This window comes from Mya arenaria, chromosome 5 (genome assembly GCF_026914265.1).
Source record: "Mya arenaria isolate MELC-2E11 chromosome 5, ASM2691426v1".
Classification (NCBI taxonomy): Eukaryota; Metazoa; Mollusca; class Bivalvia; order Myida; family Myidae; genus Mya; species Mya arenaria.
Window position 1 is genome coordinate 65,408,629 of NC_069126.1, and position 288,358 is coordinate 65,696,986.

The window sequence follows — 288,358 nt, forward strand, 5'->3', positions numbered from 1 at the left end:
AAACGTAAAGAAAATTCCATATCAAAATAACATGAACATTAAAATTAAATTTATTTTAATTAAAGCACCACATATATCATATGTATCATGTAAGGTGCCATGGATTGCTGGTCACATTGCCTGGATACAGTAATTTATATTTTTTATATATTTTTTTTTTAATATATTTTTTTATTTATTTTTTGTCAAGATTTTGTCAAGTTATTAGTAACTTTTTTTCATGAAAAATGTGGAATATTTTTTAAAATGACATATATTCACTATCTTGTCAAAAAAAAAATTAAAAATAAAAAAATATTTTATTTTATATAAAATTACTGTATCCAGGCAATGTGACGAGCACCTGAGGTCAACACTGGTTAATTAGTTGTTAAACCGGTTAAATATAATATTTACAAAATACTATAGCCATATTCTAACGTAGCTATATAACTATATTCTAACGGTTACGCATTTAAGACGAAACGCTCTTCACTGGCGGAGATAGTTTCGAACGCCCGCCATTTTTGTCGAAATAATGCGCCAAATAAACTGATGTCTTGTTTCGTTTATTTAAGGTAAGTTCAAGCGATGTAAGGAGTATAATTCAGTAACGTTTATAACGATCTTTTACGCTAATATTATTGTTTAAAATAACATAGCAACATTTTGAAGTAATGAGCAAATATGTTTTGTTGTAATACATTTTCGCGACAAACATACGAAATACGTTTGTGTAGAAACACAGTTAAATGCTTGTTTTTGACTAGCGTTCAGCTAATACTTAATTTATATATATATATATATATATATATATATATATATATATTAAAGCAGCTTTTAAATTTGTTTCTTAACGTTGGTAAGCTATTTTTGTCGAGAAAAAGGATCAATTGTAATGGGCCGGCAGCGATGCAAAAGTGGGTGGGGAAGGTCAAAAACTAAAACCTTTAAAAAAGTTTTTATTGTTTTGAGGAACGATCTTTTAGGGGAGTGAAACATATATTTTTGGCTACATGTTAGTAGGGAGTTAACAAATTTTACAATAGAATATTAATATTTTTTATAAAAAAAACTTTCACATTTATTCTAAAAAGTCTGTTGACATTATCACTTTGTTTTCATGTCAAAATGTTCCAGACTACCTATTTAACAATGTTGTGAGTTCGTTATTATATCTTGTCAAATAAAAAAAAAGTTCTTCAGGTTAATAATGAAAAGTAGTGGATGAGAGATCATTTCCGGGTTACAAATATGTTAATATCTTTTTAAATATAGCTGCAATCAAAACAAAGACATTGTTGATTGGACAGTTTCAATAACTTCGACTCAGTCACAAATATACTCTTTTTGTTTAAAGACAATATAGCTTTTTGATTTGAAATCTGATAAAATCTTATATCATAAAATATGCTCAAATCCTAATTACAGCTCCTCATGTTGCAATGGATAAATGGGTATGAATCATGCTTGTTAAATATTGAACCTCAAAACTAAGAAGAAATTGATTTTTTTAACATTTTTAAATTTTGGTCCTTCAATGGACTTTTGCATCGCTGCCAACCCTTGACCTTTTAAATAACCACTATGCAAGCAAATTATGGTTAAGTGTCTGAAATGTTGTTTCGTCTATTTTAGCCAACCCAAAGGAGCTAACAAATAAATCATCAGTCCTCAAAAGAATCAACCAGTGAAGGAGAAAAACATTCAAAGCCGTAAATTGTCAAATCCATCAGTGAGTAGACTATTTTTTAAAGCAAATGGTAAGATTTTCATTCTGGTTTTGAAAACAATATGGTTGGATGTGTGGAGTGGATTTTATATGTAACAGACAAACACTAATGAGAATCTTTAAAAAAAAAATCAGACTCAATAAATTTGAGCTCTTTGGTTCGAAAGAATTAAATAAGCTATCATTAATTTATATACCTGCAACATTGAAATCTTAATTCGCACTGATTTGATAACCAACTGGCCGTTAGTTATTTGAAAATGTTGGCAGTACAAATAAATAAAAGAAATATTTTTCAGGTTGGAAGATGGATGTCAAAGTCTCAGACAACGAAAGGCTTCCAGAGTTAAAGCGACAGTCCGCAAAAGTAACCGTATTTCAAAAGTTTTTAATAAGTTCCACATTGTTTCAGACCGACTGAACCGCAGTTATTTTTTAAAAAATCGCTTTAATAACTTAGATTTAACAAATTGAAAATTGCCGAAAGTTGCTATTTTTAGACGGCAAAAGAGAAAGTAGGTCTACGGTTTTTCCGACTACTCTTGGGGGCGATACTATTTCCCGGTCCCGGTCTCATCCGGTCCCGGTCTCCTCCGGTCTCTGTTTTATAGTAGCTATCGGGCGTGATCAAAAAGGTGTTAATGACCGCGGGGGGTAATAGGATTACAAAAGATTACAGTTGATTAAAACATTAGATATTTGATGATAATTATGTCACTATTTATTTCAAATTTTATATCAATAAAACATAAAATAAATTTAGGCAAAGATAAAAACATGAAATATGCACATGTACTGAAATTAATGTCATGAATAACAAACACATTGAGTGTGTGTTTTTTTCATATTAAATTCAGTTATAAGTATACTATTGATAATAGTAATACAAAAAATAACAATGCTTGACTACATGTAAATCAAATTTGTAAGTTATCTCAGTACTTCAGGAATTCTATTATCCTTCTTTTGTTTAACTATTGATTTTGTTGCAGCAGATGCGCTTCCACGACCAGTTGCCTTATGTATTTCTGCCAACTGATCGTCTAATTTTAATTTTTATGCCGACGCATTTCATGTGGAATCTTAAACGATAGAGTACCAGTAGATAAAGCTGTTATGTATATGCAGCTTGCGTGGAAATCGTGGCTATCGTGAGGAAACGTGTTGGAGCGTGTCAGAGCGTATCAGAACGTGAACGACAATCGGGGATACCGTAGGAGAGCGTGACGCAACGTGGAGCAATAAATGGTAGAAAAGTGTATATCGTAACAGATCGTGGTAGATCGTAGCAGAGCGTGGAGCTATCGTGAGACGTCGCAGCGAAGCGGGATGAAAAAATGTGTCCACGCTGGTCCCGATCTATTGCGATTGTATTCCACGTTCTGTTACGCTCCGTTACGTTTTGTTACGAAGGCCACGCTATGTCACGATTAGAAAATGAATCGGGGCAATCGTGGTGAAATTTAAGTTTGATTTAAAATCTGTCCCGATGCCCAAGATGTCCCCGATTCAACCACGTTCCGTTACGCTCCCCCACGATCACCCCGATTCGACTCCACGCTCTGTTACGTTCGCCACGATGCTCTGGAATCGGGGACATCGTGGTAATCGTGGCCTAATATAAACCTAGCATTAGCGAATAGCACAAAATTATAAACGAAAAATGGAGACATAATGTGTTGATTACTTCAGAATGGCGCAACTTCAAAGAAACACTCTTCATCTAGTAGCTTTAATGTCTAAGCACACGCATAATTACTATAATAGGATGTTATAACATTGCAACTTTTAGCTCCAGAAAATGTGTTTGTGTACTTTTTCTCCATTCATTGATTTACTTGTTTACATGCGATGAACATTGTATAATGTTTTACGCAATAAACATATCGTATCGTATCGATATGAGTCGGATATGCAAACATGGAATTTTTCAATTGTAATCATTTATGCTTAAAAAAAATTATGTCAGGGGGGGGGGTAATCATAAAAGGAAGAACAATAACATAACATAACATAATTTAAAAGGTGCAATTCTAAGTTACTTCATACTCTAGCCGTCCTCAATCTTTTATGCAAAAAACATGAGCATTTGTACTGCATCGCATCTTTCTCTACACCTTTAACACGAATTGCATGAATAGTGTATACCTATAACAAATTGCATAAATTAAGACATAATGTTTATATATTTTATACCATTTTGTTACATATAAAAACAAATAAGATTGTCAAAATCGTGTTATAAACATCAGCAACACAATCCGTTGCCTGGGGCCATAAGTTATGAACCGGGAATTATGAGACCGGATGAGACCGGATTTTACGAGGAGAGACCGGGAAATAGTATCGCCCTGCGCATGCGCAAGAACTTTGGAATCCCACTGTTTTTTTCTATTTATATAACCGTTAACTCTCGGGGCCGATAGTTAAGAAGAGATATTGAAAATGACACGAAAAACTCATTTCTAGGTCGATTTGAACCAAATTTTTTTGGATTCGTCAGTCAGGAATGCTTATCAACACATAGATGAATTTTATTTTTTTTTCATGGCTAATTTGCCCGATTTGCGGACTGTCGCTTTAAGAAAAGACCACTTCAACAAAAACAATCATGCAAAGAATGACTGCAAAAAATCTTTTCGCAGATGCGTTTCATCATCAAGTGTATAAGGAAAAGGGACCTGGGTACAGAGACTAGATGTAAATGTCAAGGACTGAAATGAGCAATTCAATGGTTTCTTACTAATTGTGTTTATATGCGTCATAAGAAATTAAAACTGTTATAAATGGATGTGTAGTAATGATGAAATTATCACCCTGTGTCGAATGACATTAACTATTCATGAATTTAGTTCATGAATGACATTTTGAAAAAATAATGTTCATGAACTGTCAAGTTCATATACTAAGCAGGAGTTCATGAACTTAGTGGGAGTTCATGAACATGATTTGTCCAAATTGTCATTCATGAATAGTTCATGTTATTCTCATCAAACGCTTGACGTCACTGACATGGATAAGTAATTTGCTGGACTTAAGAAGCTCGATACATGGAAAATGATAAATGCGAATCAATTAATACGCTGTCGTTCTAGAATCAAAATAACAACTGTATGACTAACTTTTATCAGTAAATACAAAACTGAGTTTGGCGCGCTGATGCAAAAAATTAAGTCATTAATAACTATGCATTTAAACTCCAGAATTACCTTTAAGAACCATTAATGTACAGGTGCATACTTTTTGTTTCTTAAATACAATAACTTTATCAACTGTGTTAGTTTGAATTTTTTATCCATGTTTTTATGCACATTGGTTAAAAGTACATGTTTGAAAAATATAATGATATAATTAAGGAGAGATAACAGTTTTACTTGCGTCTATGCTGTAAGAGCGCAGTAGGGCATGTGAGCAAATTTCATAAAGCATTTTAGAGCATCTTGGGTCATTTGCTTTCTTACCCTACTGCGTTCATACAGCATTAGCGCAGTAAAATGTGAGCAATACTTGTAACTTTAATACATAATCATAAATGAAAAAAATGTTCATTGTGGTAAAACAGAAGCAGTTAAGAAAAGTAATCTACTTTTCATGAAGAATTGAAATTGGTTACCTAAAACTGGAGCTTATAAGAAAGTGTTTTCAATTTTCTTGTTGACTATTTCTTTCATAATAGTGGTTGACATTTTAAACAAGAAAGTTATAATGTAACAATTGTTCAAGATTTGTTCCTAAAACGTTATCGTTTAACAATTGTTATCAAATCTAATCAGGAATGTACTGGGTAGATTTCAAGATTTTAATCCATGCAAGAACATTTCTAGATCCGTACTTGATCTATTCTTAACGTGTACAAGAACCACTAGAAAATGATAAGAACATTTTAAGAAATGTGCATGAATTGTTCTTGAACTGTTCAAGAACTGTACTTTTACTACTATTTAAGAAATGTGCATGAATTGTTCTTGAACTGTTCAAGAACTGTACTTTTACTACTCTTTAAGTGTGCAGGAACAATTCAAGTTCTTGAAATGTAACAGTTTCAGTTTAAGAACTATATTGTAGGAACAATTGTTCAAGATCTGTTACTAAAATGCAGTTCTGGAACTGGAACTGTTACATTTTAAGAACTAACTGTTCTTAAAATTTGTCCAATTTAACATTTCTTAAAATGTACTTGAATTGTTCCTGCACACTTTAAGAGTAGTTCAAGTACGGTTCTTGCACACTGTTCAAGAATCATTCATGGACATTTCTTAAAATGTTCTAATCTTTTTCGCATAGGCTGAATAAATGCTCACATTTTTATCAATGGTCATGTTCTTATATATGTCCTCGGTTTTAGTTCATTATAGAAGTCATACTGGGATATTACTGTGATGATCTTTCCATGTCATTAAAAAGGGTAGCGTGAACAAACCATCAACATTGTAATCAGGCTTAAATATAATATTTATTTTCTACTTTTCTTTCTATCAGAGTAAATGCTGAAGTCTTTATACATTTGTACTGGTTGCCCAAACCAAGTATCAACTGATCAGGACCCAACCTACCTCGAGTACATTATATAGGTAACTGCCGATCCAGGCCTTTTTATACTCAAGAATTCTGCCAATGAAATGACGGAATTCTGCGAAGAACGGCAAAATTCTGCCGACCAACTTAATTTGGCTTCCAATATATTACTCGATAAAAATGGATGAAAGATACTTGGTTAAGGCACTCAGAATACACAAAATATCTAGTTAACTCATTATCTCCTATGCTATATTTAGATTGCGACGTCATTTTTCTATTTTTAGCTAATCAAAAATAATCTCGAATACAAAGTATCGGATTAAATTAATGGTTTTAAAGACATTATGGGAAAAAGAGCATTTGCTTCTGAGGAACAAATACTCTATTTCTCATAATGTCTTCAAACATCAGTCACAATAGATGCACAATAATGCGTCTCTAGGAGATAATGCGTTAATATACATTACCTGGAAGGTGACTTGACCCTAATTTACAAAATATGCCGAATTCTGCCATAGAAAGTATCAATTCTGCCGGAAAGAATAATAGAACTAGTAACAAATCGATGACGTCATGCACAGTGATGCATTGCGCATCACTAAAAATGGCGGCCTCCATAGTTGAATGTGCCCAGAGCCTTAAAAGTGAGCGATTGACGAAATTTAGACAAAAAAACATCAACATGAATGGTAGAAGTGCAAGACGTATTTTTGGTGCATTATACCCCAAGATGTTTCAGAGTTATCTGCCCTTGAACTTAGGCTGTTTTCTTGCAACATTGTGCACAATTGTTAAATACGGTAGCTAGTTTGTGGAGCAAACTTCTCCTTCAGTTTTTGATGGATTACAATGATACTTGGTATACATCATCAACATGAATGATAGAAGTGCAAGACGTAGTTTTGGTGCATATACCCCAAGATGTTTTAGAGTTATCTGCCCTTGAACTTAGGCATTTTATATAGTGCTTACTTATATGTATCAGATGGCATCTTGTTTTGTGACAAGGAGGCTAATGGGGGTATTTGTCACATTCAGTGACTGTTCTAGTTGTTTCTGGCCAACGCTCTACCACTATGCCTCTGGAGCGGTTTTAACAGAAGGCAATTTCTATTTGTCTCATTTCGGGTTTGATCTTTTTGTTAAAAATGTGTTATTCTGTAATAGATAATTAATAAGCCTCAACTGTCCATTATGCAAAATATTGGAGGGTCTTCGGCGCTACGTGCCGCCGCCGAAGACGCTCCAATATTTTACATAATGGACAGTTTGAGGCCTATATCATACTAAATATATATATATATATATATATATATATATATATATATATATATATATATATATATATATATATATATATATATATATATATATACTATAATTTTGTTGTAGTCAAAGTTTGGCACAAGTTGTTAGCTATTGCAGAGAAATAAGACATTTTTTTTCCTTCTCATATTCATGTAAATGGGATATCAACAGAATACAGTACTCGGCATGCTAAACTAGATGACGCCATAAACATATTTTAATCAATACAATTCCATTTCACTGATTTTGATCTTTGTTAAGTTTGTTGTCAATCCTATTTATGTGACCATGGTCTACCATGGTATGTGACCATGGTCTACCATGGTATGTGACCATGGTCTACCATGGTAGTTCATGGTCTACCATGGTAGTTCATGGTCATATACCATGGTAGTTCATGATATATCATGGTAGTTCATGATATATCATGGTATACCATGTAACGTCAAATGGCCGCCCCACGGTTTATGACCATGGTCTACCATGGTGTGCTACCATGGTCTACCATGGTGTGCTACCATGGTGTGAACTACCATGGTAGTCCATGGTTGTCCATGGTTATTGGCCATCATTTTCGCAGGGGAGTCACCCCCTAGTGTGACTGAAACATGTTTGTGAGGCCAAAGGGGGATCTATCTTCATTGAATGTCAGCATTTATTTTAGCTCCACCCCTTTTACTTGACCTGGCATCGCCTCTTTCACTGAACCTGACATCTGATTGGCTGAATGAATATGCCTTTTAAATGTTTCCTTATGACTGACAGCCCCCACCCCCCACAGAGAAAGACTGGTCATTTAAGACAATCACAATCATATTTTGAAAAGGGGGCTATATGCATGACTATGAATTGGCTTGTAATTGATTTAAGATAATGATCATTATCTGCAGTTATGCACCTAAATTCATAAAAAATTCATGTTTCTTATACTATATGAAAATTTTGAAAGAAATACATGACTGTCAATTTAGAATTGAACTTAATTTCCATGTAAATATCCTTAAAGTGTATAACATGTAGAAGGCAAAATGTAGATTTTCACAGATTGATACAATTGCTAAAAGGCATGTTCATTTTTTCAAGATAATGACATTAATAGAAGGTTTCTACTTTGTGTAAGGTTTTCTGAATTTAAACATTTTTTTTTGTCTTCAAGTCTCTTAACATTACCAAATAAAAAGAACTGTCATCCAGTTTGTATTATGTAGAATAAGATGTAATTTGGAAGTAACTGTAATTTCGTTGTAACAAAGATGGTTTAACCAAAACTTAATGAAAATCCAACATTGATTTCGTGCATTTATATATATATATATAATTCCAGGCTACAACTATTAAGAGCATATATACTATCACACTCATCTGATATATTGGGGATTAAATTTATGTACCAGTACATTATCTTACAGAATGATAGTGATAGTCATTATCAAATTATTATCCTGATTAATAAGTAAGTTGTTGAGTGAAAACTATTTTTAAATCGAGACAATAAGGTGGATGACATGTTAATTTATTGAAAGCTTTGAAGATTTTATACAAAAGTTATAAGTTGTCTCAATTTATGATTTCGAAAACCATTAAATTGGCAGGCCTAGCATCATGAGCCACTCACAGACTTTGATGGAATTGGTAAAAGACAAAAAATAAATATTTTAGTGTTGCAAATGCAAAAGATACTGGGCCTACTTTCTATCGAGTAAAATATTCTTAATATATAAAGCTTTTTTCCATTTGCCAAATAATGGAAAATTATTTGAACTTGATTTTGAAAAATAATTATTTTTTATCCTGACTATATAATTATTTAGTCTTTAAAACAGACTCTCTTCCTTTTAAACTCTAAAATATCTTTAAAAATAAAATAAAATACATTTAAACCCATTAAGATTTAATTAATTATTTAAACAGGCCAGTCTGCACTGCTTTTTCAGTAAGGATTTTAGTCAAAATCATATCTTTGTAAGAACAAGACTGTACACCATAGGTAATTATGACCCCCCCCCCCCCCCCCCCCAATAATTATGCATATTATGCATATTTGTATACATGTATTAGCTAGACAATATACAACGATAAGTGTATTGTATATATTAGTGAGCAAATAAATGCATTAATAAATAAATAAATACAGATTTATACCGGTAAATAGATTTATAAATATAAATATTTTAGGAAAGATAAACATTAGATAAAAAATATTATCAAAGCCTTTTTAGCCATATTGTATTGGCTGGTGGGGTTACTCAAAATTACTGTGCATGGTCCGCTTACAACCAATTAAATATTTTCAATAGCTCTGAGAATGATTCATACAATCTTTGATATGATGTCAGTTTTTTTTACAAGGCATGGCTTGACTTGATCAATATAAATTTTATATTATATGACTTGCACAACTCACATGACTTTTCATATATATTCTTTAAGTTTTGTATGATAATAGATCTTTGATCTAGATTTGTGAGTCAAAACTTAAAGATACATATATATATATATTTACTGCTTCGGAATCACACTTTACACACAAGACATGTTAAAATAGATTATTGTACTCACTGTTTTTTAATTTAAGTTTATTCATCAAACTCTGTCACTCTAGCTGTCTCTGTATTATCAGCATCACAAATCAACTAAAAAAAAATAAATAATAAGAATTATAACAAGAAAGGTTCAAGTAGTTAAAAAATATATGGGCTGTCATTGGACATAATATAACAATTTACCATGATTCCATGAAATATTTTTACAAACTAGCAAACCCGAACTCGTATTTTTTTACATCTTTGTGAGATTTTGCATAAAACATCTATCTAATTCTTTGTTAATTTACCACATTAAAATTAAAATATATTGATTAACTGTACTTATTTTATAAATATCTTATATGTTGTGCACCAGTCAATTGTAACCACAGCGCCCCCAGGTCCGGGGAACAGCGGGGACTTTGACTTTCGGTCCAGCCAACCCTGGGTCTAATCCCCCTTCCCTGCGGGGACGAACTGATGGTAAAACCCCGGCCAAATGCCCCCGCACACTAGAGACTCTATATAAGGCCCAATCTCGGCTAAATTTGGCTCAAAGACAAAACCACTGCGGTCACCCGGCCATGCGTGGCCACATAGAAAGTAAAAACATGGCCCATTTCCCCGACTATTCCCAGTATACCCCCGGACCGGGGGGTGGGGGGGGGGGTGGGCGTGGTTACAATTGACTGGTGCATTGGTTATAATAACTGAGAGGCCTCAAAGATGCTCACATGACTGTGACATTTTGACCTTTTAGCAGATTAGAACAAAGAAAGGATTTTTAAGAAATATACTCAATATGGAACAGTGAAACTTTATTCAGGGGCCATACACTGTATGATGAAATAGCGAAAGAAGAGAAAATTGTGGAAAACTGACATGAATTTGGTATCAATGTGTACAATGCATTGAAACTAACTAACTGAAGTACCACATAGTTTACAATTAATTGTTTTTTCACATTTTTTTTTTCCATTAAAAAGATTACTAGGTGGGTATACATACCTAAAATAATTAATTTTTATGTGTGATTGGCTAGTCGATGTTATCACTTAATGTTACCAAGCTAGGTATATTAAATCAAATAAACAAATGTAAACTTTCATAGCAGTGGATACAACACTGGACTGCAATTTTGGCGACCACAGTTTGAACCCGGTCTCTGTTATTTTTTCTTTACATTTTGATATTTTTTTTAACAATTATGATATCAAAAGGATAAACATTTTATTGAATAATTGTCCTGTATACTGGGACTGGTTAAAGAAAATAGATTAAAAAATAAAAAAAAATAATTGTAAAGTGTGTTTTTAAGGTAGCACTACCCTAATGAAAACCTCCACTTGAAATGCTTCATTTTAATGCTTTATCCTTTATTGTTAAGCACATACCTACACATCTTTTGTGGGTTCATGTGAGCAGTTCAACTTCAAAGCAATCCAGAAGCTGACATACATGCCATATCCCCCGGAGGGGGAAAAATCCCCTGGAATTTCGACCCATCCCCCGGTCTCCCGTAGGGGGATGAAAATCCCCCGGAATTAAAAAAAGTGTGTTTAAAATTACGCAAAATTATCACAGGGTTTAATTATATATGCCTGTTTACAGTTATAATGCCCTTGTTGTTGTTGTTGAGTTTATATAGGTCTGCCCGCGCCCTATAATGGCTGCATTATGGCTTGACCCCGTCACATCCCCAAGTGTGACTTAAACAAAATTTTGAAGCCAAAAGGGGAGTTTCAACCCCATCGGTTGATGGGATATTCGTCAAAGGAGTAATTTTTTACCCAAAATGCCGCGAAACCTGCGATGAATGACATCTAGGGAGGTCCCACAGCTCTGAATATTTGATATGGTTTTATTTCTCCAGTCTTAAATTTGATATTGCATTGTATCTTAAAAAACATTTACGTGTAAGAATGGTATTTATTTAAAGGATGGGCAAGACTCACGGTCAGTTCATTGACAAGAAAGTGTTGTGAGAACAGGACTTTTTGTCCACTATATGTATTAATATTTCTAATATATATATGAACTGACCACTTTGTTGTCGATGCCCGACTATTGCCTCACTATTTACTTATTGGAAATTCTTCAAGACCAGAGAGTGCGTTGACATTACTTGTTTTGCCTACATGTTTTTTAAATGTACATGTACATATATAGAGAGGGTTACTATGGTTGTTTTAAAAATAATTAATAATATAGGTTTTTTTTTTTTATTTTTTTTTATTTATTGTTGTTGTTTTTTTTAAAACGCCCTGCGCCCGATTTTTTCCATTTTAATATGTATGTGCGGGATAAAAAATACATAGTATACTTTCTTTACACAGGTATGTAGCCCTTGGTCCAGTGCCTTCTCTTTTTTATCAATAGGTCGTAACCATATATATTTTCAAAATTTCAATATCTTTAAGTGAATGAATGAATTAGGGCTAGGATTAAAAACTGTTTTTCCTAACAATAATTACCTGGACCAGAAGCGTTATATTACAACACCTAGCATAGCATGTAAAATTATCATGGACTTCTAATAGCACTATGGATGTAACGGTTTAAATCGGTAGAATTGTTAACTCAAAATGTTTCTATACAGTTTATACCGATATTGGTTTTCTTTCTTGACAACTTCGCCCGAAAAATAATTTGGTTTCGTTTTAGTTTATGGTGACTTGCATTTAATAATTTATGGTTAAATCGATATATATCATCATACTCCTTAATACCTCATCCTTTCATGTGAAAACGAAAGAAGAAAAGAAAAGAATTGTTTTGTCACCATAATGTAGATTGAAAATCAGTAATTTATAGCTACTAAAAGTAGTAGAGATCCAATTTATACGCGTTCATCTCATAACTCCGGGGATGAAATGTTTGTTTACCGGGCTTGATAATAATGGATAGTCGATTTGGTATTCATCGTTCCAGATACCCTGCTTAAATCCATGAATTCCATTCGTATGTTTCGGTAATTCCAAAAGGTAAAATATGTAAAACAATAAATATTCTATATACATTTGGCTGTTAGCTTAGTATTTCGTTCATCGTGTGAATCTCTATCGTGTGTGACGCTTAAGGTGCCGGTTATCGTTTCGTTCCCTCTATGCTCATTCTTGTTCAATATAATATAATGTGTTTGTAGTTGTCATGTAAACCTGCCATATTTGTTGTTTGTAATGAACGTATCTCTAAACAAGGCGCCGGAGGGGATCGTGATGCCCCTCACTAAGATAAAGTTTTATTTATAGGGAATATATATAATGCCCTTCCTGTCTTAATTGGATTATCAACTGATGGTGTGTTTTAACAACACCAATTGGGTGACACTTAATAAGTCAGCAGGGCACATTTCATGCATTGTTTTGATTGAAACTGACAGAATTTGCGTAAGAAATGTCAATTAGACTAGTCAGATAAAGGTTGATTTTCATTAGTTAAAACTATAGGTTTTATCCAATCAGAGAGGATGTAACAAATTAAAGTGTTTAAACATGTGTCATTGTCATCAAAAGGATTTATAATTTAAAGGTGACAGTACATTATTTAGTAAAGAAAAGGATTAAAATAACTAATAGACAATGCTGTTCTTTGTTATGACCCACTAATATGTTTACATACATGACATGACCTTCATCGCAAATATCGGAAAATAACAGAACTTCCAGAAGAGAAACTGAAAGTAGACAATTCGGATGAAATGACTTTTATTTATTTTAATATTATGGTGGTGATGTTTTTTATTTTTTGATGAATGCCAAAAGATGATATGTTTATGAACTTAAACAATAAATTATGCATTTGCTTTTATCAGAAGCAAACAAATCTGACTATTTGGGAATTGAAATGAAAAATATTGATAAATCATTCCATTCTCTCTATTAGTCTGAAAGTCATCATTTATGATCATAATGAGCAGATTTTGTATCCAATTTTAGAGGAAGGTAAGCCCATTAAATTGTCTCTGAAACATATTTTTCTGTGAAGTATTCTATTTTGCAAGTGAGTACTTTTATTATGCAATATGGCTGTGTCTCATTAGGCCAAAAACAAAAAATGTCTTGTTTCTGGTCACATGCCTCAAAAAAAACAGGGTCGGTAGGTAGGTGTTTTTTTTTTTTTTTTTTTTTTTTTATTCAAACCTTTGGAATGAAATAGTATAGCGTTTGAAAAATGATGAAATATTGTCTGCCAATACAACATCATCAAATATGGCTTAAAGGAAACTGGACACAAGTTTATAACCATATTTATGTATTTATTAGTTTAACAGAACAACAACAGCACTATTACATGACAAGAAGCAACAAGTCCAAGACTAGAATTTGAAATAATCTCAAGAAACAATTGTCATTCTTTGTCAGAAAACAAATATAAATATGGATGGAAGAAACCGTAATACTGGGCATTTAAACATCACAGAGACAAAATATCATTTTATTAGATTCAGTGATTTATGCAATGCATAAAACTATGTCTGTGATAACCTTTAGCTGTATATTTTTTTATGTTTAATATGAAAATTTTGAGTCAGATATTTATCTAAATATTTTTTTCACAGGTTTTATAAAAAATGATGTCTTTGTTCTGATCATATTCACACACACACACACACACACACACACACACACACACACACACACACACACACACACATATATATATATGAAAATAATAATAAAATGACATGTGTTTATATGAATAAATCTATAAACATTTTCACCTGTTCATTATTCATTCAAGACTTCCCCATGTCCCAACCCCATAGACCAATTTATCAAGGTATATATATATATATATGCATTCATAGCCAAAACAGTGAAAACTTAGATCTGTAACATACTATGTTAAGCAAACAGATTTGAGTATCGGGCACCTAACTAAGTGTAATGTCAATGGTTCTTCATACAGAAAATTAATTTTAATCCTTTAAAACATTAAAAACGAAGGTCCAAAATTGAAACGTTTTAATATGACGTTCGGTATTTGAGAGAGACGAAGTATTTAAATCCATTCACTGAAGCATAATGATTCACGCTTCGTCGGCATTATTTTGCATTAATTCGTCCGATTCAAATAAACCTTGTATATGTGTATAGATAGTCTTTTGAATTACGAAAATGTCGGTGCCAAAACTGTCATTCTCGGTCGAGGCATTATTTGTTTTACAATGGCCCTTTTACGATATCTAAACAACCATACAACTTACCGAACATTTAGCTTCAAGTCGGACATTTTCTCGCTCGCCATGTAAATCGATGAAAAGACTTTTTATTGTTGTTTGCGAATGGGCAACTTTAATGACACTACAACCGTCGAAGTGCGAACATTTGTCTATTTTTATGGCCATCAAATGCGTAACAGACGTCGTCTGCGCAGGGTCAGCCATCTTCGACACGGCCGTATAAAAAACACGTCACGAATATAATATTACTGTCGGATAGCGCGGTTTACTCTTCGGCGCCGGGACCGGGAATCCCCGCTCACTTTACGCTAATTATAAAAAACGGTCTTTACGCTATAAAAAAAAAAAAAACGGTCGGGGGGTAAAAAGTAGGGTCGGTCGGGTGACCAGAAACAAGACATTTTTTTTATTTGGCCTTACAATATAGATGAAGTGCTGGAAAAAGGGGTAGACAAGGTAAATTGGCACGTGTGTCATGCCCGTAATGCTACATGGCGATGATGAAAATTCTCTGGTATGTGACCCAAATCCCCTTAAATTCTGGACATAATCCTCTCGGGAGTCTTTCAAAATTATGGCAATTTGTTTTTTTCGTACTTGCGTCTTAAAATACTTTGAAATTTTGTCGAATTAGACCTGCTAAAAAATCCCCCTGAATACTACCAAAATCCCCCTGAATTTTCAGACTTTTGAACATTAATCCCCCTGAATGGTCTCCAGAAAATATGGCATGTATGGAAGCATCTTTTTATTTTCCATTTCATTAGCTTACAATTTTCAACAGTAGTTTTATTAGAAAATAGTCATTTTCTTATACCAAAGGTAAAACATACTGTTTTTTTTTTTTGCATAATGTTCCTAAAAGTTTAAAGATATTTCATATTGATAAGGAACAGGTCATGAGTATTTTTTGAACTTGTTGATTTCGCTGTAAAATGACATTCACAAGGACTCATTTTTATGCTGTCAAAACATTGTGTTAAAATTTTAATTACTATTTAAGTACAGTTTGATTATATTTGTTGATTTGACAGTAAAATTCTTCTAAATTTATAATCAGGAAATGATACACATAATAATAAGAAATTATCAAGCTGATCATAGTTTGAAATGATGCCCATAAGGGGTATTCTACCTTTAAATATACACGCAGTTTAAAAAACCTTAAAAGCTTAGTAAAGATATTAATTAAACGTTGTTCCTCAATGCTGTTATTACATATGCCTAACAAAAAATAAAACAGCTTTCCTTGTTTTAGGTGCGGGGGATAGCAGAGACTTTGTCTGAAATAGCTCATTTTGAACTAGTTTAATACTCTTTAGTCAACTATATTAAATTATTAAATAAGTAAATCCTTACACAATTTTAGTGGGAAATGCGCCATCTCTATCCCCCCTTGCTACAATAATGCACCAGTCAATTGTAACCATGCCCCCCCCCCCTCAAGGTCCGGGGAATAGCCGGGACTTTTACTTTCGGTCCAGCCAACCCAGCTAAATCTTAGTAAGACCGTAGAATTGTACGTTTACGGATTTTTGTATGTTTTATGATATGGCAAATCCTTCACATACAAATTGTTTAGTATCAAAAGTGGGTAGTTATTCCGATCGGGATTCCGGGTTAAAGCATTAAACATCTCAAAAATATCATAAAACAAGAAATATTACCAGATTATGTTATTTTATATCAGTTCCATACATAAAAATGTCATATCCTATGAATAATATGAGTTTGACGGTTTTTTTTTCATTTCTTGCTGTCAAAACATAGCGAAATATACATGAAGGGCACCTGCAAGGCTTCAGGGCACAATTTTTAAACAATTGGAACATTTCGGCCATGGCTGAGTTGTTACGATTGTATTTACGAGGTCTATCTAGAAGCTTGTCAGTGGTGGCCGAGTTATTACGATTCGGTCGAGTTGTTCCGCTTGGCATAATTGTTGTCTGTGTCACTCAACTTTTGTTTTGTTGGAAAGGTAAATAATGTGTTTTAATGCAAAATAACTTTTCACTTACATGGTAAAGTATGAATATAAACCTTTATGATCAATTTAAACCATAAAATACTTCACTTAATACAATTTCAATATTTTTCAAAACACCCCCGGTTTTTGCACAAACCCCTTTAGACGTTACTGGCTAAAGTCACAAATCCAAACACTTTGTTTTTTACAATTATCTTGGAGAGTTTATGTTGTAGTAAGTTAAACTTTCGTATGAAACATCTTTGGTTCATGTGAAAACAGCTGTCAAAGTACAGATTCACGATCTCGTCAATATTATGTCGAAAATCGTTCAATTTTATGGACAGTAAATCACCCTTCAAATTACGCTATGGAGGGCACAAATACCGAACACTTGAAAAGCGAAAATACATGGTCATACAATTATAATTAAAAAGTATGCTATATTAAATAAATGGCATTTTTTAGAAAAATACTTAACAAAACAAGATGAAACTTCGCAAGTGTGACCAAGGCAAGCCTCTGTATTGATCTAGATCATCGAATAATCGATGACGGTAAACAAACGCGTGTTTTAGCCGGTGTTCAGGATTTGTGCCCTGTTCGGAAATGTACCGTCAACCAGTAAGAATTGGAAGAATGTATTACACGTCTATAATTTTAGACGGGGGGGGGTAGCTACATTAATGAGCGATTAGGGATACTTTTTTTTATTATTTTGATATTTCATGTGTATCCCTGTAACTGCCATAGTCTTAAAATCGTCAAAAGACTCATTGACGGTCATTTAGGTGGACTAGGGGGGGGGGGCATGGTTACAATTGACTGGTGCAACTACTGGGACACCATTTTATATGATTTTGATATTTCTTAAAATACTCGTTGACGGCTATTTAGGCAGAGTAGCCCCACTCCCTGTCGAAGTGTGGATAAGAAGAGGCCTGTTTCAAGTGAACGTTCTTTACGAGATGTCCTACTTATTGACTGTTTATATATTCAAAAATCAAAACAAAAAAATTAAATGGAAAAAAATAAATGACTTACCAATGGGTGTTTGAGATATCAATTTGGCACCACTTTAGTGCCATTCATCGCTCTTCAAAGCTCCATAAAACAAAATCATTCGTCTAACACATTCCGGACATCTTAACGCAGATGGTATTGATTACTGTGACATGTTTGTGTTAAACCGGTTTGAAGGTACATTCACTCGAGTAATAAAGTCAAAGATGCACTCTTAAGTACTGCCAGATAAGGTTTACCACAATTAATAATATTGTTTCAATATTCCTAAAAGAATGAATAAATGTCGAAAACAATGGTTCTTATGAAGGATATGGAGTTTAATTTGAAAGAAATGAGCATTACACAAGGTATTTCTACCTTATGAGACTATAGTAGACCACAATAAATCTTTTAGCATTTACCAATCATTTAATATTTTTTGCGCTTTCTGCTATTGAAAACACGGTTACAATCTTGTTATCAGTAATAAATATTTTCAATAAATGCATTATTTAGTATGTAGTTAAAGGTTTATCAGTCACAATTGATGTTTGTTATATATGTGTATGTATTGATTTTGAATAACAGTGTCACTAAACAAAAATTAAACAAATTTACGCAATTTCACAACCTTTTTTTCCAGTTCTTCTGGAATACCCTGTATCCTCTACCTCGAAACGAAAAGTTAACTTGGACGACATCGGTACGTTGTGGTTGGGGGGGGGGGGTCACCCCCCCCCCTCCCTCTGGCCACTAGTGCAATTGCAAAATTAATTTTGATGCGTGAGGGATATACTTGAGCGACGATGTTAACCATTGCTTCAATATTTATGCATGCATATGCACTTGTTGGCATTTTTGGTGCCTCATTTCTACATCAAAAATGCTCAACCAGGTATGAGTTTATTGTATAAGTTATAGCTCGTAGTTTGTAAAATGTGGTTCTTTAGCAAATTTGTTTTAAATACGAAATAAAAGGTGTTGCTTCCAAGGTATGCATGATCAAAATATCCATAAATTATGTATGAGTCCCTTTTGCTGAGTGGTTATGCTATTTATTTGTCCATGACGTAAAAAGCGTAGGTTCACCCCTGATTAAAACAAGACTTTATTTTCATACTTTCATTGTATTTTGTTCTGCAATTTCAGTATCAAAGAGTTAACTAATTATTTCAGACACATTACCTGGAAAATGATTATTTGGTGCCAATGAGGTACGAGTCCATTTAAGAATGACAAAGTGTTTTTACAATCAGCTAGATAACAAGTTCATTTTTTTCCACATATACAAGATGATTTACAAGTAATCATAATATGTGTATTTTTGCTTCACTGCTATCTTGTAGGATGACTGGCTCATATACTACTACCGGGTATGTAGTAAAGTGACAACATGGCATTAATTACCAATAGCGTTTATTTTGTAATGCAAAATTCACCAGCCTTACATTTTTGTACAGTTCGATATTTTTTCTAAAACATATACTAGTATTACTGTTTGAGGAAGGCATTTCATTGGCACATGATGCATGTTAACATTCTAAAATGCCTTCCAGCATTTTTAATGGTGTTTAGCTTGGACCAGCTCAAAACCAAATAAAAGGGGTTGGAAAGTCTTTGGTTTAGGAGTTAAAAAGTCTTTAATATGGTTATTAAAATAATTCAACTAGGAGTTAAATAGTCCAAACAGGTAGGGGTTGAAAAGTCTTTGAAATAAGGGTTTAAAAGTCTAAGGGTTGAAAACTGAAAAGTGTTCTTTTTTAGAAGGGTTGAAAAGCCTCTTGGGGTTGAAAGGTCCTGCTCCCCTGCAGAACAGTGTGTATGAAATAAACTATTATCTTAGGTAAAACATTTCATATGGATTTCCATCAATTAATTACATCTTCATTAAAAATCAAGAAAATGGTACATTTTTTTGTGTAAAGGTACTGACAACCGAAATAACATTTTCAAGCGTAAAAGTGAGTATAGCTTTGGTCCCAAAATGAATAAGTTCTTAGTCGTTTGTAACCACAACTTAATCGATTAAAAATGGCGTTTGAGGAGATGAAACTAGTGTAAAGATATTTAAAAATTGGAATTTGTGTCACTGGTTGAGTAAGAATACTTCAGGTAATTTTTGATATGATTTATTGCATTCAAATTCATTAAAAGATGCTTAAATCTTATCGCTAAGATATCAGCACAGAAGTATTAGCTTGGAATTTGATGGATACAATGTCAGGACACAGGTAAACAATAAAACAAAACTTCAAATATATTCCTAAATAAATAAATAGGTATTCTTTTAAGAGATTTAGGAAAGTTGAAATATTTTCCCATTAAAATTTATTGCCAGAACCTCCAATTGGATTAAGCCCATTGCCAATGTTACCAATTGGAAGATTCCAATGGGACAATGTTCCAATTGGAGTTCTCCAATTTCCTGACTTTTCCCATATTGAATTGTGGGAATATCCAATTGGAAAAAATGGTCGACGGGATTTTTTTTACAAAAAATGATAAAAAGTACTATAAACACACTTTTTCTAGATAACATATTAACCATTAATGATAATGATTGTTATTAATCACTAATTCCTTTCTTGAAAATGTGGGAGAATTTTCCAACAAAAAATGTTGGGCTGATTTTCCAATTGGAAAAACCATTTTTCCAATGGGAAGGCCATTTTCCAATGGGAATCCCATTGGAAAATATTACTTTAAATGCAGAAAAAACATATTTCTAAATTAAATTTCAGGAAACAAAAAAATATCTCTTATTAGTATTACCTAACACATTTTAAAAATACAAAAATAAAAAAAAATGGGTGAAAAACAAAGAAAATAAGTTTGCAAAAATTCCGGATTTGCAAACTTAATCCGGATTCTGTTTAAATATGCAAGTGTTTCACAGGAAAGACGCAATTACAACGAGGAAGTTATGTTAATTCATATTACATGACATAATACTTATTTACAAATCAATATACAAATGGAAAATTGCATCATATAGTTGATACAATACAAGACTTTATAAAGTATTACAGGAAACATTACAAGTGCACTGAACTAACAATACTAATGCAGATCATATTCAAACAGTGCAGACCATAGCAAAGTCATTATTCTCAAACAATAAATCCCATTCAGACAGCAGGAAGATAAAATCAGATTGATCAAGATGGAATTCAATTGACTTTGTTTCCTACCAAAAGTCGTAATAAATTTCCGTCTAAAGGCATTGGTTGTTTGTATGATCACAAAATGGTTTAAATCAATTATTAGTTTGAACACATGGTTTTAGTTTAGTTATAAAACAAGATGTATGCAAGGTATGATAGCCAATGACACGTATGCAAATAGCTTAGTTCAGTAAATAATGATAAAACACTTATAAAATTCACACACACACACACACACACGCATGCACGCACGCACGCACGCACACACACACACAATATCAAAGCATGACGGAAACAAATAAATATAAACATATGTGTAAAATAAATAAATGGCATTTAATCTGATGTTTTTTTAGATTTGATATGTTTAAATTTCGGCCTGCACTAATACAAGAAGGCATGTTAATGTCCAACGTGTGGTGCTTTAATTTATAGTCCACCTTATGATGACCAAATGATTGATATATTGAACAAAATATGTCACTGTGCCATTTTTAGGTAAATGAGACAACATTCCTGCCAAAAGACAAATAGAGCAAACTGAAGACCTTCGAAACAGTTCATGTTTATATCCGTGCAAATATACAGCAAAATAAGTCGATTGACAGCTATTCAAAATACATTTTTAAAGTTGAATCGACTGTTTAAACAGACACATTTCTTCCTCTTAAAGTTGAAACAGCAAATTTTCCTTATGGCTGCACTAAACAAAAAGATTAAATCAGGTATACAGAACAAAGCATTATACACATTAATACACTAACATTTCAAGGAAAAGACATTTAAATTGGTTGCAAGTTTGAAATGTAATTTTCCTGCTTTACTTTAAAAGCGGAAAAAGCACTTAAGTAACTTCGTGATAAATGTCATTTGCATTCAACATCAATAACATGTGATATTAGTGAAACAAGATTTCCTTACAAGGAAGTAAAAATGACCTTGAACGGCAAAACCAATAATGACATCGTGCATACATTTTAGATTAAATAACACGTATGTCGTGGCCTTGTTTCCATAAACTTTGTGTATCTTAAATTTGTCCTCAATCATTGCATGGTTTTCGACCTCCACATAACTACGAATAGTAATTACTTCCGTTTATCCTAGAGTTATAGATGTCATTCGGAACTCCTCGGCCATTTTTTTCAAAAACAACCTCGGATGTATTTGGACGGTTTACATACTCAAAAAGTGGTACGTTTAAGTCCGCTGCAAGTAGATCGCGTAGTAATTTTATTTAGAAGTTAAACTTTGTGACATTACTCTTGGGATTCTTAATTATGTTTGCAATAATACAATTCAATGGCAATAAATTTAAACTTAGATCAATAAATACATCTCTAAAACACTATATTTAATTAATGATATAATTCAAAATTTTACGAACTACTTCAACTGATGTACCTGCATACATCCGAGGTTGTTTTCGATAAAATGGCCGAGGAGCTCCGAATGTATAGATGTGTGAAGCACTTTGTCAAACGACTAGCGTACATGGAGTGCAACGGTTTCGAAATCAGGTTTAACCAGATTTATAGGATCTTTGGAAATGTCATATTCTCGCTTTTTCGTTTGGGTTCAAATTAAGTCCGGTTTGCCTAAATTTGCAATCAGTATAAAAATATATATCTATTCATTGAACGTGTATAAGCAATATATAATGCACGTTGCCATAGGTTGTATTACATAATACACCGACGTTTATTTATCATTTTCAATCGTGAAATATAATAAATATAGATATGTTTGACAACCAGTGATGAATAGGAATCTATATGTATTTAAGAAATATTTTTGTCAGATCATAACTGAAACTGGACAATGACAATATGTGTATGTGCAGAATATTTCGGCCGTGCCGTACTGTCAGATCAGAGTAATGACCCTTGAATTGCTTTAATTATGAAAACCGTATGTTGTCTGCGTTGTAACTCAATGAGCTTAAGACCGAACATCTTTTATGCTATATTTGTATGCACGGAATACCCCAGTTTTGCAAAAATCCCAGCTATATCACCTTCACATGCGTATAGGCAGATATCTCCGTCAAATAATTATTATTAACATAATTATTTAGCCCCTGTCACTTCAAAGATATGATTCTTGAAATGCACGAGCTGTTCATCCTGTATTTAGAGACGCTTAAATGTAATTAAAGCACAAAGACATTCTTCTAGTGCTGTGACCCAATTAGTCTTTGATAGCTTATCCAAAATCCTGGAAAAATATGTGTATGCTTAATATCTAGGCCAAGTTTGATTACCAGGTATGTCGCAACAGTCACACCGGAGTTAAGGCCCTTGCATTGCTTGAATTAAATATGCTAATGTTTGTCTCTCTGTTATCCTAGAAGCTTACGACCGATCATCACAAAACTTGGACGATTTATTGCGGCCCTATATCTAGTCGCATCAGACCTATGGTCGTTGAATTGCATAAATTATACAAAATAAAATTTATAATTTCGACAGACGTATCTTAAGATGTTTGTACATTTATAGATAAAACATGTAGGTGTGGACATCAATGTCGATTTTGTTTTTCTAGAAATAATACAAAATGCGGAATATAACTCCGTTGGAATACATATAATTAAAATCATACGTTGTTGTTTTTCTAAGCAATGCAAGCAATGGTTATCGAAAGTCCACTTCAAATTCGGCACTGGACTGCGTCAAATTAGTCTTTAATTAATAATATGCACATCAAATGCCATACTGGAACCTGTCTTATACTTATAGACCATGTATGCTATGATGAACATTTTAGTCTTTCCAATGAGAGTTGAACCAGAATTACGTTGACATTTTTATATGATTTAAATTTGATGGAGTATTTGGATTTTTGATCTCAAGAACCAAAAGTGAATTATCATTAAAATCAGGTTAAGGCTATAAGTTGCAAAACATTTATTTATCCATTATTACCAAGACTGTGATATAAAAGTTGGGAAGTGGTGTTGTGTTCTCTATTTTACATTTCAATGATATTTGTAATCAATGTCTCATCACTAAAATTATTTTAAATACTATGTGTACCGTATATGTACAATTTGTGTTACGTTAGTACCTTGTAAGCGTAATAATTAAACACGTTTAATATATATTTTGGCCAACGACCGATTGACAGATTTGTATATCATAAATTAGTATGGGATATACGGGGCAAAGGAAACCGTATCAGGTGAGAGCGAAGCTCGAACATGAATAAAAAAGCCATGACTATGGTTTACTTTTCCGCGTATATCCCATATCGTGTCATCTACTAACCCCGTAACGTATAAATCACGTCGACAGCATTTTAACATGTTTAAATGTTTCCTTTTTACGTTGGAATATTCATCGGAATCGGAAAATAGACGCTATTTTGGTACGATATAAATTTGGTGACCCAATATGGCAGATTTCACGTTTTGGTGACCAAAAAGTTCCCGGCGAATATTGATTTTTAAAATTTATTGCAGATTTGTGATTTCAACATAATCTTTTACAGCAATTTCTTATCTATCATATTTTAGAACATTTGCAATGATTTATTCATGCATTTTTATAAAAAAAAGAATTTTGTATCACCATACCATTTGTGCTAGTGTTACAATATTGCCGGTAAAAACTTGTTTTTTTTTAATATTTTGATCCAAAGAAGTATTTTGTCTTGCACTAAATGGTTCATTTATCTATAAAACAGATTGTACAGACAAAAAATAAAGATTGTTTCGTTTTTCTCAAATAAATTTATTGAAACAAAACCTAATTGGACAACAAGACAGAAAATGCTTTCTGCAAACATAGGTTTTCTTTTTATATCAGATCAGATAAGCTATAAACATAAATGTTTTGTTGTGGTAATATAAATGTCTCTAGTATGGTGCAATTATCATTACCTTTGATATTAAACATATATATTATAAATTGCTAATTGCAGTATGTGCTAGTGTTACCACAAAACAGAATGAGTAACATTAGCAGTATGTCACATTAGCAGTTGGACAGAATGTTTCACAACAAATTAAAATACAGACCTACCACAGACTGTTTGAGCTTGATACAGTATAAAACAAACTATATAAATGATTGATAAACACGGTCAATTGATAATCACAAAAATTCTTAATTCTGTCCAATAAATAACGATATCAAACACAAAAGCGGTATGAATTCAATATAAACTACGTACCTAATGAATGAATACTTACAAACGATAGTTTACAGACGACATTGTTATGTTCGAATAATTGACTCTGGGAAAGTCATAAAATTTCAACGATTTTCTTGCTTTATTAAGCGCTTGTCTTAATGCTAGTGTGACATAATGTTAACGTTACATCGAAGGACAGAATGAGACAAACTTGGATTAAGTTTTTATCAACGGTATTCACCACTATTTTTATCATTTCAATGTCAACTGTGAACCAGTCCAATATAAAAGTAATCGCTACCCGGATGTTAACCCTCAGTCGGTGTAAATTATTCACGAATAGAAAAGGTGCTATCGTCATGCTAAACTGGGACAGAATCGATTTTGAGTAACATTATCACATTTTTAGACCTAAAAAACTTTATGATCGGGAATGACCAATTTCTTGTTACATGCAATACTGTTTTTATCCGACACGTAGTCTTTGTTTTCAGTGATTTAATAAAGGTGTGTTTAGGCTTAAAACAGTTAGCAGTGGATCATGTCTGCTAATGTTACACAACAATTCGAGGACAGATTACCGTAACGTTATCACCATGCGCAATTACCGAAAATTTAAGTATATTACGAACGAAATGCAATCATTTTAGATATATTATTGTTTTAATTAACATTTCTTGCAAACATTATTCAACAGACAAGAATAAAATACTTACCAGATGTTACTGAAAAGCATCCTCAAAAAAGTGGTATATTGGTACCGGGAAGATTTTCTGTCTTTTTTGTCCTAAATATCGGCATATTTTTACATTTTTTTACCTTATTTAACACAATATTTTCATTATTTTAATACAAATCACTTCTATTAGGTGTTCTTATTGGGTTGGGAAAGGCAATTGCTGTATATATGACGTTGACATGCAATAACAATAAATGAAAGCAAATGGGCCAAATAATTGCCTTTTTTGTGAAATCTGCCATATGGAAGCATATGGGTCACCGCGTTACCAGTCCTGGACCAATGGCGCTGCGTCATTTATGTTGGAGGCGTGATATAATTATAGATATTATGAATTCCTTTGATGTATGCTCATGGACCTTTGGCTTTTATGCAATTAAATAAACTATGAAACTATAAAATCAAGAAGCACGTAGATACTCTGCCAATTCACTGTATTGAATACGAGACAAAGGTAGGACTTGGTTACTTTATTGTTTCTGGGCAAAGTCTTAAGAGTTTATGTACTGTGTTGTTTGTGAATTTTGTTCTGTTATTCATTGTTTTGGTATGTGATTGTTTGATTTTGTGTACTTTGTCTTTGGCGTTTACCCTGTGCCATTAAACGAGGTTTATGATTACACTTACAGCTACTGGGCTTTTTCTGTAGTTTTTCATATAAATATTGCAAGCAAGCAAGCATGAAAACATATAAGAAATTTTAGTTTTATATGTTCTCCATAGTGCCTATAAGGTAATACCTTTTTAAAAACTTTGTTACAAATTGAGACCTTTCCCATGTAAGTAACTTATAATGGGTGTCAGGTTTGCGTCTCACAATGGCATTTATAGGGAGGTTATACACTTACTCCTTAAAGGTACCAGACACTGTCGGAAATCAGGTTTTATACTAATTTTGGCTCCAAGTTAACAAGTGCTAATTTTGGCATAAGGGAGATATCCCATGGTTGTTGCAAATGTTTGTTTTAGTTGTAGTTTATGGTTTTAATCCATCATTCATCACTCTTGCGAGCTAAGGCAACTCCGGAACTTGGGATTTGTATCGTTTGAAGCCATTGATTTGAGTACTTGGAACGATTTCACAAGTTTGTCCAGTATTGTGACTCATATACTTATGGTAGTAAGTTGTGTGAACGTTTTGAAACCTGGAAGTTGGATATTCGCCTTCATTACTCTAACAAGTTCCATTTCGGTTGGAATACTTTTCGGGTCCAAGTTTGCCAGGCTATTTTTACACAAAGAGAATGTTGACAGGGCGGAGAACTACTTTTGGATGATGTTGTGTCTCATACAACATCTGTCAAGTGATACTCGCATACCTAACTGTAGCGAGTAGCGGAAAAACCCGCATTATCGTTTACGATACAAGGAATGGCTGCCGCTAATTAAATTAGGCTTTTTATCAAAGTGGTGACCTACATGTGTGGTGAAAGGTATGCGTTTCCATTGTCACACGTAGTATATGAAACTCCACTTACTTAAATATACTATTAATAAAAAGCCGTATTTCGGAATCAGCATATTTGTTATAAATTATTATTACATGTCACTTCTGTAGAACATATAGTTAAAATGTCAGGGCAATATGTTCGACTATCAACCTGCACTATCAGCCTCTGCCGCACTGTTACCCTCTGACATGATGAAATTGATAATACGCTACAAATACGCCTCTATGTTGGATATAAATGTGAAAATTATAATAAATAAAACTGACATTGCAACCTGAAAAGAAACCTATTATCATACCTCACTTCTATAGAACATATGATATTGGCAAAACGGTACGAATACGGGATAACTGATAATATTTTACATAAAGTCTGTATCACCTGAGCGCTTTGTTTACCAGCCGACAATTGTTCTACAGTTTTTGTTAGGTATAATAAAATACATATTGACTACCTGCTCGGCTTTGCCTCGGTCGACAGTATTTACCTCAGGTGGACAATATGCACTGCACCCTCAAGGCAGTCAATATTTATGTACTAGTAACTGCTTTCAAAGCTTTTCAATTTTAATTACAACTATAATCTTATCTTCATTTGAAACAACGAAACGAGCAACCAAGCACTTGATAGTCATACAAACACATCCACAAATATTTGTTTAAAAGCCGGTGTTTTAGACCGGAAGTTACATAACATGTTGTTGTTTTTTACAACTTCTCAATTATAAAGGCTCAGATATTAAGCCAAGATGCAAGAAATTGCAAGAGTTTTCTCTTTTTATTAGATGATCTACTTGAATTGTGCGACTCGACTCCAGTGTTTTCATTTGCACTCTGTATTAGTATTTATAAAAGATAAAAAATGGCGACAATTAACCGAAAACACAGGAGCACAAACCTTCAGGAGTTGAACAGAAAATTTAGAAGATCGATATCTTATCGTTATCCTCTGAAAATAAGAACAAAAAGAAAACTGGTTTGACTGTTCTTAAGGTTTGCAGTTTTTGTCTCATTTTTTTGGCTCATTTTGATTTATCATTAAGTCAGGACAGCTGAAAATATATTCAGAAAAATGTTAATTAGTTTTTTGATCAATTTTGTTATCGTTTATACAGCAAAACAGATAAATATTATGACCGTATAAACACATAATTATAAACCTGAAATATACTTTAGTGACTTAGTTTTAAATGTTGAAGTTTTACTTTCTTTCGATAAGGCTTACTAGTATTATGCTTTTGCTATTATACGTGTCGCAACGAATATGAAGTAAATGATCCTTTTTTTTCTTTTTCAAATTTTATTCAACACATTCACTAAAACAACAATGTTTTAATACATGAAATGCACTAAATCATTATATGATGCCAAAATATTCGGCAAAACTATTCAAACATCTGTTTGTAACTTTATGCTTTTTATAAAGATATGCATACTGTCGACATGTTCTCGTCTACTATCGCTGATGAAATATGCTTTATATATATTATTACATAGAGTGGCAAATATTAGGTTAAAATATAAATATTCAGGATTAGTAATATTATATCCAAGTACAATACATTCAATCTTTCTTATATTCTTGTTTACCCGGTATTTGGAAAAGGCTTTTGAAATGATCTGCCAAACAGAGTTGACTGCTAAACAATCAATGAAAACATGCTCATATGTCTCACCTGTGTTGCAAATATTGCAGTTTGGTGAGTTAATCATACCCCACTTGTGCTTTATAACATTGCACGGAAAAAAAGGTCCAAAAGCGATGGACATGAGGTTTGATAACCTTGTCTTTAATCAAATACGAATATATATCCTTGTTTGTCAGCTGTATAAGTGATTTATTATTGATAGTAATGACACTCTTGATTTTTTGATATTTCGCTAGAGGTTATTCGTAACCATTTTTTGGGGAAAACATGTTTTAAAATATTTATTTCTGATATCCCATTTTGCCTATTGCGTAATTTATGATATATTTTTCCCCACAAACTTCACCGTCTTCATTTAATATATTATTTACATAATATATGTCAGCTTTAATCCATTTCAAAAAAATGAGTGATTTGTTGTGAAATTTAGTAAACTTGTTGCCCCAAAGAACTTGGTTCCTGATGTCATAAAAACATTTTGGAGATTCGGGTTTAACATTTTTTAGCCTTATCCAAAGAGTAATTAGATCTCTATAAAAAAGCAGATAAGTGACTGGTTGCAATGCTTTTAGGACTATCTAAATTCATAGAAAAAACTTAATAATCCTTACCAAACTTTTGCATCATATATTTATATATATTATAACTTTCCAATCAGCTTTTTCTTCTGAAATTAAAGATTTCACCCATTTTATTTTTATTGAGTGAATGTAAGGTTCTAAATCTATCATATTTAAACCACCTTTAATTTTTTGCAGCAATAAGGGTCCTTCGTTTTATTTTTTCATTTTTGTTATCCCACAAAAAGCTAAATATGATTTTGTTAAATAGTTTTATCACATGATTCGGAACGACCAATGCATGAAAGGCAAACGTGAATTTTGGAATAAGTAGCGTTTTCATAATTTGTATATTTCCATAAAACGTTATTTTTTTTTTACCAACTGTGTGCTATCTCTTTGCATTTTTCCACGTTAGAATCCCAATTTAAAGACTCGCACTCCCTCGAGTTGAGACCAAAATAAATCCAAAGTGCTTTAATTGGTTTATTTGACCAGTTGATATTACCAGGTTTAATAGAATACTCCTTGGCTTTTCCTATCCACATACCTTCCGTTTTAGTTTTATTTAACCTTAGTCCGGAAAAATTGCCATATTCTTCAGTTATTTGTAACGCGTTTTCAATAGCATGTACAGAGTTTACAAAATGAGTCGTGTCATCTGCTAACTGAGATATCTTGAGTGACTCTGTGATATTGTCTACTGTGACCTCAATACCTTTTACAATGCAACTAGATCTAATTCTAAGGGCCATAATTTCTGCAGCTAGAATGAAAAGTAATGAAGAAAGTGGACATCCCTGACGTAAACCTCTTTGAGGGAATACCGGATTTGATTTCCATCCACTATTGAAAATATCTAAAAAGCATTTTTTTGTACAATGTTTGGGTCCAAGTGATAAAGTCATCGTCGAATCCAAAATGTTTTAATGTATGAAATAGAAAATACCATTCAATCGTATTATATGCATTTCTAAAATCAGAAATATGATCGCGCTTTCGGATTGCAGCTCATCCGCATAATCTATACTATCTTGTATTGTACCCTATAAAACGATTTTTGATATACTCTTGTTGGTCTGATAATTTTGAATATAACTCGCTGAAGCCTAAGTGATAAAACCTTTGCTGCAATTTTGTAATCTACATTTAAAAGTGTAATTGGTCTCCATTTTTCTATATTCGTAGGGTCCCCCTTTTTTTTATAATAATCACAATATTCCTGATTTTTGTTTGTAGCTAAACTCTTTTTTGACGAATCCCTCATTAAAAACATCACACAGTAAAGGGCCTATTAATTTCCAAAACTTTCTGTAGAATTCAACTGATAAGCCATCGGATCCGGGGCCTTTATTAATTTTCATTGCCAATAAAGCATTTTCGCATTCATCATTAGTGAAAAAACCTTCACATATTTTCGCCTCTTTTGCGCTTAGCTTATTTTCTAAAGGAGTATCGTTAAAACATTTTAATATCGTTTTCATCTAATTTATCCGATTTAAATAATTTGCTTTAAAATTTTACTTCTTCATTCAGAATATCATTTTTTTCTCAAAATAAATGGCCATCCACATTTAATTTTGTCAAATATTTCCGCGTTTGTCTTGATTTTTCAAGGGACAAAAATAACTTGTGTTTTTCTCACCTTCTTCTAAAAATTGAAAGCCAGATCTTATTTGAGCGTCTCTAGCTTTGTTTGCATATAATTCTTCTAAATCCATTTGTATTTTATTCTTTTCCTCATTATTTATACCATTGACTACTATATAGTTTAGTTTTTTTCCAATGCTGTGTTTTTATCTCGGACATCTTTTGATTTATGTTTTGCAATTTCAATGGATTTTTCTTTGATTTCATTTTCATCAGTTCCCATTTTGTTTGTATGTTCATGTTTTCATTTGATGATAAACTAGCATTTACAAAATTTTCATCAGCTAAATATGCATTATTGAATTTCCAGTAACCTGGACCTCTTTCTATTTGTTTATTAATTATTATAGAAATTGCCATGTGATTCTTAATGATCCTTAATATCTAAACCCCCAGTGAATTGCTTTTGCTGGCCGTTCTAAAGAGCAAACCCCTTACATGTATTAATAAAAATATGCTTATGCATGTGTATACCGCATAGACGTTAGAGTTGGTTTGTGTCTCGTTTGCGTCTGTTTGGCCTTATCAATGTGCCTCTCAATGAGATCTTTGTTAAATGTTTGGCTAACAGGCTTCTCTCTAAACAGATCAATGTAATTTTAACCATAACAACAAAACCCTTGAATAAAGTATTTTAGAAAAACAATTGTATGCGTGCTATTAATTCTCTAATATTTAAGGTTCAAACAACGTAGAAAAACGATCCGTTCGTTTAGCATAATTTACCTAGATACAATGTATCAAAGTGTACATAGAAAGGATTGTACCTTTCGACATTTTTTTCAAACGAGTAGTTTCAAATACTAATATTTTATGCGTAACAAAATAAAATCAAATACCGTTGTTCAAATGGTTACATAGTGTTTAACTCGACTGTTGTTTGGAGGTATTGTCCTTCGGCCAATTAAAAAATACCTCTGTTTCAGGTAACCCGACCGACCCTATTATTTCCTCGCCAACCCTAATCTTTTTAAGGCATAAAAGTAAAAAAAATCTAAAAATTAAATGTATCGTCGTTTTTTTTTGTTGTTTCTCTGTATCTTTTCCCGGAAAACAAACTTTCATTCATGATATGTGTTACCCAGACGCTTTGTCAACAAAAAACAAAATGGCGGAGTTCGATGATCTCTGTCCCTGTTCTAATTGGCAAACGTTTGTTAATGGACCAAACATGTGGTTGATCACAGAGGACACATTTTGCTGTAGTGAAAATATTTATGATATAGTTCGCGGTGTTATTTAACCATGTCCAAAACAAAACATACTTTTTTCTTACGATTAGGCTTTGCGTATATCATGCAAGTTTCTTTCGATTAGGCTTTGCGAATTCATGCAGGCTAATTGCCAGGCAATTATAAATGGTTATGAATTTTGCCTAATTTAAGTCCCATCAACTGAACCTTATAGGCGAATGAAAATTGTGAGATAATGACGTCAGCGCTGCACCGACGTCAAACACCAAAGGCGCGGGACTATGATTTGTATTTAAATCGATCAGTCAGTCACATACCGTATGATCCCATTGTATTGCCAGAATTTCGCCTAGGCTGGTTAGAAAATACCAAACGATCGAAAAAAAAACAATTATCGTCGTCTGAGTTTCTTAAAACAATGACCGAAATGTTTGAATTCACTCCGAATATGAATTAAACATTGATTGTTCAAAAAAACAACACGTAAAATAAACACATTTCCGCGTTTTATTATTAACCTACCTCTTATCTTTGATAAGAGAGCTCACAGTTGACAAGAAAATCGGCGATTTTCTTCAAACAAATTAACAAATGTAGTTGATGATTGACAGTTTGGCTAGAACATTATCACAGGTTTACAGTAGTCTAAGGTTTGTAGAAATTGAAGTGCTAGATTTGTTTCAAAAACCGGTCGAGTCTTTTAAACGAGTTTTTTATACCAAAAACTCAAGATTTTATGGACAAAATAGGCGGGAAAATACGGTAGTCGAAGGTAAGGAAATGACTTTAGACATTAAACAAAGCTGTGTTTTTCTGACTTGTTGTGAATTATGAAGAGCTTACGAATAACATAATTGATCCGATGCAAAAGAATATTGCATGAAATCGAAACTGAAAAGAGAAAAAAACGACCGACCGACCCTATTTTATTCGCAATGTTACCGGAAACGGCCGGAAACCGTTGTTTGGATGTATTGTCATTGCCTAGTGTTTAACTCGACTGTAGTTCGGAGGTATTGTCATTGTCTAGTGTTTAAATCGAATGTTGTTCGGAGGTATTGTCATTGCCTAGTGTTAAACTCGACTGTTGTTCGGAGGTATTGTCATTGCCTTGTGTTTAACACGACTGTTGTTCGGTGGTATTGTCACAACCAAGTGCTTAACTCGACTGTTGTCGGAGGTATTGTCATTGTTTGGTGTTTAACTCGACTGTTGCTCGGTGGTTTTGTCATAACCAAGTGCTTAACTCGACTGTTGTTCGGAAGTATTGTCATTACCTAGTGTTTAACTCGACTGTCGTTAGGAGGTATTGTCATTGCCTAGTGTATAACTCGACTGTTGTGGGGAGATAATGTCATTGCCTGGTGTTTAACTCGACTGTTGTTCGGAGGTATTGTCATTGCCTGGTGTTTCACTCGACTGTTGTGCGGAGGTATTGTCATTACCTAGTGTTTTACTCGACTTTTCATCGGAGGTACTGTCATTGCCAAGTGTTTAACTCGACTGATGCTCGGAGGTATTGTCATTGCCTGGTGTTTAACTCGACTGTCGTTGGGAGGCATTGTCATTGTCTGGTGTTTAACTCGACTGTTGGTCGAAGGTATTGTTGTTGTTCGAAGGTTTTGTCATTGCCTGGTGTTTAACACGTCTGTTGTTCGGAGGTATTGTCATTGCTTAGTGATTAACTCGACTGTTATTTGAAGGTATTGTCATTACCTTGTGTTTAACTCGACTGTTGTTGGGAGGTATTGTCATTGCTTGGTCTTTAACTCGACTGTTGTTAAGAGGGATTGTCATTGCCTGGTGTTGAAATCGACTGTTGTTCGAAAGTATTGACATTGCCTGGTGTTTAACTCGACTGATGTTTGGAGGTATTGTCATTGCCAAGTGTTTTACTTGACTGTTTTTCGGAGGTATTGTCATTGCCTAGTGTTTAACTTGACTGTTGGGAGGTATTGTCATTGCCTAGTGTTTAACTCGATTGTTGTTCGGAGGTATTGTCATTGGCTAAGTGTTTATCTCGACTGTTTTTCGGAAGTATTGTCATTGTCTAGTGCTTATCTCGACTGTTGTTCGGAAGTATTGTCATTGTTTAGTGTTTAACTCGACTGTTGTTCGGAGATATTGTCATTGCCTGGTGATGAACTTGACTGTTGTGCGAAGGTATTGTTGTTGTTCGGAGGTATTGTCATTGGCTAAGTGTTTATCTCGACTGTTGTTCGGAAGTATTGTCATTGTCTAGTGTTTAACTCGACTGTTATTCAGAAGTATTGTCATTACCTTGTGTTTAACTCGACTGTTTTTCGGAGGTATTGTCATTGCTTGGTGTTTAACTCGACTGTTGTTAAGAGGGATTGTCATTGTCTGGTGTTTAACTCGACTGTTGTTCGAAAGTATTGACATTGCGTAGTGTTTAACCCGACTGTTGTTTGGAGGTATTGTCATTGCCAAGTGTTTAACTTGACCTTTTTTTTCGGAGGTATTGTCATTGCCTAGTGTTTAACACGACTATTGTTCGGAGGTATCTTATTACCTAGTGTTCAACTTGACTGTTGTTTTGAGGTATTGTCATTGCCTAGTGTTTAACCCGACTGTTTGGAGGTATTTTCATTGCCTTGTGTTTAACTCGACTGTTGTTCGGAGGTTTTGTTGTTGTTCGGAGGTTTTGTCATTGCCTAGTGTTTAACTCGATTGCTGTTCGGAGGTATTGTCATTGCCTTGTGTTTAACTCGACGGTATTGTTGTTGTTCGGAGGTATTGTCATTGCCTGGTGTTTTACTCGACTGTTGTTCGGATGTATTGTCATTGCCTAGTGTTTAACACGACTGTTTTTCTGAGGTATTGTCATTGCCTGGTGTTTATCTCGACTGTTGTTCGGAGTTATTTTCATTGCTTGGTGTTTAACTCGACTATTGTCCGGAGGTATTGTCATTGCCTGGTGTTGAACTCGACTGTTGTTCGGATGTATTGTCATATTCTAGTGTTTAACTTGACTGTTTGTTGAAGGTATTGTCATTGCTTGGTGTTTAACTCGACTGTTTTTCAGAGGACTGTCATTGCCAGGTGTTTATTTCGACTGTTGTTCGGAGTTATTATTACAGGCTGTTGTGTAACTTGACTGTTGTTCGGAGGTATTGTCATTGCCGGTTGTTAAACTCGACTATTGTTCGGAGGTTTTTCATAGCCTAGATTTTAACTCGACTGTTGTTCGGAGGTATTGTCATTGCCTGGTGTTAAACACGACTATTGTTCGGAGGTTTTGTCATAGCCTAGGTTTAAATTCGATTGTTGTTCGGAGGTATTGTCATTGCTTGGTGTTTAACTCGACTGTTGTTCGGAGGTATTGTCATTGCATGATGTTGAACTGGACAGTTGTTCTGTGGTATTTTTATGGCCTGGTGTTCAACTCGACAGTTGTTTGGAGGTATATTCATTACTTAGTGTTTAACCCGACTGTTGTTCGGAGATATTGTCATTACATAGTGTTTAACTCGACTGTTTGTCGAAGGTATTGTTATTGCTTGATGTTTAAATCGACTATTGTTCGGAGGTGTTGTCATTGCCTAGTGTTTATGTCGACTGTTGTTCTGAGGTGTTGTCATTGCCTTGTGTTTAACTCGACTGTTGTTCTGAGGTATTTTCATTGCCTAGTGTTTAACTCGACTGTTGTTCGGACGTATTGTCATTGCCTTGTGTTTAATTCGACTGTTGTTCGGAGGTATTGTCATTGCCTGGTGTTTAACTCGACTATTGTTCGGATGTATTGTCATTAATTAGTGTTTATCTCGACTGTTGTTCAGAGGTATTGTCATTGCCTGGTGTTTATTTCGACTGTTGTTTGGAGGTATTGTCATTGCCTGGTGTTTAACTCGACTATTGTTCGGAGGTATTGCCATTGCCTAGTGTTGAACTCGACTGTTGTTCGGAGGTATTGTCATAACCTAGTGTTCAACTTGACTGATTGTTGAAGGTATTGTCATTGCTTGGTGTTTAACTCGACTGTTGTTCAAAGGTATTGTCATTGCCTGGTGTTTATTTCAACTGTTGTTCGGAGTTATTATCATAAGCTGTTTTGTAACTTGACTCTTGTTCTAAGATATTGTCATAACCTAGTGTTTAACTTCACAGTTTTTCGAAGGTATTTCCATTGCTTGGTTTTAAACTCGAGTGTTGTTCGGAGGTATTGTCATGGTCTAGTGATTAACTCGACTGTTGTTCGGAGGTATTATTATTACTTAGTGTTTAACTGGACTGTTGTTCAGAGGTATTGTCATTTCTGGGTGATAAACTCGACTGTTGTTCGGAGGTATTGTCAAGATCTGGTGCTTAACTCGATTGTTTTTCGGAGGTATTGTCATTGCCTAGTGTTTAACTCGACTGTTGTTCGGACGAATTGTCATTGCCTAGTGTTTAACTCGACTCTTGTTCGGAGGTATTGTCATTGCCTAGTGTTTAACCCGACTGTTGTTTGAAGGAATTGTCATTGCCTAGTGTTTAACTCTATTGTTGTTCGGAGATATTGTTATTTCCTATTGTTTAACCCGACTGTTGTTTGAAGGTATTGTCATTGCCTAGTGTTTAACCCGACTGTTGTTTGAAGGAATTGTCATTGCCTTGTGTTTAACTCGACTGTTGTTCGGAGGTATTGTCATTGCCTAGTGTTTAACCCGACTGTTGTTTGAAGGTATTGTCATTACTTAGTGTTTAACTCGACAGTTGTTCAGACGTATTGTCATTGCCTAGTGTTTATCTCGACTGTTGTTTGGAGGTATTGTCATTGCCTATTGTTTAACTCGACTGTTGTTCGGAGTTATTGTCATTACTTAGTGTTAACTCGACTGTTTTTTGGAGGTGTTGTTATTGCCTAGTGTTTAACTCGACTGTTGTTCGGAGATATTGTCATTGCCTAGTGTTTAACTCGACTGTTGTTTGAAGGTTTTATCATTGCCTAGTGTTTAACTCGACTGTTGTTCGGAGGTATTGTCATTGCCTAGTGTTAAACTCGATTGTTGTTCGGAGGAATTGTCTTTACCTAGTGTTTAACTCGACTGTTGTTCAGAGGTATTGTCATTGTCTAGTGTTTAACTCGACAGTTTTTCGGAGGTATTGCCATTGCGTAGTCTTTAACTCGACTGTTTTTCGGAGGTATTGGTTTTTAACTCGACTGTTGCTGAGAGGTATTGTCATTGCCTAGTGTTTAACTCGACAGTTTTTCGGAGGTATTGCCATTGCCTAGTATTTAACTCGACTGTTGTTTGAAGGAATTGTCATTGCCTAGTGTTTAACTCTATTGTTGTTCGGAGATATTGTTATTTCCTAGTGTTTAACCTGACTGTTGTTTGAAGTTATTGTCATTACCTAGTGTTTAACTCGACTGTTGTTCTGAGGTATTGTCATTACTTAGTGTTTAACTCGACATTTGTTCAGAGGTTTTGTCATTGCCTAGTGTTTATCTCGACTGTTGTTCGGAGTTATTGTTATTACCTAGTGTTTAACTCGACTGTTATTCGGAGGTATTGTCATTTCCTAGTGTTTAACTCGACTGTTGTTCTGAGGTATTGTCATTGCCTAGTGTTTAACTCGACTGTTGTTCGGAGGTATTGTCATTGCCTGGTGTTGAACTCGACTGTTGTTTGAATGTATTATCATAACCCAGTGTTTAACTCGACTGTTGTTCGGAGGTATTGTCATTGCCTAGTGTTTAACACGATTGTTGTTCTGAGGTATTGTCATTACCTAGTGTTTAACTCGACTGTTGTTCAGAGGTATTGTCATTGTCTAGTGTTTAACTCGACTGTTGCTCTGAGGTTTTGTCATTGCCTGGTTTTTAACTCGACTGTTGTTCGGAAGTTTTGTCATTGCCTAGTGTTTAACTCGACTGTTGTTCGGAGGTCTTGTCATTGCCTAGTGTTTAACTCGACTGTTGTTCAGAGGTATTGTCATTGCCAAGTGTTTTACTCGACTGTTTTTCGGAGGTATTGCCATTGCCTAGTCTTAACTCGACTGTTGTTTGAAGGAATTGTCATTGCCTAGGGTTTAACTCTATTGTTGTTCGGAGATATTGTTATTTCCTATTGTTTAACCCGACTGTTGGTTGAAGGTATTGTCATTACCTAGTGTTTAACTCGACCGTGTTCTGAGGTATTGTCATTACTTAGTGTTTAACTCGACATTTGTTCAGAGGTATTGTCATTGCCTAGTGTTTATCTAGACTGTTGTTCGGAGGTATTGTCATTGCCTAGTGTTTAACTCGACTGTTGTTCGGAGTTATTGTCATTACTTAGTTTTTAACTCGACTGTTATTCGGAGGTATTGTCATTGCCTAGTATTTAACTCGACTGTTGTTCGGAGGTTTTGTCATTGCATGGTGTTGAACTCGACTGTTGTTTGAATGTATTATCATTACCGAGTGTTTAACTCGACTGTTGTTCGGAGTTATTGTCATTGCCTAGTGTTAAACTCGATTGTTGTTCGGAGGTATTGTCATTACCTAGTGTTTAACTCAACTGTTGTTCAGAGGTATTGTCATTGTCTAGTGTTTAGCTCGACTGTTGCTCTGAGGTTTTGTCATTGCCTGGTTTTTAACTCGACTGTTGTTCGGAGGTTTTGTCATTGCCTAGTGTTTAACTCGACTGTTTCTGAGAGGTATTGTCATTGCCTAGTGTTTAACTCGACTGTTGTTCGGAGGTTTTGTCATTGCCTAGTGTTTAACTCGACTGTTGTTCGGAGGTATTGTCATTGCCTTGTGTTTAACTCGACTGTTGTTCTGAGGTATTTTCATTGCCTAGTGTTTAACTCGACTGTTGTTCGGACGTATTGTCATTGCCTTGTGTTTAATTGGACTGTTGTTCGGAGGTATTGTCATTGCCTGGTGTTTAACTCGACTGTTGTTCGGATGTATTGTCATTAATTAGTGTTTATCTCGACTGTTGTTCAGAGGTATTGTCATTGCCTGGTGTTTATTTCGACTGTTGTTTGGAGGTATTGTCATTGCCTGGTGTTTAACTCGACTATTGTTCGGAGGTATTGCCATTGCCTAGTGTTGAACTCGACTGTTGTTCGGAGGTATTGTCATAACCTAGTGTTCAACTTGACTGATTGTTGAAGGTATTGTCATTGCTTGGTGTTTAACTCGACTGTTGTTCAAAGGTATTGTCATTGCCTGGTGTTTATTTCAACTGTTGTTCGGAGTTATTATCATAAGCTGTTTTGTAACTTGACTCTTGTTCTAAGATATTGTCATAACCTAGTGTTTAACTTCACAGTTTTTCGAAGGTATTTCCATTGCTTGGTTTTAAACTCGAGTGTTGTTCGGAGGTATTGTCATGGTCTAGTGATTAACTCGACTGTTGTTCGGAGGTATTATTATTACTTAGTGTTTAACTGGACTGTTGTTCAGAGGTATTGTCATTTCTGGGTGATAAACTCGACTGTTGTTCGGAGGTATTGTCAAGATCTGGTGCTTAACTCGATTGTTTTTCGGAGGTATTGTCATTGCCTAGTGTTTAACTCGACTGTTGTTCGGAGGAATTGTCATTGCCTTGTGTTTAACTCGACTGTTGTTCGGAGGTATTGTCATTGCCTAGTGTTTAACCCGACTGTTGTTTGAAGGAATTGTCATTGCCTAGTGTTTAACTCTATTGTTGTTCGGAGATATTGTTATTTCCTATTGTTTAACCCGACTGTTGTTTGAAGGTATTGTCATTACTTAGTGTTTAACTCGACAGTTGTTCTGAGGTATTGTCATTGCCTAGTGTTTATCTCGACTGTTGTTTGGAGGTATTGTCATTGCCTATTGTTTAACTCGACTGTTGTTCGGAGTTATTGTCATTACTTAGTGTTAACTCGACTGTTTTTTGGAGGTGTTGTTATTGCCTAGTGTTTAACTCGACTGTTGTTCGGAGATATTGTCATTGCCTAGTGTTTAACTCGACTGCTGTTTGAAGGTTTTATCATTACCAAGTGTTTAACTCGACTGTTGTTCGGAGGTATTGTCATTGCCTAGTGTTAAACTCGATTGTTGTTCGGAGGAATTGTCTTTACCTAGTGTTTAACTCGACTGTTGTTCAGAGGTATTGTCATTGTCTAGTGTTTAACTCGACAGTTTTTCGGAGGTATTGCCATTGCGTAGTCTTTAACTCGACTGTTTTTCGGAGGTATTGGTTTTTAACTCGACTGTTGCTGAGAGGTATTGTCATTGCCTAGTGTTTAACTCGACAGTTTTTCGGAGGTATTGCCATTGCCTAGTATTTAACTCGACTGTTGTTTGAAGGAATTGTCATTGCCTAGTGTTTAACTCTATTGTTGTTCGGAGATATTGTTATTTCCTAGTGTTTAACCCGACTGTTGTTTGAAGTTATTGTCATTACCTAGTGTTTAACTCGACTGTTGTTCTGAGGTATTGTCATTACTTAGTGTTTAACTCGACATTTGTTCAGAGGTTTTGTCATTGCCTAGTGTTTATCTCGACTGTTGTTCGGAGTTATTGTTATTACTTAGTATTTAACTCGACTGTTATTCGGAGGTATTGTCATTTCCTAGTGATTAACTCGACTGTTGTTCTGAGGTATTGTCATTGCCTAGTGTTTAACTCGACTGTTGTTCGGAGGTATTGTCATTGCCTGGTGTTGAACTCGACTGTTGTTTGAATGTATTATCATAACCCAGTGTTTAACTCGACTGTTGTTCGGAGGTATTGTCATTGCCTAGTGTTAAACACGATTGTTGTTCGGAGGTATTGTCATTACCTAGTGTTTAACTGGACTGTTGTTCAGAGGTATTGTCATTGTCTAGTGTTTAACTCGACTGTTGCTCTGAGGTTTTGTCATTGCCTGGTTTTTAACTCGACTGTTGTTCGGAAGTTTTGTCATTGCCTAGTGTTTAACTCGACTGTTGTTCGGAGGTCTTGTCATTGCCTAGTGTTTAACTCGACTGTTGTTCAGAGGTATTGTCATTGCCAAGTGTTTTACTCGACTGTTTTTCGGATGTATTGCCATTGCCTAGTCTTAACTCGACTGTTGTTTGAAGGAATTGTCATTGCCTAGGGTTTAACTCTATTGTTGTTCGGAGATATTATTATTTCCTATTGTTTAACCCGACTGTTGGTTGAAGGTATTGTCATTACCTAGTGTTTAACTCGACCGTGTTCTGAGGTATTGTCATTACTTAGTGTTTAACTCGACATTTGTTCAGAGGTATTGTCATTGCCTAGTGTTTATCTAGACTGTTGTTCGGAGGTATTGTCATTGCCTAGTGTTTAACTCGACTGTTGTTCGGAGTTATTGTCATTACTTAGTTTTTAACTCGACTGTTATTCGGAGGTATTGTCATTGCCTAGTGATTAACTCGACTGTTGTTCGGAGGTTTTGTCATTGCATGGTGTTGAACTCGACTGTTGTTTGAATGTATTATCATTACCGAGTGTTTAACTCGACTGTTGTTCGGAGTTATTGTCATTGCCTAGTGTTAAACTCGATTGTTGTTCGGAGGTATTGTCATTACCTAGTGTTTAACTCGACTGTTGTTCAGAGGTATTGTCATTGTCTAGTGTTTAGCTCGACTGTTGCTCTGAGGTTTTGTCATTGCCTGGTTTTTAACTCGACTGTTGTTCGGAGATTTTGTCATTGCCTAGTGTTTAACTCGACTGTTGCTGAGAGGTATTGTCATTGCCTAGTGTTTAACTCGACTGTTGTTCGGAGGTTTTGTCATTGCCTAGTGTTTAACTCGTCTGTTGTTTGGAGGTTTTGTCATTGCCTAGTGTTTAACTCGACTGTTTTTCGGAGGTATTGCCATTGCCTAGTCTTTAACTCGACTGTTGTTTGAAGGAATTGTCATTGCCTAGTTTTTAACTCTATTGTTGTTCGGAGGTATTGTTATTTCCTAGTGTTTAACCCGACTGTTGTTTGAAGGTATTGTCATTACCTAGTGTTTACCTCGACTGTTCTTCTGAGGTATTGTCATTACTTAGTGTTTAACTCGACATTTGTTCAGAGGTTTTGCCATTGCCTAGTGTTTATCTCGACTGTTGTTCGGAGGTATTGTCATTACTTAGTATTTAACTCGAGTGTTATTCGGAGGTATTGTCATTTCCTAGTGTTTAACTCGACTGTTGTTCTGAGGTATTGTCATTGCCTAGTGTTTAACTCGACTGTTGTTCGGAGGTATTGTCATTGCCTGGTGTTTAACTCGACTGTTGTTTGAATGTATTATCATAACCCAGTGTTTAACTCGACTGTTGTTCGGAGGTATTGTCATTGCCTAGTGTTAAACTCGATTGTTGTTCGGAGGTATTGTCATTGCCTGGTTTTTAACTCGACTGTTGTGCGGAGGTTTTGTCATTGCCTAGTGTTTAACTCGACTGTTGTTCGGAGGTCTTGTCATTGCCTAGTGTTTGACTCGACTGTTGTTCGGAGGTATTGTCATTGCCAAGTGTTTAACTCGACTGTTTTTCGGAGGTATTGCCATTGCCTAGTCTTAACTCGACTGTTGTTTGAAGGAATTGTCATTGCCTAGTGTTTAACTCTATTGTTGTTCGGAGATATTGTTATTTCCTATTGTTTAACCCGACTGTTGTTTGAAGGTATTGTCATTACCTAGTGTTTAACTCGACTGTTGTTCTGAGGTATTGTCATTACTTAGTGTTTAACTCGACATTTGTTCAGAGGTATTGTCATTGCCTAGTGTTTATCTCGACTGTTGTTCGGAGGTATTGTCATTGCCTAGTGTTTAACTCGACTGTTGTTCGGAGTTATTGTCATTACTTAGTATTTAACTCGACTGTTATTCGGAGGTATTGTCATTGCTTAGTGTTTAACTCGACTCTTGTTCGGAGGTTTTGTCATTGCATGGTGTTGAATTCGACTGTTGTTTGAATGTATTATCATTACCGAGTGTTTAACTCGACTGTTGTTCGGAGTTATTGTCATTGCCTAGTGTTAAACTCGATTGTTGTTCGGAGGTATTGCCATTACCTAGTGTTTAACTCGACTGTTGTTCAGAGGTATTGTCATTGTCTAGTGTTTAGCTCGACTGTTGCTTTGAGGTTTTGTCATTGCCTGGTTTTTAACTCGACTGTTGTTCGTAGGTTTTGTCATTGCCTAGTGTTTAACTCGACTGTTGTTCGGATGTATTGTCATTGCCTAGTGTTTAACTCGACTGTTGTTTGAAGGTATTATCATTACCGATCGTTTAACTCGACTGTTGTTCGGAGGTATTGTCTTTGCCTTGTGTTAAACTCGATTGTTGTTCTGTGGTATTGTCATTACCTAGTGTTTAACTCGACTGTTGTTCAGAGGTATTGTCATTGCCTAGTGTTTAACTCTACTGTTGTTCGGAGGTTTTGTCATTGCCTGGTTTTGAACTCGTCTGTTGTTTGGAGGTTTTGTCATTGCCTAGTGTTTAACTCGAATGTTTTTTGGAGGTATTGCCATTGCCTAGTTTTTAACTGGACTGTTGTTTGAAGGTATTGTCATTACCTAGTGTTTAACTCGACTGTTGTTCTAAGGTATTGTCATTGCCTAGTGTTTAACTCTATTGTTGTTCGGAGGTATTGTCATTGCCTAGTGTTTAATTCTACTGTTGTTCGGAGGTTTTCTCATTGCCTGGTTTTGAACCCGTCTGTTGTTTGGAGGTATTGTCATTGCCTAGTGTTTAACCCGACTGTTGTTTGAAGGTATTGTCATTGCCTAGTGTTTAACCCGACTGTTGTTTGAAGGTATTGTCATTGCCTAGTGTTTAATTCTACTGTTGTTCGGAGGTTTTCTCATTGCCTGGTTTTGAACCAGTCTGTTGTTTGGAGGTATTGTCATTGCCTAGTGTTTAACTCGACTGTTTTTCGGAGGTATTGCCATTGCCTAGTTTTTAACTGGACTGTTGTTTGAAGGTATTGTCATTGCCTAGTGTTTAACTCGACTGTTGTTCTAAGGTATTGTCATTGCCTAGTGTTTAACTCGACTGTTGTTCTAAGGTATTGTCATTGCCTAGTTATTAACTCTATTGTTGTTCGGAGGTATTGTCATTGCCTAGTGTTTAACCCTACTGTTGTTTGAAGGTATTGTCATTACCTAGTGTTTAACTCGACTGTTGTTCTGAGGTATTGTCATTACTTAGTGTTTAACTCGACAGTTGTTCAGAGGTATTGTCATTGCCTAGTGTTTATCTCGACTGTTGTTCGGAGGTATTGTCATTGCCTAGTGTTTAACTCGACTGTTGTTCAGAGGTATTGTCATTGCCAGGTGTTTAACTCGACTGTTGTTTGGAGGTATTGTCAGTGTCGTTTGTTAAGTTGGTATGTTGCTCTTTTTCATTATTGTGTAGTATTTGTTCTTATTTGAAAATATATCATAATGAACCAACACTACATTGTAGACTAGGTAACCTAGAGAAGTTTTACACACAAACATAACTTTTTTTTCCGAATAAATGCAATTGCAGTTGATTCACAGTTTTATAAAATACTATGTCGTAAAATTGTGTCAAGTTCTAACTATTCCAAAACATATTGCAAAGGATAATTGTTTTTGATGCGAAGGCATATGTATACTTTTTTTTTTTTAAATTACTGCAATGATAAAACAAAACAATGCTGACCAGACTAAGAGAGTTCCGACATTTGTTATGATTTCCTATACAAATCTGTAATTTTGATCGAATTTCCTTACTATGCATGTAGGCGTAAATGAGTAAATTGATAATATGTTAGCACCATTTTAATAAATTCAAAAGATTAAATAAGACAAAAACCGTAATATACCTGGGCCGTGTTGTGCACTATTTTAATGGAATATAATCAAACAAGAACACATGTCATGTGCGTCACTCTGAATTCAAACATTTCTCAGTCTTGTGGTTTAAGAAGACAGTAATAAACATGGGTGAAAAAGATGTTCGTGAATTCAAGGTCAAAATCAGCCATCTTTAAATAACGTTTTATTTCTGTCACTCCAATTTTAACAATGATAAGAATAACACATTTATTCGATAATAAATAACACACAACTTACATATTCAAATTCCCGAAGTATGTCATTTAATATGAAATCCCTTTTATCGATTGTCTAACCAAAGACTGACTGGCGAGTCATCTGTCTTATATCGCAGGTCCCCGTCTACCAAGTACTACTATCCACCAATGCTTTACTAAACATACAAGGGAACATGTATTAATTAATGTTTGTATTTGCATTCTATAATTATTACTATGCAATTACTATTATCAGAATAATGTTATCTAAACTTTATAACTGTGTGTATGGTATACTTGTGCAAACTATAATTAGGTAATAAGCATGCAAGTTACATTTACAATTTGAAATCAAAATGTAATTGACTTCTTTGACCGATTGCCAAATCGCAATTCTTTCTTTAAAGTGCTCCTACTAATAGCGTTATTGTAATGGAGCCAGTACTTAAGTTTCTTAAATCATATTGAGAAGAAGATTTCCAGACGCAAAACCTTCGTCAGAGCGTTACTTAACTGCATTCGGTTGTTGTGTTAGTGCCAAATCGTCTGTTTCAGAATTATGCCATACATTTAGTAAGCAATGTAGTATTTTAATACAATTATTAAAGTCAAACGTATCTAGTTCGTATATCTTGGTCTTACACTCACGAAATTTAGCTGTCGTCCATTTATAATATTACTCGTATTATTTTATTTATTATTTCAGGTCATCATTCGGCATGAAATAGGATATTTTCAAAATAGCGCACTAGTTGATAAAAAATATTCAGTGCTCCGCTCCATAGCAGAATCAGTCAGTGCAGTAAAATGCAAAACGTTACCGCGTGAGAAAATGTGACAATCAAATTGACATTAATAGTAACTTAGTCATTTGGTTTTTGCTGGAACTTGTGACATGTTATTTTCTGGTATACTTTTACCGCTTTTGTCACACTTACAGTTAATATGTTGACACACGACTAGTATTTTTCAAATGTTTCGGAATAAGCAGATGAAACAGAGTAATCTGAAAATTATATTATTTTCATCATGTTCTTTATAATTATAAAGGCGGATTAGTACAATATGAGCAAAACAAATATACACACAATACAGCATCGCAAGCTTAAGAATTAAAATAAACTGAAACCCTGGCAAACACAGATTGCAAATATACCTTGTTATAGTGAATACAAAACAAATACAATAACATTGTAACTTTATTACTGATCAAATGCAATTTTACATACACCCAACCAAGTATAGAAGGTTATACTTTTAATGTTTGTATGATGAAATCTAAACTAAAGATAAGAATAGATGAACAAATAGTGTGACATAGCTTGTCCTAGCATGAAAACTAGGTCTTCATATAGTTATTTTATGAAAAGATCATTGCACAACCTGATCTGGCTTCGTGAAAGTTATCAAAAGGTCTACTTTAATACGATTGTTTATATTGATGTTGACATGGCTTAACACTTCTGTCCTTTCCTTCTCAAATGTTAATTCATGTTAATGCACTGCGTTTCGTTTATATCAATCTAAAGTTTTCATATACATCAACGTCCTTAAATGGGGATTGCATCCTGCTGTTCTCGGATCCATATTGAAAGTCTGAAACAGAACTCAAATAACTTATTTATGATGTTTCATATAAAATAAAATACAATTAAGACATACATTGGATGGGCAAGTGTTAGTCTGGAACGGTAATAACTTCCGAAAGATCACACGTATGGTATGAATAAACTATAACGGTTTGTTTTGCCTGTCCGTCAATGTTCTTTGCTAGCTTTGCAAATTTATCAGATATTTAATTCACTATATGCCTGTTTATAAGTAATTGAGTATTCGCCTTTTTGTGTTGGTAAAACAGAGCCTTAAATAAATATCTGCAAAGAAGATCATTTGGAAGCATATAATACATGACATCAGCATTTCGGTTTTATTGATTCATACTTCTTTGAAAAATATAAAACGTGCAACACTCTTATGCTCCTGATGACAACGGCTTTGGTTGTATTTTACATATTCGATGATCTCGAAGGACCAGACAGTAGATCACTTAACTTCGGAAAAGGTAGGTGCGTTTAATTTCAGCCGCCACTCAACACTTAACTCAATGAATGTATATTTGATAGTTTGATAATTTTGGAACGCCACATATGGACGTTTATACAAACATAAAATGAAGCTCGGTTCATATGATAAATACCTTTACAGTGACATTTTCATGAAATTTACTTGTTTTAACAGGCCATTTTTTATCAGCTTGATTTATTATTTTACTATTCGTAATGTTATAATTGTATGAACCGCGAAAAGCAGAAACATTCTAAAATTTGGGACTTGTCGCCCTTTCTAAAGGCATTAAAAAGTTCTGGCAGTTTATAAAATGCAAGAAGAAACACTCCTCTTTAAATGATCCCCTTAAATGGAAGTATATTAAAGTCTTGAAATTACAAAGAAATAAAGTTTAATAATCATTTGTTCAAAATGGTCATTTCTTAACAACCTTAAGGTGAGGAGAATGTGATATGTCCAAAAAGGTTTTACATACTCATCGCTATTAACATCATTATTACAAGAAGCAGCTTTAGCTTTTGAGTTATCAAAATATGTCCTGGGTTCACTTGCTAACAGTATTTAACATATTACGTTTTGCCGTATAAAAACTGGGTTTCCTATGCACATCACAAAAACTAGATGCACCATTAATAGATGCAGTGGGATTTTCATTTGATTGGATATCTTAAAGTCTTCTTTTAAATTGAAATGTTAGAATTCATCTCAGAGTTACTTGCATGTTGAATCACCCCCAGTGATTTTCGTGGATTTGGAAAGATGTAAATTAATATTGTATAGTACAAAGTATTTGTAATACAGACAGCTTATCTACATACAACAGAATCACCATGCAATACTAATTAGGTAATGTCATCAAAAATGTTTTTACCAACTAGCAAGTGATGTAATTCATTGTAATCTCCAAATATCCCAAACACGCATATCATAAGTTGAATGAATAAGGGACGAGGTTGTTAGCTTTACAATATTTACGAATGCGATTTGCCTGTCATTTAAACACATGTACCTGTCTGACATCGTAAACATGCACACCCGATCTTAAATAGCTATTGAGGAAGTAAACATAGAAATAAAGCCTAAAGTGATTATCGTCAAATAAACGAATTCTCTCTCTAAACACTGTTCTCTCTCTCTACGGTTGAATGTGTAAAGATGTGTGTTTATAACATACTTAAACGGAATATGAAGTCATTGACGTTTTGGTGCCTCTTAACCATTCTCAATACATATGGTAAGTCGTATTTGAATACACAGGTTAACACGTGACATAGATGTTTGATTGTACAGGTTAAGAAAAATATTGATAAATCATAAAAATGTGTTAACATGATAAAGGCATTGGTAGATATGTTAGTATGCTAAACAAAATGGTCATTTTAGGCCTAATATGACATAAATATTCAATATACTTAATGTGGCTATTATATAAAACGTTAAACATGTATTCAATATGTTTTAAGCGATTAACATGTTATAAGGAAATTAATGCTTGGGAGATCACGTGTCATAATCGCTATACGCTAGTGTATACAAATAACATGAAATCACTTACGTATTGTGAAAGAAAAAAGGAAAGAAATTGTAAAATCTCTGAATTATTATAAAGAAGTTTTAACGTCAATTTGAATATTGTTAAAATATACTAATTAAAACCATTATTCGTTTGTAGTGTTCCATTCTTAAGTATTATGTTTGCATATTTTTGTCGTTTACATGCATACAGCTCTATCACGAATCATTTTAACGTCCGATGGTGCTTCCTTATCACGCTAAAACCACACCAGTCGAAAACGAAGAGCTTTGAAAAAGCATTACCTACAACATAGGTTTTTTCCAAAGTCAGTTAAATACCAAATGCCTTTACGATTTTTATAGCTATAGGTTTATTATATATATGTATATTTCGATTAAATAGTTGTGTTCGTTTCAGTAACGCCGAACGGAAGTGTTGCAAGCCTTCCTTCTCCAATCTAAATTGAGTATGGTAACAATGGTAATAAGCATAATATCTCGGTCGATTTCGAAAAACACCAAAATTGCTCTAATTATGTCATGCTCAATAAAATGGCAAACCGTGACCGAATTGTCTTTGTTCATAGTCTACGATGATCGTTTCTTATCCCAGATCTAATAGTTATTGTAAAGATGTTTTATATAAATATATTATATACAGCGTCATCCTCTTCACTTACGTGTTGCGGCCGTTTTTTTTTAAATTATTATTCCGAATATTTATTAAAATTGATACGTATGATTAAAGGCTTAAGTTGTTCAACAAGTTGCATATCCTGTCAGAAAGCAGAATTTATTTTGGAGTTTTAAAATTGTATCAGTTCCATTTTCATTACATTATATTTTTAAGCTGCATCAGTCATACTCATTATTAATAACTGTATAGTTGTTTTTCATTTCTAATTGAGAACGTTTAAAGCAGGCAACATATTCAATTCTTCGAACCTTAGTTTCAGTTTATTTCAGGTTCAGTATATTAGCAATATCAGCAAAGACATGATTATGGCCAAAATTAACATCAAATTTCACAAGGATGGTCACACATAAAAAGAGAGATCTGCTAGTGAGAAATTGTAAATCAATTAAGACATTAAGGCTGTATCTAGATATTGACTAAGATTAAAAACTCAAGAAAAAATGACCCCTATTAGTATAAATTGTTTATATTACGAGTGAATTTTTTAATTTCACAGAATGTACAGATGTCGTTCTTTCAAAGGATCGTGAATTTGCCACCGAAAATGAGACGTTGACAATGATCTGCTCCACCGGGTCAGGCTATGAATTTGTTAGTTTCTTAAACGAAACAACTACCATTGGAAGTATCGTTTATACTGACGGTATTTGTCACACGAACATTAAAACAGCCAACTGTTCCTGTGTGAACGTCACCACCTACACGTGTACAACAAACACTCTGACTAGATTGAATAATAATGAACCATGGCGATGTAGAGCAACGCGGAATGGCATTGGAATATATAGCAATGAAGTTTCTATCGTTGTAAAAGGTAATCGTGTACGTATCTAGGCAAACATTAATTAATACATTTTGGTAAGGTTAAGGAAACTAAGCATAATTTGTGACTGAATAAAAAACAATATCTGATGGCAAGAATCAATTTATGACTTTCGTGAAAAAAGTAGTTTTAAACCGCTTAAAAAGAATAATAAAAAGCTAACAAGCACATTTGCCAAACAAAGTAAAAGTATCCGATCGTGCAAACAAACACAGGTTCCGTATACTGTAACTTTGTCCCAATAGTAAAAAAGTGTGGTTTAAAAGTTTAATTTCATAACGTTTTATAGTGCATATTAATTATCAAAACGTATAGAGATAACCGATTTGATACACCATCTATTACGGCGACCAACGATATTCTCCGTGAAAGTATAGATTTTAATGAACTTAACATACGCTTGTTTTTATAATAAAAAAAATATTCCGAAAAATGGAGATTGCCATAAAAATTATTGTCCGTCAACATGCATTACCAGCAAACTTGAAAAAAGTCCATCATTTGCGAGGTTTTAGATAAAGTAAATTTAATAGGCGTTTTTAAGCTGTGGTAGATTTTGAAAAGTGTCTTAATTATTCAATCAAATGCATATAGCATATCAATCATAAAACAGTCTTGACAACAGATGGTTCTGAACTCGCAAAACCAGCATATAGAATTGTCAATACGAGCTAATATGCGGCCGATAATACTTTATTTAACATGCTTAGAAGAATAAACCCAACAATCATGTCCATGTTTCAGCTTAATTTAACCTTTTAAAAATAGCTCATTATGGTTTCCCAGTTTAAAAATAGCGCGATTTTTTTAGCGTATCACGTCACTTTATTAGTGAGAAGGTTTAAGCAAATATATATATTCTCTTTTTTTGTTCTCGAAGTTAGTAAAATTATGCTTTATATTATAAAAGGAACTATGATCATACAGCTTAAAATATTTTATTTACTAAAGCAGCCTATGTGGGACTTGATCGTTTAAAACAATAAGTGCTTCATATCTTTGTAAAGGATTCTTGCATTAGTATTTCATTCCTCTGTCTTCAATTAAAGTTGGGATCTCTTATAATAGATGACGTTGGGGCTAACTTCTTAGTTTATTAATATAGATCTTTTTCTTACGTTATTGCATACTTTGATAAGGTTTATCATTTACGTTTTTCGCTGGAGGTTGTGGACACAAACTAGCATACCCCCCCCCTCCCCTCACCTCCCGTTAATTTTCCGATTTACAGATAGTTCTATGGCGTTATCTAATAAGGGCACCCCTAGTTTTATATATAATATATATTGTCTGTTTAGCTTTGTTGGGTTGTTCCGTGGTTTTGGTTTGTAAATGTGTTTTTTTTCCTATTTCTGTTATCGGCGTTGCCTCTGTATGATTGAACGGAGTTCATGTTTAAACTAACGACTTCTTGGTATTTGTAGTTTGTCATATCAATATTATTTAAAGTTGTTACAAGCAATAAGGTGTACACCATCTAAGGATGCCAATAGGGGTCAAAATGCAAGTTTAAAAGAGGTCAGATTCGGTTTTTGGTTTATACAATATATTTGCAATACAACATATACTAAGTATAAAGTATTTCAGTTTGAGCATACTTTTGAGTATAATCAAAGTAAACAAAGCCTAAATATACACAATGTAATAAGTGTTGACAGATTAAATGCCTTGAATGTAAACATTTAAGTTCAGTATTATTAGGTCTGACGGATGATTATACAGATTGAGCATTGTTGCTTATAGTTACGTATTTTTGTACATCAGTGTAGTCATTTTGACCAACACAAACTACACTTTCAGCTTGTTAAGGATAATAAAATTAGTCTTAGTAAAGTACAGCACTCTTGTTTCATATATTACCTTCAATCTTATTTGAACGTTAACAGAAACATATCTAAAAGCATCTTTTATTTAATACGAACACTATTTTTAATTTTGATATGTTATTTTGATAGTACCAATCAAAACGGTCTCAATAAGCCCAGACATTCTGGATTCAATCACAATTAGCGAAGGGAATGCACTTCGGCTAACATGCGAGGCAGCAAACGGTTTACCTTTTGCAAATATCAGCTGGTACCTGGGCAATAAAACAAATGGTTTCCACGACGATTATTATATTTTAAAGTCTTCGAAAAGAGAGGTTTTTGTGAATACTGATAGAACTCTGACCACTAAGAGCACTCTGACACACACTGTAAGTAGGACAGAAGACGGCATGGATGTTTATTGCAATGCAAGTAATGGAGAAAACCACCAAGTATCAAGCCAAACGATTCATCTTAATATTGAATGTAAGTTTGTATAAACAAATGTAATATCATATTGATACTAGATTCTACTTTTGATGTCTTCGTTATTGAAATGGTACAAGTGCCACCAGTTGAACTGACTCTTATAATATCCAAGGTCGGAAATGCCATTTTATATTGAGATATTTTAAACATGACATTATGCTCAAATATAACAATAAACTATTGAATCCGAATACAGTCAAAGGTATTATTCATGCATCAATTGACATCCGTGATCAATGTACGTTCTTTCAGCCTGCTTGTTTACTTTTAGATATACGTATAACAAACGATGATTTGCTTGCATATCCATAGAATATTATTATGAAATTGACATTGCATATGTGTTTATATTGTCATGTAAAATGCACATAAGTTTTAGCCTTTGATGCGAGGTACAACATATAGGATGTTTAAGAAACATTGTATACCAAATTTCAAGATATTATAAAGATACGGCGTGGCTCTCATTCTACAAGAAAGTTAATGTTCGTTATGTACTCATCACAGCTAGTATGAATTTTTTAACACCAGATCATCCAGGCATACCTACCTTCAAATTCAAATCGAGTAGCATCGCTATAACGGCAAGGAGCATTTCGGTAATAAGGAACGAAGAAATCAGTATTGCGTGCATCACTGATGGAAACCCACCACCATCTTACACGTGGTCAACAGGCCATGATGGGCAAATCATCACCTCAGCATTTGACAGAGATACTAACCTTACGTGTGAAGTTTCTAGCTCATTATATACAACTGGCGCCAATAGTACACAATCTACGACCGTTTCAAATCGTCTTCAAATAAAAGTTTTGTGTACGTATGCACTTGTATTTTTTTTCAAGGCATTTGTTTAAAATATTAAGATATTATAAATTGAAATAATTGTGGAAGTAGTAAAGGCTCATTGCAGAATAACATTATATATTTTGCGGGTTTTAAGTTTTAATGGGTATTGACAGCTGCTCTAGTCTCTCTAATTTCTGTGTTGGTTTTCATCATAGTAGTTTTTTGTAAAACATCAAATGTTTTTATTCAGATCCTCCAGATATTCCTGTCTTATGGGCTAATTCAACTTGCATGAAAAACATTACGTTCGAACAAAACGTTCTACAAGTATTAGAACTTGATCGGGTGAATGTGAAATGTGTTGCGGCTGGAATTCCGGACCCTAAATGTCAATGGACCAATCGTTCACAATCGTGTACACTCGATATTTACAAGGTCTCTAAAGATGATGCAGGAACCTATGTTTGCCATGCTTCCAACACAATGAACACGTCATACGGAAGTTCGGTGGTGGGACGAAATGCTTCATCGTTTTATCTTGATATATTGTGTAAGTATTTTCGTTCAAAATTTCCACACTGTAGTGATGAAAGAACTTAATTTCTAGTGACGACATTGGCATCCGCACATTCACAAAATACATATTGTTCTTATTTCAGATACTGTAGTAAGCAAGAGCGTTATGAAATGTGTTTGCACATCATATGTTGAAAGTATTTGTTTACGTATATATAACTCCAAAAACGTTTGCAAGTACACCATGATCATAAGAATGTAGTCATTTTAAAATATTACCCTTCTATCAGATATATTTGCATAACTATTGCTATTGAGGATACTTTCATTTTATATTTTCTCATAATCATTATCTTTTTTTAATCCAGTTACATCATAAATTCAAAAAATGACTTAGTATAAGCTATCATAGCTTCCTTCACAATCGTTGTTAAATATATAATGGTTAAAGTTAAAGTAAAACATGTCTTGAAAATATGTACCAAGTGTTTAAAAAGCTGAAAAACTTCCTTTTGTACGTTGTGCTAGGTGCATATTCTATGCGTCCGTTGGAAAGAAGAAATAATATGAATACTAATAGTTCTTGAAATCACAATACTGTTTAAACAATGGTTTTTCCCTCTGGCAAGATTGCATTTGTGTTTTCCGTAAATGAATATTTTTAATCAAACCGAGATTTCAGTTTCATGCTAGCGTAAAGGCTGTGAACAGCTGTATAATGTGGACCCTTACCTATATATAATTCGTATCTTTAATTAATGTGAAAGATAGATGTATTCCAACCCTAATGCTGGATATCACAAACGGGGTTGCGATACATTTGTCTTTATCGACAACATAAGCTAAATGCCTTTTCTCCTCCTCCGTTTCAAGTGGATTAAAAGATAGTACTAAAATATATACAGTTTAACTACTTTGGCACGTTGAACTGACATGCTTAGTTATTAATATCTAAAGAATTGTCATGGGGGACATTAGTTAACAGGAACAATGACAGCTTTGTAAACATATCACGGCTGGTAATTTCCTACCGTGTCGAACAGTTTACAAGCTCATAGTACATTTAAAACTAAACTCCGAAGTTGTTTTGGCAAAGGTAGGTTCAATAGTCAGCTTTGCTCCGTATGCGTTAATCACATAACAAAACAACAAAACGCATTTTGGAAAGAGAAACATAACATTCACAAGAAAGCGAGAACACTTACATGAAATACATAACATATTTTAATAAATCATCGTCCTTGACAATTTAACACGACTAATAACAATCTTGCAATCTTAAATCTATTGGCAATAAAAAAAACCCATAGCACATGAAAACAAGTATTAAAAAGTACAATGACATACAAAACATTGCCGACAGGGCATACATGCTGCATATTTTATGCGACAATTCGGGTGCACGGCATTGTGCGCCTCACACCCGCAACACGACATTGCGTGTGTCTGCCACATAACGTTACTCTGACAAAAAGGAACGTGCAGCGCCATGTTGTTTTCACGTTTTATTCCGGTAACAAATAACAGAGTATTATGAATATTTTCACTTAAATATAGAAGTCTAATTATTAGCTCGTTCAATTAAATTGAGTCACTTAGAATGTTCACACAGTTTAAGATGCACACAAAGTATTAAGCACAAAGTTTTACACATAGAGACATAGAGTATAATGTTATTCACAAAGTTACACAAAGTTGTTGCCTTATTGATTACTAAATCATCACTATTTAAATGAAAACATGTATGTGTTTATATACTCCTAAATTGAGATACAGAGTTAGCTAAAACATGACAGGTGATGAATGTGATTATCAAAAAATGAAAATATTTGTCTTTAAGCAAAATAATGACATAATAATGTCAATTACTGAAAGATCATTTAATGATTATTTAGACCCTGTCTCAAATTTAGAGATGTAAGAAGTGATAATTATTAAAAAAAAATAATAAAAAAAAAATATATATATATATATATATATATATATATATATATATATATATATATATATATATATATATATATATATATATATTTTTTCTAATAAAAAAGTTTTTTAGATATATATATATATACACATTTATATCGTTAAGAAGTGTATTTTATTTTAATAGGTACGTGTATGTAAATACTGAATTTAGTTTGTTTAGAATTCGCGGCAACCATGAAATAAATCAAAAAAGAATTTCACGACAAAGAATAATGCATCATATGAAGTATGCACAAGACAGGAATACATAAAAACTTATTGCGATTACTTGAATAACATTCGCAGACAAATTGAATATAGTACAAACCAAAACTGACATCTCCCCTAGGCTGGGTTCGATTCCCGGCCTGGGCACCTGAGTTTTGTTTGTCGTCACCACGCCAGACAAGTGGTTTTACTCCGGGTCCTACGGTTTCCCCACAACACGAGACAAAATCTGAGTTAAACCCTGCCAACGAGGGTTAAAAAATATAATGTTGTTATGAACTGTGTCGCAATCGCTTTTAAATAAATACGTTTAAACTAAACCTTAACTGATCAAAAGTAAAATTAACTTTACGAAAGCTCACAAAAGACATACGCTCCCTTCAAAACAGAAATGGTATTTTTTTATGTGCTATGGCCAAATTGGTGAGAAAGATAAAAGGCTACGCCATAGAAAGAAAATCAACAAGAGCGCATTATAATGAGTTTACTTTGAGTAAAGTAAAGAATAGAACATGTGAAATATGGAACCAATTCTTTTGTAACAGAGTTTACATTGATATTTTAAGACATGAAGTGTATAAATAGTATGATTGAAAAGGTCATTAAACATAAAATAGTAATTTCACTATTGCAAACATATATAACGTGTGTATAACATCAAAACAATTTTTTAAAATAAAAGAGTAATCTTTCAACATTGAATGTGTTTTGTTCTTGTTTAGAGTTTTTATTAAAGTAAGATTAGAATGAACCATTGACCAACGTGGAACGCAGGTAAAACGTTCGCACTTTTTGGAACATTATCTCGCAAAATAATAACAAAATACCAGTTTTAAGTGCTTATAAAACGATACATTCTTGTTCACCTACAAAACGAATTAGACATGTTACAGAATATTTATTTCTTAAAATGTGTGATGTTCTTTTAATATATTTTTAAATGAAAACGGTCTCCAAACAATATGATTACCCGAGGGTAACGACACCCTTTTTGAGCCTTTAGCGAAAGATGGTGGGTAGAGATACGTTTATTCACCATGATTTTGAATGACTGGATATAAAGGTCCAGGATGGAGGAGTTGTTTGCTCTGGACCTTCGGGATCATTCGATATATCCTGATGATTCTTGGAAAACAGTGACGTTTAAACCGTTAGAAGGCGTCATTGTTATGGTTGCACTATCAATAAACCTTCCCGAGAGTATCTAAATGATTTGAGTTGCTAGGAGCATAATGATTAAAGCGTGTTGAATAAATTTTGTTTATCTTCCAGATCCACCGAAAATAGCAAACATTCACACAAAAGTTGAGGTCATTGAAGGTGTTAATTTAAGTTTAATTTGTAACACGGAACCGGGAAACCCAAGTGAAACGTCATATTCTTGGACAAGTACACATCAGCCTGAAAGAAATACATTTGATCAATATCTTAACATACATAACATAACTCGAACCGACGAAGGTGTATTTACTTGTTTTGTGAAAAATAGAATGTACCCAACTGGATGTCATGAAGTACAAGGAAGCGATATGGAATACGTTTATGTGGATGTCCAGTGTATGTATGTTGGTTTAACACCTTATCTAATCGCATAACTTAACGGATGAAACATACATAAAGGTTTTCACATGCGTGAATCAAACCGATGTCGAGAAAAATGAACTTAAATTTAATGTATATCCAAAGTTGGTATAGCGACTCAAGATTTATGTACAATTTACATTAACCATTTTGTATCCGCCACGTAATCATTTTTCTTAGAATATTTACTAATTAACATACAACGATTACTTATACCTCTAACATGTTATCATTAAATGTTTGCCATCCATAACTTATATTACCATCTTCTAACATTCCAGATAAGGCTTCAATCAAAACGTTTGCTGTTCTAAATGATACTGTTTATCATGGGGATCAATTTATGCTTTCTTGTGAAGTAGATAGTGATCCACCTTCTGACATCAGCATTTCATCACCAACTGGATCCATTCTTAATTTTACCCATAGAAATATTGAATTAAATTACTACAAGAACAGTTCGTGCTTAGACGACACTGGCCAGTTTACGTGTGTGTCTAACAACAGGCACAATTATGATAAACCCGACAGGAGAAACGTTACAGTTAACGTCAAATGTATGTGTTTGATACCGATTCTGGTAAATATGCACACAACGATAAGCGTAGATTGCTTAGTTAAGGCAATCCATTTGATAGGGCTTGATTACAGTGATGACCGGTAGACATGGTCAAGTATTTGCTCCATATTTCTTAACTCTCGTGATTTTATTTTCTAATTGTATTGATTGTTCACTAATTTAATGCAGCAAGTATTTTCTCGTTGATTCACACAGTGGGTTTTTATGCATATAAATACTTTCCTTGATGACCACAATATTCATTTTTCATTATATGCAGGTCCACCCATGTATAGGCATAATGAACAGCCAACTACAGTCGTGACTACCACTCTCGGGGGGAAGGCTGTGCTATACTTTGCAGTATTTTCGAACCCTTACCCAAGATCTATCATATGGAGAAACCTTACAAAACATACTATTCTCGCAACTGATGATGACGTATCGGCCAGAGTGACCATCAATACCACGGATGACAACTTAACATCTGTCGTCACAATAACTAATGTTGGAAATTGGGACTCAGGCGATTACTCTGTAATTGCGGAAAACGAGTTTGGGATTTTACGAGAAACGTTCCGAATATCAATAGATGGTAAGTTGATATTTCCAAATATATAAGAAATATATCATGTGTATTATAAAGCATATAATAGAAATCCAGTTGTCATAACCATTTCCGTTTATGACTCTGAGGTGTATTTAGTTAAATCTCGACTCTTGCATGAATGACGCAATCCGATTTGCGAGAGCAGTCATAAGCACGATGTATAATATTCATCCCCTCCCCTGTAATTTTCTAGTATGTTTCTAACCACCCCAGTTACGTTCATACCCCGCAGAAGGCATAACAATTGGCGGTCGGAAAATACCATGACTTTTGTTACCTCATCAAACGAGAAAAACAAAATGTCAACCAACACAATGCCCGCTTTTCACTTTCTTTTGATTTCTTGGCAACACACATATAGGGGAGCAAACTTATGTTAGCTAATTCATTATCTGTTTATCACAAACAATCAGTTAAGTGTGACCGCCGGATGTTTAAGATGAGTTATGCTGGGGTGGGGATAGGGGGTATGGGATATATCCACTCAGCTACTAGGAGTGTACCGCATTAAACTCAAGTCAACATTTTACCAAAACCGAAATTGAATAAGTCAAATGAAGTTAAAATAGTTATTATAAAGTATTAACACATCCTGTGAGGTATCACGTCAAATGCACGTATGTCCATCTGTGAGTCAATACAACAGTTTGACTGGCTAAGTAGCCTCACACTTTACCAAGTTTTACAAATAGCTATAAGGACAAAGACAAACGAAAACAATCATTAGACAAATCGTTACCAAAATCAAACATTAAACAACTGACAAAGTATCGTCATTGGTAAATGTTGAGTAAATGGACCTGCCATGATACGGAAGTACAACCCCACTGGATATTTAAACCGGATTACGATCGTTCAGCTACACTCTTTTCCGAACATGTGTTCATAAGTTCGAACAAGTCATATATGCCTTAATTGAGGAAATGAAACACAGAACAAAAACATCATACCAACTACTAGATAAACTACAAATAGTCAACGACCGAATACAACGATTGAATCGTGTCAGAGTAGCAGTGTTGAATTATTCAAGGTACAGTGACAGTTTTTGGCACCACAACTTATTCATTAACACAACACCGTTCACTGTATCCAGCTAAGTTCACCAAGTATAGCAAATCATGTTCTAAAATGTGATAAAATAGGAAATCTTTTGCCTTAAAAGCCACCGTAAGCTAGGGACATGCATAAATCATCGTTACGGTAACACTCTGATGATACTCCATAAATACGTTGTCAACATAAAGCCTTAGCATGATTTAGATCTGTGATCAGATCCTTTTCCCTTTATTTATCTCACCATGTATCAATACCCCAAACTCTGACTTGTTATATAGTGGCATCCTTTTGATTTAAATTTATACTAGCATGTCCTAAATTTATGCAATTGAAATCTTACGTATAAAGCTATTGAATGTTCACAGTAGTATGGTCTTTGAAAACGCTCTTTATTCTGACTAATATATTTTTGGTTACTCAAATTGATTTCTAGATCACCCTGGACTTGATGGTAATACGTTAACCTCATCAATTTTTGACAATGCAACTGGACCAGTGGTAGGAGTCACAATCGGCGCTGTGTGTTTTGTGGTGATTGTAGCGGTGCTAATTGCGATTTTTGTTTATAGAAAACGGCAAAGTGGAAACGGTGAGTATAATTATACGACATGTCTTTGGTGGTTGTTCTTTTTTCACGAGTCTTCTTCCAAGTTTGTTAAACATTTGAGATTAGCCCTTACACACGCCCATGGACTTCGATTTGAATTGATTTAAAATCTCTCTTCTATATAGTAAAGACATGCAAAGTCTTGGATGGGGTTTAGATATAACGTTTCGCATCTGCTACGATCTTGCCCCTAGCATAACAAGTGTTCGTAGTGTTTATTAAGAACCATTTATAATATAAAATTAAGTCCAACTATTTCGTTAATTGCTCATAGTCTGTCCGCAACATCTGCATTTGAACAACATTCCAAATTGTTTCAAGGATACTACGTGACCTGACCAGAAATATCTTTGGATTGACGCCTAATTATTTTTCAATGGTTGCGGTTAATTGAACCATATAAAACCATATTACTAAAAAACTATAAAAACTATATAAAACTATATTACCATATTACCATTTAATAAACGTTTTGTCTAAAACAGGATTCATAGGGTAAATAACCATAAACAATATGAGATGTGTTTTACGAAATGTTTTGAAATAGGGCCATTAGAAAGCGCATGGCCCTATTTCAAAACATTTCGTAAAACACATCTCATGTTGATTACCCCGTCTTTGTTTAGAATATATCATTTTTTCATTTCAGAAAATGACAGACTGAGGGAGGAAAATGGTTTAAAAGATGATTCTCGGTAAATTCGAATGTTTTAAACGTTTTTAAACTCTATAGTTAATTACAAAGGTCTTTTAAATGCAATTTTACATTGATTACTCTAAATGTAACCGATGTTATTATTTTTTATTTAAGATACGACGATATTGCCATGGTTGACATAAAAAGTCCTAACGAATATAATCAACTTGGTATGTATGAATTTCTCTTCCACTGGTATGACGATTCAAAAAACGAAGTGTTGAATTAGTTATTCAGTAGTCATGAACTATATTTTGGGTTCTTTCATAATGAGTAAGCGTCATTCTTTTCTATGTCGACCGCTTTTTAAAACAATAATGTTCAGTATGAAGTTATTTACAAGTTTTTCAATTGAATTGATTTCCTGAGAGCTACGTCCTTTGGCTAATATGACTTAGCATGTTTATTTTAGTAAAATTAATAGTATTTTAAATCAAGCGAAACAGGGCTATTCGATATTTTTGGCAAATAATTATTCAAACGTAAACTTGCTCGTAGTTTGACAAATATCTATGACTGAAATTACATTAACTACCAAGTGCAAATGACGAAAGTAGATACAATGATTATAAAGTACCTGCCTAACAGTTTAAAACTTGCGATTACGGTTTCGGAGTTACAGTTGTGAATAAATGCCAGATAGATAGATTGTGGAATGACGTAACAATTCATACAGTTATTGCTAACCTGTTATCGATTGGTTGATTTCACAATACAATCAAGCCTCTGACCAGTGGCATATTGTTGGCTACATTGCATATGCATACACGTAAAGAAACACATTCAATATGTCTATATTTTTAGAACGCAACTAATCTCAAACGAATCAACATAAATATTTTTTTTCAGACTTCCGGAGTAGAATGGAAAACAATGGTATGCACACACCAACTAAGGATAGCGCTGTGTACGAAAATATGAAACTGACATCAACAAAAAGCAATGCATTAACATGAACTCACGTTTTACGAAAGGGATGTACAGATATGCCATTTTTTAACGGGGGCTTTTTAAATGCTTGGAATTGTGCTTGTATCATGCGGTGTGAAATTAATTTCAATTTGAAAACTAATTCATTGTTAATGAAAATGCAATTCCTTTCTGTCAAATTCCTTCCTACGGTATCTTAAATGCTTTTTAGAAAGTTTGCCTGTCCAATTCAAATTTATTGTACTAAAGGCAGAATGGGTTAGTGGGTACTTAGAGGGTACTTTACTAAGATACGTTACAAATGGAATTCAAAGTAATATTAATCATACCTTTTTAGTAAAATAATCGACCAAATGATTCCGTAAAACTTAGTATGTATTAGTTATGAAGATGAAATACACATTGGAAGCAGCATATGTAACACGCTCTGGATAAACGAAATAAACACCCTGCTGTTGAAGTGTACTTTCGAGGGTATTATCTAGTGATATCATTTTTACAATAATACACGACTGTAAATGGTGTATATTGACACACTGAAATATAGTAAATCAACAAAGACATATGCAGTACGAATTAAAGTTAAATGCTATCATAAAATACATAAATATCAACATATTTTAATAACTGATGACATCTTATTATGATATCGAAGAAATGTAACATTATCCTGGCATATCAAAGTAGTCTTGACTATTCAGGTTTGAAATTGACTCAATTGACTGGATTGAGTGAAATACAAAATCGCTCCTTAGTAGTTACATAAACGGTTTCTATGTATGGTTTACACGGCTAGCATCATTTCTCGCATACCGCTCAAACGATGATTCCAAACACACACACACAGCAAGTACTGAACCATGCTGTAATTTTACAAAATGTGCACATGCTTATGGAATAAGTTACTATTACAGACGACATATACATTTCAGAATGAAAATACTAGTGATGGGCATTCGGCTTGGATTTTCATAATCGATCAATCGGAGACCCTGATCGATCGATTATCCGATTAATCGGCTGTAATCGGACAGTATCACAAAAACATCATTTTCTGATGTATATATCAATAAGGACCTTAGTTTTTATGTGTATTTCATTTCTTATGCTTCAGTCAGAAAACAGGTATGATTTCTGGCATATTGAATAATTCTAAAACATATTAAAAAAAGATTCCAAGGTTTATTAAGTAAGGGAACATTTCATGGTGAGGTTTGCTTAAGATGACAAATAAATTAATATTATACAAATATTATATATTTATAATTATTACATTATTAGGGTAATCAAATATTTTTAGATCGCTGTCCCCCCTGGCCGTCCGCCATCATAAAGCGATTTGAACGCAAAGAAAAACTAAATGAAAGTACTGTTAAAACTCAAAGTATCGTTACTTCCCTTAGCTCTAAGTTACTGCGCTATATTAAGTTGAAAATTTGATGGATTCAAGCAAACCTTTTTTTTTATTATTCGATTATGGAACGATGAGGAGGTCGCCGATCGCCAAATAACGAATGTCTGCCGATATAATCGATTATCGGCGATCATCGGCCCATCACTAGATAATACCATGAAAGACAAGCGCAAAAAAAACAAGATGTAGTTCTATCGACAATGCCGTATTAACTAAGTGACAATATTTTTCGTAAACTGGTGGTCTGCTTTTAGTATATACTTTATAATATCTATATAATAAGAGAAGCTATATTTTCCAACTCTTTGGAATAAGATAACTACTTCCTTCGACACATAAGACAGCACACACTAAAAAAACTAAACCAAACCATAATACTGTAAAGTATTACTGGTATAAAACTAACAAATCAATCGCTTACGATTACATATTACAAACATATACACTGACAAATAGTTGGAATTTACTTATAATGTAAGGATTTCAAATTTTAAATCGATATTCAAACCATCTAATGAACCACCGGAAAACTCAAATATTGCTTATCAAAATCATGTTGCATGCGGGCATGGATATTTATAAGCCTGTTCATTTGATGATTACTGTAGTTAATCTGTAAAAGTATACTTTGGTTTTGACTCAATATTTCGTTTTATAGACAAATGCAAAGAAAAGAAAAATATGGTGCTAAAATGATAAAAGACCATTTTATTAAAGAAATTATAATAACTAAACAACAAGAAAAAGGATTTAAAAAGTTACATATGTGCACATTGGTTAAAAGAAATACACACAATCGGATTTTGAAAGTGACGCTTTTAGGTCTGTTTGAGACCATTTCCGTGCTGCAGGAAATACAGAGGATCTGCACAAAGTTTGTGTAAAATGTCGGTTAGGTAACTAAACATATTACAGTAGTAGTTCATAAATTGCATGGGTATGATAGCCACTTTATCGTGCAGTAAAATAATGCAGAAAAATAAAAACAACAATAAGAAAATTGAAATATAATTAGCTTACTTAAAACAGTTGGAACATGCTGGTGATTTAATAAAACTAATAAAATTAAAAAAGAAAAAGGGAAACAAAATACTTAACGTAATTACAAACAACATGGAAAGGTACATGGCATTCATGGTAAGTAATTTGAAATTATTTTACAGTTGACAAATTTGTGCCTATCAACCGTCACAAATTTAGGTAATAATTTACCTTTAGAGGCATTTTGTTTCACAAGGCAATGCTTTCCAGATAACTTTGAATTAATGAATAGAAAAGGAGTTTGCCTTATGATTACATGAATGATTTTAAACGATTTAATGAGTCTTCTTTACTACCAAATGATCGGTTTTTATCTTCAAATCACAGATTATGATATATATATGATGATGATAAAAACATACAGAACCGGATGGTCTTTATTAGCGGAAGTATTTCAGGAAAATTTAAAATCCTGAATTGAGTACTACAACGAAGATCCTAGTCATTATTTTAGTTCTAATGGACTTACTTCGGAGCTGTGTCTTACAATGACAAAGTGAACTATGTTACTCTTAGTGCAATTACTGGTCATATCATTGCTATAACACATATCAAGGTAAGCATTTACAAAAGTTAGAGCTGAGCAAGGAAAACTAGAATCCTTAATTATTCTACCATCTGAGGTTGAGGATGCAATTAACTGTCTCTCGACAGGTAAAGCATCGTGCCTAGATGGCATTAATAACCGTATCCTACGTGAAGCCTATGTCCAACTTAGCCATTTATTGCTTTTTATATGTTAGAAGAAACAAATTTTATAACTTTAAAAGGATAACATAAATACACATGGAATACTTTACGTCAACGCCTCTTGTTTAGGGTCGACTGCAATACGTAACCTTTCCATTTCTCCTTCGAAAATTGACATGGCAACTGACAATAGAAAGTCGAGGCCACATGAGTCTATTGACATGTCGAATGTTCCTTATCAACACTACTGCTGGCGTCAGTCCTTCCAACTTAGCATGCAATTACTTTAATATCAAATCATCTAAAAACTCCTTGTTTCTTGTTGAAATTCAGAGTTCTTTAACAGCTGTATTTGAGTCCGCGGTTGAATTCCTTGTTCTAAAGGTCGTGAGTAATGTTAATAAAAATCGTCTAAAGGAATTTGATAACATCAAGTCGGCAAACAACTTGCAGAAGTCACGTATCATAAAGGAGTACGTTTTGTAAATCACTGCAAGGTCTCAGAGAGTTGGAAAAGGGTATTACCAGGCTCCTCGTAGACGTCCGATCGGTCTGCTAAGCCGAGTAGACCACGTTACATCATCGTCAAATTTACGTTTTACCGATCGCGTCAGAAACACTTTCAATTCATATTCGAGCAAGTACAAAGAGGAACGAAATATACAACATAGTGTTCATAAATGAGGTGAGGATATTTCGGGAGTGTGAATCGATGGGTTATTTAAAGCTTGGTTTCACACCCGCAAAGGTCTTATCCAAAGTGCATTGACGACGGACGACATAGAGTCACACAGAACGAATTTGTCAGATTTGAGATCTTGACAGTGTTGCAACCGTTTTCCCAACAACAGCCGTCTGTTCTGATAGCGGGCTCAAAGTGACTAAACATCGCCGATGTTAGGCTTAATTTTATTTGAAGTTTTATGCATACATTGCATAATGTTACCCATGTATATTTATGTCAATAAATACTACTAATGGTATTTATTGTTGAACTGTTATGCTGTCATAGGTCAAGAACTTGCACAGGTGCGTAAATCGAGGTGTAAGGATTTATTTCATTTAAACCACTTGGTCAGTAAAGTGCCTACATAAATGTACTTATACTCAACCACTACACGTTAACATGACTGGCTATCATTATTTGAAACAGTATCTTTAATGAACAAAGTACTTATGGTCCTTGAAGTCTTCTTGATAGTTTAGCATTAATATATTAATATATATTGCATGTCTATAATCCTTAGTTAATAGTATTTGAATACTCGAACATCTGTTTTACTATAATTAATAATGTTCAATTAATATATGTGAATTTATTTTGGTTAGAAATAAAAAAAAATCTCATTTATTTTGAACATAATATAATAATATAAGATAATATAATAACCGAATGATAATCTCAAACACATTATAAATCAAAAACATATCTATATTGTTTAATACATTTAGAATATCAAAAACTAATCACGCACGCGCAAAAACAAAACACACTCACATGCACACACACACGCACGCACACACGCACACACATACGCTCACCCACACTTCCCCTTCACTTATTGATGATTTTACTATATGTGGTTGTGTTAAAAAAGGAAAAAAAAGAATCTATACTATTTATATGCATTTTGGTTCTGAATACAATCGGTATCTTAATTATCTTAAAATTATTATAATTTTAATACATTCCATTTGAGAGTGTGGTAATCATATCTATCGTTTTGTATTGCGATATCTCCTTCAATTTTTTGTCTGAGAGTTAAGTATTGTAAATAGGCATTGAATGATGGGATAGTGTTTCGGTATTTCATTGAGAATATATAAAATTTCATTAATAAAATAAGGAAATTACATATTGGTGTGTGTTTAAATTTAATATGGAGACCGAAAAATGTTATTTCTTTCATTATAACGATTTTTATCGATCGCTGTTTGATAAAGTCATTTAAGGCACTCCATAGTTGTTTAACTTTCTGACAGTCCCAAAATAAGTGATCTATTGTCTCGATTTGTACGCTACAAAAATCACATAAGTTAGAATTTTTTATTCTACATTTATGCAAATATGTATTTGTGGGTATTATTCTTAGTAAGAATTTATATAGAAAACTTCGTAATGATGTATCATTCGAGCTTATATAGATTGTATTATATATTTTTTTCCATCCAATATTTTCTATATTCGGGAATGTTAGTTGCCATTTAGTATCTGATGATGGCTTGATTTTGTTTTTTAGTTGTGTCGAATATAGAAACTTATTTGTTTGATTCGATTCCTTTATTTTATCTGTAATTATTTGGGGTCTGTTTTGATTGATCTTCTCGGATTTAATCTTCGTTTTCAAATGAATTGGGATACAATTAACCAGTGTCAACTATTTTAAGAAATCGTTTTTATTTATGTCGTATAAGCTTTTTATTTCTTCAAAACTGTAAAACTCATTTACCCTGTAGTCGTATATGTGTTCGAAGAATTGTATGCCTTTTTGATACCATTCTTTAAAATACAGTGTGTTGCCGTTTTGTTTTATCTCTTTGTTATTCAAAATTATTGTTTTACTTACATTTATTTTCAACTTCTCTTCATAAAATGTGTTTTTTATTTTTAACCAGGATTTTAGTACATAATTAAGGAAAGTTTCTTCTGGTGTTATATAATTTATAATTGTTTGATCAAAATCTGATTCTAGTAGTAGTTCATGACCGTAGTTTTTTAGTTTTCTATGAAAGAATACTTTCCAGTCTCCATTATTTGACGGGTCTATATATCTTTTTATCCATAATGCTTTAATTGAATTCAAAAATGATTCTATATCTGTACGCTTAAGTCCACCGTGTTCATAGTCTTGGTAAAGGATAATTCTTTTTTATTTTATTCGGTTTTCCATCCCACATAAAATCAAAAATGTATTTTTTTTATATCATTTATCATTTGTTTAGTTGGATTAGCTAGTACAGTAAATGGATAAATGAGCTTAGGTAGAGCAAACGTTTTAATTACCGTAAGTTTTCCCATCAGTGTCAGTTTTCTGTGTTGCCATTGTTTTAATACGTTTCTAAACTGTTGAATTTTTGTATCAATATTTCTTGTAATATTTGCATTTCTATCATTTGTAAATGTCATTCCTAAAGTGGTAGCATAATCGGATGTCCATACAATTTTTTTGGTATTACAAAATTGTATATGTGAGTTTTTAAATGATCCCACCCTCATAATAATTGATATATTGGTGTTCAGGTTTAGGCCTGAGCATTTTGAGAACATTTCTAGGGTTTGTACGAGTGTTTCAAAGGATTTTTTGTCACCATTATTGAAAAATGTTGAATCATCGGCAAAAAAGGTTTGCTTTATAATTTTGTCATTAATTTTAATTCCTTTTATGTCGTCGTTTAGTGCAATATAGTTAGATAGTATTTGTAAGCAAATTATAAACAATGTACCGACAATAGGCAGCCGTGTCGAACGCCTTTTTCGAGATAAATTTAATTATTATCGCGATTTTAATTTAAATAGTTGTTGTTTATGTTGCTAAGCAATCGGAATACTCGGTCTCTTTCTTTAAAGTTAATAGGGACTGGTTCACGATTATTACCGTAGTTTAAGGTTTAATTTTGAACAAGATCAAACCGGTCTATGTACCGGGAATCTCTATTTTCGCACAAAACTCGTGCAGAGTGGATCGCAAAAAGAAACACTTAGACAATTAACTTGAATTATTTAATTATAAATATTCGAAATCATATAAATGCGCCTGTGTGAGCAATGCCGGGTCGAGGACGCCTATGAGGGAGAAAAAGAGTGTAGAAGAAGTAGCATTTGGCGGGAAGAGGCGCAGCCACGTGAACAACGGCAAAGGTAGCCGCCGCAGATCCCCCTGGCACCGGAGATACCTCTGGCAACACAGATACCCACGTAAAACGTGGATGGAAGAAAACAATGAGAGTAATATTATTGATTTTCAAGATATTATTGCTCGGTCCCAAATGTTGCCCCCTCTACCATCTGAATTGTTTTCCCTCATAAAATAGGCATAGCTCTATAGATACATGGTTTGGCTTAGTGAGGTCTGGTCATCGTGGAAACACTCACCTGGGTGTAAACTTTGGTGATTGTGACAAGGACATGAATAGGTTGGCGAATGATGATTTGAGCCTCGTCGCGCCAATTTGGGCCTTCAGACATATATTTGGTATTACAATGTGATAAGGTATTTGAATGAAAATATATTCCAGGAAGAACTTCTAAAAAATGCATGATGATATCTATTAACTTGCGTAAGATACGTGTTTACAAGTGAGACCATGTATTGCGCATTTTGAATACTAAATTTGAAGTCATTCACATGGCGTCGTTACGAAAACCCATTATTCTAATGACGTGCAAAATTAACGTATCAAAATAACATCTAGCTTATAATTTAATTATTTTCTTATCATAAAATATTTAAGGAATATAAATTAGGATAAAAATAATGAATCAGGTTTGTATCTTTAATACATTTGGCCGTTTTAATCATAGACTATTAATGCATTCAAAATAGGTCGGGACGAAATCCATGGTTGCTACCGAAACATGAGTTAACCAATAGTCATAAATCGTTAAGAAAATGATGCACCAACATTTATAAGAAAGAAATCTGGAAGAAATTGATATACATATACACATATTTATTTTTGGCATTTTTTATTGATAGTTATTTCATTTGTAATAATTATGTCCGAAGGCCTAAAATCGCGCGACGCGGCCCATTTGTCAAGACATGTACCAACACAATTAAAACGGCAAATTTTGAGGGGGATTTATGAACTTGGCCCTTCTTTTAAAAGGGGAAATGTGATTGAATAACATGTGCAAAAGTTTGATATTGTCAACTTCATTAGATGGCTCCATTGAGTTTAAACCAAAAGAGTGTACGAAAAAAAAAACAATCTTTTGAAAAATGGACTGATGCATTTGTGGTTTACATGTCCATTTATCTGGCAATGCAAAACAAATGAATGTTCCAATACATGTATAACATTAGGGAGGGTGCGTCGCGCCAAGGTGGCTTTACATGGCGCTCCTATGACGAGTAATTCAGGCTACGACAGGCCATAGCTCCGTCATTATGGTCCAAAATAAGTAATGATCTGTGCTGGCGTTGTATGTTAGTACGTGACACGATTCAGGGAAATGGAATGGCCCGGTAAATCAAATAGGTCAAACACGATTGTCTACACGGCATGCTTGCATTGACTCCAATAAACGGAAAAACTCGTGGGCGAGCTACAAAATTAACCCGCGGGTAACCCAGCCTTGGTTTGAAAACATCGATGGCCTGGCTGTGCATCCGTAAGGCAAAAGTCAAGTCTTGAGGGTGGCTCGTTTGCCTCTTTACGAAAGGAAGTTGGTTACTTGTGAGTGGCCTGCCCAAATGCAACACTCCTCTGGTTAATATTTTGTTATGGTGTGTGTGGCCACATGGCTCTCCCTTGGGCAGTAAAGGAAAGCGAGCTAACCGCTTTGGCAAGGTGGAGGCTCGTGGCACGGGGTCTCATGTTTTCCTCAACATAGATATTACGCATGACGATGGGTTGTTTTTTTCGCCCGGATGGAGTACATCTCAACTCCCTGTGGATTGTATTTTAGAATGATTTTCTTAGGGGTTCTATTATACACTTCATATAAAAATATTTTTTTAGCGAAATAATTTAACAATTTTGAGGCGGGGAAAAATCGCGAGCCGAGAGTTATCTGGGCTGAATTCCATTACAGATAATAATTTTGTAAATACACTAAATACAACGGGTCAGCCTAGCCTTTCTCGGCTGTCACTATGACCTATTATGGAGTTTGGTCATTTTCAATGACATATATTGCCAATCCTTTAACTAACGATTTGTTTAGCTGTTGTATCCATAGTTGCTATTGATTAGCAAGGTTATTATTCTCTATCATGTAGGATATGTAGAAGTAAAACTCAGGAACTGTCCGTGTTGTTATTTGGTTTTTATTCAACGAAGAAGTAAAATAATTTGTATATATTCCAGCTTCTTGTTACAAATTTTTGAAATAGTATATTTGCAAAACGATTTAATATGGTACATTTCATTAATTGAGCATCAATTAAACAGTTTGTATTCGTAGTCTATATCGTTTCTTACTCAAACATCTAATGCATTATAACTTGATTAAATATGTGCTCTTAACCTTCTGCATATAGTGCATGCTATGATACAATATAGTGAAACAGTATTGTACCAGAACAAATCACTATGATTAGTTTAAACTTGTGATTGATTTAGCGTACATAAAGATGTATATCAGTGATTCTTGTCTGCTGATACAACGTATTTAAGTGTTCAAGTTTTCTATTTTGAAAAAGCAGTATTTCTCAAGTTTTCCAATACAATTTCAGTAAATCAGCAGTCAGTTTTACTTAAGTTAAAGCAGTATTAAACATATGTTACCTTTGTTCAGTAAAGAGATTACAAATAAAGAGATAGTGATATTTAGTCTCCTGTCTTCACACCTATTAATGGTGTACGAACAATATTTTTAACATAGAGATGGTGATTCAAGGAACTACAATCGTTGCGTAGGCGAGTGTGCAGAGCCTGAAGCCGACGTTTCCCGTAATAAAATAGTGTTTTGGGCTTATAAGAATAGAGATAAGATTTAAAACCAGCAATATTGTTTAAAGCCTTTGCCTAAATTGGAAGAGAATTCCATGCAGATGTTATAGAAGGAAGAAATGAATTCATAAACAAAGTTGTGCGGGTTCGGAAACGAGATATATTAGGTGAATTTCTAAGATTTGTTTATGAAGCTTGTCCTACTATCTGGGGAACTAAAACCGACAAATAATCTGGCGTATAACCATTTTTCATTTTAAAGAAGAGAAGAAGTTTGTATTTCTCGCGTCTAGTAATTAACGTTTACCATCCAGATTCAATTTGTAGAAGTGCAGAGAAATAAGTCTAGTACAACCGGTAACTATACGTGCACATTCGTTTTGTATTTTATCCAGTTCGTCTTGTTCGTATTGTGTACAATTATCCCAGAAAGCATCTGCATACTCCTAGATTTGCATCATAAAGGAGAGAAAAATTACCTCCAAAGATCGCCTATCAAGGAGATAACGAAGACGTTTCATTATATTAACTCTGGACTAGGCTTTATCTTTGATGTAGTTAATATGAGCATGCCAACTGCAATCATCAGAGAGAAAAATGCCAAGATGTTTGTGAAATTCAACAGAAGGAATAGCTGTGTCAAATATATTCACTCCTGTGTGAATGGGTTTATTTCTTTTACGAGATATGACCATTGATTCTGATTTTGATGGATTGAACTTAACAAGCCATCTGTCGGCACAGAGAGATATTTTATTAAATTGAAAATATCAGTCTGTAGTTTTAAGGTTGTAGACTGAGGGGAGTCGATAATGACAAAGAGACTCGTATCATCCGCAAAAAGGTTTATATTCGAACCAACCTCCTTAACACTATCATTTATGTATACAAGGAACAAAAAGGGACCTAGAAATGATCCCTGTTGAACTCCCGCTTTGATCTCAGATAATGAGGAAGTAGCTCCTGTAATTACAACGCGCTGGGACCTATTTCCTAAGATTTGGAAAACCACGACAAAAGACGACCAGAAAGTCCTGCTTGTTCAAGTTTGTACAGTAGACACCACGACGCCAAACTTTATCAAACGCTTTACTTACATCGAAAAAGACAACTCTTATTTCAAGTCAATCGTCGAGAGCATGACAAAATGTATTATTGAGATAAGTTAACTGGTTAACAGAGAATCACCGGGCATAAAACCTGATTGGGAACTGGTAAAGAAGTGTGAATCACGAAGAAAAGTGAATACATGTTTAAATACAATTCTTTCAAACACCTTTTCATTGTATTAATAAGAGAGATTGGGCGATAGTTTGAAGGGTTTGATGAATCTTTTTTTTTCAAGATGACACAGACGATTTAAAAAAAATGTGCGTGAGAAAATACGTCTATCCATCTGAGGCCAATAATAAAACGTAAGTTGTTAACCAGTGTTAGTTTTCGCTAGCAATTCCCATTTGCACTTTTTGCATCAGTGGTATTTGAAAATGGCCATGAAATAAGAAGTTTAATGATGTTATGGCAAACTTGTAGTGTTATATTGCGCTAAGCGATACTGACTTTTCGGTGTAGTTCAATGGTATTTTAATATTAATTGTTGAATAGCTGTAATTTACTTTACAAATCATTAAACAATTATGACACTAGGATCAAAACATTCAAATGAAAAATGTTATCGAATCAATATATACATCGGATTTCAACCGTACTGAAATGACGTACTGACAGAGTATTATATACACAAATGTATATCTGAATTTCACAACATCAAACAAGATGTACTAGGTAAAATTATAAAGGGGGTTTGAAGTGCACCGCATGTCTTCTTTAGGTGCCAAACAATTGTGCCATAATTTTGAAAATCCTGTATGCTTGCTTACAAAACAGCGTGGGTCTTTCAAATGTAACGATCCCTTAACGTGTCAAATACAAACGGCAAGCTGTTTTGAATTGCCTCTGAACATAAAGAATACCACCTACATTTCTCAAACTACACTGTACTGTCCTTATTTGCAGGATTACACAGTGAACTAGGTATGACCTTGACCTTTGAGATAGGAAACCACGAGAAATCATCTTGATATTTAAAACACAGGTTGTTATGTTAAAACATGTTCAAAATGAGGTACATCCGGCCCGGACAGAAACACATATACTCTTCAGTTCTTATATGCAGCATTTTATAGCGAACAGAAAATAGCTGTGGCCTTGACGTTTGAGGTATGGGCACGGGTCGTGCACGCGTTCACGGCGTTGATATGTCAACAAGAACATGTTGCAATTAACTATTAAGTATGTCCGTTGAGGGAAAAGCTACAGTCCGATGAATTTGCACCGGACGCACGGAGATAAAGGAGATCCAAAACAATTTTACATTCAACAAAATAATCTAATTCATGTATCCGCAGTAACCCACGCGTAAATCTAAGAACACATACCATCTCCAATGGTTATGTCCTTCGTCAACTCATCAGTCGCATTACATTTATCACTGCGATGTTATGCAATATATAAATAAATCAATACCCATGTGTCCAGTATTGTATATTTATTCCAAAACGAACAAGAATTCCCTCAACCTTCCACGGCAATTGCATATAAATTTGTTAAACTACATTTTAAAGGAAAATTAAATTAAACCTGGAACAGTACCATTCTATATAATAATCATTTGACGTTTTATAAATAGGGTAATATGTATAACATACAAATTATAACTATCTGTATAACAATATACATGACGCTATTGAGACGTTCACTTAACGATGTTTCATACCGTTTATAGTATTATATAGTTGATGCTATGTAATACTGCTCTATATGCAATATTTATGCGAAAAGCTACAGAAACAAGCTCAGTAGCAAAAAGTTTAAAAATAAACACGGTTTAATGGCACTGGGTTAACGCCAAAGACATAGAACATAAAATCACAAACAAGAAGCATGGATGAACAGCACAAAACTCCACAAGCAGCACAGTGCATAATACTTTATATAAAAAAACTGGGTATGTTTATCAAGGATTGTTAGGTACTGCCTAGGAACGGCATAAAAAACGGCGGCTCTGCTATTACTTTTAAAACGTAATTTTCGTACATGTATGGACAGTTACTATTAATGCATTAACACTTATGATAATTGCATACCGTTCCAGAGTACTGCACCTGATAACCAATAATTGACATGCATTCTTGATAGATGAGTTACAGCGGAAAGAAATTGTATAAATTGTTGAAAATAAACGACGCTCTCAGCATTTTCCCATTGCAAATAACACGGCTTAAATTTATGTTTTCAACACAAAAGCATGACAACAAAACATGGAAATTCGTGTTAAGATCAAGAAAGATAAGATTTGTTTTATAGCATTCGAACTCAAGAGTGACTGAGTATTCAGTTGTTCTGTACATGTATTGCCCTGTCCACTGGTCATGGATAATTTGTTTGTGTGTGCAAAATCTGGTTTACTTCTCAATTAAGTAACTAATAGATATTATTATAATTAACTTTTTGGCATATATATACAAGAGTTCATAATTTCATTCATATATTAAGATGAAGTCAGTCATTTATGAGACTAAAATACAGATGGATTACCAACCAAAGAAGTAACGTTATGTTAAGATGTCTCGTAGTTGAGAATGAAATTGAAAAACACAACAAACTGATATGAAATAAAAACCTAACTTCTATATGTCTGGCATTTTAACCAAAAGCGTTCACGAGGAAGGTTATTACGTAGAAACCCAGTTTAACAACGTATAAACGTTCACTCTTAGAAACTAAATTTAAATATTATTCGCTGCCAACAAATGTTTTAAAATGTCTATGTATATCCAAAAACAAAACTATTATAAATATTACCATACCATTCTTGTTTAATCGTATACAATCGTTTATACTCTGAGTTTTGGAATAATGTTATTGATAATTTCCATTAATCCATTAAAATATTATAAGTAGCTATCATGTGATTCCGGTACGGAGAGAACAATCCGACCCGAGGGCACGTGCGTAAGCCGGTAACGAGGCTTGCCGAGTTACCGGCCACGCAACGTGGCCGTGGGTCGGATTTTTCGATCCGGACCGGAAAAACACGATTGATTTTTTTTTTTTGCATATCTAAAATTATCAATTTGTGGAAAAAATGAAGTTCAAAACGAACATTTGTACAATTACACCAAAAGTTGTTTACTGCCGTCATTGAGCGCAGTAACTAAAAATAGCGTTTTTTTACGAAAATATATTTTCAATTTTAATTAAAAGGCTTGCAAACATATATATGTGATTGCGCTTTATTGAAATGGCATAATTTATTTTTCATAAACCATACAATCAATGAAATAAGAAGTGGCGCGTTGTTGCGCGTGACTCATCTTACATTGGGTATGTAAGATGGGTTTTTCCACACTGATCACATGACCGGAAACACACGTCCGGTATGCAAGAAAAAGGATATCTACCTAGTTCTCCATAAACTGTGGCAATGCATGAGCTAATTTTAAACTGTTACGACGAGGTTCCAACTATGCAACGCGAAGAAAAGTTGAATGACGGGTTTGTGTCACGGAAATCTTAAGATAGTGTCTCAGATTTTTTCCAAGAAAACAACAAACATTGACATTATCAAAATGGTAAGAAACATCGATTTTTTTTTAAACAAGAAAACAACATTTATTAATCTTCATATTTTAATGTCATTTATGTATTTACTTCACAGTATAATGTTGTAAGTAAACTATTGGCGGAATTCAAACATTTAAATAAACGCTAAGAACAATAACTTTTTTGTATATCATAAACTGGCTCAATCACGAAAAATGTTTAAAAAAGTTGACTATTTTTTTCATTATAGATGTTGGTAAGTGTTTGTACATATTATTGCAAACATGTCATGCTTAGGTAAGAAATATTATTGTGTGTGATGTTTTCATGTACATAATTTAAGAAATTATAATTTAACAGGTGTCCCGTTTGAATTTTTGGGTTTCACAACTGCAATGATGATAGTATCTTAAATGTCACAATTTTTATGACGATACAATATTGTTCATGACTCAGGAAGCAAAATGAAAGTGTTGTCGTATTTTCTTTAAATCAGCCTTAGAAACTGTTCGGCATGTAGCTGTCTACAATCCGAAATGCACTTATTAGATATTAAGAGTTTTAATTTAATTGTCGAGATGTGATTATAAATTCCAATTTTACCTCGATTACGAGTAAAGGTCGTTTTAACAATTCACATAATAATGTTTTCATAAACTTCTGGGGGGTTCCAATCAAATGTTCATGAGCCTTTTTAAACTTTCAAGTATAAATTATCGAGGTACCTTAATCGTTTCAAATTTATCAACGACATCGATATTATAGCCAGTATAGGTCATATGTTCATTTGGTCATCAGTTTTTATTAAAAAAAATAATTACATTGTGTACATAGTTTGAGAATAAACATTAGTTATTTGCATAGGTAACATTACATAAAAAAATCATGTGATATATGAACAGACCAAAAAATATAAATATACATACTAATGAAGAAAGCTTAAAAGCATATACTACGTCCCGCCTCTGTTTTTCCGTAAAGTTGTTCATAATGGTGTAAAAGCTGATACGTTTAATCGAATATTAACAAAATGATATATGAAAAATAAAGATGGGAGATATGAGGCAAAATATATGGTTTAGGAAGCGATAATATGGATATAATAAATTGGATGAAAAGGGGAAAACTATTAGAAAGGGGTTATGGACATGTCAGTTCAATATTGGATTGATTGTTCAAATTTATGTTGGAGATCATATTATGTAGGAATGATATAGCATTCTGTTTGTCTGCAGAATGGCTTCTTTTAATCAAAACATTATTATTAGGTGAGAGACAATGGCCTGATATTGGATAACTGGTCAAGAAATGACTTCTTTGAGCATGATATAGTGGTCAGGCGGAGAAGAAATGATATGTATCCTAGATTTCTCCAAAATGGCAGTAGGCGTTATAGAAAATGTTTTTTGAGAACAGATCTCGTTCAGATTGTTACAGTCCATACGAAGTCTTGCGTGAGCAACACTAGATTTGCGATTGCCCTCTTAATATTTTTCGGGCAGCGTTGTTCTAATCTTGTTAATGTTATGCTTGAAAGAAGGCAACTAATGTGAAAGAAGAACATCTTCTGCTAAAGCATTCCAAGAAGATATGGTAGATCGCAAGAAAGAGGACGATAGTAAATCTGACTTAAATGCAATATTCCGAAGTTAAAAATAATTTCTATGATTGTACGCGATTATATCTCAAACTCGGGACGGAATAAATTTAGAAAGATACGTAGGTTCTAAGAGAATGAAACATCTTATTGAATAACGTAAGCTTATGTTTCCGCCTCAATTCCTTTAGGGATTCAAGTCCTGTTTCAGTGTTGACAAGTCATGTTGCTCCGGAAGTAATTCGTGCCGTCTCTTGATAAACTTTCTATAGGTCGTCTTCGTCATCTTGAGTAAGATTATGTCAGACAACAAAGTGTTATTCCAACTCAGAATATAAAGTATCAATTCAAAATACAGTCAATCCCAGCTGCCTTATAACGCTGACTCGCAGTGTGTACTCCAATAACAAAAATAGGTTGGTCTAACTCAGGACTTATCTTCATTAAAATCATGATTTGAACAAAATTATTCGGCCTCCGAATTGTTATAATGAAACAAAGTGTTTCCAATGAAATACTACATTTGTTAACTTTATTTCTTCATTTTAAAGATTTCGAAATTTCATTTGGTTTTCTTTCATTATTGTAAAAACATTAAAAAGAAGTATTATTATTTTCGCGAACATTTCACATCGTTACGAATAAATCATCAAAAAATGCAAAGATTTTTGGTATTAACGCAATACATTATGACAATCAGTATAATACCAACCAGCATTTGTTGTTCCACTGTCATTATCAAACAATGGTTTATTACTGTAAACCGTTCATTGTTGTATGATGTTTTACGTAAAAACAATATCTCAGGGTGTTTGTATAGAACTTTTAAGTCAATATATGCCTCTGTTAAAGGTGTTGTTAAGACCAAAACAGGACTCTCCAAAGTTTTTGATTGTCCAATAGGATTACGTCAAGGTTGTAGTTTAAGTCCAATATTGTTTGCCTTGTTTATAAATGAACTGCATAGCTTGTTTTTAAGCAACAATGTATCAAGTTTACAACTTTTTCCTGATATAACTGAAATATTTCTAATTATGTTTGCAGATGATATTGCATGTGTATCTGACACCGTTGTTGGCCTACAAAGGCAGTTAAATATTTTATAAGATTTTTGCAATGAATGCAAGCTTGTTGTTAATATAGACAAAACAAACGTTATGGTATTTAAGAATGGTGGACAATTATCAAGACATGAAAATTGGTATTATGCAAATAGTAAACTTGATGTTGTAAAGGGTTTTGATTATGTTTGTGGTCATTTTTGAAGTACATTATCTCTGTATAAAATGGCTGAACATATGTCAATTAAGGCAAAACGAGTATTTTTGCATGTTTTAAGTTCGTTTCAGAATTATAGTTATGTACAATATAAAACATTTTTAAAAGTATTTGATGCAAAAATCATGCCAATTATGTTATATGGCTCAGAGTTGTGGGGACTTAAAAAATATGTTTTGCATTGATAATGTACATATGTTGGGATGCAAGAGTTTCTTGAATGTTCAACAAAATGCTTGTAATGACGTGGTTTTAGGTGACTTGGGACGTTTTCCTATGTTTATATATTCATCTAAACGTTGTATTAAATACTCGACTCGCCTTCTTAATATGCCGAAAACTGGATACCCTAAATTATGTTATTATATGCTTTTATATTATGAAAGCACCGGCTTCTGTAATTGGGTGACTACTGTGAGAGAAAAATTATATAGTAACGGCTTTGGCTACATTTGGAAAAGCCAACATGTCGATAATGTTACGTTATTTTAATTCCAGTATACTAATAGGTTAAAAGATCAATATTTTCAAATATGGAGAGCCAGATGTATGGCGAATAGAAAGTTATCAGTATATTCTCAATATAAAACAAATTTAACACTTAAAACATATGTTTATGTTTTAGATGTAGCTAAATTTCGCAAATGTTTTGCATCATTCAGATGTTCTGTACATAATCTTTCTGTAGAAACCGGTAGACATTTTGGGATACAGAGAGAAGAACGCACTTGCCCATACTGCAAATGTTATATTGAAAATAAATTCCATTTTTTGTTGATATGTCCTTTATATAATGTTTTAAGGAATGTTTATATTGCAAAATACTATCGAGAAAACCCTACTATTGATAAATTTTATGATTTAATGTCTAGTACAAATGCTTTGAATATACGTAATTGAGCAATGTTTATTTATTATGCATTTAAAGAAAGAAAATATTTTATGGACATTTGAGTTTGAAATCATAACATGTCATTTTTACAGGGATGGCAACGAGTAGTAAAATTAATACTCGAGTACTCGGACGATCGTTCGATCGAGTACTCGGGTACTCGATTACTCGGAAAAATTGAATATGTGTTCGCGAAGACAAGATTGTAGTTTAATCATATTTTATTGCTCTTTTGTAAAGAATTATTTTGCATACAATTTACATGTACATTTACAATCAAATAAAACAAAAAGAACAAATGGGTTGGGCTACAAGTTATTACAACATTAGTTTCAGCCCTTCCCAGGTGTAAGTATAGCGTCAATGTCGTTTAAATCTATGATTAAACGTAACTAGAAAAAAGAGATAACGTTCATTACTTTAGAAAAAAGAAGAAAAGAATTGGTTGCCACCAAAAGAAAATACAATGTAATAAAATCCCAGACCGTTTATATCGTGATTGAGGATGATATCAAAAGAAACGTTTCGTTAATTTTATGTACTTTAGAACTTCAATAAAAAGCACACTATTTTCATCGACTGTGTTATCTTCTATCCCAAATAATAATTTAGATGTACTTAAAGGATGAAATATTCGAGTATTTCGAAAAAATAACACGCGTTCTTCGCCGTATCTACTACATTTAAAGAAATAATGTTCTGCATCTTCTGTGCCTTGTCCACAGTCTCAAATAGGAGTATCACGAAGAAAGTTTATGTGGAGATGTGCATTAAGGTCGCTACAAGCATTTCGGATTCTTGTATGGTGTATATTTGAAATTCTGTCCCCGACAAGATAATATTTCGAAACAACTGAGCCTTTGTATGTATCTTTTAAACGTGCCTTAAATTTGTTAAGCGTGTTACTGTTACGAAAGTGAACATCAAGCCGGTTCCACAAATCTATGGAAGATGGGATTGGTGATTTCGAGTAAATACTTAAACGTCTAGGTATGGTAACATAATTGTGTCTGTTTCGAAGCGGATAATTGGTTGTTTGTTCAATTGTCTGTGGTATTTGTTCGCGAAGATACTGTGGCAAGCTACCGAACTTTTGACGATACATGAAAATTATTTTGCATTTCCCTGCGCTCACTTAGTGGAATCCAACCAATTTCAATTAAAAGTCTATGATTAGAAACTGATCGGGTTAACCCAGTTACAACTCTAGCCGCTTCGTATTGAATTTTTTCTAAACATTCCTTCTCATAGACGGCACAATTATCCCAAACTAAAGATGAATATTCCAGCAAAGGTCGCATAAACGAGATGTATATTTGATTAAACGTTTTTCTACCAAGTTTATATTTTAACAACCTCATTGACCCAAGCACTTTAGAGACTGATTTAATAATTGGGCTTATATGTTCGTGCCATGTTCCATTGGCTGTAAACCAAAGACCTAAGTGTTTATGGTTTTGAACAAAGTTCAACAAGTTGACATCGAACACGATATTTGGTAGAATCTGATTGCACAGTGTAAAAAAACATAACTTCTGTCTTTAGGGTATTGAACTGTACAAGCCATTGTTTTGCCCAATTTGAAATCTTTTTAAGATCGCTATTTAATGTAGATTCAATATGGATGGTATCTAACGAAGAAACGGCTAGAGAGCTATCGTCTGCAAAGAGTCGCGTTGTACTTACAAGGGAGTCGGCAATATCGTTAACATAAATAAGGAAAAAGCAGCGGACCAAGTACAGACCCTTGAGGTACACCAGCATTGACATTGCGAACTTCAGAAAACGTTTGTCCAACAATAACTCTTTGTGACCTACTTGACAAATAATGATTAATCCAATCTGTCACATTGTGTTCAATGCCATACTCTGTCAAAAGCTTTGGAAATGTCACAGAAGACCATGCATGTAGATTTCTTTTCATCAAATGCCTTACATATTTGATTGTATATGTCAATCAACTGAAAAACCGTTGAGTGACCAGGCAAAAACCAAGATTGTAATTTATAAATGAGATTATTGGCATGTAAATGATTGTAAACATATTTGAAGACAATACGTTCCATTGTCTTGCCTACACAGCTTATTAACAAAATTGGTCGGTAATTGGACGGAAGAGATCTATCACCCTTTTTAAAAAGAGGAGTAACATTGGCCAACTTCCAAGAAGCAGGATACACGCAGTCACGAAGCGATTTGTTAAACAGATATGACACGGTGGAAACCGTTTCCTTTAACATTTTATGACTTATCAGATCTGGTCCACACGCTTTATTTATCACCAGATTATTTAATATGTCTTTTACGTCATTTTCAGTTACAGTAATGTCTTCAAGCGAAGTATTGCATTTGCGTATTAGTTGGGGTAGAACGACCCCAGTTTCATCAATATTAGATACGGAGGTAAAGAAATCATTTAGTAAATTCGCTTTATCGCAATCTGTGGAAATAAGTGTATTTGTTGATGTATTTAAAAGTGGTGGAATACCGTTTGTATTATTGTTTTCCTTCTTTGTCAACATTTTAACTACTTTCCAATATTGTCGCGGATTTGTTTGGCTTGCATCACTTAAATTATCTTCAATATTATTAAAACATATTTCTTTAGCGTGTTTCTTCATATTATTAGTAGAATTCCGTATTTGTTTATATTTGTTCCAGTCAGCGACCTTGCAGGAATTTATTGCAATACGTTTCTGTCTGTCGCGTTTACGAAAGATTCCACGAATTTCTGAAGTAAACCAAGGTTTATCATTAGGTCGAATTGAACCTTTCGAAGGAATACACACCCTTGCCAATTCTATAAATTTAGAAGTAAAAGTTTCGCATGCATAATCAACAGACGAATTTGTAATAAAGGACCAATCAGTTGTCAAAACAAGGTGATTAAATAGTTGATAATCTCCACTTTTATAATTCCAAACAGTTCGAGTGTAAGTGTTTTCATGAGTAAAACTACTTTTAACGAAAAGGTACGCTCCAAAATGATCGCTTATCTCGATAGGGGTGTTTAAAATACCGACGTCTAATGGGTATATTGTTTCAGAAATGGCAATTGGGTCTAAGAGCGTAGAGGATGTAGCCGTCACCCTAGTTGGTGTAGAGATTATATTTCGCATATTACTAATTGCTAAAATATCGCTAAATTTGTGATTCCTTGAATTAAGTTGATCTTCATTTATATCACCAAGGAGAATAATTTTATCGTATTTATCGCTCATGTGGTCTACTGCTACGCTTAATTTGTCCCAAAATTCAACAGATAAGTGTGGAGGTCTATATACAACGCATATAAAGAATACTTCTGATTTATCGCGTACAGTTAAGCATAGCGACTCTGGTAGTAAATTTTCATCGCGAATTAATTTTGGACATATCTGTGCATTTGAATATACGACAACACCGCCTGAATGAGCTGAATCGTCGTTTCGAAATATACTTTCATAGCCTTCAATAGACACGTCATCATCGCCTATCGCGTTTGTAAGATGTGATTCGGTAAAACACAAAATATCGTAGTCAGAGTAATTGTCTTGGATATATTGTATTTTGTTACGTATACTTCTAATATTTGATGCACGATTGAGAAGCATCCATTCGTAATGTTTGATGGACCAGGGTTACTTTCAATATCGCCACACAATAAAATCAGTAACTGTAGCACTATTGAAAATTGTAAATTGTGTAGAAGGTCAAAATGAATACAATTGGTAAGCATGCCAAGTACCGCTTTATGAGTTGATATTAGGAAGAAAACCCCCGCTAGATTACATATCATAGCGTTAAGAACATGGAATGAAAGTATAGCACGTACGAAAAAATCTAAAATAATGTTCAAAAGTGTTGAACATTTACGTAATTGCTTTTTTATAACAAGCCCTCTGTAGTGAAATCCTATGGCCATCCGCCAAGCCATTATATCGTTACTAAATGCATTTAAAACGAATTATAAGCGGTGACCATAGCGCAAAACCAAAAAACGGTCTGGGATAGATTATCAATGGAAAAAAAGAAATACATGGTGGCCAAAAATAAAGAAAACATCTGAAAAAGGTATAAACACTTGAAATAAACAACGGTTTTGGTCATCAAATATGAATACAAAAATCAATTGTTCATATAAAGGAAAATATAATTTCCTACGTTTGAGTAACACGAATTAGAAGGAAATTAATTTCCCTTGTTTATAATGTAATAACCGCCAGGTGGCGATTGATAAGCACGAGGAATTCGTGCGAATATGAATGTAAAGGCATTCTGCTTTGGGGAACCGATCCGTTCACATCGATTCAATTGATTGTTAAATTTTACAAGAAAATGTATATTTTAAAAGGTTTTCAGTTACTATGCAATTTCATCATATGAATGATAAAATTAATATGTTTTTCATTTTTCTTCAAAGAACATAATCATGTAATGTACATTTGTATGAATTGATAAAGTACGTATATATGAATCATAAAATTATATGTTTTCTATACATCTTTGGAGCTTATAGGTGATGAGGCCCGACATCTAGTGGTACGAGACAAATCCTGTAAATCTGGATGACAAACGGGCAGAGGTTTCTGAGTTTTCCCCAGAAGGAGGGTTTTATCTCAGTTTTTCCTCGGCCAGTCGACCACGTCTGTAAGCTCCATTTTTGTCAAGCATGTTGTTAATAAGACAATTCAATTTCCGGTTTCATGGCGAAGTAGGGATATATTTTTGTGTGGACAAAAGTTGATTAAACATGTAAATTAAAGTGAGAAAAGTGTTAAATGGTTCAAATTTGTATTTACGAATGGAATTACTAAAAAAAGGTGAATTGTAGAAACAATGTTATACTCTTTATACTAAACTTTATTATTGATTTGTTTCAATAACTCGCATTCACCTGTGCTGTTTACCTGCGTTTACCTGTGTCATGGTTCACTAGTTTCATTATACGGTCATTGTGGACAGTAAGCCACCCACGCTCAAATTGAGAACTAGTATACTCACAGGAAAAAATAGTACAGCAATGAGTACTGACAGTAAAACAAACCCATTGCAAACTCCTTCGAAACCTGGCAAGCGAGACCTTACATCACCTTTTGACCCTAACGATTCAAAGCGGGTCCGTGAGCGCTCCGTCGACCTAGATTCGCCGCGCGAACATACAGATATGTCGGACTCCGGTGCCACCAGTAACTTCAGAAGTGAGGACTTTTCTCAAATTAGTGCTCTTATCCAAAAGTCGTTTCAGGAGCAATTGCCCGTTATGGTTAAACCATTGTAGATGGTGTACTACAAGGCATCAATGCTAAAGTGAGTGCAATAGAAAATGAAAATGCATCGCTTAAATCTAGGGTCTGTGAACTAGAAACCAAGCTTCGAAATGCTGATTCAAGGCAGGACCGCCTAGAGCAATACAGCCGACGAAACTGTCTGCGATTATCTGGGGTCACTGAGGCGGACGGTGAAAGTACCGACAAACTAGTAATGGAACTCGCTAGTGCTATTGGCTCTGGCCTGTCCTTAGACGAAGTTGACCGCTGTCACTGGCTTGGAAAGCCTCCTCCTAAGGAAGTATCATTTAGCGATATTGTCTCTGGCATCACGGTCGCTGAAAATAGTGGGGCTAAATCTGTGCGCACTAAACCGCGCGATATCATCATTAAATTCGTCAGCTACAGGGCCCGCAACAAGATGTACTCATGCAAATCGAAACTCAAAAACACTGGTTATAAGGGTGTCTTTCTGAATGAGGACCTCACCAAATCTAGAAGTCAACTTTACTACCAGTCTAGAGTGCTAGCGCAAAGAAAGCTGATCAACAGCACTTGGACCTCAGACGGCACCATAATCATCAAAAGCCACGCCAACCGCTACTATCGAATTGAGTCTGAAAAGGACTTCACATCTCTCAAACAAGAAGAGGGAATCAGTGGCTAACTTTTGTTCGGCAGTGTAGTGTGCACTGGTAATCCAGTCATGTTTATACTGGTCTATCGAATCGGTCACCTTTACCTTTTCTTATGACATTGTTACGCCGTATTGATTATTCTAGCTACGTTGTATAAACCCTATTTTCGTTTTAATTTATTCGCAATTTTCACAAATATTTCCAAAGTTGTTTAGTATGTATGACGTACAATGTGGTTGAATATTATCATATATTGATAACTACGATACTTCAATTTGTCGTTTAATTCTAAATTTACATTAGATTAAGGTAAAGCCTGCATTATTATGAAACTATCTAATAATGTCATAAGGTTTCAGATCGGCAATGTGGCCAATTGACATGCCTTTCAAGCGCGGTGCACTCTTTCGTATTGGCGAATATGCATTATATTCAGTTTCATTACTCTGACCTTAGAAATAGGATAATGACACAAATACTTTATGTTACCTAATTATTATCATGTAGTTAATATGGCATTGTATTTTGTAAAGCCAATTTATACATGTAGTTTTACTCTATTAACATATGTTTGAGCTTTGTAAAATCACTAACATAATGTTTGTATCTTTGTATATTGTTCTACGTTTGTTTAGATTTACCATACACCACCAAGATTTTAACGTTCCTGATGTTTTTACATATTAGACTTATACTCACATTCAGTCTTAATTAAAGCGAGTATTATCAACTAGTAATGATCGTAGGTCTATGCTCCTATATTAAGCTCCTTTTATGGTAATGTATACAATTTCTATTATATGATATACCAGAGCTTTCGATAATTAAAAACACCCCTTAAATTAAATATCTCACCTACCCTTTTGTAGAATGTGTCCACCAATATCAACCTTTTCGCATCATGCTATACTTCATACCTTGATAGCTTTCTATTTTAGAGCGTTAATTCTCCATTTCATTGTCATGTGTTCCCTTGTCTCACTTCGATTATTATGCTCTTTTTCCCCCACTTCTATTTCATTCTCGCATTTTAGTTTCATAGGGTGGACTAAGTCAATCCATTTCTTTTTTGTCAATTTATCGATTCGCAAAGTTTCTAAGTTAAGCAGGTCAACTGAATACTGTTTCGTATTTTTAACTCACGATTTCACGAGATTAAGTGTTGACCAAATAGAGGTTGTCATGCCTCATTTCTGTATTTCTGCTCGATTCCCTTTGTTATTAATGCTGTTCTTCGCATTACCAATACTCAATAACAACTGTAGTATACTTTCATTGAAATCAAACTTGCATAGTTCCTATAATGCCCATCTCCTCATCTCTTTTGGAACTTCGACGTATATTGTAGGCGAAACATATTATAGAAACGCAAGATTTTCATATCAGTGTACCTGTAGCATACTTCTGTTTGTTGCACTTAGTTGGTTAGGATATCTTTTACTATTATCCGGTGACATTCACCCGAATCCTGGCCCAAGCTCAATAAACACCACTTCTTTTGACAGTTCGGTCGGGGACAACTCTTGTAACCTATCGAAGTTTTTAAGTAGTCCTAGCTATTTTTCTGTCTTGCATTACAATGTTCAAAGCCTAGTACCGAAATTGGACTTACTGTCCAGTGAACTTTGCTCTTTCGATATACTTACATTTTCTGAAACTTGGCTTTCTGACGTCATCTCTGATGATAACATCGTCATAAATGGTTTTTCTAGACCAGTTCGTAGAGATCGGCATGGAGGTTCGTACAGTGGTGTTGTCGCTTATATTAAAGATGGTATTAGATTTGTCCGAAGAAATGATCTTGAGTTATTTGATGGTGAATGTCTCTGGTTAGAAGTCAAGATCAGTAGAACAAAAAGTTTACTTGTTGGCGTTTTCTATCGCCCTCCCAATTCTAATTACAACTATTATAAACTCATTGAGGATTCAATTGGCCTTGCGAGAGAAAGCATTTACCGAACATTCATCGTCGATTATCGACCTTTTATTTGTATCCAATCAAAACTCTCTAGTTCATAGTGGTGTCAGTGATCCATTAATCGACCATAACATTCGTTTTCATTGTCCTATATTTGGAATATTCAGATATCGTAAACCAGTAAAGCATCTGGTCCTGACGGAGTAAGCAATCGCATTCTTCTCGAAGCATCTGCTCAACTCAGTCAGCCTTTGTGTGATCTGTTTAATGATTCATTAAATACTTTTATTATGCCGTCAAGTTGGAAGTGTTTAAATGTTTGTGCAATTTTCAAAAAGGGTGATCCTTCAGACCCATCAAATTATCGTCCAATATCACTCCTAAATACTATGGAAAAGGTCTTTGAACGGATTATATTTAAACATGTCTTTAACTTTCTCCTTGATACTCACTTCTTTACATGTTTTCAATCCGGTTTCATGCCCGGTGACTCTACCGTTAATCAACTAACATATATCTATAATAAGTTCTGCCATGCCCTTGACGAAGGTCTTGAAATAAGAGTTGTTTTCTTTGATATAAGTAAAGCCTTTGACAAGGTTTGGCACCGTGGCCTTTTGTACAAACTCGAACATGCAGGCATATGTGGTTCACTTCTTTCTTGGTTTTCAAATTACTTGGAATACCGTCGACCAAGAGTGGTTATTCCAGGAGCCTCTTCATCATTTTCTGAGATTAAGGCTGGTGTACCCCAAGGCTCTATTTTAGGCCCCCTTTTGTTTCTTATATACATTAATGATATTGTAAATGAGGTCAATTCTAACATCAATTTATTTGCTGATGATACTAGTCTATTTGTCATAGTCGAAACACCCCAAGTTGCAGCTGAGCAACTACAGTCCGATATCAACAAGTTGTCTCATTGGGCTGACAAGTGACTTGTGAAATTTAATCTAAATCCGAATCTATGGTGCTAACCAAAAAAAGATTAAAGCCCCTTCATCCTCCTTTGCAAATGTTTGATACAGTGATACCCTCTGTTGAATCCCATAAGCATCTCGGAATACATATATCTGAAGATTGTAGTTGGCATGTTCATATTGATTATATTAAAGATAAAGCTTAGGCTCGGATCAACGTGATGAGACGGCTAAGATTTCAATTAGACAGGCGATCTTTAGAAGTTATTTATTTATCTTTTGTCAGACCAATCCTTGAATATGCAGACGTTATTTGGAGTAATTGCACCCAACATGAAAAGAATGAATTAGATAAAATCCAGACCGAGTGTGCCAGAATTGTAACGGGTTGTACACGTTTGGTTTCCTTACGTCTTCTCGAAGTTGAAACTGGCTGGGAAAGTTTACAAACTAGGCGCGAAAAGCACAAACTTCTCCTTTTCTTTAAAATGAAAAATGGGTTCACTCCTGATTATCTTTCAAACTTGGTCCCCCCAACAGTAGGGCAAGTATCAACAAGATCTCTCAGAAATTCATCTAAAATCTCCATTCCTAGAACTCGCACATCATTGTATATGAACTCTTTCCTTCCTTCGGCTATCTCTTCCTGGAATAGTCTTCCAGCTGAGGCATCTTCTTTAGATACCGTGTCTGGTTTCAAAGAGTATCTCAAGTCAGTTACTTCTAAATCTAGCAAGTTATTCTATTATGGGAAGCGTAAGCTTCAAGTCCTACATACTCGTTTACGAACGGAATGCAGCTCATTAAACCATCACCTTTATTCGAAAAACATCGTATCTTCTCCACTCTGAATTTGCGGACGCCAAGAAACAACATATCATTTTCTTCTTGTATGCCCACTTTACTCCGATCATAGACTTTCTCTGATCGACTCAGTGGAAGCACTGACTGAAGTAACTCTTCGTTCACTATTGTATGGTGCTGACACTCTGACTGAAGAACAGAATTTCAAACTGTTTGATGCAGTCCACCAATATATTCACTTAACAAAAAGATTTGATTAATCGACTCCAGTTTAAATCCATCCTATGACTATTACTCTGCCTTCCTTCTTTCCTTCTCCTATCTCAACATAGCTTATCATTATCTTCTTTTGCATTTTCTTTTTCATTATCTGATATTAAATTCCTTTAAATTTGAAATTTTACCACCGTTCTATCTAAAATCATCTTACTACTCTGAGAGCTATTATATTAATCCTTTATTTAGTAAAACCTGTATTTAATACTATTGCAAATAACCATTCAAGGAAAGGAACTTTATTAGTTAATTCTACCGTTCCAATCCTTTATTTTATATGTTTGTAACAAATGCTGTATTGTTGTTTTTCTGCATAATAAATATGTTTAAACTAATAAGACATACTTTGCTCATGCTGCAAGTTCATGCTGTATGTGTTAATCGGTTTCCCAAGTGGTTTACTCACTGTGACTTCCAAAATAATACCATTGAAAAGTATTGATTTTGTTGTTTTCTATAGGAGGTTATAGAATGGTATTCAGGGAAAACACTGTATTGCGCAATCATTAACTTTGCACACAAAGAAGACTAGGTTTACATAAGCCAATAGTGATTAAGTGTCGTTGCACCTGACTGCCTTCACATTATAAATAGTACTGGACTAAACTGCCATTTTATATAATTAAGAATATACTATAAAAATAAATATTTGGAAAAACTATTTAATTTAAAAGATAAATATCTAAATTTAAGTTTTAAATTAGTAAACCCTTTCAGTCAATTCTCCTCAAGTGCAAGTCACCAATTAATTTAAATGAAATACCCTAGTATTATAAACATGAATATGTGTTTATATATCATTTTACTTATGGTAAATAGTTAACGTGAAAGCACCAGTTTCAACCAGTAATATAGCTAGCTGTTCATACATTTGCTGTAGAAAAACATGCAACTCGAGAAAGTACTGATGTACAATTATTTTGACATTTGTTGAGAAGTGTAAAACATAAACATAAAATTGGAGCTGTAAACATCCTAAACGTATATACATATATGTTTAAGCAGATGGACTTATCGTGAATAAATCTGTATAGTGATTGATGTACAAACAAATTTTGTGAATTTTGTGGATAAACTTTATCAAGAACAGATGAAAGCAAATAATTAAAGGCTGAAGGAAAATCATACATATACATGTACATTACATATTATGTCATGTCATGAGTTATGAATTTTGTAGGCCAAATACTCCAGTGAAAATTATGTGTTTAGAGATCAAAAGTTGATCATTCATATTGATTCTATTCGGATTATATGGATAAAAGAGGAACATTGGTATAAATATGGAGGTCAGTGTCTGCTATATATGTATATATATAAACAAAGTTTGTATTATAAGATAATTCATTCGAAATGAAGATCTAGAGGTTATTCTCATGCACTGGTAGAGGTTTCCCATCCTTGAGACACTGAATATCAGCCATGTCCCTGATGACCTCGGTCTTTTGCTGATCTGGCCGCTGGCACTTGCCCTTGCAGCCGGCTATCCAGGTTTTGCCCAACACTTTCTGCCGTACAAGTTGCCTTGCTTCATAGGCAAGCTTTTCCCTTAGAGGTGTAAGATTTTCATTCACAAAAATACCATGGCCGATACCTTTTCTTGCCGAGTATAGTTTATCTCTTGCTTTTGAGGACGAGAACTTTATAATAACTTTCCTGTTTACCATATCTCTTGGTCGCCCCTTTCTGTGAATCCTGTCTATATCATTGCTGATCAAGGCTACACCAGCCTTGTTTGCCCGCTCAATTACTTTATGCTCCAATTTCTCACCAGGGGCGTCACCTGGTATATTGGACACATCCAGACACATTCTCCTGCCATATTGGTTCAGATCGTCTTTCTCCCTCTTATGTACAAGAAGGCTGTTTTCAAGCTGTGTTTTGTCTAGTTTAAGGGTCTCTATCTCTCCCCTGAGACTATCAATCTCCTTGTGAAATTGTGCATGTATTTCAAATTTTATATATTTTATTATTGTATTTTTCATTAGCTCTACAATCATAGGAGCTAACATCGGGGCTAATTGTTGCTTAGTTCAACGAGGTCGCTGTCAGAGAAAGACATATCGGAGTGCGTTGGTGTTTTCGGGGTGGGTGGGGTGTGTTGGGTTTTTAGGAAAAGTTCTTCCTCAGCCTCGAAATAATCAGACGCTTCACTATCACTTATTAATGGTTCAGGAATACCGAAACAGTACTTTTTAACTATTTGTTTTTGAGCTGGAGAAGATTAATTTCGTTTACGACCCTTCTTTTTTGGCGGCATTTGAAAAGCAGAACACAAAGCCAATCAGTTTTCAGTTCATATTTTACCCGTTTAGGCGTCAAACATGTTTAAAGATTCATTCGAATGGTAAACTAGTTTCCTTTGAAGCATTCAGTAATACATTTGATCAAACCAAACCGCTGTTTTGAAGGAAAAACTACATTTCTGTATTCATGGCAAAAATGACCGACATTGCTGTTTACAACCGGAACCGAAACAAGATTGTGTATACATGTATCGTTAATGGCGTATATTGTGTGTTAGTATTATTGGTCATTTTCACCTTTAAAGTAAACTTTCATTACGTATTTTAACAACTAATGATATAAAAGAGAAAACAAATTTTGTTTCAGGCTTTTAATTTGTTTTATTCGTTTCATTTTTTACAAGTATGCACTGCAGAAATGAACAACAATCAGAATAACAATGAACGAAAATTAATAGCATACATTTAAAAGTGAAAGAAATTCAATACGAAGTTCAGTTTTTTAGTTGTTTACTCTACATTTTTTTAATGATAGTTTTTCGTACTGTGTAATTGTTGTTTACCTCATTAATATTCATAATTCTTGATTTAAAATATCAACCAATCAATTGTGATAATCATTGCAAAAAATAGTTAAAATACGCCCATTAAGAAATCAATTCTCGTAACGGTCGATACTCTTTCGCTCATAAGCGTCCATTGTTTGGTGAAATGTCTCTAATTGGTACAATAGAATTGTTTAGGTGAAAGAACCGCTATCAAAACTTCGCTAATTGACATCAGTGCTAATTTGAAATAGGGGTCCTTTGTTGACAGTTTGCAACTATCACAACAACTGTCAACTAATTAAATGAGGTCACAGCGGGGATTAGAGGGACCGTAAGTTGTCCTATTGGCAACTAACCAGATCTGATATTTTTTTCTGTAAATCGTGTATTTGGTGATTTTTATTGATTTTTAAAAATCCGAGTACTCGAGTAGTGATTTGGTACTCGAGTACTCGGACGTTCGATCGAGTACTGGAGTACTCGGGTACTCGTTGCCATCCCTACTATCTATCATGAGTGTTTGATATATGTATGCTATTGTGTTTGTGTATGGGCCTGAGGCCTTTTGAACAATAAACTTAAACTGTAACTACAATGTTTAGAAAATAACGGGCTCGCAGCACTATGGATTGTAGCTGTAAATCTATCTTAAACATCATCAGATTTATTGACAATATATTTGAAAACAATAATATTTTTAACTAAATCATGGAAAACAGGTTATCAAAACAGACTAAATTGTCCACATTGAAAATTTGCATGGGCCAATAAGTAATCAGTATGGGAATTCCGTGATGAGAATAAAAAGTCTGACTATTTATTATGCGTATACATGTAGATTTACAAAGATCAAGCACTTTATTTCAATGCCTATTAAGTACATTGTTAAACAAGGCCCTAACAGAGGCATTATCAGGAGTATTGTCTAAATCGACGAAAACGGTTTTAATATCATCATGTGTTTTTAAATCACACTTAATGCCGATCCGGCTGTTATGATCACTAGATATAAAAAAATAACAAAATTCAGAAAAATAACAGTTGTTATCATTAATTTTAGATTTTAAATATAATGTCTACATTAAATGTATTTAAGACTGGAGAACTTTTGCCCGATACATAATATGCCCATGTTTTCACATCCTCTTGGGAATTAAGGAAATTATGGTTAACTTTTAACCAAAATAATATAATCATACAATTTGAATGCCGTTTTCTTGATGGTTTTTAAAGAAATTAACAATACCACAGCTATTTCTACGGGCGTTTCTGTTCTGTTGTAACAACTGTCTGAAATATCACTGTTTAAATTATTGTCACTAGATGAATTGGTCAAAAAGTAATAAAAAAATCAGGTAAACTGATCAAATCCGTAAAATCAGTACTTTCGTCACTCGCTCATCGAGCGCTACTTACAACTTTTTAATGTACACCTCAAAAGATGCCATCATTTCGCCTAATCATTCGACTTTAAGACATTCTTTATGTCCCGGTTTGAAGGTACATTGTCGTTCTGGGAGAAAGATTTTTCGGAAGCACAAACTACGGTCTTATTTAATTTGAAACTGAAATTCTGCCTTTAAAACACCGGCTAAAGCAGTATTTTATCTTCAAGAACCTTAGGGACATATATAATTCAATTATAGGAATAATCAATAAATATACACTGTACACGTATAATGAGCAGCTTTTTGACAGCGTTTGAAAAGTACTATGGCAGAATCGTAACAAAATAGATCTTCTGTATCTTTGTTTCTAATTTTGTGATAAATGAATCAAATTTGAGTTTTTAAACACCTGTCAACTTGTATAAGTGTAACAGTTGAATGGAAAAGATATCTGTCAATGCAAACCCTCGTTTTATTGCAGTGTAAACAGAATTGAGAATAAAGCGTCGAAGCTTATGCTATTTTTCGCTTCTGTAAGTCATTCAGGCTGTTTATGCTGGAGCGATTGTTGCAGTGATTCCAATAAATATAGTAATCTTTTAGTTGTCCGGTGTAGTTTGTAGTCAATGCATTAGAAGGAAAAACACAAATAGAGGGAGAAGAAAAAGATGTAATGAATAAAGGGGAGGGGGATAGGGGGTACAGGGACTGGTCAGGTCGGGATGGGATGAGGTTTATTGACATTTGTACTCACAAACGTTTGAGATTGACGTATGTTGTTCTGGACATGTTCAAATATAATTTTGTTTGTTCGTCTGATATGAGGCTTCCTTCGAGCCAAGGGTAAACGTTGAGGATACAAATGACCAACGGTGGATAACTGACAAATGAGATGATTAATTTGGGCATTATATGATGGACAGGTGAAGCAATAGTGGAATGTTTCCTCAATTTCACCGCATCGACAATTAGGACTGTTTTGATAATAGATATTCATTGACAGTGCATACGCAGCCTCGCATGATTGACACAAGAATTGCGGTCACCTTCGACGTAAAAATCAGGAAGTTGATTTATGATGTTTACTTTGTATTTGAAAGAAGGCAAAGATGGTGATGAACGAATTTCTGTCGAGAGGGCGTTCCATGCATATATAGTAGATGGCAGAAATCAAATCGCCAACAACTGTGATTGTTATGAAATGTTCCGAAGGTTTGCTGCATTTCGAAGATTGTACAAAGTAGTATCGCCAACTCTTGATGGAAGCAGTAAAGTTAGATAAGCGGGTGCTTTAGCGTAAACATCTTGTAAAATAGGATACGTTTATGTAAACGTCGTATTTCTTTAAGTGGTTCGATTCCCGATTCAACATAAAGATTGGTCCAGTAAAGAATTTTGTAAATGTTACTTCCCTCCAAACAAAGCTGTTTAGTAAGTCTGGCCCAGTTGCCTTATTGGTTTTCAGAACCATTACTGAATCGATAACATATTGAAGTAAAATAACAAAGTCCTTTGATGTTTGGGAATATCAGAGTCAATGGAAGTAGGGAGGGGTCTGTTTGGTACATATACAAGAGTCTGTGATTGGAAGAAGTTATTTAGTAGGTTCGCTTTATCCGTATCGGATTCGTATATAGTACATTCGTGGCTAAGTGAGGGGATTTCATTGGATGAAGTTGTCGGAAGAGCAAAGTTCTTTCTCGTTTTTCACAAATGGTGGAAATGGTTCTTTTCTTTAATCTTGTAGCCAGCCTTTCAAAATGTGACTTCTTTGCAGTTAGAACAAGATTGGTTACTTGATTGCGCACTTGATTGTATTTGCACCATTGGTGTTTAGAGTTTATACATTTTGCCTTTCGTTAAGATTTGTCGAATATATTTTCGGAATTCGTTGTGAAACAAAGGGGGTGGGGGTCCCTATTACGAATCATAACAGTCTTAGTAGGCATACTGCTCTCAGAGCGAGTCATGAAATGGTTCGTGAAATTATCTGTATATATGTTGATATCTGTGTGCACACAAGACTGCCAGTCAAAAGTCTAGAACAAGCCCCTTGATTGACAGATGGCAAAAACAGGCATCATAAAGATAAAACAATATAACAATGATATACAAAAATGTAACAATGATTACACTTTAATCAATAATTGATGAACTTTCAAACAATACTACTGCATGGTTGTCTACTGGGACTTAAAACCTCAAGGTGTTTCGCTTAAGATCTTTCGAACTCTTTTGGTATGGTCATTTTATTTTCGATTTGCTCAATATATTTTAAATGGTCTGGCCAGTCACACTAGTGGCCAACATTTAACATCGAATATTATTTCTCTTATATAGTTAATTGTGTTGATTATGAATTACCGACGATATTTATGCAGATTAACGAAAACCTTTGATTTAAGGAATAACAAAATGAAACTATAACATAATAAGAAAGGTGAAGGTTTATTCATCATCCCATTCAAACAACATCACAATAACCGCATAGAATACAATTCGTTAAGGTTTAGTCATTTAACAAAACATAAGTAATGTATCGGCCGCTTGTTGTTGGAGCTTCAATTGAATTATCAAGAATGATTCTGCATCTTTCTCTTAAGCAATATTAAAACATTTATACACATTACGATAACTTACAACAAAAAAAGATTTTCAAAATATAAATCAAGAGCAGAAATAATTTTGATATGCACAAATGTATGTACAACTTTTTAAATAACATTAGCTCAATGTCCTTTAAAAGCATGCGTACGGGGAGTTGACACATACGAGCAGTGATATGTGGTTCTAAACAAAGTAGTTGAAATACCTCGTCACCATTTATATTATACTTAACGTAAAATGTATGTGACATTTATCATATTTCAAAGAGTCGACTATATGAGATGGAGTCACGGAGCGTGTCACTTTATTTTTCAATGATGTTGGTTTGAAGTGTCATAAATCATCATTCACACTACCATAAAGGATAATGATACTAGTACTATTAACAAAAAGTAAGCTTTAAATAAATAGTGCAATGTGATTTATATGTAAAATACCATATCATTATTATTATAAACATATTCACTTTTTTGTATATACCGCCTAAAGATTATTTATGTTTGACAGTTTTGATTCACACTGTTATTCTTTTTTTGTAATACAAATAATGGATAGTGACAATTTAAAAAAAATAATATTTACAGCGTTATTCGCCTTTGCAAGGCGATACATTCACATTGTCAAATTTAACAACAATAGAGACCATATCGCCTCTCCCCATTTTGTATATTTTTAAGAAAAAAGCTTTCCCGTAACACTTTCAGACTTCGTTCGATAAAATATGTTCATTAAAGATGATTGACGTTGATGCCACGATGAGGTCTATTTTTAGTTTGTAATTTAATAGGTGTATTAAATATAGTGTCAAACGGTTTTTTCAGATGTTTTATGATATCATAGTCTAGTTCAACGCAAAGGACTGTTGACTTGGCAGTTACAGTGGCTGTTCTCTTGGCATGATCCAGAAACGCAGTCATATCTGTAAATATATGTTATATCTTCGCACGCAATTTGCATCATATTTATGTATGTGAACAAAACATAATAACACATGTCTCGACAACGCCACATAATATAAATCAATATTTTTTTTTAATAAAACAAGCACAGTTGCCATCAAGTTTCTTTTCATCCCCAATAAAGGCGTTTGGTTATCCTATTATAATAATGTAAATATTTGAGGAACGCTCACTAATAAGGTCATTTGAAGGGATTCTGTCTCGCACTCAAAATTAAATTGACTTAATTTGTGGGAAATAAGGCATGATGCATAATACGTTTAGTGATTCACATATTTCAATAGTTTTTAATTGACTGTAACGTTTCTCGTAGAATTGTTAAGTAGTTCTAGGCAAAACCAAATTTGAGCTAAAATCATCTCAAACAGTTATCGACCTTGAAACATACCCAAACATTTTTTTTAAATACTTAATCAAACTCATACGTAAAGCAAATGGGAGAACGAGGAAAAACTGTTAAGTCAAACAATATTATTTTTTATCAATAAAATTATTTTGAAAACTTTTCCCTTATGTATTGCCTATCCCTATTCCATCCCGATAAACCAACGGTACTTTACAATCCTGTCTTTGTTGTGTAAAATGTGAAACACGACGTACCGTTATTAAGCAGTACATGACGTTGATGCCACTTCCTTTCTATGATTCATTATTGATGGCGTAACCTCGGAACTTCTTAATATAAACGTTTTAACAGAACACAACGTGTTTTTGTAAAATTTATATTTAAATAAAACTTACGGGTCAGATTTAACTTAGAAATTGATATTGTATCAAATGAAAAGAAACACCATTACCAATTGCGTCAAGTCTTCCGAATTCTACATCGTTACGTGCGATGGCATCGGTTTCTTGACCCTACAACAATGTATTAGTTCTTACAAAAAGGAAACAATGTACATATATCAAACTTAAATCGAAAACGTTATCATTTTAATAAAAGGAACAATTGTACGTTGAGTACGATTTTTGTATTGTATGTAGCTTTAAACTTCAAAGGCTAATTGTGAACTTAACCATGATACAGAAACTTGGGAGTTGTGCTCGACTATTTTAATTTCTTTTTGATGCCTATTGCTTTGGTTAACGAACTGTCCATACATTAAGTTGTATACACCATAGGCTTACAAAAACATTTCAACTTATGACTTGCCGTCAAATATGAGCTAAAGCTTGGATCTTGTCTCCGTGTTTTAATCTTGCAATTTGTTTTACATGTGCATATACGTCACTGTTAAATTTAATAAGGTTTAAAATCGGTTAAATGATATACAAAGTATATATTTGTTCTGCTTAATGAAAATGAAAATTATCGAGTCTTATCTTGCGAAGGCATATTATTCTGTGCAATAAATTTGAATTGCAATTTGTTGCATGTATAACCGAACTTGACTATGGCAAACTGAAATGTATTTTCGACAATTATAACTGTCATTTTTACGATATACTCGCCGATTATTCCGTACGTTCGTATTTGCGTACGTCTGTCACACGACCCATATCTTTGCTATTTCTCAGCAGCTACCGGCTTGTATTCAAACATGAATACAGGAAGTTTCACTTACAAAATGAGATGCGCATATAATCAGCACATTCCTATGGAATGCCGTTAGGGCCATCGCCTGTCAATTTGTTGATCTTAAACGCGAAACTCGATAGTACGTTGATGAGAACGCGAAATCACGAAACTACGATAGGGAAAACGCGACAGTTCGATAAGGAGAACGCGATAATACGACAGTATGATGATGATAATGCGATAAACTATCGTGTTTTCACTATGGTACTTTCTCGTTTTCACCATCGTGATATCGTTATTTCGCGTTTTCATCATCGCACTATCGTACTGTCGCGTTTTCATCATCGTACAGTCGTGTTTTCATCATCGTACTGTCGTGTTTTCACCATGGTACTATCGCGTTTTCATCATCGTACTGTCGCGTTTTCATCATCGTACCACCGCGTTTTTTATCATCGTCCTGTCGTGTTTTCACCATCGTACAATCGCGTTTTCATCATCGTACTATCGTGTTTTCATCATCGTACAAACGCGTTTTCATCATCGTACTGTCGTGTTTTTAACATCGCATTATCGCCTTCCGATGCGCATGCGCATAGAAAAATAAGTCGGTTTCAGGGGTACTTGTATTAAGTCATTGAATCGTGTCTTGCACTGAAGCTTTTATCACGCATTTTGAATTGATCTTAAATGCTGTTCATTAAAAGTATAAACAACGATTGACAAAATTAAGATTAAGGTCACATAATCATCATCATCATGAGGCGGGGGATACAGCAGTCTGTTACCTAGTCTTGTCCAATTTACACTTTGTTCCTTATTGTGTTCCTCTCTGTTCTTTTCCTTCGCAAAAGATATGAAAGATTACAAAATCCCCTCGACATTAAATTTAACTGATGTTTCTGTCCATCACTTGATCTTATAAATATATGAAAACTGTCCGTTAAAAAATTAGAAAAGTATCATTTTGCTATTTGCGATTTTCCTGGGAAAGGGTAACACATCGGGGAGCATACATCGTTTCCGGCTAAAGCCTTGTTAGTGCAACATGAGTTCCAATGATTCTGCTTACGTAAAAATAATAACTTATTTCCTACTAAGACACTTAAAATCGATGCTTTTGCTTCGTATTTGCAGAATCGTAATGCAAAGAGACAGGCCGACATTAGCACAGATGCGCCTGCCTATTCTTATTTCCGGTAACGTTTGAATAATTACATACCTGATCATTGTCTCGAGTAGTAATGTCTCGTATGTTTCCTCCCGGCATGTCATACCCTATAAATTCGATATATATAATCAAATTATTTTCGTAATATGTAACCGTCTATTAACATATAACATATAATGTGCATTCCCTCTACTTTCAAGAGGCGTTCCTTAAAATTATTTACAAATTCAAATAGCATTACAAATAGTAAACATATCCGCGATTTTAAGTGCATGAGTTGAAAATTGTCGCAGAACTTATCAAAACTATACTTTTTATATGAATATAAAAAACGCATCTTATCTTATAACAGCATCAATATGGGTCAAATAAATTTACCCAATGTTTTATCTTCATCTAAGCGAGCTTCTCTCATACCAACATATGCAAAGCGCGGAGGAGGAGCTTTTCTATTAATAACAGCTGAACCCTGAAGCAAAATATCATTGACACATCAGGTACGCAAAAGGTGACATCGAAATAATATTGCTATATTACGCCAACACGCGAGTTTGGAGACAATTATTATAACAGATTAAACTTTCATAGGATTGATGACTTCCCAACATGCCATTCTGATATAGCGGATATTTAGAGATTAAGAGATTAAGACAAACATTAAAATTTGCATTATAATATATTATTAAAGATCTTAAAAAGGGATTAAACACTGCTTGGCCAAAATGATCAATGCAAAACAGTTTTCATTCAACAATCACAAAAAATGAAATCATGAAATCATCATTACAAATAACCTCATATGTGAAACATTATTTAAAAGGTCTATTATCTTTAGAACGAGCAGGCATTGCTGCCCAAAATCTTGAAGAAAATCATCTCTTTAAATGTGAAAATGGTTGGCTTCAAAAAGCCTTATATATCCAAAAGTGTGAAGATCGTTTAAAAGCGTACTCTACTGTATGACGAGTCTGCCGTGCAAAAACAGGTACTACTTTTAAAGGTATACAAATGTGTACCTCTATTATTAAATATAGAGAATGTGCACTCTGGTCGATTGTTACAATCTCATCTCCTTTGTAAAACACCACTGGCTTTAGAGCACCTGCGACCTTGTGTTTAATGTAGCCGTCGCATTTGTCTGTAAATATATGATTTTCTTGTTTACAATAAAAGAACATACGCAAAGAAAGTTGTGGTGTTATTGGGAAAATATATCTAAAAATGAGATACAAATAGTAAAAAGAAGAATACTAGACGATGGTATAGAAGAACTGCTGGTTACTTCCTGTCGATTGAAGAAAACCCAGGTGATTCATAATAGTTTTATAAGTTTAAACAATCGCGCTAAAGAAAATGGACATGAGCGAAAGTACTCTAAACTGTTAATACATTAATAACGATTTGATCGATGTTGTAAAATCCGGCTTACGTAATAAAGTACAAACCTATAACATTTGTATGTAGTTTATTATTTTAGTTCAGTTCCATCTATAAGCTCCAATTGGTATGATTCGTATTTCGAATTGTTATCCTTTATAAAAAACAATGATGCAGAACTTGGGTTTAATTTAAGCAAATAATTATAAAGATCTATTGTAATTCATGTTTATGTATAAAATGAAAGATACGTTTTTACAATGCATTTTAATTCTTTTATAATTATTTAACATGCAAAGCTGTGTTACTGCTTTTCTGAAGAGTGCTTATAACAACCATCACATGATAGTGGTCTACAGTTTGGAAAATTTCTGTTCTTACTTGATTAAAAATGTCACACTCACATTAGTTGCAACCAATAATAAATCTTCGTAAGTTATTAACGATATCTGACAGATGCATGTCAACACAGTTATATACTATACAGCATGTTACCTTCCGAAGTGTATTATGCAAACATAAATAACTTTAGCAGCCGATTGTGTACAATGATATTAATCAATGGTTGAGATCAGTTCGGCCAAAGCGTTCATTGATTGGCAATATTTATGCATAATTGCTATTATTTTATACCTATTTTTTCGTCCAATCATAAACTCTCCTTTCAAACACGTGACCACACGTTATATTTTCATAACGGGACACACGTGCGAAAAGATATCCATATATTTTCCGTATTGTTCGATTGAAACGTTCAATGTTAGACCAACCATAAAAACAGGAACGCGTTAAAAGGTTCCCAATGCAATTCAGGACCGACAGACGCTCTAAAGTTCGAGTAACCTAAATATTCTGTAATAACGATGATCAATTGTCGTTTGTCTACAAACAAAACGTCAATATGTTGTCAGAATCCCATAATCATTACAATATTTGGAATAATGAAGGTATAGAATATATAACTTATTTAACATTGTTCTATACAGTTTTCCAGCTGTTTACCCTTTCAAATACATCTTCTTAGTGTACAGAACCATGTAAAATACCTTTGATTAATCAACCAAATTGTACCTGTATTATTGTGCAAAACAAGCAAGTGGATAATTAACCATCCACTTTCAGACAACAACAAAAGCAAAAAACCAAACCAAACCTTTCTACAGAAACGAGTTTACTGACCCCTTAGAACATTACACAATAGTTCACTGTATACATTCCACTTCCATTCATCGCGTTGCTGCAACAAATAAAGCAAGAACATTTTGTTTGTAGTACATAAATGATGGATGCCCTATTTCCTGTAGCCAAGCAAACAGTCGGTCGTAAAGTGTACGCTGAAGTGGTATCATGGGTATCTGTTTCAAGTGGAATATAACTATGTTCATTATTTGAACGATAAAAGGTTTCAAATTTCCTGCTTTAGCTGTTTATAGGGGCATACTTCGAGCATCATTAAAATACTTTTAAAGTTGTTTATCTTCTCGTGTCTTGGATATAAATTGAGAATGTTAGATACAATTACCATCAAAATATCTTCATAGTGATGTTTCGCTATCTTCAAGAACTTTGCATTCCTTTGGAACTGAAAACATAACGTCTAAATACTTATGTGAAAAACTACAGAAACAAGCTCAGTAGCCAAAAGTTTAAACATAAACTCCGTTTAATGGCACTGGGTAAACGCCAAAGACATATAAAAAAAAAATATATCACAAACAAGAAACATGGAACAACAGCACAAAATTCCACAAACAGCAAAGTGCATATATAATATATGAAAACTAGGTATGTTTATCAAGGAAACACTTGTAGTAGCTGTTGACGATATTAGTATAACAAAGATATGTATTCTTACGAACGAATTAGGAGTATATTCTAAACATTCTATGTATGTGTAACGCCTGACAGTTTAAAGAAGAAGGCATGCTGAAAACCAATCGCCATTGGAAATAAAAAAAAGTTGTAAGGTTATTTCGTACAAGAATGGCATAAACGATTAGGCAAATCAAGAAGGGAAACCATTTCCATAAATGTGTCACGTTTGTAACTTCCACAAATATTGAATATTACAGATTTTCAAATGTATGCTTTTAAACTGCTGCTTTCTTCAAAGAGATTAAAAGGCTGACAAATTTAAATCTTTAACCTGTATTGTCAACCAGATGTTAAGCTTTCCCGAAAATATAAGTGACATTTAATACAACTTTTTAGATAAAAAAGAATATTGATAAGACCCAAATTAAGAATTGATTTTGTGTTATTGAATTCTATGAATGTGTTGTTGTCGCTAGGTATGCTAGCCCTGAACGAGTTTTGTCATGATCGAGTACGCAAACACCGTTTTATTAACATTTATGATTAAGCATCATTATAATGTTTAAATTTCAGGGATAAAGCCAATATGTTATGTTATGTAATTTACATTTCATTTTTTTTAAATACAAGTCGTTTGCAGTTCAGTGCTGTCATTTCCTGGCGTTAAATATACATTGTAGCTTTGTTATTGAGTAATAGTTGTATTAGTCATATTGATGCATGTTTATCTCGATATGTTGCATCTATAATGTGTTGATATCTGTTTTTAGGTGGTAAAAATAAGTTTTAAGTGACCTTATTGTGTTGACTGTACCTAAACTAGTATTCCACGTGTACATATTACTACGTTCTCTGTGTCAGTTTAAATAAGTCAAAATAACAAGTTAACTGTAGTGAGGAAATCGTGTACCTTCATATAACAGTATAATATGTCAATGAGAAATTGAATAAAATCATTTCAATAACAAATGTGCCGTCTGACTTTCTAAATCATATTGAGAAGCACAATTCAAGGGTCCAAACGACAAGAAACTAGATACACAAACATACAAACCTCATAAAAACAAATCAATTAGAGACCTCCCTAATTCAATTGGAGATATTTCCAAGTCATTATATTTTTTGTTTCAAATTCAGCCGAATAAGTGGTCTCGACAATGGAACTATAGCGCTCGTAAGTGAATATTTCAATTTCAATTCAATTAAGGATAAGTACGGATTTGTAAGAATTGGACCTATCTATAAATCATTTGTTGCACTCTTTTATTGAAAAAGAGCTCTTCGTAAAAGATTAATAGAACTTTATATTTCAATTAGTGAGAGCAATAAATGGATTGTTACTAGTATAAAGTATATAATGATAGCAACCCATAATAAGAAACCTCTTTAAATCAATAGAAGAGGTCTTCAATTGATTGGAAGATGTCTTCAATTGCCTTAAAAAAATCTTCAAATCATTTCTAAAGGTCTTTAGCTTTTTGAAGAAGTCTCTTATTTGTTTGAAGAGCTCAACAAATATATGAGTTAATGCTGAAAATAGTCGGATATTCAATGGCTATATTGAGAGCAATGGAAATAATTATACACTAATCTTGCAATACTTTAAAAAAACCAAAAACATTTGATATTGATCGACATTGCGTATACTTCGTACCGTTTTTTATTATTTTTATTTCCCGTTAGAGATCCAGGGGACTAATGTTTGTCTCTGGCTATGGTACTAGAAACTAAAAAATCGTGTATTTTTATGGTTAATAATCCTACCATATTAACATACCCTTTTTAATGCAATATTTGATACAGGTCATTTTGCAGCTTCTTGGTCTGAAGGTTTTGTTGTGACATTACATAAGAAAGGTAGTTTAAGTTTACAGACCTACAATAAAAAACGTTTGATACACTTAACTCGCCGACCTTTTAGTTATGGTACTGAAGACTGAGAATTTGTCAAAGGCAATGGCTAAGAGTAAATACATATGCAATATTGCAAATGATTCTTGGGTATTAAAATGAACAATGAATAATTTATAAGCTTGAACGTATAAATTACCAAAAAGTATATAAGATCAAAATATTGCAAAATATTAGGCTAAGTCATTAAGTAAATATCTGGTTTGCCTATCTAAGCGGAGATGAATTAACTGATTTTTTTTTATCCAAAACACAGGAGAAGATTAAACGTCTATATTTCTGTGTTTTGTTTGTATAACAATGCGGCATGTTTTAGACTTCAACCTTATCTAATCTCTTTCATAAAATGGATAGTAGAAGATAGAGAGAGCCCAAACCTGTACCTGTTGATGAGATGATATGAAGCGCATGTTAAGCCATATAAGACATATCATTTCTTTTAAAATGTGGTTTATTCTCTGATAAAGAGGTAAATTTACACACCTTTTATGAACATAGACCAAATAGGCAAAAATGTATCTAATTATATACATCTGATAAAAAGGACCTGTTAAAAAATTAATATATATGTTTACAATGCATTTAAGTTAAATCAGTTGACAGGTTTGCATCTCAATTTTAACGTCTCTAATACTGTTTTTTGGCTAACGCTTCTGTCTCATATATAAAAGCAATTTTCTTAATGTTTCGATCCGTTTCGTTTTAACATCTCGAAGAATATTACACAACATTCATATTTTGTAATGTTATAACATTGTCATTGTGTCATTGTTAAGGCGTGCTTTGTCTGATAGTTGTCTTTTTTTGACTTTATAGTACATCTTAAGCACTAAGAACTGCTGCTCCGGCATAATGCCTGCGTTAAAAGGTCATGCTGGTATCCAGTCGTTGAAGACTCTAAATTAATTTATAAACAAATATGTTACTTTTATTTGTTATTCATTTTTATCAAGTTGATACGTTTTTTGATCATTCTCATATTTTTAACTAAGTAATAATCGATAAATGATTGGATGAGTGTGGGGTTATGGCTGTGCTTACCACTTTAAGCTCCTAGTGTCCTCTGGGTTTAGTGAAGTCTTGTTTCAAACGGCAAAGCAATTACGATGAGGGTGTGGTTTGTTGTTGGTGTTTGATTTTGTGTATGTGTGTGTGGTGAAAGATTGTTTTTGGCATGTGTGTATGTTGTGCTAAATTGTTTATATTTCTAGTTACATGTCGTGTGGACTTTGCCTTGTGCCTAAAACAGGGCTTTTTCTATTAATTTCGACTACTGGGCTTGTCCCAGCAGTTTTTATTGTATTATTGATTCAGGTAGGAATTATTACAGTAAATCAAACGTTTGTGTGATTTCCTTAAGGCTCCCTATAAAAAAATTCCTGTGTAGGTTGTAGGTTGTAGGGAGATGTTTGTTAATATAACTTTCATCATAGAACAACTGATCCACACAATACATACATAGTCTCAGCACAAACGCACGTTATTATGAGTATTGTACGTACACTTATATTGTCAGGCTTTAAACAATACAAAAACATATATTTAATCTATAGATAACATCAGGTACATTTTGATTGTTTACATAACATAACAAAAAACACGAGTGTGCACCTTGATAATTGTACGGTACCACTTGTGATGACGTAGGTTTTTTAAATCCTCGAATTTGGCTAAAATCTATTCGTGAAGTGTTGTTTGTTGAGAAAAATGTGGAAAACTAAAACTAAAATGGAATTTGTGTTCTGTAAAATTTAAAACTCTATGTTTATTTATAAGTTGTTTGACATTTCAGCTAAAATTGAAAAAAGAAACATCTGATACATTTCTTGACGATTTTGAAGGCAAAGGTTAAGAAACAATGAATCTAGGGGCGCTTCTAATACTAACCAAAGGATTCATATTTGTTCGAAAATTCGAAAAGAAAAAAGTTCAGAAAAGAAGTAGTTGCAAACAGTAATAGGCAATTGTTCGTAAGTTAGTTCAAATGGACACACTCACTCGTGTTTAGATACCTCATTACACATGTTTAATGCGACAAGATATATTTTCGCATTTATTAACAAATCATTAGACGAAGACCATTTTATTTTATGGTAACTGCGGATGATGTTGTTGACTTGTGAAATTGACTCACCTTCACAGTGTTTGCTCTAGTCACTGCATAAATCTTTGGGACTTTGTTATGTTTCCTCTCGTCATGTTCTTGAACTGTCATTTTCATCTGTAGAGAAATGGTATATTGTGTATTAATGCATTGCAAACTAATATTCATTTGTATGACAATAATGATTTTGGTTTATATTCAAAGTAAAATGTAAACCTATTCAACATCAACTTTGATGCTAAACTTGGTACTAGTATAGAATAAAAGAGAGCATGCATTCCTGTATGATTTATAACTCAAACCCCAAGTCACGCGCGAAAGACGAGTTCATTTAAAATCAACTTTAACGTCAAAAAGTTCCTCGAAAAGTTAGGCTTATGACAATGATTTATTTTCGTTTTCATTTTCATTTCAAAGTATTGCGATTTATATATTAAACTGCGCTTAATTGAAATGAAATAATGAAATTTCCAAACACAATTCAATAATTTAAGTGGCGCGTATTTGTGTGTGATTCATATGACTTATTGGTGGCCAGATCAGATTAAACGAAGTTAAATGCACTTCTTTTAAAATACATAAGAATTTTTGATAAGGTCATATTATTGTTTTTATATTATATTTTTATTTACTTGCCAACCTTATCAAACGCCGTATCATGTTTGAAACCGTAAACAAGGGAAAGCTCTCCAAATCCACAATTTTGGCCGATAGTCATTTCATCAATCTGCAACCAAAAAGTGTTTATGGCATATTGTCGATGTACACGTAGACACTCAACACTAAAGCATATGTGTAAGATAACTATGGTTGAAACATAAACAGAGGACTATTTAAACATAAGCCATTACAAACGTTTTACAAATTAACCTTACGTAGTACTTTAGTATATATTTCTTTGCATGTTAAATGCATTTCCTTCTACGAATGGCAAACGTATTAGTAGTAAGTAGTTCTCTTTTAAATGACTGTATTATGGACTTTTCTTAATAACTTACTGTTACATTACCACAGACCATTATGTAAAAAAACGTTGGTAATATACCTGAAATATAGAATAATGGTATTATTATTATTTTGAATGGGGTTTATTGTTTAGTGACAACAAATCCATCCAAATCGAAATGCTTTAAAAACACTATGTACATGAAATTAAAATAAATTTCTTATAACATTTTGGTATTACAATTTTACATGGGTTAACTATTACACATACTTTGGTCGTCGTTGTTTGTGTTTTCACTTTTCTCGAAGGTTGCAGCTTCGGCTAAACGACTGAAAGTTTAAATAGTGGGCCGTGTTATAAAGGTAGGTCGCCAATTTAAGATACATCTCGGTCATACAGTCGCCGTCTGACATTTAAGCACGAGATATCACGCTTGAAAAATAAAAAGCTGCATTTTGCCTACAGCATAGTTAATGATACTTTAAATCTTGAAATTACAAAAACATGTTCAAATTAGTATCTGTTATTGTATTTTTAGTAAAAGGGTAAATATAATTATGGGTAAATTCAAGTATTTGGCCATAATGATAAAGTTATCCCAAAATGAAAATTAAAATGAATGGATGTGCGTAACCATATATTACGACCACCACAGTCATGCATTACAACCTTCTGTGGAACAATTATCAAATAAAATATATCATCTAACTAAGTTATGGTGTGGATTTCATATGAGTTTAGGAATATCGTAGCCCAATTTTGTTTCTTAAGTCAATTCTTTACTTGTAAAGTGTAACATATGTCACATGCTAGTGTCAATGAGATAGACATTACTTGCTTAACCAATAGTCTAATACTTTTAAACCGCCATGATTGCCAGAAGGAAGGGAAAATTGATCTCCAACCATATGAGAAAATCAATACACTACAGAGATAAAATCAATAAATCAACTTCTTTACCTTTTTATTTCCTTGCTAATATTTGAAAAAAGAGCATTTGCTTCGACTGCATCCATTTTTTTGTGTGCTTCGTTTTTACTTCTGTTTACATCAGAAGGAGTCCTTTCAAAATAATACAAAAACGGATTGTTTAATTAAAATTAACGTACTTACACAAAAGTTTATTGACGTCAAATATAAAACATATCATATAAATCTATAAACAAACGTACCGAACATGTTTATAATTAGACGTCACGGAGCAGTTGAGAAAGTGTGCGTCAAACCATTTACTGTCATATTACTTTTACTAAATTATAAGCATTGGATAAACATTATAGAACTTTGCAAGGCGTCAAGACAAAGTGGAATTAAAATTTAGAAACGGGTGTAAATTGTTCAAAACAAATCGGCATTTACCAACGCTGCAATAGTATTTTAAACTTCAATTGAATTAGGTTAAAAGGTGCATGCAATCTGTTGAATATTATATGCTGAAATAAAGAAATAAATCGGCATGCACTGTAAAATTCTTAAAGCGTGAACACTTTTTATCTATGAAAATTTAGGTATGAATTTAATGTTGTTTTATAACACACGATGAAAGCAGCATGCGTATATATATACAATTTTACTCAGTATGCTTCCCTTTTTATTTTATTTTTCATTTTACAATTACCGATCGAATCACTTTATGCTAAACATGTTGTAAGAACGTAGATATGTCTTGAGCTTAAGTAATGAAACACATTTATACAAGGTCAAGGTCAATAATGATGTTTAGAGTGGTGCTTGGCTTTATCAGTAGAGCAGCATAAACCACTTCAAATACACAATATGTGTGACATATATGTGCAGATGCAACATATACAACGAGTAATTTTTCTCATATATTCTAATCACAAAAAATGGTAATGTCAGTCGTTGAACTTTACAACTTACCTTTGTTTTATTCGTCTCTGAACACCTTTAGTTCTGTTTAACTGAAACTAAAATCAATATTAAGGTTATTGATTCATTGTTAACTCATATTACCTCGCAATATCTGAGATGATAGCCATATGTCAAGTCGAGAACAACCAAGCATTGATCAGCAAGTTAAGTGTCTGTATTTTCATATACACTGAAACAAGCTTAGGGCAGAAAAATGGCAACACAATAATTACACAATGTTTGAAAACAAAATATAACAGCTGAAGTTTTTGACTAGGGTTCGAACCAGTTAACGGGCGATTAGCCTCACACCTTTTAATCAAAGAGTGAACGTGATATATGAGTGCACAACATCACATTTGTTCCAACATTTATTAAATACATTCAAAATAAATTTAACCTTTAAGTATAAAAGCCAATTAGTCACATACTTGATGCAGAATTGTGTTGTTCCGAACACTTTAGGCCATAAAACAATAATTTCGAATTTATGCAGATTTAAAATAGTAGCTTTGAAACAATTTACATGAACGAAATGATATATATTTGTTTATATATTCTAATTGTAAAATAATTTGCTTTAATTATTTCATAATATACATCCTACCATCTTACGCCCGACAACAGCAGCACCAGTAATAATAAGAGCAGCACCAACAGCAGATGCCACTCCAATTCCAGCTTTCGCTCCATCACTTAAACCACCTGACTTTCCTCCGGAATCAACTGATAAAGTATATCAAATCAAGTACTTATTATTAGTTTGATTTTGCTGCTGCAAATTTATAAATATTAAAAAATACACGTTGTGTTCATATTGCCTGTAATGTTTAAACTATTAAACGAAACATATACCCTAAAGTGCAATGTTATGCATAAATGAGGAATATGCAAACCTCCAATTATACTGTTGAAATAGTTTTTAATATAAACATTTTAAACATTTACTGATTTCATACGAATCCAACTATGTATTAAACGTTTTTATTGTGTGTAGACCTGATAAATTACGCAATCAATGCTACGTCGAAAGTCAACATTTTGCTTCGAAGGATAACTTAAAAAAAAGATAATTTTGAAGAAATGTTTTTCTTCACTATTTAAATGAAACAAAGGGCCGTCTTTGTCGCTTAAAGGGTCCCGCCTTCGTTTGATTACCGGAATTTAATTAGATGGATACTTTCCTTAAATACTCAACGGACCTGTTCCAAAAATAATGTGTTATCAGTTCCCCATCAGGTGGCGTTTTGTGAAAAGATTTGTCGAAGGGTTTAAAGAAACTAAACTCTGATAAAAGACCCAAGGCGGAGCGCTGTAAGCGGCATAGACTGCGCTTTGATTTATTTGAAATGGCGAAGAAATAGTAAAGTTATCTTTGTAAATGTCTTCATTCACGAAAAATGTTGTTTTTCGAAGTAGCCATAATGGCTTTTTCATCACGTGGAATACATACAAAGTTTGTTACAGAGTCGATTTACTTAGACGTTTGCATACATGGTTTAAACGTTTGATGTTAAGTAGTATCTAACGACAGTAAATATGATTGAACTCAATCTAAGTAAAATGTTATTCAAAGATGTCTCTTTTTGCTATCAATTGGCAATGTTGAATTTAGCGAGAATATGGAATTCTTCTTAGGCAACTCCAATACTTCAATGTAGTACTACACAACATTAGTACTCAATGAAACAGGGACTTTTAGCGTACCGTGGGTATCCGATGTTGAGATATTTTGTATACATAATAAGTTTATATCATAATTATTGGACCCGGTAAAGTACTTGTAAAAGTGGGATAAAACTATACGAAAAGTTGGATTATTCGAAGATACTATCAGTTGTATCAAGCTCTGAAAGGCAAGTGAATGTTTGTGCCTATTTATTTTGGTTTATGACTTGGAATTTCAGGTATATTGGGTAGGCTGTAAAATCAGTATGCGATACATTTAAGTAAAATTATATAAAGTGTTAATACAAACAGGCCTGAGGCTTATTCACTATTTCCAGTTACTACCCAGTGCTACTCACCGAAACCACACATGATTGGGGTAAATTGGGTGACGTTAAATGATATATATGTATTTGAAAGGCTCGCCTACCCATGCCTCCTAAAAAGGTAAGATATAGGACATACAGAACAGGATTAAACGGATGTCAGATCATGACGAGAGCGCAAGATGGAAAAAAGACAAAGAAGATTAGAAAGACTATGTGGAACTTTGCATCCAACCAACCGGCGGCAGAAGAGCCGGGACCGGAGTGATGAAGATGTTCCAAGGCCATCCCACCTGGAAATCCGGTACGATAAGTGACATTTCACAGGCAAGTACTCATACATTTATATTCTTAATACCAAATTGTTTTGTAAGTGTTTTTTTTTTGTATTACCTTTGACAGGATATGTTTTTGAAGTCCGCCATATTAATGGTTTGTTCTTGAACAACGAATGGACAATGTGTACTTCGACATAGGCATGTATGAACTGTCCTGTACGGTTGTCAAATTTCAAACTGTACGAAAAGGATCCTGCTTTGTCAGAATTGCAAGTAACGTTTGTGCATGGTGTAGTAATGTTTACGGGTTCGATGAAGGATGTATCTGTAGCAAGAGGAAGTCGTAGTGAAGAATCTTTCTGAAAACATGGAGTCATTTATAGTTTTGTTTAAACCAACACTTTCATCAAATTGATGTTTGCACTTGACATGAAACACCTGCGAAGAATGGTTTAGATTCACAGTTGTAAGACGTTTTCCTATACCAAATATTTATTACAACTGCACAGAGACCATTTAACTGCAGAAACCGTTCTCTTTATTGCCTTCCTTCGGTAAAAACAAAACCATGCTAAAAATATGTTTAATCTTTATATGCAATTGATAGCTTTACAGTTACTTTATGTCTATATCTTGTCTTGTTGAATTTTAAGTTTATAATATAACAATGAAATTATAGCTATCTAATGAACACATACTTCTTGTTAAACATTTTTATCAATACTGACATAACTTACTTCATAATAGTAATAAGAAATGTTCATGTACTCTGGCTTTGCAGGGAACAGGCACATTGTTGAAATCATCAACGACTCGTCTTGTTCATCAACATCGTAGGTGTTATTGTTAAAACCTGAAAAACGAAATATTGGAAAATTTTGTGTGATCATTATTTAAGTGTCATTATGTCTAAGAGATGTAAACTTATTTGTTTGTATGTATATCCAAATGACTTCTCTTATTTTTTTTACATTTTTACCCCCCCCCCCCCCAAAAAAAAAATGTATTTATCGCAATGACAAAATGCAACAAATCCAAACGTTACTTTTACTATAATCTAAATTAAGCGCGCACAACGACATTACGTGACGTTCTGAATTACAAATGGTTTGCATTTGTTAACTTAAACGTGTTGGGTTTAAAACGTTTTCCAAGTTTTTCATCCGAAACCACTTATTTTATCATTATTTTACTCTACGATACCGAAATTGCAGAAAACATTCAGTTATAGTATAAAAAGTATTTTGGTTTTAGTGGGATGCGAACCCACGCCGGTAAAGTAAAAATAAAATATGTCATGGTAATCATCAGCTTACCTACTACAGCACCGGGACGTTCTCACCGGAATGAAATATTTTGACATGTAAACCTTATATTCTTAACATCACGTGATAATGTCTATTAACCATTTACGAAACAACAAAGCTGTTAAAGGTTAATTAACAATAGTGGTCTAAAAACGATGTTTGAGCAAATAACAGCATTTGCTGATGCATTCAAGCTTTTGTTATCTTTGTTTTAAATTTGTAATGATTTGCCACACTTCATTTCGTCATAAACCATAAAAAAGGCATTTTATAAAACATGAGCGAGTACCAATCTATCATTGTTATATAATCACTTTTATTGTTTGCTCTAATTATCTAATCCTTTAAACTTTATTTATAAATAAAGCTAAACATATAAAATACGTTTTTAAATACCCTGCGTCTCAAGTCCTTTTTCTTAACCAGTATTTCATACTCCACAATTTCTTACTTCACGATCTGTTTTACAATTACAAGTTAAGTAAGCACTCTGTTTTGAGACGAATATGAGTTTTGGTAGCAAATATCTTTTTCAGCGATTTGAATTTAAAACACAAGTCATTCAGGTACTTACTGTAATTTCATAATGGACAAATATTTTAATGAAATATATAATAGTTTTAAAGCGAACAATTAGGTCAACCATCAAATATTGAAATAAAGCTACGAAACAAAATGTTAATCTTAAGCAAAAACATAAGATTCACATATTTAACAATAGTATGCGTTATAATGCAGGGAGTTTTAAGGTAAATGATATATTTTTTATCGGAACTATACGGTGGAAATGGAGGACAATACTGTGCGAGTGATCGTCGTGGTATAATGACGTTGACACGATTTATTGTTCACACTCAGTTATGATTATCAAATATATATTTAAAATATCAAAGACAGTTTCATTTCTTAAAAAACATATTTGATACGAAAAAGAAATTGACGGGATACTCGCCAAATTATAACAATCAAGAATATTAACTTATGAAAAGCCTTAACATTTTTCAAAACACGAATGTTGTAATTATATTCCTCTCAATTTCCTCTCGCGAGTCACAAACGATGGCCAATATTACATAATTTTCCCCGCAGAGATGACTATTGGAGGGGTCATAAACAAATATCGCGCATTCCAATAAACCAGTCCAATTGAAGGCTATTTATTAAACGGAAATGTACATTTAAAAAAACGTATAATGAACTTTCAGTTTTCCTGGATCTAAATTATTATCGATCGGCAGTTACTTCGAGGTTTTTCAAATATACCTTAAAAGGAACAAAAATGTAAATCTCAAATGAACATTAAAAAGAATCGGATCAAATGAAATATTTTCCTTTATGTATCACATGAACAGGTGAAATTTATACTAATTATAAATAAGCTACGTCGGTTTGAATATTTCTCTTCTATATGAATGCTGTATGAGCCAAATGGATATACGCAATTTTTCGTCCTTGATATTATGTTGGGATTGCAGATGTACGAAATATGCGGTAAACGTGTCATTTATAATCATACAAGTATGAAAATCTTGGACTCTTGTCTCATATCGGTCGTAAAGATTCCTAATTTTAATTGTATTTGTTATGCTCTTTTTTATTGGCTATAGGCAATCGCAACGGTTTGCCGACTTCAAGAGAATCTATAAATAGAAAACAGCGAAACATCTTTGATTGGCAGAAAATTTCGCTATTTGCACTCATAATCGGGGCGATTAAACCAGAGTGTGGTACGTATAGCATCATCACTCTGGTGAACGAGAATGTAGTTGCTCGGAAGTCACGCATCAATTGAATGTTTTGACTGAATCTTAATGGGAATCGGCTAACAAGTAAACATCCCGTTATGGTTGTGCATTTAACAGCCTATAAAAAACACCGTTGAAAGTTAATTTCAGCAGGCAATAAATCCAATAACATCAACCTAATAACTGGAAAAGAACTTTTCTCAATATCAATAATACAATGATTTAAGGATTTATAAGTTTTAGCAAAAGTTATGAGAATCGATACATAATGTTATCATTATAATTATTTGTTGTAAAAACTATAAATCAAGTTATATTTTGACCTACCTTTGTACGACACATTAACTGTATCGCTGTTGCTATTTGATGTGTCTGTACATTTGACGACTCCACATAGTGTTTCATCGAAATTATTTACAGTGTGGAGAATGTAATGAGTAATGTTATTCGATACCCTTTTCGTAACGTTAAAATCCGTATCATCTCTAGTGCAACCGAACACTGGATCACAATCAACAACTCGAATCGAATTGAATCGAAATTCTATTGACGAGGTCACACCGGTTAATTCGCATTCGACTAAGAGTGGTTCGTCCGCGGAAAAGTACTGTATGTCATCTCCTAGTAGTTGAACTGTTGTCGAACAAGCTGAAATACAGAAATATACTATACTCGTATCATAATGATGAAGTGCTTTTGGAAAACATTTAAACAGGTTAAAACAATAGATCTTGCTTATGAGAAAACAGTGAAGTTATCTTCACACAAACATTAATTTTTACATGTATTAACTATATAAAGTACAACAATTTTGTATTTATATATACAACATATAAGTATAAATATTTCTGCAGGCAGTTGGCTGACTAAAATTGCGATTTGCCACTGTATGCAACAATATTCAGCACGTTTACTCGGGTGTAACTTTACGGCTGTTCTGTGGCATACAATAACTTAGGTGACACATGCTTTTATGAATCGGACTTTTTAGGATACATATTTTAGGCCTGTAAACCAGCAGCGAAAACTAAGTCGCAGCTCACACGTTCGAAGCCACAGGGGTTAGTCGCCCAGTCCAGTCCTTTAAATTAAGCTCTCTTTTTTATTTACATCATTTTTAATTATATGCTTGATATATCCAACAAAGCCCTTTAGAAAGTATTAAACTGGTATATATTTACGGCACTGCACGTTTTTTTAAAAGCAACATAAACGCGCATTCAGTCAGCTCTAAGTGTTCGACCGAAGGATAAAACTGCATAGTCGTCAACGGGAATGTTATCATTCGGAAGAATATGGAAGAGAAAAACAGAGAAGCCAAGACGAAATATGCGGAAGAGAAACGCTGATTGTTCTGCAATGCATGCAGCGTTGTGTGTCTGTTATGTATCCGTGTGCTTTAATTAAAGTACCTTAGCATCACTTTCAACTCCAATCCGGGGGTTGTGTTTCACGGTCATCGTGTGAGAATCGGCTTCATTATTTTAGACACTGTGATATGTTAAACTTCCGTGTGTGTGTGTGTGTGTGTGTGTGTGTGTGTGTGTGTGTGTGTGTTTGTGTGTGTTTGTGCGTGCGTGTGTGCGTGCGTGCGTGCGTGTGGTACATTGGTTGTTTTTGTGTCTTTTTAACTGTTATAATTATTGTGCTTTCTACAGTGCAAGCTATTTAAATTGCCAACACAAATAATATCTAAAGTGTGACAATGATTTTTAACTAGATTAAATGTAGTAAAACATGATAAGATTTAAAAACTCATCGTGAGAAACATTTACAACAAAAAAAGCGACAATATTCCTAAAAAATAAAACATTGTCCGGAATTAGGTATCTGCCCAATAATTGATAAAACAGCTGAACATGTGCATATGTATTTGTAAATATGTATAATGTAATTTTATGACAATCATAACATTTACATCTGTATAATAGTTTAGCACTTAACTTGACAAATACAAACTATACCATATATTACAAAACATTTATATAAGTTGAAAACATAAATGTGGATGGGAACGCGATTTTGATCATTGTGGCGCTAACGTGAATAACGAGAAAAAGCGAGAATAAAATCGCGCACTCTTTTCCCCTTGATTTTTCATGGTATTTTCGAGCTTAAAACTTAGTTATTTGTTGTCAACATAAAAAAACACGTCAATTTCGGCAATAAACCCTCTGCAACACTATTCGTTGATCAGAATATGCTTGATCGTGAAATGGTTGTTTATAACCGATATTTGTTCACATTCTGACAAACAGCGCAGTAACCGAAACACCGTTTCCCGGTTTATCACGAGGAACATCCGGTGTTAAACTTCAACGTTTCTTGGTTTAAATTGTGGAATTACAAGTGGTAAGTACAAATAAAATGTTATATAATCATTAATGATTATTTTTAATCAGTATAACACAATCTACAAGCTTGATAAATAATTTGACAGTACTTTCACATGGCAATCAAAGTAATTGTCAAAACCCGGAAGTGAATTCTGCAAATTGTTTTGTTGTTAGCAACCGATAATGACCGCCAAGGTTAAATCTTAAACGTTGTCACAGGCCTCGACGGTACCTTATGAAAAAGAATATATTCAAAATGATGATCCAGATTTTGCAAATGAACAACTTTAACTTGACAATCTTTATTATAAATGAATTTGTGCAGTCTTCTCAAAGTCAAAATATAAAAGATTCAGATGAAAGGTCAATTTTATGTTTGATAAATAATGATGATTTTGATTGTGAAATGAACAAGAGTCTGATAGTGGACATGATGTTTCTGAGACTAATTTCAACGATGATTTATTACTTTGTAAAATGATTATGATGGTACTCTGAGACCTGAAGATGTCAAGGAGATTCAATATGTAAACAAACTGCAGTGTGCATACTACTATCATTTGAATGTTACTGAATAACGGTTCGGATCACCTGTTTTCATAAAGTAAAATACTATTTGATTTTTTATTTGCTATCATTATTGTCTTTGAAGGTGCTGAACCATGTAGCCAAGATGTGCACTACCAATACTCATGGGATTTTGCCCAGCAAGTCCACTATCCACATCATGCCAACAAGTTGGGCCGATATATTTCGCCACCCCACAGAAGTGTCATGTGTTTTGCATGTGTGCCTAAGGTTCAGCTATGTTTTTATGGTAAGATGTCACTCTGAATTAAACATGGAGTAACAGAATAAGACAGATCTTATACAATAATGATATGTACCTGTAAAAATTGTCTTTCCAAGTCAGAATTATTTTTTTAGGTTAGATTTTTTATGTTGTCAGCTTTGTATTCCTGTTCAAAAACTTTTACCTTGGCCATACTTAGAAATCCTTTTAAAAGATTCAACGTAAACAAGTTAAACACTCTTGATCTTAGCTTGGGTTTTAAAAATGAATTTTAATTAGAAATAAAGATCTGTAAAAGTAATACAGCTATCTGTTAGTGTCATTTTGGGTTGTCTACATTATATTCTTGCTGACTATTTCAGTACAATTTTATTATTATTTGTGAAATCAATTAAAGGGGCTATACACCATATGATGAAATAGCAGGATAAAAAGAAGAAAATTGTCGAAAACTGACATAAACTTAGTATCAATGAGTACAATGCATTGAAACTAACTACATGTTACTGAAGTACCACATAGTTTACAATTATATATTTGCAGTTTTTTCATATTTTACCATTAAAAAAGATTACTAGGTATGTATACCTAGTAGAATTCATTTGTATGCGTGATTGGCTTGTCGATGTTATCACCTGATATTACCAAGTTAGGTATATAGCTTAGATATTCCAAAGGTTTAGAGTAAGCCTTCGTAGCACAGAAGATACAACATTGGACTGCAATTTTGGCGAATCCGGATCGAACATTTACATTTTGGTATTTTTTTTACAATTATGATATCAAAGAGTAAAACATTTTATTAAATAATTGTCCTGAGATTTGTTACAGAAAAAAACTGTTTTTGGTGCCAATCTGGTGTATAGTCCCTTTAACAAAAGTTAACATTTATTTGTACAGGAAAGTAGACATTTTATCTAGTGGACGAGGCCGAATTGCCGGGGAAAGGAAGTGACAGTGTCGTGAGCCTGGCCCACCACTACTTTCAGCACTATGGTGTCGGTGAAAAACATGCTGAGGTATTTAGTGCTTCACCCATTTAAATTATTTATAGAATTTTTAATGGATTAAAGGTTCTAACAGCTTATGCAAACTTTATCCTTATTGCTGAGAAGAGATTATGAGAATCAATAGTGAATATAAAAGATGATGAAACTTAACATATATTACACCATGAAACACATTCTTGCTCAGATTTTCCATTTCACATTCGATGATTGATAACGATTGGATATTTGGATTCAACCATGGCTTATGAATGTGTCCATCAATATAACATTGCTTTCTTCATGTACTGCTTATAGCTTAAAAAAGAAAAAAAAATGTATTAAATTTTCCAGGTTTATTTCGATAATGCTGTCGGCCAAAACAAGAACAGTGCTGTGCTTTGGTATGCCATGTGACGTGTAATGACAGGTAAGTTTTCTAATCTGTTAATAATTGTTTGTCTGATTTTTTAGGACAAATGCATTGTCTTTTGAAATCAATCACATCATTGATATCTGCGATTGGTGCTTTAATTTTAAAGGATGCAGAACTGGATGAAGTTAAAGTGTAGTTGGCAGTAATTTGATATGAGGAATATGTTAACTAAATAAACATATGTTAACACTCCATTATTGTAAGATTTATATGTCTTGAAAACTTTATAATACCCTAGTTAAAATCATTTGCTTAGTTATATTTTTTGTGAATATAGATAAGTTTTATTTACACTAAACAGATCTTCCAACAATTTTCAGGACTGCATGAGAGTGTAACACTAAACACTATGTTGGCTGGGCACACCAAATTTGCTCCTGACTGTCACTTCGGCAACTGGAAGGTCAAGTGGCGATGTTGTAATGCCGAGAATCTTGCCCACACTGTTTTCACCTCTTCAAAGTCCGGCCACAACATCTCACACTTGGTTTATGACCCTCAACAGCCAATCACAGTTCACAGTTGGAAATCATTCCTAGATACATATTTCAAAACTATAAAGAATATTACCAAAAACCACCATTTCTATGTATCAAAACATAAACCAGGAGTTTAGTATGCAAAGAGTTTGTAGATTCCTCAGAAATTGAAGTTATTATTTTGAGGATGAGTCCAGAATGTGGTGTTTTGCCTGAAATAAAGCACGCACCGTGCCTAGAAGCTGCACGTAAATGGTACCTTCAATATTATTTTGGTCCATTCTTTAGATCTGAGTCATCAAGATCTGCAGTATGCCCTAAACCAACTCTGTGTAAAGTCGAAGTTTACTCAATTGTTGGTGAAATGTTGATTGTAGATCAAATGTTTGTGGCAAATATGAAAGAAATGAGTAAAAACTGGCATTATCAAATGTAACCATAGCAACAGACTGTTGTTTTATGTAGTTCTTTTATGTCATTTTGTACATATAATGAGCAATGTGTACTCATTGTTTCTATGAATTAGTTTATGTGTTAGCTATAACAGACAGTTAAGTTAGTATTTCGGCATGGACACTGCATTTAAAATAAGAACATTTTTAGTGGACATTGTTTTCAAACTGGCTTACCAATGTCTTTTGATTTCTTTGTACAAAAATGACTAGAAACTTTAGTTTTTATACCTTAGATACTTGGTATCATTTACATGCCAATAACTTAAAACGCATTGTATATTGAGAACACATTATTTGTGGCAGACTTTGAAAATGATTGGAAATAGCATTTTCATTAGTAACCATAGCAACCGATTTTTGCTTTGACCTTTGTGGCCAATTTCTATGTCATTATAGACATTAGCAATGTGTACTTGCTATTTTAATGTTGAAGTTTATGTAACACTAGTAAAGATAAGTGATATATTTAAACAGGTATCTTGACATATATATAATATTTAAAATAAGAACAGTTTTGTTCACATTGTTTTTTATCCCTGTGTTTCATAATGTTTCATATGTTTTATAACTTTTGTGAAATTTAACGTGAAACTTTAGAGTTAATTTCTGTAAATACTTAGTATCATAAAGATGTCAATAACTTATAAATAAAAATAAATTATGCGGACTTTCAAAAATGAATGGTAATAGCATTTTCATAAGTAAACATAGCAACTGAATTTTGCTTTGACCTTTGTTGTAAGTTTCCTTATCATTATGGACATTAGCAATGTGTACTTGTTATTTTCCTTTTGTAGTGTATGTGATACTAGTAAAGATAGTTTTATATTTTAATATTTTGACTTGTATACTTCATTCAAAATAAGAATAGATTTAGCGAATATTTCGTTCAAATTGTGTTAAAGCCCTCTGTTACAAAATGTTCCATAACCATTGTTTTGATTTTTAATATTTGACTTACAACTTCAGATTTTATTTCTGCAATTGCTTGGTATCATAAAAATGTCAATAACTTAAAACACAACTTTATGAAAAACATTATTTTTTGAGAAACATTTAGAAAATGAGTGAAAATGGCATTATCAATAGTTACCATAGCAACCAAATGCAGTTATGAAGTTTTCGTAAATTTTTGTTATCAAACTATGAGTGCTTATTGTTTCTATGCTAAAACTCATATGTTACATGTAAATAGTCCTTGACATGATACTTATCTGACATGGATATTTCATTCTAAATAAACACATTAGACCATACATTTTGTTCATTTCGATTTCTACAGCCGTGTTACGAAAAGTACTATATTTTTTTAGTTTTTGTGAATTTTGACTTGAAACTTTGGATTTTTGTTCTAGAAATACTTGGCATCATTAAGGTTACAATATCTCAAAATGTCATTTTTGTGCCAGAAGGATCATATTCCCATTCCCATCCACAAATATAGAGGGATATTTTGCAGGTTTTCTACCCTAAATTACCTTTGAAGTACATCCAAATGACACCCAGTATATATCTCGTTCGTTTACCTGAAAAAAATATAACAGATAATAATACCAATGTCGATACCAAACTGGTATTTCTAAACAGAAGGCACTAGAAAAATCTGTAGCGAGAATGATATCGTAATCGTAATTAGAATGACCTAAAAAGTGACCTATTTTTTACTTATTTAATACTGACACACTTACTTAAGCTTCGGTAAATGTGTCAGCGTCGTAGTTCCAGGATGATAATGTTTAATCTCATGTTCGTATATCATCAATGACTCATTCATTTTAGTTTATCCCTACCTGCATCGCATTATCCCATAACATATAGTCTAAAGGGTATGACTAACAAAGTAGTTCAATCGCCAGTTTCGCACATTTATCATTAATTGCAACAATGCCATTCAAACAATGAAATCACTTATGTTATATTATTTTTGGTGGATAAGTCTAGCATTTCTATCCTTAGACTCAAGACAATACAAAACAATACAACTGTTAACTGTAATATATTTTTATCGCAAATTTCAATCGTTGGGATAAAAGGTCTAGTGGGGCTGTTGTGTCTATGTTCATTTGTAAAGGGGTAACAGTTGTTAGAAATCATCATGATACGATACTATGGCTTAAATTAGACAGGTTGTTGTTTGGTCTAGAATATGATATTTACTTAGCAGGGGTGTTTGTTCGCTAATGGTTCATTCAGTTTCTTTTGTTAGGTGACCACTATTTTGATGTTGCTCAGAATTTTACTGTTTGTCTTTCAATGAGTGGTCTGACCATAAACCTATTGCGTTTTGTATACCCACTTCAAATGCGTAATCATGTTGTAGCGCTATTTTGGATACCGCTTATTTTCCCGACCAATGGATGACATGTATTATTGTGCCTATTTTTAAGGAATATGGCCCCAGTGAGGTCAATTATTATCGAGGCATAACCGTTGTATGCTGTTTTTCTAAGTATGGCTGAATTTTAAAAAAACGAGTCACTGATTAAGTTGAAAGTAATGATGTCATAAGTGATTTAAAATTTCGCTTTCGGAAGGGAATGTCTACAGTGGATGCTATTTTTGTTCTTAATGCTGTAATACAATTATTAAACGAAAATAAGCGAGCAGCATGTGCATGTATTTATTTTAAAAAAGCCTTTGATAGTATTTATAGAAATGGGTTATGGCTCAACTTGTAGACTTTAGGTTTTCACGGAAAAAACTTTTTACATTAATAAAAATATGTACGAAAAGGTCAAAGTTCATGTAAGATGCTGCAATTCTTACTCGGACTTCTTTGAATGTTCTGTTGATTTCAAACAGGGCAAAGATATGTCGCCTTTACTTTTTTCTAGGTTTTTGGAAGATTTAGAAATGTATTTGATAGATAGGTCGCTGTGGACATGGTTATACGAGCATTTGGGATACATGTTGAGGATCTGATCTTTTATACAGATCCAAAAAATGGAAAATATATGTAAACCTTGATAAGGGTAAAGTTTTGTTTTAGAAAAAGAGGTCCTGCCAAAAATAATGAGGAATGGTTAAATGATGATAATACCCTAGAAGTTGTAGATGATTTTAATTACTTAGGTACTGTACACAGCTGGTAAAGGATTAAAGGGGCTAAACAAATTGTTAGTAAATGTAAAACCTGTTGTTTTTTAAGCCATGTACGGTGTGTCAGTTGTTTGATGCCTTTGGTTAGCAATATTAGATCACGAATGTGAGATATGGGAATTTAGTCAGAATAAGGAAGTAGAACAAATACATTTAAAATTCTGTAAAACATTGTTACACGTCAAAACATTAATATATACACCAACTGTGAATGGCGAGCTAACCATTGTATATGAATAGATATGTTAGGATTATTAAAATTTGGTGTTAAATACTAGAATCTAAATATATAAATGCGCAAAAACTATACGAAAATATGTTATTTGATAATTCTCGAGGACAGGGTAATGGGGTATCTAATGTTAAGAATGTATAAGACAATGTATTTTTCTCAGAAATCTAGAATAACTCAATTAATATAAACTTGAAGTATTTCCATGTCCTTTTAAAACAAAGGCTGCTAGATCAGTTCATGCAAGTATGGTTAAACTCGTACAGATAGCATAACTAAGTCTATCCTCACACTCCTTACACATTACTTTATTACCTTGTTTTCATTATCACTCACTATATGTACTTAATATTTATATATAGATACCTTCTGTCAACACATAACACATAATACACGAAAATGAATTGTTAAAATGTTAACATTAACCTCATTTTGACTTGACATCAACAAACTATTTTCGTTGGATTGTTAACACGTGTTAGAGGAATCAAGTTTACTCTTAAATCATTAAAGATTTGGTCATACCAGTGTAAAACACATGTAATAATGTGTTCCACCTTAATTTAAATTACAAACTTTGCAATATTTGTCATTTTAAGGTTCCATATTTTAAAGTCGTAATGATCTCAATTGTACGTATTAATATCTACGTTTCATTTAATCAAAACAGCAAGCTAAGCTTCGTAAGCATACATCGATCTTTTTTTGACTTGTACCGATCCAATTTCGGGTCTTCTTAAAAGGTTCGCTCTAGGATCAAACTGAAATTCTGCCATTGGGGTCAGTAGGAATGATAAAGAAAACTCTACTCCTAGGTATGCAATATAATGAACAGCGGATAATGGATGGCCGTCATTTCCTATTTTACATCAACTGTGTTTAAACGTTTTTTAACCATTATATTTTTTTTATTATATCTCATCTTTAGTAAGCTCTAATCGGTTTTGTATATACGCATTAAACATAATCGATAAAATAGTGGTAACATGATTGGCATAACAGTTTGGTCGGGCTGGATGAAACATAACCTATCGTCTATAGTCTATCCGATCCTCGACTTGTGTTTAGATTTTTGACACTGTTATTAAGATGCACTCTTACTCCAAGATAAGATTTACCACAGTTAATAAAATTGTTTTAATATTCCAAAAAGGATGAATAAATGTCGTAAACAATGGTTCTTATGACGGATACATGGTTTATTTTGAAAGAAAGGATCATTTGACACGATATTTCTACCTTATGAGACTATAGTAGACCACAGTAAATCCTTTAGCATTTACCAGTAATTTATTATTATTGCGCTTTCTGGTATTAAATACCCGATAACAATCTTGTTATCAGTAATTAATATTTTTCATAAATACATAATTTAGTAAGAAGTTAAAGGTTTATCAGTAAAATTGATGTTTGTTATACATGTGTATGTATTGATTTTGAATTCGAGTGTCACTTTAAAAACGTCTTCCTCCATTGTTAAGTGTATGAAGCATATTTTAGTTGGCCAATAACCTGGTAGCAATATTAATGTTATATAACAGCTACCTCTATATAAGTACTTAAAAAGTTCCAAACATTCATATTCAGATAGAGAGTATGACGCATCATATCAGCCACATTAATATATTAGTTTCTATTAATCGAATTTCTAACACTGATATAACTTCGAATCATATTAGACAATGTTATAATACCTTGAAACTTTCATCTCTTCGGAAAAAATCAATATTTAAAAAAAAAAAAATATTCAGGGCCGTTATAATTTAAGACTTCGTTATAACTAAAAGTATACATGTTTTAAAACACGCTGTACTTCACATTTTATCGTACAACGTGAGAAATATCAATTTTCGCAATTTATGAACTGGAAACTCAGTAAAAGTTACATTTTGGACACTGTCAAAAATGGTCGACGCCCTCCTGTACGCCGACAGGAGGCTGCCGCATTAGTTTACCAAACATTTTATCAAATTGATTGTGTTTGATTGACACATTAACATGGCTTTTAATAAATAAATAATCATTTTTTGAATAGATAAACATAGAAAAATGAAAAAACAACAACAATGTTTTGTTTTTTGTTATTCTCAGTTATTTTTCTAACTCCTGTTTTAAACTTTTCTTAATTCATCTATGATCCGAATAGTCATTGTTAATGCACGGTTGTATTTTCAAATTGAACTGGGCATGAATACATGACCAAACTTAAATGGTTGCCATTTACTGAGATTAACATTTGATTAAAAACTGTTTTGTTAGGATTTAGAGATTGTTTTTGATACATGGATACAAAACAATCCCCTCACTGTCAGAGGTCAGTGTGATTCGTCGTTTTCCAGATAACAAGTGAAGACCCAGCTTGAACGTTGACAAACATTGAGGCGATGTATGGTACTTTTTGTTTATCAGTTAACTGTTGTGTGAATTTCTGGGAAATTCGTATTATAACGTCATACAGTTTTAAAATATATTTGATAGATGATGTAACATGGAGTATATCTTCAAACAGTTGTTTTCGTCTGTAATTTTGTACGTAAATATTCGCTTATTTAGCTTAAAGAAAAGGGTTAAAAACGGGATTACCGTTGTCAAAAAAAACCGGTAAATTGTGTCTTATTCCATAAGTATCTTTATGCAAACATTTGAAACCTTTTTAAAATTCAAATTGTTATTTTTGGGAAACATTTCCTGATTCAAAGGTGAGAAACTTAGGTTTGATCAAGGGGAAGTAACTTCAATTGAATTTTAAAGTAATTCTTAAAGTTGAATTTTTCACTCGTTAGTGTGCATTGAAAATATTTTCACCGTTGTCATTTCGTTAATAGTACCTCCTAGTTCATCTAAAAGCATGAAAAATAAATATAACATGAGCTTGAACAGACATTATTCCAGTCTATTGGCTGGTGCTTTCAACGATTAAACAATAAACAGTACAGATAAAAAATAGTATATACCACTTTTGCCGCTACTACCCAAATAAATATGACAAACTACATTGGAACCGTTATCAATAACACCGTCGCCTTGCCTTGTCATTCGTACAAGATGGTTAGGTATATCCTCTGGCACGACCTTCGGACGAGAGTGCCTAACGGGTGGAAAGGGATATGTTTAAAGAACCTTTGTTTTGACCCAATAAAGTATACAAAACGAAAAATGCCATTTTAACACCCAACTTAAAAACAATATTATAATGTTATCAATTTGGTGATTTTATATTGGCCTAGTTAATTGTCCGAGGTTAGTTGTATTTGCCTGAGCCCCGAAGGCAAATACAGCTGACCGAGGACAAATAACTGGGCCAATATGAAATTACCTAATTAATAAGTATTTTACTAATTAACTATTACCATTTTGTTATAAAAACATACCTATAACGTACTTTAAGTTCACCTTGAAACCGTGTTTATCCCTTATTCAGTCATGCTATCTGCTTTTCTAGACTTGACTTTGCTAATTTTGCATGCCTCCTTAAAGTGACATTGCACATACTAATAATTAAAACAGTATAAATTGTAAGGAAGCATGTCTTTTCGACTTAGTTTCGTAAATCGTCTGCCAAAACGTCAAATGTTTTACCTTCGTCGTCCATTTTGTCGATGTACAACTTCATAATTGTCGTAAAATCCAACGGGTTAAATACAACTGTAATTTCAAACCGTACAAAGTGGTTCAACCATTCAATAGGTTCAAGTATTCCAAATAGGTTTATACGAAAAAATATCTCATATATGGCGAGTTTCGACAGCCAAAGAAAATGGCTCAAATCCTGTATTAGGCGAGTTTTGTAGCCAACCAAAACGGAGGAAACTTATATTAGCCGAGTTTTGTTGATATTGGCCGAGTTTGGTCGGTATTGAGCGAGTTGTGGCATATATTGTCTTCAATTGTCTGGTATTGGTACCGCAATTGTCTCTGTATCATATCAAATACGTTATAGTTGTTTAATAATGGAAAATATACATCATTGGTTTCTTAAACTCCCCTCGCCAATAAGCGAAACGGATGAAGCTTCATATATACTTTGAACGTGCAAAGGATTTGATGAAGTTTTAGTTAATTTGATAATAGGTTTCCGTAGATAAAGTACATAGTTGTTGAATCAGCCGGCACGTAGGAGCTGGGCCGCAATATTCTTGCTCGTAACGGCAATGGGGCCGCGAATATATGAAACCGATTTTCAAATAAAACAACTCTAATATAGATTAATATCAGTCTGACACGATATTGAATAGACAGATCGCCGTCTAGTTAATCAGCGTGTGAATGGCGTGAAAACAGGCGGATTATTAAAGACGGGTAAGTGGAAGAAGAGGCAATAAGACAATACTTCTTTGTCTCGTTTTTGATGTTTCTACTCTAGCTGAATATTCGATAAAGTGTGCATATTCATGAATTAAACGTGTTTGGTTTATTGTGACTATTTATAACTGTTTGTATTTGCTACATAAATAGAATATACTAGTATAACACATGTGCTGGTTCAGTAGTAACATTACCCGTACCACACATATGAGAACACGATATTGAAGTACAAACTCAAAATTGCACAAACTACAATCTGACGTGGTAAAACAAAACATAATTCCTTGATAGTGAAGTTCCATGCAAATATTAAATAATTCAATTAAAGCATAAATGTATCACTTAAAACTCTCGTTACTGTCTCCATAACCCTGTTAATGGTCATAAAGACTCTTAAGAGAAAATATGCTTATACTGTATCGTTCATATAAAGTTATTGCTCTCTCCTATCAATAAAGGACTTCAAGCTAAAGGTAAGTCTTATTTGTCATAAAATAATTCAACAAAACAATAAAGTTCACACTATAAACCATCGGAACAATTATAGGTATGAAAGGTTTATTTATACAGGTATGTACAGAATTAGTGAAATGCAATACATTTCTTGCCAAAAATGACAAACAAAGCAGTTTGGTTAATTTAAGGTTATAAACTACGAATACATTTTGATGTAAATTTCATTGCAAAACGGCAACACATTAGTTTGGAAATAAGCTATTACTTTCGTTTCACGTATATGACAACTATTCATTTCCTTAAAGTTCAGTTCAAAACCAATTGATTTCAACAATTAAAGCAATATCGCGTACCTTTTAAGAAAGTTCCCTCACTTTGGAGTATAGCACAGTTAATTTTCCAAGGAATTCATGTTGCATCAGGCCGGAGACAGCAGAAAATATTGTATCTCTGAGATATTTAATGGGGAGGAGGGCTCTGTGATTGCAGGTATTGGACTACAGTGAAAATATTATAACTATTAACTGTGAACTTCACGTAGACTTTAACAAGAGGTTGCATTATCAATTGTGAATACACAGAGGGCATCCTGGACCATATCCTGGTATTTAGCATTTAGTTATAACGTATTTGTCTATTAAAAACCATGATATATGTTCAGCCCCTTTAACAATGAAAACTTTCTGGTATACCAATTAATAAACTTTTGGTACAACATGGTAATAAAGGTGTCATATTTGTGAATGTGGCTACATTTTACATTATTTACGAATTAACATTCATTTAATTGAAAATTAAATTTAATAGAATTTTCAAAGTTTAGTAAAACTAGCTGTTATTTTTTAATTAAAAGACTTTATCGGAAACACACGTGTCTTTAAGACCAAATATGTTTGATAAATGTTAATTTTATGATTTAAAGCAATATATTTCAGCAGTAACGAAGATTTTTAAGTTAGCCTGACATTATTTCAGGACAAATGTAACATTACAAAAAATCCTAACGAGAGAACATCGAAGAGAATCTGCTTTAAGTAAACATTATGTTTTCTTTGTGTTAATGATAAAAAACACGTATTTAGAAGACATGCATATAGCCTAAAAACAAGTGTTGAGAGAAAGGTCAGGTGTTTTTACCAAGCATAATTATCTTTTATATTTGATTAAATAAGGTTGTTGTTTTTATTTCAGATGAATCATTGACAAAATATTAACCGTTAGACTATATTATCGTTATTACGTTGAGACCATTTTAACCCTTTGAATAAATAAACGTTCGTTACTAAAATTAGTTCGAACTTTTCCCCAAAGAAATTTATACTGATAATTAAATACATCACAACTATAAATTAACTAAACTTGCTTGTATCATTTGTATTATTATGTTGCTTTTTATTTCCAGAATAAATATGTGAACAATATGATGACAAAATATATTGTTTTACAGATATTCATGTATAAATCGTCTTATTTCCCTTATATATATCAATGATATTTTACATAAAATTCAATCGCCCATTAGTCTTTTTGCGGACTACACTAACTTAAATAGTGTTGTAGATTACCCTTCCGTTGCTACCCAGCAATTCAATGCTAAAATGGAAAGTATTCGCACGTAGGCTTAAAGTTGGCTTGTATTATTTAATCCAACAAAACACAGACATTTCTTTTCTCTCAACAACCTTTTTTCAAGAATAACGTTTAAATAGCAGAAGTTACAGCACATTCGGTGACACACAACCTAGAAGGTTCATTCAAATGCGTCCAGGATCGGAAAACACTTTGAGTGCTTTACACAACATTCATTAGACCTTTGTTAAAATATGCAAATGTTGTCTGAGATAATTTTACTCATACTAAAGGAGACGACCTACGGGAAGTATAACACGAGGTAGCACGAATTATCTCCGCCGCAACACGACTTGTCTCTATATCAAACTTGTATACCTAAACGGGACATGAATCTCTAAAAGAAAAGAAGGCCTAACCTTATTCTACAAAATGTTTCATTCTCTTACACCTACGTTCTTTCCTACAACACCATCCATTTTTATTTCTTTTTAATTATAATATGTATTAAAGTGAACATTATTGTATTTAATTAACAAGGTTATTATATCAATAGTGTTAGACATAAAATGTATATAATACCGTATATAATACCATTTATACACTACTAGAAAAGATTATGATACCATTATTTCAATGATGACACGATGAATAAATCATATAACCATGTCTGAATTTCTGAAACAAGCTTCATTGAATGGATTGAAGAAAACGTACTTTATTAACTTAAAAGCATTTCTACTTACTGCAACGACACATCATACATTTTTATTTCTTAAAATTACACAGAAAGTTGTTAAAATTCACTATACAAAAACCCTTTAAAAAACAACAACTGGTGTTTGACTGCTCTTCCCCAATATATTTTGTTTGGACAATGCATACCTCGCACAGGATTTGTAATTAAATAGATGATTTAATGATGTGCTAACTAATAAAGTGTCACAAATTCGTGTAACGTAGGTTTTCTGGTGATAATTTTGGCTGTTATCTTTCAGATTATTTACCTTGTAAAGTGTTTGAGTGTTGCATTATATTTTGATGATATGGCGTAAAAAGCATTCGGAGCTCCTCGGCCATATTTATCAAATTTCATAATTCAAGATTTATTGCGATATCGAAAACAAACTCGGATGTATATGGAAGGTTTACAATGTCGGAAACCGGTACAGTTTAACTACGCTGCAAGTAGAACGCGTAGAAATTCAATTTTCTAGCCAGGATTCAAACTCTAAACTTTCTGAAAATACCTTCTATACAGAATTATGTTAGTTCGAATCCCTGCTTTGTTACATATATTTTCTGTAAATGTTACACCCTGCAAACTGAGCTATTCAATTTATATCTATACTATTTATTTGTGTTTCATTTTAATTGTCAGTTCAGAAGCAAAACTATTTGTATAATACAACATTGGTTTAAAATGTCGATATTAAAGTCATTAAACTAGCAACGAGTTTATTTAAAGTTTGTATTCCCCAATACACATGAAATCATCTTTCTGTCTGACATCAATATTTGACAGAATAAAGCTCCATAGGTAAACAACAGCAATATATGAAAGAGATTTTGCAAGAAAGTCTCATTTGCACGAAAAAAACCTTCGTGAAATACCATGTATTTTAAAAAAAAAACCTACCTACCCTACCTTGTAGGTTTTGGGATGTTACACTAAACAAACAATTATTTTTAGGCCTATTTAGAAAAATGTCTGTATATTTTTTCAATCTTTGCTAGGTTCATTATTCGTTGTTCTTTGTTGTTGTGATTTTAAACGATTAATATGGAACCACTGTTCATTGCGTACGAGATTATATGTACCCATGTTTTAATCAAGGAGCAATACCCTTATACAAGTAATAAGTAAAACATTTGTTTGATAAATATTGAAACGTTGCATTTAAGTTTGTTTTAAAGGTATTACTTCATGAGCGTAAGGAACAATAGTAATAGCATACTGAGTTTAAATAGGTATCTTTACTTTAAAGAGTGAAGTAAGTAATGCATCGCATATAAACACCATTAAACAATGGTAATCAATAAATTTCTACATGTTTCAAGTTTTAAGTTTGATGGACAATATCGACAATACATATTTTTCTAGAAGCAAATCATATGGTTTGAGATGTACACAAATTGTAAAGGTGACAAAGACAAATATAACAAATAACCGGTTAGGCACATTCGTTTTACATTGTTAACATATGCGATTTTAACATGCAACATAGGTTGACCTTCCAAACTCTATTTCGAATTTTATTATTTTAATTTACATAAAGGTACTCTTGAAACGGAAATAATCTCTTAGATTGTTTATACTATTCTTGCTTAGGTTGTGAATGAATGGTTTCCATCAAATCTGTTCATATTGATCATAAAGTCGTTGTAAAAATGATGAAAAACATTATTGATCAATGTGATCAAAATATTAAACATAGTTTGACCTAACAGTGTCTAGCCAATTCGTTGCATGTTTGTTGTTGTTATCCGTATTTGATGAAACAATTCCAGTAGAACAGTACGAAGAAGTGCGACAACACCGTAGAGCGATGCTTCCTAATATTTTATTAATCTTTATACGTAAAATGATATGTACTTATTGACTAATTAGCCCTTAAATATGATCTGATCATTACTGGTAGAAATTAATATTACTGGTCAAAAGTAGATTGTGTCCAACTGAATAGCAGTTTACTTTTTTAAATATGCTTTACATTTTTAGGAAATTAAGCCATCAGCCGTAACTGACATTAATCAGATGAATCGGTAGATATAAACAGAGGCTTCAAAGGAAGGCAAAATACAGGTATAATATTGACCACTGTCTCGCATTTAGCATAAAGTTTTGTTAATACATACGAATAACCTTTAAACATAATCTTACGCACTAGGCACCAGGTGTTTGCAATGACGTTTCGTGTAATTATAGAATTTCATAAACTCACTATTCACCATTTAAGTTTATGATTTAAAAGGAAACTTAATTAAATTAAACAATTCCTGATTTAAGAAACTTTTTTTCAGCGTTTAATCCATGTTACCAACAGGAACTCTTAACGCAAACGTGATAATTGTTTAAATATATAATTGAAACTAATGCGGGTCCCGTTAAAAGTATAAACTAAATAATTATGAAGCTAAACCCGAGTACATTTACAAGCTAACTTCAAAATATTCAACAGTCAGACTTACCTTGAAACATGTTCAGCCTGTGTTTGTCTGATGTGATATTTTTATAACCTGAAAGCGTTATAAAAATATATTTAAAAAGCTTTTGTAAATATTCTAAGTAATACAATATATAATGTACAGCATTACAAGGCCTGACGACCAAACATTTAACTATGAAATACAGTAAATTATGACTTAATGTTTGTCATAAGTCATTTAAATGTGTCAATCAGTTGCCAAAGATGATGCACTAAGACTTTAAAAAATACATGTGTCATCTGGTTATCTCCCTTTGAAGCAATACGCAAGTACAACTAGTTAATAGATTGGCAAGTTTATTAAACAAATCATTATTTTTTTACTCATTTAACATTGATTATGTTACCGGATATCAGTTGATGGCAAACCACACTTCAGCATGTGTTGGTCTACTTCAATAAATTAAACACAATGTATGCTTTGTTGAGACTGTTTCGTATAAATCAGTTTTAAGACATTTGTAATTTCATCTTTATTTGAACTATAAACTCATGCATTAAACAAATTAATGTTTATCCTTATTGACTGATGATATTGCTGCAAAGGCTATATTTATCAAACAAGCCAGCATTTGTATTTATAAATCAAAGAGTTGCATTATAGATTATTCAGCAACATTCCGTCATTACAATAACTACATTTACCTGAAATTTCTAGTTGTGTTATCAAGCAATAAGCTATATTAACTCACTCCAAACTTGTGTCTTTGGATTGTTTCAGCATAACAACACCCAGAAAATATATTCTATCATTTTAAAAAGCTTTAAAACAAAACACCCCAAGGCATATTACTTACTAATACAAATATAACAGATCCGACACAAACTGCGATATAGTCCTAAGCTGCACTGATATCAACACGGAAGTAAACGCAACCATGGTGAAATATTGATTTCACATGAGACTTTAAGGTGACACGTTAACATCGTCAGCGTAAGCTTCATGAAATCCAAGCAATATTTCTTACAAACTAAGAAAACGTACAACACTGCGAGCGACGAATATATTGTGATGACACAAAACAGGGTACAAAATAACATACACAGCTTGAAATTTGATAACGTAAGCAAGGACTATTCTCGAAAAACAAACTATATAGCAACAAAAATGAGATTACGAACCTGGCCCACTCGCACACACACACATACACACACACACACACACACACACACACACACACATATATATATATATATATATATATATATATATATATATATATATATATATATATATATATATAAAACAATAATAACAATAATAAACACTTTCTTGGGATTCATATGTAATAAGTGACGCGTGAAATTAAACAATCATTTTAAAACATTGAATATTTATTTCAAAAACTACAGAAACAAAACCGGTAGCCAATTATTTAAACATAACTAAAGTTGAATTGGTAATTCGATGTCACCGCGAATAGACTCGCTAGAACTTATTTCGAACTAATCCCTATTCTAATTACATCCCAATTCACTCAACCGTATGTTCCGGTTTGTTATAAAATTTCCGTAAGGAAAAAAGTACTCATCTTCGTTGTAACTTTAGAATTAATTAATTACATTTCATAAAACGATAATTTCGGATGAAAAACACAGTTATAGAAGTTAATGAACACTTAATTATTTAAACACAATAAGCTACTGGAACGTATTAAAAGCAAAAAGCAGTTATATGGAATCAGCAAAAATGATAGCAACATTTGAATTCAGAACTCAGACAAAAAATGGTATGCTTTTGGCAACAAAAACAACACCAACAACAACAACTACAATATTGTAGAAATTCTTAATTTTACTATGTGCACAATCCGATTGTTCGTGTATCTGTCTGAAAAAATAATACAGGAAAACAGTAAGTTGAAATAAAGCGTTTCTTGTCTTTTCGTAATATGCAGAGTTAACGACATCTTAGTACTTCACTTTCTGTTTTATAGCTGGTTGTACACATGAACAGCTTTAAAAGTTTAAAACACTATCTTGAATGTCAAGATAAAAATCCTATAAGTAACTTTTCCCCCCATTCCCAACCCCACCCCTTTACCCGCCCAAACCCGATTGTGTATTTGTCATTATTCTTACTTATCGTGTTTCTGTTATGATCGAACAGCTCAGTTTGTATTTCTGTTATAAAGCATGATCCGTGCAAGCTTTTGTCACCACTTATAGCCCCAACTGGGCATACACCAATAAGCAATACACAGGACAATTGGCACCCTGCTGTGACACCAGAGAAAATGATGCTTATATATAAATTAATATGCAATGCATTCTTTTAACTAGGCCTTTCAATTGTATACACATTAAACCCAAATGACGAATGTTCGAAAAACCAATATAAGTTAACGGACAAAATAGTTGGCTCGGTGTGTTTGTTTAGGTACCATTCCGAATTTTTAATAAACGGAAAGTAAAAGTGTGATACTAAGAGTTTTAACCATGTTTAAGACTTTAGAGCAAAACAGTACATCTCACTGTTTCCCGTCAACCAGTATAGTCAAAATTAAAAGGAACGTACTACCTTATTCCATCTTAATTCATAGTTTGTCACGCATGCGTATGAAACTAGGGTATTGCATTACTTGTGTAGAAATATGGGAAAACATATTGGAGTTTTGTTTATAAGTGTTCTTATATTCATTTCACGTTGTGGTAAGAGTTATTTTTATTTGTAGAATAATATCAAATGAATGATATGCCTGTAAACTCACAAATGATTTAGTTGTTTGTTATACGTTTACCACAGTTAAATTATGAAACGGTTTTTCTGCTAAGTTACCCAGCTTGAGTTGATATTAATGTATATATTATACATCAAAATAGTTTAAATTATGTTCGGGTTTAACAATACTGTAAAAAAATTACCTTCAACAGGATAGGAGCTATTTTGTATATGCTTTCTCTAATTGAAGAGTGACAACGACGAATAGAAAAATAAAAGTTAAACGATATGTTAACCTATCAATTTTATTTCGCATGTGTAGAATATTATTAAAATAATGTCCGACTTAGTCCGCCGTCGTCGCTCGCGGTATCACACTGTTACGTCCGCTCTCTACTATTCTTTATTATTTTGTTTTGTTATCCAGTTTTTATAAAACTTGGTCACACTGTTTTCGACCGAAGCCCTCTATTCACTCGAGAGTAACGGCCATTGAGATGTAACAAATTGAGTAATTTGAAAGTTGACGAATAAGTGTTGGTTCGCACAATTAAATTTCTAGTTATGAAACATAAATTGTTAAAAGTTGTCCAAACTTAAATGTGTGAGCTTTCTAACATGAGCATTTCTTATCCAATCACTACTCGACATAGTTATACTGGCAATGCGTATTATCTCTACAAAGTGATATCAATACTAATTTGTATTGCTCAAAAATTGTGAAAATATGGCCATATTCAATTTGTCTGCTCCATAGCATTTTCATCTAGTCGTAATTGAACATATTTAAAATGTGTTTGGACACAGTATCTTGAACAAATTCGATCAGCTAGACAGCCAGATTGCCCCATCCATTCTCTAGTTATTTCCCTTAAATTGTCTGAACTTTTGACCATTTTGTCCGCTCTCTATTTGGAGCATTGTTTATTCAGTATGTATGGACATAATATTTCTACAGCCAGATTGCATAATCTATTCTTGAGTTTTGGACCTTGAATTATCAAAAATTGAAAATGTTGACTATGGCCTCTCATTTTTAAATGGCTCAAATCCAATCTTAATGGGCAGGGGCGGATCTATGACTTTCTTAAAGGGGGGGGGGGGCACAACTAATTGTAAACATATTAAACTTGTTTTAATGCATCATTTTAATCATATAATGACATGGAATTAACATTTGTCTTCTCTGTCAATAATGTTTGGCAGAACAAATTGAATTAAATATATAGCATTTACTGATCTAAGATAAACCTTTCAAAAACAACAAAGATATATAGCCGGTTTGGGGAATCGAACCAGGGTCGACGGATTAACTGGTTATGTCATCAACCACTCGTCCACCTTAGACACTCATATATGCAGTAGAATAAATGCTATATAAACCTACAGTATATTGATTGCACTCAACGATACTGTAGGTACCTCGGATGCCATTGTTATTAAAGTTAACTGAAGTAAAAGCAACTTGACAACAAATTCCAAAAAGGGTTTCAAATAAATTATTATGTATTAATTTACAAAAGCTCTGGCATAATTCCGAGAACTAGACGATAGTAAAGGCCGAAATGGAAAGATTCAAGGCGGCAACGTTTTGAATTTAAACTTTTGGTAAATGCATGTCATGCACACACATATCTTGTTGACACACAATGACAATATTCAAAGCAATGACAAACATATAATGTGCACATGTTAACAGTTTAAAACAACTTATATTTCTGGTATATGGTATATTCCGAAAATAGTAAACTTACGCGTATAACTGCAGCAATATTTGTTTACTTTTGATCAGTTTGTGTATAATGCGTTGCCGATTTTTTTTTTATCGAATGTTCGGGCCCCAATGTCATTTTCAAGAGACTTTTTTGTTTCGTATACTATATTATACTCGATAATCAGGTTTAATTGTTTATTTGCTCAAATCCTTAAAAATGTATAAAAAAGTAATTGTGACAAAATAACTTATTTGTACAGTTAAATCAATAAAGATGTGCCCGAAAAAACGTTTATTGCCGGCCCGCTGGGGGGGCATGGGCCCTATGTGCCCCCCCCCCCCGGTAGATCCGCCACTGATGTGAAAGGGTGACAATGGTAATGAACCAATAATCGTGATTGCTTTTGATAAACAACACGTTTGAATTATTTATTTTATGCCGCATAAAATCGAAAAACAATCGACTTGATTCATTTTCTAACTTAATCATTTCTTATCCAACCTTTACCAAATATGCATAATGGTCAAAATGTGTTTATGCATATATAATAAAAGAAACATCTTCACATTTATCAATCACGTGCTACAGCCCTTTTCTAGATCATTTTTACCCAATATTACCAAAATTGTTACCACTTTTGAACGGCATAAATTCTTGCACAAGTTGTATATTCTACAAAATAGCAACAATCATATTATATGAGTCTCGATTAAGTTGATGCACTAAATTACGTCACAAAGGTGCATTTGCACTTAAAATATGACTGATAATAGATTGAATGTGTTTCCGTTTTTAAAGCAATGATTGTTTTGTATAAATGCTCATTAGCAAAATTGAGCCTGAACAATGACTTTATTTGCCTTTTTGATAAACAATCACAAATGATCTATTTTTATATTATTTTACATACAACACATAACCAGTAATTCGTTGACGCTTTTTCTAATATCAACACAATGTTGCAGACTAAGAATAGCAATTATTAATTGCTTAATCCCTATATTTAAACATATATTCGTAAATATACGTAGGACGCACGCTTTCGAATACAAGCAACAGTTTACATTACCGATATTTTGTTAGTAAGAAAGTGTATATCGATTTAGACATTACGTTTGTATAAAAGTTTTGACTTATTTTCAACGCTCTCGAGAATTAGGATTGCATGTATTGTTTAATTTCACAGAATGTACAGATGTCGTCCTTTCAAAGGATCGTGAATTTGCCACCGAAAATGAGACGTTGACATTCATCTGCTCCACCGGGTCAGGCTATGAATTTGTTAGTTTCTTAAACGAAACAACTCCCATTGGAAGTATCTCTTATACTGGCGATATTTGTCACACGAGTATTAAAACAGCCAACTGTTCCTGTGTGAACGTAACTACCTACACGTGTACAACAAATACTCTAACCAGATTGAATAATAATGAACCATGGCGATGTAGAGCAACGCGGAATGGCATTGGAAACCAAAGCAATATAGTTTCTATCGTTGTAAAAGGTAAACTTATTGGGGGGGGGTATTTTCTAGTCAAACATGTATAGTTATATTTTGGTGAATTTGGTGAAGGGTCATAAATCAAGTATGAGAAGCATCTTTCTTTACTACTAAGTAGGTCCCATCAAATTTAGCTGTTAAGTATTGAAATACCGCGTGAAAGTTTATGTTTACGCAAGTTTTGACATCCGTTCATTTTCTTGTTACTAAAACATTGAATAAATAACACCCGTTCTGCGCGCAAATATATTCTTATTATTATCTTTAGTACAGTACAAATCTGTTTTAATGTATTGCTTTTACTTGCTTTTACTGTATAGTGACACCCTTTTGAGGTTTGACATGTTGTTTGATAGTACCAATCAGGTTGGCTATAATCCCAGACGTAGTCAATCCAATGATTATTAACGAATGGAAGGAACTAAGAGTAATATGCGAGGCACCTAATGGTATACCTGCGGCAAATATCAGCTGGTTCCTGGTTAATCAAACAGATGATTACGGCGATGATTATATTTTACATCATTCGATAAGAAATGTTATTGCTAATACTGATAAAACATACACATCCGAGAACACCCTGACATTTAATGTGAGCAGGGAAAATCAGGGCATAGAGATGTACTGCAATGCAAGTAACGATGAAAACCACGTAGTATCGAGCGAAATGATCCGTCTTGAAGTTCGATGTAAGTTTGTATTCACATCTAATTGCTTTTCTTATAAAGTTAGTATTGGTTGCAGATGTTTGAGTAACAGGTTGAGTGATACTATATATCATATGTACACATCGCCACCTTAATGCATGAATTCAAGTTTTGCTCTTATATCTGTATAAAGTTAATAAGATATTGCACTAGTTTGAAGATATGGTTGCAATGAAATGTGTAAAATTACCGTAAAACGCTTCTGTGAGTCAAAACATGCATACATGTACATATCGAGTTACGCAAAAGGCCTTTAAGTCCATCTGCAACTTTTGTCTTTGCGCCTAACAAAATATACTAGTACAAGTAGTGTTTAACAAAAGTATTGTTTTACTGATTGTGCGTTTCTTATATTAAATTTAGACCTTCCAAAGCAAGCGGTTAACATAAATAATCAGCAAGATTATGGAACTTTCTCTATGATTCGGAATTCTGGCACAGAACAGTCTTTGCAGTGTTCTGTTTATGGTGGCAATCCCTTCGCTAACCTTTCATGGTCGTGTTACAATGGTACCCAGACTGACATGAATACTCCCTCAAGTGCTGTCAGCAATGTTTCCTGGTTTGCTGGTGACTTTAATGACGCGATTTGTACCTGCAATGCCTCTCATTTAATTGGATGGACTAAGACGCAAGCAGTGGCCATTAACGTCCTCTGTAAGTCATAACATCAAATATTTTATCACTTTATGTTAGTTTAAGAAACTATCATGTGTTTCCGGTGCGGATCGAAAAACAATTGACCCGAGGGCACGTGCGAAAGCTGGTAACGAGGTTTGCCGGTGAACACGATATCCCGAGCTTAGGATTTTTCCATTCGTGCCAGAAATACATGATTCAAGCCAGTTTCTATCATAATCACAGGTTAATATGTATAACTACATGACCAGTTATTAGTTTGGTAGCTGATCAACAGTTACGAATTTCTTGTGGGGAAACTATTTTATTTTGTTTATTGCATATTCTTTGATTTTGCTACATTTGGTAACAAATCTATTTGAGACAATTTGACAAGAAGTGTATCACTTTTCAATTCATAAACAAACTGTATCGGGAAAAAACAACAAATATTTGTATCATCACCGTCTTAGATTTAAAGTTTCAATTCAAAAATCGGCTGTTTCTATTTCATTTAAATAAAAACAGAAACAAGTCCAATAGTCGAAAATTTAAACATAAAAAGTGTATTTTTAATTTTAATTTTGACTAGTAACACGGGAAGTCACCTCGAAAAATAATAATCATTATTTACTGTCAATGTCCGGTACACCTTTGGCCGTACCTTTTCATTGTTATGAACAAACGTTTTTGTGAATTCTTTAAAGATTTTTTGTCTATGTCATGTTATAAGAAATATTCGAGATACAGGTATAATTAGACTTTAACCTAAGGCCGATAGACCAGCTATTCAATTCGTGTATGTAATTGCATGATATTGATTTAACGCCTTTAAGTAGAATATTTCAAAAATGTTGGATTTTTGTTTCAGTTACACCGACTCTTATAAAATGTACGGTCGGTAATAGAACACTGTTTTCGGGTATTTTAAACGTGACATTATGTTCAAATGTTACATTAACTTGTGAAAGCCTCGGGAATCCTCCACCTACCAATTATACCTGGATATGGCCATACCATAATATAACTACGGGGCATCTTCTCTCGTTCAATAATATTCAACGGTGGTTTGAAGGAAATTACACACTTTTGGTTGAAAACGTTATGGATCCTAGCATTGGACCAACAGTGACTGGATACGCTAATGCAACATTTGACGTGCATGTTCTTTGTAAGTTATTAAAGTGTTCGTGTATACTTTGTGTGAGTATATATGTTGCATATTAGAATCAGTATAGAGTATAAACTAATACAAAGTTTCATAATTCTGTTTGTAATAAATTGTTAGAGTTTTATATAAAATTTATAAACACTTAAGCATAAGCTTTCATTCAAACGCTGTAAATTGAAATGTTTTTACACTGCCTTTTCACTTGAATATGCTTTATAGTCATCTTAGTATACGAGACCGAAACAATAAGGAATCTGCTACTAAATGGTTTTTGTTAAATGTTGGCAAGTTGTGAACATGTATCTTTGTACATCCTTAAATCGAATGAATAAACTTTCATGTACCATTGAATTCGGTTTCAATGCACGTTTTCCATAAACAGATCACCCAGACACACCTACCTTTAGGTTTGAACCGCACGTTAATAATTTAACGATAAACAGCCTTAGTGTAATAAGGAATGAACAGATAAGAATTGCCTGTATCTCTGACGGAAATCCACCACCATCTTACAATTGGTCAACAGGACAAAACGTGCAAATCATCAATTATACAGCACCAAACAGTGATACTAACCTTACGTGTGAAGTTTCCAATACATTGTACCCAACTGGTGCAAGTAGTAAACACGCTGCTGTTAAATCAATTCTCGAAATAAAAGTTTTGTGTACGTATGAAGTTTTTAATTTTATGAACGCATTTGTGTATTGTTTATGCTATAAAACACTGATGGAAGCTTGTAAAGGTTACTTTAATAATAAGATTAATTTTGCGAGTTTGGTTTCGCTACTGCTGCACTAGTATCTGTAACGTATCTTATTTGTTTCTATCATTAGTGTATGTTAACAGTTAATCCTTTTTATTCAGTTCCGCCAGAAACTCCTGTTATTGTGATTAACTCAAGGTGCCTAAATAAGCAAACGTTAAAACAAAACGTTATTCAAATATTAGAACATGATAAAATGAGTGTGGAATGCTTCGCTGATGGAAAACCGGAGCCAACATACCAATGGACCAATTGTTCACAGTCGTATAAATTTGATATTTTAAATGTCTCTAAAGAAGATAAAGGAACATATGTTTGCAATGCTTCCAACATAATGAACCAAACATACGGAGATACTGTAGTGGGACGAAATGATTCATCATTTGATCTCGATATATTATGTGAGTTACTTGTTCTAAATGCAAATGAATAGTGATGAATTTAATGTATTTCCGGTACCTGCATAGATAAGTTCGTCTGAAAACCCATGTATGTTACATGGTTGTACTGATCTTTAAACATTTTTTGAGTAACATTGAACGATATAAACTGTTGACATATTGCAAAGGTGATACTTTTTTTTTCTTTTTCGGTGCGACATTCTTCAATTAATCGTTTGAATTTACGCACAATAAGTTTATCAAAAAAACATTTTATTACTCAACATAGCATTAAATATGTGCGAAATGTATTGTTAGCAAACAGGGCCATAATTCTAAACCAGTTAATAAATTTATTGATAGTCATTTTTCAATTTTAACTTCAATGTTCTAAACAGTGAAATTTATGGCACACATATTTTTCTGTAAAAAGACGGGATATATAATAAATTATGTGTATTTCGTTTTACAATAATTGTTGCAGCTATTTCTTAACGTGCAAAAATATATTCTAATTTTTGTGTGTACCCCAAGATTACAAGTTTGTGCTTCTAAAAAATCTCTTCTCTTGAATGTAAAATATGGTTTGATTTACCAACGGTGTACTGTCTAACAAGATTGGTGGTAACTGTTGAAGACAGCTGTTATTCTTAATCGTTTAGATCCACCCAAAATAACAACACTTAACACATCCGTTGAGGTCCTTGAAGGTGTTAACTACAGTTTAAATTGTGAGGCAGAGCCGGGAAATCCAAAGAATACATCATATTATTGGACAAGTACAACACAACCTGACATATCTGGCCAAAACCTCATCATAAAGAATATTTCTCGAGCCGATGAAGGCATTTTTACCTGTTCTGCACACAATATAATGAAACCGACTGGATGTACGGCAATGGACGGAAGCGATGTGAAAAATGTTACCATCGATGTGCAATGTATGTATTACGGTTCAGCTTTAACTTGTAAAAGATCATCCCATTATTGCTATCTTAGATGCAAAAGAAAAACTGCATTGCAAAGATACATCCAAATGTATCCAAATACTGAAATGATTACACTGGTGTCTCTAAAGTATGCTTTGTATTAGGCATGAATGTATGACACACTTAGACAAAAAGCGGTTTAGATCTGGTATTAGGATAACTGTTAGTCATTCATAAACGATCATTATTGGTTTGTTAGAAGATGTAGGACACATAATACTGCTTCATGACCCTGGCTTTGGTTTTGAATGGGTCGAATACGAAATATGGAATAATACAAATGGCTCGTACGGCTATTTTAACGCATGTATACTAACTACTATGTTTGTACATTGCCATTGTTGTCCATAAAGGGAAATGTAAGACAGGACGTTCTTAATAAATGTTTTGCATTTCCATGTTTATGAAACCTAGAATAACCAAATGCCAATTTTATTTTCATATTTTTGCCAATTCTTCAATACATAGTTCTTAAACATTTGTTTAACAGATAGTAGTTTTTTACGTGCTACTGGTCATATGCTGTTATCAACTAGTGAAAAATACTACAATATTGTCTTTATTAATTGAAACTTGAATAAGACTTATAACATTACGGTCTGCAAAACGTAATGTTACATAATTATGTTTAAAGGTTAATTTACTTCTCTCCTCAAATGCATATTTTGGTTAATAGTGTCCATAAAATATGTTTATCTACTTAACCATTAGTGTTTTTTATTTCAAAACTTTTGTTAGTCTTTATGAGCAAAGAGTTTTCATTTACACTTCTTAATTTTAAGTTCCTATATGTATAGATAAGGCGTCCATCATTACGTTTACGGCTATGAATACTACGAATACTACAGTTCAACACGGTGATGTAGTAACCTTTGCGTGTGAAGTAGATAGTGACCCACCTGCTGATATCAGCATATTATCAAACAATGGATCGACACTTAAGAACATCAAAGGCAATAATATGTTCAATTACACCAAGAACAGTTCATGCTTAGAGGACATTGGTCAGTTTTCTTGTATTTCTGAAAACAAACATAACCGTAATCAACCAGACATAAGGACCATTACATTGGATGTCGAATGTAAGTGCACACTATCATTCATCGAATGATGTTTTATATTCATTTAATGTCTTGCTCAATAGTTTGTATAATGTATATAATTGAATTATTTGAATGATATTATGCATATTGATAAAATGTGTTACCATACAAACGAGTTATTGAAAAACACTAATATGAACAGTATATAAAAGCGGTTTGTGTTTTATAGAACACTATCGACATTGTTATGGCTTATTGTGAATAGAGATAACATGCTTGGAAAAACATCAAAAAACCTAAAATACATGCGAGTCGAAACGTCAATAGAGCTACAACGTCATGTTCGCGACATGCTTCAACTATTGTGTATGGCCATAACCACACAGTGTCCGAACATTTAACAATAATTACAAAATAAGAAATATGAACCTCAACTGAGCCAGCATAAACTTGAAAGCATTGCAGAATAAAGTAACAAATTGTATAGTAACAGTCTCTTATATATGAGGCAGCAGTTTTAATGTCAGAGGTTTTTTGTTACTTGCTCATGTTTTTGTCCTTGCAGAAACATTAGCCTGTATTTCCAGGAATAATTCCTTTAAAAACAAAAAAAAACATAATATATTTATATAATTAACTTTAAATAAGGAAAATATGTTCAAATACTCAAACATTAGCGTCGTGGCATTAAATTACCGATATTATAATTAAATATATAGAAGTAGCAATTAGACGATTAAGTATGGTTTGAAATTTATTATTTCATCGTCTGTTTTAATTCTTATATAATTGTTTGGCGGCAAATGTTATACTTATTTTCCTGGTAATTATTACAGGTTCGCCTTTTTATCGACCGAATTACTTCCAAAATACAACAATCTCAACTAGACCGGGGAACTTCGTAGTACTTAATTTCAGTGTGTTTTCGAACCCTCCACCAACCCAGTTTACATGGACAAACATTTCAAACAGTATGCAACTTCCGATTCACACAACAACATCTGACAGAGTTATTATCAACACTACTGCAGATGACATGTCCTCTTCGCTCATAATAACAAGGGTGGAGCCCTGGGACTTCGGTAATTACTCTGTAGAGGTTGAAAACGAAATTGGCAGCATGATCGAAACGTTTCTCATCGTTGTAGAGGGTAAGTGATTAAATTTATATAGATATATGCAGTGCTCTTTCCAACATGTTTTTGCTACAATGCCATCAATCTCTTCTGTAAGCTACGACAACCAAGATCTTAAAATGCCATTCATTCAGAGATACTAATTTTTGTAAGGCTAACTCTAACTTATGTATACATGAAGAAAAATCACAAAACAAAGGTCTCAACTGTCTTCTCGTTATCTTTTTTTGTACGTTTAAGTACCATCAACTTCACCTGGCCCACCTATTATTAACGTTTCACCGGATGAGCAGACTAATACAAACACCATTGGCGCTGTCATAGGCGGTTCTGTTGGTGCAATAACTGCTGTAGTGATAACTGCAGTCGTTGTCATAGTTTTCGTTTATAGGAAGATGAAAGGTAAATGAAGTATTTTTTTCTGAGCATTATGTTTCGACTTTTGATTATGGCATACTGCCAAAAAATGATATGTCGACTGTGTTCTTATAAGTACTTGCTTGCTTCTTCTATTGATCAATCATATAATTTTTAATGTTTTCTTCATTGCTCAAAACAGTGAAAATTATGTTTATAAACAACCGGGTGTGTACTATATTAATTGTATTTCGTTTTCCTTACGTGCAAAAGTATGTTATGCATGTACTTTAAGATTAAAGATATAAGAAATATAAAGAAATAAGATAATAATATTTAACCATGACTTGGCCTATAAACATGTGCAAATAACAGCACTAACAATCGACCAGACGTATTCTTAAAAAAGTAAGGTATACGCCTGTTTAGGGGTGGTGGATAGAATTGCACTTTCAAACATAACTATTCGGATGCCGCTTGAGGCTCCGAAGATTTTTGTCTCCCGAATGTAATAAAATGATTTGATTCACCAACAGTGTTCTGTCTTGAACGAGATTTATAAAAAAACGATAACTGTTTTTCTTTAATCTTTCAGATCAACAAAAAGTAACAAAATTTAGCACATCTGTTGAAATATATAATTGATAGATATATTTGTATAGATATGTAGTTGCTGTATTGATGATATTCATCATACTTAATGTTCATCATAAGAGTGTTAAATACATGTAGTTTTAAATGTTTAAACATTTTTTTTTTATTTTAGGCACAGCAAATTATAACAACAATAATTTACAACTGTAAGTTACGTGAGTTTTAACACAGATTCAAATATTGTATTACTTGCACGTTTTACATAATATATAACATTTTTTAGTCATCTGCATGATAAAAAACTTCATAAAAATCCTACAACACCCATATTGTTAAATGCAGTTTACAAGATACGCGTCATGAAAGTGGAAAAATGGAGACAAGTTTTGACAAGGTTTTACCGACCAATGATGACGCTCCAATGAATGAAGAAGAAAAGAACATATATGGAAACATACAGACGAATGATGCTTTTGGGAACACGTTTACAATTAAAACACTACGGGATACGATACGACAACTAAAACTAGATCCCCTACCCTTGTTTAAAGAATTTTACGTAAGTTTACACACTACTCAGTGTTGTATTGGTAAATAAAAGTCAATTAAGCCTCACGAAACGGTTTTCCGTCTAAAGTAATTTCTATTGGTATACTATGCAAGCATTAAGAAAGTTATCAAGAAATAAATTTCACTATTTTATTTCAGTCACTGCAAATGGGTTTGAAATACGACACAAAACACGCACTGAAGAAAAATAATGTTGCAAAAAATAGATACAGAAGTGTCTACCCATGTGAGTAGCATTTCGCGATTTTAAGTGTTTTCGACGTTGCATTTACCTTTACATTCGCTTCAGCCTATTTAGTAAGGAATGTCGTTAGGGCCATCGCCTATGAATGTGTTGATCTGAAACGCGATACTCGATAGTACGATGATGAAATCACGAAACTACGATAGTGAAAACGCGACAGTACGATGATGAAAACGCGACAGTACGATAACGAAAACGCGATAAAACGACAGTAGGATGATGATAATGCGATAAACTGTCGTGTTTTCATTATCGTAATTTTGCGTTTTCACCATCGTAATATAGTGATTTCGCGTTTTCATCATCGTACTATCGACAAAGACAATTCATAATTTAATCTTTATTGTGGCAATCGTTGCTTAAACTTTAAATGAACAGTATTTCAGATCAATTCAAAATGCGTGATAAAAGCTTCAGTTGAAGACATAATTCAATGTCTAAATGCAAGCACCCCTGAAACCGACATTTTTTTCTATGCGCATGCGCACCCGAAGGCGATAGTACGATGATGAAAACACGACAGTACGATGATGAAAACGCGATAATACGATGATCAAAACGCGTCAGTACGATGATGAAAACGCGATAGTACGATGGTGAAAACGCAATAGTACGATGATATAAACACGACAGTATATTGATGAAAACGCGATAGTACGATGGTGAAAACGGGATATTACAATGGTGAAAATACGACAGTACGATAATGAAAACGTGATAGTACGATAGTGAAAACACGTCAGTACGATGCTGAAAACGCGATAGTACGATGATGAAAACACAACAGTACGATGATAAAAACGCGATAGTACGATGATGAAAACGCGATAGTACGATGGTAAAGACACGAGAGTACGATCATGAAAACGCGCTAGTACGATGGTGAAAACGCGATAGTATGTTGGTGAAAACACGACAATACGATGATAAAAACGCAATTGTACGATGTTGAAAACACCACGTATACGATGATGAAAACGCGATAGTACGATAGTGAAATAGCGATAGTACGATGATGAAAACACGACAGTACGATGATGAAAACGCGATAGTACGATGATAAAAACGCGATAGTACGATGGTAAAAACGCGAAAGTACAATGGTGAAAACAGGATAGAATATCGCACAATCATCATCGTACTGTTGTATTATCGCGTGTTCGTTATCGTACTGTCCCTTTTTCATTATTTTACTGTCGCGTTTTTGCCATCGTAGTTTCGTGAGTTCGCGTTTTTATCATCGTACTGTTGAGTATCGCGTTTCTGATCAACACATTCATAGGCGATGGCCCTCACGGCATTCCGTAATTTGGTGCTTAATTTAAATGCGTGTTTTGTTACCATTGTTTCATGCGTTTGTTCCCGACAGTTCATATTTCAATAATTTCAGACGATGCCAGTAGGGTGGTCCTTCCCTTCTTGAGAGGGGATCTAGAGTCTGATTTCATTAATGCCAGTTACATCGATGTAAGTGTATTATATTTGTTGCAGTGAAGATATATAAGTATTTCATTGTAGAGTATTTGGTATAATTGTTATTTTTTCAAAACAAACAAATTGACAGTCGCTTAATTCCATGACAATAGCAAACCACTAGAACTAACATTATTCATAAAAATATTGTTTTATTTAGCTTCAAATATTGAGGCAATGTGCTGTACTCCGTAGATATGGATATAAGATTCTTCTAAGATGCGTAGTTCAACGCCAACTCATCTGCTTCTCATGTGACTCGCGCATTAGAAGTTAATTCGTCAAAAATCATGATCACACTAAAAAGATTATAATATTATACATTTTATACCTAATAGTTTTTGATATTATCATTGAAATCCTATGGTAAGATGCTAATACATTTATTGATATTACATGCTATGTATTGTGAATGCAATATTTGTTATATTCTGATTCCATTTTCCACAGGGATACTGTAAACCAAGAAAGTATATAGCTGCCCAAGGTAAACAGCCACATTGGTCTATAAACGTTTTTTATTATCATCACAGGTCTGTATGATATCATAATTTTAAAGGTACATGTATATCAAATTTAAATAAGAAATTGTTTGCTAACGCTAACAAAATTAAACATTGCTAAGATACGGCTCGATAAATGCTACACCTTTCAGGACCTCTCGAAAATACAATCAGTGATACTTGGAGAATGATTTATTCGGAAGACGTAAAAGTTATTGTCATGGTTACAAATCTTATCGAAACAGGAAAGGTATGTTTAAATGAATATTGAAGGACCTGACCGAGTTCAAACAAAAACGTATTGAATGAGAATATATATGATTTCTTATTTTGATCGATAACTTGAATAATTGAATTATTTGGGTTTTTAGAGAAGTTGGACATTTAATTTAAAACATATGACTTTCATAATAAGCTCTCTGAAATATACAAGAACACATATAAGTAACATAATTTGAATACAAATACACATTTTAAATGTGCATGGATCATATATGTGTGTGTCATTTTAATTCTTAATGCTTACTTTCACCCTTCACATGTACAAATGGGTCAATATTATGATCATTATGGTAATTCTAAATACAAAACATATATTCTTGGAATATGAATACATTATGCATTCAGTTGCGAATGTTTAATTGCAGAGAAAATGTTTTCAATATTGGCCAGATGACCGTGCAACATACGGAGAGTGTAATGTCAAGCTTGATCAAGTTGAAGAGTATGCTGACTTTGTTGTCAGGCAAATAACATACAGCATGGTAAGGAGACGTTTCTGATTATAGAATATCGATATGAATTCATCGATAATGCAGAGGAAGCGTCTGAATGCATAAAGAGCACCACAATACAGCATATGTGGTCGAAGTTCATTGTCGTGATCAGAATAATAAGTTTGCATTTGGCATTTTAGTATTTGATACTATAGTACAGTTTTTCTTTGATATCTTTAACCCAATCTCATTTAGGAAGGTACACGATTTGAACGACAACTGATTCAGTTTCATTACACATCATGGCCCGACAAAAATGTACCTGCGACGGCTTTGTCTTTAGTGCAATTTTGGAGAAAAGTTAGACAGAGCGAATTTGTGGAAAATACACCTTGGATGGTGCATTGCAGGTTGTTTTGACTTATATTTTATTCATTATCACATGCATATCTTGTAAGCTGTAAAAAGAAACATTCCTTTACACTGCAAATCTTATTCTGTTTTATTGTATTATTTGTAAAAGGATTTTATTTAAACGTTAATAAAGGTCATTTTTATGTAAACAAGCAATAATCATTTTTCTTAATTTAGGCAAGGAAACAAATCCAATTAATCAAACGAACGTTCCATCAGGTAAAGTATTTTGCATCGCTTTCAATCATAAAAAAATGAAACATCATTTCAGCGCTGGTGTAGGAAGGACCGGGACCTTCATTGCCTTAGACTACCTTTTTGATCAAGGGAAGGTTGATGGGAAACTGAATGTTCCAGAAACTGTGAATCTTCTAAGGGAGCAGCGAATTAGCATGGTTCAAACAAAGGTTTGAAACAATGGCCTACTTTGGCTCTGTATTAAATGTTCGCCATAATGGTTTTGACATGCGCACCTATATGTTAGACCAATAGTGCGAAATATTGATAGGTCTAGTATTCCTGATTCAAAACTATGTATATTATAGGAGCAGTATCTGTATCTGCATGAAGCTATCACAGAATTACTATCCCCGGTTGGGCAGATTTTTACTCCTGAAAATAGTTTGAGGTTACGGTCAACTGCAACAGAAGAAAGCAAATTGAAGAAAGAATTCAAAGTATGTTTGTTTTTTGAATGGTATACTTTAAAAAAATAATCTCGAAATATTCGAATGATATTAACGATAATTTGACTCTATGTTACATATCATTCGCTTCATTAGAAGCAATTTGTGTCACCTGTCCAATACTTTCTAATTTAGGTAATAACAAATTCGATCGTAAGCGTTAAAACAGACTTTGAAGAAAACGACTCCGATTTAAAAAGGATGCCCGACGGCCTATTACCGGAAAACATTTGCAAGTCAATAGACCAAACCGTCATACCAGGTTTGTAAAGTTATGTTACATGTTGAAAATTAAATTCAATGTTACATTATTTTTATATGAATGTTGTAAACTAGGATTCGTAAAAACAAGCTTTATAAAAATGGTATCTGCATACAACTCGATTGTTCTTCATAGTTTTAGATTAAGCTTATATGATAAGTTTTGCTATTCTTGATACTTTTTAATTAAATGGGCTATTAAGTATTCATAAACCAGTTAACTCCCAAGTGAAAAACTGTTTTGTTGACAGTTGAAAATCCCTAAATTTACATATTTGTTTTTAATGTTAAAATTGTAATCTTTATTGCTTTGTTGTGGCGTTGTGTGTCAGTCATCGAACGTCTTTTGAGCTTTGAACAACCCGCCCCTGTAGGTATATCGCTCGTAAACCGGTTAAAATAAAACAATGGGAAGAACAAGTACCTCCCAGAATCAACTCTAATTTTAACCAAACTTATGTCCAAAAGCAAAATAATCAAGGCCAACCAATGCACATACAGGAGAAAGAACGCTACAAGAAAATAAATAAAAAAAATATTCAGTGAGTTTCTCCTCAGTATTTCACTGAACATTCCAAGGTACTTACCCCGACAGTTATATATAACGATTTTTTTATATTAGTGTAAAGTGTTTTTGCTTGTGGCGTTGTGTATCTCTCGTTCAATGGTTGTTTTCTTTATAAACGTATGTTTAATGTAAGGCTGTTGGGCTTGTCCCTGTACCTTCCATCGTCTTATATTTGTAAACATGTTTATGGCATTCTTTCTTTGGCTACTGAACTTGTTCCTTAAGGTTTTGAATCATTTTTAAGTCAAAGCCAACGACAGCTTCATTTCTCGATGTATTTCACACAACAGATAAACTGAGGCTTAAAATAATACGAAGGGACAAAACAGTTGATAAATATGTCAGTTTATTTGAAACGAAATAGGTTTTTTAAATTCCGCTCTATTAAATGACACTTGTTGTTGATCAGTGGTACAAAAGAGAAAATGACCTCTTGTAGAAAATATATACAAATGTTTCTAAATACATACGTATGAATACATATATATTGAAAACTCCAGATTCAGATTACAAAGTCTTTTATTCAGATTTTTGCCTGGCAACACCATCAAATGTAGAATATCGTAAACATGTCTCCTCAATTTGACTACTTTTTACTTTCCTAATAGACAGTCAATCCATTTTGACTACCAAAAAACCGATCTCCCGTTTATGAGTTTTGTAGTTCAACTAGCCAATTTACTTTTGAGTTAGATTCAGCATTTATAGTTCACATAGCATAAAAAGAAAGTTTTTGGTGTTATCTGGACACAGGCTATTTTCGATTCCAAACCCTGGTTGGTAAATATAAACAAAGATACATTGTGAAAGAGAGATATTTCGAACACAAATTGTCATTGTGAATCGTAATAGCTGTATTGTTTGGTGTTACTTTAAATATGATCGAAAGAAATATAAAAGATACAATAAAACTCCCTGAAGCATATTGACATAAATCACCGACCATATTCAAATGAAACCAGAATGTCTACCCAAGTGTCAACTCCAAATGGTTATAGAAATTTAAAAAAATAATATTAAATTGACGCGTTTCAAGATCAGTGAAAACAAGTGATTTTTCCTTAATTGTATAAAAAGCTTGCTATTCGTTTATGATAGGTTAGAAACTGTAAATCACATTGTTTCTACATACTGGTATACATTTTGAAAACTTTGTGACTACATTGTTTCAGATGACCTCTTTCGGCCATTGATTTCCACAGGAAATGATTTCATAAACGCTGTTTATATTCCGGTTTGTAGTTCATTTTTCGTTTTTTTCAAAGGGGTTTCCTATACAAAGACTAATACCTTGAATTTAAACAGATGCAGTGTTTCTATCGTTGGAAGTTTGCTGCTACCTATTTATTAAACCTGAATAAGCCGAGAGTTGTTTTATTACAGCATGTTTTTATTTGAATCTGCAATAAGTCATGAAAACGAAAATCTCGATCTACCGATCGACGGGGACAATGTCTGAATCGGGCCTTTGCAAACTCAACTATTTTATTTTACTTTTTCATAAAATGTTTAAAACATAATTGAAACTATCAACATAAGGGCTGTTTTGTTGGAAGATAATCTATGTGAGTAAATGCAAACAAATTAAGAGTAATTGTTACTTTATATATATATATATACATACTTCAGACATACAGAGATGCCGAAAAGTATATTGTGACGCAATATCCGTTACAAAATACTGTTCTTGACTTTATTCGGCTTTTGTGGGACCACAGCATTGAGGATGTTGTTTTACTCGACGTAGGAGATGAAAAGGCAAGTAAACAATATATGTAGATATATGGAAATACATAATGTATTTAATATATGATTATATTATATGTGAAACAGTTCCATAAGAGAAAAATCCTTAATGCATTCTAGTATCCATACATAATATGTTCATTTTTAAACCACAATTTGCCTTTCAGCTGCATTGCTATTGGCCAAACAACAAAAGTCCCCTTTGTATTGGACCTTTTGTCATCAGTCTTTTATCCGTGGATGAGGGGAATAACTGCACAAATCGAAGAATAGATATATCGTTAGCCGAAAGGGTATTTATATAATTAATTAAATATTAACAACTTATTATTTCAGAATGTTTTGTTAACTTATATACATTTTGACACATTGTATTGTACAGCGTCAAAACAAACAGACGGTGGTGCATCAGTTCACCGCGTGGCCTGGATATTTGAATCTCTGTGAACCGAAGCCATTGACCGACTTCCTTCAGACGATCAGCAGGTTTGCAGGACCTGTCGTTGTACAATGCCAGTAGGTGTTTTCTATCAAGATCTTGGTCAAGATCTAGGTTTCATTATTGCATGGCTCTTCCGCAAAAACATTTAATATTATTTTAAACAGAAAAGTGTTTGTGTTACGTGTATGCCAAAATGTATATTATGTCGTTTTTCTTCTTGTACTGATGTCGGAATGTTGTCAATGAAATACGTTCTTAATACCTTTTTACTTTTAGTGATGGGTACTCACGAAGTGGGTTATTTGCGGCACTTTTGAGTATTGTTGACCGAATAAAAACCGACAAGGAAGTTGCAATAGCAGACACGGTCAGGGTGGTGAAACACCGGCGTCAGGCAGCTATTACTGATGTGGTAAGCTGGTGTTTGTGTCAAATGCGATAATGATAATGATGATGAGGATGATGATGATGATGATGATGATAATGATGGTGTTGTTGGTGGTGGTAGTGGTATAAGTGTTGTTGATGATGATGATGATGATGATGATGATGATGATGATGATGATGATGATGATGATGATGGTGGTGGTTTAAAACATTTGTAAATAATCATGTAATCTTAATGCTGATGGTTTTGGTGGTGGTTTTGGTGATGATGATGATGATGATGATGATGATGATGATGATGATGATGATTTAAAACATTTAAAAATAATATATTCATTTTAATGTCATTTATAGGAGCAGTACCAGTTTTGCCATGAAGTAGTATTTGAATATCTTAAGGGCAGAGAGAATCAAACAGAAGAAAAAGAAAATCAGGAGTATGTTAACATGACATTTCCCAAGTTCCTATAAATCAGACTATAACTGATTTAATAGGCATTGCAATAAAGGCAAGCTATTCGTTTGACAAAGTGCTTCATAAATCTATAGAGCTTAAAGATAACCTGAATATTGAAGTTGTGCAATTTAACGTTTGTCTGGGTCGATAGTCATGCAATCATTGAGTGAGACCATACGTGATATCGGCACGCTTACGGACACAAGGACACGAAATACGTGCTGTTTATCAGATATTTATGCACGATGTCATAATTTATTTCGCCGTTCAAGGTCACTTTGACGTCATCGTTAGGAAATTGTGTTTGCAAGTAACACATGCTATAAATATTGCGTGATTTAATACTTATTTATCGTTTTATAAATGACATTTATTAAGATGTGCTTTGGTCCGCATTTAAAGTAAAGATTCTTTTGAACAAATATCTAACGTATCTTGGAAGAGCAAAAATGAACAATCAACCAGGAAGATTAGACCTAAATTTGAATGTTCACCTTGACATTTAAGTGTGCATGTGCCTCTTGTCTTGTTTTGCATACCTGGCTCGATGTATTTGTTTAGTGTAGACATAAGGAAGATTTGTTGTATGCACTTAAAGTGGAAGACATACATCGGTTTGAGCAGTTTTTTTCAACTTTAAAAGTTTTTTTGTGTTTTGGTTCGCTACCAGCCGACATGCATTGCTGTTTTTTTGCGTAGTTATAAAGATAACTTATTGCGAAGGTCTTGAGATTGCTTCAGTTTGGCTATGTCAGGAATTTTGTCTTATTTGCTTCCTATATATGGCGCATTGAAATATATTCCATTTAATATATCAAGTATCCGGTCATCTTAAGTCAAAATAAGGATAATAGCGCACGTCAGACATACACGTAAACGTCTTATTGTACTGGCGAAGGCCGAAACAATCCTGCCCCAGTGAGATATCTTTGATTGAAATTAACATAAGTTAAAATGATATTTATTATACACAGACATGTACATATATTTGTCTCCGACTTGCTAGCATGATTTGTATTTATGCAGTTATAAGTGTTCTATAATTATTTGTGTTGCCGGCAATGTGAATTAGGCTGTTTGGATAATGCCATTCACTATCATACCTTGCATATATCTTTTTGTAACCATACTGACTGAATGTGATTGACTATTTGTATGTATGACTCGTTACTTGTGAATCATACAGTTTTTTACCGAAATGAAAGTACCCAGCTGAAAGTATTTTAATTTTAAGCTTTAAGTTAATAATAGTAACAATAATAATAACAGATAACGAGAAACTGTCTGATGGTTTTCACAATTTTTTTACACCATACAAGGACATTATATTTATCTTTGTTCACTGTACAATGCAAGCTACACCTTGTACCTTTTGTTCAAACTTATGTTTGGTAATCATTTAAAGTATGACTTTGCGTTGGGACTGTAATTTATTACGCCTTTTTGTAAAAAACAAAGGCATTGAATTCCAACTGAATCAATCTGATTTTATCTTCCTGTTTTGTGAATGGTATTTATTGTTTGAACATAATGATTTTGCCATGCTCTGAGGTATTTGAATAGGATCTTAGTTTCATATCTTTGGTTAGCTCGGTGCAATTCTAATTTTTCTTGCAATACTGTATTAACTGTTTTATATAACAACTATTTGATACAGTTTTTCATTTATAAATTGAGTTGTAATAAGGTATTGAGCGATGTAATCTGAATAAACACAACTTCCTCGTTGAAATGTTTTCGTTCCTGTGCATAACAATATTATATGATAATTAAGGGACTGTTTGTGTGCACGTTTCAGTTGCATTCATTTTAGGACTTTAAGGCTGCTTATACTTTTAAAATGTTGTTGTCTTTTTCTCAAGTGCACAGTTTCAAACTTAAGTACGATGACATGCTGACATTGCAACAATTCTTTTCCATGTGTTAACCTTAACCAGCCATATACTACATACAATGAACAATGAGCGTAGGTTTAAAATAAAGTAAGGCAGTTTATAAACATGAAAAACATAAATAATTGTTGCACCAGTTAAGAATTTAGTTTACATAACTTAAACACCCGGGTGGAGTTTTCTCACCCTTTAAAGTCGATTTTATTGTTCTTCCTTATAACAAGGTATTAGTTTACAAGTTTTTTTATATTATTTTCCTGCTTAGTTTCTGGGTGTTTTCCCAATTTGGTATGCTTTGTCAACATTTGAATAAAATCTGCTTGTCATATCTTTTGTAAGCTTTGTGGAATTTAAGTGTTTCGAGCAATACTGTATTAACTGTTTTATTATATCTGCTATTTGCTACAGATTTCCTCCTATATATCGATTTGCAATTTAGTAGTGCGTGTTGTAATTTGAATAAACAAATCTTCCTTGTTGAAATTGCGTCGTTCGTTTGGGAAACCTATATATTTCATGATAATGAAGGGGCGATACCAATGATCTTATCACTGTAAGTGTGCACTGTTAATATGACTTCCCTTTGGTGTGGAAAAATGACATTGCTAAAATGCCAATTGATATTATCTGACAAGTTTAAGTTATATATAGAACTAAATGCTGATGTTGCAACAATTTGGTTTCATATGTTAAACTGTACTTTAATCACCCGTATACATATTTGCATAACACCCACATCGATCGTATTGTTGGTAATAAAGTAAGGCAGATTAGCTTGGAAAACGATATTTATAACAACAATCAAACAGGTTCATTGTTGTAACCTTTGAAAGCCTATTGTTAAACTGACATGAAGAGACGTTCGCATTTTCCTCTCTTGACATGACTCATTCTGATTGTTTCAAACTTAAATAAACAGTCCGTGATGAGATTTTTATATAAACCTTGAACTTTTTATTTGTATCCATTGGTTTTCAATTACCTTTTCTAAATACAATATAGGTTTATGCAAAGAGAAACAAACTGAGCAAAGGTCTGAGTTTAATAACAACAATCGGTCGTTCATTCTTCTTCAATGCATGTTTTTCATTCATGTTTATCTCATCTACGCGCAATCAGTTACACCGCATTATGTTTTGTTATACAAAGGGAGAATACTACTGAATCTTGGTTTCTGTCTATATTTAGTAACAAAACAATATGCCCTAAGGAGTTGCATTTCCTTGTAAGTATACAGTACAGAACCAAATCAATTTATACTGCACCTAGAAAACACAAGTAAGTAGATAATAACAAGTAAGTTGTTATGCGCCTGGCATTGCACTGACGTTGGTTCCTCGAAGTTAATTGTGTTTAAATGAAATTGCAATTGAAATACCCCTTTATACTAAACGCTTTGGACGAATTAATTAATAATCGAAGCAAGCAAAAGTTGTACACATTGAACGCCGATACACTTCAATGCAGTTTATTATTATGAGGTATGTTCAAATGCGAAATTTTATTCCACAGTAACTTAATCGTGGAAAACTAAAAACAACAGTAGGAAAATCAATAATGATTGCCCCTCCGGGATACAGAAGGAGGAACATATGGAATCCCCAACCTGGAACAAAGAAGGAAAACTGCCTGGTGTCAGAGATATTCCAGGCAGCGATATCATTTCTGAAACAAATACGACAAAGACTATCGTCCGGCATATTGGAAGTTAATTCTTAGTTTGAGAATGTTTTTAACAAACATATTATACATAATCTTATACACATATCATAAAACATGAGTTGGACTTTTAGTATAGAAACAAAATTTTAAGCTTCATCCGTGCGTAATTGTAATGACAATGTCCTATGTATTCCAGATTTAAGATTCCCGTAATGCCACATTGTTGTCATTTGTAGCTGTCTTTTCTATAGTTTGTAGGAAACTGGAATTGGTTTTTTAAATCATTTTTACAAAAAGCATACAGTTTGATGCCCTGAGAAGCAAACTATTTGTTACACCGCGTTATGTATTATTTTACAAAGGGAGAATAAAACGAAAATATCGTATTTATCCATAATTAGAAACCAACTAATATGCCTTTATGAGTTGTTGCAAATATTCCGTTCATAATAAATCACTTAATACCACGAAGAATAAAGCTTAAAAAGGTGTAGGCTATGTCGTGCATCTTGCATTGTTTCTTAAAGTAATAATTGTTTACCTAGATTGGCAAACAAAAACTACCTGTATAGTAAACGTTGTAAACGAAAATTGCAAACTTTAATACAATTCGTATACTATTAAATGTAAAAGCGTTATGTTACGTTGTCTGCTGCGGCTAATGACAATATGTTACACATGGTTCTGTGCTAGAACTGTGATAAAACATTAAATAAAATATATTATTTTTTCGATAAAAATAAGTGTTAATATTATATAACGTTTTCGATACAAACCCGTATCAAAAGTTTTCTTTTTATTCAACAGAGTTCGGCATCTGTGCAAATTCAACATGTGACTTTGCATAAACTGTCTACTTCCATTCAAATTAAATGCAAGCTTACCCTGACAAATTTCAAGCAATTTCGACGGCTCAAAGTCTGTTAAAGAAATAAAATAATTTCATTTATTAACTAACATTATTGTTTGTAAAGAGCAAGTTTAACTTTAAGGTGTTGAGATACATAATTTATTAATTGTTGATGCCCAGATTTCTAAAATGTGCAAAAAAGGCAGTTAAGCAACTGAATATCCTTCAAAGACTAGCAAGTTTTTGACAATCAATACCAAGCTTATTGTCTTCAAATCCTTAATCAGATCCGATTGCAGCCACTTTTCTGTAGTTGTTTCAGCAAGACTAACGTATAACAAAGATTCAGTACGTAGCTTTAAAAATTGTTTTATTTGATTACATCTCACCTAATGAAAATCTTCTTTTAAAATTCAAAATGCCAGCATTACATCTGAGCAGGGTAAGTCACATCTCTATTAGTTTAAACTTATTTAATTTCACAACGATTGTGAAACAAGCTATTGCAACTTATATAAATCACTATCGTTGGCACGATGTTGCGCGAGAGTGTGGTCTTGTGTTGTGGGGGAAACCCAAGTACCCGGCTTGTTGACCACAAACCAAACTCACATGCGCCCAGACCGGGAATCAAACCCGGGTCGCCTATGTGAGAAGCGAGTGCGCTAATCACTGCGCTAACTGGATAACAAAATCTCTATTGAAACGTACAAATGTCCGGTTTATCACCAGAATATGTACAAAACCATGTAGCTTTTCAAACATGTTATCCTTATCTTAGATATGAAAACTGTGTAGATGTGCTATTAGTAAAACCAATTAAATATTGGATGAAATATTTCAGCTTAAAGGCCAGTCAGGTATGGAACAGTCTCCCAAAGGAAATAAGTTGCTCTCAAATCTACTTAGAATTTGAAAAGCTGGTCCGCACCTGGAAAGGTCCCTCATGTAAATGCTCAATAGGCAAAACATAGTTAATAACTTACAAACAAGAAGAAATTTTGAATGATGAAGTATTTCACTGAGATTTGCATTCAGTGGAATGGCCTACACCCACTGGACAAGATGTGGCATTAAAATACCAGAAATATTTCAGCGGGCATTTTGAATATGAATATTAATGATCAATTATATAACAAAGGCTAATATCTTTAAATGATTATTTCCAATTTATATGTCATTAAAATCTTTCAAACACATATAACTATTTGTGTGTTTTATCGGCAAGTATGTGTTAAGGTGTTACGATTTTGCATTTTCAATTTATATTTTTACACAGTGGTAGGTGCTGATATTGTCAGGACGGTGGCCGGTCAGAGATTTAGATTGTTACCTGTAGGGCCAATAATAGGAGCAACCATGCCTTTTTACGCTACTGTTTCTGATAATGTCAGCAAAATCTAGAAGTATTTAAATTACAAGATAAATTAAGTACTTTTAACAGCTGTAATTTTGCTGCTTTAAATGTATACGATTAACAAAATTTATGCTCTTGAAGGAACTAACCATTTTACATAAATCAATCAGAGGAACCGTGCTGGTTGATTTTATCACTATATACAGTCCTTTTATACATTCTACTTTTGTAATATAATGCATAAATATATTAAGACACACAATAATGGTTCCAGTGTTATACCTATATAAAAGCATATGCTTTTATTTTCAGGACAATAGCTCTTTGTTATGTTTTGATATGTTATGTATGTTGGTAACTGATGAAAAAAAGCTCATTGAGCTTGTGTTTCTTGTAAGCATAAAAAGTTCAAAAAGTTTTAAATAAAGATTCTTGTATATTGTATCTTTTCGTATCTTTGATGATGAGGAAAGCATGTTGATTAAAAGGCTGCCGTTATGACAATTATGCAAATTGTGAAAGTATTTGGCAGCGAATTTTTCTGCTATAGGTGGCAGATAAGTTGAACAGATATATAATAAGTTGTTGTTCAAGTTGTGACAATGCAATGTCAGCTGACAGAATAAAACGAGTAAATATGTTACGTTCAAAAGAATACTGATCTATTAGGAAATTAGGCTGTCTGGATCAATACGAATTTTCTAAAAAATGGTAAACTGTCTTGTCATTTTCACAACATCAATGCAGGAAATGATTTGTTGTGGAAGAGTTTGGTATAATTATTGCGACAAGCTCAAGACAATCGTAAGCGAGATTGCCGTTCGTTTATCGTTTTTATACGTACGCTATCAACGTTTTACGAACTTCGCATTACACTTTCAATATATTCCTTCATTATGCCTGCGTTATTCGCGAGTTTCTCTTACATCTTCAGACCTGTGACATAACCACAAATATTCTGCCTTTACAGTTTGTTCCTGTCGTGAAAGCATCTAACATTACATTTGACCACTTACACAACATTGTTCATGTTCTACGAAATTTAACCACGACAGACAAATGTATATTTTGAACAATACAATTATCATGGATTTCATAGCGAACGTGAAAATATGGAGTTCAGCGAAGTGGGAGCTACATATGTCTACGATATATATCTTAACTTTTATATACGACCATCAATAATAAAAACATTACATACACTTTAACGCATGCATTATTATGACAAGGAAAATAAACGTACAGTTGTGTTGTCCGTCTCAGCAAGTGATCGATTACCGGTTTGACACGTGTTCTTTTCACTGACTATTCCTCAGCGCAAACTGATTACAGTATATTTTGTAATTAGGTTTTTTGCTCATTATCCTACTGAATACACCATATGAGCACACTTTATATCCAACAAACCTTACAAGAGAATATTCATTAATGGTTGAAAACTTATCCTCACGAAATAAATTAAAAAGATCTAGCACTTATTAAAAATATATAGAAAACATTAAATTTACTCTGCTCCAAGATTAGAAAAGATCGCCAATATACACAAATAAGAATGTTCCGGGACAATCTACAAAACTCCTCATGATATCACTGCAAAATATATTACTGTTCGAAGAGGAAAACGATAGCTTGATATCTGGCTATATTAAGACGCACAACAATAGGACTTCAGGATTGATTTTTCGTAGTAACAAATCAATAGCTTTTAAAATGTGAGACGCTCTATATCTTTGTGCATCTGGCATGGCTTTGTAGTATTATATGCCAAATGATTACAGAATAGCTTAAACTACAGTGAGTTGATTTTACTCATACACGCAACGTTTTTTTTAAAGATAAAATAATTCAAATGACACTGTATAATATAGAGTGCCTATATATAACCTCATCGCATGTCCGAGATATTGGCGGAAATGGACGAGAACGCCCGAACAAATGCGGAAGTATTTACATAAATAAACCGAAAAAAACGGTTTGAGGGGTTATTTTGGCGAAAACTGCATTATATATTAATTCACCGATGTATCAGAGGTTGGAAAGATGGACGATTTAGAAGAAAGTATAATTCCATTCTTGAAATACGCTTGAAATTAAGTATTTTCTCCATTTGTTTCAATCGTCTGCAGGTTAACACCGATGTCGCTTACTTGAAGTAATATTGCATAAAGCTGTTGATTCATAAAAAAGTTTCTTTATGTATTAATACTGGTTATTGGTGGTGATGATGTTTTTATCAGTTTATAATTCAATGAAGAAATGTTGATATAATTTATTCCTGTGGCTGAACTATTTAGTTTGCTATTTTAATCTACCATAAATGCACTTTCAATGAAAACAGTCGCAGCAATTACACGGTATTTGTTTTGCCTTGTTTCTGTCTGCGCTGAATATTTCATTCTTCGTAATATGTGCATGCCAGTGTATTCAAATCAGGTGTACAAAGAATGCGTTACTTCTGATATGGAAGATATGAGGGAGGTCCTAATAAGCCAGTCTAGCCAAACTCCACTGCTTTCCAGTATACACATTACGCATTCGACTTTGCCTAGAAAGTATGCCTTTCACACCTCAGTCACCAGATGTGACCTTTGTGCTTTGTAGCTCCTAGGGAATACATTACACTTAAATGGGAAATGCTTTCATTAGCAGCAGTACTTTGAAGCATCACGACCATTGCGTCCAAATAAGTGTGTGTGCTTTCATACGTTTTTGTGGCAAATTCTTTCTCATATAAGTCGATTTCCTAAAACAGATTCTGAGTATTTAAACATATATCGATGTATATGCAGAATAATTCATTTAATCTGCCCAGTGATTTCTTTAGTTTTATTTGGCTACTCACGTGCAGATGTACTTGAGGACGACAAACATGGACACAACGTATCCTTCTGAGTAAAAGTGGCATGCGTCTAGGTAAAATATTTCAGAATTACACTGCCATCGGTAGTTGATATTTTTGTTACAAACCAGAATATTTTTGCCTGTCCTGTAACTATTCTGAGATATGAATTTACATATCTAAAACCTCTGTTTATGGAAAAGCCTCAGTTACAGATTTTACATTAAAGAGAAAGCCATTTTTTTTAATTCATTAAAACCGGTAACGTCAACGTTATTTCCTGACCGCTCCCCTTCGGAAATACCTTAGTAGTTAATATAATTTATGCAATTAACATCTGTTGTCATATATCGTGAATGCATATTTGTCAATTTACACTTTTGCTTATGATATGTTTGTCATTAAAAACAGATCATATTTAAGTTTTGTCTGCACGTCTGTATTTCTTAAATGTTACATTTGTTGGAAAACGCGTTCAATTGACCAATATCGTACGAGCCTCAATTGTCCAGGCCATGCAGGACATTATAATGCACTTTTCTAAAACACTAATGTTACACGGGACTCTCTTAAAAATGTCGATTGTAAAATTTCTGTTAAGGACCATGATATTTTCAACACCTTTCCAGGAGTAAATTATATTTTAAATCCTAACCTACATTTTTCCGTGATTAGAAGTTGAGCATTTTTTTTTCTTCTTTCGGAAATCCGTTTGCATCCAGTATGAAACAAAATATTTCAGAAATCCAATCAACAAAGACGTTGTTTTTGTACAAAGCGTACAAAAAAAAAATTGTATCTTCAATTTATATCATGACCACAGAAAGGCAAATCTTTTTTTTTCAAAAAGACAAATTACGTCGTCTTGATATTGTCATTGATTTAACTAATTCCTTCTCTAACAATACTGTTTTTTTATTAAATTACTTTAATTCAAAAGCGATCTTATTTATAACACAATAGTCCTTTAAATGCTATTATTAATGATTTACCGCTTTTGCACTTCCCTCCTTAGACATGGCCAATTTTCAAATCAATACTGACATCACGACGACAACGTTCATAATAATTTCGTTTGTGATTTTGAAGTATATATGTACAATTTTATACGAGATGTTATAATTTGTAAAACATTTAACAAACATGCCTCTATTATTTCCGATGTTACTTTTTGGTCACAGAGGTACGTGGGACCATCTATTCTCAAACAGGTGTAAAGAATGTGATCTGTTAAAATCAGATGACCATACATATCGACACACGTAGGTATTCACCTTTGAACGGACAATGAATATGAGTTCAGAGAAGTGGGAGCTAATCGTATATCCTAAAACTTAACCGATTTTTCTGAAGTTGTGATGTCCGTCGATGCAAGTAATCTATAACCGGTTAAACCCGAATGATTTCAACTGTATTAACGCTGACCGTTTCACGACGGTAAAAACTCTCTATTCTTTATAAAGATCACATTAAGGGTTTTTCAACACGTCTGCTTTCACCTAAGCTAGAAAACCGTTTGCCGACTCTCTTCTTCAATAAGGCTCAAGACCACAGTTATCTGCCCCCCCCCCCCAAGATCCGGATGTGAATATAGAAAAAAGAGTGCTTGTGTTCAAGTATCAATATTTTATTAAAATTGAATGAAAAAGAAGCAAAAAATGTTCTTTTTGCAGAGAACTTGACTGAATTTGACACTCTATTGCAGAAATTGATAGTTTTCAGTGTAAATATTGGAAAAATCATAGCTTGTGGAAGTCTGATAATTAGTTGTTTGTAGCCGATTAACTCCTTGGCGGAAGGGTTATGTATTTCAACCCAATTTTGACAGTCGGGTCAATGGTCAACATGGTGTTTTCTTGTGATTATATTTTGTGTCTTGAATTGTTCTAGAGATGCCATGTTCTTGTTTTTCAATTGGGATGTGTATAAAGTCAAAAGCCAGGTTAGTGTCTATATGAAACACATAGTAAAAATAACTGTGGTCTCACGCCAATAAGCCTTGACTACTTTAGAGTCTCTTTTTTATATATTTTGAATAGCAAGTAAAACATGTTTTGAAAGGTTGTGATCTTGTGCATCGTTTCCAATCCACCCCTGCAAAAGCCATCATAAATATTTTTTTAAGTCGGAACTTATATGTATATAACATTTAAATGTATATGCATTTCATCAACTGCTACTATTATCAATAGGAAAAAAGAACAAACCATAAATTTATATCGTAATCAGAAATTGCTTCGTATTTCTATTTCATAGTTGTATGCTACTTTTTACAAATTAAATGATAATTTATTATATTTGTGTCCTTTACAACAAGGTGAGGTCATAAAATCTGAAACAAATGTTTTATAACAAACCTTTTATTCTACACCAATTAAAGTTTATCTCATATGTACTCATATTGCATCTCGTGCAATTCTTTACTGGAAAAAGTGCATGGCATCTCGTTCTTTTGCTTTTTTAAATTTCACAAAATGAATTGTCTCTCCTTGTAAATAGCCAGTTGCTTTTGAAATGTTAAAATCGCTGATGACTGGAGAAACTGTCATACTTTTGTCGAAAGCTAGATTTTTTTCAAAGCTTTTACTGGTAGGGTGAATATATACGGTTCAGATTCTGCTCCAATACGCATTATTTTAAAGGTAACGTTAATACAGAATCCAAACGAAAGCATACTAAATAATACAACATGCCGATGCTGACCTTAAATTAATATGTTGTTGTTTTTTCAATAGCCGATCTACTGCAGTAAAATTATCATGGTTTTTATTTTTTATAGTTTTGCTTCTAAGCCTACTGCTATAATTAAATATCACTTTAAGGATTAGTAATTACGTCTTCATTTAAGTTTTGTGCTGGGTTTGTTGATTACGGCTAAATAATTCATTTTCCGCCTATCTTCTCCCACTACCCTCACTTTTTAGGGACTCCTTAATATATTTGCAAATAACAAGTGTTTGGGCCATGTTTTGATACACGTTCAGTTCTTATTTTTTATCACATCATAGTTTAGCTATATCCTTACCAAAGTGGTGTGCGGTACAAAATAAGTGTTTTTGAAAAAAAGGCTTTATAACAACGACGGTCTATTATCCTACACCAATCAAATAAACGTTAACTCAAATGTATGACCTCAGCTTAGTGCAAATCTTTACACTGCTAAATTTGCGATTGACATTACTCTGGCGGAAACTAATGTTCGTCTCGGAGCTATAACTGCATACGTCAACAGGCACGGTTCTTATTTCAAGATATATCCACAGAATTACGTATTTAAAGTATCTAAATGAATGCACATGTATGATACTATTTGCCTATGCCTATATCAAGGCTTCAGTGCAAACATTAAGTCATCATTTATAGAATCGTGGAAATCTGAGATATGCATCTAACAAAACGGACAGAAAATAGTACTGCACCTATCAATAATGTTGTTTTTGTCTGGGGGGCGGTCGGTGCGTACACTAAACCCAACACGGAATGGTAAGACAAATTCCCAAGTCGGGGAAAACATTAGCTGTGATTTATTGTAACAAATAAGATTATGTTTTATGGGATAGGCGTTCTTTTTACTACTAGTCCATCAGTTACAATAGTCCAGGTCGTGCTGGGCATTATGATTGTCTGTTCTTAAAGAGTCATGATACCCTACATGGGAATCCTTCTTGCAGATGTCGATAGTATTAAGAATACTTTTAGTTAAAGGTATCTCACTACTCAAAACCAAATCAATTTGAGGGAAACGTTTTAAAAACTAAATATGGAACACTTTCCAACGGTTTGTATTTTTTCAATTTTTAAGCTACATGCTTTATTTTTAAGCTGTACATCAATTTGCAGCACAAAAATAAGTTCAGTGTTTTATTTCGAAATTCCGCAGGTATACAAAGACGAAGTGTTTTACAAATAAATAATATAAAAGTATTGCGGAAGTTTGAGGATACCTTTTAATCGTAAACTGCATGCGGAAACAAATAGCATCTAGTTCCATTTTTAACACAACTTCTTTTTATTATTTGTACTTTACTTCATAGGCGAGATCAGCGTGCTCCTTTTGATAAGTCTTCCTTTGAATGTTGTCATAAACGTTTGCACTCTCATCTTTAGACATGACTTATTTCAAGTCAAAACTGACGTTTCGATATCAAAGTTTATATGTCTGTTATTTGCTTTTAAACCATCTTTACAAAGTAGCATACAGTTTGGTGCCATCTGAAATAAACTGAGTATGGGTCCATGCTAAATATCAACAACGATATTTTATTATTCTTCAAAGCAAGACGTCAACTAAGTGGAATGTGTCACGCCGTGTTATGTATTATTATACAAAGGGACAATAATACTGAATCTTCGTACCTGTTTATATTTTGAAACCAAATAGTATGCACTAATAAGTTATGTTTTCTTGAAAAAAGTCAGAACAGAACGAAACCAATTCATTCTGCAGCTAGAATAAAGTTTAGAAAGTAATGTTGTGGATCTGGCATGACTTTGTCGTTGTGTTCTCGAAGCACAATTATGTTTACCCTAATTGGCAATTCATATATATATTCGTATATAAAACGTCGTAAGCAAATACTGCAACACCTAATATAAATGGTTTAACATTGAATGCCGATGCGTCATGGAACGATATCAGCTGCAGATAGTGACACGAAATAAATGAGTTCTTTTATTATTCAATATTTTCTAAACAAGCCCATAAAAATAGTAAACATCGATACCACTTCCTTTCCTTTAAAGCGAGCTCAGCATCTGTGCAAGTTTTACACGTGTGACTTCATTTGCTGACGAAGAAATCATGTTGAATAAAAGGTTGCCGTAAAGACAATAATGTAAATTTGCTAAAGTGTTTGCAAGCGATTTATTTTGTTATAATTGGCGAGTAAGTTTAACCTGATATGTTGTTGTTGTTTTTTTTATATATTGCAACATTAACTGAAAAAACGAGTAAATATGTAACGTTGAAAATAACACAGACCTGCTTGGAAATGAAGCTGCCTGGAGAAATATGCATGGTCTGAAAACTGCTTTACAGTCTCGTCATTTACACGACATCCGTACAGAAATTGATATATTGTGAATACGAACAGTTTGGTATAATTCATTCGTGAAAATGTCTTTCGATCATCGTTCAATATTTGTACAACATCAACTGATTAACAAACTTCACATTACATTTTCAATGGGTTACTTTTTCGTTAATCATGAGTGACTCCATATCTACAGAGCAGTGAATTAACCATAATAGTTTCTGCCTTCTGTATCTGTTTCTGTCGTGAAAGAATTTAACATTTCATTTGGCCACTTCCACATCATTGTTCATATGAGCACTATTTATATCCAACAATCTTTTCAGAAAAAATTTCCAAATGACTAAAGAGTTACCGTCACTGTGGAAATTTTCTAGCTCTGAAAAAATATTTATATAAATTTTAAATATACTCCAAGACCAGAGAAATATGCCAATATATACCAAATAAAAATGTTCCTGGACAAATTTACAAATCTGTGCAATGCCTTTCTCTATAAAATATATTATTGTACGAAGGGGAAAACGATAGTTTGTTATGTGGATATATTGGGACGCAAAGCAATATAACTTAAGGACTGTAATCTGTTATTTCCTTGTTAGTAGTCAACAGCTTTGAAAATGTGAAACTACTTGTATCTTTTGCATCTGAAAGGGCTTTGTCGAAAGCAAGTATTATTTTCCTAGTGTTAACTGGATACGTGAAAAAACGCAGTTCTAATTCTTCTCATACACGCAATTTATTTTTTACGAATGGCATGCAAACAAAATCAAAATGACACTGCAAGAGTCGCTAAATAATTTAGGTCTTAGGCAGATGGCAGGCTGCAAACCGACTTTCTAGCGAAGTTGAAAGCAGACGTGTTGAAAACCCTTAATGTTGTATTGTAAAAAATATGGTATTCCCCGCTGTGAATCTTTTGCATAGACGGACAACACAACTTCAAAAAAACACTATTATACGGATTATTTTAGCTTATACGAATAGCTTTCCAATACCCTGAAGTCCTTCCAAGCCGTCCGTTCAAATTTGATTACCAAACGTGTGTCGATATGTAGGGCCATATTTGACACAAATCACATTATTCACATCTGTGTGCGAAATTAGGATCATATTCGTCATTGTTTTGAACCTGACCATTGTAACTGTGTTGTGTAAAAATTGAGATCTTGTGCATCACACTTGTATGGAATAGGTGGTCCGACATAACACTATATAATATCTTGCACACGAGGGCATCAACGAACATCATTTTAACATTTTTATTAGGTGTTATACAAATTATAAGAACTTCTTATTAAATATTACATGTATTCGTACAAAATAAAAAATAAAAATAACTATGAACGTGGACATCTTTATTTCTGTATTGACTTGGAAATTGGCCATGTCTAGACAGGAAAGGGGAAATAACTCTAGTTATTAATGATAGCATTCAAAGGAAATGTGTGTCACAGCGAAGACGTCGGGATCGCTTTTAAATTAAAGTTATTTAACAAAATACAGTATGTCCGTCTGACGCGATACATGGCAATAAATTCAGTTTGAATTAATTATGTTAACTAATATGATGTTACCGACGGGGAACGGTCAGTGACTGACGTAAATGTTAGCGGTTTTAAGAATTATACGTCTGTTTATCGCTATAATCCAAAATCTGTAACAGATGCGTTGGATAAGAAAAGGTTGTCAATCTGTAATTTTCTAGCTCAGTATAGTTACTGGACAGGCTAAATCATGCTGGTTTCAAAAATAACTTTAGAACTAAAAACAACTACAGATCGCAGTTAACGATTTAAATCATTCACATGTTCTAATGGCCTGTAAAATCAAATACTCAATGGGATTGAAAATTAATGGACGTAAAGAACAATGTATGCATATATTAATATAAACTTAAGTGAGGGGCGGGACAAGGGGTGCGGTATTACGGGGGCTTTATTCTTTAACCTTCGATACATACGACATTGTCTTACACTTTATGCTGCATGAGAAGGGCTTAAACTGCTATAACTGCAAGCCCAAGCCATTTCGTAATTTCATGTCATTCGTGTATATATTCATATGTTGTATGTGTTTGTTTTTCGGACAATTACAGCTGAACAAACTTAGGGATATTGTTCGATAGGCTGAATGTTTGCAGTCCCGGACGATAGTTTAAGCCCTTTCTTTCCAAAACGTATTTTAAATGCCTGAGCATCCCCGACTCAAGGGATTTTAACTTTTCATTCTACATTTTGGACTAAGTGTGTGCCACCCCCGCAAACATAACAATTGATTTGTGTACATTATTGACTATTCTTTTTGCTTTATGCACATTTAGGCGTTTCACAAGTAGATACATAATAAAGACTAAATTTCACCAATGGAAGCATATAAATATATATAAGCATGGGTTCTCTCTTTAATTCCGTGTCATTTTGATTTTGTTTGCACGCCATTCATTAAAAATGTTGCGTGTATGAGTATAATTAGATCTGCGAGTTTTCACTAGGAAAATAATTCTAGCTTTCGACAAAGCCCTGTCAGATGCACAAAGATAAAGACCTTCTCACATTTCAAAAGCTGTTGACTACCTACAAGGAAATAACAGATTACAGTCCTTAAGTCATATTGCTTTGCGTCTCATTATAGCCAGATAACAAGCTATCTTTTTCCCCTTCGTACAATAGTGTATTTTCAGTAAAAGGCATTGCACGAATTTGAGGATTTTTGTTCAGGAACATTCTAATTTGGCATATATTGGAAATCTTTTATGATCTTGAAGAAGAGTAAGATTTAAATTTATAGATATGTTTAACCAGTGCTAGAACATTTCTAATTGCTTTTGTGACGTTTACTCTTTTAACATTTAGTGATATTTTTTTCTGAAAGGATTGTTGAATATAAAAAGTGCTTATGAGAACAATGATGTGGAAGTGGTCAAATGAAATGTTAAATTATTTCACTATAGTAACAGATACAGAAGGCAGACAATAGTGTGGTTACGTCACAGGTATTTAGATATGGGTAACTCATGAATAACAAAGAAATAACGCAGGAGAACATTAAAAATGTAATGTGAGGTTTGCGAATCAGTTGAATTGTACAAATAAAGAACGATGATCGCATGAGAACCCCACGAATGAATTATACCAAACATTTTTGTGCGGATGTCGTATATATGTAAAAACAGTTAAAGCAGTATAATGACCATTTATTTATCTCCAGGCAGCTTCATACCCAAGCAGGTCAGTGTCCCTTTCAACGTAGTCTATTTTCTCGTTTTTTCTCAGTTAACGTTGCATGATAAAGAAATCAACAGCAACATATCATATGAATTTTTCAACTTATACGCCAATTCAACAGGGAAAATCGCTTATGAAAACTTTCGCAATTTACATAATTGTCATAACGGCAGCCTTTTTCACTGACCGTTCCAATCCCGTCTTTTAAAGTGACTCTCTTTTTCAAAATCATTACAAATACATGTATAATAAACATATATTTTAGTGATATACCTTTAACTACACACTAAAATGAATTTATGGAAAATATGAATTACTGATAACAAGACTGTAACCATGTATTTAATAGCTGAAAACGAAAAAAAAATTAAATGATTGACGAGTACTGAATGATTTACTGTGAACTACTTCCGTCTCATAAGGTAGAAATACCGTGTTTTCTACACATTTCTTTCGAATCAAACTCGCTATCCTTCATGAGACCCATTGTTTTCGACATGTTTTCATCCTTTTTATTTAACATGGTTTCCTCGTCAGCAAATGAAGTCACATGTGTAGCACTTTCACATATGTTAAGCTCTGTTTAAGTAAATGAAGTGGTATCGATGATGTTTGTATAGAAAACATTACATGATATAAGAAATCATTTATATCTAAAAAAAAAGAGGAAACTATTTTATTTAATGTTTTATCATAGTCCTAGCACATAACCACATGCGACTCATTGTCATAAGCCTCAGCAGAAATCGTTACACATAACGCATCCGCATTTAATGTCAAACCATTGCTATTAAAGACTGCAATATGTGTTTACAACGTTTAAACTACGAGTATATTTCAAAACTTTAGTATGATCTTGTTTATTGGCAAACATGTCAAAAGCACAATAGTAAATCAGCAACCATGAATTCACAATACATTACAGCAAAGGCAATATGCATAAAAAAGACTGTTACTGACTAGGTACGGCCATTGGATACTGTGGTAACACTTCTGTAAGGGCATATTGTTTAGCTACTTATAATAGGCAGAAACCAAGATTCCTTATTTGTGCCTTTGAATTATAATATTATGAAAAGGAATGGTAATTTAACTGATCGGCATTATTCGAAATTTATCATAAATCTATGTTGATTGGATTTCTGAAACATTTGGCAAACATGTTGTGTATGGATACAAAGGCAACGAAAATCCTTTGGAAAACATCACGCCATGACATTCGCCCGGGTCAGTCAAGATACTGCTTGTCGGGAGTCCCCCCTTAATTTGAGCAATTGTTATTGTTATTTAAACATATATAATACATGCATGGAACAAATAATATGAGCTTCGAGCAACAATACCTTTAGCCATTTCCATGTTTTACTGAAACTTCAATAAAGGAATAGAATGCGTGATTGGTATCATTATCGGGGTATGAACGCAGCCGGGATGGTTAAAGTGTATGGTGTCCGAATGAATATACAAGTACTTAAACCAGCAAAACTGCGTTTATATGAACAATCATGACATTAATCACGTAATTCATTACTTATATTTACATCAATAGTTCACTATTTTTCGAGAATTGGAAAAAAAGGTAATTTTATTTTAAAAATCCCTACAGTTATTCTTTCTTTACCATTCTGTGATTAAAACGGCCCGATCATAACCGGAGACAATTTATCATATGACGTCATAATAACGCGGGAAAAATCATTCTCGATAATTAAATCACCTTTTAACTTAAAATTTAAACGCAAATGACAAAAATACGTTTAACAAAATAGAAAATCATCACTTTTCAACATGATGCTTCAAGTTGTCCGTGTCCTGTTGACACACTACAAACATTATCAAGATAAGAAAGATATATTAATACGCGATGATTCGCGATCAGAACTTATCCGAAAATGTTGCGTTCATCGGAAAATTTCCTTATTGCCGAAAGGCCGTTTATTTAAGTAATACATGTTGAGGTGTAAATATTATCGTATGGACTCAATACTTTGGTGGGAGTAAATATTGAAAGGTGCAAAATTGTTTACCTCTCTTAATTTACCTATCTATGTACATGTAGTACTTAAAGCCCTTACTGCATGTGCCATGCTAGAGAATTACACACTATCATTTGTAGTCAAAAGGGTTTTTTCGGCAACCGTATGTTTAATCGTCGGCAACCACTGAACTTAATTCCGTGAAACTTCCAACATTCACATAAGCATAGCCTAGTAGTGTAACGGGGTATCCGACGATACGAATGCTAAGGCCTGCCCAGTGTCTCTTCTCTGCTAGCAAAAAACATATCTGCAACCTCTGTTTGTAGTAGCTTCTATACAGATTACAATTTAAAAAAAATCCGGGGTATCTCTTACCACCGGTTTAACTTTAACTTTGATATAGCTTTCCTTTGAATGATATCATTAATAATAAGGGGCTTTTGCATTTTCCAATCTAGAAAACACTAATTTCAAGTCAATACTGACACCTCGATATTAACGTTTATGGTTGTTTGGTTATTATTGGCATTTCAATCACTTTTACAACACAGAATAAAGTTTGATGCCATAAGAAGCATATCGTGAACAAGAATAATACGGAATCAATGTTATTGTCTAAATTTAGTAACAAAACAATATGCACTAACGGGTTGTGATTCTGTGTAAATATTCAATGCAGAACAAAATCACTTCACCATGCACCTTACATAAAGCTTAGAATGTTGTAGGCAGTATTTTGTACATGGCAAGACTTTGTCGTTGATTTCTCGAAGTGAATTATGTTGACCGGAATTTGCAATCGTAATCTATGAATAAAATAGACGTTTTTGACGAAAATATACAATATAAAAGTTATTATAAGTTAAGAAAAACATTAAAAGCCGATGCTTCATTTTATGTTTTGTGCAAGGCATTATATTGCTGATGTGTAGGACCACCTGTGAAGAATAAGATCTATTCCTCACATATATGAACAATGGGGTCTCATGTTCAACACATTATAGTCATATATGTCAAGTTTCGTGGGGAAAATGTGGCTTGTTGTTAAATCCACTTTTTAGAATTACACATTTGTGATATTTTAAAAAGTAAAGAACAGGATCAGATTATTCAAAACGCTTGAAGTATGTGTTCTTCAAAACATAATGCCCTACAACAAATGTTTGGTTTTCGCTTTTGAACAGACAGTGAACAAAGAAGGTCTGGGGAAGCGGGAGCTAAAAGTGTTTCGGAAAGCACATATCCTAATTTGTATAACTGTGTTCCTATTAAAATCTGTATAACTGGGTTATTTGTCTAAGCGTTGTGGATCCAGAGTGACTTCAACTGATGTCTTTCATTTACCGGCCAATGGCGGTTAAAACTATAATATCGCTTCCTCTCCATGGCAATAAACTTCAAGTCAATACTGATATCAACGTGTATGTTTTTGTCAGTATTGCCTTCCAATCATCTTTACAAAACAAAGTCAGTCTTATACCATTAGAATCATACTAAAGAGATATCTTTGCTTAATATCAACAACGGTCTTGCATTGTTCTTCAAAGCAGGTTTAATCAAAGCCCACATCTATTACGTCAACTTTAGCACTAAACAATAGACGATAATATGCATTTGCATACAAAGGGAGCATAATACGATATTTTAAAATGTGTCTATTTTTAGTAACCAGACAATATGCCCGAATGAGTTGTGTTTCTTTGCAAGTTTTCCGTTCAAAAACAAAACTACTCCATAATGCACCAAGAAAAAAGTTTAGACGGTTTACGCAATGTTGTGCATCGGACATGGTCTTGTATTCGTTGTTTAAAGCAACAAATGTTGTATGAATTAGAAATCGAAACCTTGTCGTTAACTTAACGTTTTGAACGAATATATGAAATATCTTATGCTATCTCATAGTGTCATTGATTATTGCAAGGTATCATATAGGAGTTTTGTTGGACCAGCTGTGCAGATTATTATTTTTTTATTTCACACAACACAATAATATGTGTCACATAACCTCTAAAATAAATGTGATTGTATTGTTAAAACTCTTTTTATAAGCTTATAAGCTTCCTTCTCAATTATGTCGTGAATTTTTTGTTATGTGCATATATCACTTGCTTACTTTGCCTGTACTAATATGTTAGAAAACCTTTTATTATTGATTATGCTCTAATCTTGTGTATTCCTCAAAATGTATTTTATGAAATAAATATTGTTTAAACCAAAATCCTTTTTATCCAAACCATTTGGTATATGAGTACATTTTGATTGCCTATTCAGGTAAACAATACTAGCTTCGAAAACCCAATGACACAGTCATACCAGATACATAGCATCTTCTCCTTTTCACACAACTCCCAAAAAATCCTAACATTCCGAATCTTTAGCTATATGTTTTAGTACTTAGTAATTAAGCATTTTTCAGAAGGAAAATTATTTCGGCAATGTTTCTTTCGAACATCCGTATACATCAACACACAACTAGTCCGTTAAATATATCTCGGAAATCCCATCAATAAAGACTTGTCAGTATTTTGAGTATAATTCAAAGTGGACAAAGAATACTTAAGGAACAAAAGGTGTCTTCAGTTTAAATCCTGGCTACACAAAAGCAACAGAAAAAGAATAGCACACTGTCTGGATAAGATCGATCATTTAAATTACTGCTTTGCTACAGCATACTGTAACACAACGTTCTCGTTTGGGCACGTTCATGCTTTGAATGCTTTCAACTTACTGAAAATAGGCGTTTGCATCCTCTTAGGACATGACTTATATCAAGTTAATACTTACATCTCGATATTTAGGTGTTTAGTTATTTCGTTCTTATTGGATTTTTAATCACCTCTAGTAAATCGAATACAGTTTGATGATATAAGACACATACTGAACATAGGTATATGTTTAAAATAACAACGTATTTTCATTTTTCTTCAAAGCCGGTTAAAGTTTAGCCCATAATTATTACACGGCATAATGTATTATTATACAAAGGGAGAAACATACTAAATTATTATGCAAAATTATTTCATGATGCATTTACAATAGAGCTTAGAAAGGGGAAGGCATTGCATGTATCTCAAAATGTTTTGATTATCTTAACAACAGTTGGCTATTGAAATAGATTTATATGCTGACCAAAATGGCTGAATTTATGCAATATGTTATACAAAGTGTATAATATAGAAGATTATAGTGTAGTATGGTATTGTAATATAGTGTAGCAATGAAAGTGTAGTGTAGTTAAGTGTTGTAAAGTGTATTTCAATGCAGTGAAATGCAGTACAGAGAAGTACAGTACAGTAACGTATAGTTGTAAAACATTTAACGCTAACGTTCATTTGATATTTTCAGTGATGCACTTTAGTGCAAAGATAATAAAGAGTCATATAAGACTGCAAAGTGTAAGATCCTGTTCGACACACGTAGGAATAATTGTACTTCGATTATAACGCAACACAGTCATCTATGTCAAATGTGATTTTATTGTTATCAACGTATCTAGACTTACACATATGTCACATTGAAAATGGGATGATTAGAATCCTGACCTTAACACAAATGTGAAGAAATTTATCTATGAAAAAATCAACACTGTTATGGCTATCGCCATTAAACTGTCAGTAAACAAACAGTTCAGTAGATGGTGCATTAAATTTGAAAAGGAAAACACAAAGTTTAACACTTCGTTTTGCTATTTTTCTTACTTCTAAACATTGTCACATTAAAAGTTTGTCAACACGCCAACTTCCAAGTACTCTTTTGCTGGAATAGGTTTGAGATTGACCACTAGAAAAAAATGTTCGTCTCCTTTCAACAAATAGCCTTGCATTCTTAGGAATTATTTCTCTAATTAAGTGTTTGGGAAATGTCTTGAAATATGTATTGCCAAAATTGTGATATATTACACCGATAATAGCCCCACATCCAATACACAGACCATCAGCTTAAAAATCATCCAGAACCTAACATGTACATCACATTTAAATATTATCAACTGTTATAATCATCATGAAGGAACAGCAAAGGCTATTATTTTATATCGAACCTATATATGTATAATATGATTCAGTAGTATTCATTTCTTTTACAAACTTTATGTTGAGTTGTTGTATCTCTATCTAAGTGGAAAATGCTTTATTACAGTGACGGTCCTTTATGCTATACCAATTCATTAAATCTAAACCCATATGTATTACCATAATTTTGAACAGTATAAAGGCACAGTAATACGATATCTTGGGCTTTGGCTATTTTTATTATCGACACAATACGAGTTAATGAGTTGTCTCTTCTTTTATTTAATCAACCGTTTGAAAAGTATGAAAAGCTCCGTAGTCACGTGCAATTGACTTGGATGTTTTGGAAGCTAGTATTATATTCGAAGTTATTACTAGTCACCTGAAAAGAAGCAGTTCTAATTCTACTCTTAAAACATGGGTTTGAGTATAACGTATATACAGTATAAAGACTATTGCATTCAGTATAAAATAAAACATGCTTATGTCTACATAAATGCATTCATTCCTAAAATTAGTCATTGACACTAATATTGTAGGTAACCTTATACATATGTTTGTGCATTTAAATTAAAGGAAAGTGAATAATAATGAACCCTTTGTTTTGTACCACAGAATGTGCATGAGTTGGGAGTCAAGAATATCCGGCCAAAGTTATCACTAGATCTTATTGATCGTTAAACATAAAGATTATGCAAAAAGAAATAAACAAATTGCACACACTATAAAGATGAGTTGTGCTTCCAGTTATATCAACAATAGTTTAACCCATTTCCAGGCTACAAGGACACCGCAATGTCAGTATAAATTCAAGATTAAAGACTTTTCTTTATGGTGCGATCATTTAGATTATTACTTGTTTTTGTTTGTTTTAACTGTTTACTTTAAAACCGGTTTCAACGTACTCGTCGTGACATTGTGTAACCCTCAATAATCATAAATGATAGGAGGCATTCGCATCTCCTTCAGGACATGACTAATTTCAAGTAAATACTGACATCTCGAAATCCAGGTTTATATTTATTTCTTTGTTATTGTTTTTAAATCACTACAAATCATAATAAAGTTTCATGCAATAAGAACCATACTGAGCATAGATATATGCTTACCATATACAACTGTTTGTTTTTCTTCAATGCAAGTTTAAGATCAACCCATGTTTTTACGTTAACTCAGCGCAGTAGCTTACACGGCATGATGTATTGTTATACAAAGAGAGACTACTACAGAATGTTGGTAAATGTCTATATTTAGTAACAAAGCAGTATGCCCTAATGAGTTATGTTTCGTTGTAAGAATTCATATCAGAACAAAATAACTCCATGATGGGCATTGCACGTAACTCACATTGCTTTGGTTATGTTCAAAACTGTCGCCTATTGAATCCTATTTATATACTGACCAATTTGGATACATTTATGCAATATTTATACAAGTTGTAAAGTATAGTAGAATATAGTGTAGTATATTAGTAGATTGTAGTGTAAACTGGTGTAGTGTAGTGTAATGTTACATAGTGTCGTGCAGTGCAGTGCAGTGCAGTGCAGTGCAGTGCGGTAGAGTTCAGTTCAATACAGTAGAGTTCAGTACAATAAAGTACAGTACCGTACAGAAGAGTACAGTACAGTACAGTACAGTACAGTACAGTACAGTACAGTAAGTACAGTACAGTACAGTACAGTACAACACAGTACAGTTCAGTTCAATACAGAACAGTTCAGTACAATAAAGTACAGTACAGTACAGTACAGTACAGTACAGTGATTTTAGGTACAGTTAAGTACAGTTAAGTATAGTACAGTAAAGTACAGTTGGGTACAGTGTAGTGCATTTAAGTACAGTACAGAACAGTACAGTTGTATCACTACCTAGACGCTGATGCTTCATTTGATATTTTTAATGATGCACTTTAGTTCATGAAATCATTTAGAGTCATTTAGAACATTTATGATCATATTCTAAACACCTTTTTAGAAACACAGTCACATTTGTCACATTTTCAGATGAAAATATTATTTCATTTTTATCAATAATTTAGACATACAAATATGTCACATTTGAAAATCTAATGTGTGAACCGTGTGGTCTATAGAACAACCAAGACACTTTTGGTTATCGCCTTTAAACTTTCAGTGAACAAAGGAGTTCATGAAGATTTGTTGTCTGTCTATGCAAGTTATTGAGGAATAGTGGCTTCAACAGTATTTCACTGACCGTCGCGGTAAAATCATTTTTTTCATAATCAGTTTTGCTTCTTATCGTTCTGCTAAAAATTATAACATAACAGTGTTTTTCAAAACGCCTTCATTCTAGTACTCATTTGCTGGAATAAGTTTTAGGTAGATCCTAGAAATTCTGTTTGTCGACTGCCTTTACCAACTAACCTCACGTTTTTGGGACTCTTTTATATTTCTGAAAATAGCAAATATTTCGAATATGTTTTGATAAATGATTGGGCAAGTATATGGTTGTGATATAGTACACCGGTTCAACCTCACCCACCTCCAGTACATAGAGATCTGATAAGTCTTCTACAAGTTATAATATCTGAACCCTTAATAAATATAGATGAAATATATTTATACAATTTTAATATATGTGCATCTTATCAATTCTTCTTATCCTGAAGAAGTAGCAGAACATTTTGTTACCAGTTTTTCAAATAATTAAATCTTATTATTATAACGACGTTTGTCGTAGTTCGGGTTGGCAGTTTGATATAATAGATTGTCTCTAATTATAAATAATGAACCGCCTTTGAAACGCTAACCCTGTAGCTTTGCTCTGTCGAACGCTTTTCTTTTTCTCGAGTCTTTAAGTAATTATGTGATTTTTTTTTTACCGGAAGCAATATTTCAAATGAACACTTGCTGTTATAAAAAGTTTTTGCCATCTATCAACTGATTTTAAAATAACTTGGCAAAAGGGGAAACCGTTTCTTCAGTTACTGCAGAAAACTCACATACAAAACATAAATATTTTTTCGTTTGTATACTTTCAGTGTACATCTTGCCTACAGAAAAGCGAATATTTGTTTTCAAAAGGAAAACAATATGTTAATCATTTAAATTATTCCTTTTCAAACGTAACACTATTATTTTAATATGTTTAACTTTAACTTTGACATAGCTTTCCTTTGAATGATATCAATAATCATAAGGGGCTTTTGCATTTTCCAATCTAGACAACACTAATTTTAAGTCAATACTGACACCTCGATATTAACGTTTATGGTTGTTTGGTAATTATTGGCATTTCAATCACTTTTACATCACAGAATAAAGTTTGATGCCATAAGAAGCATATCGTGAACAAGAATAATTCGAAATCTATGTTATTGTCTATATTTAGTAATAAAACAATATGCCTTAACGAGTTGTGATTCTGTGTAAATATTCAATGCAGAACAAAATCACTTCACCATGCACCTTACATAAAGCTTAGAATGTTGTAGGCAGTATTTTGTACATGGCATGACTTTGTCGTTGATTTCTCGAAGTGAATTATGTTGACCGGAATTTGCAATCGTAATCTATGAATAAAATAGACGTTTTTGACGAAAATATACAACATAAAAGTTATTATAAGTTAAGAAAAACATTAAAAGCCGATGCTTCATTTTATGTTTTGTGCAAGGTATTATATTGCTGATGTGTAGGACCACCTGTGAAGAATAAGATCTTTTCCTCACATATATGAACAATGGGGTCTCATGTTCAACACATTATAGTCAAATATATCAAGTTTCGTGGGGAAAATGTGGCTTGTTGTTAAATCCACTTTTTAGAATTACACATTTGTGATATTTTAAAAAGTGAAGAACAGGATCAGATTATTCACAACGCTTGAAGTATGTGTTCTTTAAAACATAATGCCCTACAACAAATGTTTGGTTTCGCTTTTGAACAGACAGTGAACAAAGAAGGTCTGGGAGAGCGGGAGCTAAATGTGTTTCGGAAAGCACATATCCTAATTTGTATAACTGTGTTCCTATGACAATCTGTATAACTGGGTTATTTGTCTAAGCGTTGTTGATCCAGAGTGACTTCAACTGATGTTTTTCATTTACCGGCCAATGGCGGTTAAAACTATAATATCGCTTTCCTCTCCAAACATGGCATTAAACTTCAAGTCAATATTGACATCTCGATATCAACGTGTATGTTTTGTCAGTATTGGCTTCCTTTACAAAACAGAATCAGTTTAATACCATTAGAATCATACTAAAGAGATATTTATGCTTAATATCAACAACGGTCTTGCATTGTTCTCCAAAGCAGGTTTAATCAAGGTCCATATCTATTACGTCAACTTTAGCACTAAACAATAGACGATAATATGTATTTGTGTACAAAGGGAGCATAATACGATATCTTAAAATGTGTCTATTTTTAGTAACCAAACAATATGCCCAAATGAGTTGTGTTTCTTTGCAAGTTTTCAGTTCAAAAACAAACCTACTCCATAATGCACCAAGAAAAAAGTATAGACGGTTTACGCAATGTTGTGCATCTGACATGGTCTTGTTTTTGGTTGTTTGAAGCAAAAAATGTTACATGAATTAGAAATCGAAACCTTGTCATAAACTTAACGTTTTGGACGAATACATGCAAAATCTAATATTATCAGTTGTAAACAATTAACTTCGCTTTTTCATATCCTATTGTCATTGATTATTGCAAGGTATCATATAGAGTTTTGTTGGACAAGCTGTGCAGAAAAGAATTTTGTTTTTCACACAACACCATCACATATGTCGCATTACCTCTGCAAGAAATATGATTGTATTGTTAAAACCCTTTTTATCCAAACCATTTGGTATATGAGTAGATTTTGATTGCCTATTCAGATAAACAATACTAGCTTCTAAAAACCAATGACAAAGTCATACCAGATACACAACATCTTCTCCTTCTCCCACATTGTTTGCCAAAAGTTCCTCACTGATCAAATCGCTTTATGTTTTAGTACTAAGCAATGTGGCAATTTTTCAAAAGGAAAATAATTTCGGCAATGTTTCTTTCGAAAATCCGTTTACATCAACAACAAATAATACATCAAATATATCTCGGTAATCCCATTAACAAACACCTGTCAATATTTTGAGTATAAAATCATAGTGGATAAAGCATACTAAAGAAAGAAAAAGTACATTGTCTTGATAGTGTCGATCATTAAATGTATTGCTTTGCTAACAGAACATTTCCTTTTAAATATAGGTAACATTGTACGGTAGAACAACGTTCTCATTAGGGCACGTTATTCCTTTGAATCTTATCAACTTACTGAAAACAGGCGTTTGCAACTTCCTCTCATGACATGATTAATTTCAAGTCAATACTGACATCTCGATATTTAGGTGTACAGTTGTTTCGTTGTTATTGGATCATCTCTACTTAACCGAATACAGTCTAATGGCATGAGACACAACTTGAACATTATAAAATGGTGTAGCATTGACAAGTGCAGTGTAGTTAAGTGTAGTGTATTCAAGTACAGTACAGTACAGTACAGTACCGTACAGTACAGTACAGTACAGTACAGTACAGTACAGTACAGTACAGTACAGTACAGTACAGTACAGTACAGTACAGTGCAGTGCAGTGCAGTGCAGTACCGAACAGTACATTGCAGTACCATACAGTACAGTACAGTACCGAACAGTACAGTACAGTACAATACAATGCAGGACAGTACAGAGCAGTACAGTAACTTATAGTTGTAAAAAATTTACGCTAACTTTCATTTTATATTTTAGTGGTGCACTTTAGTGCAAGGCATTATAAAGAGACATATAAAACTGCAAAGAGTAGGATTCTGTTCGACACACTTATTGAGAATTGCACTTCGATTTCACACAACACAATCACCTATGTCAAATGTAATTTCATAGTAATCAACTTTTTTAGACATACACATATGTCACATTGAAAATGGGATGATAAGAATCCTGTTCTTTACACAAATGTGAATAATTTTACCTGTGAAAATAATCAACACACTTTTGATTATCGCCTTTAAACCGTCAGTGAACAAAAAAGTTCAGGGATGGTGCATTAAATTTGCAAAGGAAAACACATATGCTTCCTGACATCTCGATGGTTTGTATTTATTTCTTTGTTATTGGAATTTAAATCACCTCTACAAATCATAATATAGTTCCATGCTATAAGAAACATACTGAGCATAGATATATGCTTACCATACACAACTGTTTGTATTTTCTTCGATGCAAGTTTAAGATCAACCCATGTTTTTACGTCAACTCAGCGCAGTAGGTTATACGGCATGATGTTTTGTTATACAAAGAGAGACTACTACAGAATTTTGGTATTTGTCTATATTTAGTAACAAAGCAGTATGCCCTCATGAGTATTGTTTCGTTGTAAGAATTTATATCAGAACAAAATTACTCCATGATGGGCATTGCACGTATCTCACATTGCTTTGGTTATGTTAAACACTGTCGCCTATTAAATCCTATTTATATACTGACCAATTTGGATACATTTATGCAATATCTATAAAAGTTGTATAGTATAGTAGAATATAGTGAGTATATTAGTAGATTGTAGTGTAAACTGGTGTAGTGTAGTGTAATGTTACATAGTGTCGTGCAGTGCAGTGCAGTGCAGTGCAGTGCAGTGCAGCGCAGTACAGTACAGTACAGTACAGTACAGTACAGTACATGGCAGTAGAGCAGAATATAGTAAAGTAGAGTACAGTACAGTACAGTACAAAACAGTACAGTACAGTACAGTACAGTACATCGAAGTAAAGTACAGCACAGTACAGTTCAGTTCAATCCAGTACAGTTCAGTACAATAAAGTACAGTTCAGTAAAATACAGTGCATTTAAGTACAGTTAAGTACATTTAAGTATAGTACATTTTAGTACAGTTGGGTACAGTGTAGTGCATTTAAGTACAGTACAGAACAGTACAGTTGTATCACACTCTACCTAGACGCTGATGCCTCATTTTATATTTTCAATGATGCACTTTAGTTCATGAAATCATTAAGAGTCATTTCAAACATTTATGATCATATTCTTAACACCTTTTCAAGATACACAGTCACATTTGCCACATTTTCAGATGAACATATCATTTCATTTTTATCAATATTTTAGACATACAAATATGTCACATATCTAAATCTAATGTGTGAACAATGTGGTCTGTAAAAAAAACAAGACACTTTTGGTTATCGCCTTTAAAATGTCAGTGAACCAAGGAGTTCATGAAGATTTGTTGTCTGTCTAGGCAAGTTATCGAGAAACAGTTTTAACCGAGTGGCATCTACAGTCTTTCACTGACCGTGGCGATCAAATCATTTTTTCATAATCTGTTGTTTTGCTTCTTATCGTACTGCTAATATTTATAACATTATAGGGTTGTTTTTTTTTTCAAAACGCCTCCATTCAAGTACTTATTTGCTGGAAAAAGTTTAGGCCAACCACTTGAAATTTTGTTTATCGACTGCCTTTACCAACTAGCCTAACATTCTTGGGATTCTTTAATATTTTTTAAAGTAGCAAATATTTCGAATATGTTTTGATTAATATTTGGGCAAGTACATGGTTGTTTTACTGTTAACCGGTTATACCCCCCCCCCCCCCACACTCACACACATCTGATAAAGCCTCTACCAATTATAATATCTGAACTTAAATATCTGTAAATAAAAACAATTTTTATACAATTTCAATATATGTGCATTTTATCAACGCTTCTTATCACCAAAAGTAACCGAACATTTGTTTCCAGTTTTTCACAAAATTAAATGTTGTTATTATAATGACGTATGCTGTAGTTCGGGTTGGCAGTATGACTTAATAGGTTGTCTCTTATTATTGATAATGAATCGCCTTTGAAACGCTATATCTGTAGCTTGGCTCTTTCGAACGCTTTTCTTTTTCTCGAGTCTATATGAATATATGTGATGACAAACGGTTCTGATTTTACCGGAAGCAATATTTCAAATGAACACTTGCTGTTATAATTGGTTTTTGCCATCTACCAACGGATTTTAAAATAACTTGGCAAAAACGGGAACCGTTTCTTAAGTTAATCACTGAAGAAAAGTCACAGACAAAACATAAACATTCTGTTTTCGTTTGTATACTTTCAGGTCCAGCTGTGTCATACATTTTCCTGGTGGATCTCTTCCTTTCTCGTTTCGGTTTCCCTGCTGACAGTAAACTTTCAGTGACGATCGCAAATTACTATGGCAATTTTTTAGAGCTGTAACAGCTAGTTTGTAACTCTATTTTGTCCATACAAGTGTTACAGCACCGCTTGAAGAAAAGCTTTCAAGCGATTCAAGAATTGCTCTGGATGGACGGAATACCTTGATAACATAATATGTATTTTAATATGTGCAATTCATAGATTGTATTGTACTAAGAATATTATTTGATTAAACCTTATAACAAATGTATGATCAATAAGTTTAATTTTAATTCGGTTTTCATTCGAGGAATAAGGATAATTCTTAATGGCCAAGTTTTGAGTCAAATTGTTTTATTGAAGTCGATTTGTGTCCGTTTTCACAAAAAGGTGCGTATACTTATCCTTTGTTGTTCTTTGGCATAACCGTAACTAAGAATGAAACAAAACTTTCAAATTAAACACTGTATCAAAGTGAATCAAACTTCTTTATCTTACTAATCATTCATGTTTCGTGAAGAGATTATGCACAGCATGGAGACATATGTAGTTTTCTTACAAACAACACCGTCCGTGTTTTCTATCTGAAGTTACCCGTGAACCGATTTTTATAACACATTATATAATAGAATAAAGAAATTAGTAACCATATTCAAAGTTTAACGATACTAATGTTGATGCAAAGCATCAGAGACGTCGCGAATGTTTTTTAAACATGACTTTAAGGAAGCATATGCATTCAATCATACCAAGTTTGAGGTACGTGGAAATAAGAATCTTTCAATTATTGTGCGAAATCGGATTTTCAGCTTTAAGGTACCACGACCTTAACCTTTGACCAACTGACTTAACAATAAATAGGGTGCTGGGCATGTTTGAGGAATCTCTACCAAGTTCGAGATCTCTATGCCTAAGCGTTAACAATGTATAGATCGGAAACCGATTTTCAGCTGAAGGGGATATTTTAAGGTTATCATGACAATGACTCTGAATATGACCACCATATATCATTATTCGGGAGTTGGGGAGTGGGTAAAGACCCGCCACTGGATCGTTATGTCTATTTATGATAAAACTAAGATTTACAAATGTATGAATACATATCTATGCATCTCTTTTTGGGCAAAAATTAATTCAAATCAATTAGATGTACCTTCAGTTTTTCACAAATATACAAGTTACAAGATACAATAACTTTTAAGTCAGTTATATGATAACAATAAAACATAGGTACAACTAGAGATTGCTTGTTTGAAAAAGCGCTTGTTTCCCCTATTGTGTGGTCGTTTCCGAGAAAAAAATAATAATGGACATGAAATATGTAATTTTGGACTGGAGACGAACAAAAAGAGTGAAGTTTAGCTTATTCACCCGTATTAAATAGAAAATATCTACTGCGACTATGACCTTTGACCTACTGATCTCAAAATCAATAGGGGTCATTTACTAGTCGTGACCAACAAGCAAACCAAGTATGAAGTTCCTGGGTGCAAGCGTTCTTATTTTATTGAGCGATAACCGTTTCTTCTCCTCAAGGTAAAGGTGACCTTGACCTACTGATCTCAAAATCAATAGAGTTCATTTACTAGTTATGACCAACTAGCAAAACATGTATGAAATTCCTGGGTGCAAGCGTTCTTTATTTATTGAGCGGAAACCATTTCTTCACCTCAAGGTTACGGTGAACTTAACCTTTGATCTACTGATCTTAAAATCAATAGGGTTCATTTACTAGACAGGACCATCTAGCATATCAAGTATGAAGTTCCTGGGTGCAAGTGTTCTTTAGTTATTGAGCGGAAACCATTTTTAAGCTTACGGTCACCGCCAACATATAGTTTTTTTACCTGAAGGTAACCTTGACCTTTGACCTTTTGATCTTAAAATCAATAGGGGTCATCTACTAACTACTTAGTCATGACTAACTAGAATACCATGTATGAAGTTTCTGGACCCAAAGTATCTTTAGTTGTTGAGCGGAAACCGTTTTTTCACCTAAAGGTCACGGCGATTTTGACCTTTGACCTAGTGATCTCAAAATCAAAAAGGTGTCATCTACTTGTCAAAACCAACTAGCACACTAAGTATGAAGTCCCTGGGAGCAACTGTTCTTTAGTTATTGAGCGGAAACAAAGTGTAACGTACAGACTGAATGTCTGACGGACTGACGGACTTACGGACAGGGCAAAAACAATATGTCTCCCCATTTATGGGAGAGACATTAATATTGGAACAAGTATTTACAAAAACTGTTCATTATTATATCTATGCATACATTAACATAAAAGTAAAATGGATTTGAGCACTGAACACAGTGATAACATCAACTAGTTTTCCAGGATGTAAGTTGCAATCCACACGCGCACGGTTCCGCAAGTTGACATACCACTGTAAAATGGTTAGTTCTTTCAAGAGTTTAACTTTAATTATCGTATACATTTAATAAAGATTTTAATAGCAAATTGTAAATTACATTAGATACATGGAAACTACAGAATAATACACTGATGTGTAGTTGGTAAACATGTTTAACGTAATCTAGCTTAGTAGGACCAATCTTTGAAATGGGGTTACTAAAAGGAGGTATTGTATTTATCATGTAATGTAAATACTACTAGATTTTGCTGATATAATCAGAAACAGTTGCATACAAAAGCATGGTTTCTTCAATTATTAGGTCAATCCCTCCCCACAGGTAACCCCAAAACCTCTGCCCGGCCACTGTTCTGACAATTTCAGCACCTACCACTGTGTAAGAGTGTTGAACTATGTTGGTATACGTTATACTACCCTCAAACAGAATATAGTATGAATCCAAGCCGCACCAACCCCTTTCACATACTATATTTAATATACTTATAAAAATAAAATAGTTTTCCGCTTATTCTGTTTTCCGGTAATTCAACAGACCCCTTTTACCACAAGTTTTTCTTGTTGGTAAACTCCAGCCGGAAGTATATGAACGAAATTCCTGCGATTGGATTGGCTGACGGGTTATCGTGTGAGGCTTTTTCAATTGTTGGGTAAAGTACAGTTCCTACATGATATAATTGAAAGTGTTACATGTAATGAATTGTCATTGACTTTCCTGGTTTGTCCATTTATTATAAATCGGATTATTTTATATAGAAAAACATCCTCCAAAACGTTTTTCATGAGCTCTGATGAATCGAGTCCTAAGGTACGTAAACCGAGGTTTAAAAAAAATGTTGCCTTCGAGTTTTAGGACGAGTTATTAAAACCCATTACATGTGCACAAGTGTGTGTTATAACCGTACAAAATTAAAGGTGTTTTTGTATCTTGAGGTTTCCTTTTTCTTTTATCAGTTTATATGATTGTTTTATTAAACATATTTTATAGCTTTATTTTACAATAATAATGTTACTGGACCATTTTGATCACGTGACCCTCCATGGTACATCATTGAAACCTATCCCAAACTGACGTCGCATTTCCACGCGACGTCAATCACAAGAAACAATAGTTTCTTAATTTACAATCCATGTTTGATGAATAAACATATTGATCAAAATGTGAACATTATTGACGTTTTAATAACGCAAATCTTTGAATGAAGTCCGTAGGTATTTTTTTTTTCTATATACTTTGAACTTGCAAAGGAAATGTTTAAAATATAGTTCGCAAATTAAAATTCCGATTATTCGACAGAGAATTGTTTAATCTTTATATGGGTATAAGTTCAATGAAGATACATTTAATACAATGTTAATAATTTTGTTGTTTTATTAACCTGTACCGGCACTGTGATCTTTGAAAAATATCAACACACTTTTTTGTTACCGCCTTTGAACAATCAGTAAACTTCCTTGACTTTGTAAGCAAGTTATCAAGAAATAGTTGAACCCGAGTGAATTCAATAGTATTTCACTGACCGTGGCGGTAAAATCATTTTTGTTGTTTTTAAATTGTCTATAACATTACTGCTAAATCACATTAAAGGTTTGTCAACACGCCAACATTCAAGTACAGTCGAAACTCGTTGGCTCGATATCTCATGGCTCGATATCCTCATTGGCTCGAACCAGACTAAAAGGACCGATTTTTTTAATCTTTGTTCATATGAAATTCGATCGGATGGCTCGATATCTTGAGGGTCGATATTTCTCCACGCTCGATGTCATTTTCGCGGTCCCAAGTAAGAATTTCACACTTTGTTTTGATTGCTTGGGTCGATGTCATTTTCCTGGGTTCAAGTAAGGAGCTCACAACTTGATTTATTTGCTTGGCTTCATTTGCACAAGGCGCTAATTGATAAAAATCGCTTGATTTAATATACTTATTGTCAAATTTTAATGGTTTAACGGTTTGAATAAACATGTCATTACTTTTAGTTCTGTCTCTAATTATTATCCATGTATAAATTTCAATGCATTTTGATATCAATTATAAGCTATATTTGTGTTACTCACTGTTTAAAATTGTTTGTTTGTTGTTTTCGCATAAATGTATTATTATAATAAATACAAAAATCAAATGATACTTTCTAAGTATTGAATAAGACATGTTACGAACTGTACGATGTGTACCTATGTCCAATAAATACTGTTTTCTTGCGGAGATAGCGAAGCCAATATCAAACGAGGTAAACAAGACTTTGTGTAACGTATCAAAAAAAATAACGTTCTGTAAGCAATCCCGCTTGGCTCGATATTATCGGGGCTCGAAGTATTTTGGCCGGTCCCTAGAATATCGAGCCATCAAGTTTCGACTGTACTCATTTCCTGAAATAGATTTGAGGAGGTTGACCAAAAGAAAATATGTCTGTCTACATTTACTAGCTAGCCTAGCATTCTTATGAATTCCTTCTTATACTTGCCAATATCAAGTGTTTGTGAATTTTTTAAAAAAAAAAAGATGTTTTGGCAAGATTGTGATATAGAACACCGATTATAGCCTCATATCCAATACACAGATCATCACCTATAAAATATCATCCATGACCTAAAATGTACATCATATTTAAATATTTATCAACAGTTATAACCATCAAGAAGGAAAAGCAAAGGCCATTATTTAATACCGTACCGTATAATATATATGTTATAATTGAGTATTGTGCATTTTACCAACTTAGTGATAAATTATTATATATGTATCCTTTACTAAAAAGGTAAGGTAATAAAACGGAAAAATGCTTTATAACAAAAACGGTGTTTTATTCTACACCCATTACTAAATTTCAGCCCTTATTGAGCAATGAATGTATTATAGTACAACGAGAAAGTAATACGATATCTTTGACTTTGGCTATTTTTCTTATCGACACAATGCGACTTAATGAGTTGTCTCATCGTTTTAAAGAATGAAAAGCTCCGTAGCCAGGTGCAATTAACCTGGCTTTGTCGGTAGAGGGTATTGTTTTCGAGGCTTTAACTATTCACTTGAAAAGATGCATTTCTAATACTACTCATAAAACCATGTTTTTGTTGATTACCTGTGTACAGTATACAAACTATTGAATTCTGTATATAATAAAACATCCCTATGTCTACATGAATGCCTTCATTGCTAAATATTAGTCATTGGCATTATTACTGTAGGAAATCTTAAATGTGCATATAGATGAAAGGAGATTGAATAATAACAAAACCATGGTTTTGTCACATCGGAATTGGATGAGGTGGAAGTCATACTAAATCCCATTCATGGAGCTTTCCTGGAAGAGCCTTTAGAAGAATATCCAGCCGAGGTAATGACTAGGACTTATTGATCTTTGAACATAAGGGTTAGGAATAAACAAATAAACAAAAACAAGTAATACACAATACAGAAATAAGATATAACAGCACTGGTTTAAGCCATTCCCAGGCTACACGATACCGCAATGCGTATGGAAGATATAAGAAGAACGTCCCGTTACTGCCACTCTTTCCAACCCCACCCCTAGGTTTGGCAAAACATTATTAGGTTTATATAACTTTTTTTTCAATATCATTTTTACACATTAGTGCGCATGTGTTACAAGGGATTTTACCACATGTGACGTACTTCAGTTAAACACTATCAGTGTTAAATCCTAGGTAAAGGAAATCGAAATGACGAAATACTTTATCTTGATAGTGTCGATAATTTAGATTATAAATTTTGTTTACTTCAAAACCAAGTACAACTTCCTCGTTGTGACACTTTGTGAATTACCATAAATGATAAGAGGAGTTCGCCTCTCAAGACATGACTTATTTCAAGTTAATACTAACATCTCGATATCCAGGTTTATAGTCTCTTGTTATTGCGTTTTTAATCACCTCTTCAAATGATAATACATTTTCATACAAAAAGAATCATACTGAGCATAGGTATATGCTTAACATGAACAACTGTTTATAATTTTTCTTTATAGCAGGTTTAAGTTTAACCCATGATTTTACGTCAGCTAAGCGCAATATCCACGGCTGTTATACAATGGGAGACTAATACGAAATTTTTGTATTTGTCTATATTTAGTAACAAAAAATATGCCCAGATGAGTTATGTTTCGTTGTAAGAATTCATATCAAAACAAAATTACGCCATGATGGGCATTGGATATATCTCAAATTGCTTTGGTAATGTTAAGCACTGTCGACTATTAAAATATATTCATAAACTGACCGATTTGGAGGCAAAAACACAATAGCTAATTCAGGTTGTATAATAAAGTAGAGTATATTGTAGTAAAGTAGTGTAGTGTAGTGTAGTGTAGTGTAGTGTAGTGTAGTGTAGTGTAGTGTAGTGTAGTGTAGTGTAGTGTAGTGTAGTGAATTCTAGTGTAATATTGTGTAGTGTAGTGTAGTGTAGTGTTGTGTAGTGTAGTATAGTGTAGTATAGTATAGTATAGTATAGTATAGTATAGTGTAGTGTAGTGTAGTGTAGTGTAGTGTAGTGTAGTGTAGTGTAGTGTAGTGTAGTATAGTATAGTATAGTATAGTATAGTGTAGTGTAGTGTAGTGTAGTGTAGTGTAGTGTAGTGTAGTGAAGTGAAGTGAAGTGTAATGTAGTGTAATGTAGTGTAATGTAGTGTAGTTTAGTGTGGTATAATGTAGTGTAGTGTAGTGTAGTGTAGTGTAGTGTAGTATAGTGTAGTATAGTATAGTATAGTATAGTGTAGTGTAGTGTAGTGTAGTGTAGTGCAGTATAGTATAGTGTAGTGTAGTGTAGTGTAGTATAGTATAGTGTAGTGTAGTGTAGTGTAGTGTAGTGTAGTGTGGTGAAGTGTAGTGTAGTGTTGAGTAAAATAGTGTAGTGTAGTGTAGTGTAGTGTAGTGTAGTGTAGTGTAGTGTAGTGTAGTGTAGTGTTGAGTAAAATAGTGTAGTGAAGTCTAGTGTAGTGAAGTGTAGTGTTGTGTAGTGAAAATATGATTTTATTTATAAGTCATGTCTAGAGCGTGAAAAGCGAACGCCTCTTATCATTTATGATAATTCAAAGGCACAACGTGTCAAAACGAGGCCATTGCGCTCGGGTTTGAGGTAATAGTAAAAAAGTAACAATCTAAACGCACCCTCCCATGATCTCCTTTATTCACTGACAGTTTAAAGGCGATAACAAAAAGAGTGTTGGTTGTTTTCACAGACTAAATTTCCACACATGACATTTACAAATGTGATGTATGTGTCAATACTGACATCTCGATATCCTGGTTTATATTTATTTACTTGTTATTGGGTTTTTAATTACCTCGACAAAATATAATACTGTTTCATGCAATAAGGAACATACTGAGCATAGAAATATGCTTACTATAAACAACTGTTCATTATTTTCTTCAAAGCAGGTTTAAATCTAACCGTGTTTTACGTCAACTAAGTGCAAGATACACGGCATTTTATATTGTTATACAATGGGAGACTAATACGAAATCTTGGTGTATGTCTATTTTTAGTAACAGAACAATATGCCCTGATGAGTTATGTTTCTTTGTAAGAATTCATATTTGAACAAAATTTCTCCACGATTTTTGGTATTGGCATTGCATGTATCTTAAATTGCTTTGGTTATGTGAAGCACTGTCGACTTTTGATATATATTTATATTCTGACCGATTTGGAGGAATTTAAGAAATATCTAATACAAGTTGTACAGTATAGTAGAGTTTAGTGAAGTTTAGAAGTGTATTATAGTGTACCATGGTGTAGTGTAGTGTGGCATAGTGTCGTGTAGTGCAGTGCAGCATAGTAGAATACAGTACAGTACAGTACAGTACAGTACAGTACAGTTGTATTACATTCTACATAGACGTTGATGCTTGATTTGATATTTTCAGTGATGCACTTTAGTTCATGAAATCATTTAAAGTCATGTAGGACTGTAAACAGTAGGATCATATTCGAAACACGTATGAAGAATTGTGTCTTGATGTTCAAGAATAACAGTCACATTGGTCTTTTTTCAGTTATTTTTTTTATTTTTTATCAACATTTTATCTTTAAACAGGGTGCATTAAAGTATAATAAAAATCTGCACATATCCCTGAACAATTTGTTTATATATACTTTTATGAAGATTTTTTGTCTGTCTAAGCAAGTTATCGAGGAACAGTTTGTGGCCTAGAGAATTCAACAGTATCTGACTGACCGTGGTGGTAAAAAAAAAATTATAATCTGTTGTTTTGCTTTTTATCGCCCTGCTAAAATTTATAACATTATAGGTTTATAAACACACCTTCATTCAAATACGCAATTGCTGGAATAAGTTTGAGGTTGACTATTAAAAAAGTGTTTGTCGCCTGCCATTACCAACTAGCCTCACAATTTAGGGACTCTTTTATATTTTTGCAAATAGCAAATATTTCGACTACACTACGAATATATTTTTGTATATTTTTGGGCAAGTATGCAGTTGTGATCTAGTCAAGCGGTCTTCTACTTATTATCATTTTTGAACTAAAATATATATAAAAAAATGTTTATACAATTTCAATGTCAATATACTGTCAATCAATGTATCGCAGGTTCAATTTCCTGCCACCACTAATCAAATACTAATCGTCTCCCGGGAGAAACGCTAATAGGGGTCCCGTGTGACAGTGCTTTACACTGGTTCACGTAAAATGACCAGGGTAGCTCTAACCAGGGTAACATTCTGTTTGTGCACTATGCTCAAAAACATAAAATCAGTAACAATCTAATCGGAGCACTCGCCGAATGGGAAAGGTCCGAGTGCGAGTATAAATTAGCTCTCACACACGCACACGCACACGCACACACACACACACACACACACACAATTTCAATTTTTGAGTATCTTATCAACTGTTCTTAAATCTAGTTATTAGAAAGAATTATGTCATAGTTCGGGTCGGCAATATAATTTAATCAATTGTCTCTTATTGTAAAAACCACCTTTGAAACGTAAGCATTGTAGCTTCGCTCCGTCGAGAGTTTTTCTTTTTCTCGAATCTATAATTTAATATGTGCAGACAAACGGTTCTGATTTTACTGGAAGAAATATTTCAAAAGAACACTTGCTGTTTTAAAATGTTTAACCATCTTCTATAAACGGACTTTAAAATAACTTGTCAAAGAGGGGAACAGATTCTTCAGTTACCAACTGCAGAAAACTCACAGCCATAACTTAAATGTTTTTTTTTACTTTTATACTTTCTGATCCAGCTCTGTTTTACATTTTCCTGGCGGAAATCTTCCCTGTTTGTGTCGTTCTTACTGGCGATAGCGCAGGACCAGATAGTTATTAACTTAATTTTGCTTAAACAAGTGTAACCGCATCACTGCAAGAAAAACTTTCAAACGATTCAAGAAATGCTCTTGATATACAGAAATCCTTGATAGCTTAACATGATTTTTTTTATAAATACAATTCATTGATTGTATTGTACTAAATTACTATTCGATTCAACCTGATGAAAATGATAAATGATGAGTTTAGTTTAATTTCGGTTTACATTCGAGCCGGGAGTTGGATAATTATTGATGTTCCCTGCTTTGAGTAATGATGTTTGATTGAAGTCGATTCGTGTCCGCTTTTACAAAACGTGCGAATACTAATCCTTTGTTGTTCTTTTTGGTATAAATTGAATTTTTTTGCGCTAAAAAAATTGAGCTAATGATGTGTAATGAAAACAAAACTTTCAATTTTAACATTTGAAATAAACGAAAGCAGAATTCTTTATCTTTCAAATCAATCCTTTGCTTTGAAGAGATCATGCATAGCATGGGGACATATATAGTGTTTTACAAACAACACCGTGTTTTACATCAAAAGTTGGCTTTATCCATGAACTGATTTTGTATAACTCGTTGTATATAAAGTAGAGAAATTTGTTACCATGTTAAAATTTAATTTCACGAAACAATAGTGTTTTAACTTTCAATCGTTTTTAGTTAAGTAAACATATTGAGCAAAATGTTAATATTACTGACGTTTTTTTATATAATTTAAACTTGCAAAGGAAATAACTAAACTATAACTTTCAAATTCAAGTTTGGATTATTCGACAGAGAAATCTTTAATCTTTATATCGGTATAAGTTTAATGAAAATAATTGAAAGAAAATGTTAATAATTTTGCTCTTTGTATTAACCTGTACAGGCACTGTAATCGGTCCATTGTTGTCGATTTATACGGAATGCCGTTAGGGCCATCGCCTATGAATGTGTTGATCTGAAACGCGATACTCGATAGTGTAACCGGCTTAAAAAATCATTATTTTTATGCATTTCCAATTTTGGTAGTTGTAAACCAATGGTTTGGCAAGAGTTACCAATTATCTCCCTTAGACCATTAGCTTTATGATTTGTGTCTATATCAAGTCAGGCGTAAAATCATTTCCCGCATTTTCATCCTATAATTGGTCATGTGAGATTGTGCAGTCTTACATACGTTTTTGAGGAAGAGGACATCATTCTTTGTCTCTTGATGAAACCAAAGAATTATTTTTAACTTGTCAGGTACTTGTGGATTTTGAGGTTAGTTTTAATTCTGTTCATATTTGTTATATGTTGCAAATGTGCAATGCCTTGTTTGTTGACGTCTTTTTGAATTATATTTCACGCACATGGCTGTACCTGTATATTTCATTATGGCGGCATATTTCTGAAGTATTGCATGTTTTTGTAGAGTCACGACCTCTATCTATAATACCATTTTTAACTTTGCAGTACAGTAACAGAAGCAGCACAGAGACGAGTGATAGCGGTGTGAGCCTTATTGCACGAGTTTGATCCGCAATCGGTAGGTTCTGTTGTGAACGTGTACCTGTAAATGTTATGTACTTTGTATGTGTTTTATATGTCTAAAGTTTCAAACGTGACTGTATTGTTTATTCGTTATCAATGTTTCATTTATTCCAGTAACGGCCACTAGATACCTTGTATTATGTTATATAGACTAAACGATTGTATCATACATTTCAGGGCTTAGATGTCATAGAGGCCGGAAATAAACATATAGATAAACCCTAAGAGAGTACCCTCTTTCATTGTAACTACACCTTCTTACAATAGTACGATGGTGAAAACGCGAAATAGGAAACTACAATGGTGTACCCGCGACACTGCGATGATGAAAACGCGACAGTACGATAACGAAAACGCGATAAAACGACAGTAAGATTATGATAATGCGATAAACTATCGTGTTTTCACCAGCGTACATTCGCGTTTACACCATCGTAATATCGTGATTTCGCGTTTTCATCATCGTACTATCTCGTTTTCATCATCGCACTGTTGTGTTTTCATCATCGTACTATTGCATTTTCATCATCGTACTGTCGTGTTTTCATCATCGTACTATCGCGTTTTCATCATCGTACTGTCGTTTTTTCATCAACGTACTATCGCGTTTTCAACATCGTACTGAATATTTTTTTTATATATATGTCTTTTTTGAAAAGTGACAAAATTTAAATAACCCGAAAATGCAATAAAAACTAATAACAACTCGAAAGTTGTATATAACGTTATTATAACAAACGCAAGTCTAGTGTTTATCTAAACTATGTGCTGGGTGTATTGCTTGATTTTATTGTAATCATTGCATATATATTTAAGTTTGTGTAATGTGCATATTAAATGGATGTAATTTTGCCTTTTGTTTTTCTCCTGGAATGCTCCCAAATTGCACTATTTTGCTTCTGATTTAGAAAGAAATCTTTGGGGTGGGTATCCCCGAACTGAACCCAAACCATCGGACCTAAAAGTAATTTTAAGTCTTGCTACGCCCCTGACATCATACGGTAGCACAACGTTTTGGTTTTGGCACGTTCTTCCTTTGAATGCTGTCAACTCACTGAAATAGTCGTTCGCATCCCCTCTCAAGACATGACTTATTTCAAGTCAAAACTGACATCTCGATATTTATGTATATAGTTATTTCGTTGATATTGGATTTGCAATCACCTCTACTAAATCGAAAACAGCTTGATGATATGAGACACATACTGAACAAAGGTATATGTTTAAAATAACAACGTATTTTCATTTTTCTTCAAAGCAGGTTAAAGTTAAACCCATAGCTATTACGTTAACTAAGCTCAATAAATTACACGGTATGATGTATTGCTATACAAAGGGAGAATAATACTAAATGCTGGTTTTCGTCTATATTTAGTAACAAAACAATATGGCCTTACGAGTTATGTTTCCCTGTTCGCAATCATATAGGAACAAAATTAATTCATGATGCATTTACAATAGAGCTTAGAAAGGGGTCGGCATTGCATGTATCTGAAATTATTTTGGTTAGGTTAACAACAGTAGTCTATTAAAATATATTCATATACTGACCAAAAATGTTTAATTCATCCAATGTGTTATACAAATCGTATAGTATAAAAGAGTAAAGTGTAGTATGTTATTGTTATACAGAGTAACATAGAAAATGTAGTGTAGGTAAGTGCAGTGTAGTTTATTTCAATGCAGTTCAGTACAGTACAGTACAGTGCAGTGTAGTGCACTACGGAGCGGTATGGTACGGTAAGGTACGATACGGTACGGTATGGAACGGAACAGTACAGTACAGTAACGTATAGTTGTAAATCATTAAACGTGAACGTTCATTTGATATTTTCACTGATGCACTTAAGTGGAAGGCATTATAAGGGGTCATTTAAGACGGCAAAGAGTAGGATCCTAGGAGAAGGACTAAGGATCTATATTTCTGAAGTGTTTGGGAAATGTCTTGAAATAAGTATTGCCAAAGTTGTGATATAGTACACCGATTGTGGCCCCGCATCCAATACACAGATCATCCAGGACATTAAATGTACATCACATCTAAATAGTTATCGTCTGTCATAATCATCAAGAAGGAACAACAAAGGCCATCATTTAATATCGTACCCATATATGTATATTATGATTTAGTAGTATGCATTTCTTTTACAAACTTTATTATGAATTATTGTATCTCTATCCCTAACAACAAGTAAGGTAATAAAGTCGAAACATGCCTTATTACAAAGACGGTCTTTTATGCTACACCAATTATGTTAAATTTCAACCTATATGTCATACCATAATTTTGAACAGTACAAAGGGAAAGTAATACGATATCTTGGGCTTTGTCTATTTTTATTATTGACACAATACGACTTAGTGAGTTGTCTCTCCTTTTAAATATTTAAACGTTTAAAAAATAGGAAAAGCTCCAAAGTCAAGTAAAACCGACCTTGCTTTGTCGGAAGCTAGTCACTAGTCACGTGAAAAGACGTGAAAAGACGCAGTTCTAATTCTACTCTTACAACATGGGTTTGAGGATTACATGTATACAGTTTACAAACCATTGTATTCTGTATAATTAACCATACCTACATAAATGCCTTAATTGCTAAAATTTAGTCATTGGCACTACTACTGTGCATTTTACCTAAAGGACAGTGAATAATAATGAACCGATTGTTTTGTCACATCGGAATGGGTATGAGGTGGGAATCATACTAAATCCCATTCGCAAGCAAGTAATGGGATATCCGGTCCTCGAAGGTCCTTTTGAAGAATATCCGGCCAAGTTTAACACTAGGTTTTATTGATCTTTGAACATAAGGTTCATAATTTGTTTTATATATATTATATATTTTAAACGTCAATGCGCATGAAACACAAGGGATTCTTACCACACGTAATATATTTCAGTTATACACTATCAGTGTTTAATCCTATGTACAGGAAATCCAAAGGCCAAAATACTTTGTCCGGATGGTGATAATTATTAAGATTATTACACTTTTTTACTTTTCATTTCCAACTAATCTCAACGTCCTCGCTGTGACACTTTGCACCGTCGAATATGCATATATGATAATAAGAGGTGTTCGCATATCCCTCTCTAGACATGATTAATTTTAAGGCAATACTGACATCTCGTTATCCAAGTTAAAGGTTATTTCTTTGGTATTGGGTTTTCATTCACCTCTACAAAATATGATACAGTTACATGCAAAGAGAAACATACTGAGCATAGGTGTATTCTTAACATAACCATAAAAGCATGTTAAAGTTAAAACCATGTTTTTACGCCACCTTTGCGCAAGTATCACAGCATGATGTATTGTTATACAAAAGAACACTTATGCGAAATCTTAGTATTTGTCTTTATTTAGTAATATAACAATATGCTCTTACAAGTTATGTTTCCTCGTAGGAATTCATAGCAAAACAGAATGACTCCATAATGGGCATTGCACATATCTAAAATTGCTTTGTTTATGTTAACCACTGTTGGCTTTTGAAATAAATTTATATTCTTACCGATTTGAAGAAATGTATGCAATATATAATACAAGTAATATAGTATAGTAGAGTATAGCGCAGTAAAGTAGTGTTTTACAGTGTATTGTTGTGAAGTGTTGTACAGCATAGTGTCATGTAGGTAAGTGCAGCACAATACAGTACAGTTCAGTACATTTTAGTACAGTTCAGTACATTTCAGTACAGAACCTTACACTACACTACATTACAGTAAAGTACAGTTTCGTGCAGTACAGTTTCGTGCAGTACAGTATAGCAGAGTACAATACAGTACAGTACAGTGAAGTAAAGTATAGAACAGTGCAGTAAAGTACAGTACAGGACGGTTAAGTACAGTTCAGTACATAACAGTTCAGTACAGTACAGAACAGTAAGTTCAGTTCAGTACAGTACTGTTCAGTGCATAACAGTACAGTACAGTGCAGTTCAGAACAGTACAGTTCAGTTCAGTACAATACAGTTCTGCACTGTATTGCATTGTACTGTACTGTACTGTACTGTACTGTACGGTACGGTACGGTACTGTACGGTACCGTACGATACCGTACGGTACGGTACAGTAACATAAGACGCTTTATAGTCAGGTAGGACAGTGAACAGTAGGATCCTATTTGAAACACTTATGAAGAATTGTATTTTGACTTTCAAGAAACACACTCACATTTACCACATTTTCAGATGAAAATTTTATTTCATTTTTATAAATAGTTTAGACATACAAATATGACACATTTGAAAATATAATGTGTGAACAATTTGAAAACAACCAAGAGACTTTGGGTTATCGCCTTTATACTTTCGGTGAACAAAGGAGTTGATGGGAATGTGCGTTAATTTTCAATTAATTTTTTTTTTTGCTTCTTATCGTACTGCTTAATATTAAAACATTATAGGTTTGTGAACACGCCTTCATTACTCAGAACTCAATTGCAGCAATAAATTTGAGGTCGACCATTAAAAAAACTGTTTGTCACCCGCCTTTACCAACTAGTCTCACAGTTTTGGGACTATTTTATGTTTTTGCAAATAGCAAATATTTCGAATACGTTTTTGTTTATCTCTGAGCATCTATGCGTTTGTTAGCTAGTCAACCGGTTTTGCCCCAACCCCTATACAAAGGAGAAAAAAACGCACCAAAAGCACAATTTTGGATTAGAAAATGTTAAAATAATTTTGGAGGAGTACTCCTTAACCCCTGCCAATACTTAAAACCAAATGAATTTCGGTTCTTTGGAATGGGCACAAGTCCATTGATTACGCCCCCTTTAACGTCTAATCTTGCTTGGATCCGCCCCTTGTTATACCCCCACCTCCAGTTCATCGAAATCTGATAAAGCCATATTCTACAAATTATCATGTATGAACTTAAATGTTTATTGATAAAAATAATGTTTATACAATATTTCAATATATGTGCATCTTATCAACTGTTCTTATCATCAAGAAGAAACAAAACATATTACAAGTAGTTCACATAATCAAATCTGGTTATTATAATGACGTATGCCAAGTTCTGATTGGCAATATGACATCATTAGTAGTCTCTAACTGATTATATTAACTGGACAATGAAAATATAGATGAATTCCGTGAAGTCATTGAATCTGAAATTCAGAATATTGATGCTATTGTTGAAAATGTATTGTCTTTAAATGTTGATGTAGATACAGGTGTTGAAAACATTTCTAAACATATTGATGATAAAACATATAGCAATTTTGGCAGGATTAGACAGACACGCTACAACAGTTTTAAATAAAAACGCAAGTTCTCTAGTGCGTGGTATTTCATAGATAATCATTGTGAATCTGCTAGGTGTGATTTCAGAGTTTCAAATAAGAGATATAAACATCTAAACAATCATGAAAACAGAGAGCTGATGGTAGCAAATCGGCGCAGATTAAATTTGGTTAGAGTGCATGGTAGCCTAACAGACTATTTTGATAGCTATATGGTTGTAAAGCAGGGTGAAGTTTTTATCACCATTATTATTTATCTTCTTTATTAATAGTATGTATACTTTTATGCAAGATGATACTTTAAATGTCTTTACTTTTGATGACTTGCAACGATTCTTATTAGATTTTGCTGATGACGCTGTACTGTTCTCATATTCTACAGAAGGTCTAAAAACATTTGTGAATAAATTATAGAACTATTGTAAAAAGTAGAGAATATAAGTAAACAATAATAAAATATATGTAATGGTTTGTAAAAAAGGTAATAGGGTAGAAAATATTGATATAATGTATGATAATATGTTATTAACGAATGTTAACAAATTCGTCTACCTATGTATAACAATATCTTCAAATGGTAATGTTTTCCAAACTCAAAAAGGTTTATTTAAACAAGCTTTAAAAGCTTTATATTCTCTAAATTCACTTTTTGATATTGTATCATTAAACATATCAGAAAAACTTAAATTGTTTGATGCAATGGTGTTACCTGTTTTGAATTATGGATCCGATGTATGGGAATTTTATAAAGCACCAGATGTAGAAAGAGTACATATTAAATTTTTAAAGCAAATTTTATCACTAAAACAGCATACTACAAATGCGACGGTTTACGGTGAACTTGGTAGATTTCCAATAATTATATCAAGAAAATTCCGTATACTTAAATATTGGTACAGAATCAGACAAAGCCCTGACACTTTAGGTAATACAATATTTTGTATGAAAGATTAAAATGGAAACTATGTAAATGAATGTTCATTACAAGTAAAACGCCTATTATGTGAGTTGGGATATTCATACATGTGGGCATAATCCAAATGTTACGAAAGTTGAATTGGAGTTGTTAATCCAACGTGTTCATGATCAATATGTCCGATGTTGGTTTGAAGATGTTTATAATAGTAGAAAGCTAGAATCGTATGTACTTATGAAGAAAAGTTTTGTATGTGAACCCTTTCTTCACTGTATTAATAATATAAAACATACAATAGCATTATCAAGATTCAGATGTTCTTCACATCAACTAATGATTTTAAAAGGTAGATAGCTGAAAGACTGTGCACAAAGTGCAATATGCATACTATTGAAACAGAATATCATTTTCTACTTTTGTGTCCATACTATAGAGATATGAGATATACATGTTTACCCAAATATTATTGTTCTTTGCGTACTTTACATAAATTTAAATCATTAATGAATAGTAATCAAGTAGGTACGTTAAATAAACTTGCAAATTTTATATATCTAGCAATTGACTTAGGTAATAATTAGGTTTTAAATATGTACATGCTATTGTTATATTCAAATGAACTAGAAGAGTAAAGTTAAGTATTACCATATAAATAGATAATCCATCAATAAATAAATCCAAACTAGAATTTGAAACTCACATGTTTAATAGACACTAAAAAGTCTCATTCTATTAAACTAACACAGTGGGAGGTTTGTCAAACCGGAAATCCTCGTGCACGTTCTTATCAATGCGATATTTATCTATCATGTACGCCTCACTTGTATGTAACTGGCCCATAAGTTATATATAACAATATTCAAATATTATCATCATGCATGTTATCTATACACTGAAATTATAACTGTGTACATGGATAACTTAAATTCATCTAGTTCATATTGTAAATATTTAACGACATACTTTTCTCATTATTAATAATTACATTTGTGTTTCCAAATAAATGACTTGTTCACCATCATTTATTTTGTATTCGGTTTTTATATTGTATTCTATTAAATAGCAATGACATTTTTATGTTTATGCTAATAAAACATTGACTTGACTAATTGTAAATGAAAAACCGCCTTTGAAACATAAGCTCTGTCGCTTGGCTCTGTCGAAAGCTTTTCTTTTTCTCGAATCTATAACGGAATATGTGAAGCCGCACGCTTCTGATTGTACCGGAAGCAATATTTTAAATAAACACTTACTGTTATAAAAGGTGTAATCGTGTTTTAAAAACGGATTTTAAAATCACTTGGCAAAAAGGGGAAATGTTTCTTCTCGAACTAACTACTGAAAACTCACAGACAAAACATAAATAATGTTTTTTTCGCTTGTATACCATCGGGTTCAGCTGTGTCATACATTTTCCTGGCGGATTTCGTCCTTTGTCGTTTCGTTTTCCCTGGTGACAGTGAACTTACAGTGACGATCGAATGACGATTATTATGACTATCTTTTAGAGCTGTAACAGCTAGTTTTTAACTCTATTTTATCCATACAAGGGTTACAGCACCGCTACAAGAAAAGCTTCCAAACGATTCAAGAATTGCTATGGATGGACGGAATACCTTGATAACATAACATATATTTTTATATATGCAGTTAATAGATTGTATTGTACTAAGATTACTATTCAATTTAACTTTATAACAAATATGATTAATGAGTTTTGCTTTAGTTCGGTTTTCATTCGAGGAATAAGGGTATAATTAATGGCCTAGTTTTGAGTAATAATGTTTTATTGAAGTCGATTCGTGTCCCTTTACACAAAAAGGTTCGTATACTAATTATTTGTTTTTTGGCATAATCGTAACCAAGAATTAATGAAACAAAACTTTCAAATTAAACATTTAATTAAATTATCCGTGAACCGGGTTTGATAACTCTTTATATAAAGAGTAAAGAAATTAGTTACCATATTGAAAGTTTAATCACAAGAAACAATAGTGCCTTAAGTTTCGATCCATTTTTGATAAGTTAACATATTGAGCAAAATGTGAACATAATTGACGTTTTATTAACGCTTTTATTCTTGTAGTCCGTAGATATCAATGTTCGTTTTCCATATACTTTGAACTTGCAATGGAAATTTTTAAAATATAATTCTTAAATTAAATTTACGATTATTCGACAGAGAATTCTATAATCTGTATATAGGTATATGTTAATGAAAAAACATTTACAAAAATGTAAATAATTTTGTTTTTTTATTAAACTGCACCGGCACTGTGATGTTTGAAAAATATCAACAAACTTTTGGTAACCGCCTTTAAACAATCAGTAAACTTCCTTCTCTGTCTAAGCAAGTTATCAAGAAACATTTGAACCCGAGAGAACTCAACAGTATTTCACTGACCTTGGCGGTAAAATTATTGGTCTTATAATAATAATCGCTTTTCTATTCAACTAACTGCTAAAAATATCAACTTAAAGGCTTGTAAACACGTCGAAATTCAAGTACTCATTTGCAGGAATAGGTTTGAGAAGGCTAACCATTAGAAAATATGTTTGTCTCCATTCAACAACTAGCCTTGCATTTTTATGAATTCCTTTTTTTGTTTGCCAATATCAAGTATTTGGGAAATGTTTTAAATTATGTTGTGACAAGGTTGTGATATTATACACCGAGTATAGCCTCACATCCAATACACAGACCATCAGCTATAAAACATCATCTAGGACGTAAAATGTACATCACATTTAAATATTTATCAACTGTTAATCATCACGAAAGAACAGTAAAGGCAATAATCTTGTATTTACACCTGAACTCCCATTCCTTAAATGAACTGCCTTTCGTCAACTGCGAATATCATCCGATGAACGCAAAATCTTCGGATATGTTCGGATTGCAATTCATCGCATAACAATATACATGGAAATATTTGAACTTGTTTTTTGGTTGTATTGTGTCAGCATGTCCCGTAAAATATAAATCAACATTTCGAAATTGTTAATTTATGATATGTAAAATATATTGTTGCCATAAGTGTTTCAATGTTACGTTTAAAAGTGAGTTCAAGTGGTTGATCTTTTCCCGCGTTATTGTGACGTCATTTGATTAAATGTTTCCAGTCGATCTATTTACAGAATGGGTAAGAAAGGATTACCGAAAGGTTTGATTAAATGAAATAAATCACCTTTTAAACAGTGCTTGAATTTAAAAATGTACTATTGGTGTCAATATAAATAATGAATTGCGGGATACGAACGCAATTGGGCTGGTCAAAGTACGCATGGAGTCCTTCGTACTCCACACACTTTGACCAGCCCAATTGCGTTCATACCCCCATAATGATACCAATCCCGCAATTTATTCCTTAAATATCGTAACACTATATGTATATTATTATTTTATATTGTGCATTTTTTACAAATTAACGATAAATTATTGCATCTTTATCCTTTACTAAAAAGGTAAGGTAATAAATTGGAGAAATGCTTTATTCTACGGTGTTTTATTCTACACCATTTATTAAATTTCAGCCCTTATTGAGCAATGAATGTATTATAGTACAAAGGGAAAGTAATACGATATGTTATACTCTGGCTCTTTTTATAATCGACACAAAACGAATTAATGAGTTGCCTCATCGTTTAAAAGTACTAAAAGCTTCGTAGTCAGGTGCAATTGGCCTGGCTTTGTCGGAAGCTAGTATTGTTTTCAAAGCTATAACTAATTTCGTGAAAAGATGCATTTCTAAAACTACTCGTAAAATTATGGTTTTGTGAATTACCTGTGTACAGTAGATAGACTATTGCATTCTGTATATAATAAAACATGCCTATGTCTACATATTTGCCTTCATTGCTAAAATTTAGTCACTGGCATTATTACTGTAGGAAAACTTAAAATTAATGTGCATTTAGATTAAAAGCGATTGAATAATAACGAACCCATTGTTTTGTCACATCGCAAAAAGTCATACCAAATCCCACCCCTGGAACAGTCCTTGAAGAGCCTTTGCAAGAATATCCGGCGAAGGTTGTAACTACGTCTTATTGATCTTTGAACATAAGGGTTAGGAATAAACAAATATTCAAATACATGTAATACACAATAAAGAAATAAGTGGGCTTCAAGTTATAAATCCACTGGTCAAGGCCATTCCCAGGCTACACAATACCGCAATGCGTATGAATGTAAGATTAAAGACTAACGTCCCGTTACTGCCACTTACTCCAGCCGCATCTCTCGGTTTGGTAAACTTTTAATAGGTTCATAAGATCGTTATTACGCATTGATGCGCATGTGATACAAGGGATTCTTACCACATTTGACATATTTCAGTTAAACAATTTCAGTGTTAAATCCTAAGTACAGGAAATCGAAAGGACGGCATATTTTATCTTGATAGTGTCGATCATTTAGATTATATTTTTTGTTAACTTCAAAACCAATTTCAACTTCCTCGCTGTGACACTTTGTGCCGTTGAATTGTCATAAGCGATCAGAGGCGTTCGCATATCCCTCTCTAGACAATACTTATTTCAAATCAATACTGACATCTCGGTATCCGGGTTTATAATCTCTTGTTTTTGCGTTTTCAATCGCCTCTTCAGATTATAAGACATTTTCATGCAAAACAAATCATACTAAGCATAAGTATATGCTTAACATGAACAACTATTTATATTTATTCTTTAAAGCAGGTTTAAGTTTAAACCATGATTTTACGTCAACTAAGCGCAAAATACACGGCATGATGTATTGTTATACAATGGGAGACTAATACGAAATCTTTGTATTTGTCTATATTTAGTAACAAAACAATATGCCCTGATGAGTTATGTTTCGTTGTAAGAATTTATATCAGAACAAAATTACGCCATGATGAGCATTGCATAAATCTCAAATTGCTTTGGTAATGTTAAGCAATATGGACTATTGAAATATATTCATGTACTGATCGATTTGGAGGCATAAATACAATAACTACGAGTTGTAAAGTATAATAAAGTTTATCGTAGTATAGTATAGTGTAGTGCAGTGGACTGCAGTGCAGTAAAGTGAAGAGCATTACAGTACAGTACAATGCATTACACTATAGTGCAATGCAGTGCAGTGCAGTGCAATGCATTTGTATAACATTAGACGCTGATGCTTCATTTGGTATTTTCAATGATGCACTTTAGTTCATGAAATCATTTACAATCATGTAGGACTGTAAACAGTTGTATCAAATTCGAAACACGTATGAAGAATTGTATCTTGATTTTGAAGAATCACAGTCACATTTGGCTATTTTCAGTTGAAAATATGATTTTATTTTTACCAATATTTTAGACATACACATACGTCACATTTGAAAATGTAATGTGTGGAAAAACAACATTCTTTTTGTTATCGCCTTTAAACTGTCAGTGCATAAAGGAGATCATGGGAGGGTGCGTTTAGATTATTACATTTTTTACTTTTTACTTCAAACCCGATCCCAACTTCCTTATTGTGACACGGTATGCTTTTGAATTATCATATATGATAAGAGACGTTTGCATTTCGCTTTCTATTCATGACTTATTTGATACTGACATCTCGATACCCTGGTTTATTTTTATTTCCTTGTTATTTGGTTTTTAACACCTCTACAATATACAATACAGTTTCATGCAATAAGAAAAATACTGAGCATACGTGCTTACCATAAACAACTGTTTATTTTTTTCTTCAAATAAGGTTTAAATATAACCCATGATTTTACGTCAACTAAGCGCAAGTTACCCGGTATGGTGTAGTGTTATACAATGGGAGACTAATACGAAATATTTGTATTTGTCTATATTTAGTAACAGAACAATATTCCCTGATGAGTTATGTTTCTTTGTAAGAATTCATAGCAGAACAAAACTACTCCATCATGTTTTGTATGGGCAGTGCACGTATCTCAATTTGCTTTGAATATGTTAAGCACTGTCGACTATTTAAGAAACATTACACACCACTGAGGGCCATATGACATTAAAATGACTGGCCAGTCAGCCCCCGAAGATGCTTATGGACTGAGGCGTTAGCTCGAAGTGGTGTGTTTTATTTCTTATATTATACCGACTTTAAACTGTCAGTGAACAAAGGAGTTCATAGGAGGGTGTGTTAAAGTGTAATAAAAATCTGCACATATTCCTGAAAATTTGTTTATATATGCTTTTATGAAAATTTATTGCCTGTCTAAGCAAGTTATCGAGGAACAGTTTCTGACCTTGAGAATTCAACAGTTTCTCACTGACCGTGGAGGTAAAATTATCTTTTCATAATCTGTTGTTTTGCTCTTTATCGCTCTGCTAAAATTTATAACATTATAGGTTTGTAAACACGCCTACATTTAAAGAAGTTTTGGGACTCTTTTATATTTTTGCAAACAGCAAATATTTCGAAAATGATTTTATTTATACTTTGGCAAGTGTGTGGTTGTGATCTAGTCAACCGGTTCTGCCCTCACCTTCAGTACATAGACTTCTGATGAGGCCATTCTTTACTTATTATCATATCTGAACTAATATATATATAAATAAAAAAATGTTTATACACTTTAATATGACAGATCCGTCGTCTAGTGGTAACACACTTAACTACCAATCCAACTATATTAACTGCTATATGTTGGAACATAGATGCATTCATTAAAATTAATTGATGAATGCTCATTTCCCGCCGCCTCATATAAGAAATACCTATCGTCTTCCGACAGGAACGTTAAGTTGGGGTCCCTTGTGACAGTGTTATACACTGGTGCACGAAAAAGAACCAGGGTAGCTCTAACCGGGGTTTCATTGTGTCTGTGCACTATGTTCCAAATACCCAAAATGACTAATAATCTTATCTGAGCACTCGCCGAATGGGCAAGGCTCAAGTGTGAGTATAAATAAGCACACACACATACGCACGGACGCACAATCACATACACACACCAAACAATTTCAAAATATGTGCATCTTATCAACTGTTCTTATCATCAAGAAGAAACAAAACATTTTTACCTGTTTTTCACATAATTTAACCTGGTTATTAGAATGACGTATGTCGTAGTTTTGGTTGGCAATATGACTTAATAGGTTGTCTCTTAATATGTACAATTCATTTCAAATCATTCATTTTTCGTGAAGAGATCATTCACAAAATGAAGACATATGTAGTTTATTAGAATTTCTTCTCCAAAAAAACACGCGAGGGACTGAAATACGCGAGTTAATAAAACAAACTCCTATACACATTTCGTAAACAAAATGCACCATCATCTTATCTTAGTGAAGCATTCTATCGAAAATATAGGCCAATGTTTGGCTGCAGCGTTATTAAAAGGACTGGCTTATGTTTTTGACCAAGAGTTAGTTTGATCCGTAAATGCAACTGAATGCTCTTATTTTTAAATTATTTCTCTATGATATCGAAATTGCAGAACAAAAAAACAGTTATTATGAAAAGGTATATTTTCATTTTAGTGCGGTTCGAAACAACACCAGTGATGGATATTTTGACATATTAACAATGCATTGGTAGCATCACGTGATAATGCCAATCACCCAATTATGCAACAACAAACCAGTGCTCCAGCTAGGCATGCCAAAGCTATTATTAACGCTAATGAAAATCGTGGTATTTTAAGACGTTATTTTAGTAACTATCAACATTAGCTGAAGGGTTCTAGCTTTGGTATCGATGTTTTAATATTTCTAATTATTTGCCAAAATGTGTTTTGGTATGAAAAAGCGCATTATATTTAAACATGAGCGAGTCCCTTTGATGGATTTTACGAATTACTTTTCAGTTGCAGTTGAACTGTCTTTTTAGCTATGTTGATGAATTTAAAGTTGAAGATGAACTTTTTTTTGCATCGTTGATTTATGTGCATAACATACCATCTCATGAGGTTCAGGTACTGACATTGAAATAAATTTCTGTTATGATAAAGAAGATCATGATGATTATGAAAATAATAGACTAATGAAGATGGGGGAAATGTTTATATAGAATTAGAGCACAATACTCTAAAAGCTAGGACCAATATTAACGACTGTAGCCGCAAGCTGCTTTTTGAGTATGCATGGCATTCAGACTAACAGGAAATTTCTTTGGCATGCAATATTGTGTACATGTTGATCTGCCGGGGCATCACCCCAACTATAAACAGTTTGTAAATAAAGAATTGTAATTCTGTAAATACATATTTTTAGAACATTATGATCAAATGTGAATTTCAGGTCAAGAACCTGCTGTACATAGAACAACAATCCATTACAGCTTTGACTATGCGGAGCAGGTCTTCTACCCATACTAGGCACAGCAAGAGTGCTCTGCTTTGAAGTTTTCTGTACATCATATCGTAAATTTTATTTATAAATTGAGTGGTTAATACAGTTTTGTCATTTGACTAAATTATTATAGGGGAAATGGAAAACCTTTATATTATGTTAATTCACTGAAAAAACAGAGAAGCGTTCACATTTGCTCTGCGGCACTCTTGTTTAAATATTTTATATCACCTTTACTAAAAGTTCTTACTTGAACATTAAATGAAAGTGTAAATAAATAGTAATATATATATATATATATATATATATATATATATATATATATATATATATATATATATATATATATATATATATACATCTTTTCTATTTCAAAGTGTGTTGTGATAAGGGTTTAGCTGTTATGTGGCCAATACCTCATTTTCAACATCATCCATATAGAGAAGACACTGCATACCTGCACATTGACAACTGTGTTGGGTGGAATAGAAATAATGCAGTCATTGGGTATGATTGACAAAAGCAGTGTTGAAGTACATCACTTATGCACTGCATATTGACACATGAGAACATTAGAATAAGAAAACAATGTAACATTTATTATTTTTTCAATACAAGTAATCAGAAATCTCAAAATATTCATTAGTCTTATAAAAAAAAGTGGGGCTTAAATCTGTTCTCTTACTTCTCTAAATGTCATGGACTGAAGGCAATCAGTTCAATAAATTGTATGTAATTCTATGTTTAAGGGTCTGATGTATTCTGAAGGGAGAGTCACAGCATTTACTTAAATGGAAGCAGGTGACATAAAGTTCAGTCATGTATGAGAATTGGTCTGTGGAAGGTAAGTTGTAAGAATGTTGTTGTTTTTGTTCTGTTTTTAATTTTGGTGCTTTAAATGTTGATTTAAAGCCAAATAAAAGGATTTTGTGTATACAAATATTGACGTTTGGTACTTTATTTAAACACTGAAGTTGGTTATAATACCTTATTATGTAAAAGAAAGCTTGTGTTAAAACAATAGGTATTATATCATAATATAATCACCATGTTTATTTATTTAGACCAAATGGAGGCAGCACACATCCTTTGTGGATTGATGACCTTGGCAAACTGGTTATATTCTTTGACTGGTTGGAGTACACCAAGTGACCCCTTAAGTCCATTCCAAACTTGAGGAAATATCATCACTTCAGGTATAACAAAAGTATTATAGACTGTATCACTGCCTGTGTATGTATATCTATGAACATAAGTCAAAACAATTTAAGATATTTTGTCCATTTTATTCAGATGTGAGTTTTGATGTTCAAGTTAATTTGCATAATGTACACTAAGTAATGTACATATATGAACATTATTTTGCAGAACTTCAGCTGACCACCCAGTGAGTGAATTCATGAGAGAGCATGCCAAGGACAGTGAGATTGAAGTTAAAATTGACAAGCCCACAACAATGGCTTTTCCATGGAGAGTACCCTGAACCCATCCAACTAAAAGGACTTAATGCAAAAAGGCTCTGATCCTTTAAATAATTGAAAAATCTAATATACTGATATGTGATCTTTATAAACTAAATATAAGATTTGAGAATGAGCCCGGTACTGAGCTGATGAAAACGTGTATCAATTTTTTATTGACAATTATTTATTCAATAGAAACATGTTCATGTGAAATGAAGCTAACAGTAATTTTGAGTGAAAAACTGTGGTTTTAGCAAATGATTGATAGAAGGGTGCTACACCCTGTCTTTTGTTGGTAGAGCCCCTCTGCCATAATGGAGACCACTATATGATTATTATTGATACAAACTTAAAACAATCTGGCAGTTGAAGCCTATAAATGCTTGAATTGAAGACATTTATAGTATTGTTTGTCAATATTAGTTACTTCACAGCCTGATTAAATGTACCTTAGCAACCTTTCAGTTTTTCTTCAATATCTTTATTTTTAAAACCTTCCTGAATCCTATAAACATTTTCAGCTTTAACTTACCTATGAATAAGCATCGAAAATATAATTTGTCATGTACTATGTGACCAATTGCATACCTCTTTAAACTACATAATGACGTGTACATGCTAAGCAGTTAGTATGTTAAATAAATTGTTTTCATTTTTGTAAAATGTAAATGTGCCCATTTATTAACTGATCTAATTTTACAATAGTGTAAATTGTGTAGGATTGTTATGTTTATTAAATTAAGAGTATATATACTACCATTTCATGTTTTATGAGCAATAAATGACTATACAAAAATCACATTTGAGCTAAATTGGTAAAGTTGGTGTGATTATAATCATGTTTGTGGCCTGTTGCCATGGTAGCCAGGATAAAAAACAAACCCTTAAATACCATTCAAATAAGATAACTTATAGTAAATTACAGGGGTAACATACTTTAACTCCTAGATATACATTGGTTTGTATTAGGTGCAAGTTCCAACCTAATGTAAATTTATTGTAAAAAAATGCCAATAAACGACGGTATTTGGCGAACAGTTTTTATTTATTCGGATTTTTTTTTAATGTCAAATACATACACCATGTATAGTAAGGTTTGAGGATATCAATTAACAAACCAATTATAATGCCTCATGGGGTATTTATTGTATATTTAAATGCTAATTAAACCCCAAAACGCCTTTTTCAATAATGGTTGCCATGGTAACCAATTAATTTAATTTATTTTCTCAATAATAATTGAGAATGGTTTTGAAAATGTATTGTTGTCGTTATAATGTGGGAATTGTGTATATTGTAGTGATGAATATGTATTGCATCTGGGAATACAAATGTTTCAATAAATTCTTGAACTTTACCGAATTTCCAGCTGTTTCTTAACCAAGTGCCCTTTTAGTTTTTGTCTTCGTTAAAAATAGCATTTTTTGAATTTTCTTTTCAGTATTTTTATCCTAAAGTATAGTACAGTCAGAAATTATTCATATCTCATTTTCGCCCAAAAAGTGGTTTCGGGCCAAAAATCCCGTGACTGGTCACATATATTAATTATGTCCTTTCTAAGGTAAAGTAACATTCATTTATCTCATGATCAAATAATTAACGCATGTTTTTATGCAAGACAATTAGAGAGTTAAATCAAAAATTTATTTATTGTTACAAATAAATGGTGGTGTGTTAATGGTAGTTGTAAATAAGTTGCTGCCACTTTCAATCGACTGGTACATCAGCATTAGTAGCCATCACTCCCATTCCAGTGGTGCCTTAGTAGCGTTCAAGTCCTTTACACTGCTGCGGAAGAGGCCTTTTTTGTCCCTTACATAAGTGCGATAGTGGCCTGTAATTCCCTTAAATTGACACGTAAGTTGCCTTAAGTAGTCATCGCTTGCCTGAGGGTAAGTGGCCTTCACATCCCATACAGTTCCTCATGAGTAGCATTTACTTCCCTTATATTGGCATATTTCTTCCCTTACATAACCTAGTTAGTAGCATTTGCCTCCCTTACAGTATATCGTAAGTAGCATTCGCTTTCATTTGGCGGGTAAGTGATCATCATTTCCCTAACGTGGCGCATTAGTGGCCTGCATTTCATATATACTGGTTAATAAGTGGTATTTATGAGTGCTCATAAGTGGGACTTTATTGGAATTTGCTTCCCTTCAATTGGAGCATTTTCCATGCAATGGTGCATAAGTTGCGTGTACTACTCCTACAATGGTTCGTTAGTGACCAGCGCTTCCTTGACATCGGCATGTTAATGGGCTGCGCATTCCCTTATATTGGCGCGTTCGTTACATGAGCTTTCTTATATGTGTGCGTTAGTGCCCTTTGTGTCCCATATATTACCGCTTTACCGGCCTTCGCTTCCCATTCATTGGTGCGTTAGTTGTCTTCGTTTATCTTACAATGACACGTCAGTGTAGCCTTTGCTTTCCATACTGAGCTGTTTCAACGGCATTCGCTTCGCCTACAGTGCCGCTTTAGTGACCCAAATTTCCCATACTCTTAAAGTTGCAATAAGTGGTCTACGCCTAATAACATATGTGCTTTAATCGCCTTCGATCCCCCAGTGATCGATTATTACTTAGTTGCGGCATTTCACTTTCATCAGTTGGGAATTACTGACCTTCGCTGCCTTTTTCCAGGCACATAAGTAACCGCCATTTCCTTTCATGTGCGCTTTGTAACTGCACTTACAGTGTCGCATCTGTAGCCGTAATCAACTTACAGCTGGGTACCAAAGAACTATGTATTTTAGTAGTTAGTCAACTTACAATTATCTCTCTTTGTATTTATATTTTACATTTCATGGTTTATTTATCTTAAGCTGAATAAAGGAAATTATGTTCATTTCGTGTTTTCTTTTCTTTTCTTGTTTTGCTTCCTGGTAAGTAAGTTTTGGACCTGACGCTAAACATAGATTTACCAGATTTATTCTGGTATGGCCTACCGTTGGTTTGTTACAGCGCAGTTTCCATTAAACTGACCCTAGTGTTGACTACGCCTCCAGTGTCACAGTTAATCGTTAACGTTTAATAAACTTTTCCCCCTGACATTGGCGGGTAGGTGTGCCTCATTCACATATCTCTAGTTTATAAATCATTTTCATTCCCGTCACAGAGGTGCATGATTAGCTTTCAAATCCTGACAGCGATACGTACATTGACATAACCTACCGTAAGTGACGCGTTCAGTGACCTGCACTCCCCTTACAGTGAAACGTTAGGTAAACTTCCCTTCCATTAATGGGATGTATTACGTAGCTTTCGATTTCTTGCAGAGATGAGAAAGTAGACATTCCCCTCCCATAAGGTGACTTTCCCTCCATAACAGTAATAAGTTAAGTGACCCTACCGCCCTAACAGTGCTGTGTTACGTGACCTCCCCTCCATTAAAAAAATGTGCTAATTGACCATCCTACCCTAACAGTAATGCGTTAAGTGACATTCCCTCCCTACATTAATGCGTAAAATGACCATCCCTCCCGACCGTAATGCGTTAAGTGACCATCCCTCCCTACCGTAATGCGTTAAGTGACCATCCCTCCCTACCGTAATGCGTTAAGTGACCATCCCTCCCTACCGTAATGCGTTAAGTGACCATCCCTCCCTACAGTAATGCGTTAAGTGACCATCCCTCCCGACCGTAATGTGACCATCCCTTCCTACAGTAATGAGTTAAGTGACCATCCCTCTCTACCGTTATGCGTTAAGTGACCATCCCTCCCTACCGTAATGCGTTAAGTGACCATCCCTCCCTACATTTATGCGTTAAGTGACCATCCCTCCCTACAGTAATGTGACCATCCCTTCCTACAGTAATGAGTTAAGTGACCATCCATCTCTACCGTAATGCGTTAAGTGACCATCCCTCCCTAACAGTAATACAGTAATGCGTTTAGTGACCATCCCTTCCTACAGTAATGCGTTAAGTGACCATCCCTTCCTACAATAATGCGTTAAGTAACCATCCCTCCCTACCGTAATGCGTTAAGTGACATTCCCTTCCTTACAGTAATACAGTAATGCGTTAAGTGACCATCCCTTCCTTACAGTAATACAGTAATGCGTTAAGTGACCATCCCTTCTTACAATAATGCGTTAAGTAACCATCCCTCCCTACCGTAATGCGTTAAGTGACCATCCCTCCCTACCGTAATGCGTTAAGTGACCATCCCTTCCTTACAGTAATACAGTAATGCGTTAAGTGATCATCCCTTCCTACAATAATGCGTTAAGTAACCATCCCTCCCTACCGTAATGCGTTAAGTGACATTCCCTTCCTTACAGTAATACAGTAATGCGTTAAGTTACATTCCCTTCCTTACAGTAATACAATAATGCGTTAAGTAACCATCCCTCCCTACCGTAATGCGTTAAGTGACATTCCCTTCCTTACAGTAATACAGTAATGCGTTTAGTGACCATCCCTTCCTACAGTAATGAGTTAAGTGACCATCCCTCCCTACAGTAATGCGTTAAGTGACCATCCCTTCCTACAGTAATGCATTAAGTGACCATCCCTCCCTACCGTAATGCGTTAAGTTACATTCCCTTCCTCACAGTAATGAGCAAAGTGACCATCCCTCCCTACATTAATGCGTTAGGTGACCTTCCCTCCGTACCGTAATGCGCTAAGTGACCTTTTCCCTCCATTGCCGTAGTGCCTTAAATGACCATCCCTCCCTATAGTAATGCGTTAAGTGACCTTTTCCCTCCATTACCGTAATGCGTTAAGTGACCATCCCTCCCTACCGAAATGCGTTAAGTGACATTCCCTTCCCTACACTAATGCTTTAAGTGATCATCCCTCCCTACCGTAATGCGTTTAGTGACCATCCCTCCCTACCGTTATGCGCTAAGTGACCATCCCTCCCTACAGTAATGCATTAAGTGACCATCCCTCCCTACCGAAATGCGTTAAGTGACATTCCCTTCCCTACACTAATGCGTTAAGTGACCATCCCTCCCTACCGTTATGCGCTAAGTGACCATCCCTCCCTACAGTAATGCATTAAGTGAGCACCCCTCCCTTACCGTAATGCGCTAAGTGACCATCCCTCCCTACCGAAATGCGTTAAGTGACATTCCCTTCCCTACACTAATGCTTTAAGTGATCATCCCTCCCTACCGTAATGCGTTTAGTGACCATCCCTCCCTACCGTTATGCGCTAAGTGACCATCCCTCCCTACAGTAATGCATTAAGTGACCATCCCTCCCTACCGAAATGCGTTAAGTGACATTCCCTTCCCTACACTAATGCGTTAAGTGACCATCCCTCCCTACCGTTATGCGCTAAGTGACCATCCCTCCCTACAGTAATGCATTAAGTGAGCACCCCTCCCTTACCGTAATGCGCTAAGTGACCATCCCTCCCTACCGTAATGCGTTAAGTGACCATCCCTCCCTACAGTAATGCGTTAAGTGACCATCCCTCCCGACCGTAATGCGTTAAGTGACCATCCCTCCCTGCCGTAATGCGTTAAGTGACCATCCCTCCCTGCCGTAATGCGTTAAGTGACCATCCCTCCCTACCGTAATGCGTTAAGTGACCATCCCTCCCTACAGTAATGCGTTAAGTGACCATCCCTCCCTACCGTAATGCGTTAAGTTACATTCCCTTCCTTACAGTAATGCGTTAAGTGACCATCCCTCCCTACAGTAATGCATTAAGTGACCATCCCTCCCTACCGTAATGCGTTAAGTTACATTCCCTTCCTTACAGTAATGCGTTAAGTGACCATCCCTCCCTACATTAATGCGTTAGGTGACCATCCCTCCCTACCGTAATGCGTTAAGTTACATTCCCTTCCTTACAGTAATGCGTTAAGTGACCATCCTTCCCTACAGTTATGCGTTAAGTGACAACCCCTCCCTACCGTAATGCGTTAAGTTACAGTCCCTTCCTTACAGTAATGCGTTAAGTGACCACCCCTCCTTACCGTAATACGTTAAGTGACATTCCCTCCCTACAGTAATGCGTTAAGTGACCATCCCTACCTACCGTAATGCGTAAGGTGACCTTCCCTTCCTACCGTAATGCGTTAAGTGACCTTTTCCCTCCATTACCGTAGTGCCTTAAGTGGCCATCACTCCCTATTGTAATGCGGTAACTAACCACCCTCTCTACCGTAATGCGTTAAGTGACATTCCCTCCCTTTCAGTAATGCCTTAAGTGACATTCCCTCTCTACCGTAATGCGTTAAGTGACCATTCATCCCTTACAGTAATGCGTTAAGTGACATTCCCACCCTTACATTATTGTGTTAAGTGACCTTCCCTTCCCTTCCCTTACATTGATACTTAAAGTGACCATTCTTACCCTTACTTTAATGTTATAAGTAACAGCTTTTAGCGCTTGCTCACAGCAGGTGCAGCTTTTAGCGCTTTATCACGACAGGCGCACCTCTTAGCGCTTGATCACGACAAAGCGCAGCTTATAGCACTTGATCATTACAGACGCAGCTGTAAGCGATGGATCACAGTAGATGCAAATGTTTATTATTGGTGAAAGCAGATGTACTTAAGAACAACGCTATTTTTGTTAACCTTTATTTTTTTCCTTTTATATAGTAGATTTATGAAAATGTTCACATGCCTTATTCAACATATCCAATTGTTTACTTCCACATGCACTCCACTGTATAAGCATATTTACAGCCAGGGGGTCTTTAAAGTGAACCACCAAGATTCAGTTATAGACTGTACAGTTGGTTCCGCCTTTAGCATGTTGGAAACCATTGAGACCCCATTTCGGGCAAGTATATGCAAATAAGACAGAACTAATAAGTAAAACATCTCTGCATATATCTTATTTAAAAATTAATACGATAAATGACATTTACATAAAACGCAAAGTAAAATTTAAATACAAAAATCAAACATATCTTTAGGACTTCATGGTATTAATGCTATTAAAGGAAAATATCACGAAAGAACATTCATACACAATAGTTTCATACAATTCAATCACACAAGACAGTTCTATACAATTAAGAAATCAATTATACAGACTGACAATTCCACAATTGTACCTGCGCCATAGGCATACGTATTACCTAATTATGATTTTGTAAATTGTGGAACGAGCAGAATTAAAGAGTCTTACGGATACATTCTAAGCGTATGAATATACACTACTCGATCTATCACAGTTCGTCATTATCATAATATCAATTATTTGATCGACTACAAGGATAAAATCAGTTGCAAACTCATAACATAAACCTATTTTAAGTACGGGATTAAGGACTGTGAGACAAAAATTAAAACAACCATTTGTTCCGATGATATCGAAGTTTAAGATAACCTGCTATTTAAAAAATGGTCACTATTTTGTTTCAAAATATCAAAGTTTAGTAACCAAGGCAGTTATGAAATAAAATAAGAACGTCGAAGCAATAGTGAAAAATAACAGAAAGACGACCTGTATATTTTGATAACTACCGGGACGCGATCACGTGACAAAACTAAAACGTTTTGGGGTTTTTCCTGTAGAATTGGTTTGCTCACTGGTCGCACGATGTACAGTAATAACCCTATGAGGGCTTTGACACACTTTTGGAAATAAAAATTAAGTTTTATTGCGTTCCTGTAGAATTGATTTGCTCACCAGTCGCATGATGTACAATGGAACTTGTATTTGGGCTTTCACGCACTTGTGCAATGAGCCATAAGAAGGCTGCAACCAGAGTACAGATAACAAAAATGAGAACGTAAGTTCGACATGAACTAGTGGTAAAAAACGCATTTAGATTCAGTCGCCACGATTGAAGCAGAGTTATCCTTGGCAAAGGCACGCCTGTGTGCTCCACTGGTTTTGGACACTGGATTTGTCGAAGTAGCTTCAAGACGGAGTTTTGGACCTTTGGAGACGGCATACGGACTGTGTCGCAATAGCTTGCCCATGGAATGCAGTTGTCGCCGACATTGTTCTTTATCCCTAGAGCAGTAGCTAGCTTGTCTTTCTTGTCTTGGAAATCTTGAACCGTGATGGTGGCATCTTGGTAACTTCCGTATTGATCCCTTCCTGCCTCTTTAACCAGGTCATGTTTGGTAATTACCGTAAACAGGCTTGCCTTGACTAAAAAAACAAAAAAAAAACACGAAGTCAATATACATGTTTCGATGTAATGTATCCCGGAACGACTTTTGTTCGACTGCATAAGGGTTATTTTCATTTGTATAATAACTAATACAGAGATAACAAAAAATGTTTGTGTGTATCATTCATCTTTGAAAGCCCCCCCCCCCCCCCAAAAAAAAAAAAAATAAATAAAAAAATAAGATTCGTATCAATCGTCTGTTGTTTTCATTTTGCATCCAAAATAGCGGCTGTCACATGTAGTAATTTGGCCTCCTTTACAACCTGTTTTCGACCATGACCTTTTTCTATACTTCACAACTTCATTTTCAGGTTGTATAACTTGTTTTAAATATTTCAAGTAACATTAAGATAACAATATTTACAAAATTGCCAAGGAGTCACTATATAGTAACTGATCACTGTCCACAAGAGTAGCAAAGGAATGCATCACCCCTTCTTATGGCTTTCACGTTATAAAAAAGGATAAATGCACCCATCCTGAACCCTGGTAATACAAGCCTCACTCTGTATGACCTGCCTAGGCTGCAATATGTATTAAGTAATGATAACTGAGCGTCCAATTATATTTCAGTTAAGTAACCTGTAGATAAATTTCATCAACATAAGTATAAGCAAAACATTTTGACGCGTTTTTGCACTATACTAAGAATGTGGTAGTGCATAGGGTTTTGATCCTAGTATATATTTAAAATATGACAGACGAAATAAGCAAGTGGTATATACGTGAAATCATTCTAAATCAATGGTTCAATTTGGCATTAGTAAAACATGACTAATTGTTGTTGTTTTAAGTAAAACTTAAATTTATATCAACATTTGAATTTGTATTTTTTCACATGAAGTTTTCTGATAGTTCTGCTGTGTTGGTAAACAATCACAGCGGGTTTTACTGGAAGGCACGCGCAATAGAAGTATTTTACATAGTTTTTCTGGGTCGGTCGAAACTGCTTGTGGTCTAATATAGGCTGTTCGGGATTAAATATTCATGCCAAGTTAAAACATATCAATGCTTGTCAATAGCTAACAAAGAAAGGCATTATAAACACTTAAAATCACCTTGGTGCATTCTTGCTTTCAAGTGCAGATTTGTAAGCGGTTTAGGCATGATAATTTACGCTTATTATGAGCATTATTGATATTCAAATGTTCTTTGTGGACGGAATTTCGCAATGCACAAATAAACTGAATAATTAATTGAAGCTGCACACTCACATTTCGTTTGCAAACGATCGTCGTGTTCTGACAGAACGTCATGCAACATATCGAGTAGTTGTTCTGGGATTGAGTCCGCTGCCGATTGTACAAATATGATCTTTGTGACCGCCCATTCAGGATTGCATGGAGGAAGCACCACATTTAAGCAACCAACTCCTTTTTTGTTTTGCAATTCCTCCAAAGCAGCTATGCTTGTCCCTGGTGGGATGCGACCTGAAGTTGTAAATGTTTTAATGTTAAGATATTAATTAAATGAGTCCGCAATAATTATAGAGTCTATTGATTATTGCAAACATTTACAATATAAATCCATCCTTCAACTTTGTTATGAGTATTGCTATTAGATCAATAATAATGTACAACTGTATTGCAAAACAGTACAGCACCTGTGAGCGTATGCCTCAATATCTCTTTGGCTTGTTCGTCGTTAACGTTGCCCTTCCCAGCGCAGTCAATGATGTTTGGAAGATTGCCGATGATTGCACCAATTTTTGATTGAAGGTCAAAATCGATTATATTTTCCTGGAGTATCCCACAATTGACATACCTATGAAATAGAGTATATTAAGGTAAATGAAGGACGTCTTTGAAAATATTCATGGAAAAAATAGACTGGAGGAAGCCCCCGGTGGTATTGACCATTCCAAGGCGGTACCCCAATTTATAACATACAAGATATTCCATGTTCATGTCATTGTTATTCCGTTTGTTATTTCATTTTTATTTTATTTCATTGTTATTACATTGTTTTGTTATTGTTATTTAATTGTCATTCCGTTGTTATTTTATTGTTATTCCATTGTTATTTCATTTTTATTCCGGTGCACAACAGCTCATGCTAGCCAACATATCGTTGACGTTGCATGTGTGTATGTCATATAATAGATAAAAAAATTGTAGCTACATGCGAATAAAGTTGAGAGACGCAACTCCCATAAAGTCCCGAAATTTATATCAAGAGGTGGGGGGGGGGGTAAAGGGTATACTAAGAAGCAGATTATACGTTTTAAATAAAGGAAACAATCTCTCTATAGGTATGTTTAAACATATTTCAACATGTTTATTATGCGTTAAGTGTTCAATGGATGTAAGGGTTTATACAAATTGTAAACATGTTAAATGAACCAAAATTTTACAAGCTATACATTAGACGTAGCCATATAGCGCAAATCGGCGAGCGAGGACATTCGATTGATATAAGAATATATGTTTTAACACTGTTTTATCATATCTAGTGAGAACACGATATTTATGTTTCATTAACATCTTAACCATTTAAATCATAGTATTTCAAAACCTACACAAAAGGAAGAATAAATCTTACGCACCACTTGAAGTCAAGTGTTTTAGACTGGGTGCTACCAGAGCCAGCCTGTAAAGCTGAATCAGGTATACCAGTCAATTCATTGAAGATCGTGTTAACAATAGAGGTCTTTCCCGAACCCGATAATCCAAAGAGCAAGAGTGTTTCCGGTTGCTTTCGGGTTGCAAGGCTGCTGTACCGAACCACAGTCTCAAACAACTGCACATTTTCGTCATGTAAGTTGTAATCGTCGGAATCTGTCGGTCCTCTATCTAAATTAGAGTATGATTGATAAACAAAATTAGTGTTAATTGGAAGATTATAGAGATGTTATACGCAAATATTCGTGTAGTCGTGTATGCTGTATCCGCCGGATTAAGTCCATATCACATCTTTATAGCATTAATTAACAAACTCAGCTTGGATAGGAAGATAATAGGGAAGTAGCAAACCATAACTGGTATGTCAACGTGTGGACCCTTTGAGCGTTCTATGCCATTTATGTATGTGAGGTTTGAATGATTTAAGCGTCACACGTGTGCAAACGTGGTTCAGTTCATCATATTTACACTCAAAGTACAACCTCCAGTCTAGAACCTCCAGTGAGCATACAGCCTACATTTACAGCCAATGAACTTGTAGATATGCAAACATGAAGCACTAGGAAGGAATTCTAACTTTTGCGACTGTTTAAAGTTCTGCCTTCTGCCACTCATCCCATACACAGTCCCTGCGTCAGATTTTGCGTTGACGATGTGTCAGCCAATAAGATAGTACTTTAAGACAGTTAGATGGCCTAAAGTAATATTGTAATGATAAAAAGGGCTCGTTCGCTACGCTCACTCCGACTATTCGTAATCATTAAAATAAAATGTTATGCCATCTAACTGTTACTTGTAAACGATGTTACAAATAAAGGAAGTACAAAATCACGATGAATGCGTTTTAGTGAATGTCAGTCTGCACGTAAATTCATTGATTCTCATGTGATTTTAAGTCAAGCATGACTTTTACTGGTAGTTTAATACATGAACAGGGAAAAGAAGACCCTCGCGACAACTCTAATATTAACATGGTAAAACTTCTACTTTAAACGGATCATACTTCAACATGTTTAGACAAGTTAAGATTGCTGTTTAAAGGTAAAACGAGTAGATAGCTGCGCAAAATGAATCGTTTTACCTTTAAATTACTTGTTTAACTCACTTTACATCAATTATCGATACCAAATAGCATATGATTTGTGCACAGACGAAAATATTAGCCTTTCAACTTTTAGCTACGAGGCCGTTAAGATTAATATGTGTTTCATATATGTTAACATTGCAGCGTCTAATAATATAATAAATAACTAACAATTTAAGAGTAAACAACTCATTCAAACTTCTTCCAACATAGGCGTCTTCTTGTTATTATAAACATATTATTATTATTATTATTATTATTATTATTATTATTATTATTATTATTATCTAGATTAAAGATAAAGCTGTTGTCTTATAATATGTTTATTTGTTTAATCATTTATTTGTTCGCTAAAGATATTTTGACTTACGAACATATTTAGCATACACATTTGATCATGGGCCTGGTTTTCTTAATCGAATATGTATGTACAAGTTATACCTTTCATAGATAAACAAAAGCAATTCATACTTGATATCTTTAGAAAACATGTTTATAGAGATATGGTTGTTACATTGTGATATGAATAAAACTATTTATAATTATGCTCAGCGATACATGTATATATATATATATATATATATAAGACAATGGGCGGATTGTTCAGAACTTTGTTTAAGTTAACAACGTTGTGAACGTGATCGATGTTAACTTTCAAATCAATATTCCTATGTCAGTTTCACATATACGCTTATGATCTACAGTATTCCTAGCAAGAGTAGAGAAAACTGTTTCAGCTGTGTTTATTTAAATACATGAGTACATCTTCAACAGGTGTATTAAAAGGTAACAACTATGTCGTTAATCGTGTTGTTAACTTTAACAAAGTTCTAACCCATTGTATTACATTAATTTGATCACATGTCATATGGGCCTGTTTCAAATATGTATTGTGTAGTATATTTCTTTTGAATAAACTTTCTTTCTTTCTGTCGTTCTTCCTTATCTTCAACGACATGAGATATATAGTCAGCGTTTTTTGTGTTGATGCTAATTTCTTGACAAATGTCATTAATACACTTATTATAACATTTGTACCTGTTCCACAGGTAAATACCAAGGTTGTGGTCAACAGAGGATGTCCACAAAATAAGCTGTTGTAATTGTTGTAATTTTAATGGGTTATATTTAAATGCTACTTGGAGACATCCGTTTTTGCGCGCACATTTCTTTGTGCACCAGTCAATTGTTACCACGCCCTCTCCCCCACCCCCTAGGTCCGGGGCTATGCCGGGGATAGCCGGGGAAATGGGCCGTGTTTTAACCTTCCAGGTGGCCCCGCAGTGCCGGGTGAATGCGGTGGTTATGTCTTCGCACCAAAAATAGCGGGGGATGGGCCTTACCTAGGGTCCCTCGAGTGCGGGGGCATTTGGCGGGGAATTTACCAGCAGTTTGTCCCCGAAGGTAAGGATTTTACCCGGGTTTGGCTGGACCGAAATTCAAAGTCCCCACTATTCCCCGGAACTAGGGGGGTGGGGGATCGTGGTTACAATTGACTGGTGCATAAAGCGACAGTTAAAGCAAATATGAATTGTATTTTACAAAACATAGACAAAAAATCTTTTAAATCGCTATATATCAAATAGTCTTATATAAATGTAATATAACTCATAATAAATGTTGTGTTTGTTTTGTTCGTTGTTGTTTTTTAGGGGGAGGGGGCACCATCCGCCACCTCCTTCTCTTAAAATTTCCCAAGTAAACAATCCATGTAAATATGGTCAAAAAAGTGCGCATGAATTTAACCAAAATGCACCATTTCCTCCTAATATTTTTATTTAAATTATCATAGAGGATAAATACTTTAACCCCTTTGCCAAATTTTAAAGAGCCATTAAGTACGCCTCTTTAAACTTCAATAACCGTCTAAAACCGCCTCTGTTAATAACCCACGATTATTAAAATTGCAATTATTACTTCTTAATTGTGCGCGATAGCATCAAAGGATGTACTTTCGATTTAATGCACATTGTTTTGATATTCTGATACACATACATGTGCATTTTGCAACAGAGGTGGAAATTAAATGTTCACTCTTCTTCTGTGTAAAAGTTTGTGTTCTTGTGTACTGTACCACTGTATTTCATTGTATGTTATCTTTTGTATGGCTATGATGTTGCCACAACATTAATGCTAATAAAACTTATGTTATGTTTATGTTATGTTATGTATACATAAGCAATGCGATTTAAATGTTTATACGTATGTATAACAAACGTGGGGTTTACTCGATAAAGCCATATCCACACTAAGTGAATTTTAAAGACATTAAACAGATACAGCATAACAAGTTTTCCAATAAATACCTATTCATTAACCTACCTATTTCATCATTTTCTCAATGCGAAGGCAAAACATGAAAACTGAAATTTATATTTATATTTTGCTTTAGGTATATTATTTCTTAAGAGTAGAAAAATCAAAACTTCTATCAATGTAGGCGTCTTCTTGTCTTCAACGACATGTGATATATAGTAAATGTTTTGTGTTCGTGCCAATTCCCAGCCAAATGCAATTAATGCAATAGGTGTACCCATTTGTACCTATACCACAAGTCAATTACAAGGTTGCGATTATTGGATTATATTCACAAAATGTGCCGTATGATATTTGGGTTTTAATGGGTTATATTCAAATGTAACTTAAGGAATTCTTTTTTTCGCGTGCTGATTTTCTCAAGCGATAGTTTTAGCAAATATGCATTGTTCATTCCATAGCATAGACAGAAAAACTTATAAAACGCTATGTATCAAATAGTTTTATATTAATGTTTAACAAGAAGCTCATAACAAAGGAGAAAAACGGAAAACCGATTAAAATGTAGCGGGTCCAGGGGGGTTGGGGGGGGGGGGTGCACCCTCCGCAACCCCATTCTCTGAAAACTGCCAAAGCAAACATATCATTTCAATATGGCAAATAAATTATGCATGAATAACACTAAATTAAAACATTTTGCAATAGGGTTTCAAAATGAAAAACCTGAACTCTCTTGCCACATTTAGAGCCATCAAGTGTGCCTCATGGAATGTCATTTTCTGGAACTCAGATCATTACCGTGGATTATTAAATGTCATGGAATCAATGAAAGTATTGTTTCTACTGTTGAGTCCGAGCCGAGCGGTTACAATAATTACCCCTTATTTATGCGTGATGGCTTCAAATTATGTACTTTCGTTTAAATGCAAACATATGTGTTATGTTCTTCATTTATTCAATACTCTCGTAAATATTTGTATAAGAAAGGCTATATGTATTTTTATATAATTAACGTGGGGTTTACTCGAGAAAACATAACCCAACTTATAAAGAAATCGTAGTTTTACAGACAACAATCAGATACAGCATTTAAAGTTTTCAAATAATCAAAAATGTATTGACCTACCCATTTCATTTTCCATTTTGACCAAAATTCACAGTACAGAAAATAATCGTGCGCCGATCAATATATGTTTGTATTCGTCCGCCTGAAAACATACAACAAACGGTCAAAGGGAGATAAACACCAACAGTCTATTGCTGAATTATAGTTTTGTTAAAAATAAACATTCATAAGTAAACAAACATGAACATTTAGAGCTTAAACCAGTTTGATCACTTGGCGTAAGACCTAAGTTAGTTTCACTAAACATTTCATAAAGGCATTTATCTTTAGAACTTAAAAATAGTCCCACTTAAAACATAATTTATTGGCTGCTGTAGAACAATCACAAGAAAACATAGGGTTCACCAATTCAGTGTCAAATTATGTTAAGTTCTTTGTAAAAAGGGCAACCTTTTTGCAGCTAAAGGTGATTCTAAAGTTACCACGACATTGAGCATATATCATTTTCCGGGAGTGGTCCCAGACCATATTGATATGTAATGTTCACTTTGACAATTTAGTGGGGGAATGTAAGAATTAAATCATTGATTATTTTATGGACTTTTACTAAACTAAGATTTACACACATGTATTTATACTTCACATCAGATTTACCTTCAATTTTATCGGAAATATACAAGGTGTATGCTACAAAATACAATACTTTTTTCTTTAAAGGTGGGTATATGATGACAAGAAAACATAAGCTCAACGAGCTATTTTCCGACATGAATAACAAACATACATAACATATCAAAACATAACAATGAGCTTGTGACCTGAAAGTGAGAACATGTTGCTTAAAATATGTACACTCGGACAAGTAAATTCAAAAGATGTTCCTTATTACATTCATGAATACGTTTACAAAAGGTAAGATGGGTTACAGCACTGAAAACAGTGAAAACATAAACTAGTTTTACCGGCTGTTAGGACAATCCACACGCCCACGGTTCCGCTAGTTGACTCACCACTGTAAAATGGTTAGTTCTTTAAGAGTATAACTTTTTTAAATATCGTAAACATTTAAATAGCAAAAAGTTGCAATATACACATCGTGTATTGATGTGTAGTTGGTAAGCATGTTATAATTAATCTGGCTTGATAGAAACAACTTTGGAAGGTGTAACTAAAAGGGGATATTGGATCTATCATTAAATGTAAATACTGGATTTTGCTGATCTTATCAGGAACAGTTACGTACAAAAGCATGGTTTCTCCCATGATTAGGTCAAAGGTAACCCCCAAACCTCTGCGCTCGGCCACTGTTCTGACAATTACAGCATCTACCACTGTGTAAGAATGTTAATACAGCCCTCCAACACAATACAGTACAAGTACAAAATTGCTGTAGGAGACAGCAAGAAAGGCCCGCTTTAAATCGACCCATAGCAATGTACAGTTATTGTTTTGTGAGGAAGAGTGAATTACACCTGTGGGAAGTATTTGTTAACAAAACTCGCAAGTTCAAATACGAAGGTTTGCAAAAGTTACAATGCTAGTATGCATTATGAGTGTTTTGCACCTGTGGAAAGTATTTGTTAGCAAAAATCGAAAGTTCAAATACAAAGGTTTGCAAAAGTTGCAATGTCAATAGTCGTAAGAAGTGACTGGCACCTGTGGGAAGTATTTCTTAGCAAATATCGAAAGTTCAAATACAATGGTTTGCAAAAGTTGCAATGTCAATAGCCGTAAGAAGTGATTTGCACCTGTGGGAAGTATTTGTAAACAAAGAGCGAAAGTTCAAATACTTTCTCAAACCGGAAGTATCTTAATTGAAAATCTTGCGATTTGATTGGCAGACGGGTTATCGTGTGAGCCTATGTTATTGTTGGGTTACGTACAGTTTCTACATGATATTATTGATATTGTTATATATTATGAGTTGTCATTGACTATTCTGTTTAGTTATTAAATATCAGATTTTCTTAAATAAGAAAAAAATCCTCCGAAACGTTTTTCCTGAGCTTTGATGAAGAGGGTCATAAGGTTCGTAAATTAATGTATAAAAAACCCGTAGCCTACGAGTTTTTTTTTGACAGGTTATTATTTCACATTTGATGTGCCCAAAAAAAAAATTTTGTAATAACGATACACAATAAATGTGTTTTGGGTGGAACATTTTTCTTTTATAAGTATATACAATTGTTTGTTTATAAAGGTTGTTTTTTTATTAAACATATTCTATAGTGTTATTTTACAAAAATAATATTGGCTGATTTATTTTGATAACGTGACCCTCCATGGTCCAACGCGACGTCAATAATGCAATGTAAACTACTGGGATCAGTCAAACATTCAAATATAAACCATGTTTCGACTCCCAAACAATACTGAACGAGGGACACACACGTATAAACACCATAAACGGATTACACACGCATCATATTGAATAGCTTGATAAGAACGGACAATGAAACACGATTTCGTGACTCAAAACTACTAGCATGCCCTCAACTATCAACTGGCCGGAGCAACCCTTCAGTGTACGGAACAATTATTTTAAGACACACATCTAACACGGCTTCTAAATTTTGACCGAAAGACTGCTTACATATCAATTTCATCTTAATGTATGGTTTGAATAGTAAATATTGATTTAAGCTGAATACAATTGTCGTAATCATACCCAAGTTATATATAAACTGTCTACAGCTGGGAAAATTGAGATCTTCGTAAGATTGCATTGATCTATTCATGAAACTTCAACGCAGTGACAGTCACCCCTAAAACACGATTAAAAAGCTTTTCTCTTTGAAACATGTATTTTATCAAACTATTTGCACAAACGCCTAAGCAAGCAGTCGGGCTTGTCTATCGCGGTTTTCATTCTAACATACGATACTTTTAAAGTATGATTGCTTGCAATAAGATTGCTAAGTCAAGCGTGATGTTAATTGCTCATACCTAGTTAAATACCGGCCGGAGCATGTATTTCTTGACGCTTCATCACGACAGGCGCACCTCTTAACGCTCCATCACGACAGGTGCACCTCTTAACGCTTCATCACGACATGTGTACCTCTTAATGATTCATCACGAGAGGTGCACCTCTTAACGCTTCATCACGACAGGCGCAGCTCTTAACGCTTTATCACGATATGTGCACCTCTTTACGCTTCATCACGACAAGTGCACCTCTTAACGCTTCAACAGGACATGTGTACCTCTTAATGATTCATCACGAGAGGTGCACCTCTTAACGCTTCATCACGACAGGCGCAGCTCTTAACGCTTTATCACGATATGTGCACCTGTTAACGCTTCATCACGACAGGTGCACCTCTTAACGCTTCATCACGACAGGTGCACCTCTTAACGCTTCATCACGACAGGCGCAGCTCTTAACGCTTTATCACGATATGTGCACCTCTTTACGCTTCATCACGACAGGTGCACCTCTTAACGCTTCATCACGACATGTGCACCTCTTAATGATTCATCACGAGAGGTGCACCTCTTGAAGCTTCATCACGACAGGCGCAGCTCTTAACGCTTTATCACGACATGTGCACCTCTTTACGCTTCATCACGACAGGTGCACCTCTTAACGCTTCATCACGACAGGCGCACCTCTTAACGCTTCATCACGACAGGTGCACCTCTTAACGCTTCATCACGACAGGTGCACCTCTTAACGCTTCATCACGACAGGCGCACCTCTTAACGCTTCATCACGACAGGCGCAGCTCTTAACGCTTCATCACGACAGGTGCATCTCTTGAAGCTTCATCACGACATGAGCACTTCTAAATGCTTCTTCAGGACTGGTGCACCTATTAACGCTTCTTCACGACAGCCACACCTCTTAACGCTTCTTCACGACTGGTGCACCTCTTAACGCTTATACACGACAGGCGCACCTCTTAACGCTTCATCACGACATATGCACTTCTTTACGCTTCATCATGACATGCGCAGATCTTAACGCTTCATGATGAAAGGCGCATCTCCCAATGCTTCATCATGACATGCGCAGATCTTAATGCTTCATCACCACAGGAGCAGACCTTTACGCTTCATCACGACAGTAGCATCTCCTAACGCTTCATCGCGACAGGCGCACCTCTTAACGCTTCATCACGAAAGGTGCAGCTCCAATCGCTTCATCATGACAGGCGCAGCTCTTAAAGCCTTTTTACGACAGGCGCACCTCCTAACGCTTCATCGAACATCCGCAGCTCCTAACGCTTCATCACGACAGGTGCAGCTCTGTACATTTCATCACGACAGGCGCACCTCTTTACGCTCCATCACGACAGGTGCACCTAGTTACGCCTCATCACGACAGGTGCACCTCTTTACGCTTCATCACGAGATGCGCACCTCTTTACGCTTCATTAAGACATGCGCACCTCTTAACACTTCATCACGACATGCGCACCTCTTAACGCTTCATCACGACATGCGCACCTCTTAACGCTTCATCACGACAGGCGCACCTCTTTACACTTCATCACGACAGGCGCACCTCTAAACGCTTCATCACGACAGGCGCACCTCTTAACGCTTCATCACGACAGGCGCACCTCTTTACGCTTCATCACGACAGGCGCAGCTCTTAACGTTTCATCAAGACATGTTCTTCTCTTTACGCTTCATCACGACAGGCGCACCTCTTACCGCTTCATCACGACATGCGCACATCTTAACTCTTAACCACGACATGCGCACATCATAACTCTTCACCACGACATGCGCAGCTCTTTACTCTTCATCACGACAGGTGCAGCTCTTAATTCTTCATCACGACGGGTGCAGCTATGTACGCTTCACCACGACATGCGCACCTCTTAACGCTTCATCACGGCAGATCTTAATGCTTTATCACGACAGTCGCAGCCCTTAACGCCCCATCACAACATGTGCAACTCCTAACGCTTCATCACGACAGGCGCACCTCTTCACGCTTCATCACGACAGGCGCACCTCTTTTCGCTTCATCACGACAGGCGCAGCTCTTAACACTTCATCACGACATGCGCACCTCTTTACGCTTCATTACGACATGCATACCTCTAAACGCTTCATCACGACAGGCGCAGCTCTTAGCGCTTAATCACGACATACGCACCTCTCACGAAAGATAAATTCAAATCACTCTAACAGAAGTCAAAATAGTATCATTCTAGAATTCTAAATTTTCAACGACATTTTTCTGTGCATACACTTACAATCGAAAGGCTAAAATCAATTATTTCCGTCTCAAGTACGATCGCATAAACCAATCACTAAAAAGGGCTCCCTTCACGACTGGTGCACCACTTAACGCTTCATCACTACATTGGCACCTCTTAACGCTTCATCACGACAGGTCCACCCCTTTACGCTTCATCACGACAGGCGCACCTGTTAATGCTTCATCACGACAGGCATACTTCTTTTCGCTTCATCACGACATGCGCACCTCTAAATGCATTATCACGACAGGAACACCTCTAATCGCTTCATCACGACAGGCGAACCTCTTAACGCTTCATCCCGACATGTGCACCTCTTAACTCTTCATCACGACATGCACACCTCTTAATACTTCATCACGACAGGCGCAGCACTTAACGCTTCATCACGACATGCGCACCTCTTAACGCTTCTTCACGACATGCGTACTCTTAACTCTTCACCACGACATGCGCACCTCTTAACGCTTCATCACGACAGGCGCAGCTCTTAACGCTTCATCAGGAGAGGTGCACCTCTTAACGCTTCACCACGACATGCGCACATCTTAACGCTTCACCACGACATGCGCAGCTCTTTACGCTTCATCACGAAATGCGCAGTTCTAAACGCTTTACCACGACATGCGCAGCTCTTAACGCTTCACCACGACATGCGCACCTCTTAACGCTTTATCACGACAGGCGTAGCTCCTAACGCTTCACCACGACATGCGCAGTTCTTAACGCTTTACCACGACATGCGCATCCCTTAATCCTTCACCACGACATGCGCATCTCTTAACGCTTCATGACGACATGCGCATCTCTTAACACTCCATCACGACTGGCGCAGCTCCTAACGCTTCATCATGACAGGGGCACCTCTTAACGCATCATCCCGTCAGGCGCACATCTAACCGCTTCATCATGACATGCGCACCTCTTAACGCTTCATTACAACAGGTGCAGCTCTAAACCCTTCATCATGACATGCACATCTCTTAACTCTTCACTAAGACAGGCGCAACTCTTTACGCTTCATCACGACAGGCAGAGCTCTTAGCGCTTCATCACGACATGCGCATCTCTTAACCCTTCATCACGACTGGCGCAGCTCCTAACGCTTCATCACGACAGTAACACACCTTAATGCTTTATCCCGACAGGCGCAGATCTTAACGCTTCATCACGACAGGGGCACTTCTTAATACTTCATCACGACAGGCGCAGCTCTTAACGCTTCATCATGACATGCGCACCTATTAACGCTTTTACCAACAGGTGCAGCTCTTAACCCTTCATCACGACATGCGCACCTCTTAACTCTTCAGCACGACAGGCGTAGCTCTTTACGCTTCATCACGACAGGCGCACCTTTTAACGCTTCATCACGACAGGCGCAGCTCTTAACGCTTCATCACGACATGCGCACCTCTTAACGCTTCATCACGACAGGCGCAGCTCTTAACACTTCATCACGACAGGCGCAGCTCTTAACGCTTCATCACGACAGGCGCAGCTCTTAACGCTTCATCACGACATGCGCACCTCTTAACTCTTCAGCACGACAGGCGTAGCTCTTTACGCTTCATCACCACAGGCGCACCTTTTAACGCTTCATCATGACATGCCCACCTCTTAACTCTTCACCACGACAGGCGGAGCTCTTTCACTTCATCACGACAGGCGCAGCACTTAAAGCTTCATCGAGAGATACGCACCTCTTAAAGCTTCACCACGACATGTGCAGCTCTTAACGCTTCATCACGTCATGCGCACCTCTTAACGCTTTATCACGACAGGCGCAGCTCTAAACGCTTAACAAAAACATGCGCAGCCCTTAATGCTTCACCACGATATGTGCATCTCTTAACACTTTTGATGCTTTATCACGACAGCCGCACTTCTAAACGCTTCATCAAGCGCACCTCTTAACTTTCCATCAAGACAGGCGCACCTCTTTTCGCTTGATCATGACATGCTCCCCTCTTAACGCTTCATCACGACAGGCGCACCTCTTAACGCTTCATCATGACATGCGCACCTCCTAACGCTTCAGCAAGACAGGTGGAGCTCGAAGCGCTTCATCCCGACATGCGCACCTCTAAACACTTCATCACGACAGGTGCAGCTCTTAACGCTTCAAGACGACAGGCGCAGCTCCTAACGCTTCATCACGACAGGCGCATCTCTTAACGCCTCATCACGACAGGCGCACCTCTAAACGCCTCATCACGACAGGCGCACCTCTTAACGCTTCATCACGAAATGAGCACCTCTTAACCCTACACCAAGACATGTGTACCTATTAACGCTTCATCACGACATGCGCACCTCTTAACACTTTATCACGACATGTGCAGCTCCTAACGCTTCATCACGACATGCGCATCTCTTAACGCTTCAACACGACATGCGCAATTCTAAAGCTTCATCACGACATGCGCACCTCTAAACGCTTCATCACGACAGGCGCAGCTCTTAACGCTTCATCATGACATGCGCGCCTCTTAACGCTTCATCACGACATGCGCACCTCTTAACGCTTCATCACGACAGGCGCACCTCTTAACGCTTCAACACAACAGGTGGAGCTCTAAGCGATTCATCCCGACATGCGCAGCTCCTAACGCTTCATCACGACATGCGCATCTCTTAACGCTTCACCACGACATGCGCAATTCTACACGCTTCATCACGACATGCGCACCTCTAAACGCTTCATCACGACATGCGCACCTCTTAACGCTTCATCACGACATGCTCACCTCTTTACGCTTCATCACGACATGCGCAGCTCCTAACGCTTCATCACGACAGGCGCACCTCTTAACGCTTCATAACGACAGGCGCAGCTCCTAACGCTTCATCACGACAGGCGCAGCTCCTAACGCTTCATCACGACATGTGCACCTCTAAATTCTTCTGCACGACATGCGTACCTCTTAACGCTTCTTCACGACATGCGCATCTCTTAACGCTTCATCACGATATGCGCACCTCTTAACGCCTCATCAAGACATGTGCACCTCTTAAAACGCTTCATCACAACATGCGCACCTCTTAACGCTTCATCACGACATGCGCACCTCTTTACGCTTCATCACGACATGCGCACCTCTTTACGCTTCATCACGACAGGCGCAGCTCCTAACGCTTCATCACGACATGCGCACCTCTTAACGCTTTGCCACAACATGCGCACCTGTTAACGCTTCATCACGACATGTGCACTTCTTAACGCTTCATCACGACAGGCGCAGCTCTTAACTCTTCATCACGACATGCGCACCTCTTAACGCTTCATCACGAAATGCGCACCTCTTAACGCTTCATCACGACATGCGCACCTCTTAACGCTTCATCACGACATGCGCACCTCTTAACGCTTCATCACAGCATGCGCACCTCTTAACTCTTCATCATAAAAGGAGCATCTCCTAACGCTTGATCATGACATGCGCAGATCTTAACGCTTCATCACGACAGGCGCAGCTCTTAACGCTTCATCATGACATGCGCACCTCTTAACTCTTCATCATAAAAGGAGCATCTCCTAACGCTTGATCATGACATGCGCAGATCTTAACGCTTCATCACGACAGGCGCAGCTCTTAACGCTTCATCATGACATGCGCACCTCTTAACTCTTCATCATAAAAGGCGTATCTCCTAACGCTTTATCATGACATGCGCAGATCTTAACGCTTCATCACCACAGGAGCAGACCTTAACACTTCATCACGACAGGAGCATCTCCTAACGCTTCATCGCGACAGGCGCACCACCAAACGTGTCATCACGAAAGGCGCAGCTCCTAGCGCTTCATCATGACAAGCGCAGCTCTTCAAGCTTTACCACGACAGGCGCACCTCTTAACGCCTTTTCACGACAGGCGCACCTCTTAGCGCTTCATCGAACAGCCGCAGATCTTAACGCTTCATCACGACAGGTGCAGCTCTTAACTCTTCATCACGACAGGCGCACCTCTTTACCCTTCATCACAACAGGTGCACCTCTTTACGCTTCATCACGACAGGTGCACCTCTTTACGCTTCATCACGATATGCGCACCTCTTTACGCTTCATTAAGACATGCGCACCTATTAACGCCTCATCACGACAGGCGCACCTCTTTACGCTTCATCACGACAGGTGCAGCTCTTAACGCTTCATCACGACATGTTCACCTCTTTACGCTTCTCCACGACAGGCGCAGCTCTTAACGCTTCATCACGACATTGGCACCTCTTTACGCTTCATCACGACATGCGCACCTCTTCACGCTTCATTCCGAGAGGTGTACCTCTTTACGCTACATCACGACAGGCGCAGCTCTTAACGCTTCATCACGACATGCGCACCTCTTTACGCTTTTCACGACAGGCGCGCCTCTTAACGCTTCATCACGACAGGCGCACCTCTAAACGATTCATCATGACATGCGCACCTCTTTACGATTCATCACGAAAGGCGCACCTCTTAACTCTTCACCACGACATGCGCATCTCTTACCGCTTTATCACGACATGCGCACCTCTTAACTCTTCAGCACGACAAGCGCAACTCTTAACGCTTCACCACGACATGCGCACCTCGTAACTCTTCACCAAGACAGGCGCAGCACTTTACGCTTCATCACGACAGGCGCAGCTCTTAGCGCTTCATCACGACATACGCACCTCTTAGCGCTTCATCACGACAGGCACACCTCTTAACGTTTCATCACGACAGGCGCACCTCTTAACGCTTCATCACGACAGGCGCAACTATTAGCGCTTCATAACGAGAGCTTTTAGAACTTAGTTACGACAAGCGAAGCTCTTAGAACTTGGTTACGATATGCGGAGCTCTTAGAACTTAGTTACGACAGGCGGAGCCTTTAGAACTTTGTCACGACAGGCGGGGCTCTTAGAACTTAGTCACGACAGGCTGAGTTCTTAGAGCTTAGTCACGACAGGCGGAGCTCTTAGAGCTTTGTCACGACAGGCGGAGCTCTTAGAGCTAAGTCACGACAGGCGAAGCTCTCAGAACTTAGTCACGACAGGCGGAGCTCTTAGAACTTAGTTACGAAAAGCGGAGCTCTTAGAACTTAGTTATGACATGCGGAGCTTTTAGAACTAAGTTACGACAGGCGGAGCTCTTAGAACTTAGTCACGACAGGCGGAGCTCTTAGAACTTAGTCACGACAGGCGGAGCTCTTAGAACTTAGTCACGACAGGCGGAGCTCTTAGAACTTAGTCACGACAGGCGGAGCTCTTAGAACTTAGTCACGACAGGCGCAGCTCTTAGAGCTTAGTCACGACAGGCGGAGCTCTTAGAGCTTTGTCACGACAGGCGGAGCTCTTAGAGCTTAGTCACGACAGGCGGAGCTCTTAGAACTTAGTCACGACAGGCGGAGCTCTTAGAACTTAGTTACGAAAAGCAGAGCTCTTAGAACTTAGTTATGACATGCGGAGCTTTTAGAACTTAGTTACGACAGTAGGAGCTCTTAGAACTTAGTCACGACAGGCGCTCGTAAAAATAACATATATATAAAAACAAGTGAACTCATGAAGTTTATGCTTTTTCCGAATGACCAATACAAATTTCAAATGATCTCGTCTTAGAATAGTAAAACAAGTAACCATAACTAAGAACACTAGGAACTACAGTTTCCTTTGCTGATTGTAATACGTCATGTATTTTGAATTATCTTCTATAAACCCTTTCGATGTTATCAGCTTTTGAACTTAATGCATGTTCGATAATGCCCCCCTTTGGGGAGGGGCGGGGGGAGGGGTGTAGCTGGTGGGCTCTTTGCACCAGTGCTGAACAGTTGAAGTCCCCTGTTTGTTGGTGGCGGTTGTTTTTACTCTACATATTACAGCAGAGAATAATCAGCAGGAACATGCTCGAATAAAACTGTTTACCTTACAACTATGTTCTACAAACCATGTTTCACGCATTTGGACCACAAACAAAGGGACATAATCTCAAAGTCATGGACAGTAAAAGCGCGAGTTAAATCATTTCAAAAGGTCAAGTTTACGAAATTGTGGGGTCCATATTGTGAGGATCTCGTACTATTCCAGGACAGCCTTTATAGTGGTTGTAAAATGTAACTTACTTTGGCTCCATGACAACTTTTTTGTTGCGAAACATTCATCATCAGTCCGAATTACATTTGATAATTGTCTACCTCTGAGGATCACTTATTATAATTAGAACATGGAGCAAGACGATTGGGTTACTGTTCAGCCAATTTAATTCCACATGACATCACGAGTGATAAGAACAACGTCGAGGCGTTCCGTTCGGTTCAAAAGCATTAAGAGTAAGGGGATAATCACATAAACATCAGATGAAAATATAATTTAGACAGGCGCCACATCAAGCGACATCGTACCGATGTTGTGTGTTTGCTGGGAATGTACTTTAATTATTTATAATCTCATGTGCAAAGAGAACTTACGGTGAGCATTAATAAATCAATGTTGTCCGCCGTCTGTCCATTTAAACGAATGTCTCACATGCAATTTAATTATTTCCTTTAAAATTAATGCCTGAATTGTCATCTGCCAAAATAGCTTAACATATTGCAGCTAGTTGAGCACTACGGAACATTCAAGACCCAATTGTTTGCCTTTCAGAAACATGGTCCGTCATCAGCTGGAGCTGTCAGATCCAGAGGGAGTTGAAGCCAGAAGTAGACATAAACTCATTAGAAGAATATATCGCAACAAAGGTCCAAACATATTTGTTCACTTGGACGGGTATGACAAGATAAAACGCTATGGGCTGGCAATACATGGTGCCATAGATGGGTGGGTTCTTTGAAGTAATTCATTGTTTAGTAGATCTGTTGTATAAGAACACTTGTATTTTTATCAATAATGGACATTTAAATATCTAACTACGAACCTGAAAGTAGTTGAAATATTCAGCTGCCAACTACCACCAGAAAGTAGTTGGCATGTCCAACTACCGACAACCAACTACTACTTTCTAACTTGCGAACACCCGAGAATGACCCTTATTTCGAAAGAAGTTTGTTTAACCACGAGCATTCACGAAGCAATTTCTACGACTTGATCACAGCAGGCGGAGCTCTTAGCGCATCATCACGACGGACGCAGCTCTTAGCGCTTGATCACAGCAGGCGCAGCTCTTAGCGCATCATAATGACGGGCGCAGCTCTTAGCGCATCATCACGAAGAACGCAGCTCTTGGCGCTTACTCACAACAGGAGCAGCTCTTAGCGCATTATCACGACGGAAGCAGCTCTTAGCGCTTGATCATAACAGGCGCAGCTCTTAGCGCATCATCACGCCAGGCGCAGCTCTTAGAACATTATCACGACGGACGCAGCTCATAGCGCTTGCTCACGACGGGCGCAGCTCTTAGCGCTTGCTCACAGCAGGCGGAGCTCTAAGCGCATCATCACAACGGACGCAGCTCTTAGCGCTTGTCTACGACAGGCGCAGCTCTTAGCACATCATCACGACGGACGCAGCTCTTAGCGCTTGTACACGACAGGCGCATCTCTTAGCGCATCATCACAACGACGCAGCTCTTAGCACTTGTACACGACAGGCGCAGCTCCAGCTTTTAGAGCTTGCTCATAACAGGTGCAGCCCTTAACGCTTGATCACGTAAGGCTCAGCGATTAGCACTAGCACAGAATGTGCAGCTATTAGCGATTGATCACAACATGTGCAACTCTTAGCGCTTGGTTACAGCATATGCAGCCCTTAGCGCTTGATCACAGCAGGCAACGCTCTTAGTGCTTTATCATGCCCGATGCAGCTCTTAGCGCTTGATCACGACATGCGCAGCTGTTAGCGCTTGATCACGACAGGCGGAGCTCTTACTGGTTCACCATCTCATACGCTTCTCTTAGCGCTTGATCACGTCAGGCGGAGCTCTTAGCGCTTTCTCATGTCCGACGCAGCTTTTAGCGCTTGATCACGACATGTGCAGCTGTGAGCGCTTGATCACGACAGGCGGAGCTCTTACTGCTTCATCACCTCATACGCTTCATTTAGCGCTTGATCACGACAGGCTCAGCTATTAGCGTTTGAGCCCGATAGGAGCAGCCCCAAGCGCTTGATCACAGCAGATGCAGCTGTTAGGGATTTATCATTTCAGGCGTATCTCTTAGAGCTTGATCACAGCAGGCGCAGCTTTTAGCGCTTGATCTCTACAGGCGAATCTCTTAGCGCTTGATCACACCTGGCGCAGCTCTTGGCGCTTGATCACACCAGGCGCAACTCTTAGCAGTTGATCACAACATGTACAGCTGTTAGCGCTTGATTACGACAAAGCGCAGCTCTTAGCGCTTTATCTCTATAGGCGTATGTCTTAGCGCTGGATCACAGCAAGTACAGCTCTTAGCGCTTGGTAACAGCAGACGCAGCCCTTAGTGCTCGATCACAGCAGGCGCAGCTCTTAGCACTCAATCACGCTTGATCACGAGAAAGCATAATCGTTTACGTTTGCTCACAGCAGGCGCAGGTCTTAGCGCTTCATCACTACAGGCGCAGCCCTTAGCGCGTGATGACGACAAGACGCAGCTCTTAGCGCTTATTCACAGCAGATGCAGCTGTTAGGGCTTTATCATTTCAGGCGTATCTTTTATAACTTGATCACAGCAGGCGCAGCTTTTAGCACTTGATATCTACAGGCGAATCTCTTAGCGCTTGATCACACCAGGCGCAGCTCTTAGCGCTTGATCTCTACAGGCGCATCTCTTAGCGCTTGATCACAGCAGGCGCAGCTCTTAGCGCTTGATCACCGCAAGCGCAGCTCTTAGCGCTTGATCTCTACATGCGCATCTCGTAGCGCTTGATCACAGCAGGCGCAGCTGTTAGCGCTTGATCACAGCAGGCGCAGCTCCTACCGCTTGATCTCTACAGGCGCATCGCTTAGCGCTTGATCACGACAGGCGGAGCTCTTAGCGCTTGATCTCTACAGGAGCATCCCTTAGCGCTTGATCACAGCAGGCGCAGCTCTTAGCGCTTGATCTCTACATGCGCAGCTCTTAGCGCTTGATCACAGCAGGCGCAGCTCTTATCGCTTGAACAAAGCTGGCGCACTTCTTAATGATTGATCTCTACATGCTCTTAGCGCTTGATCACAGCAGGTGCAGCTCTTAGCGCTTGATCACAACAGGCGCAGCTCTTAGCGCTTGATCACAGCAGGCGCAGCTCTTAGCGCTTGATCTCTACAGGCACATCTCTTAGCGCTTGATCACAGCAGGCGCAGCTCTTAGCGCTTGATCACAGCAGGCGCAGCTCTTAGCGCTTGATCACAGCAGGCGCAGCTCTTAGCGTTTGATCACAACTGGCGCAGCACTTAGCGCTTGATCACGACAGGCGCAGCACTTAGCGCTTAATCACAGCCGGCGCAGCTCTTAGCGTTTGATCTCTACAGTCGCATCTCTTAGTGCTTGATTACAGCAGGTGCAGCTCTAAGCGCTTGATCACTACATGCGCAGCTCTTGGCGCTTGATCACAGTAGGCGCAGCTCATAACGCTTGTTCACAAGCAGATGAAGCTCTTAGCAATAGATCACGAAAGCGGAGCTTTTAGCGATTGATCACGACAGACGAAGCTCTAAGCGCTTAATCATGACAGGTGCAGCTCTTTGCGCTTGATCACAGCAGATGCAGCTCTTAGCGCTTGCCCACAGTAGGCACAACTTTTAGCGCTTGCTCACAGCAGGTGCAGCTCTTAGCGCTTGATCACGACAAAGCGCAGCTCATAGCGCTAGATCATTACTGACACAGCTGTAAACGCTTGATCGCGACAGGCGCAGCACTTAGCGCTTGATCACAGCAGGCACAGCTTTTAGTGCTTGATCACAGCAGGTGCATCTCTTAGCGCTTGATCACAGCAGTCACAGCTCTTAGCGCTTGATCACAGCAGTCACAGCTCTTAGCGCTTGATCACAAGCAGATGAAGCTCTTAGCGTTAGATCACGACAAAGTGGAGCTTTTAGCGCTTGATCACGACAGACGAAGCTCTTAGCGTTTGATCACGACAAAGCGTAGATCTTAGCGCTTAATCACGACAGGTGCAGCTCTTTGCGCATGATCACAGCAGATGCAGCTCTTAGCGCTTGCCCACAGTAGGCACAGCTTTTAGCACTTGCTGATAGCAGGTGCAGCTCTAAGCGCTGGTCACGACAAAGCGCAGCTCATATCATGATCATGATCATTATAGACGCAGCTGTAAGCGATGGATCACAGTAGATGCAAATGTTTATTATTAGTGAAAGTAGACGTACTTAAGAACAACGCTATTTTTGTTAACCTTTTTTTTCTTTTTATATAGTAGATAGTGAAAATGTTCACATACCTTTTTAACATATCCAATTGTTTACTTCCACATGCACTCCACTGTATAAGTATATTTACAGCCAGAGGGTCTTTAAAGTGAACCACTAAAATTCAGTTATAGACTGTACAGTTGGTTCCGCATTTAGCATGTTGGAAACCATTGAGACCCCATTTCGGGCAAGTATGCAAATAGGACAGAACTTATAAGTAAAACATCTCGGCATACATTTTATTTAAAAATTAATACGATAAATGACATTTATATACAACGCAAAGTAAAATTTAAATACAAATATCAAACCTATCTTTAGGACTTCATGGTATTAATGCTATTAAAGGAAAATATCACGAAAGAACATTCATACACAATAGTTTCATACAATTCAATCACACAAGACAGTTCTATACAATTAAGAAATCAATTATACAGACTGACAATTGCACAATTGTACCTGCGCCATAGGCATACGTATTACCTAATGATGATTTTGTACATTGTGGAACGAGTAAAATGAAAGAGTCTTACGGATACATTTAAGCATATGAATATACACTACTCGATCTATCACAGTTCGTTATTATCATCATGGCATTTATTTGATCGACTACAAGGATAAAATCATTTGCAAACTCATAACATAAACCTTTTTTTAAGTACGGGGTTAAGGACCGGGAGACAAAAACTAAAACAACCATTTGTTCCGATGATATCGAAGTTTAAGATAACCTCCTATTTAAAAAATGGTCACTATTTTGTTTCAAAATATCAAAGTTTAGTAACCAAGGCAGTTATGAAATAAAATAAGAACGTCGAAGCAATCGTGAAAAAACAACAGAAAGACAACCTGTATATTTGATAACTACCGGGACGCGATCACGTGACAAAACTAAAACGTTTTGTTTTTTTCCTGGAGAATCGGTTTGCTCACTGGTCGCACGATGTACAGTAATAACCCTATGAGGGCTTTGACACACTTTTGGAAATAAAAATTAAGTTTTATTGCGTTCCTGTAGAATTGATTTGCTCACCAGTCGCATGATTTACAATAGAACTTGTATTTGGGCTTTCATGCACTTGTGCAATGAGCCATAAGAAGGCTGCAACCAGAGTACAGATAACAAAAATGAGAACGTAAGTTCGACATGAACTAGTGGTAAAAAACGCATTTAGATTCAGTCGCCACGATTGAAGCAGAGTTATCCTTGGCAAAGGCACGCCTGTGTGCTCCACTGGTTTTGGACACTGGATTTGTCGAAGTAGCTTCAAGACGGAGTTTTGGACCTTTGGAGACGGCATACGGACTGTGTCGCAATAGCTTGCCCATGGAATGCAGTTGTCGCCGACATTGTTCTTTATCCCTAGAGCAGTAGCTAGCTTGTCTTTCTTGTCTTGGAAATCTTCAGCCGTGATGGTGGCATCTTGATCACTTCCGTATATCCCTTCCTGCCTCTTTAACCAGGTCGTGTTTGGTAATTACCGTAAATAGGCTTGCCTTGACTAAAAAAAAACAAAAAAAACACGAAGTCAATATACATGTTTCGATGTAATGTATCCCGGAACGACTTCTGTTCGACTGCATAAGGGTTATTTTCATTTGCATAATAACTAATACAGAGATAACAAAAAATGTTTGTGTGTATCATTCATCTTTGAAAGCCCCCCAAAAATAAGATCCGTATCAATCGTCTGTTGTTTTCATTTTGCATCCAAAATAGCGGCTGTCACATGTAGTAATTTGGCCTCCTTTACAACCTGTTTTCGACCATGACCTTTTTCTATACTTCACAACTTCATTTTCAGGTTGTATAACTTGTTTTAAATGTTTAAAGTTACTTTTAGTTAACAATATTTACAAATTTGCCAAACAGTCACTATATAGTAACTGATCACCGTCCACAAGAGTGGCAAAGGAATGCATCACCCCTTCTTATGGCTTTCACGTTATAAAAAAGGATAAATGCACCCATCCTGAACCCTGGTAACCCAAGCCTCACTCTGTATGACCTGCCTAGACTGCAATAAGTATTAAGTAATGATAACTGAGCGTCCAATTATATTTCAGTTAAGTAACCTGTAGATAAATTTCATCAACATAAGTATAAGCAAAACATTTTGACGCGTTTTTGCACTATACTAAGAATGTTGTAGGGCATAGGGTTTTGATCCTAGTATATATTTAAAATATGATAGACGAAATAAGTCAGTGGTATATACGTGAAATCATTCTAAATCAATGGTTCAATTTGGCATTAGTAAAACATGACTAATTGTTTTAAGTAAAACTTAAATTTTTATCAACATTTGAATTTGTATTTTTTCACATGAAGTTTTCTGATAGTTCTGCTGTTTTGGTAAACAATCACAGCGGGTTTTACTGGAAGGCACGCGCAATAGAAGTATTTTACATAGTTTTTCTGGGTCGGTCGAAACTGCTTGTGGTCTAATATAGGCTGTTCGGGATTAAATATTCATGCCAAGTTAAAACATATCAATGCTTGTCAATAGCTAACAAAGAAAGGCATTATAAACACTTAAAATCACCTTGGTGCATTCTTGCTTTCAAGTGCAGATTTGTAAGCGGTTTAGTCATGATAATTTACGCTTATTATGAGCATTATTGATATTCAAATGTTCTTTGTGGACGGAATTTCGCAATGCACAAATAAACTGAATAATTAATTGAAGCTGCACACTCACATTTCGTTTGCAAACGATCGTCGTGTTCTGACAGAACGTCATGCAACATATCGAGTAGTTGTTCTGGGATTGAGTCCGCTGCCGATTGTACAAATATGATCTTTGTGACCGCCCATTCAGGATTGCATGGCGGAAGCACCACATTTAAGCAACCAACTCCTTTTTTGTTTTGCAATTCCTCCAAAGCAGCTATGCTTGTCCCTGGTGGGATGCGACCTGAAGTTGTAAATGTTTTTAATGTTAAGATATTAATTAAATGAGTCCGCAATAATTATAGAGTCTATTGATTATTGCAAACATTTACAATATAAGTCCACCCTTCAACCTTGTTATGAGTATTGCTATTAGATCAATAATAATGTACAACTGTATTGCAAAACAGTACAGCACCTGTGAGCGTATGCCTCAATATCTCTTTGGTTTGTTCGTCGTTAACGTTGCCCTTCCCAGCGCAGTCAATGATGTTTGGAAGATTGCCGATGATTGCACCAATTTTTGATTGAAGGTCAGAATCGATTATATTTTCCTGGAGTATCCCACAATTGACATACCTATGAAATAGAGTATATTAAGGTAAATGAAGGACATCTTTGAAATATTCATGGAAAAAATAGACTGGAGGAAGCCCCCGGTGGTATTGACCATTCCAAGGCGGTACCCCAATTTATAACATACAAGATATTCCATGTTCATGTCATTGTTATTCCGTTTGTTATTTCATTTTTATTTTATTTTATTGTTATTACATTGTTTTGTTATTGTTATTTAATTGTCATTCCGTTGTTATTTTATTGTTATTCCATTGTTATTTCATTTTTATTCCGGTGCACAACAGCTCATGCTAGCCAACATATCTTTGACGTTGCATGTGTGTATGTCATATAATAGATAAAAAATTGTAGCTACATGCGAATAAAGTTGAGAGACGCAACTCCCACAAAGTCCCGAAATTTATATCAAGAGGTGGAGGGGGGGGGGGGGGTAAAGGGTATACTAAGAAGCAGATTATACGTTTTAAATAAAGGAAACAATCTCTCTATAGGTCTGTTTAAACATATTTCAACATGTTTATTATGCGTTAAGTGTTCAATGGATGTAAGGGTTTATACAAATTGTAAACATGTTAAATGAACCAAAATTTTACAAGCTATACATTAGACGTAGCCATATAGCGCAAATCGGCGAGCGAGGACATTCGATTGATATAAGAATATATGTTTTAACACTGTTTTATCATATCTAGTGAGAACACGATATTTATGTTTCATTAACATCTTAACCATTTAAATCATAGTATATCAAAACCTACACAAAAGGAAGAATAAATCTTACGCACCACTTGAAGTCAAGTGTTTTAGACTGGGTGCTACCAGAGCCAGCCTGTAAAGCTGATTCAGGTATACCAGTCAATTCATTGAAGATCGTGTTAACAATAGAGGTCTTTCCCGAACCCGATAATCCAAAGAGCAAGAGTGTTTCCGGTTGCTTTCGGGTTGCAAGTCTGCTGTACCGAACCACAGTCTCAAACAACTGCACATTTTCGTCATGTAAGTTGTAATCGTCGGAATCTGTCGGTCCTCTATCTAAATTAGAGTATGATTGATAAACAAAATTAGTGTTAATTGGAAGATTATAGAGATGTTATACGCAAATATTCGTGTAGTCGTGTATGCTGTATCCGCCGGATTAAGTCCATATCACATCTTTATAGCATTAATTAACAAACTCAGCTTGGATAGGAAGATAATAGGGAAGAAGCAAACCATAACTGGTATATCAACGTGTGGACCCTTTGAGCGTTCTATGCCATTTATGTATGTGAGGTTTGAACGTTTAAAGCGTCACACGTGTGCAAACGTGGTTCAATTCATCATATTTACACTCAAAGTACAACCTCCAGTCTAGAACCTCCAGTGAGCATACAGCCTACATTTACAGCTAATGAACTTGTAGATAGGCAAACATGAAGCACTAGGAAGGAATTCTAACTTTTGCGACTGTTTAAAGTTCTGCCTTCTGCCACTCATCCCATACACAGTCCCTGCGTCAGATTTTGCGTTGACGATGTGTCAGCCAATAAGATAGTACTTTAAGACAGTTAGATGGCCTAAAGTAATATTGTAATGATAAAAAGGGCTCGTTCGCTACGCTCACTCCGACTATTCGTAACCATTAAAATAAAATGTTATGCCATCTAACTGTTACTTGTAAACGATGTTACAAATAAAGGAAGTACAAAATCACGATGAATGCGTTTTAGTGAATGTCAGTCTGCACGTAAATTCATTGATTCTCATGTGATTTTAAGTCAAGCATGACTTTTACTGGTAGTTTAATACATGAACAGGGAAAAGAAGACCCTCGCGACAACTCTAATATTAACATGGTAAAACTTCTACTTTAAACGGATCATACTTCAACATGTTTAGACAAGTTAAGATTGCTGTTTAAAGGTAAAACGAGTAGATAGCTGCGCAAAATGAATCGTTTTACCTTTAAATTACTTGTTTAACTCACTTTACATCAATTATCGATACCAAATAGCATATGATTTGTGCACAGACGAAAATATTAGCCTTTCAACTTTCAGCTACGAGGCCGTTAAGATTAATATGTGTTTCATATATGTTAACATTGCAGCGTCTAATAATATAATAAATAACTAACAATTTAAGAGTAAAGAACTCATTCAAACTTCTTCCAACATAGGCGTCTTCTTGTTATTATAAACATATTATTATTATTATTATTATTATTATTATTATTATTATTATTATTATTATCTAGATTAAAGATAAAGCTGTTGTCTTATAATATGTTTATTTGTTTAATCATTTATTTGTTCGCTAAAGATATTTTGACTTACGAACATATTTAGCATACACATTTGATCATGGGCCTGGTTTTCTTAATCGAATATGTATGTACAAGTTATACCTTTCATAGATAAACAAAAGCAATTCATACTTGATATCTTTAGAAAACATGTTTATAGAGATATGGTTGTTACATTGTGATATGAATAAAACTATTTATAATTATGCTCAGCGATACATGTATATATATATATATATATAAGACAATGGGCGGATTGTTCAGAACTTTGTTTAAGTTAACAACGTTGTGAACGTGATCGATGTTAACTTTCAAATCAATATTCCTATGTCAGTTTCACATATACGCTTATGATCTACAGTATTCCTAGCAAGAGTAGAGAAAACTGTTTCAGCTGTGTTTATTTAAATACATGAGTACATCTTCAACAGGTGTATTAAAAGGTAACAACTATGTCGTTAATCGTGTTGTTAACTTTAACAAAGTTCTAACCCATTGTATTACATTAATTTGATCACATGTCATATGGGCCTGTTTCAAATATGTATTGTGTAGTATATTTCTTTTGAATAAACTTTCTTTCTTTCTGTCGTTCTTCCTTATCTTCAACGACATGAGATATATAGTCAGCGTTTTTTGTGTTGATGCTAATTTCTTGACAAATGTCATTAATACACTTATTATAACATTTGTACCTGTTCCACAGGTAAATACCAAGGTTGTGGTCAACAGAGGATGTCCACAAAATAAGCTGTTGTAATTGTTGTAATTTTAATGGGTTATATTTAAATGCTACTTGGAGACATCCGTTTTTGCGCGCACATTTCTTTGTGCACCAGTCAATTGTTACCACGCCCTCTCCCCCACCCCCTAGGTCCGGGGCTATGCCGGGGATAGCCGGGGAAATGGGCCGTGTTTTAACCTTCCAGGTGGCCCCGCAGTGCCGGGTGAATGCGGTGGTTATGTCTTCGCACCAAAAATAGCGGGGGATGGGCCTTACCTAGGGTCCCTCGAGTGCGGGGGCATTTGGCGGGGAATTTACCAGCAGTTTGTCCCCGAAGGTAAGGATTTTACCCGGGTTTGGCTGGACCGAAATTCAAAGTCCCCACTATTCCCCGGAACTAGGGGGGTGGGGGATCGTGGTTACAATTGACTGGTGCATAAAGCGACAGTTAAAGCAAATATGAATTGTATTTTACAAAACATAGACAAAAAATCTTTTAAATCGCTATATATCAAATAGTCTTATATAAATGTAATATAACTCATAATAAATGTTGTGTTTGTTTTGTTCGTTGTTGTTTTTTAGGGGGAGGGGGCACCATCCGCCACCTCCTTCTCTTAAAATTTCCCAAGTAAACAATCCATGTAAATATGGTCAAAAAAGTGCGCATGAATTTAACCAAAATGCACCATTTCCTCCTAATATTTTTATTTAAATTATCATAGAGGATAAATACTTTAACCCCTTTGCCAAATTTTAAAGAGCCATTAAGTACGCCTCTTTAAACTTCAATAACCGTCTAAAACCGCCTCTGTTAATAACCCACGATTATTAAAATTGCAATTATTACTTCTTAATTGTGCGCGATAGCATCAAAGGATGTACTTTCGATTTAATGCACATTGTTTTGATATTCTGATACACATACATGTGCATTTTCAACAGAGGTGGAAATTAAATGTTCACTCTTCTTCTGTGTAAAAGTTTGTGTTCTTGTGTACTGTACCACTGTATTTCATTGTATGTTATCTTTTGTATGGCTATGATGTTGCCACAACATTAATGCTAATAAAACTTATGTTATGTTTATGTTATGTTATGTATACATAAGCAATGCGATTTAAATGTTTATACGTATGTATAACAAACGTGGGGTTTACTCGATAAAGCCATATCCACACTAAGTGAATTTTAAAGACATTAAACAGATACAGCATAACAAGTTTTCCAATAAATACCTATTCATTAACCTACCTATTTCATCATTTTCTCAATGCGAAGGCAAAACATGAAAACTGAAATTTATATTTATATTTTTGCTTTAGGTATATTATTTCTTAAGAGTAGAAAAATCAAAACTTCTATCAATGTAGGCGTCTTCTTGTCTTCAACGACATGTGATATATAGTAAATGTTTTGTGTTCGTGCCAATTCCCAGCCAAATGCAATTAATGCAATAGGTGTACCCATTTGTACCTAACCACAAGTCAATTACAAGGTTGCGATTATTGGATTATATTCACAAAATGTGCCGTATGATATTTGGGTTTTAATGGGTTATATTCAAATGTAACTTAAGGAATTCTTTTTTTCGCGTGCTGATTTTCTCAAGCGATAGTTTTAGCAAATATGCATTGTTCATTCCATAGCATAGACAGAAAAACTTATAAAACGCTATGTATCAAATAGTTTTATATTAATGTTTAACAAGAAGCTCATAACAAAGGAGAAAAACGGAAAACCGATTAAAATGTAGCGGGTCCAGGGGGGTTGGGGGGGGGGGTGCACCCTCCGCAACCCCATTCTCTGAAAACTGCCAAAGCAAACATATCATTTCAATATGGCAAATAAATTATGCATGAATAACACTAAATTAAAACATTTTGCAATAGGGTTTCAAAATGAAAAACCTAAACTCTCTTGCCACATTTAGAGCCATCAAGTGTGCCTCATGGAATGTCATTTTCTGGAACTCAGATCATTACCGTGGATTATTAAATGTCATGGAATCAATGAAAGTATTGTTTCTACTGTTGAGTCCGAGCCGAGCGGTTACAATAATTACCCCTTATTTATGCGTGATGGCTTCAAATTATGTACTTTCGTTTAAATGCAAACATATGTGTTATGTTCTTCATTTATTCAATACTCTCGTAAATATTTGTATAAGAAAGGCTATATGTATTTTTATATAATTAACGTGGGGTTTACTCGAGAAAACATAACCCAACTTATAAAGAAATCGTAGTTTTACAGACAACAATCAGATACAGCATTTAAAGTTTTCAAATAATCAAAAATGTATTGACCTACCCATTTCATTTTCCATTTTGACCAAAATTCACAGTACAGAAAATAATCGTGCGCCGATCAATATATGTTTGTATTCGTCCGCCTGAAAACATACAACAAACGGTCAAAGGGAGATAAACACCAACAGTCTATTGCTGATTATAGTTTTGTTAAATAAACATTCATAAGTAAACAAACATGAACATTTAGAGCTTAAACCAGTTTGATCACTTGGCGTAAGACCTAAGTTAGTTTCACTAAACATTTCATAAAGGCATTTATCTTTAGAACTTAAAAATAGTCCCACTTAAAACATAATTTATTGGCTGCTGTAGAACAATCACAAGAAAACATAGGGTTCACCAATTCAGTGTCAAATTATGTTAAGTTCTTTGTAAAAAGGGCAACCTTTTTGCAGCTAAAGGTGATTCTAAAGTTACCACGACATTGAGCATATATCATTTTCCGGGAGTGTCCCAGACCATATTGATATGTAATGTTCACTTTGACAATTTAGTGGGGGAATGTAAGAATTAAATCATTGATTATTTTATGGACTTTTACTAAACTAAGATTTACACACATGTATTTATACTTCACATCAGATTTACCTTCAATTTTATCGGAAATATACAAGGTGTATGCTACAAAATACAATACTTTTTTCTTTAAAGGTGGGTATATGATGACAAGAAAACATAAGCACAATGAGCTATTTTCCGACATGAATAACAAACATACATAACATATCAAAACATAACAATGAGCTTGTGACCTAAAAGTGAGAACATGTCGCTTAAAATATGTACACTCGGACAAGTAAATTCAAAAGATGTTCCTTATTACATTCATGAATACGTTTACAAAAGGTAAGATGGGTTACAGCACTGAAAACAGTGAAAACATAAACTAGTTTTACCGGCTGTTAGGACAATCCACACGCCCACGGTTCCGCTAGTTGACTCACCACTGTAAAATGGTTAGTTCTTTAAGAGTATAACTTTTTTAAATATCGTAAACATTTAAATAGCAAAAAGTTGCAATATACACATCGTGTATTGATGTGTAGTTGGTAAGCATGTTATAATTAATCTGGCTTGATAGAAACAACTTTGGAAGGTGTAACTAAAAGGGGATATTGGATCTATCATTAAATGTAAATACTGGATTTTGCTGATCTTATCAGGAACAGTTACGTACAAAAGCATGGTTTCTCCCATGATTAGGTCAAAGGTAACCCCCAAACCTCTGCGCTCGGCCACTGTTCTGACAATTACAGCATCTACCACTGTGTAAGAATGTTAATACAGCCCTCCAACACAATACAGTACAAGTACAAAATTGCTGTAGGAGACAGCAAGAAAGGCCCGCTTTAAATCGACCCATAGCAATGTACAGTTATTGTTTTGTGAGGAAGAGTGAATTACACCTGTGGGAAGTATTTGTTAACAAAACTCGCAAGTTCAAATACGAAGGTTTGCAAAAGTTACAATGCTAGTATGCATTATGAGTGTTTTGCACCTGTGGAAAGTATTTGTTAGCAAAAATCGAAAGTTCAAATACAAAGGTTTGCAAAAGTTGCAATGTCAATAGTCGTAAGAAGTGACTGGCACCTGTGGGAAGTATTTCTTAGCAAATATCGAAAGTTCAAATACAATGGTTTGCAAAAGTTGCAATGTCAATAGCCGTAAGAAGTGATTTGCACCTGTGGGAAGTATTTGTAAACAAAGAGCGAAAGTTCAAATACTTTCTCAAACCGGAAGTATCTTGACTGAAATTCCTGTGATCTGATTGGCTGACGGGTTATCGTGTGAGCCTATGATATTGTTGGGTTACGAATAGTTTCTACATGATATTATTGATATTGTTATATATTATGAGTTGTCATTGACTATTCTGTTTAGTTATTAAATATCAGATTTTCTTAAATAAGAAAAAAATCCTCCGAAACGTTTTTCCTGAGCTTTGATGAAGAGGGTCATAAGGTTCGTAAATTAATGTATAAAAAACCCGTAGCCTACGAGTTTTTTTTTGACAGGTTATTATTTCACATTTGATGTGCCCAAAAAAAAAATTTGTAATAACGATACACAATAAATGTGTTTTGGGTGGAACATTTTTCTTTTATAAGTATATACAATTGTTTCTTTATAAAGGTTGTTTTTTTATTAAACATATTTTATTGTGTTATTTTACAAAAATAATATTGGCTGATTTATTTTGATAACGTGACCCTCCATGGTCCAACGCGACGTCAATAATGCAATGTAAACTACTGGGATCAGTCAAACATTCAAATATAAACCATGTTTCGACTCCCAAACAATACTGAACGAGGGACACACACGTATAAACACCATAAACGGATTACACACGCATCATATTGAATAGCTTGATAAGAACGGACAATGAAACACGATTTCGTGACTCAAAACTACTAGCATGCCCTCAACTATCAACTGGCCGGAGCAACCCTTCAGTGTACGGAACAATTATTTTAAGACACACATCTAACACGGCTTCTAAATTTTGACCGAAAGACTGCTTACATATCAATTTCATCTTAATGTATGGTTTGAATAGTAAATATTGATTTAAGCTGAATACAATTGTCGTAATCATACCCAAGTTATATATAAACTGTCTACAGCTGGGAAAATTGAGATCTTCGTAAGATTGCATTGATCTATTCATGAAACTTCAACGCAGTGACAGTCACCCCTAAAACACGATTAAAAAGCTTTTCTCTTTGAAACATGTATTTTATCAAACTATTTGCACAAACGCCTAAGCAAGCAGTCGGGCTTGTCTATCGCGGTTTTCATTCTAACATACGATACTTTTAAAGTATGATTGCTTGCAATAAGATTGCTAAGTCAAGCGTGATGTTAATTGCTCATACCTAGTTAAATACCGGCCGGAGCATGTATTTCTTGACGCTTCATCACGACAGGCGCACCTCTTAACGCTCCATCACGACAGGTGCACCTCTTAACGCTTCATCACGACATGTGTACCTCTTAATGATTCATCACGAGAGGTGCACCTCTTAACGCTTCATCACGACAGGCGCAGCTCTTAACGCTTTATCACGATATGTGCACCTCTTTACGCTTCATCACGACAAGTGCACCTCTTAACGCTTCAACAGGACATGTGTACCTCTTAATGATTCATCACGAGAGGTGCACCTCTTAACGCTTCATCACGACAGGCGCAGCTCTTAACGCTTTATCACGATATGTGCACCTGTTAACGCTTCATCACGACAGGTGCACCTCTTAACGCTTCATCACGACAGGTGCACCTATTAACGCTTCATCACGACAGGCGCAGCTCTTAACGCTTTATCACGATATGTGCACCTCTTTACGCTTCATCACGACAGGTGCACCTCTTAACGCTTCATCACGACATGTGTACCTCTTAATGATTCATCACGACAGGTGCACCTCTTAACGCTTCATCACGACAGGTGCACCTCTTAACGCTTCATCACGACAGGTGCACCTCTTAACGCTTCATCACGACAGGTGCACCTCTTAACGCTTCATCACGACAGGCGCACCTCTTAACGCTTCATCACGACAGGCGCACCTCTTAACGCTTCATCACGACAGGTGCATCTCTTGAAGCTTCATCACGACATGAGCACTTCTAAATGCTTCTTCAGGACTGGTGCACCTATTAACGCTTCTTCACGACAGCCACACCTCTTAACGCTTCTTCACGACTGGTGCACCTCTTAACGCTTATACACGACAGGCGCACCTCTTAACGCTTCATCACGACATATGCACTTCTTTACGCTTCATCATGACATGCGCAGATCTTAACGCTTCATGATGAAAGGCGCATCTCCCAATGCTTCATCATGACATGCGCAGATCTTAATGCTTCATCACCACAGGAGCAGACCTTTACGCTTCATCACGACAGTAGCATCTCCTAACGCTTCATCGCGACAGGCGCACCTCTTAACGCTTCATCACGAAAGGTGCAGCTCCAATCGCTTCATCATGACAGGCGCAGCTCTTAAAGCCTTTTTACGACAGGCGCACCTCCTAACGCTTCATCGAACATCCGCAGCTCCTAACGCTTCATCACGACAGGTGCAGCTCTGTACATTTCATCACGACAGGCGCACCTCTTTACGCTCCATCACGACAGGTGCACCTAGTTACGCCTCATCACGACAGGTGCACCTCTTTACGCTTCATCACGAGATGCGCACCTCTTTACGCTTCATTAAGACATGCGCACCTCTTAACACTTCATCACGACAGGCGCACCGCTTTACGCTTTATCACGACATGCGCACCTCTTAACGCTTCATCACGACAGGCGCACCTCTTTACGCTTTATCACGACAGGCGCAGATCTTAACGCTTCATCACGACAGGCGCACCTCTTAACGCTTCATCACGACAGGCGCACCTCTTTACGCTTTATCACGACAGGCGCAGCTCTTAACGTTTCATCAAGACATGTTCTTCTCTTTACGCTTCATCACGACAGGCGCACCTCTTACCGCTTCATCACGACATGCGCACATCTTAACTCTTAACCACGACATGCGCACATCATAACTCTTCACCACGACATGCGCAGCTCTTTACTCTTCATCACGACAGGTGCAGCTCTTAATTCTTCATCACGACGGGTGCAGCTATGTACGCTTCACCACGACATGCGCACCTCTTAACGCTTCATCACGGCAGATCTTAATGCTTTATCACGACAGTCGCAGCCCTTAACGCCCCATCACAACATGTGCAACTCCTAACGCTTCATCACGACAGGCGCACCTCTTGACGCTTCATCACGACAGGCGCACCTCTTTTCGCTTCATCAAGACAGGCGCAGCTCTTAACACTTCATCACGACATGCGCACCTCTTTACGCTTCATTACGACATGCATACCTCTAAACGCTTCATCACGACAGGCGCAGCTCTTAGCGCTTAATCACGACATACGCACCTCTCACGAAAGATAAATTCAAATCACTCTAACAGAAGTCAAAATAGTATCATTCTAGAATTCTAAATTTTCAACGACATTTTTCTGTGCATACACTTACAATCGAAAGGCTAAAATCAATTATTTCCGTCTCAAGTACGATCGCATAAACCAATCACTAAAAAGGGCTCCCTTCACGACTGGTGCACCACTTAACGCTTCATCACTACATTGGCACCTCTTAACGCTTCATCACGACAGGTCCACCCCTTTACGCTTCATCACGACAGGCGCACCTGTTAATGCTTCATCACGACAGGCATACTTCTTTTCGCTTCATCACGACATGCGCACCTCTAAATGCATTATCACGACAGGAACACCTCTAATCGCTTCATCACGACAGGCGAACCTCTTAACGCTTCATCCCGACATGTGCACCTCTTAACTCTTCATCACGACATGCACACCTCTTAATACTTCATCACGACAGGCGCAGCACTTAACGCTTCATCTCGTCATGCGCACCTCTTAACGCTTCTTCACGACATGCGTACTCTTAACTCTTCACCACGACATGCGCACCTCTTAACGCTTCATCACGACAGGCGCAGCTCTTAACGCTTCATCAGGAGAGGTGCACCTCTTAACGCTTCACCACGACATGCGCACATCTTAACGCTTCACCACGACATGCGCAGCTCTTTACGCTTCATCACGAAATGCGCAGTTCTAAACGCTTTACCACGACATGCGCAGCTCTTAACGCTTCACCACGACATGCGCACCTCTTAACGCTTTATCACGACAGGCGTAGCTCCTAACGCTTCACCACGACATGCGCAGTTCTTAACGCTTTACCACGACATGCGCATCCCTTAATCCTTCACCACGACATGCGCATCTCTTAACGCTTCATGACGACATGCGCATCTCTTAACACTCCATCACGACTGGCGCAGCTCCTAACGCTTCATCATGACAGGGGCACCTCTTAACGCATCATCCCGTCAGGCGCACATCTAACCGCTTCATCATGACATGCGCACCTCTTAACGCTTCATTACAACAGGTGCAGCTCTAAACCCTTCATCATGACATGCACATCTCTTAACTCTTCACTAAGACAGGCGCAACTCTTTACGCTTCATCACGACAGGCAGAGCTCTTAGCGCTTCATCACGACATGCGCATCTCTTAACCCTTCATCACGACTGGCGCAGCTCCTAACGCTTCATCACGACAAGTAACACACCTTAATGCTTTATCCCGACAGGCGCAGATCTTAACGCTTCATCACGACAGGGGCACTTCTTAATACTTCATCACGACAGGCGCAGCTCTTAACGCTTCATCATGACATGCGCACCTATTAACGCTTTTACCAACAGGTGCAGCTCTTAACCCTTCATCACGACATGCGCACCTCTTAACTCTTCAGCACGACAGGCGTAGCTCTTTACGCTTCATCACGACAGGCGCACCCTTTAACGCTTCATCACGACAGGCGCAGCTCTTAACGCTTCATCACGACATGCGCACCTCTTAACTCTTCAGCACGACAGGCGTAGCTCTTTACGCTTCATCACGACAGGCGCAGCTCTTAACGCTTCATCACGACAGGCGCACCTCTTAACCCTTCATCACGACATGCGCACCTCTTAACTCTTCAGCACGACAGGCGTAGCTCTTTACGCTTCATCACCACAGGCGCACCTTTTAACGCTTCATCATGACATGCCCACCTCTTAACTCTTCACCACGACAGGCGGAGCTCTTTACACTTCATCACGACAGGCGCAGCACTTAAAGCTTCATCGAGAGATACGCACCTCTTAAAGCTTCACCACGACATGTGCAGCTCTTAACGCTTCATCACGTCATGCGCACCTCTTAACGCTTTATCACGACAGGCGCAGCTCTAAACGCTTAACAAAAACATGCGCAGCCCTTAATGCTTCACCACGATATGTGCATCTCTTAACACTTTTGATGCTTTATCACGACAGCCGCACTTCTAAACGCTTCATCAAGCGCACCTCTTAACTTTCCATCAAGACAGGCGCACCTCTTTTCGCTTGATCATGACATGCTCCCCTCTTAACGCTTCATCACGACAGGCGCACCTCTTAACGCTTCATCATGACATGCGCACCTCCTAACGCTTCAGCAAGACAGGTGGAGCTCGAAGCGCTTCATCCCGACATGCGCACCTCTAAACACTTCATCACGACAGGTGCAGCTTTTAACGCTTCAAGACGACAGGCGCAGCTCCTAACGCTTCATCACGACAGGCGCATCTCTTAACGCCTCATTACGACAGGCGCACCTCTAAACGCCTCATCACGACAGGCGCACCTCTTAACGCTTCATCACGAAATGAGCACCTCTTAACCCTACACCAAGACATGTGTACCTATTAACGCTTCATCACGACATGCGCACCTCTTAACACTTTATCACGACATGTGCAGCTCCTAACGCTTCATCACGACATGCGCATCTCTTAACGCTTCAACACGACATGCGCAATTCTAAAGCTTCATCACGACATGCGCACCTCTAAACTCTTCATCACGACATGCACACCTCTTTTCGCTTCATCATGACATGCGCGCCTCTTAACGCTTCATCACGACATGCGCACCTCTTAACGCTTCATCATGACAGGTGCACCTCTTAACGCTTCAACACAACAGGTGGAGCTCTAAGCGATTCATCCCGACATGCGCAGCTCCTAACGCTTCATCACGACATGCGCATCTCTTAACGCTTCACCACGACATGCGCAATTCTACACGCTTCATCACGACATGCGCACTTCTAAACGCTTCATCACGACATGCACACCTCTTTTCGCTTCATCATGACATGCGCACCTCTTAACGATTCATCACGACATGCGCAGCTCCTAACGCTTCATCACGACAGGTGCAGCTCTTAACGCTTCACCACGACAGGCGCAGCTCCTAACGCTTCAACACGACAGGCGCAGCTCCTAACGCTTCAACACGACATGTGCACCTCTAAATTCTTCTGCACGACATGCGTACCTCTTAACGCTTCTTCACGACATGCGCATCTCTTAACGCTTCATCACGATATGCGCACCTCTTAACGCCTCATCAAGACATGTGCACCTCTTAAAACGCTTCATCACAACATGCGCACCTCTGAACGCTTCATCACGACATGCGCACCTCTTTACGCTTCATCACGACATGCGCACCTCTTTACGCTTCATCACGACAGGCACAACTCTTAACGCTTCATCACGACATGCGCACCTCTTAACGCTTTGCCACAACATGCGCACCTGTTAACGCTTCATCACGACATGTGCACTTCTTAACGCTTCATCACGACATGCGCAGCTCTTAACGCTTGATCACGACAGGCGCAGCTCTTAACGCTTCATCACGACATGCGCACCTCTTAACGCTTCATCACGACATGCGCACCTCTTAACGCTTCATCACGACATCCGCACCTCTTAACGCTTCATCACAGCATGCGCACCTCTTAACTCTTCATCATAAAAGGAGCATCTCCTAACGCTTGATCATGACATGCGCAGATCTTAACGCTTCATCACGACAGGCGCAGCTCTTAACGCTTCATCATGACATGCGCACCTCTTAACTCTTCATCATAAAAGGAGCATCTCCTAACGCTTGATCATGACATGCGCAGATCTTAACGCTTCATCACGACAGGCGCAGCTCTTAACGCTTCATCATGACATGCGCACCTCTTAACTCTTCATCATAAAAGGCGTATCTCCTAACGCTTTATCATGACATGCGCAGATCTTAACGCTTCATCACCACAGGAGCAGACCTTAACACTTCATCACGACAGGAGCATCTCCTAACGCTTCATCGCGACAGGCGCACCACCAAACGTGTCATCACGAAAGGCGCAGCTCCTAGCGCTTCATCATGACAAGCGCAGCTCTTCAAGCTTTACCACGACAGGCGCACCTCTTAACGCCTTTTCACGACAGGCGCACCTCTTAGCGCTTCATCGAACAGCCGCAGATCTTAACGCTTCATCACGACAGGTGCAGCTCTTAACTCTTCATCACGACAGGCGCACCTCTTTACCCTTCATCACAACAGGTGCACCTCTTTACGCTTCATCACGACAGGTGCACCTCTTTACGCTTCATCACGATATGCGCACCTCTTTACGCTTCATTAAGACATGCGCACCTATTAACGCCTCATCACGACAGGCGCACCTCTTTACGCTTCATCACGACAGGTGCAGCTCTTAACGCTTCATCACGACATGTTCACCTCTTTACGCTTCTCCACGACAGGCGCAGCTCTTAACGCTTCATCACGACATTGGCACCTCTTTACGCTTCATCACGACATGCGCACCTCTTCACGCTTCATTCCGAGAGGTGTACCTCTTTACGCTACATCACGACAGGCGCAGCTCTTAACGCTTCATCACGACATGCGCACCTCTTTACGCTTTTCACGACAGGCGCGCCTCTTAACGCTTCATCACGACAGGCGCACCTCTAAACGATTCATCATGACATGCGCACCTCTTTACGATTCATCACGAAAGGCGCACCTCTTAACTCTTCACCACGACATGCGCATCTCTTACCGCTTTATCACGACATGCGCACCTCTTAACTCTTCAGCACGACAAGCGCAACTCTTAACGCTTCACCACGACATGCGCACCTCGTAACTCTTCACCAAGACAGGCGCAGCACTTTACGCTTCATCACGACAGGCGCAGCTCTTAGCGCTTCATCACGACATACGCACCTCTTAGCGCTTCATCACGACAGGCACACCTCTTAACGTTTCATCACGACAGGCGCACCTCTTAACGCTTCATCACGACAGGCGCAACTATTAGCGCTTCATAACGAGAGCTTTTAGAACTTAGTTACGACAAGCGAAGCTCTTAGAACTTGGTTACGATATGCGGAGCTCTTAGAACTTAGTTACGACAGGCGGAGCCTTTAGAACTTTGTCACGACAGGCGGGGCTCTTAGAACTTAGTCACGACAGGCTGAGTTCTTAAAGCTTAGTCATGACAGGCGGAGCTCTTAGAGCTTTGTCACGACAGGCGGAGCTCTTAGAACTAAGTCACGACAGGCGAAGCTCTCAGAACTTAGTCACGACAGGCGGAGCTCTTAGAACTTAGTTACGAAAAGCGGAGCTCTTAGAACTTAGTTATGACATGCGGAGCTTTTAGAACTAAGTTACGACAGGCGGAGCTCTTAGAACTTAGTCACGACAGGCGGAGCTCTTAGAACTTAGTCACGACAGGCGGAGCTCTTAGAACTTAGTTACGAAAAGCGGAGCTCTTAGAAATTAGTCACGACAGGCGGAGCTCTTAGAACTTAGTCACTACAGGCGGAGTTCTTAGAGCTTAGTCACGACAGGCGGAGTTCTTAGAGCTTATTCACGACAGGCGGAGCTCTTAGAGCTTTGTCACGACAGGCGGAGCTCTTAGAACTTAGTCACGACAGGCGGAGCTCTTAGAACTTAGTTACGAAAAGCAGAGCTCTTAGAACTTAGTTATGACATGCGGAGCTTTTAGAACTTAGTTACGACAGTAGGAGCTCTTAGAACTTAGTCACGACAGGCGCTCGTAAAAATAACATATATATAAAAACAAGTGAACTCATGAAGTTTATGCTTTTTCCGAATGACCAATACAAATTTCAAATGATCTCGTCTTAGAATAGTAAAACAAGTAACCATAACTAAGAACACTAGGAACTACAGTTTCCTTTGCTGATTGTAATACGTCATGTATTTTGAATTATCTTCTATAAACCCTTTCGATGTTATCAGCTTTTGAACTTAATGCATGTTCGATAATGCCCCCCTTTGGGGAGGGGCGGGGGGAGGGGTGTAGCTGGTGGGCTCTTTGCACCAGTGCTGAACAGTTGAAGTCCCCTGTTTGTTGGTGGCGGTTGTTTTTACTCTACATATTACAGCAGAGAATAATCAGCAGGAACATGCTCGAATAAAACTGTTTACCTTACAACTATGTTCTACAAACCATGTTTCACGCATTTGGACCACAAACAAAGGGACATAATCTCAAAGTCATGGACAGTAAAAGCGCGAGTTAAATCATTTCAAAAGGTCAAGTTTACGAAATTGTGGGGTCCATATTGTGAGGATCTCGTACTATTCCAGGACAGCCTTTATAGTGGTTGTAAAATGTAACTTACTTTGGCTCCATGACAACTTTTTTGTTGCGAAACATTCATCATCAGTCCGAATTACATTTGATAATTGTCTACCTCTGAGGATCACTTATTATAATTAGAACATGGAGCAAGACGATTGGGTTACTGTTCAGCCAATTTAATTCCACATGACATCACGAGTGATAAGAACAACGTCGAGGCGTTCCGTTCGGTTCAAAAGCATTAAGAGTAAGGGGATAATCACATAAACATCAGATGAAAATATAATTTAGACAGGCGCCACATCAAGCGACATCGTACCGATGTTGTGTGTTTGCTGGGAATGTACTTTAATTATTTATAATCTCATGTGCAAAGAGAACTTACGGTGAGCATTAATAAATCAATGTTGTCCGCCGTCTGTCCATTTAAACGAATGTCTCACATGCAATTTAATTATTTCCTTTAAAATTAATGCCTGAATTGTCATCTGCCAAAATAGCTTAACATATTGCAGCTAGTTGAGCACTACGGAACATTCAAGACCCAATTGTTTTGCCTTTCAGAAACATGGTCCGTCATCAGCTGGAGCTGTCAGATCCAGAGGGAGTTGAAGCCAGAAGTAGACATAAACTCATTAGAAGAATATATCGCAACAAAGGTCCAAACATATTTGTTCACTTGGACGGGTATGACAAGATAAAACGCTATGGGCTGGCAATACATGGTGCCATAGATGGGTGGGTTCTTTGAAGTAATTCATTGTTTAGTAGATCTGTTGTATAAGAACACTTGTATTTTTATCAATAATGGACATTTAAATATCTAACTACGAACCTGAAAGTAGTTGAAATATTCAGCTGCCAACTACCACCAGAAAGTAGTTGGCATGTCCAACTACCGACAACCAACTACTACTTTCTAACTTGCGAACACCCGAGAATGACCCTTATTTCGAAAGAAGTTTGTTTAACCACGAGCATTCACGAAGCAATTTCTACGACTTGATCACAGCAGGCGGAGCTCTTAGCGCATCATCACGACGGACGCAGCTCTTAGCGCTTGATCACAGCAGGCGCAGCTCTTAGCGCATCATAATGACGGGCGCAGCTCTTAGCGCATCATCACGAAGAACGCAGCTCTTGGCGCTTACTCACAACAGGAGCAGCTCTTAGCGCATTATCACGACGGAAGCAGCTCTTAGCGCTTGATCATAACAGGCGCAGCTCTTAGCGCATCATCACGCCAGGCGCAGCTCTTAGAACATTATCACGACGGACGCAGCTCATAGCGCTTGCTCACGACGGGCGCAGCTCTTAGCGCTTGCTCACAGCAGGCGGAGCTCTAAGCGCATCATGGACGACAGGCGCAGCTCTTAGCGCATCATCAACGGACGCAGCTCTTAGCGCTTGTACACGACAGGCGCAGCTCTTAGCGCATCATCACGACGGACGCAGCTCTTAGCGCACTTGTACACGACAGGCGCATCTCTTAGCGCATCATCACAACGGACGCAGCTCTTAGCACTTGTACACGACAGGCGCAGCTCCAGCTTTTAGAGCTTGCTCATAACAGGTGCAGCCCTTAACGCTTGATCACGTAAGGCTCAGCGATTAGCACTAGCACAGAATGTGCAGCTATTAGCGATTGATCACAACATGTGCAACTCTTAGCGCTTGGTTACAGCATATGCAGCCCTTAGCGCTTGATCACAGCAGGCAACGCTCTTAGTGCTTTATCATGCCCGATGCAGCAGCTGTTAGCGCTTGATCACGACAGGCGGAGCTCTTACTGGTTCACCATCTCATACGCTTCTCTTAGCGCTTGATCACGTCAGGCGGAGCTCTTAGCGCTTTCTCATGTCCGACGCAGCTTTTAGCGCTTGATCACGACATGTGCAGCTGTGAGCGCTTGATCACGACAGGCGGAGCTCTTACTGCTTCATCACCTCATACGCTTCATTTAGCGCTTGATCACGACAGGCTCAGCTATTAGCGTTTGAGCCCGATAGGAGCAGCCCCAAGCGCTTGATCACAGCAGATGCAGCTGTTAGGGATTTATCATTTCAGGCGTATCTCTTAGAGCTTGATCACAGCAGGCGCAGCTTTTAGCGCTTGATCTCTACAGGCGAATCTCTTAGCGCTTGATCACACCTGGCGCAGCTCTTGGCGCTTGATCACACCAGGCGCAACTCTTAGCAGTTGATCACAACATGTACAGCTGTTAGCGCTTGATTACGACAAAGCGCAGCTCTTAGCGCTTTATCTCTATAGGCGTATGTCTTAGCGCTGGATCACAGCAAGTACAGCTCTTAGCGCTTGGTAACAGCAGACGCAGCCCTTAGTGCTCGATCACAGCAGGCGCAGCTCTTAGCACTCAATCACGCTTGATCACGAGAAAGCATAATCGTTTACGTTTGCTCACAGCAGGCGCAGGTCTTAGCGCTTCATCACTACAGGCGCAGCCCTTAGCGCGTGATGACGACAAGACGCAGCTCTTAGCGCTTATTCACAGCAGATGCAGCTGTTAGGGCTTTATCATTTCAGGCGTATCTTTTATAACTTGATAACAGCAGGCGCAGCTTTTAGCACTTGATATCTACAGGCGAATCTCTTAGCGCTTGATCACACCAGGCGCAGCTCTTAGCGCTTGATCACAGCAGGCGCATCTCTTAGCGCTTGATCACAGCAGGCGCAGCTCTTAGCGCTTGATCACAGCAGGCGCAGCTCTTAGCGCTTGATCTCTACATGCGCATCTCTTAGCGCTTGATCACAGCAGGCGCAGCTGTTAGCGCTTGATCACAGCAGGCGCAGCGCTCCTACCGCTTGATCTCTACAGGCGCATCGCTTAGCGCTTGATCACGACAGGCGGAGCTCTTAGCGCTTGATCTCTACAGTAGCATCCCTTAGCGCTTGATCACAGCAGGCGCAGCTCTTAGCGCTTGATCTCTACAGGCGCAGCTCTTAGCGCTTGATCACAGCAGGCGCAGCTCTTAGCGCTTGATCACCGCAAGCGCAGCTCTTAGCGCTTGATCTCTACATTCGCATCTCTTAGTGCTTGATCACAGCAGATGCAGCTCTTAGCGCTTGATCTCTACAGGCGCAGCTCTTAGCGCTTGATCACAGCAGGCGCAGCTCTTAGCGCTTGATCTCTTCAGGCGCATCTCTTAGCGCTTGATCAGAGCAGGCGCAGCTGTTAGCGCCGGATCACGACAGGCGAAGCTCTTAGCGCTTGATCACAGCAGGCGCAGCTCTTAGCGTTTGATCACAACTGGCGCAGCACTTAGCGCTTGATCACGACAGGCGCAGCACTTAGCGCTTAATCACAGCCGGCGCAGCTCTTAGCGTTTGATCTCTACAGTCGCATCTCTTAGTGCTTGATTACAGCAGGTGCAGCTCTAAGCGCTTGATCACTAGATGCGCAGCTCTTGGCGCTTGATCACATTAGGCGCAGCTCATAACGCTTGTTCACAAGCAGATGAAGCTCTTAGCAATAGATCACGAAAGCGGAGCTTTTAGCGATTGATCACGACAGACGAAGCTCTAAGCGCTTAATCATGACAGGTGCAGCTCTTTGCGCTTGATCACAGCAGATGCAGCTCTTAGCGCTTGCCCACAGTAGGCACAACTTTTAGCGCTTGCTCACAGCAGGTGCAGCTCTTAGCGCTTGATCACGACAAAGCGCAGCTCATAGCGCTAGATCATTACTGACACAGCTGTAAACGCTTGATCGCGACAGGCGCAGCACTTAGCGCTTGATCACAGCAGGCACAGCTTTTAGTGCTTGATCACAGCAGGTGCATCTCTTAGCGCTTGATCACAGCAGTCACAGCTCTTAGCGCTTGATCACAGCAGTCACAGCTCTTAGCGCTTGATCACAAGCAGATGAAGCTCTTAGCGTTAGATCACGACAAAGTGGAGCTTTTAGCGCTTGATCACGACAGACGAAGCTCTTAGCGTTTGATCACGACAAAGCGTAGATCTTAGCGCTTAATCACGACAGGTGCAGCTCTTTGCGCATGATCACAGCAGATGCAGCTCTTAGCGCTTGCCCACAGTAGGCACAGCTTTTAGCACTTGCTGATAGCAGGTGCAGCTCTAAGCGCTGGTCACGACAAAGCGCAGCTCATATCATGATCATGATCATTACAGACGCAGCTGTAAGCGATGGATCACAGAAGACGCAAATGTTTATTATTGGTGAAGGTAGACGTATTTAAGAACAACGCTATGTTTTGCTAACCATTTTTGCTTTTATATAGTAGATTAATGAAAATGTTCACATGCTTAATTTAACATATCCAATTGTTTACTTCCACATGCACTCCACTGTATAAGTATATTTACAGCCAGAGGGTCTTTAAAGTGAACCACTAAAATTCAGTTATAGACTGTACAGTTGGTTCCGCATTTAGCATGTTGGAAACCATTGAGACCCCATTTCGGGCAAGTATGCAAATAGACAGAACTTATAAGTAAAACATCTCGCATACATTTTATTTAAAAATTAATACGATAAATGACATTTATATACAACGCAAAGTAAAATTTAAATACAAATATCAAACCTATCTTTAGGACTTCATGGTATTAATGCTATTAAAGGAAAATATCACGAAAGAACATTCATACACAATAGTTTCATACAATTCAATCACACAAGACAGTTCTATACAATTAAGAAATCAATTATACAGACTGACAATTGCACAATTGTACCTGCGCCATAGGCATACGTATTACCTAATGATGATTTTGTACATTGTGGAACGAGTAAAATGAAAGAGTCTTACGGATACATTTAAGCATATGAATATACACTACTCGATCTATCACAGTTCGTTATTATCATCATGGCATTTATTTGATCGACTACAAGGATAAAATCATTTGCAAACTCATAACATAAACCTTTTTTTAAGTACGGGGTTAAGGACCGGGAGACAAAAACTAAAACAACCATTTGTTCCGATGATATCGAAGTTTAAGATAACCTCTATTTAAAAAATGGTCACTATTTTGTTTCAAAATATCAAAGTTTAGTAACCAAGGCAGTTATGAAATAAAATAAGAACGTCGAAGCAATCGTGAAAAAACAACAGAAAGACAACCTGTATATTTTGATAACTACCGGGACGCGATCACGTGACAAAACTAAAACGTTTTGTTTTTTTCCTGTAGAATTGGTTTGCTCACTGGTCGCACGATGTACAGTAATAACCCTATGAGGGCTTTGACACACTTTTGGAAATAAAAATTAAGTTTTATTGCGTTCCTGTAGAATTGATTTGCTCACCAGTCGCATGATTACAATAGAACTTGTATTTGGGCTTTCATGCACTTGTGCAATGAGCCATAAGAAGGCTGCAACCAGAGTACAGATAACAAAAATGAGAACGTAAGTTCGACATGAACTAGTGGTAAAAAACGCATTTAGATTCAGTCGCCACGATTGAAGCAGAGTTATCCTTGGCAAAGGCACGCCTGTGTGCTCCACTGGTTTTGGACACTGGATTTGTCGAAGTAGCTTCAAGACGGAGTTTTGGACCTTTGGAGACGGCATACGGACTGTGTCGCAATAGCTTGCCCATGGAATGCAGTTGTCGCCGACATTGTTCTTTATCCCTAGAGCAGTAGCTAGCTTGTCTTTCTTGTCTTGGAAATCTTCAGCCGTGATGGTGGCATCTTGATCACTTCCGTATATATCCCTTCCTGCCTCTTTAACCAGGTCGTGTTTGGTAATTACCGTAAATAGGCTTGCCTTGACTAAAAAAAAACAAAAAAAACGAAGTCAATATACATGTTTCGATGTAATGTATCCCGGAACGACTTCTGTTCGACTGCATAAGGGTTATTTTCATTTGCATAATAACTAATACAGAGATAACAAAAAATGTTTGTGTGTATCATTCATCTTTGAAAGCCCCCCCAAAAATAAGATCCGTATCAATCGTCTGTTGTTTTCATTTTGCATCCAAAATAGCGGCTGTCACATGTAGTAATTTGGCCTCCTTTACAACCTGTTTTCGACCATGACCTTTTTCTATACTTCACAACTTCATTTTCAGGTTGTATAACTTGTTTTAAATATTTCAAGTAACATTAAGATAACAATATTTACAAAATTGCCAAGGAGTCACTATATAGTAACTGATCACCGTCCACAAGAGTGGCAAAGGAATGCATCACCCCTTCTTATGGCTTTCACGTTATAAAAAAGGATAAATGCACCCATCCTGAACCCTGGTAACCCAAGCCTCACTCTGTATGACCTGCCTAGACTGCAATAAGTATTAAGTAATGATAACTGAGCGTCCAATTATATTTCAGTTAAGTAACCTGTAGATAAATTTCATCAACATAAGTATAAGCAAAACATTTTGACGCGTTTTTGCACTATACTAAGAATGTGTAGGGCATAGGGTTTTGATCCTAGTATATATTTAAAATATGATAGACGAAATAAGCAGTGGTATATACGTGAAATCATTCTAAATCAATGGTTCAATTTGGCATTAGTAAAACATGACTAATTGTTTTAAGTAAAACTTAAATTTTTATCAACATTTGAATTTGTATTTTTTCACATGAAGTTTTCTGATAGTTCTGCTGTTTTGGTAAACAATCACAGCGGGTTTTACTGGAAGGCACGCGCAATAGAAGTATTTTACATAGTTTTTCTGGGTCGGTCGAAACTGCTTGTGGTCTAATATAGGCTGTTCGGGATTAAATATTCATGCCAAGTTAAAACATATCAATGCTTGTCAATAGCTAACAAAGAAAGGCATTATAAACACTTAAAATCACCTTGGTGCATTCTTGCTTTCAAGTGCAGATTTGTAAGCGGTTTAGTCATGATAATTTACGCTTATTATGAGCATTATTGATATTCAAATGTTCTTTGTGGACGGAATTTCGCAATGCACAAATAAACTGAATAATTAATTGAAGCTGCACACTCACATTTCGTTTGCAAACGATCGTCGTGTTCTGACAGAACGTCATGCAACATATCGAGTAGTTGTTCTGGGATTGAGTCCGCTGCCGATTGTACAAATATGATCTTTGTGACCGCCCATTCAGGATTGCATGGCGGAAGCACCACATTTAAGCAACCAACTCCTTTTTTGTTTTGCAATTCCTCCAAAGCAGCTATGCTTGTCCCTGGTGGGATGCGACCTGAAGTTGTAAATGTTTTAATGTTAAGATATTAATTAAATGAGTCCGCAATAATTATAGAGTCTATTGATTATTGCAAACATTTACAATATAAGTCCACCTTCAACCTTGTTATGAGTATTGCTATTAGATCAATAATAATGTACAACTGTATTGCAAAACAGTACAGCACCTGTGAGCGTATGCCTCAATATCTCTTTGGTTGTTCGTCGTTAACGTTGCCCTTCCCAGCGCAGTCAATGATGTTTGGAAGATTGCCGATGATTGCACCAATTTTTGATTGAAGGTCAGAATCGATTATATTTTCCTGGAGTATCCCACAATTGACATACCTATGAAATAGAGTATATTAAGGTAAATGAAGGACATCTTTGAAAATATTCATGGAAAAAATAGACTGGAGGAAGCCCCCGGTGGTATTGACCATTCCAAGGCGGTACCCCAATTTATAACATACAAGATATTCCATGTTCATGTCATTGTTATTCCGTTTGTTATTTCATTTTTATTTTATTTTATTGTTATTACATTGTTTTGTTATTGTTATTTAATTGTCATTCCGTTGTTATTTTATTGTTATTCCATTGTTATTTCATTTTTATTCCGGTGCACAACAGCTCATGCTAGCCAACATATCTTTGACGTTGCATGTGTGTATGTCATATAATAGATAAAAAATTTGTAGCTACATGCGAATAAAGTTGAGAGACGCAACTCCCAAAAGTCCCGAAATTTATATCAAGAGGTGGAGGGGGGGGGGGTAAAGGGTATACTAAGAAGCAGATTATACGTTTTAAATAAAGGAAACAATCTCTCTATAGGTCTGTTTAAACATATTTCAACATGTTTATTATGCGTTAAGTGTTCAATGGATGTAAGGGTTTATACAAATTGTAAACATGTTAAATGAACCAAAATTTTACAAGCTATACATTAGACGTAGCCATATAGCGCAAATCGGCGAGCGAGGACATTCGATTGATATAAGAATATATGTTTTAACACTGTTTTATCATATCTAGTGAGAACACGATATTTATGTTTCATTAACATCTTAACCATTTAAATCATAGTATATCAAAACCTACACAAAAGGAAGAATAAATCTTACGCACCACTTGAAGTCAAGTGTTTTAGACTGGGTGCTACCAGAGCCAGCCTGTAAAGCTGATTCAGGTATACCAGTCAATTCATTGAAGATCGTGTTAACAATAGAGGTCTTTCCCGAACCCGATAATCCAAAGAGCAAGAGTGTTTCCGGTTGCTTTCGGGTTGCAAGTCTGCTGTACCGAACCACAGTCTCAAGCAACTGCACATTTTCGTCATGTAAGTTGTAATCGTCGGAATCTGTCGGTCCTCTATCTAAATTAGAGTATGATTGATAAACAAAATTAGTGTTAATTGGAAGATTATAGAGATGTTATACGCAAATATTCGTGTAGTCGTGTATGCTGTATCCGCCGGATTAAGTCCATATCACATCTTTATAGCATTAATTAACAAACTCAGCTTGGATAGGAAGATAATAGGGAAGAAGCAAACCATAACTGGTATATCAACGTGTGGACCCTTTGAGCGTTCTATGCCATTTATGTATGTGAGGTTTGAACGTTTAAAGCGTCACACGTGTGCAAACGTGGTTCAATTCATCATATTTACACTCAAAGTACAACCTCCAGTCTAGAACCTCCAGTGAGCATACAGCCTACATTTACAGCCAATGAACTTGTAGATAGGCAAACATGAAGCACTAGGAAGGAATTCTAACTTTTGCGACTGTTTAAAGTTCTGCCTTCTGCCACTCATCCCATACACAGTCCCTGCGTCAGATTTTGCGTTGACGATGTGTCAGCCAATAAGATAGTACTTTAAGACAGTTAGATGGCCTAAAGTAATATTGTAATGATAAAAAGGGCTCGTTCGCTACGCTCACTCCGACTATTCGTAACCATTAAAATAAAATGTTATGCCATCTAACTGTTACTTGTAAACGATGTTACAAATAAAGGAAGTACAAAATCACGATGAATGCGTTTTAGTGAATGTCAGTCTGCACGTAAATTCATTGATTCTCATGTGATTTTAAGTCAAGCATGACTTTTACTGGTAGTTTAATACATGAACAGGGAAAAGAAGACCCTCGCGACAACTCTAATATTAACATGGTAAAACTTCTACTTTAAACGGATCATACTTCAACATGTTTAGACAAGTTAAGATTGCTGTTTAAAGGTAAAACGAGTAGATAGCTGCGCAAAATGAATCGTTTTACCTTTAAATTACTTGTTTAACTCACTTTACATCAATTATCGATACCAAATAGCATATGATTTGTGCACAGACGAAAATATTAGCCTTTCAACTTTCAGCTACGAGGCCGTTAAGATTAATATGTGTTTCATATATGTTAACATTGCAGCGTCTAATAATATAATAAATAACTAACAATTTAAGAGTAAAGAACTCATTCAAACTTCTTCCAACATAGGCGTCTTCTTGTTATTATAAACATATTATTATTATTATTATTATTATTATTATTATTATTATTATTATTATTATCTAGATTAAAGATAAAGCTGTTGTCTTATAATATGTTTATTTGTTTAATCATTTATTTGTTCGCTAAAGATATTTTGACTTACGAACATATTTAGCATACACATTTGATCATGGGCCTGGTTTTCTTAATCGAATATGTATGTACAAGTTATACCTTTCATAGATAAACAAAAGCAATTCATACTTGATATCTTTAGAAAACATGTTTATAGAGATATGGTTGTTACATTGTGATATGAATAAAACTATTTATAATTATGCTCAGCGATACATGTTATATATATATATATATAAGACAATGGGCGGATTGTTCAGAACTTTGTTTAAGTTAACAACGTTGTGAACGTGATCGATGTTAACTTTCAAATCAATATTCCTATGTCAGTTTCACATATACGCTTATGATCTACAGTATTCCTAGCAAGAGTAGAGAAAACTGTTTCAGCTGTGTTTATTTAAATACATGAGTACATCTTCAACAGGTGTATTAAAAGGTAACAACTATGTCGTTAATCGTGTTGTTAACTTTAACAAAGTTCTAACCCATTGTATTACATTAATTTGATCACATGTCATATGGGCCTGTTTCAAATATGTATTGTGTAGTATATTTCTTTTGAATAAACTTTCTTTCTTTCTGTCGTTCTTCCTTATCTTCAACGACATGAGATATATAGTCAGCGTTTTTTGTGTTGATGCTAATTTCTTGACAAATGTCATTAATACACTTATTATAACATTTGTACCTGTTCCACAGGTAAATACCAAGGTTGTGGTCAACAGAGGATGTCCACAAAATAAGCTGTTGTAATTGTTGTAATTTTAATGGGTTATATTTAAATGCTACTTGGAGACATCCGTTTTTGCGCGCACATTTCTTTGTGCACCAGTCAATTGTTACCACGCCCTCTCCCCCACCCCCTAGGTCCGGGGCTATGCCGGGGATAGCCGGGGAAATGGGCCGTGTTTTAACCTTCCAGGTGGCCCCGCAGTGCCGGGTGAATGCGGTGGTTATGTCTTCGCACCAAAAATAGCGGGGGATGGGCCTTACCTAGGGTCCCTCGAGTGCGGGGGCATTTGGCGGGGAATTTACCAGCAGTTTGTCCCCGAAGGTAAGGATTTTACCCGGGTTTGGCTGGACCGAAATTCAAAGTCCCCACTATTCCCCGGAACTAGGGGGGTGGGGGATCGTGGTTACAATTGACTGGTGCATAAAGCGACAGTTAAAGCAAATATGAATTGTATTTTACAAAACATAGACAAAAAATCTTTTAAATCGCTATATATCAAATAGTCTTATATAAATGTAATATAACTCATAATAAATGTTGTGTTTGTTTTGTTCGTTGTTGTTTTTTAGGGGGAGGGGGCACCATCCGCCACCTCCTTCTCTTAAAATTTCCCAAGTAAACAATCCATGTAAATATGGTCAAAAAAGTGCGCATGAATTTAACCAAAATGCACCATTTCCTCCTAATATTTTTATTTAAATTATCATAGAGGATAAATACTTTAACCCCTTTGCCAAATTTTAAAGAGCCATTAAGTACGCCTCTTTAAACTTCAATAACCGTCTAAAACCGCCTCTGTTAATAACCCACGATTATTAAAATTGCAATTATTACTTCTTAATTGTGCGCGATAGCATCAAAGGATGTACTTTCGATTTAATGCACATTGTTTTGATATTCTGATACACATACATGTGCATTTTCAACAGAGGTGGAAATTAAATGTTCACTCTTCTTCTGTGTAAAAGTTTGTGTTCTTGTGTACTGTACCACTGTATTTCATTGTATGTTATCTTTTGTATGGCTATGATGTTGCCACAACATTAATGCTAATAAAACTTATGTTATGTTTATGTTATGTTATGTATACATAAGCAATGCGATTTAAATGTTTATACGTATGTATAACAAACGTGGGGTTTACTCGATAAAGCCATATCCACACTAAGTGAATTTTAAAGACATTAAACAGATACAGCATAACAAGTTTTCCAATAAATACCTATTCATTAACCTACCTATTTCATCATTTTCTCAATGCGAAGGCAAAACATGAAAACTGAAATTTATATTTATATTTTGCTTTAGGTATATTATTTCTTAAGAGTAGAAAAATCAAAACTTCTATCAATGTAGGCGTCTTCTTGTCTTCAACGACATGTGATATATAGTAAATGTTTTGTGTTCGTGCCAATTCCCAGCCAAATGCAATTAATGCAATAGGTGTACCCATTTGTACCTATACCACAAGTCAATTACAAGGTTGCGATTATTGGATTATATTCACAAAATGTGCCGTATGATATTTGGGTTTTAATGGGTTATATTCAAATGTAACTTAAGAATTCTTTTTTTCGCGTGCTGATTTTCTCAAGCGATAGTTTTAGCAAATATGCATTGTTCATTCCATAGCATAGACAGAAAAACTTATAAAACGCTATGTATCAAATAGTTTTATATTAATGTTTAACAAGAAGCTCATAACAAAGGAGAAAAACGGAAAACCGATTAAAATGTAGCGGGTCCAGGGGGGTTGGGGGGGGGGGTGCACCCTCCGCAACCCCATTCTCTGAAAACTGCCAAAGCAAACATATCATTTCAATATGGCAAATAAATTATGCATGAATAACACTAAATTAAAACATTTTGCAATAGGGTTTCAAAATGAAAAACCTAAACTCTCTTGCCACATTTAGAGCCATCAAGTGTGCCTCATGGAATGTCATTTTCTGGAACTCAGATCATTACCGTGGATTATTAAATGTCATGGAATCAATGAAAGTATTGTTTCTACTGTTGAGTCCGAGCCGAGCGGTTACAATAATTACCCCTTATTTATGCGTGATGGCTTCAAATTATGTACTTTCGTTTAAATGCAAACATATGTGTTATGTTCTTCATTTATTCAATACTCTCGTAAATATTTGTATAAGAAAGGCTATATGTATTTTTATATAATTAACGTGGGGTTTACTCGAGAAAACATAACCCAACTTATAAAGAAATCGTAGTTTTACAGACAACAATCAGATACAGCATTTAAAGTTTTCAAATAATCAAAAATGTATTGACCTACCCATTTCATTTTCCATTTTGACCAAAATTCACAGTACAGAAAATAATCGTGCGCCGATCAATATATGTTTGTATTCGTCCGCCTGAAAACATACAACAAATGGTCAAAGGGAGATAAACACCAACAGTCTATTGCTGATTATAGTTTTGTTAAATAAACATTCATAAGTAAACAAACATGAACATTTAGAGCTTAAACCAGTTTGATCACTTGGCGTAAGACCTAAGTTAGTTTCACTAAACATTTCATAAAGGCATTATCTTTAGAACTTAAAAATAGTCCCACTTAAAACATAATTTATTGGCTGCTGTAGAACAATCACAAGAAAACATAGGGTTCACCAATTCAGTGTCAAATTATGTTAAGTTCTTTGTAAAAAGGGCAACCTTTTTGCAGCTAAAGGTGATTCTAAAGTTACCACGACATTGAGCATATATCATTTTCCGGGAGTGCTCCCAGACCATATTGATATGTAATGTTCACTTTGACAATTTAGTGGGGGAATGTAAGAATTAAATCATTGATTATTTTATGGACTTTTACTAAACTAAGATTTACACACATGTATTTATACTTCACATCAGATTTACCTTCAATTTTATCGGAAATATACAAGGTGTATGCTACAAAATACAATACTTTTTTCTTTAAAGGTGGGTATATGATGACAAGAAAACATAAGCAACAGCTATTTTCCGACATGAATAACAAACATACATAACATATCAAAACATAACAATGAGCTTGACCTAAAAGTGAGAACATGTCGCTTAAAATATGTACACTCGGACAAGTAAATTCAAAAGATGTTCCTTATTACATTCATGAATACGTTTACAAAAGGTAAGATGGGTTACAGCACTGAAAACAGTGAAAACATAAACTAGTTTTACCGGCTGTTAGGACAATCCACACGCCCACGGTTCCGCTAGTTGACTCACCACTGTAAAATGGTTAGTTCTTTAAGAGTATAACTTTTTTAAATATCGTAAACATTTAAATAGCAAAAAGTTGCAATATACACATCGTGTATTGATGTGTAGTTGGTAAGCATGTTATAATTAATCTGGCTTGATAGAAACAACTTTGGAAGGTGTAACTAAAAGGGGATATTGGATCTATCATTAAATGTAAATACTGGATTTTGCTGATCTTATCAGGAACAGTTACGTACAAAAGCATGGTTTCTCCCATGATTAGGTCAAAGGTAACCCCCAAACCTCTGCGCTCGGCCACTGTTCTGACAATTACAGCATCTACCACTGTGTAAGAATGTTAATACAGCCCTCCAAACAATACAGTACAAGTACAAAATTGCTGTAGGAGACAGCAAGAAAGGCCCGCTTTAAATCGACCCATAGCAATGTACAGTTATTGTTTTGTGAGGAAGAGTGAATTACACCTGTGGGAAGTATTTGTTAACAAAACTCGCAAGTTCAAATACGAAGGTTTGCAAAAGTTACAATGCTAGTATGCATTATGAGTGTTTTGCACCTGTGGAAAGTATTTGTTAGCAAAAATCGAAAGTTCAAATACAAAGGTTTGCAAAAGTTGCAATGTCAATAGTCGTAAGAAGTGACTGGCACCTGTGGGAAGTATTTCTTAGCAAATATCGAAAGTTCAAATACAATGGTTTGCAAAAGTTGCAATGTCAATAGCCGTAAGAAGTGATTTGCACCTGTGGGAAGTATTTGTAAACAAAGAGCGAAAGTTCAAATACTTTCTCAAACCGGAAGTATCTTGACTGAAAATTCCTGTGATCTGATTGGCTGACGGGTTATCGTGTGAGCCTATGATATTGTTGGGTTACGAATAGTTTCTACATGATATTATTGATATTGTTATATATTATGAGTTGTCATTGACTATTCTGTTTAGTTATTAAATATCAGATTTTCTTAAATAAGAAAAAAATCCTCCGAAACGTTTTTCCTGAGCTTTGATGAAGAGGGTCATAAGGTTCGTAAATTAATGTATAAAAAACCCGTAGCCTACGAGTTTTTTTTTGACAGGTTATTATTTCACATTTGATGTGCCCAAAAAAAAATTTGTAATAACGATACACAATAAATGTGTTTTGGGTGGAACATTTTTCTTTTATAAGTATATACAATTGTTTCTTTATAAAGGTTGTTTTTTTATTAAACATATTTTATTGTGTTATTTTACAAAAATAATATTGGCTGATTTATTTTGATAACGTGACCCTCCATGGTCCAACGCGACGTCAATAATGCAATGTAAACTACTGGGATCAGTCAAACATTCAAATATAAACCATGTTTCGACTCCCAAACAATACTGAACGAGGGACACACACGTATAAACACCATAAACGGATTACACACGCATCATATTGAATAGCTTGATAAGAACGGACAATGAAACACGATTTCGTGACTCAAAACTACTAGCATGCCCTCAACTATCAACTGGCCGGAGCAACCCTTCAGTGTACGGAACAATTATTTTAAGACACACATCTAACACGGCTTCTAAATTTTGACCGAAAGACTGCTTACATATCAATTTCATCTTAATGTATGGTTTGAATAGTAAATATTGATTTAAGCTGAATACAATTGTCGTAATCATACCCAAGTTATATATAAACTGTCTACAGCTGGGAAAATTGAGATCTTCGTAAGATTGCATTGATCTATTCATGAAACTTCAACGCAGTGACAGTCACCCCTAAAACACGATTAAAAAGCTTTTCTCTTTGAAACATGTATTTTATCAAACTATTTGCACAAACGCCTAAGCAAGCAGTCGGGCTTGTCTATCGCGGTTTTCATTCTAACATACGATACTTTTAAAGTATGATTGCTTGCAATAAGATTGCTAAGTCAAGCGTGATGTTAATTGCTCATACCTAGTTAAATACCGGCCGGAGCATGTATTTCTTGACGCTTCATCACGACAGGCGCACCTCTTAACGCTCCATCACGACAGGTGCACCTCTTAACGCTTCATCACGACATGTGTACCTCTTAATGATTCATCACGAGAGGTGCACCTCTTAACGCTTCATCACGACAGGCGCAGCTCTTAACGCTTTATCACGATATGTGCACCTCTTTACGCTTCATCACGACAAGTGCACCTCTTAACGCTTCAACAGGACATGTGTACCTCTTAATGATTCATCACGAGAGGTGCACCTCTTAACGCTTCATCACGACAGGCGCAGCTCTTAACGCTTTATCACGATATGTGCACCTGTTAACGCTTCATCACGACAGGTGCACCTCTTAACGCTTCATCACGACAGGTGCACCTATTAACGCTTCATCACGACAGGCGCAGCTCTTAACGCTTTATCACGATATGTGCACCTCTTTACGCTTCATCACGACAGGTGCACCTCTTAACGCTTCATCACGACATGTGTACCTCTTAATGATTCATCACGACAGGTGCACCTCTTAAGCTTCATCACGACAGGCGCACTCTTAACGCTTCATCACGACAGTGCACCTCTTAACGCTTCATCACGACAGGTGCACCTCTTAACGCTTCATCACGACAGGCGCACCTCTTAACGCTTAATCACGACAGGCGCACCTCTTAACGCTTCATCACGACAGGTGCATCTCTTGAAGCTTCATCACGACATGAGCACTTCTAAATGCTTCTTCAGGACTGGTGCACCTATTAACGCTTCTTCACGACAGCCACACCTCTTAACGCTTCTTCACGACTGGTGCACCTCTTAACGCTTATACACGACAGGCGCACCTCTTAACGCTTCATCACGACATATGCACTTCTTTACGCTTCATCATGACATGCGCAGATCTTAACGCTTCATGATGAAAGGCGCATCTCCCAATGCTTCATCATGACATGCGCAGATCTTAATGCTTCATCACCACAGGAGCAGACCTTTACGCTTCATCACGACAGTAGCATCTCCTAACGCTTCATCGCGACAGGCGCACCTCTTAACGCTTCATCACGAAAGGTGCAGCTCCAATCGCTTCATCATGACAGGCGCAGCTCTTAAAGCCTTTTTACGACAGGCGCACCTCCTAACGCTTCATCGAACATCCGCAGCTCCTAACGCTTCATCACGACAGGTGCAGCTCTGTACATTTCATCACGACAGGCGCACCTCTTTACGCTCCATCACGACAGGTGCACCTAGTTACGCCTCATCACGACAGGTGCACCTCTTTACGCTTCATCACGAGATGCGCACCTCTTTACGCTTCATTAAGACATGCGCACCTCTAAACACTTCATCACGACAGGCGCACCTCTTAACGCTTCATCACGACATGCGCACCTCTTAACGCTTCATCACGACAGGCGCACCTCTTTACGCTTTATCACGACAGGCGCAGATCTTAACGCTTCATCACGACAGGCGCACCTCTTAACGCTTCATCACGACAGGCGCACCTCTTTACGCTTTATCACGACAGGCGCAGCTCTTAACGTTTCATCAAGACATGTTCTTCTCTTTACGCTTCATCACGACAGGCGCACCTCTTACCGCTTCATCACGACATGCGCACATCTTAACTCTTAACCACGACATGCGCACATCATAACTCTTCACCACGACATGCGCAGCTCTTTACTCTTCATCACGACAGGTGCAGCTCTTAATTCTTCATCACGACGGGTGCAGCTATGTACGCTTCACCACGACATGCGCACCTCTTAACGCTTCATCACGGCAGATCTTAATGCTTTATCACGACAGTCGCAGCCCTTAACGCCCCATCACAACATGTGCAACTCCTAACGCTTCATCACGACAGGCGCACCTCTTGACGCTTCATCACGACAGGCGCACCTCTTTTCGCTTCATCAAGACAGGCGCAGCTCTTAACACTTCATCACGACATGCGCACCTCTTTACGCTTCATTACGACATGCATACCTCTAAACGCTTCATCACGACAGGCGCAGCTCTTAGCGCTTAATCACGACATACGCACCTCTCACGAAAGATAAATTCAAATCACTCTAACAGAAGTCAAAATAGTATCATTCTAGAATTCTAAATTTTCAACGACATTTTTCTGTGCATACACTTACAATCGAAAGGCTAAAATCAATTATTTCCGTCTCAAGTACGATCGCATAAACCAATCACTAAAAAGGGCTCCCTTCACGACTGGTGCACCACTTAACGCTTCATCACTACATTGGCACCTCTTAACGCTTCATCACGACAGGTCCACCCTTTACGCTTCATCACGACAGGCGCACCTGTTAATGCTTCATCACGACAGGCATACTTCTTTTCGCTTCATCACGACATGCGCACCTCTAAATGCATTATCACGACAGGAACACCTCTAATCGCTTCATCACGACAGGCGAACCTCTTAACGCTTCATCCCGACATGTGCACCTCTTAACTCTTCATCACGACATGCACACCTCTTAATACTTCATCACGACAGGCGCAGCACTTAACGCTTCATCTCGTCATGCGCACCTCTTAACGCTTCTTCACGACATGCGTACTCTTAACTCTTCACCACGACATGCGCTCCTCTTAACGCTTCATCACGACAGGCGCAGCTCTTAACGCTTCATCAGGAGAGGTGCACCTCTTAACGCTTCACCACGACATGCGCACATCTTAACGCTTCACCACGACATGCGCAGCTCTTTACGCTTCATCACGAAATGCGCAGTTCTAAACGCTTTACCACGACATGCGCAGCTCTTAACGCTTCACCACGACATGCGCACCTCTTAACGCTTTATCACGACAGGCGTAGCTCCTAACGCTTCACCACGACATGCGCAGTTCTTAACGCTTTACCACGACATGCGCATCCCTTAATCCTTCACCACGACATGCGCATCTCTTAACGCTTCATGACGACATGCGCATCTCTTAACACTCCATCACGACTGGCGCAGCTCCTAACGCTTCATCATGACAGGGGCACCTCTTAACGCATCATCCCGTCAGGCGCACATCTAACCGCTTCATCATGACATGCGCACCTCTTAACGCTTCATTACAACAGGTGCAGCTCTAAACCCTTCATCATGACATGCACATCTCTTAACTCTTCACTAAGACAGGCGCAACTCTTTACGCTTCATCACGACAGGCAGAGCTCTTAGCGCTTCATCACGACATGCGCATCTCTTAACCCTTCATCACGACTGGCGCAGCTCCTAACGCTTCATCACGACAATAACACACCTTAATGCTTTATCCCGACAGGCGCAGATCTTAACGCTTCATCACGACAGGGGCACTTCTTAATACTTCATCACGACAGGCGCAGCTCTTAACGCTTCATCATGACATGCGCACCTATTAACGCTTTTACCAACAGGTGCAGCTCTTAACCCTTCATCACGACATGCGCACCTCTTAACTCTTCAGCACGACAGGCGTAGCTCTTTACGCTTCATCACGACAGGCGCACCCTTTAACGCTTCATCACGACAGGCGCAGCTCTTAACGCTTCATCACGACATGCGCACCTCTTAACTCTTCAGCACGACAGGCGTAGCTCTTTACGCTTCATCACGACAGGCGCAGCTCTTAACGCTTCATCACGACAGGCGCACCTCTTAACCCTTCATCACGACATGCGCACCTCTTAACTCTTCAGCACGACAGGCGTAGCTCTTTACGCTTCATCACCACAGGCGCACCTTTTAACGCTTCATCATGACATGCCCACCTCTTAACTCTTCACCACGACAGGCGGAGCTCTTTACACTTCATCACGACAGGCGCAGCACTTAAAGCTTCATCGAGAGATACGCACCTCTTAAAGCTTCACCACGACATGTGCAGCTCTTAACGCTTCATCACGTCATGCGCACCTCTTAACGCTTTATCACGACAGGCGCAGCTCTAAACGCTTAACAAAAACATGCGCAGCCCTTAATGCTTCACCACGATATGTGCATCTCTTAACACTTTTGATGCTTTATCACGACAGCCGCACTTCTAAACGCTTCATCAAGCGCACCTCTTAACTTTCCATCAAGACAGGCGCACCTCTTTTCGCTTGATCATGACATGCTCCCCTCTTAACGCTTCATCACGACAGGCGCACCTCTTAACGCTTCATCATGACATGCGCACCTCCTAACGCTTCAGCAAGACAGGTGGAGCTCGAAGCGCTTCATCCCGACATGCGCACCTCTAAACACTTCATCACGACAGGTGCAGCTTTTAACGCTTCAAGACGACAGGCGCAGCTCCTAACGCTTCATCACGACAGGCGCATCTCTTAACGCCTCATTACGACAGGCGCACCTCTAAACGCCTCATCACGACAGGCGCACCTCTTAACGCTTCATCACGAAATGAGCACCTCTTAACCTACACCAAGACATGTGTACCTATTAACGCTTCATCACGACATGCGCACCTCTTAACACTTTATCACGACATGTGCAGCTCCTAACGCTTCATCACGACATGCGCATCTCTTAACGCTTCAACACGACATGCGCAATTCTAAAGCTTCATCACGACATGCGCACCTCTAAACTCTTCATCACGACATGCACACCTCTTTTCGCTTCATCATGACATGCGCGCCTCTTAACGCTTCATCACGACATGCGCACCTCTTAACGCTTCATCATGACAGGTGCACCTCTTAACGCTTCAACACAACAGGTGGAGCTCTAAGCGATTCATCCCGACATGCGCAGCTCCTAACGCTTCATCACGACATGCGCATCTCTTAACGCTTCACCACGACATGCGCAATTCTACACGCTTCATCACGACATGCGCACTTCTAAACGCTTCATCACGACATGCACACCTCTTTTCGCTTCATCATGACATGCGCACCTCTTAACGATTCATCACGACATGCGCAGCTCCTAACGCTTCATCACGACAGGTGCAGCTCTTAACGCTTCACCACGACAGGCGCAGCTCCTAACGCTTCAACACGACAGGCGCAGCTCCTAACGCTTCAACACGACATGTGCACCTCTAAATTCTTCTGCACGACATGCGTACCTCTTAACGCTTCTTCACGACATGCGCATCTCTTAACGCTTCATCACGATATGCGCACCTCTTAACGCCTCATCAAGACATGTGCACCTCTTAAAACGCTTCATCACGACATGCGCACCTCTTTACGCTTCATCACGACATGCGCACCTCTTTACGCTTCATCACGACATGCGCACCTCTTAACGCTTCATCACGACAGGCACAACTCTTAACGCTTCATCACGACATGCGCACCTCTTAACGCTTTGCCACAACATGCGCACCTGTTAACGCTTCATCACGACATGTGCACTTCTTAACGCTTCATCACGACATGCGCAGTTCTTAACGCTTGATCACGACAGGCGCAGCTCTTAGCGCTTCATCATGACATGCGCACCTCTTAACGCTTCATCACGACATGCGCACCTCTTAACGCTTCATCACGACATCCGCACCTCTTAACGCTTCATCACAGCATGCGCACCTCTTAACTCTTCATCATAAAAGGAGCATCTCCTAACGCTTGATCATGACATGCGCAGATCTTAACGCTTCATCACGACAGGCGCAGCTCTTAACGCTTCATCATGACATGCGCACCTCTTAACTCTTCATCATAAAAGGAGCATCTCCTAACGCTTGATCATGACATGCGCAGATCTTAACGCTTCATCACGACAGGCGCAGCTCTTAACGCTTCATCATGACATGCGCACCTCTTAACTCTTCATCATAAAAGGCGTATCTCCTAACGCTTTATCATGACATGCGCAGATCTTAACGCTTCATCACCACAGGAGCAGACCTTAACACTTCATCACGACAGGAGCATCTCCTAACGCTTCATCGCGACAGGCGCACCACCAAACGTGTCATCACGAAAGGCGCAGCTCCTAGCGCTTCATCATGACAAGCGCAGCTCTTCAAGCTTTACCACGACAGGCGCACCTCTTAACGCCTTTTCACGACAGGCGCACCTCTTAGCGCTTCATCGAACAGCCGCAGATCTTAACGCTTCATCACGACAGGTGCAGCTCTTAACTCTTCATCACGACAGGCGCACCTCTTTACCCTTCATCACAACAGGTGCACCTCTTTACGCTTCATCACGACAGGTGCACCTCTTTACGCTTCATCACGATATGCGCACCTCTTTACGCTTCATTAAGACATGCGCACCTATTAACGCCTCATCACGACAGGCGCACCTCTTTACGCTTCATCACGACAGGTGCAGCTCTTAACGCTTCATCACGACATGTTCACCTCTTTACGCTTCTCCACGACAGGCGCAGCTCTTAACGCTTCATCACGACATTGGCACCTCTTTACGCTTCATCACGACATGCGCACCTCTTCACGCTTCATTCCGAGAGGTGTACCTCTTTACGCTACATCACGACAGGCGCAGCTCTTAACGCTTCATCACGACATGCGCACCTCTTTACGCTTTTCACGACAGGCGCGCCTCTTAACGCTTCATCACGACAGGCGCACCTCTAAACGATTCATCATGACATGCGCACCTCTTTACGATTCATCACGAAAGGCGCACCTCTTAACTCTTCACCACGACATGCGCATCTCTTACCGCTTTATCACGACATGCGCACCTCTTAACTCTTCAGCACGACAAGCGCAACTCTTAACGCTTCACCACGACATGCGCACCTCGTAACTCTTCACCAAGACAGGCGCAGCACTTTACGCTTCATCACGACAGGCGCAGCTCTTAGCGCTTCATCACGACATACGCACCTCTTAGCGCTTCATCACGACAGGCACACCTCTTAACGTTTCATCACGACAGGCGCACCTCTTAACGCTTCATCACGACAGGCGCAACTATTAGCGCTTCATAACGAGAGCTTTTAGAACTTAGTTACGACAAGCGAAGCTCTTAGAACTTGGTTACGATATGCGGAGCTCTTAGAACTTAGTTACGACAGGCGGAGCCTTTAGAACTTTGTCACGACAGGCGGGGCTCTTAGAACTTAGTCACGACAGGCTGAGTTCTTAAAGCTTAGTCATGACAGGCGGAGCTCTTAGAGCTTTGTCACGACAGGCGGAGCTCTTAGAACTAAGTCACGACAGGCGAAGCTCTCAGAACTTAGTCACGACAGGCGGAGCTCTTAGAACTTAGTTACGAAAAGCGGAGCTCTTAGAACTTAGTTATGACATGCGGAGCTTTTAGAACTAAGTTACGACAGGCGGAGCTCTTAGAACTTAGTCACGAC

General features: G+C 35.4%; 6 protein-coding genes and 3 long non-coding RNA genes across 17 annotated transcripts in view; 4 read left to right on the plus strand and 5 right to left on the minus strand.

The window, feature by feature from the left end:
* Positions 1 to 18,365, minus strand: part of LOC128234637 (uncharacterized) — a 24,867-nt gene extending 6,502 nt beyond the window's left edge. Inside the window, exons 1-2 of the long non-coding RNA XR_008260984.1 lie at positions 18,258 to 18,365; positions 10,097 to 10,170 (exon numbers count right to left, since the gene is read on the minus strand). This is a non-coding gene — a long non-coding RNA (uncharacterized LOC128234637). The remainder of the gene's footprint in view (positions 1 to 10,096; positions 10,171 to 18,257) is intronic.
* The window catches only part of LOC128234635 (hemicentin-2-like), an 84,703-nt gene extending 15,674 nt beyond the window's left edge, over positions 1 to 69,029 (plus strand). The window contains exons 3-14 of one of the 3 annotated variants that reach the window (XM_052948993.1): positions 47,751 to 47,783; positions 50,497 to 50,814; positions 52,779 to 53,117; positions 53,652 to 53,936; positions 54,160 to 54,459; positions 57,894 to 58,178; positions 58,484 to 58,759; positions 59,042 to 59,356; positions 60,864 to 61,019; positions 61,687 to 61,732; positions 61,849 to 61,904; positions 62,584 to 69,029. In XM_052948993.1, coding sequence (XP_052804953.1) covers positions 47,751 to 47,783; positions 50,497 to 50,814; positions 52,779 to 53,117; positions 53,652 to 53,936; positions 54,160 to 54,459; positions 57,894 to 58,178; positions 58,484 to 58,759; positions 59,042 to 59,356; positions 60,864 to 61,019; positions 61,687 to 61,732; positions 61,849 to 61,904; positions 62,584 to 62,690 — 2,516 coding nt within the window. In that variant the 3' untranslated portion in view covers positions 62,691 to 69,029. Of the gene's footprint in view, positions 1 to 47,750; positions 47,784 to 48,866; positions 49,023 to 50,496; positions 50,815 to 52,778; positions 53,118 to 53,651; positions 53,937 to 54,159; positions 54,460 to 57,893; positions 58,179 to 58,483; positions 58,760 to 59,041; positions 59,357 to 60,863; positions 61,020 to 61,686; positions 61,733 to 61,848; positions 61,905 to 62,583 lie in introns of those variants that run through there. The other 2 variants (XM_052948996.1, XM_052948995.1) reach the window with 2 other exon arrangements.
* Positions 69,030 to 97,215: 28,186 nt separating this feature from the next.
* LOC128234636 (uncharacterized) lies at positions 97,216 to 205,980 on the minus strand. 5 transcript variants are annotated; one of them, XM_052948997.1, is made up of 20 exons: positions 135,544 to 135,641; positions 134,730 to 134,777; positions 123,355 to 123,402; positions 116,719 to 117,039; positions 114,077 to 114,192; positions 113,455 to 113,698; positions 111,675 to 111,793; positions 111,077 to 111,123; positions 110,156 to 110,257; positions 109,466 to 109,524; positions 109,248 to 109,294; positions 108,890 to 108,976; positions 108,280 to 108,366; positions 103,942 to 104,001; positions 103,599 to 103,656; positions 102,059 to 102,180; positions 101,421 to 101,511; positions 101,094 to 101,149; positions 99,150 to 99,210; positions 97,216 to 98,312 (listed from the first exon to the last, which is right to left on the minus strand). In XM_052948997.1, the coding sequence occupies exons 2-20, from the start codon at positions 134,737 to 134,739 to the stop codon at positions 98,122 to 98,124; spliced, it is 1,926 nt and encodes a 641-aa protein (XP_052804957.1). In that variant the 5' UTR covers positions 134,740 to 134,777; positions 135,544 to 135,641; the 3' UTR covers positions 97,216 to 98,121. The 5 variants fall into 5 exon arrangements, with proteins under 5 accessions (XP_052804957.1, XP_052804959.1, XP_052804958.1 ...); XM_052948999.1 differs by lacking the exon at positions 135,544 to 135,641 and adding an exon at positions 135,439 to 135,541; XM_052948998.1 differs by lacking the exon at positions 135,544 to 135,641 and adding an exon at positions 135,392 to 135,535.
* On the plus strand, positions 117,952 to 123,305 carry LOC128234639 (uncharacterized). Its single transcript, XR_008260986.1, has 5 exons — positions 117,952 to 118,743; positions 119,380 to 119,544; positions 120,421 to 120,539; positions 120,861 to 120,936; positions 121,263 to 123,305. It is a non-coding gene; the product is annotated as an uncharacterized LOC128234639 (long non-coding RNA).
* LOC128234634 (hemicentin-1-like) lies at positions 137,249 to 158,584 on the plus strand. Of its 3 annotated transcripts, XM_052948990.1 has the most exons (28): positions 137,249 to 137,398; positions 140,310 to 140,627; positions 140,981 to 141,313; positions 141,695 to 141,988; positions 142,821 to 143,120; positions 143,503 to 143,787; positions 143,988 to 144,287; positions 144,929 to 145,207; positions 146,053 to 146,337; positions 147,135 to 147,449; positions 147,675 to 147,836; positions 148,558 to 148,591; positions 148,728 to 148,944; positions 149,094 to 149,181; positions 150,590 to 150,666; positions 151,123 to 151,159; positions 151,328 to 151,425; positions 151,823 to 151,939; positions 152,147 to 152,301; positions 152,577 to 152,712; positions 152,851 to 152,982; positions 153,127 to 153,253; positions 154,993 to 155,054; positions 155,450 to 155,578; positions 155,734 to 155,859; positions 155,949 to 156,082; positions 156,285 to 156,420; positions 156,750 to 158,584. In XM_052948990.1, the coding sequence occupies exons 1-28, from the start codon at positions 137,341 to 137,343 to the stop codon at positions 156,864 to 156,866; spliced, it is 4,851 nt and encodes a 1,616-aa protein (XP_052804950.1). In that variant the 5' UTR covers positions 137,249 to 137,340; the 3' UTR covers positions 156,867 to 158,584. The 3 variants fall into 3 exon arrangements, with proteins under 3 accessions (XP_052804950.1, XP_052804951.1, XP_052804952.1); XM_052948991.1 differs by lacking the exon at positions 137,249 to 137,398 and having other exon boundaries at positions 140,493 to 140,627; positions 140,945 to 141,313; XM_052948992.1 differs by lacking the exon at positions 137,249 to 137,398 and having other exon boundaries at positions 140,497 to 140,627; positions 141,225 to 141,313.
* LOC128234638 (uncharacterized) lies at positions 190,927 to 215,350 on the plus strand. The gene is made up of 4 exons (XR_008260985.1): positions 190,927 to 191,053; positions 214,279 to 214,373; positions 214,594 to 214,725; positions 214,898 to 215,350. It is a non-coding gene; the product is annotated as an uncharacterized LOC128234638 (long non-coding RNA).
* A 6,436-nt stretch (positions 215,351 to 221,786) lies between these two features.
* Positions 221,787 to 230,263, minus strand: LOC128233566 (uncharacterized). The gene is made up of 5 exons (XM_052947301.1): positions 230,182 to 230,263; positions 225,640 to 225,886; positions 224,698 to 224,858; positions 224,309 to 224,524; positions 221,787 to 223,072 (listed from the first exon to the last, which is right to left on the minus strand). The coding sequence occupies exons 1-5, from the start codon at positions 230,195 to 230,197 to the stop codon at positions 222,570 to 222,572; spliced, it is 1,143 nt and encodes a 380-aa protein (XP_052803261.1). The 5' UTR covers positions 230,198 to 230,263; the 3' UTR covers positions 221,787 to 222,569.
* A 16,301-nt stretch (positions 230,264 to 246,564) lies between these two features.
* On the minus strand, positions 246,565 to 254,295 carry LOC128233884 (uncharacterized). Its single transcript, XM_052947757.1, has 5 exons — positions 254,214 to 254,295; positions 249,678 to 249,924; positions 248,732 to 248,892; positions 248,342 to 248,557; positions 246,565 to 247,141 (listed from the first exon to the last, which is right to left on the minus strand). Exons 1-5 carry the CDS (start codon positions 254,227 to 254,229, stop codon positions 247,068 to 247,070), a joined length of 714 nt encoding a protein of 237 aa, XP_052803717.1. The 5' UTR covers positions 254,230 to 254,295; the 3' UTR covers positions 246,565 to 247,067.
* Positions 254,296 to 269,823: 15,528 nt separating this feature from the next.
* On the minus strand, positions 269,824 to 272,878 carry LOC128235888 (uncharacterized). Its single transcript, XM_052950674.1, has 3 exons — positions 272,842 to 272,878; positions 272,294 to 272,509; positions 269,824 to 271,096 (listed from the first exon to the last, which is right to left on the minus strand). Exons 1-3 carry the CDS (start codon positions 272,876 to 272,878, stop codon positions 270,588 to 270,590), a joined length of 762 nt encoding a protein of 253 aa, XP_052806634.1. The 3' UTR covers positions 269,824 to 270,587.
* Positions 272,879 to 288,358: the final 15,480 nt, after the last annotated feature.

Excerpts from the sequence above, each read along its gene's own strand:
- LOC128233566 (XM_052947301.1), bottom strand. Across the intron at positions 224,859-225,639 it reads AAAACACTTGACTTCAAGTG|GTATGTCAATTGTGGGATAC; the intron begins GTGCGTAAGATT and ends TCTATTTCATAG. Across the intron at positions 224,525-224,697 it reads ATTGAGGCATACGCTCACAG|GTCGCATCCCACCAGGGACA; the intron begins GTGCTGTACTGT and ends TTACAACTTCAG.
- LOC128234636 (XM_052948997.1), bottom strand. Across the intron at positions 111,794-113,454 it reads AAAAACATATCCTGTCAAAG|TTGATTCCGGAGGAAAGTCA; the intron begins GTAATACAAAAA and ends ATACTTTATCAG. Across the intron at positions 102,181-103,598 it reads ATTGTGTAATGTTCTAAGGG|ACAAATGCGACGGCTACATT; the intron begins GTCAGTAAACTC and ends ATATATTTACAG.
- LOC128233884 (XM_052947757.1), bottom strand. Across the intron at positions 248,893-249,677 it reads AAAACACTTGACTTCAAGTG|GTATGTCAATTGTGGGATAC; the intron begins GTGCGTAAGATT and ends TCTATTTCATAG. Across the intron at positions 247,142-248,341 it reads CGATCGTTTGCAAACGAAAT|TCAAGGCAAGCCTATTTACG; the intron begins GTGAGTGTGCAG and ends GTTTTTTTTTAG.
- LOC128235888 (XM_052950674.1), bottom strand. The coding sequence starts at position 272,878 with ATGTCCTTCATTTACCTTAATATACTCTATTTCATAG. Across the intron at positions 272,510-272,841 it reads TAATATACTCTATTTCATAG|GTCGCATCCCACCAGGGACA; the intron begins GTATGTCAATTG and ends TTACAACTTCAG. Across the intron at positions 271,097-272,293 it reads CGATCGTTTGCAAACGAAAT|TCAAGGCAAGCCTATTTACG; the intron begins GTGAGTGTGCAG and ends GTTTTTTTTTAG.
- LOC128234634 (XM_052948990.1), top strand. The coding sequence starts at position 137,341 with ATGGGAAAACATATTGGAGTTTTGTTTATAAGTGTTCTTATATTCATT. Across the intron at positions 144,288-144,928 it reads ATTTGATCTCGATATATTAT|ATCCACCCAAAATAACAACA; the intron begins GTGAGTTACTTG and ends TTAATCGTTTAG. Across the intron at positions 152,713-152,850 it reads TTAGCATGGTTCAAACAAAG|GAGCAGTATCTGTATCTGCA; the intron begins GTTTGAAACAAT and ends TGTATATTATAG.